General features: G+C 38.5%; 3 protein-coding genes across 9 annotated transcripts; 2 read left to right on the plus strand and 1 right to left on the minus strand.

Moving 5' to 3' along the window:
* The first annotated feature begins 16,272 nt into the window (after nucleotides 1–16,272).
* On the plus strand, nucleotides 16,273–29,491 carry RBM11 (RNA binding motif protein 11). The gene is made up of 5 exons (XM_023548155.2): nucleotides 16,273–16,398; nucleotides 20,968–21,140; nucleotides 22,584–22,656; nucleotides 27,092–27,188; nucleotides 28,466–29,491. Exons 1-5 carry the CDS (start codon nucleotides 16,313–16,315, stop codon nucleotides 28,751–28,753), a joined length of 717 nt encoding a protein of 238 aa, XP_023403923.2. The 5' UTR covers nucleotides 16,273–16,312; the 3' UTR covers nucleotides 28,754–29,491.
* A 59,133-nt stretch (nucleotides 29,492–88,624) lies between these two features.
* On the plus strand, nucleotides 88,625–199,521 carry LOC100658108 (ATP-binding cassette sub-family C member 2-like). Of its 6 annotated transcripts, XM_064273097.1 has the most exons (28): nucleotides 88,626–88,820; nucleotides 103,532–103,593; nucleotides 110,474–110,615; nucleotides 111,367–111,509; nucleotides 114,022–114,199; nucleotides 126,141–126,395; nucleotides 129,272–129,337; nucleotides 135,381–135,518; nucleotides 136,987–137,133; nucleotides 139,081–139,162; nucleotides 139,251–139,317; nucleotides 139,511–139,637; nucleotides 143,543–143,719; nucleotides 148,557–148,724; nucleotides 150,554–150,716; nucleotides 156,302–156,377; nucleotides 162,995–163,055; nucleotides 163,827–164,046; nucleotides 178,967–179,121; nucleotides 181,284–181,439; nucleotides 185,221–185,420; nucleotides 186,044–186,170; nucleotides 188,087–188,188; nucleotides 190,732–190,875; nucleotides 192,580–192,738; nucleotides 194,618–194,784; nucleotides 196,633–196,827; nucleotides 197,177–199,517. In XM_064273097.1, the coding sequence occupies exons 1-28, from the start codon at nucleotides 88,749–88,751 to the stop codon at nucleotides 197,304–197,306; spliced, it is 3,879 nt and encodes a 1,292-aa protein (XP_064129167.1). In that variant the 5' UTR covers nucleotides 88,626–88,748; the 3' UTR covers nucleotides 197,307–199,517. The 6 variants fall into 6 exon arrangements, with proteins under 6 accessions (XP_064129168.1, XP_064129171.1, XP_064129167.1 ...); XM_064273098.1 differs by lacking the exon at nucleotides 181,284–181,439 and having other exon boundaries at nucleotides 88,625–88,820; nucleotides 197,177–199,519; XM_064273101.1 differs by lacking the exons at nucleotides 192,580–192,738; nucleotides 194,618–194,784; nucleotides 196,633–196,827; nucleotides 197,177–199,517 and adding an exon at nucleotides 192,801–194,611 and having other exon boundaries at nucleotides 88,625–88,820.
* Nucleotides 199,522–211,115: 11,594 nt separating this feature from the next.
* HSPA13 (heat shock protein family A (Hsp70) member 13) lies at nucleotides 211,116–227,822 on the minus strand. 2 transcript variants are annotated; one of them, XM_003410332.4, is made up of 5 exons: nucleotides 227,693–227,822; nucleotides 221,609–221,949; nucleotides 217,936–218,149; nucleotides 215,477–215,644; nucleotides 211,116–214,248 (listed from the first exon to the last, which is right to left on the minus strand). In XM_003410332.4, exons 1-5 carry the CDS (start codon nucleotides 227,715–227,717, stop codon nucleotides 213,581–213,583), a joined length of 1,416 nt encoding a protein of 471 aa, XP_003410380.2. In that variant the 5' UTR covers nucleotides 227,718–227,822; the 3' UTR covers nucleotides 211,116–213,580. The 2 variants fall into 2 exon arrangements, with proteins under 2 accessions (XP_003410380.2, XP_023403920.2); XM_023548152.2 differs by lacking the exon at nucleotides 227,693–227,822 and adding an exon at nucleotides 218,627–218,672 and having other exon boundaries at nucleotides 221,609–221,797.
* Between the last annotated feature and the right edge of the window lie 60,536 nt (nucleotides 227,823–288,358).

A 288,358-nucleotide genomic window follows, 5' to 3' on the forward strand; every position in this document is an offset into this window, starting at 1 on the left:
CAGCAATGGGTTTGTTTTTTTTTTGGTTGAGGGATATTAAATTGACTCAAGTCTACTAGGTCTTAGGACTGCAATAATAGAAAGACAAATACAATTATAGACATACAAACTTACAGAATTTGTTTCCTGTCAAGATGGACACCTGATACCAGACTTGCCCTACTTCTGCAAACAACTAGAACGCTAGTTAAAATATCTGAAAAATAGTAGCAACAAGGATCACAAGATTGTGATCTCTAAAAGTTAAGACACAAATGAGTTGAGCCCTCTAAATTAATAACTTTCTTCCTGGAGGCAGTCTCTAGACTGTAGAGCTGAAAGGGTGAATCCAAGAAAAGCATGGAGGTGCTAGGAGAAAGAGATTGGAGCTTGGGGAAGCCAAGGCAACTAGAATTTACATGGCAGAGTACCAGAGAGCTACGCAGCTAAAGAGCTCAGAAATCTGCACAAAGGTCCGCTTGAGTGTGTTGAGTGATAAAAACCTATACATGCTGTCATTGACTGAATTGTGTACCCAAAAAACATGCATTGTAAATCCTAGGTGGAACCTCATTTAGGAAAAGGGCTTTCTTTGTTATGTTAATAAGGTCATATCACTGTAAAGTGTATTTTAACCAAATCACTTTTGACATAAGAAAAGAGCAGATTAGGCCCAGATGAAAGAAGCACAGGTGGAGAAAGATAAATGCCACCACACAGGAAGATTGACAATTGTCAAGGAACCAAGGAACAGAAGCTGAAAAGAGACAAGAACCTCCTCCCAGTGCTGAAACACAGAGCCCTTAGAGCCAATGCCCTAAATTCAGACTTCTAGCCTCCTGAACTGTGAAAAATAAATTTCTGTTAGTTAAAGCCATCCATTTGTCGTATTTCTGTTATAAGCAGCACAGAGAAAATAAGACACATGCGTAGGGTGAAAATCTATAAAGAGCTGTAAATTGAACAACTCCAGAGGTCACATGTAGCTGGGAGACATTGAAGTCCCTGCTAGCCAGAGCAAAGAGGCCTTAATGAACAGCAGAGACCTCCAGTAGAGCCCCTAGACAGGTTTAACTATAGTTATAGTAGGCTAAGCTAGCCCTGGAGTACTCTACACCCTACTTTTTCTCTCTCATTCTCTCAACTCTTCTTTCTGTCACATGGTGCAGTTCTACTCTGTAATATGGGGTCGTTATGAGTCAAGAGTTGACTGTACACCTAACAACAACAATCTATCAATAAAGAGTAATAAGCTGTTTATACATGCAACAACTTTGATGACTCTCAAAAACATGCTTAACAAAAGACTCCAGAAACAAACAAAAAATACACATTGTTTAATTCCATTTATATGAAGTCCTAGAAAAGGGGTTTTTTTTTTTTTTTTAATCTGTAGTGTCAGAGTCCCTGGGCAGCACAAATAGTTAAGTGCTAGACTACTAACCAAAAAGTTAGAAGTTCAAACAACTTGGAATTAAGGCCTGGTTATCTGTTTCCGAAAGGTCACAGCCAAAACTCTATGGTGCGGTTTTACTCAGCACACGTGGGGTCACCAAGAGTCGGAATGGACTTCAAGGCAAGGAACAACAGCCAGAACAATCTGTAATGTCAGAAAGCAGATCAGGGTTGTATGGGAAGAGAGGTAGATAAGATTAATTGCAAAGAGCTAACTATTTTGAGGGGCTGGAAATGTTTTATATCTTTTAAAAAAAAAAATTTGTATCTTGATTAATATCATTCCTATACTAGTGCACGTATTTTTCAAAACTCATCAAAGTGTACACTTAAATAAGATAACTTTATATCTCAATAAAATTAATTTTAAAAACTTATAGGAAATTAAAGACCCAATGTATTCTCAAAGCATAGAAAAGAAATATAAAATTTTACAAATCATTTTTAGAAACTAGCATAACCCTTGGAGTCCTGGTGGCACAGTGGTTAAGAGTTTGGTTGCTAACCAGGACATCTAAGATACTTCAGTGGTCCCACCCCTTTGGGAGCAAGGAAGAATGAAAAAAAACCAAAGACACAAGAGAAAGATTAGTCCAAAGGGCTAATGGACCACAACTATCACAGGCTTCACCAGACTGAAACCAGCACAACTACATGGTCCCCCAGCTACCACCACTGACTGCTCTGACAGGGATAACAATAGAGGGTCCTGGACAGAGCTGGAAAAAAATTTTAACTCACAAAAAAAAAAAAAAGACCAGACTTACTAGCCTGACAGAGACTCGGGGAACTCCGAGAGTATGGCTCCCAGACATGCTTATAGCTCGGTAATGAAGTCACTCCCGAGGTTCATTCTTTAGCCAGAGGTCAGACAGGCCCATAAAACAAAATGACACTAAACAGGCATACCAGCCCAGGGGCAAGGACAAGAAGGCAGGAAGGGACAGGAAAGATAGTAATGGGGAACCCAAGGTCAAGAAGGTGAGAGTGCTGCCATGCTGTGGGCTTGGCAACAAACGTCACAAAACAATATCTGTATTAATTGTTTAATGATAAACTAATTTGCTCTGTAAACTTTCCTCTAATGTAAAAAAAAAAAGATTACAGCTTAGAAAGCCCCAGAGAGCAGTTCTACTTTGTCATATGGGGTCATTATGAGTTGGAACCCACTCCATGGCACACCACAACCAATTTCACGGTGACTAAATGAACTGCAAGGAATAACAAGTTATCAGGATTTAAATATGGGTCTTTTGACTGCAAATTCCATGTTCTTTCACATTAGTCCTGTATTAAAAGAACTTTGGTACAATATATTTAAAGTCGCTTGTAAGCATCTAATTTTAGTAAGTCAATAGGAATAAATTACTGGTCACATCAGAAATATTTTGATACATATTTAGAAAAGAATAATGACAAATTTGTTGAAGCGGTTGCCTCTGAATCCCATGGGTTTGTGGAAAGATCACTGCCCTACAAACAGGCTACTAATTTCTACAACTTATTACACTCTTACAACTCAAAATGTGGTTCCATACCCATGGGCATTGCCTGGGTGGGAGTACATTGAATTTTAGCATTGTTGGCTTTCCCTCTGGCCTGTGAGCAACAATCTGTATTTTAACAAGATTCCCAGGTGTCCTTTACTACTCATACGTAGTATAAGCTTGTTACTGGAATAAGATTCTTGCCTTTCACTGGTCTAAGGCACATAGAGTTTTCTGCACGAGCTTTATCAAAGAGGCTTGCAAGCAAAGAGGAAGAGGACCTAGAGCAACGCATAGCCCCCTCTGAGCCTGAGTTTTTAAAAGTTCTTGGTGGGAGGGTGGGGCGGGGGGGAAGATTCATGTTTATTCATAGACACAGGTGGGGATATGTTAACTAAGGTGTGTGTGCAGCAGCTTTCCAAGATGGTTCCTGTCCTGGAGGCCTCTGGGATTAGTAGCAGGATTTATTATGAGGTGTCGTGCCTGCGCAGACTCTCACTCCCCGGGTTCGATTCCCCAGCTGGGGCTGTAGCCCCTCGCTGCCCCTGGTGGAAGGTCACACAGTGGTCACAGGTGGATGTTCTGCGCTTGTCCCTGGGGCTGGTTTTCTCCAGCTGCTTCTGAAAGGCAACTTTAAAGAAGTTTGTGGGCTATTTTTTTATATCGTGACCCTTTATCTGGTGAACGGCTTTGTTTCTACTCCCTGGCCCATTTCTGGTTACTTTGTTTGTAGATTGGGGGGAGGGGGGGCTCTGTTCCCTGTCTTAAGCCCTATGATCTTAGAACAGAGACTCAATTTTTCTGAATTTTACTTTCTTTTTTCAGCTGATTCGATGGCAACGGGTTCAACTGTAAAATGAGAAAGATAATCTTTTTTATTTTTTTAACAGGCAAGTATGACTTTGTTCAAATAGGATTATAGTAAGAAGAAGAGAAAGACAAGAAGGGAAAATGAGGAACAGAATTGAAAATTCTCATGAAATTCAGTCTTTCTGGAGCCAATGAGGCTAGATAATTCCCTGAAACCATTGCCCTGAGGTAATCTTTAAATCCCTTAATCCCTAAACAAAACTGTTTCCTGAAAGTCATCTTTAAACCAAACAATAGTTTAGCTTAATTAGTAGTGTGTCTTGAGCATTGTGCTCTTTTAAAGAATTATGTGTGTGATTAAATTGACAACTCTGCAAGGTTAAATGAAAAGCTATGCTTTAAGGTCCATAATTGGTTATTTAACTTGTTTTTCAAAAAATGTTACATTTTTCTGGCCATATTTCCATGGCAATGTACTAGCAATAAACTGAAATATAAAAATCTCATTGTAAACTAGCCAGCCTGCATTGAGCCATTTGTTTTTTAGAATCAAAATGGTCTCCCTGTATGGATACAGAATAACTGCTTGAATAAACCTATATATTTTTTTTGTGTTTTATTTATTTTTTTTTACACAACTAAGGGAAATGGAAAAAGGGCCCTTGTAGTAGGCGGGAGTGGGACAACTACAATAGGAAGAGAGGCCAAAACCAAGTCCAAGTTCCTAATCCAGACTATCCTTTTTATTTTTTTTAATGGAATAGTCTTGTATCTTGATTGTGGTGGTGGCTACATTAATCTACACATGTGACTCTAACCTAATTTTAGTGTCTCTTCCAGGTTACTAGAATACCAAAAACAAAAAAAACAAAGAACTCGTTGCCATTGGCAACGGTATAGGACAGAGTAGAACTGCCCCATAGTATTTCCAAGGAACAGCTGGTGGATTCGAACTGCCAACTGTTTGGTTAGCAGCCAAGCTCTTAACCACTGCACCACCAGGCACTGGAAAACAGGGGTTAGCAAACTATGGCCTGTGGGCCAAATCTAGCCTGCAAATAATTTTTACGTTTTTAAATGATTGAAAAAAAATTAAAAAATACATTTTGTTACATGTGAATATTATAATAAATTCAAATTTTAGTGTCCATAGTTTTATTAGAACACAGCCATGCTCATTTGTTTATCTAATGTACAGTTGCTTTCATGCTACTATGGCAAGGTCTGTTAGTTGCAACAGGATCACGTGGCCCACAGAGCCTATACAGAAACATCTGCTGATCCTTCTTACAAAACAACTGCCATTTAAGCAGTTATATGTGCATATAATTTGAATATATATCTATATTTACATATATAACTATATACTTCTATATACAGGTAGTCCTCAATTTATGACACATTCAAGTGATGAACAGCTAATACAGGGAGCAACAGCCCTGAGATCAGAGGATGCCTGTCTGAGAAATACCAAAGACATTGCTGTGGTTAGAGGAGAAACAAGTGAAAGAGAAATAGACTATACAATCAGAGAGGTAATAAGGTGTTGAGTGTGGAACCTAGAGACTTAGAAAAACAGAGAACAGAGGGGCCCCCAAATTAGCAAACAAAGTAACAAGAAATGGGCCAGGGCACAGAAACAAAGCCATTCCCCAGAAAAATGGGGCAGGGTATCTAAAAATAGCCTGCAAACTTCTTTAAATATGCCTTTCAGAAGCAGCCAGAGAAAATCAGTCCCAGGGACATGCAGAGAACCTCCATCTGTGACTGCTGTGTGACCTTCCACCAGGGGCAGTGAGAGGCTACAGCCCCAGCCGGGGAATCAAACCTGGGAAGCGAGAGGCTGCGCAAGCGCAATACCCCATAATAAGTCCTGCTACGAATCCCAGAGGCCTCCGAGACAGGAACCACCTTGGAAAGCTGCTGCGCTCGCCCATTAGTTAACACATCCTCGCCTGTGCCTATGAATAAACATGAATCTTTTCCCGCCCAAGAACTTTTAAAAACTCAGTCCCGTCTTTTGTTCTGTGAAATGACGGTTAAGTGTTGCTCTAGGCCCTCCTCGTCTCCGCTTGCAACCCTCTTCAATAAAGCACTGCTCGTGTAGAAAACTACATGCCTTACCTGCTCATTCTTGACCAGTGAGAGGCAACCTTATTCCGGTAACAGAACTACACTTATGATCGTCAGTTTTTTTGTTGTTGTTCATCTTATCGTTAGTAGTATGTGCTAGATAAAACGCTGTAGCACGTAATTTGCTGATGTTTTCATTCTCAGATATTCACTTGCAGATGTTTGTGTGTAATGTTTACAACCTCCAAAGACAAATAAAAATCAGATATATGAAAATACCGATAATAAAAGGGAGTAACAATGAAAACCTAAAAAAAAAAAAAAAGGTATTCAACTTCCCTCAGAACCGAGTTATGGTAGAGTCCTCAGAACGAAACCCCACCGTAAGTCAGGAACTACCCGCAACTACCTGCGGTGTGTTCAACTACTCAGCTCTCATTTTATTCTAAGTAAAAAAATTTAAAACGCCCTGAATAATCTGTTTTACAAAGTTTTTTTTTTTTTTTTCCTTTTTTGAAGGAAGATGTAATCAATGATTTCCACATTAAGGAGTGTGAAACATGCCCTCCTAAAAGTCTGTATCAGAATCACTACCAGAAGAAGGAGGAACAAGTAGAATTTGAATAAAACATACTTTTATAAAATACATTACTGAACGTTCAACAAAATTTCCTAGGCAGGTGAGGATTCGAGGAAAATGAGAGAAAGCATAAGAGCTTGCACCAGGATTTTTTTAGAGAATCACTGAAATATGTGAATTCCTTATTTTTTTTTTTATATACTATTGTTAATATATAAATATTTGTCCTGTTATTCGATTTTAGACATCATCCTGCAAGGACACTGTCAACAAAGGCAGAAATATACTTCGCAATTATATTTGAGTTTATATTTGAATTTATGCAGCCACCTAACTACTAATAAAAACAATATTCTCAGAAAGTCTGTCACCTAAGTTTGTAGTGTAAACTACATTAAGATGACACATAAAGCTAGGGGCTTAAATTTCAAATCGTTCTCACTTTCAAATTAAAGTGCCAAAATCAGCCATTAGGAGTCCTTAGTTGGTGCAAATTGTTAATTTGTTTGGCTCCTAAACGAAAGATTGGAGGCTTGAATCAATTGAGGTGTCGGGGAAGAAAGGCCTGGCTATCTACTTTTGAAAGCTCAGCAATTGAAAACCCTGGGGAGTATAGTTCTACTTGGATACACACGGGGTCACCATGGAACTGACTCGACAACAACTCGTTCCTATAAATTACCCAAACATAAAATGCCTAATAGAAACTTCCAAATTAGTAAAATATAAATAATAAACTGCATATTAGCGTCATTTAGATTTTACAGGTATAAAATTCAAACATTTCCAAAATGTATATTTAGCTCAAATATTCAATTGAAAATATAACAATAATTTGAATCTCATTAATATATTAAAGTTATGCAAGTATCCTTTCAAGATTTTTTTAATTAGAAGAAATGTAAAACACAAAAAAAGATCTGCTTTTGCAAAAGTCCTACAGAAAACAATCCACTTTGAATTTTAAATGTGTTACATTTTTATTACCATAAAACAGAACAAGTAGTTCTACTTTATTATCATAAAACAGTAAATGATATTACTAAAATTAGTAACCTTTATTATCATAAACCAGTTTCAGTTTATTATGCCAAACCAAAAAAAAAAAATTTTTTAAATAAAGCCTTACAAAAACCAAGCCCAGTCCCCATAGTTTCCTAGGAGCACCTGGTGGATTCAAACTGCTGACCCTTTGGTTAACACCCGTAGCACTTAATCACTATGCCACCCGGGTTTCCAACAAAGCCTTAAAAAAAAAACCAAACCCAGTACCGTCGAGTCGGTCCGACTCATAGCAACCCTATAGGACAGAGTAGAACTGCCCCATAGAGTTTCCAAGGAGCGCCTGGCAGATTCGAACTGCTGACCCTTTGGTTAGCAGCCGAATAAAGCCTTAGTGTATAGTTATTTTGTTTGTATTGCAACTGATAATTTGCCTATGTAAGAATTTTCCTCAAGATAAGGTGTATTTGAACATATGAAATTAAAACAAGAAATTTAAGTCATGGTTGTCAAATATTAATGTCTCTAATTAGTGAATTATTCAAACTTTTTCTTGAGTATTTCTATGTAGTCTCTATTTGCATCTTCCAGTAAAAGGTTTATATTTATTATCTGGAAAGCAAATAAAATATAGAATTTACACACACACATATACACAAACTTCAGAGTGATCTAACTTATGCTTCGTATAACTAGCACCCATATATTTTTATACAAGCTATTCTACCATTCTTTATCTCAGAATATACACCATACTGACTTTCTGTGTATAATTTTAAGACTAGTCAAATTATTAATAAATATCTTACCAGATCTTGCCCAGCACATCAAACAGAGAAAAATGTATACTCTCATTTGATAAAAGTAAACGAAGCACTCAGATTGACACACAAAAAAAGAAATTCTGTAATTCATTAAGCTTCTCTTTGGTAGGATCGCCAGAGTCTGGCGGGTTTTAGTGTTAAAAGATCCCTGAACTTTTGCTCCTCCCTCCTTGTTGAAAAAGGTGAGGTAGTTTGTTTTCTCCCTTTTCGTTTGTGGTTGTAGGGAGGATTTTTAAGTCAAACGCTCTGTAATAAGTCACAAACAAACATTCAGCTCCACAAGGTGAATTTAAGGCAAAGAAAAAGTTAATCATATCCTTCTTTATTCCTTTTAACCTCACAATTTCAGAAGTGGTCAGGAAAAAAAAAAAAGTTTGTTGAAAGTCTGGAGCAAATGTGATGTTACAAAACGCTAGAAATGGAAAGGGTCAGGAAAAGTTGTGGTTTGTGTTCATTTTGATTACAAACTAAGTTGTCTTTTATACACCATGGAATCAATAATGAAATCCATATCCCTCAATCTGTCTAGTGTAAAATACAGCTGTTTCATGGGCCATGTTGTATCACAAGCTGAGGTTCTTTACAAAATTCCAAATGCTGACTTATCTAAAAGACTTTTGAAAAATGGAAAATATTCCTGTTTTTCATATGATCACTGATTTTAAATTATTATAGATTTTCTTTTATATGTTTACTTAACTCTTCTCTTCTTTCCCTGCTAGTGATGGCCTTTCCTGGGTCTAGAAAACAGAGTTGTTCTCAGTACATGCATTAGAAGTTCAGAATGGAAATTTTGTTTTTTGAAAAGTCAAGTCTCTGGAAATTTCCAAAGATATTTTAAGAGCAGAAGTGTTTAATTCGTACCATACCCTAACCTGAGGTCTGGGGAGGTATTTCAGAGAATCTACAAACAAAAGAAGGGATTTCTTTTTTTAAATCATGAAAATGTTAACCATTTTCAAAACCTCATCATTACTTTTATCTATTTAGTCTGTTTAAGACTTCGTTTTTTAAAAGGGTGCCACCACTAGAGTTGGTTTGGAGACCAACAAATAACCTGTGCACTTCTGCACCAGTTAAGGATAACAAATGCACTTTATATTTATATGCAGGGGTATAAATAAGGTGCATCATTTAAGAACTTGGAAAGAAAGATAACGTAAAGTCGTCCATGTTAATAGAGGTCCTTTTTAAAAAAGTTTACACTTAATAAAAAAAAAGTCTTTCCTACTTAACATACAGGTTTTCTTTTTGCTTTTGAAGTGGCACTGTAATATGACTCTTGCATATTATTTTCATCTTTACTAAAGAGCTCATATTGAAAACATTAACTTTGCATTTCACAGTGCAATACACAGCAGCTTCAAAAATAGGAGATTTCATTTTCTTCATTATCGTATTCTTTTACTGTCAATAGTGAGGAAGTTTGGGCTTCTAATGTCCATTGCATTAAATGGTAAAATACTGGGTAATGACAAAATAGTATATAAAATGCCAATCGTTTGTTAAGACGACATCTTATTTATATATTTATTCAGTCCTCTTTGGTTCTAAAAAATGATTTTAGGCAGCTTACAAACCTGCATACAATGTAAACATTGTAATAATAATGATGACAATGAAGATGATATAAAATTGCTTGAGCCCTACATACCAACCATGCTTCCAGATACTTTACCCCAGGTAATTATAATAGGTCATTGAGTAGTGTTTATTGAGATATGGGATCACTGCTTGAAGAATATATTTTGGCACAACCCTTCTGAACAATTCAGCAATGTGTGTCAAAATGTCTGTTTGCCATGGATTGAATTGTGTCCCCCCAAAAATGTGTGTATCAACTTGGTTAGGCCATGATTCCCAGTATTCTGTGGTTGTCCTCCATTTTGTGATTGTAATTTTATGTTAAAAGGATTAGGGTGTGACTATAACTGTCACCCACTTCATGACCCTCATCCAATGTAAAGGGAGCTTCCCCTAGCACCACTTTTTATCTCTCAAGAGATAAAAAGGAAGGGGAAGCAAGCAGAGAGTTGGGGACCCCACGTCACTAAGAAAGCAACACCAGGAGCAGAGCGCACCCTTTGGACCTGGGGTCCCTATGCCTGAGAAGCTCCTCGACCATGGGAGGATTGAGACAGGAATCTTCTTCCAGAGCTGACAGAAAGCCTTCCCCTGGAACTGACACCTTGAATTTGGACTTTTAGCCTACTTTACTGTGAGGAAATAAATTTCTCTTTGTTAAAGCCATCCACTTGTGGTATTTCTGTTATGGCAGCACTAGATGACTAAGACAATGTTCTTACCCTCTGACTCAGCAATTCAACATCCAAGAAACCTTCCTACAGAAATATTAACAGATGTGCACAAAACTATATAAGCAAGGTTGTTCATTTCAGCATTCTTATAATAGCCAGAAAAATGGAAACAATGTAAATATCTGATAATAATGAATTGCTTTAATTATGTACATTAAAAAAATGTACATACTATGGATTAAAATTAATAATGCACTTAGGTCAGTATTTATTGCTGTAGAAAGTCTCCAACAAATGTGTTCAGGTGAAAAAAGGCAAGGTAAAAACAATATGTAGAATAAGTCTCATTTTCCTAAAATATGTTATAAGTGGAATGGTTTTCCTCTATAATGGTTATCTCTTCACAATAGATTCATAAGTGATTTTTATTTCCTTATTTATTCCTTTATATATTAAAAATATTTCTTTACAATAAACATCTAACACATATAAAACCACAAAAAAGGTGATATTCACTTGGGACAAAATATGGCTAAGGAAATCAGAATAAAGACAAAAGGAAGGTAACAAAAAAAGTGATGCCAAAAGTGAAGTCATTTAAAAAAAAAATGCATCCTATAGAGCCACTTAAGAGCAATTTGCCAAGTTTCTTCATTCATTTATTCATTCATATGTTCATTCATTCATGCTACTTTTATTAAGTCCCCATTGATCTCCAGGCACAGACTCATTTGTTGGGGATACAAGGTAGAAACATTCATTCATTCAAAAGGTATTATCTCAACCACCATCTCCCACACACCCAGAGATGTGTCAGGGACCGTTCCAGGCACTGTAATGGATTGATCCGATAACAGTTCCAGCGAGAAAGGCTTGACAGAGTTATACGTAGGGAATGGCAGGAACCAGGTGGGGCAACCATACATGTGTGTGCATAGATGTATTTCTGTTTTGTTTATTTGGTTTATTTTTAATATGAAACTAGAGCTCTGTTATCCCTCTCCTTTGCCCAGATGACTCATATTTTCTCTTGTAGCTCAACCCATGCAACACGAGTGTGTGCGTGTGTGTGTGTGTGTGTGACATTTTCATTTTTGATGCGTTTGTACAGTTAGGGGTATAAGACTTCCCAGTGAGAATGAAGAAAAGCTAATTATTTACAGAGTGGTCCATGCATTTAATGCATTCAAACCTTACATATGACTAATGGTCCAGTGAACGCTGAAAGTAAATTATTTTTTACCTATTACTAGATTTATCACCATGTGTGCATTCAATCCGAGTTAGGAAATAAAGTATGCTAAAGGAGCCCTGGTGGTGCGCTGGTGAAAGCGTTAGGCTGCTAACCAAAAGGTCGGCGGTTCAAACCCACTAGATGCTCCATGGGAGAAAGATGTGGCAGCCTGCTTCCGTAAAGATTTACACCTTTGGTAACCCTATGGGGCAGTTCTTCTCTGTCCTATAGGGTCGCTATGGTCAGAATCAACTCAGGGACAGTGAGTTTGGTTTGGTTTTAGAAGTCTGGTGGCACAATGGTTAAGCCCTTGGCAGCTAACCGAAAGGTCTGCAGTTTGAACCCACCAGAGGTTCTGCAGGTGAAAAAACCTGGCAATCTGCTCTTGTAAAGATTTCAGCCTAGGAAACCCCACTGGGCAGTTCTACTCTGTCCTACTGGAGCACTAGGAGTTGGAATCGACTCAATGGCACGCAACGACAACATTAGAAAAATTAAATATTTAGGTCCAATTAAGAACAAACAGCTAACTGCATAAGTGGACTCTCAAAGCCTGTTAACATTCAATAGTTACTCTAGAATTATAAGCACCATAACTTTATGTATAGACAAAAAGAAGAGGGTGCGGTAATTGGAAATATTGATATTCAACAAATTCAGTGAACAAATATTTATTGCCACATACCTTCAATAACAAAAAAGTTTAAGCTCTTCCCACTAAAATGTAAGACCACCAAAATTGTCCACATTAGTAGACAAAGAATAATGTAAGTATCAATACACGAAGATAATATGATCATGAATTATTACAAACATAAAGGTCTATAATATGCACAGTCATCACATTATACTGCATATTATACCATAAAGCCTGAGGACACAGCTCCCAGATCAGCACTGCCTGAGGGGAGGTGAAGGAGAAAAGGTGGTGGTTTAGAAAAGACTTACAAAATAAATTAATAAAAACTTACCAAATTTTAGCTATTGTGAATAGTGCCGCAGTGAACATTGGTATGTGTAAACAACCTAAATGTCCTTCAATGATAAAGTAAAAGAACTGAATAGAAGATTTCAAAGGGTGGCTGGAGAAGAGAAGTCAAGTATTATAATGAAGTGTGCAAAGACCCAGAGATGGAAACCCAAAAGGGAAGAACACCGTTGGTATTTCTCAAGTTGAAAGAACCAAAGAAAAAATTCAAGCATTGAGTTGCAATATCGAAGGATTCTATGGGCAAAAAAGAAGATGGAAGAAATAGACAACATCACTGTACCAAAAAGAATTGGTCAACATTCAACCATTTCAGGAGGTAGCATACGATAAACCCATGATATTGAAGGAAGAAGTCCAAGCTGCACTGAAGGCACTGGCAAAAAACACGGCTCTAAGAATTGATGGAATACTATTTGAGATGTTTCAACAAATGAATGCAACGCTGAAAGCGCTCACTCATCTATGTCAAGAAATTTGGAAGACAGTAACCTGGCCAACCAAATGGAAGAGATCCATATTTGTGCCCATTCCAAATAAACGTGATCCAATGCAATGCTGAAATTATTGAACAATATCATTAACATCACATGCAAGTAAAATTATGCTGAAGATAATTCAAAAATGGTTGCAGCAGTACAACAAGGAACTGCCAGAAATGTAAGCCAAACTCAGAAGAGGACATGGAACAAGGGATAACATTGCTGATGTCCGATGGATCTTGGCTGAAAGCAGTGAATACTAGAATGTTTAAATGTGTTTTATTCACTATGAAAATGCATTCGACTGTGTGGATCATAAGAAATTATGGATAACACTGCAAAGAATGGGATTTCCAGAACACTTAATTGTGACCAAGAGACAGTCGTTAGAAAAGAACAAGGGGATAATGCATGGTTTAAAATCAGGAACCAAACGATAATTAGGTTAATTAATAAAGAATGCCTCCCTTAAGCATTGACAACTCTTTGAAAGAACTATCTATATGGTAACAAATTGACAAAAGCAACTTAAAAGATTAGATAGGAAGGTTAGAGGGCAGTGAGTTTATGTTAACAGTGGAAGAATAAATCAGAGGAGGGTGAGACTGGCTGCACAACTTAGAGAATGTAATCACTGCCACTGAATTGTACATGAAGAAATCATAGAATTAGTATGTTTTGCTATGTATATTTTCAACAACAAACTAAATTATTAAAAAAAGAAAACCTACTAAGTATACACATTCCACCTTTTGAATGTTTTCAAATCTGCCCCTTCTCTCTGTCCCTTCTGGTGCTGTTGTTCAAGAACTCATTTCCCTTCCCTCGACTATTTACAATAGTATTAAATCTTAGCCTAGGCCTCCCTTCCTCCTACTCATGAGCCAAGCTATGATAATAACGTTGTAGAAATCATTAATAACTAAGAATAATCCTGTAAAAACAATTCTGATCATATCACCCCCCTGAAAAATAGTGAAGAGACTACTGTGGTTAGAGGAGAAGCAAGTAAAAGAGAAAGACTATACCATTAAAAAAAAAAGGGGTTGAGTGTGGAACCTATAGACTTAGTAAGACAAGGAACAGAGGGGCCTCCAAATCTGCAAACCAAGTAACAAGGAATAGGCCAGGGTGCAGAAACAAAGCCATTCCCCAGAACAATGGGGCAAGGTATCTAAAAATAGTCCGCAAACTTCTTTAAAGTTGCCTTTCAGATGCAGCTGGAGAAAACCAGACCCAGGGACATGCACAGAACATCCACCTGTGACTGCTGTAGGACCTTCCACCAGGGGCACTGAGGTGCTACAGCCCCAGCCAGAGAGCAAGAGACTGCGCAAACACAACAGCCCATAATAAGTCCTGCTACGAATCCCAGGGGCCTCCGGGACAGGAGCCATCTTGGAAAGGTGCTGCATGCTCACCTTAGTTAATATATCCCCTCCTGTGTCTATAAATAAACATGAATCTTTTCCTGCCCAAGAACTTTCAAAAACTCAGGCCCATCTTGTTCTGTGAGATGAGGGTAAGCGTTGCTCTAGGCCCTCCTGTCTCCGCTTGCAAGCCTCTTCAATAAAGCTTTGCTCGTGCGGAAAACTACGTGCCTTACCTGCTCATTCTTGACCAGTGAGAAGCAGGAACCTTATTCTGGTAACAGTCTGAAACCACCAGTGGTTGCAGAGAAGGAAGATGTGGCAGGCTGGTTCTGTAGAGATTTACATACTTGGAAACCCTATGGGGTCACCATGAGACAGAATCAACTCCATGGCAGTGGGTTATATATATATACACACACACACACAGAGCCCTGGTGCTGCGGCGGTTAAGTGCTTGGTTGCTAACCAAAAGATCAGCAGTTCAAATCCACCAGCTGCTCCTTGGAAACCCTATGGGGCAATTCTGCCCTGTCCTATAGGGTCGCTATGACTTTGAATCTACCAGAGAGCAAAGGGTACATAGTTAAAATTATGTAAAGTCATGCATTCAGCATGGAGAATTAACAGAGAACAATAACGAGGAAGGGAGAGAAGGAGAGAGAAGAAGAAAACAGGAAGAAGAGGAGAAAGGGAAAGATAGGAATGGAAGTAAGAAGGGAGAAAAATAGTTGACAGTTGAGTTATCAAAAGTACTGAGTTTCTGAGTGGTTTTGTTTCCCCCATTCTTTTAATTCTCTTTGTTGTTTTTGGAATTTTTTAATCCTCTTTAAGTAAGAATCAATGAGTTACCTGGATACACAGGACACAAAGTACTGCACTGAACACTGCTACAAGCACTGCTACAAGCAGTGTTCAGTGCAGGGAAGGAGCCCTGAAAGCACAGTGGTTAAGGCTTGGCTGCTAACCCAAAACGTCGGAGGTTGGAACCCACCAAAAGCTCCTCAGGACAAAGTCCTCGTGGTGGTCTGCTCCCACAAAGATGATATCCTGGGAAAACTTGCGGGGCAGTTCTACTCTGTCACAGGGATCGCTGTTAGTCAGAATCCGCTCCACGGCACACAGCACAAACCTCCAGCCTCCAACCTTGCAGCATTTCTTATTACAGGCTCTCAGGTTCAAATGGCTCCTAGAGTCCACCCAAAACCTCTGCGGCCACCTTCTCCGACTTTCCTGGAGCTCTTCCTGAGTAAACTTTAATACTCTATTGTATCCGCATGCATACATGGATGCATTTATCCTGTCTTTTAGGAATTATTTTATGAATATTTTTTTAATTCAAATGACTTTATTCATTTACTCTTTGTAGACAACTCAGTCTTCCCTCACAAACCTGGAAGCTCCTGCAGTGCAAAACTATGTCTTGTATCATCTCTATGGTCATCTCATTTAAAGTGTTCACTGAACAATCCAAAATCAATCACTAATCTTCCTCCCAGATAAAACGGTGGACACCCCACCCCGGCGCGCTAGTCTCTTCTATTCTGTCTCCCCCTCTCTCACCAGCCCAGCCAGACCCTGGGCAGAAAAGGCGGCGCGGTGGGCGGTACCCGCGAGGCAGGCAGTGGGCGGGGCTCCGCAGCCTCGGCTCCGCCCCCGACGCGAGCATTCCCGGCGCCGGCCACGCCCTCTCCCTCGGGCCGCGCAGTAAAGCTGGATGAGGGGGCGGGGTCGTGACGCCAACTCCATCCCCGGGCCCTGGTCGAAGGGATGTTCCCGGCTCGGGAGGAGGCGGACAGGACCGTGTTTGTGGGGAATTTAGAGGCCCGAGTGCGGGAAGAGATTCTTTATGAGCTGTTCCTTCAGGTACTGCTGGCAGGGGAAGGGGGGGGGAGACGCAGGGGCGGGGCGCGTCGGCCGGAAGCGCAGCTGGGGGGCGGGGCCACCTGGACCACGGAGAGCCCGGCCCCTTCCAGTCCTTCCTGGGCTGGGGTTTTGATGTGTTTTCGCATTGGCGCACCTGTCTCCAGGTGAGCGGCTGGGCAGTGAAGTGCCAGAGTGTGCGTTCCCTTTCCCGCCCCCACTGCAGAGTCCTAGCGGTGGGCAGTGACTGGGCTTTCCCAGCCCCCAGCCCTGAGTAAGGGTTTCACAAAGGCTGCCTGGGCCTTGGGTCACCTCTGGCTGAACCGAAAAAACCGCCCTGTCACTGTCTTCCTGAAGGTGATAAGCATCTCCATGCCTTATATCTGCGAAATGAGAGATACAGCTTTAAAAATGTTTAACTACACATTCATCATTCCCCTAAGCGCTCTTGTGTAGAAGGTTACTTTTGCTTCAATTTTACAGATGAGATTTGAAGGTGATTTGGCCAGCCGGTGTACCATGACTGTGTACCATGACTGTGCTCAATTGATTCCGTGGCAAATTCCCTTTATTTAATACCAAGAAGACCTTCTGGAAACTTTCCAAGACCTAGCACCTTCTTTCCTCCAGAATTACGTCTCCGCTAAGCACGCACCTATTGTATATGCCTAGGTCTTACTTGCTAAAGAGATATTGTCATTAAGCCATTCATCTAACTGTTGAATGATCCAGAATTAGACAGCAGACGCTAAGTAAGGTGCTGGGCATACGATCTTAAGAAACAACCCATGGTCTTTCTAAGAGGGTAAACTGAAAATTGATTACCGTGATTTATGATAATTTACAAAGGAGAAGGAGTACGTAATATAGTGAAGTAAATGATTTAGAGTATGAGCTCTGTGACCAGCTATGTGAAAATATCTAGGTGCCTCAGTTTCTTCCAGAGTCAAGTAGTGTCAGCAATACGGTGTGGTTGTGAGGATAAAAATGAGCTAATACATAAAAAACAGAACTGAGCCTGGCACTTACTGTTTGCTGCTGCTGCCACTGCTACTACTATTAGTAATGTTAGCATCAACAGATTTCAAGAAAGAATGAAGAAAGAATGACTGCTCCCTTTCAGAACACGAGAATTCTCTAAGGGAGGCAATAGCAGAGCTAAATTTCCAGGACTAACTGTGAGTTTACCAGGGGAAAGAGGATTGTTTATTTGGTTCTTGAAAGTTTTTTGTCTCTGGAGTCCCTGAGTTCACCCAGAGGTACCTCAGAAGAAAGTCCAGGCAATCTACTTCCCTAAAAAAACAGCCGTGCAAAGACCGTATGGAGCACAGTTATACTTCAACACACGTGGGGTCACCACGGTTTGGAATGAAATTGACGCAAGTGTGTAGAATATGGTATCTTTGTCTTTAAACTAACTAAAAAGCACCCCTATAATAATTATAGATGCACACAGTGTGGTAGATTACTTAGAACCATGGTTTGTTTTTATTTAGAATTATCTCCTAAGAACAGTTTCCTTCCCTAGGCATAATACTTTTTGTTATTTAAAAAATACAGTCGATTTTAAGATTTTAATGTTTATCTTTCTAATTTGCCATCTTTTTTAGCTTGTTCTTTTTTATCAGCTCTAATACTTGTCCTTTCCTGCATTTTTTCACCTAATGATGTCACTTAAGACTTCTCACTCTAAATACAAATATATATATAAATATATACTTATAGTCATTTTCCTCCATAAGGCTCCAAAATACTTTCAAAGGCTTTTGTTGAGGCTCTTAAAATGGGCAAAGGAGGGAAGATGGTGGTAGAGCTGGGATAAGGCAGAAAGGCACCAATGCACACACATTATTATTTTTTTTTAAGGACTGGGTCCACATCATTTATATGTAAATGTACATATATATGTATGTATATATATATTGAGAAGGTATATATATGCATATGCATGTGTGTATATGTGTTTGTATAGATAGATAGATAGATGATAGATAGATAGATAGACAGACAGACAGATAAAAACCCTGGTGGCATTGTGGTTAAGAGCTACAACTTTAACCAAAAGGTGTGGTAGGCAGTTCGAATCCACCAGACGCTCCCTGGAAACTCTATGGGGCAGTTCTACTCTGTCTTATAGGGTGGTTATGAGTCAGAATCAACTCGATGGCAACGGGTTTGGTTTTGGTGTATATATATGTATATTTATATCTTCTCAAGGAGCCCTGGTGACACAACGCTTAAACTCTCAGCTGCTAACCAAAAGTCCTAAAGTTCGAAACCACCTAGCAGCTCTGCAGGAGAACAGACCTGGCAATCCGCTCCTATAGAGATCATATCCAAGAAAACCTTACGGGGCAGTTCTGCTCTGTTACATAGGGTCACTATGAGTCAGAATCAACTCGACAGCACAACAACATGTATCGTCTCATTTTTATAACTTTTTTCCCCACTTAAACAGAATATAAATCTCTTTTAATAGATGAGACCACCAAGCATGTTTTTATTTTTGCTGGGAAAAAAAAAAAAAAAAAACCCGTTGCTGAGGTACTGCTATAATCTGCAAGGATTTGCTGAAAGGAAGTATCTTTTAACAAGGCTTCAACCCAGCCAAACCTAGCAAAGCTTGACAACTGCACCACTGTTGACAAATTTCATTCTGGTTTAGAAAGATGAAAATAATGTGATTATTGCTATAAGCAAGCCTTCATGTTGCATTTTATATTCAAAAATGCTTTGGTACATACTATATGATTCCAGCTGTATGATATTCTGGAAAAGACAAAACTATAGAAACACTAAAAAGATCAGTGGTTGCCAGGGGTTCAGGGGAAGGGGAGAGGGATGCATGGAGCAGAGTGAAACTGTTCTGTATGATCTGATACAGTGGACTTGTGACATTATGCATTTGTCAAACCTCACAGGTCTGTGCAACACAGAGACAGCACCTGAATGTAAATGGTGGACCTAGTTACTAACGTATCAGAACTGGTCCATCACTTATAACAAATGAACTACAGGGATGCAAGATGATAATAATAATATTGTGGAGGGAGAAGACTGGGCATGTGGGACGTCACTGTACTTTCTGCATAATTTTTCTATAAACTGAAAACTGCTGTAAAATAAAAGGACTTAAAAAAAATGCTTCAGCTTACCTAAATTTATTCATGTCAAAATTCAGGTCACATAAGCATTACAGTCTCTTTATGATTTCTTATATTTAGATATTGATGGCGAAAAAGTACTGATTGAAATTGGTATTATTTACTGTATATTTATCCTTTTACTAGTTCCCCCCCCCCAAAAATTCTCATTATCCTTTGAAGCAAGAAAATAATGACAATACCTCCTGTTATACATAAGGTCACCATGAGTCAGAGCTAACGTGATAACTAACAACACTTTTAGCTATGATAAGAAATACCAGAGTGGAGATTTAGAGGGGAAAGATTATGAATTTAGTTTCAGATATGTTGCGTTTGAAGCATAATCACAGAGACGTCTCTAGGAGACTGTCTCCATGAAAGAGGTGTTAGTGGGAAAAATAGATTTGCTAATGAGCTGGTAGGTGAAGCTAGAAGGAAGGATGAGCTTTGGAGAGCAAAAAGAATGAAAACAAAATGACAGAATCCTGGGGTATGTCATTTTATGGACATTTTTCTTTAAATTAAAAACAACTCATATATTTATCCAACCCTACAGAAAAAAATGATCAATTATTAAAGTAAAATGAAAAATTATGAACCATTCACCATTAAATCTCACCTCCTTGTTAAACTTTATGCCTCCTCTAGTCTTCATCCTGGTGTAGGTAAGAGTGTTTTTCTTAGTTGTAGTTAAGACTTTTCTATAATTTTGTGCTCTACCATTTTACTTTTATGGCTTCTTTAGGTTTTTTCCATCAACACCACCTGAATGTTTATGATTTAGTGGCATTTTATTCTATTTTAGTCATATAGTCATATACCATGAAATAATATTCTCAGTTGTTGGTTAGAGCCTTTCTTATTTTTCATACTTAAAAATAATACACCTATTTAAAAGTCTATTAAAACATTTTTTTTTTCCCCTTTGGGAATATTTTCCAGATGGGATTACTAGATCAAAAGACCTGGTAAGCTTACTTACTTGTTTCGTTAAGCTTTAAAAAAAAAAAAGAAGGTATATCTTTCCTTTTGAGACTTGGAACTATTTACGTATCATTTTCTATTCTTGGATCCCTGGTGGTGCAGTGATTAAAAGCTCGACTGCTAGCCAAAAAGTTGGCAATTCGAATCCACCAGCTGTTCCTTAGAAACCGTGTGAGGCAGCTCAACTCCGTCCTATAGAGTTGGTATGAATCAGGATCGACTGGACGGCAACGGGTTTGATTTGTTTGTTTATTCTTAACACTACACATGTTTCTTTGATGAACGAGAAAATACCAAGAAAATTTAAGGAGATGTTATGTTTATCATTAGTAGAGATACATAAAAACATGGATAACAGATTTTTTTTTTAGTCTAAAGTTGAATTTACTTGTAAGAAAAAATCTTTGGATTTATAAGAAAATAATTTTTAAGTTTTTTACAGGCTGGACCATTAACCAAAGTGACTATATGCAAAGACAGAGAAGGAAAGCCAAAGTCTTTTGGATTTGTCTGTTTTAAACACCCAGAATCAGTGTCTTACGCCATAGCCCTGCTGAATGGAATCCGCCTGTATGGAAGACCAATAAATGTGCAGTACCGATTTGGTAGGTCCTGTCAGTGAGAAACCTTCATTGTGAGGTAGAACTTTTATTTTAAGTGTGTCTTGTTGTTGCTATTCCCAGAGGTATAAGCATTTTGTACTATATATAGTCTAAGATCAGAAAAAGTGCCCTCTATGGTCTCTGTTAAATTTTCTCAGAACAGATGTCTAATTCATAATCACATAATTTATACAATTAATTAGCATGCAGATTACCTTGCCAACCCTATAGCATCTTTTCTATGTTCAAATGTAAAATGTTCTATTTCAGTGCCACCTAGCAAGTAGCTATGATGGTTGCTATTGACTCTTAGAAATTAAAATGAATGAATGGGGGACACAAAACTCTAGCTGTTATATAGCAAAGCTATTTCACCTCCTGACACTGCAGATCTCCTTGTCACTGCTAAAGTATGGGATCAAATATTTACTCTTCAGAAGACAGAGTGGGTACTTTAGTCCTTCTCCAGGGGAAACTAGCCTCTACGTATTGCCCTGGATCTAAGCCCCCCGTAAGAGCAGAATGGCCAAAGATAGCAGCAGAGTGACCCTTATTTGTGATGGAGGAAACATTGTGACATGAATGGCCTTAAAACACCTTCTCCTGCATATGTGTCAGGAGCTGATCATCCAAGATTAGATACCCAGAGCCCTCTCAAGTTTCTAGGGACTGATGGAGGCCACCTGGTAGTCCTTGCAGTACTTATGTCACCTCCCCTAAATAGCTTCAGGCTTATTGATGTATCAGTTTGAGGTTTTGTTATGTTTTTCTTTTTTGATCCCCCTCGCTAAGCTAAAAACAAACAAATAAGAATATCAAGACAATACTTTGTTACAAAAGGAAAATTGCTTCTCTTTGTGGTTTCTTTGTTTTGTTTTTTAATGTCTTTGCAAAGAAAATCGACTGCAGCAGGCTCTCAAGTACGGTCCAGTTAACTCAGACAGACATGCAGAATGGGCCCGGGCATGTTATGGTCTGACGCATCCCTAGCCAGCTGCTCAGCAGCCTGTATAAAGCTGCGCTGGCTTTTGTCAGTTCAGTTTAGAAAACTCACGCCTTCTATACTGGAGGCAAATAACACTGACAGTTTCCTCTGGTTAACGTAGAGGTCTATAGAACAGAACAACATTATGTGCTGTATGTTCCATTAGCCCCAGGCTAATATAATTCTTACTTATAGCCATTGCTTTGGAAAAAGCTTGATTGTAATTTATTTATAAGAATATAAATAATCTTGAAATATTATTTGAGAGATCAGGTACATAGACATATATCTTACATGAGGATAACTTTTTAAGGTATTTAAGATGCTTTTAAGATGTCACTTTAAATCAATATTATGCTCTTTTTGGTTCTGGATTGTTCTATGGTTTACTGTTGACACTCCAAAAAATTGTTATATAAGGAAGTAATCTGTTGTCTTTTTTTTTTTTTTTTTTTTTTAAGGGAGTTCTCACTCTTGTGAACCAGCTAACCAAAGTTTTGAGAGCTGTGTTAAGATAAATACACATAGCTACAGGTAATTAAAAATATTTCTTACTAAAGTAAAACAAATAATTATGCTTAAATTTAATTAATAAAAACATGCCAAGATTTTTTTATATTTTTATATTCTGGACCATTCAGAAACCTTGCTATTTGGACATAGACTACAATGGAATTAATTTTTCTGAAACCTTGAGGAGTGACAGAAAAATTTTTTTTTAAGTTTAGTCCCAATATTTTCAGCAGTAGGTCATAGAAATTCACATATGTAGTGTAGTTTACTGTGTATTTTTCATAGCTGTAAATCATTTAGGTGTCCACAGGCTCATTGATTACACAGGTAATATTATCCATATTTTACCTGTAAGGAAATAGAGAAGCAAATGTTAACCAATTCCCAAGGTAACAAAGAAAATAAGTGATAGTGCCAGGTTTGACACTACGCCTTCTGAGATGAAGCCATTTGATTCTTTATTTTATGGTTTTTAATAACATCTCTGTATTAATTGCCAAAATACTTTAAAATTGTACGTGACTGATTTCTTGATGCAACGGTAGCCCCCAAGAACACTACCAGGTAAACTATCCCAGCGGTGTGGAACAGAAAGGCTTACAAACAAAATTAAGATGCTTGAATCACACCATTAATTAAATCAATATATAATGTACAGTGAAAAGTAGGAGTAAAGAGATTGGATAGGTTAGTGTACGTAAGTTAGGATGCATGTGGGCAAGAGGACCCTACTACCTGAGTCCTATTTACTAATATTCACATTTTCTGTTTCTGTTACACAAGCCTGTCTTGCTGATAATGTGGTTTTGAGGATCTCAATTGGAGTTTGAGCAAAGGTGTCTGTCTTAGTTATCTAGTGCTGTTATAACAAAAATACCACAAGTGGATGTCTTCAACAAACAGAAGTTTATTCTCTGACAGTCTAGTAGGCTAGAAGTCCAAATTCAGGGCATCAGCTCCAGGGGAAGGTTTTGTCTCTGTGTCAGCTCTGGAGGAAGGCCCTTGTCATCAATCTTCCCCTGAACTAAGAGCTTCTTATCCCAGGGACGCCAGGACCAAGGAATGCTCTGTGCTCCCAGCACTTCTTTCTTGGTGGTATGAAGTCCCCCTGTGTCTCGTCTCTACTCTTCTCCCTCATTAACATAACTGCCACTAATCCATCTCATTAACATCATAGAGATAAGATTTATAAATAGGAAAATTAAATCAGATGACAGAATGGTGGGCAATCACACCATGATCTAGCCAAGTTGATGGATATTTTGGGGAGACATAATTCAATTCATGACAGCATCCAACCAGACAGAAAGTTCCTGGTTCTGATGTCACTCACTTGCTTTCTCAAGGAGACACAGGGGCAAATATACCTAGCCTCAGAAGTAGCTTGTAGTTAGCCTGTTAAACACCATAAATTTTACCTGAGTTTCTCAGGCAGAGCAAAGACAAGAAGCAAAACTGTCAGCTGAGAGTCAGCATGATCATGGTTTGGTCTTTCCATCCTTATCTATTTGTAAATAAAACTCCTATTTGTCCCATTATATCTTCTATTTATTCTATCTTTGGCATGTCTTTCAGGATACTAACTTATTTACTGTCTATTTAACACATACTATGAATTCTGCTTCTCTCTCACAAGTTGCTTATTCTATCCCTAACACAATTTCTTTGCTATGTCATAAACTACTGGCTTACATACAGTCTGCTTACAATCTTGTGTGTTTCATGCATCCTGTTTTGTCTTCTGTAGAAGAACTGAATATTCGTTCTCAAGTGAACAAGACAGCTGAAGGTCCAATCCTTGTTAATTGGATCAGCCCTCTAAGGCCTGGGAGAGTGGCCTCTTGTGGCTGACAAATACCCAGACTTATCTTTGCACCGATATAAAACACAATGTTCCCACCTTCATTCTCCCCAGCATTGCTGTATCAATGATATCAGGAGGAGCTAAGAAAATAGGTGCTGAAATTCAGACTGCCTGACTTTGAACCCTCCTCCTGCCACTTTATTAACCTGTGACCCTGGATAAGTTATCTCTCCACTTTATGCCCATCTCTACAATAAGGATAATACCCCAAAAGGCTGTTATGAGAATCAAATGTTATAATATATGTAAGGAAGCCCTGGTGGCTTAGTGGTTAAGAGCTATGGCTCCTAGCCAGTCAGCAGTTCGAATCCACCAGGCACTTCTTGGAAATTCTAAGGAGCAGTTCTGCTCTGTCCTGTAGGGTCGCTATGAGTCGGGATCGACTTCACAGTAACGGGTTTTGGTTTTTTGGCTGGTAAGGTACTTAAACTACTGGTCACATAGAAAGTATTTAGCAAATGTTAACTTAAAAAAAAAAAGGGGTGTGTATGTGGGTGGGTTTACATCCTTGGTAGGAAAGCGCTATAGAGTTACACATGAGTCAAGCTATACATATGAAGGATGAGCTTCCCCTTTTCTTCTAATACCAAGTGCAAAAACATACCTTCGCCTCCCCCACCCCCTTAGGATTGGGAAGGAACAAGATACTGCTAGGATTTGGGCAGAAGAGAAATGACTAGATGGAAGATGACAATAAAATTCTTGTGTTCTCTACTTAATATTTGATATACTGTGTCTAAATCATCACAAATTCTAGGGTAGAAGATCCAAGTTAAGTGTGTATTCTTTTATATTACACATCATTGGTAGTAATTTATTCTCCTAGTATTTGTTGTATTATAAAGGAAATATGAAAATAGGTTAATCATTGTGTTCTAGAAGTGATTTTCACAAAACAGTGGTGCCTGTGTGACATTCTAGTCCTTCGCTGGTCTTCCTTAGACATGCATGCAGTTCTCCATTTACTTATGGTCCTTCTATGTAGACAACTCTGTATCCCCTGAGATCCATAGGAAAGATAGTGGTTGTAGTAGAGAATCTGCAGTTATTTTCGTGACAGTGCGAATCTCACCACCGCTGCTACAGAAGTATATCTTGCCCACTCAATAGCCTCATTCTGCTTTTCATCCATTCTCTTATTTCCTTACCATCACATTGCCCACACACGTATTTTGTTTCTGTCATTTCTGAACCCTGTCTTCCAATCAGGTGGTTATGTTTTTGTCCTTTCTCTCACTGAAAAATCTTTCCTCCTTCACATCCTTCCTCCCCATTCACTTCCCAGCCTCTTCGCATTAAGAAATGACTCCATTGTTCTATGGAAGCTGCCCGTTTGAAGGTTATGAGGAACATTCTTGATCAACAGTTCAGGGGCTTCAGTGCTGTAGCATCGGACACCAGTCTTAATCCTTTCTTTATGAGATTTACTCTTCCACTGGCTTCTGTGATTGCACTCTCTCCACTTATAAATGAGATCTCCCCCTATCTGTTTGGCTGTTTCTTGTGGTTCTTCCCTCAGCTTTGCCTTTACCTGCTTGTGCAAATTTCAGCTTTCCCACAGTGCACTTCCTGTTCTAAGGATTAGTAGAATTAACATTTTAAATTATGGTATACTTGGTGGTCCAATGGCTGAGTTCTCACCTTCCTTGAGGAAGACCAGGTTCGATAGCTGACCAGTGCACTTCATGTGCAGCCACCACCCTTCTGTCAATAGAGGCTTGCATATGGCTAGATGCCAAACAGGTTTCAGCAGAGTTCCCAAACTAAGACAGATTAGAATGTGAGGCTTGGTGATGTACTTCCGAAAATCAGTCCGTGAAACCCTATTCATCACAACGGTCTGATCTTCACTGATCACGAGCACTGCTTCGTTTCAATGCATGGGGTAGCTATGAGTCAGGGGCCAGCTCGAAAGCAGCTAACAATAACAGTAAGTAGAGCAAGTAAACTATTATAAGAGACTAGCTATAGAATCTAGCCAGCATTTGTAATTGCAGTGTTTTTAACACCAGCATAGAAACAAACCTGAAATTTTAGGACACTATGGTTTTTAAATTAAAGATTCCCTTTTTTCTAATGTGTGAAAGAAATCAGCAAACATGTCTTTATGTTAACATCAATAGTCCATTTACAAAAGAGTGTACGATTTATAGTTTAACAGTAAATGTACCTTCAAAGGTAACTTCAGAAAAAAAATTGTTTTTCACTTTTTATTTAGTAGAAGACAGGGGTGATGACCTGTACTGCTGGTAATTATTAATTGTCTTGCTTTGCTCTGTTAATAAGGCGTGTTCTTTGTCTTTAATACAAATACAAAATTAACATTTTCCTATCAGAAAGCCAAATGTAATTCTAAATATTGATTTTGCAATATTTAGTACTTAAGACTTAAGGTACTGTTATGTAGCTACATTGTTTATATAATAACTAATTATTCTATGTGTGTGTGTAAGGTTTTGAATTAATCTTAACTCTAGTAAAGCAGCATTTTTTTTTTAAGATCAGGAAAAGCTACTTTTTTTTTTAAAGAAATAAGGACATTATGTGTAGGAGTTTCAGCAATTTATTATTTCTTCTTTTATCTTCCCAAAGAAATGAAGAGGTTGTGGGCAGATCTTCACTTCCCACACAGTTCTTTTCAATGAATAATGCTGCTTTACCTCAGGAATATTTTTTCGTTCCAAATATGGTAAGTTTGGGATGCGTTTGGTTCAGTATAATATGACACAAACTCTGAAGAACATCATAATGATTTGAAACACTTGCTGCTCAAATCTCAACCCGTCGTGAAGGCAGCAGCTGCCCTAACCACCCTCTCTAGTGGGGTTCTGCTCCCACACAGTCACCTTGAATCCCATACACGGGCCCTCGGCAGACAGCCAACGAGTCACCGGAAGAGGGACCAATGGTAGTGATGATACATTAAGCAATTTAGTCCAAGTAAAATTTTTAGAGAGTTCTCATTTAAGTGGCTGTTTTAAAAGATGTTTTGAGAATTGAATCATATTTCATTTAGTGAAGCATTTTTATATTATGTAATTATCAATCACAAATATTTTACTTTTGTACGTGGATTTTTAAATAAGCTTCTTTTTTAAATAAGGCAAGCCTGTACAAAGGTTCTCAAATGATAGAGTAAACTGCATTATTTCCACAGACTCTCCACAGTATGGTTCTGGCTTAGAAATCTTAATTATCATCTTTATTATTAAAGGAGAACTTAGTTATCTTTTTCTCCCAACTCATCATTTTATAAGAAAATCGAGGCTCAAGAGTTTTTAATTAACACAACCAAGATTATACAGCTTGTTAGTGACAGATGTGGGAATAATCACACAGGTCTTTGGTGTAATTTTTACAAATAGTCAATGTACCTGTGATACTTGGAACAACTTAGGTATATCAATTGACTTTTTCATCTGTGAATTTTATGAGATTGAAATTCAAGTCTTTTCAGTAATAACTAGGGTCCACATTGAGATGTGCTATGAGGATAAAATGCACACCCAATTTAATACAAAAACAGAAAGAATGTTAAACATCTCATTAGTAATTTTTATATTGATTACATGTTGACATGTTTTGGATATAATTGAATAAATGAAATATATTGTTGAATCGCACCTGTTTCTTTTTATTTGAATCAGAATTGACTCGATGACAATACCAACAACAACAACTAGAAGATTGTAAATTATATATGTGGCTTGCATTGTATTTCTATCTGTCAGTAAACAGTGCTGATCTATATGGCAGTAAGCTTTGTAGTAAGCTACACACTACCTTGAATCTTTATGTTAGCTATTTAAGGAAACCAGCACATCCCCATTCTACAAAGTCACTATCCTTTTTGTCCCTACAGATGGTTTGATTTAGTCATTTGTGTAATGAACGTAAACTGTTTATTTTGTTTTAATTTTGGGGCTAGTTTTTGTAGATGAATGACTTGTTTTTTTTCCCCCACAGCAGTGGAATGCATATAATCCAATGCTTCCACTTCCTTACTCTGAGATGGCAGTGCCACTTCCTAATAGCACATCCCTGTCTTCTTCACTAAATCACATTCCAGACTTAGAGGCTGGACCCAGCTCTTACGAATGGACTCACCAACAACCGAGCGACCCCGACCCTTACCAGATGAATAAACGAAAGAGGCAAAATCAATCCAGTGATAGTGACAGTAGCACAGACAACAGTAGAGGAAATGAATATACCCAGAAGTTCAGAAGGTGTAAGAAGAAGAAACGGTGTTAGTATTACATTCAGATGAGAGATGTCTTTACTGGGCTTAATTATCTTAAAAGAAAAAAAAAAACTGTATTCAACCAAATGACTGATTTCATGGCTGTCATTTTTTAAATATAATAATAATACTTATCTAATTTCTTAGTTTTTGTCTGGAATGAGAATAACTTAAAAATTATACAATGTACTACTTTTTGCGTCTGTCATGCTATTGTTGACTCATTGTCAACAGGAAATACACTTTGAGTTGTTTTTAGTACTAATGATGAAATTGCACTAAGCAGTGGGTTAAGCAGTTGGCTGGTAACTGAAAGGTCAGCAGTTCGAATCCACCAGCCACTCTTTGGAAACCCTATGGAGCGGTTCTACTCTGTCCTGTACAGAATCGACTTGACGGCAACAGGTTTGGTTTTTTGGTATAAATCAAAGGTTACTTACTAAACACTTACGTGTAAGGTACCATACTACCCTAGATTATTACGTGAAACCCTCAACTATAAATGAGCTAGGATTAGAGCTGGAGCTGTGGATTTTCTGAAAGCAACTAGTGCAAATATTTCAGAGTTGCACATTTTTCTTACTGAAGACTGGCTAAGCAGGCTTTAGCTTCCTCTGCTAATACTTTAGATAACATTTTGTATTTTATTTCTAGAGGTGTTGTTTCTGTACCACACTCTCCTATGGGTTTATCTTACAAAGTGAGGACATACGACAGTAATACCAAAGGAAACATTATCACGGAACCAACCTTTGGATCATTCCCTTTTATAAGACTGTATATAAATAGTGATATTTCCCTCTTTACTTTTTACTTATTAACTGTATTTAATGAAAATCAGTTGACTATCTCAGTATTTATTACCCAACTCTTGCTAGCTAGGTTTGAGAGGGTATATTAAATATATGATTTAAACCTTGATAATTTAATAAACAAGTATTTAGAATTATATTTTGTTAATAAATAAGAGGCCTGGTGGTACAGTGGTTAAGAGCTTGGCTTCTAACCAAAGAGCTGACAGTTTGAATCACCAGCCTCTTCTTGGAAACCCTATGGGGAGATTCTCCTCAGTTCTGTAGGGTTACTACGAGTCGGCATCTATTCAAAGGCAACGGGTTTGGTTTTTTTTGTTTTGGAATGAATGATATTTAATATTTATTGTCAAAATCAGGTTTTCTATTTCTGATCCATTTATTTTTATAAGACAGACTACTTGTAAAATAAATCAGTTATGTGGACATTTTTGTTAATTCTATGGTTCATCAAAAACCAGACTAGTGAAAAATATTTATTTACCAAAGCTAACTGAAAAAATCATGTAACTTCATTGAGAGTTAGTCACCTAATTCAAGAAGAGCCATGCTTGGATATTTCTTTTGCATGTTTTGCATAGCACTTTAGAGGTTTGTTTACTAGGCTAGAGATTATTTTTATTCAAAATAATAAAGATATGCTTTAACAAAATTAGTAACTAAATGTAACTTTTGGTTATAAATGTAAATGTAATAGGGTTTTAAATGTAAATATTCCTATTTCCATCTGAACAACTAAATTCTGGTTGATGTACATTGATCTATACCTTCATGTTCCTAAATATTCAAACTGAAATGATGAGACTGATGTGTAATTAGAAAGAGCTCTCTGTCACGACAGTGCTTCCAAAACTGTATCCCAAGACATTTTTCTCTGGTGCCTACTGAATATGCCCACCTGGGTGTCTCATTAGCACTGGAAACACAAAACTGTCAATTTTACCCTAATTTTTCTTCCCAAACACTTTCTTCTTCGCCCAGGTTTGGCCGGTGTTCCACCATTGACTGGTTTTTCGAGGGTTGTAATAGTTCCTGATCTCACTTCAGTGAGTTATGGAGAACTGTTTCAGGACATTTTAGCCCACTGGTGTTCTTCAACCATAATTAAGCACTCTCGATGGCAGATACTTAAAGAAATACGAATGGGGCTATTTATTGGAAATACGAACAAAATGAAAAGAGAGATGTGACGCCAGTTGCCCAGCCCAGTCTCCATTCAAATAGGTTTAAGGACTGGGCATATTCAGCACTTTGGTGAGTGGCATCTGGGGTCTTAAATGCCAGCAAGCGGCATTCTAAGATGCATCAATTGGTCTCAGCCCACCTGGAGCAAAGCAGAATGAAGAACACCAAAGACACAAGGTAGTTAAGAGCCCAAGAGACAGAAAGAGACACATAAATCAGAGACTACATCAGCCTGAGACCAGAAGAACTGGATGGTGCCTGGCTACAACCAATGACTGCCCTGACAGGGAACCCAACAGAGAATTCCTGATGGAGCAGGAAAGCAGTGGGATGCAGACCTCAAGTTCCCGTAATGGCCCAAGACTAGAAGGTACCTGGAGGTCATGGTCCTCAGACCTTCTGTTAGCCCAAGACTGAAACCTTTCCCAAAGCCAACTCTTCAGACAGGGATTGGACTGGACTATAAGATAGAAAATGATACTGGTGAGGACTGAGCTTCTTGGATCAAGTACACACATGAGACTTTGTGGCTAGCTCCTGTCTGGAAGGGAGATGAGAAGGCAGAGGGAGACAGAAGCTGGCTGAATGGACACAGGAATACAGGGTGGAGAGAAGGGATGTGCTGTCTCACTGGGGGGAGAGCAACTAGAAGTACATAGCAAGGTGTGTATAAGATTTTTGTATGAGAGACTGACTTGATTTGTAAACTTAAAGCACAATAAAAATTAAAAAAAAAAGAACCGGGCATATTCAGGATGGATATGACTCATGATGGGTGTGGTTTAAATATGGCTACTCCTGGCTAATGGCTGGTTGTTTAGTTCCCTATGTTCCCTGTCCCTAGAAAGGGTAGGAGAGTAGGGTTGACTCCTAGAACATCATCCTAAAGGAACTGATGGGACACCAACTGCAACTGCTGCTGTCTTTGATCAAAGATCAGGCCTTAAAAATGTACACATTCTGTCTCCATTTCTATCCATCTTAGCGAAGCTAGATAGGATTAAGTGTCAGTATTTTATTTCCCATTAAGAAAAATGAATTAATAGCCTTGTTTTGATTTTGGTGACAATGAGCAATAACAAATTTCTGTAGAAATTTCATTTTACTGCAGAAAACTCAAAAAAATATCCTCAATAAAAGATAATATCTGCTTCCGCACCTCATGCTCAGAGAAGTTCAGTGACTACAGCCTCTCCAGTTTGCCCTAAGTGAGATTTGCTGAGGTGGTTGATGGTGACGCTGTTCTGCCTGATGGGAGTTCCACAAAGTAACATGATGCTCCGACTGTGGGCTAGGTGTCTATCCCCAATCACGCCTAACCGTCAAAAATTACACCTGCCTGCAACAACTTCCTCTTCTGGTTCTAAGTCAAATTTCCTTTTAAGCTTCCAATACCATCTTGTTATATCATCAATAGGTTATATAAGGATTAAGAACCATGTATGCATACTTGCTTTATAATTAGATAACATAACCAGTATGTGGCACCCTGATGATGCAGTGGTTAAGAGCTCAGGCTGCCAACCAAAAGTCAGCAGTTCAAATACACTAGCCACTCCTTGGAAACCCTGTGGGGCAGTTCTACCCTGTCCTACAGGGTCGCTATGTGTCAGAATTGAGTGGACGATGGGGTTGGTTGGTTGGTTTGGTAACCAGTATGGAAGGATGCAAACTAATGTATTGCCTGTGTTATAAATTCTGGGAAAGATTGAGCCCAGCAAGCCTGTATAGCATCTACTATAAGGAATTTAGATCTAACAATTAGTGGGCTCAACTACTTTACCTTGCTTGAGGAGATTAAGAAAATATGATTCAAATGCCTGTGCAATACTTTGGAAAATTGGCATGTTTCTTTAACCAGAACTTCTTCAATTAGTAACTCTGTTGCTTTAAAATTAAAGTCTTTTGAGTGGGAAAACCCATCCCTAGGTAGTGGCAAAGCCTAAGGCCATGTCACATGATTTTGGATGGCAAATTAGACCAGCCATTGGCCCCACTCCCACCCTCAAAATATGCACACAGGTATAATTAAAATAAAGGCCAAGTTTAGAAAATAATGAGATAAGAAACTCCAAGAGGTCAGCCTGAAGGTTGCATGTGAAAATGGGATACAGGTAGTCATAGGCTGTTACTTTGATGAAAATCTCAGTTCTCTCTTTCTCACAAACTACCACCTCCGTCTTCTGCCCACAGAGTCTCCAGCTGCCTAGATACCGACTGATTGCCTCTGATTTCCCCCGTCAGAGTGGGGCTCAAGCAATCACTCTGGTCCATGGTACGCCAGCAATAATTGAGAACTTTATGAAAGAATTTGTGGAGGACACCGTAATGTACTTTTCTGAAGAACATCAGAGATAAATTCACTGAACTGCTTCAAAGAACTAAATTTTAAGCAATTGAAAAAGAGCATTAATCAAACTTTCTTGGCTTACTGCTAGGGAACTTACTACTTTGGGGGTAGGAATCAATGAATGAAGCTGTAGAGGTGAATAATCACAATAACTACGATGTATTTAGGCTGTGATGTGCCAGACGTTGGTCCTGACAATAACATCATCTCGATGAGGAAGCTAACGTTCAGTTGCCCAAAAATACACATTTTATTCAGCAGAGAAAAGCTAGACTATAAGTCTCATCCTGGTACTCTTAACACCTTACCCCACTATTGGTACTGAAGACTTACTTGCAGGATCTATAACAACTAGACAGTGTTTTTGAATGGAAATTGACAGAATTATTCAGAAGAATGAAAAATTGATTTTTATTTTCGTGTCTAGAAATAAACCTGGACCTAACAGCCAATGTGACTGAGAATGAGGCTCCATGTAAAGACTCTGCCTTAGTCCAGCTTTCAATCTCTTCATCTTACTTTGGATAAATTAAATGGAGGTTTCCTGCAATATTCTGTGCACAAGAACCATTCGATGACAAAACTATCATTTTTTTCCTTTGATCACCTAATTGATTCCTATCTCAGCTCTATTTTTCTCCAAGCTTCAATTGTCTTTTCTCCATAAAACATATAAAACCCACTACCGTCGAGTTGATTCCAACTCATAGCGACCCTATAGGACAGAGAAAAACTGCCCCATAGAGTTTCCAAGGAGTGCCTGGTGGGTTGGAACTGCCGACCTCTTGGTTAGCAGCTGTAGCACTTAACCACGACACCACCAGGGTCTCCATAGAACATATACCATTTAATAAGTGCTGATGAATGTTAAGAAAGTAATGAATTGTGAGTGTATGTTTAAGAAAAGCACATCAGTAGTAAAGAAAACAATTTAAAATATTTTTAATACGAGAAAACTACCACCTATAAACATGAATAACATGAAATATTACATTCTTACTCCTCTTTAAATACTTCACTTTTTATTTTTGAGTGTTTACTTAAATGCTCATACCACTTGTGTAAAGAAACCTGAAATTGAGGCTTAACTGTATTGAAATTTGAAATAAAGTTACACTCTAAGGCAAAGTTGTTAGGAGAGTGGCCATCTGCCTGGCAAGTCAGAACTGTGGAATTCGGCACGGCTCGTGGTCTGGCCTCAATTTTGAAAGTTCAGAAACCTGATTGCAGCTGCACATTTACTGTGGATTTCCTCACATTAAATAATCTCACTTAAAAAGTATTTCCCCTCTCACCACATTCTGTGTTATAAAGACTTTTTTTTTTTTTGCGAGTTGTCTTAGGCTGGGTTTTCTAGAGGAGCAAAACCAATGAAGCATATATGTAAATATACAGAGAAAGATTTATTTCAAGGAAATGGCTCATGCAATTGTGGAGGGTGGAAAGTCCCAAATCCAGGGGTCAGGTGGCAGACTGGGGGCTTCTCCTGACTCACTTGGTCACAGGGCCTGACGAACCCAAAATCTGCAGGTCAGGCAGCAGCTTGCTGGCTCATGTCCCAAGAACCTGAAATGGATGCAATATCTAGAGAGAGCGAGCTTTCTCAGAACACCCACATATATTGAAAATAGGCCACACCCCCAAGGAAACGCCCCTTTCAACTGATCGGCTGCTCACATCAGATCACAAAATGAAGAATGATTACGTATTTGTCAAACCACTGAGAATCATGGCCTAGCCAAGTTGACACAAATTAACTATCACAGAAGTTCAACTTTTTACACGTATACAACTTACTGACCGCAATCACAATAATCAACCGTGCAACCCTACCTTTATCAATGCAATTTTTCAATCACCATTAACTCCTCTGCCTTTTGTTCTCCCTCTCACCACTGCTAACCACTAATAAACTTTGGCCTCTATACATTTGCCTTTTCTTGTCTTTTTTATACAAATGAAGTCATACAATATTTGTCCTTCAGTGACCGATTTATTTCACTCAGCATTAATGTCTTCAAGCCCCATCCATATTGTGGCATATATCAAGACTTCTTTTCTTCTACTGGCTGAGTAGTATTCTACTGTACATACATACAACATTTTGTTTATCCATTCATAAAAGGATGCTGCTTCTTTAATCACAGCTGCTTGAAGTAGCTAAATGTACATACCCAAGGTGAGCCAATCAGACTCTTTCCCTTCCTGGCTTCCACTTCTGGCCACAAGTTATTGGTCGATGTGGACACCCAGTACAAGAGGGGCCACTCATGGTTGATTCTGCTGAAAGGTACACAAGGGAAAGAAAATGTCATGGATTGAATCATGCCCCCCCAAAATACCTGTCGACTTGGCTAGGTCACGATCCCCAGTATTGTGTGATTTGTCCACCATTTTGTCGTCTGACTTTATTTTCCTATGTGTTGTAAATTCTACCTCTGTGGTGTTAGTGAGACAGGATTACAGGCAGTTATGTTAATGAAAACCAAAAAACCAAACCCGTTGCCATCAAGTTGATTCTGACTCATAGCGACCCTAGAGGCAGGACAAAATCTGCAAGATTAGCTTGTGTCTTCTTCGAGATATAAAAGAGAAGCAAACAGAGAGACATGAGGACCTCATAGCACAAAGAAATAAGCTGGGAGAATAGAGCATCCTTTGGACCTGGGGTCCATGCTCTGAGAAGCTCCTCAGCTGGGGAAGATTGATGACAAGGACCTTCTCGCAGAGCCAACAGAGACAGAAAGCCTTCCCCTAGAGCTGTCACACTGAATTCGGACTCCTGGCCTTCTAACTATGAGAGAATAAGATTCTCTTTGTTAAAGCCATCCACTTGTAGTATTTGTCACAGCAGCATTAGATACCTAAGACAGAGAATGAGTGGCTATATTCAGAAAATGTGATTTCAGTTGTCTTTAGCCATGTTTATCATCTTGTGGATAACAGAAACAGATGAAATCCCTTTAAGAACAGGATATTGTACATATGAGAGAAAAGCAGGGGGGAAAAAGGCAGAGTAATTAAATCATTTGAAGTCCTGATTCAGGAACCTTCCTGAGACCCAGTAGTTTCACAATAAATTCCCCTTTTTGCCTTAGGTTCTTTGATTTAGGTTCTAAATAATACAATCTGTGATCCGAACATCTATTGTAAAATAAAAAAACACAGGTCTAGCTGGCAGTGATCTCTGTGTTAAAATCTGAGTACTTAGTAATTGGATTACCTTAACTTTTCTTATTTTCATTTGTTTTTCAGAATTATTATGGTAATTTATATTTCTACCAGTAATATATAAGACACCTTACTTCCCAACAACGTATCAGTGGATATTTAATTTCTTTAATAGTTGCCAATCACAGATCTAATAGAAAGAGTTGTACTTTGTTGATGTTTAAATTTTCTTTTATTTCATTATAAATGATATTTAAAATTTTAAAAAGGGTTGAACCTTTTTTTACGTTTATAGGTCATTTCCTAGTTCATATGGATTATGTAAGTACTTTTGTTCACTTTTTTTTCTATTTTTGATTTGTTAGATGCCCTCGAGTCAGCTCTGATACATAAGGACCCTATGTACAAGAGAATGAAACACTCCACAGTCCTGCACCATCCTCACAATCGTTGTTATGTTTGAGCCCATTATTGTAGTCACTGTGTCAATCCATCTCATTGAGGATCTTCCTCTTTTTCACTGACCTTCCACTTTACTACGCATGATGTCTTTCTTCAGGGACTGGTCCCTCCTGGTAACATGTCAAAAGTATGTGAAATGAAGTCTCGTTGTCCTCAATTCCAAGGAGCACTCTGGATTTCTTCCAAGACGGACTTGTTCTTTCTTCTGGCAGTTCAGGGTATATTCAATATTCTTTGCCAACACCGTAATGCAAAGGCATCACTTGTTCTTTGGTGTTCCTTATTCATTGTCCAGCTTTAGCATACATATGAGGTGACTGAAAATATCATAGCTTGGATTAGGAACACCTTAGTCCTCAAAGTGATGACTTTGCTTTCTAACACTTTAAAGAGGTCTTTTGCATCAGATTGCCCAATGCAATGCATCATTTGATTTCTTGACTGCTGCTTCCATGGGCATTGATTGTGGATGCAAGTAGAATGAAATCCTTTACAACTTCAATATTTTCTCATTTTATCATGATGTTACTTATAGGTCCAGTTGCGAGGATTTTTGTTTTCTTTTTGTTGAGGTGTGATCCATACTTAAAGTTGTAGTCTTTGATCTTCGTTAGTAAGTGCTTCAAATCCTCTTTACTTTCAGCAAGCAAGGCTGTGTCATCTGCATAACACAGGTTGTTGATGAGTCTTCCTCCAATCCTGATGCCACATTCTTCCTTATATCATCCAGCTTCTCAGATTATTTGCTCAGCATACAGATCAAATAAGTATGGTGAAAGGATGCAAGCCTGACACACACTTTTCCTGACTTTAAACCACACAGTATCACCTCGTTCTGGTCAAAGCGAGTGTCTCTTGGCAGCCAAGAGGCAGCCATAAAGATTTACAGCCTTGAAACCCTATGGGGCAGTTCTACTCTCTCCTTTCATGTAACTGTGAGTCAGAATTGACTCAATAGCAGTGGGTTATGGGAAAAAGCAGCTCTGGTGGCTCAGTGGTTAAGCTCTCAGGTGCTAACCACAAGGTCAGCAGCTCGAACTCACCTGCTGCTCTGTGGGAAAAAGATGTGACAGTTGCTTTCATAAAGACTACAGCCTTGGAAACCCTGTGGGGCAGTCCTGTAGGGTCACTGTAAGTCAGAATTAACTCGACGGCAATGGTTTGGTTTTGGTTTTTATATAGAAGGAGTATTAGCCACTCACATTTATAGTTGTTGAAAATACCTTTTTCTATTATTCGCTTTCAATTTTGTGTAGGTATTTTTGATCTGGAGAATTTACAGTTTGGCTGAGGTCAAGCCTACAATTTTCTCCCTTTGTGGTACCAAGCTTTGGTGACATTCTCTGGAAGGCTTTTTCCTTCTTAAATTATGTGGCTAAATAAAAAATAAATAAAATTTTTTTTTTCATTTTCCAGCTCCTCCTCTAGCATTTTATTATCTTATCTTTAATGTTTAAATATAGAATCTGCTTAGAATTAATTTTGTTGTGTGATATACAGTAAATTACCTTACTCACTCTCCAAATGGCTAGTTAAAATGACTCCTCTATCACGTAATAAGTTCTTACTTGTTTGTGAATCTGTATTTTTTATTCTGGCCCATCGAACATTATTTTAATTACTGTAGCTTTACAACATGCTTTACTATCTCCACAAGCTTTTGCATCTTCATAAAACATATAACCAAATAAAATTTTGTTGTAGTTAAATTTTATCTGCTCATTTTATTTTTTCAACGTAAAATATTTTAAATTTCCCAACTACTCACCAATATTAAACAAGAGACCTGAGAAAATAATCACTTTGAAGGGTTAATGTCACTTTGGATTTCCTCTCTCTTTTTTCTAATGTAAACTAAAATGTCTCGAAAATTATCTGAAGCACTGGCAATTTATTTTAAAATAGAATTATGAAAAGACTGCCCCCTTGTGACAGTGTAATTTACATTTTTATCAACCATACCAAATTAAAGATGAAAAGGATACAACGGAATCAATGTTTTTGTACATTCAATACCAAGAAATAAGGGAATGTGAACGACCTTATATTATGCTCTTTTTTTTTTCCTCCTCTCATTTCTTTGTTCACTTTATACCTCCTTGTAACATGATTTTGGTTTTTTTTTTGCAAATTCCTCCTCAGTTATAAAAATGTGCCAACCCTATTTCCAGGGGTATTGAGGCACATAATACTTAAAAAAAGACTATAGATCCCATAGTCCTTGAACTTTTATATCTATTTAGGGAAGTTTTTCCCTTTGGAGGGAGTTCCATTGATATGGCCTTTCTGGCATCTGGAAACCAAGAAGAGGCCAAACTGGAATTCATATAGCATGACCTCTGGCTCAAGAGTGGAAAACACTTAAGTATTATTGCAGAGTGAGTCAAGAGGACATAGTTGTCACAGGTGGGCGTGCAGACATCAATGATGTCTGAAGTGAGCATGCCCATGAAGGTTATGCAATGCAAAGCTGGGGAAGAGACTGTATGGAGTAGCACATGACAGATTTAAGTTTCAGAACTAGAGAGCTGTACTCTCTAGCCTGCTAGGCACGTGAACACCAGAAGCATCAACAGCAGCTTCAGCTGAGAAATCTGCTGAGGTGGCTTTTTTCTAGCTGAAACTAATGTGGAGGCAGGAAGGTTTTGCAGGTCCAAGCAAATTTATAACAAAAGGCAGAAGCATCAGGGCTAAAAATGCCTCCCCACATGTGCAGCCCACGTTAGTTGAAAAAACTCCCGTTCAATGCAGCAACAAAACATCAGAAAATGAAAATTAAGGAGACTTGCTGGACTGCAAAGAAAAGCTTACACCTTTGCAAGTGTGCACACTTTGCAAAATGTTGGCGGTGTCTCAAATCCCACTTTCAGAAAAGGGAGAAAATATGTCTGGGGGAATTTTTCCCAGAAATGCAGTAAATACATGCACCCAAAAAAAAAAAAAAATTTTTTTTTTTAATGCACCCAAAGACTCCTCTAAATTAGTTTGTTGTTAGCTGTCCCAAATCATGGCGATTTCATGTACAAAGGAACAAAACTGTCTGGTCCTGCAGCATCCCCATGATTGGTTGGGGATCAGGCCATTGTGATCCATAGGGTTTTCACTGACTGATTTTTGGAAGTAGACAGCCAGGCCTTTCTTCCTAGTCTGTTTATTCTGGAAGCTCCACTGAGCCTTATTCAGCATTACAGCAACACACAAGCCTCCACAAATGGATGAGTGGTGGCTGCAGATGAGTTGCACTGCCTGGGGATCGAACCCTGGTCTCCCACATGGAAGGTGAGAATTCTACCACTTGAACCACCAATGTCCAAAGTTTAGATTTACAACTTATATTTCTACATAATGGGCATTTGACTGCCTGGCATTAATTGAGTGGCACTAGTATTCTTGCCAAGATGAAAACAGAATACTCTTCACCAATCTTCACTCATTTACTTCTGAATCTCTTGCAATAGACTTGGTTAATGCTAAATGCTGGGCCCCGGGATAACAGCCCTAAAAAAATAAAACACAACCAACCCATCACCGTTGAGTCGATTCCAACTCATAGTACCTAGGAATTGGTTTCATTCTAAGTTTTCTAGGGGCACAGTTAGTGATTTTCATTGGCTGTCTATTAAATATGATATCTTTTCTTGCAGTTGATCTTTCTTGATGAGATGTCCAAAGTAAGAGAGTCGAAGTCTCTCCATCTTCTCTTCTGAGGACTATTCTGGTTGTATTTATTCTAAGACTGATTAATTCGTTCTTCTGGCAGTAGACGGTATATTTAATATTCTTTGCCAACACCACTGCATGAAGGCACTAAATTTTTTTTTTTTTCTGGTCACCATGAATCAGAGACAAACAGGTGGCAACTGTCAACAACAACAACAGGTCAGTGATGTGACACTTCATGAGTGTCCTACTAACTCTTTGGGCTTGAAAAATTGAGGGACATCAGAGACTTGTTGGGAAATTGATTCACCTATAAGAAATTATATCCATTTTTGGTGATTTTATAGTGTGTCAACTTGACTAAACTGAACTCCATGAATTCAGTTATGGGTAGGCCATGTGAGTAATTATATTTAGAAGGCAACAGGGAAGCAGCAGCCATTAGGTTTGGAAGTTCAGTGTAGGGGGTCAGACACTGTGGCAGTTCACACATGTTGTTGCTGACCTGCTGACTCACCTTATTGATGTGGGGCAGCAGCTAAGTCCACAGCTCTTCCTTATGCCCTGGATTTCCTCGTTTGCTTTTCTGAGTATTGAGGCAGGCATGTGTGCAGTTCTGCCACAAAGACATCAGTTACTTCTGAAAGTTGCCCATGTCATCATGGTTGGAGGTATTGAGAGATTAATATGGTTTCCGGTGTGTCCTTGGTCACCGCATTTCATAGCTATCTTATTTTTTTTGACTCCTGTCCCTGGTGATCTACAGCAACTTCAGGCCAACTCCCAGTGCACAGGTAATCTTCCATAGAATTCTCCACCAGTTCCCACAATTGTGTAATGTCTAATCACTGTAGTGAATTCCTTACTCCATATCACTCATAGTAGTTCTCTTTCCTTAATTGTACCCTTCAAAATTTGGGACCTCGAAGAGGGATGCTGCCATAATAAAACCTAGAACAGGTGACACTGGCTTTGGGACAGGATAGAAGGAAGAAGGTGGTAGGCAGAAGATGGAAAGGGCATGAAAGACCATTAGCTAAAGCTGGAAAGACTTTGAGTAGACAACTAGTAAGAGCTTGTAGAACAATGAAGAAATTGTTATTGGAAAGTTTGGTAATGTGTTTTTTTAATTGTAAAGTGGAAAATAAATAGGATAAGTGTCATGAATTGGATTATGTCCCCAAAAATATCTGTCAATTTCGCAGTCATGATTCCCAGTATTGTATGATTGTTTACCATTTTGTTATCTGATGTAATTTCCCAACATGTTGTAAATCATATCACTATGATGTCAATAAGATGAATTAGAGGCAGTTATATTGATAAGATTTTATATTGATAAGATCTATAAGATTAGATAGTGTCTTAATCCAATCTCTTTTGAGATATAAAAGAGAGAAGCAAGCAGCAAGACGTGGGGGCCTCATACTATCAAGAAAGCAGTACCCCGAGCAGAGCACATCATTTGAACGTGCGGTCTCTGCACCTGAGAAGCTCCTCAACCAAGGAAAGATTGATGACAAGGACCTTCCTCCAGAGCTGACACAGAGAGAAAGCCTTCCCCTGGAGCTGATGTCCTGAATTTGGACTTGTAGTCTACTCGACTGTGAGAAAATAAATTTCTGTTTGTTAAAGCCATTCACTTGTGGTATTTCTGTTATAGCAGCACTAAATAACTAAAACAATAACTATTGAATTTTTGGATCTGGCTGGAGATTTCCAGACAGAATGTGGAAAATGCCCACAGGCTTCATATACCTGTTGTCATTGAGTCAATTCCAAATCATGGTGACAACATGTATGTAGAGTAGAACTGCACTCCATTGAGTTTTTTCAAGGCTGTGGCCTTTCAGAAGCAGATCACCAAGCCTCTCTTCTGAGGCACCTCTGGGTGTGTTCAAATGCCAACATTTCTTTTGAAGTAGTGCAGTGCTTAACTGATTGCCCTACTCAGGACTCTGAGGCTTCAATAGCTTTCTAAATAAATATAAATGGTGGGGTGGAGGATGGGGAGAAAGAGAGAAGCTAAAGGAGAAACTGTTCCATTTTCCTTCAGAGTTTAAAGGATCGTCCCTAATCTCCAGACTCTTGTTCTTATAAGGGTTGTGAATATTCCCATTCTGATCCATATCTCACCCTTTTCCAATTATCGAATCTTTCTGCTGTGCCTTCTGAACTCAGTCATTCAACACCAAAATCCCCTATATTCTTCACCTGTTCTATTACCTCTCTAGTTGAAACTAGATTCTCTCCTGAGGACACTATTTCCTTTGCAGACCTTTGCTGTTTATATTGGTGAAAAAAGGTATTTGCAATGAATGAACACTTCGTTGGTCTTGCAAAATTCTATCATGTGATGTCTGGCACTGTTTCTATCAACAAGGCCATATTTTTCAAGTATCAGTCCTTGTCTCCAACTTTATCATTCCAATCACCAGTAATTATCAATGCATCTTGATTACATGTTGGATCAATTTCAGAAGTTGCTAAAAATATTTAATTTCTTCATCTTTGGCTTTAGTGGTTGTTGAGTAAATTTGAATAGTAGTCTCATTAACTGGTCTTCCTTGCAACTGTTTGGATAGCATCCTATCACTGACAGCGTTGCACTTCAGGATAGATCTTGAAATGTTCTTTTCGACAATGAACGAAATGCCATTCATCTTCAATTTGTCATTCTCGGCATAGTAGACCATATGACTGTCTGATTCAAAATGGCCAATACCAGTCTATTTGAGCTCACTAACGCCTAGGATATCAATGTTTATGCATTCCATTTCATTTTTGATGATTTCGAATTTTCCTAGACTTATATCTTGTACATGCCGTGCTCCAATTATTACTGGATGTTTGCAGCTGTTTCTTTTCATTGTGAGGCATGCCACATCAGCAAAGGAAGGTATCGAAAGCCTGACTCCATCCACATCATCAAGGTCAACTGTACTTCGAGGAGGCAGCTCTTCCCCATTCTCATTTTGAGTGTCTTCCAACCTGGGGGGCTCATCTTCCAGCACTCTATCAGACAGTGTCCTGCTGCTCTTCACCAAGTTTTCACTGGCCAACTTTTTCGGAAGTAGACTGCCAGGTCCTTCTTCCTAGTCTGTCTTAGTTTAGAAGTTCTGTTGAAACCTGTCCACAAGGGGGGACCCTGCTGATATTTGAAATACTGGTGGCAAAGGTTCCAGCAACACACAGCCAGCACAGTATGAAAAACTGACAGACACGTGGTGAATGATTATATCTTAGATCTTGCAATTACCAATAAAATGCAACCTCTCCAGGCAATTTCAAGAATTTCACAATTTGCCTACAATTCCTATCTTTTCATTAACAGGAATGGGCAAGGACAGAGATTATTACAATTGATGTAATTATATGTTAAACCCTAGGCTGGTTCATTATTCTATTGTCAGGAATTTGAACCATTTTTTACTATAGTAGATAATGCTGTCCCAGACATTTTTGTATAAAGTGTTTTTAATGAATTATGTAATTACATACATTTCCAGGAATTAATATCTCTTCTAGTGCTCCTAGTACATCAGCTGAAAGTGATTAGCTTTTCTCAGAGCCGTTATGATGAGGATTTGGGAGATATAGGGAGCCTTTTTTTTCCTCTATAAATTTTTATACTCTTTGAATTTAAAATAAGAAACAACATATAAGTATCAATTATATGACCAAAAGTTTTTAATTTTGAAAATAACTTTAACCAATGTTTCGTAAAGGAAGAGAAACAAATGGTCAGTGAATATGTTGGGGAGAGGGGGGAAAGAAAACCCCATGATGAAGTTTGAGGTCATGTGAGTATTCTTTTCTTCTTTGTAAGCACTTTAAGTATTCAGACTGGATTTTTTTTCCTTTTTTAATAATTTTTCTTGTGCTTTAAGTGAAAGTTTACGAATCAAGTCAGTCTCTCACACAAAAACTTATATACACCTTGCTACACACTCCCAATTACTCTTCCCCTAATAAGACAGCCCGCTCTCTCCCTCCACTCTGTCTTTTCATGTCCATTTCATCAGCTTCTAACCCCCTCCACCCTCTCTCTCATCTCCCCTCCAAACAGGAGATGCCGACATAGTCTCAAGTGTCCACTTGATCCAAAAAGCTCACTCCTCACTAGCATTCCTCTCCAACCCGTTGTCCAGACCAATCCATGTCTGAAGGGTTGGCTTTGGGAATGGTTCTTGTCCTGGGCCAACAGAAGATCTGGGGGCCATGACCACCGGGGTCCTTCCAGTCTCAGTCAGACCATTAAGTCTGTTCTTATGAGAATTTGGGGTCTGCATCCCACTGCTCTCCTGCTCCCTCAGCGGTTCTCTGTTGTGTTCCCTGTCAGGGCAGTCATCCGTTGTAGCCGGGTACCATCTAGATCTTCTGGTCTCAGGATGATGTAGTCGCTGGTTCATGTGGCCCTTTCTGTCTCTTGGGCTCGTAATTGCCTTGTGTCCTTGGTGTTCTTCATTCTCCTTTGATCCAGGTGGGTTGAGACCAATTGGTGCATCTTAGTTGTCAGCCTGGATATTTAAGATTTTTTTTTTCTTTTTACTATTCTGATTTTAAAAATCCAAGGTATCCTCAAGGTGTGAATTTACCTTGAATCTCATTTACAGGATATTTAAGGTGTGAAATTCTTCTCATTGATTTTACCTGAAATATGCTGCACTCTCCTTCCAATCTGGCTTTTTTTTTTTTTCCACTTACAAGATACATAAAGTCTCACCTTATCTTATCCTATCCTTCTTCCTTTCTGTTACAGCTCATTCACTTTCATCTAGACCTGTTCATTTGTATGGTCTTCTGTTCATATTTCATTACTATTCAGAGCAGAATAACAAACAATCTCATCTTTCCATATCTTACAGTAAGTAATTTCTAGTGTCTGCTCTTTCTCCTAAACTTCAGGATGATTTCTTTTGTTGCCCTCTACTACATTTTAATATTTCCTCTTTTAAAAGTTTAGTCATTCCTAAATGAAGATAATTCTCCCCAGACTCTCTTTACCATAGTGTAGAAAATAAATAAATACGGTAATTATTGCATTCTTAGGTCTGGTTGAAGAGAATTCCAGACCCTGTGTTTACCACATTACATGGAATGATGAATGAGTCTGTCTATCATGTGCTAATTTGAGTGCAAGTCATATTCTTTTGTTGAATCACAATCTAGAAGGCTTTCATCTGTTTGGGTTCTGTAAAAATGAGATGAGCCCTTTCCTACCTTCACTGCCTGGGTTTTTAACATTCTGAACAGATAATGCACATGAGTCTATAGGATGCCAGTTTGCACAGTGACCAGTGGTCTTCCAGGCCCTATCTCTGTTTATAACACTTTACTTGTGAGAAATACACCTCTTCGAAAATAGTAAGCCGCCATCACCAGTCTTTTGTGTATGTCCTAGCTCTATCCAAATTGTATTATGAGAATTTTGGTCTCCAATTAGATGTAGAAAAAGTAAAGTTGGGATGTAGATATTGACATCACAAAGTAACATCTAGGACATACAGGGAAGGCTGTCAAGTTTTTAATTTGATCAAGACCTTCAACTTCTGAAACACGAAGGAAATAGAGAATGGAGAGAGGCTCAGCCTCCCTGCAGCCAAAAGGCTGACAGTAGAATCCACCAGCCATCTCTTAGAAACCCTGTGGGGCAATTCTACTCTGTCCTGTGGGGTCCCTATGAGTTGAAATCAACTTGACAGCAACAGGTTTTTTTTTTTCTCTTAGTTTTAGGCTTATAAAAACAACCTTATCTGTTCTGTCACCATAGCTTCTGAGGAAGGTACAACCAAACCAAAAAAACAAAAAAAAAAGAAACTAAACCCATTGCCATTGAGTTGATTCAGACTTATAGTGACCCTATAGGACAGAGTAGAACTGCCCCATAGAGTTTCCAAGATGGTAATCTTACAGAAGCGAACTACCACATCTTTCTCCCATGGAGCTGCTGGTGGGTTCTAACTTTCGACCTTTCAGTTAGCAGCCAAGTGCTTAACCACCGTGCCACCAGGGCTCCTTGAGGAAGAGGTAGTACCTTTAAATCAAATAGACTGAGTACTGATTTCTCTGGGTGAATCCATGGGAAAGGCTTTGCTGCTCACCTGAAGGTACCATTGTTTATTACTAATCAATATTTAAGTCAAGCGTGTAATAATAAATAATTTGATTGCAAGAGCATATACATTTCAACTGATGTATATTATTACTTAGAACATTTTCAGAAATTACCACATGATTGTTATTGTTGTTAGTTACCGTCTAGTTGGCTTCCTGACTCATGGCAACCTTATGTGTAACAAAACAAAACATTGCGTGGTCTTGTGCTATGAGTCAGAATTAACTTGATGGCTTCAAGCTTGTTTTTCGTTTTTTTTTCAGTTTGTTTGTTTTGGTGCCATCTTTAGTGTATTGAAGTTCATTGTCATGGCTATTTTGTCAGTCTACTTCATTGAGGGTTTCCCTCTATGCTGCCTCTCTGCTTTACCAAACATGCTGTCCTCTTCTAGAGCTTGGTCTTTCCTAATAACATGTCCAAAGTAAGCAAGCTAAAATCTTGCTGTCCTCACTTCTAAGGAATCTTCTGTTTATAAGTCTTCTAAGACTGATTTGCTCATTCTTTTGGCCCACCCACTGCCCACTGTCCTCAGTCAATTCCGACTCATAGCGACCCTATAGGACAGAGTAGAACTGCCCTCTAGAGTTTCCAAGGAGTGCCTGGCGGATTCAAATTCTGCCAACCTTTTGGTTAGCACCCATAGCACTTAACCACTATGCCACCAGGGTTTCCATTCTTTTGGCAATACACGATATATTCAATATTCTTCCCTAACTCCACAATTCAAATGATTCCGTTCTTCTCGGGTCTTCCTTTTTCGTTGACCAGCTTTCACACACATAGGAGGAAATTGAAAAGATATTGGCTTGGGTCAGGTGCACCTTAGTCATCAAAGTGACATCTTTGCTTTTGAACACTTTAAAGAGGTCTTTTTTATGCAGCAAATTTGCCCAATGCAATATATCCTTTGACTTCTTAACTGCTGCTCCCACGGACATTGATTGTTGATTCTTGTTGTTGTTGTTAGGTGCTGTCGAGTTGGTTCCAACTCAAAGCCAACCTATGTACAGTAAAATGAAACACTGCCTGGTCCAGTGTCATCCTTATAATTGGCGTTACGTTGGAGCCCATTGTCACAGCACTGTGTCAGTCCGTCCTGTTGAGGGTCTTCCTCTTTTTTGCTGACCCTCTATTTTACCAAGCATGATGTCCTTCTCCAGGGACTGATCCCTCCAGATAACATGTTCAAAATGTGTGAGATAAAGTCTCACCATCCTTTATCTAATGCTTCTGAAGAGCATTCTGGCTGTACTTCTTCCAATACAGATTTGTTCGTTCTTCTGGCAGTCCGTGGTATAGTCTTCACCAACACATACTTCAAAGGCATCAATTCTTCTTCTGTCTTCCTTATTCATTGTCCAGCTTTTACATGATATGGGGTGATTGAAAGTATCATGGTTTGGGCCAGGCGCACCTTAGGTCTCAAAGTGACCTCTTCGCTATTTAACACTTTAGAGAGGTCTTTTGCAGCAGATTTGCCCAAGGCAATACTTCATTTGATTTCATGAATGCTGCTTCCATGGGTGTTGATTGTGGATCAAGTAAAATGACATCCTTGATAACTTCAATATTTTCTCCATTTATCATGATGTTGCTTGTTGGTCCAGTTGTGAGGATTTTTGTTTTCTTTATGTTGAGGTGTAATCCATACTGAAGACTGTAGCCTTCAATCTTCATCAGTACATGCTTCAAGTCCTCTTCACTTTCAGCTAGGAATGTTGTATCATCCGCATATTGCAGGTTGTTAATGAGTCTTTCCACCGATCCTGATGCCACATTCCTTTTCATATAGTCCAGTTTCTCAGATTCTTTGCTAAGCATACAGATTGAATAAATATGTTGAAAGGATGCAGCCTTGACATACGCCTTTCTTGATTTTAAACCAGGCAGTATCCCCTTGCTCTGCTCTAATGACTGCCTCTTGGTCTATGTACAGGTTCTACATGAGCACAATTAAGCTTTCTAGAATATTATTGATCTTAGTAGAATGAAATGGTTGATAACTTCAATGTCTTCTTTATTTCTCATGATGTTGTTTATTGGTCCAGTTGTGAAGTTTTTTTTTTCTTCACATTCACATAATCCATATTGAAGGCTGTAGCCTTTAACTTCATTAGTAAGTGCTTCCAGTTGTATTCACTTTCTGCAAGCAAAGTTGTGTCATCTTTGTATCACAGGCTATTAATATAATTCCCTAGTAACAGATCCTTTAACATTTTTCCAGAAACTAAATATATGAAATCTATATCAAATGCAGATTATGGACCGATGAAACTAATATCATTTCTATTCTCAGTTTTTTCATATGTAAAATGAGAAATAATGACCCATTTTGCATGTTAGGGTAAAGTACCTAAGAATGTCCTAGACACCTTATAAATACTTAGTAGTATTATTTTTCTTCTGGATCATGAGAATTCTAACTTGCCACATTTGTTGCAAAAGTTCAGTTTGTAAACATGAGAGGATGTATGGGAATAAACTGACATTCTCTCCATAAAAATACATAAAGGTAAAGCTCTCTTCCACGAGGATAAGAAAACACTCAACAGAGCAGCATAGTTTAATAGCTTTCAATATTAACACAAGAATATACTATCGCTACATTCGGTTCTCCATATCTCTGTGCTTGTGTTTATCCACTGAGTCAGATAATCGATACAATTCTACAGTTCAATTGTCTGTGCAAGAATGAATTTGATGTTTTTCACCTTATAGGAAATATGAATAGGAGAAAGAGAAATGCTCATTTCTTTAAGTTGTTCACCCATTACCTAGCTGTCATGCTTCGACTGTAAGATATAAATTGCTGCAATGTGACACAGCAGGGAAAGTTAGTCAAAATTCTTCTTAGCAAATCCAAGACAACTATGTGCCATCTGGATATCCTAGAGAGCAGTGATGATATGGGACATGGCTAAATCTTTGAAGTGTTCCACAGATTATCTTTCTTTATTCTATAGTGTTCTCTCTGCCAAGACAATGTGACAATGTGAATGTTTTGACGTCATCAGCCCCTTTGCTGCCATGGGTACACCAAAACCAACCCCAGTGACGTCAAGTCGATTCCGCCTCATAGCAACCCTATAGGACAGAGTAGAACTGCCCCAGAGAGTTTCCAAGGAGCACCTGTCGAATTCGAACTGCTGACCCTTTGGTCAGCGGCCCTAGCACTTAACCGCTATGTCACCAGGGTTTCCACCATGGATATATCAATGCTAAATCCTTTTTTTTTTAGGTTAATTACAAAACACCAAAGGAAGTACTCACGTTTAGAACTCAAAATAAAGATCCTGTTTGGCAGAAGTAACTTTTGGTTTGCTTTTATAATTCTTAGTACTGGAATTATTATTATTATTTTGTTTTATTTATTTATTTTGGCTTCTATCTGTCACTTCTAAGTGGAACAAAAGTTTTGTATAATGACTTTATTCATAACTGGCACTTGTCTTCTCAGAAATTTGAAGAATTAAAATATTACACATCTCAGACACATAGAAGACATATTCTTTCCCTTTTCTAGGTCTCATTGCAAAGTTGAATTGTGTAAGGTATTTTTATCATGGATATAGCAATGTCTGATTATAGAGAAATGGGTTGTCAATACACAAGATGTGTAAAAAGAAGAAAGTCTGGAATGCAAGAGTTCTCTGGGGTATCTCTTAGTATTTCCATGTTCCATGATAAACATTAATGAGAAACTCGTTGTTGTTTTCAGGTACCGTCGAGTCAGTTCTGACTCATACAAACCCTATGTGCAACAGAAGAACAAAACACTGTCCAGTCCTGCACCATCCTCATGATAGTTGTTATGCTTGAGCCCGTTGTTGCAGTCGCTCTGACAATCCATGTCATTGAGGGTCTTCCTCTTTTCTGCTGACCCTTTACTTTACCAAGCATAATGTCCTTCTCCAGGGACTGGTCTTTCCTGATAACATATCCAAAGTATATGAGATGACCCCTCACCATCCTTCTAAGGAGTTTTCTGGTTGTACTTCTTCCAAGACAGGTTTGTTCGTTCTTTTGGCAGTCCGTGATATAGTCACCATTGTTCACCAACACCATAACTCAAAGGTGTCAATTTTTCTTTGGTCTCTATTATTCATTGCCCAGCTTTTTTTTTTTTTTTTAATAATTTTTATTGTGCTTCAAGTGAAAGTTTACAAATCAAGTCAGTCTCTCACACAAATAACCATATACACCTTGCTACACACTCCCAATTGCTCTCCTGCTAATGAGACAGCCCGCTCTCTCCCTCCACTCTGTCTTTTCTTGTCCATTTCACCAGCTTCTAACCCCCTCCACCCTCTCATCTCCCCTCCAGGCAGGAGATGCCAACATAGTCTCAAGTGTCCACCTGATCCAAGAAGCTCATTCCTCACCAGCATCCCTCTCCAACTCATTGTCCAGTCCAATCCATGCCTGAAGAGTTGGCTTTGGGAATGGTTCCTGTCCTGCATTGCCCAGCTTTTGCATGCACAAGAAGCGTTTGAAAACACCATGGCTTCGGTCAGGCGCACTTTAGTCTTCAAGGTGACGTCTTTGCTTTTTAATACTTTAAAGATCTTTTGCAGCAGATTTGCCCAGTGCAATGCATCTTTTGATTTGTCAACTGCTGCTTCCATGGGTGTTGATTGTGGATCCAAGTAAAATGAAATCCTTGACAACCTCAATCTTTTCTCTGTTTATCATGATGTTCCTTACTGGTCCTGTTTTATGAGGAATTTTGTTTTCTTTATGTTGAGGTGCAATCCATACCGAAGCCTTTGATCTTCATCCAGTCCTCTTCACTTTTGACAAGCGAGGTTGTGTCATCTGCATAATGCTTCCAGTCCTCTTCACTTTTGACAAGCGAGGTTGTGTCATCTGCATAATGCAGGTTGTTAATGAATCTTCCTCCAATCCTGATGCCCTATTCTTCTTCACGCAGCCCAACTTCTCAGATTATTTGCTCAGCATACAGATCGAATAGGTATGGTGAAAGAATACAACGCTGACACACACCTTTCCTGACTTTAAACCACACAGTATCCCCTTGTTCTGTTGGAACAACTGCCGCTTGGTCTATGTACAGCTTCCTTAGGAGCACAATTAAGGTTCTGGAATTCTCATTCTTCACTATGTTATCCATAATTCGTTATTACCCACACAGTTGAATGCCTTTGCGTAGACAATAAAATAAACATCTTTCTGGTATTCTCTGCTTTCAGCCAGAATCCATCTTACATGAACAGTGACATCCCTTGTTCCATGTCCTCTTCTGAATCCAGCTTAGATTTCTGGCAGTTCCCTGTCAATGTACTGCTGCAGTCACTTTTGAATGATCTTCAGCAAAGTTTTACTTGCATGTGATATTAATGATATTGTTTGATAATTTCTGCATTTGGTTGGATCACCTTTATTTGGAATAGGCATAAATATGGAACTCTTCCATCAGTTGGCCAGATAGCTGTCTTCCAAATTTCTTGGCATAGATGAGTGAGCACTTCCAGTGCTCACTAACACATCCCGATACAGGCAGAACAGGTAAAGGCCAAGACACTTCACAGATGAAGATAGGATCACCTGCCCATGTGAGGAACAGATATCTGCTGATGGACATGACAAGGACTAATTAAATACAGAAGTGAAAGAAGGAATTTATAAATACCTACAATAGCCACATGACCAGTTACAGAAATAAGAATTGGACTAGTTATGAACAGATTCCGTATTTAAATGTGAGTACACTACTGCATATATACAAATTCTTGTTTTTTCTCTAACATTCTCTGTCATCTAACATTACATGTGTTAATAGTAGCTCATCTTGTATCTTGGTATTTAAGTTAATAAGATTTCAAAGAGAGAGTGTGAGGCAGCTGGTAGAAAACTGAATCTTACCCAAAAATTGATAAAATGTTTCATGACACTTTGTATCCTCTTTTAGGGAGAGATTAGTATGTTTCATGCTATGTGAAGGATAGCTACACCAAGTTAGGCAAAACATGGTTTTCTATTGTCTTTATTTAGAAGTTAAGTATGTTAAAATAGAGATATATAGGAATGCCAAGTTGTCAAGGGATGAACTGTGAGTTTTTTGGTTTTTTTTTTTTTACTTTGCTAAGCTGAAACTAAAGAGCCCTAGTGGTGCACCAGATAAGTGCTCAGCAGCTAACTGAAAGGTTGGCAGTTCAAATCCACCCAGTGGCTCCACAGGAGAAAGACCTAAAGCAGATGGACAGAAAACCCTATGAGGCAGTTCTACTCTGTCACCTGGGGTCTCTATGAGTCGAAAATCATCTCAATGGCACCCAACAACAACAACAAAGAAGCTGAAATTTTGTTTCCTAGAATTCCCTTTCCTATACGATTCTGGGTTAAGAATGGTCTCAAGAAAACTATGTGTGAGATTTGGACGGCAGAGCTGAAGTGCAGACATTGATCTCTGAGGGGCGGTCAACCCATACTCCTTGTTGCGGATCTTCTGGGTCGTCTTGTTGACATAGACCTGGAGCTGGGCCCACAGCTCTTCCAGCTGCTGCCAGAACTCCCCCTTTGACTTCTTTGAGCTCCAAGCTGGGCTCTCATTCAAACCTATGGGGACAGGTTCTTGAGCAAATAACTTGTGTTGTTGAGTGTGCAGCCAGTATGAGAAAGATGTAGGATGGAGCTTGGTCTCCTGGTCTCCTTTGTTCTTGGCCTTTCCAGTTTTCCCTCATTCTACCCTGCTTCAGGTTCAGCTTTTCTTCCCAACACCAGATGCCAACCTGCAGCCATCTCAGACCCACCACCGCTTAAGATGCCAGCCTTTCCTAGAATTTTTTTACCAACTCCTTCACTTGCATAAGATCAGATCGCTAGAATACATCCTTTATTCCTTATCACTCAAAGATTTCTACCTCCCTAATCGAGTTCTAACACATAGAGTATAGTCTGACTCAAACTAATAGCTTTATTCCTTTAATGGCAGCTGCTTCTCATAAGCAGGAAAGATCATCTCATGTTAGGATCAGTGGTTTCTTGTTTCAGGTGTGGGACTTTTTCAGTGGGTGTTGCATTAAAAAATAAATAATATATATATATACATATATTCACATTCATGACAACACAAATCTCCCCAAAAACCACTATCAAGTGACAACTTTCATCACCATTTAGATTAACTACTTCCAGACCACTATTTTTTTTATGGACAGTAAATAATAGGTATCATTATTCATAAAAGAAAAAAAATTTTTTTATCATTATTCAACATTTATTCTGTACCAAGCACTCTTCTAATTGTAGAACATGGCTTTTCTCATTTACAGATATGAAAATGGCTGTATTTCAATATTCCTATAAGTAGAATCTCCATGTTTGACTTTTCTGCCATGAGCATATATTAGATTCGTGAAGAAAGAGAAAAAAAGCCGAAGAAAATCATAAAGGAAAAAGTGCTCTAGTCATTATTACTTCCTGAAATACTGCAATAATCCGTGTCTCCAGAAGAGGGCAAAATCAGCAGTATAGTTGGGACTCACTAAGATGTAACTGAGAATGCCAAGTCATGTTGACTGTGAAGGCATTTTCTTTCAATACATAGATTATATGTAAAGCTTTGTACATCCAAACAAAGCCAAACCCAGTGCCATCGAGTCTATTCTGACTCATAGTGACCCTATGGCATAGTGGTTAAGTGCTACGGCTGCTAACCAAAGGGTTGGCAGTTCAAATCTGCCTGGTGCTCCTTGGAAACTTTATGGGGCAGTCCTACTCTGTCCTAGGGTCTCTATGAGATGAGCTTTGTACATAGCAAATACTAAAATAGTCATGAAATGAAAAAAGGAAGGAAGACAAGGAAAGGAAGAACAGACTATCTATTTAGCTATCTGTGTAACAAGTTGTTAATATTGCAGGCCATCTAATCTTCTTCTGTATTCTGGCGCATCTCATTCTGTTTATTACAGTTTACTACAAGGATGGGAGCTTAGGACAGAGGAAGAAGGTGAGGAGGTGGTGATTATATAACACAGGTGTTTAAAATAGACACGTCCAGATTCGAATCACAAATTCCACTCCTTCCAAGCTGTGTGACACTTAGCAAGTTTTAGCCTATCCCCCTGACTCTACTCCAAAAACACCATTATTCTCTAAGTACTGAAACTTGCCATTCCTCCTATCTGGAAGAGTAATTAGTATTACCACAGACATTTTTGAGACCAGATTTCTCTCACACTCAAATATCGTTTTTTAAGAAAAGCCTTTTTCTCACTACCCGTGATAAAGTAAAAGCTCCCAGTCCAACTCACGTGACTCATTTCTAGTTACTCATCTTCTTTTCTGCACCACACATTATTCGTATGTTTGTCTTTCTCCTGGTCCTCTGCTCATACTCCACCAGGCCGTAATCTTCACGAGGGTAGAGACCTTGTTGCCAGCACACATACACGTGCCTAGCACATAGCAGACACCCCAGATACATTCAAATGAGTGAATGAATGAATGAATCATGGAGTCATTCCAATAATTGAAAGAAACGATTCCTTTATACGTAGCTGGATATATTTTGAAGCTGTAACTATTGGGGGGAGATATCTTATTTACCTGGAGAACCTAAATAAGATGACAAAGTTGGAAAGAGTTGAATGGAGGAGGAAATAAAGAAAGAGAAGATTCAAGTTTTCTTAGCTTATATCACTTGGTCAAAGGACTGAGATCCTCAGGTATGAAAGAAACAGAGAAGTGGGAAGCTGTTTGTGCTTCTCATAGGTTTTCAAGGTAGAACTGGCTGGTGTGGTTGGTAGAGCTTCTCTTCCCATAGGTGGTTTGGTGGAGGGAAGTTTTACCTCCACATTTGGCCATAACGATAGCCAGGGCCTGGTGGACTATGACACTCTCCAAACCCTTCACTGGGAATGAGGGGTCAGAATGCTTTTCATATGTAAGTCCCCTTACTCATCTTCTTTGTTCTGCAGGGCCCTGTCTTCACAAAGGACATCTTACCTCCTACTTGATGCTTAGCATTTTTCAATCAATGCCTTTCTCTGTCTTTTCCTGGGCAGTTGATAGTAGTGAAATTATTCTCTCCACGTATTGTTATTGTTGTTAGCTGCCATTGAGTCGCCCCAACACATGCTAATCTCACGCACAGTGGAAGGAAATGCTGTCCAGTCCTGAGTTATCCCCATTATTGGTTTCAGGTCCAACTGTTGTGATCCATAGGGCTTTTTCATTGATTTTTGGAAATAGTTTGCCAGGCCTTTCTTCCTAGATACTTATGTCTAATAATAATAATCATAACGTTTATATAAATCAATCCGTATCCCAAAACAATATTACTAGTGCAGTTCAGAAGAGGAGCAAAGTTATTTTCATACAGTCTTTTGAGTGGAAAGTAAAGACAGGTTTGAAAGGAGTGGAGAATTTTCATCGAATCCCCTCATTACCACAATGTTCACGGCCCACACTGGAGGAACACTATTTCTAGCCTATCTACATCGAGAGGATTTTAGCGCTATAATTTTGGACTTTCCCACGGTTAATATTGCCCTTTTACTGGAAAACACATTAGACTAGTAGACAGTGAAGACGGACCCTGTAGGCATCCTTCTTTTCCCTTAGCAGAGAAAGATAAGCCAATGTTACCTGAGAATGCTTTCGGTAGCCTCAGACTCTTACCAGATGGGAAGTGCAGGTTGTTATGCAAAGTGACCAGCAGATGGTGCTCAAGGAACACACATTGTTAACCTGATGGCTCCTGCAGAAAATCCACTGCACTGGCAGTGGGTAGTATCAGTGGTTAAGCACTGGGCTGCTAACTAAAAGGTCAGCAATTCGAATTCACCAGCCGCTCCTTGGACGTTCTCGTCTGCCCTATAGGACTGCTATGAGTTGGAACTGACTTCACAGCAATGGGTTGATATTGTCTAGGCAGCCCCTTGCTCTATACAGGAACTGAATATTATTGCTTATTTTACTTTTGTTGTTGAAGAATGAAGAGCAAACTAATATCTCACGGCTTTTATAGCTTTTCCTGATGCAGTTTTTATGGAATCATAAAATAAATACGTGCTTGAAATTAAATCAAGTATATATTTTATACAGGTAGTACCTGATTTATAACGAGGTTCTGTTCTGGCGACTTCATCGTAAATCAGTTCTGAGGTAAGTCAAGTATGTCTTTTTTTTTTTTTAAGTTTCCATTATTATTGCCTTTTATTATCAATATCTTTGTAAATCCAATCTTTATTTGTCTTTGGGGGTTGGAAACATTACATATAAAGGATATATTTTAATACATATGTCTATACATAGGAAAATACACAAATAATAAAAATTTACCCACAATGAAAAGGAGTTGGATGATATTGACATTTGGTCATTTGAGGTAGTAACTCCTCTTGTGGAAGGTTCTGGGTCATCTGGATTAGCCCTGGGAATGGGGATGGCGTTTCTGGTAAGAAAATTAGCCAGAGTTGTCCGTATGATCCTTTTCTTTTTTTCCTCATATATTTCACGGTAACATCTCACTGCTTTCCGAATCCGCCTATTGACTAGCGAAGCAATCACCGTCTGGTTCCATGTTTTCAAGCAACCCCCTGATTTAGTTTAGAGAAAACTCCAGTTAATCCTTTCACTGTAACATTTTTTTAACAACGTCTCTCCTTCCTCTTCCTCATTATTTGTTTCTTCTTCATTTCTTTCCGTTTCAAAATCCACCAGGTCCTCGTCTGTCAGTTCCCCTTCTTTGTGATCTATGGAGCTGTCCCACTTCAGCGATACCAAATCCTAGATTCAGCGTTCTTGCCACGTGCACGATTTTCCAGGGATCTCTCCCAGCATGTTATTCTGATCTAATGTTTGGAGCACGTTCACATAACTCAGCAATTTTTTTCACATCTCCTGCATGCATTTTCCCTTGACTTCGTCCCAGGAAGATGCAATGTTCCGGATACACTGCTGATGATAGGGGCGGTACGTCCTAACTCAAATGTGTAGTAAGTCGAGGATTACCTATATTTTAATTGACAAGTTGTATTTGAAAGATATACTCTATTTTTTTTAGTAGACTATTGTTACTGGGTATTGTTAGAGCAGCTTTAGGCTTAAAGAAAAACTATGTAGAAAAGACAGAGTTCCCATATAAATGTCTTCTCCCTGCCCACAGTTTCTCCTCCTATTCACAGCTTGCATTCCCGTGGTATATTTGTTACAACTGATGAATTAATATTGGTACATTATTATTAAGCAAAGTCAATAGTTTACATTAGGGTCCACTATGTTGTACAGTCCTATGAGTTTTGACAAACACATAATTTTCTTAATAATTTATTTTTTGTTGTTGAGAATATACTCAGCAAAAATATGCACCAATTCAAGTTTCTGTATGTACAGTTCAGGGACATTGATTACATTCTTTGAGTTCTACAACCACTGTCACCCTCCTTTTCTGAGTTGTTCCTCCCACATGAACATAAAATCACTGCCCACTAAGGTTTCTATCTGTTCTTTCAAGTTGCTGTTGTCAGTTTGATCCCATTTGGTTAGAGCTTAAAAGAGCATAATGCTCAAGGCAGACATTCTTTCCCAGTTACACTAAACTATTGTTTGGTTTTAAGAAGACTCCAGGGTATACTTTTGGTTTAAAGTTTAATGATTACCTTAGGACAATAGTTTCATTCATCCAGCCTCCACAGCTCCAGAAATTCTGTATTTAATGAGTATTTGAAAATCTGTTCTGCATTTTCCCTCTTTTGATCAGGATTCTTCTATAGGATCTTTTATCAGCTTGTTCAGTAATGGTAGCTGGGTACCATCCACTTCTGCTGACCTCATGGCAAAGGAGGCAGTTGTTCATGGAAGAAATTAGCCACACATTCTGTTTTCTCCTTCTATTCTTGATTCTCCTTCTTCATCTGTTGCTCCAGGAGAATAGAAATAAATTGTTGGGCCATCGATGGCTGCTTGTAAACTTTTAAGACCCCAAACACTACAAAATGAACTAGGAGGTAGAACAGAAGCACTAAAAACCTTACTAGGTCATTTACCTGGAATGTCCCATGAAACCATGACCCTAAACCTCCAAGCCAAGGAATCAAATCCCATGCAGTGTTTGGTTGTACATAAGCAGCATTAGCAGCTACTCTTTTTTTTTTTCTTTTGTCCTTGTAAATATATTTATCATGCCACTTTTACCAATTCAACTTTTTACAGGTGTACAGTTTGTTGACGGCAATTACATTAATCAGGTTATACAACGCTACCCTTAATCAATGTGATTTTTCCATCTCTGTAAACTGAAACTCAGTACTCCATAAGCAATAACCCCCTCCTTACCTCTTCCTTCCCTCCTTCTGTATAATTTGGAACAAGGTCCTTGAAGACTTTTTTTCTGTGCTCCAGTTGCCTCACCTGTAAAAATGGGGATAATAATAGTCTCTACCGCATAGCTTTTCTGAGATGACTTGAGTACAAATGAACCTCTTAGAATATGCCTGACATATGGAAACTGCTAAATAAAGGCTGGAGCCCTGGTGGTGCTGTGGTTAAAAGCTCAGCTGCAAACCAAAATGTCGGCAGTTTGAACCCATCAGCTGCTCCTCGGAAACCCTATAGAGCGGTTCTACTTTGTTCTACAGGGCAGCTATGAGGCAGAACTGACTTGACAGCACCAGGTTTGGTTTGGTTTAAATAAAGGCTAATAATAATTATTTTTTTTAATAATTATTAGTTATATTATCATTATTAACAAATGTTACTCATTTACATGTCTGAAATATTAAAATTTTAATGTATAATTTGGACTGTTCATTTACAGCGAATTTACCTTTTTTCTTATTTAAATATTTTATGCAAATCAACTCTCTTTATGGTATTTTTACTCCACTATTTTTTTTCACGCCATTTTTTTTCTACTTGTTGCTGTAAAAAAAAAAAATTAACATGGTGCCTTATGAAAATACCTCACGGGGGAGGGCACGGTTGGCAAACAAACGTAGAAGGTATGCATTATTTGTGTAAAAATACGATAAACCATGCTACAATTTTTCCTTTAAATAGAATGACACTTAAAGTGTATTTAATTAAATTTAAATGTATTTCAATTAAATCAAGATTTAATTGGTTATTCAGACTTAATTTACTCATTCTTTTCTACTAATGACACACTGTAGTTCAATATACTGATATTTATATTTAAAAGTAATAATTATTTTAGAACTCATATCCTATATATTTCAAAGTATCCAACTTAATATATTTTAGTTAGTTCTGTAGCTACAATCAGATTGTATTTTTTTTCTACTTATAAAAGTTTATATAAGTTAACTTTAATAGGAGCACTAAAAAGTAGTCGTCTCCAACCAACAGCCTCAGTGGCAGAGATTTGTACACCTGTATCACACTGGAAAACATCCACAAAGCCTTAACAATTTGCCTTTGAGTATATTAAAAAGATATCCTTACACTTGAAGTTAATATATAGACTTAACACAATTTTGCAACTTGAGAAAATGATTCTAAAGTTTTCTTGTAAAAATAAATATCCAAGACTATGAAATAATATTGTGAAACAAAGAAAGAACATGAGTTTAATTGGGCAAATAGAGCCTATCAAACTATGAAATCTATCTTGAAGCAATAACCATTAACATATTACTGTATGGGCATGAAACTATATCAATGAAACAAGATAGAGAGTTCAGAAATACATACAATTGTATGCAATAATTTATACTATACTATATTAAGAAAACCGTGGTGGCATAGTGGTTAAGTGCTACAGCTGCTAACCAAGAGGTTGGCAGTTCAAACCCACCAGGTGCTCCTTGGAAACTCTATGGGGCAGCTCTGCTCTGTCCTATACGGTCGCTATGAATCGGAATCGACTCGACGGCAGTGGGTTTTTTTGGTTTTTATACTATAGCGAAGTATTTATCACTAAATATTAGCAAAAGGGGTAACATTTAACAAGAAATGCTGTGGTGAATTATCAATTTAGGAAAAATAGATGCACACATTTTAACATTCAAAAATAAGTCCCAGGTATATTAAAAAGGTTAAAAAAAAAAAAAAAAAGTTTAAGCGCAACCAGTCTCAAAATCCTGCAAGGTTTTTAGCATTCTTTGCCTGCTCTGACTAGGAAAGCTTATTTCGAAGAAGTTAAAGAACCTGCCAAGGTCCCAAAACTAATTAGTGGAAGATCAAGGAATCAAATACAAGTTGATTTGAATACGAAGTCTACATGTTTCCATTAAAATTCTATATAAAGTTCTGAGAATGATGTCTGGCATGTTTTGAACTACATAATTTAAAATTATTGTTATTGGTGGTAGTGTTGTCGTCACTGCCTTCCGTATGATGGGAAAAGCTGGGGAAGAGCTGCTAAATTAAGTGAAATAAATAAACAAATTCATAAATAAATACCATCCTGAGGGCGATGTACACAAATACTATATACTTCCGGGTCGCGTTGCCAAAAATTAGCCCAAACCATTAAAATGTTTAAACCCTCTGACCCAGTCATACTTGGTAATTCATATCTAAGAAAAAAAGGAATAAAAACACACTTTTTGCACTAAAAGTTTTATTACCAGGGCTTGTGCAACACTAAACATTTGAAAATCATCTAAAACATTGAAGAAGTGACTTTACATCATTAATTAAATTATGCCACATTAGCAAGATAGTACATGAGGTACTTATTTAAAAAAAAAAAAAAAAGGATGGAGATAATGTAGCAAAATCAAACTGTTTATAAAGTATAAAAAAGGCGGATTGCAAAAATGTAACCATGGTAAAATTATCTTTAAAAGCCCGTCATGGGGCTTTTAGAGAAAGCTGGAGGAAAGAAAAATCAGTTACACAGTTGCTATTGTGGGATGAGGGTAAGGTGATTTTTTTTTTTTTTTTTTGGCTCTTTTTTTAAAACATTTTTTGTTTGTTGGATTTATAAAATTGGGAAATAATTGATTAATGTAAATTTTTAATATATTCATAAATAAAAGTATTGTTTCTCAATATGAACATAAGTATATTTGACTATTTATATTTAAAGTAATATGAGCCTTAATTAAATTGTTCCAGCTATCTCTACAAGAAAAATTAACATGTTAAATAATGTATGTTTTCACAATTCTCTTCCTTTTTGTCCAAAATAGAAAAAAAAAATGTATTTTTTACTCTATAATTCTTAAATTAATTCTCAATTATGATTAATCATTGAGAGGACAAAATATGTCTACATTTTTTATGGGAATCCTCTGCAATTAAGTTTAGATGATCACTTTGGCAGTCTTTGAAAAATCCAAATGCTTTTGTGACTTCTCTCTGTCCATTGAAGTGCCGTTTTGAAAATCAAATTAATAAGAATCTTCTTTCTGTAACTCATCCTTATCCCATAAAGTCACCTTAGTTAATGTTAATGGGAAGATAATGACTGTATTCTCATTTCGCAACCACCTTTTCTTTTATAAAGATTGCTGGTGATTCCAAGTATGAGAATATTGGCCAATGAAGGAGTGAGAGTGAGATAGAATTTGCGTACAACCTATTGTAAGCTCTTTGTAAAACTGCAAAGTATACATGATTTTATTGTTTCTGTGCCCATATACTCTGAGAAGACCCTTTTGCAAATCTCTGTCCTTGGCTAAATTCCACCATCTGCTGTTCCTAATGTCGTACTTCATTGGATCTCAGACGCCAATGATTACAAGAGCTATGATTTTTCCATGGATTGTAAGAAAAAAAGAAATACTGCCAAATAAATTACAAAACGGTGTTTTCTTATATCTTAGATGCGCTATTTTATATTTATTTAGATACTTCTTTTAGACTTCTTTAGACAGTTTTTATTGTGTCACTATTGTGCCTACCTGAAAAGGTAAATACATACAAAAAATCAATTGATCCATTTCTAGAGTTCTTATACCCAGATCCAACTTTTATGAATCTCTTTCCAGTCGAGTTGTTGAGGTTCTTTCTCCATGCAAAATCATCATCTTTGTGATCAAGATTCTTAGTGCAAGCTGATTTTTTTTTAAGTGTGTTCCACAGCTGTTCTGGGTTTCTTCCACGGTACAGACACCTGTTCTGCCAGTTTCGATGCCAGGGTTTCCTTGAATCTTACCAGAAAACCACATTCCTTGCTCTCTCTTCTCCCTCAGGTATTTGCTTAAAGGCCTCATTTTCAGTGATGTCTTCCCTGACCACTCTATATAAATTGGAACAACAACCTCCAAATACCTATTCCACTTTTGCTCATTTTTCTCCATAACGCTTATTGTTATCTGATATCAATACATATTATTTATGTGTTTATTGTCTGTTGCCCAAAACACACGAGGTTGTAAGTTCTATGTTGGCAAGATTTTTCTTCCACTGCTTTTTTCCCAGAACCTGTTACAGTGCTTAGCCCGTATTTTGTTGTCAGTGCTAGCCCCAAGCCATGCAACCTGATGTTCAGCAGAATAAAAACCTGCCCAGTCTTATGCTATCCCCGGAAACCCTGGTGGCATAGTGGTTAAGTGCTACAGCTGCTAACCAAAGGGTCGGCAGTTCGAATCTGCCAGGTGCTCCTCGAAAACTCTAAGGGGCAGTTCTACTCTGTCCTATAGGTTCACTATGAGTCGGAATCGACTCGACAGCACTGGGTTTGGTTTTTTTTTTTTTTTGGTCTATGCTATCCCCATGAATGGTTGTATATCAGACCATTGTGATCTATAGGATTTTCATGGGCTGATTTTTGGAAGTGGATCACCAGGCTTTTCTTCCTAGTCTTAGTCTGGAAGCTCTGCTGAAACCTGGTCAGCATTATAGTAACATGCAAGCCTCACTGACAGGCACGTGGTGACTGCTCATGAGCTGCACTGGCTGGAAATCAAACCCGGGTCTCCAGCAAGAAAGTCAAGATTTCTACCACTGAGCCATCATTGCCCACTATCTCATGATAGGCACTCAATAAATACTTGCTGAATGAATGAATGACTATTCACCTAAACTATGGGAAATTTGGAAAAATATTTCTAGTTCACAAGGATCTTCCTTCTTTTGAAAGACAGAGTGCATATACTGAGAACATTTATTTACACCCGTGTCCCATTTTATGCTAACAAACTCCACCCCGTTTTGTTGACAATCTTTCTTGTAGCTGTGTTAATACTAATCTGCAGACAAGCTGCCTCCACTCTTGGCCTTTGGAAGCTCTATCTCCTTTCACCCTGAATTGTTTGATGTTAAAGCTTCTTCTGGTCACTCTTGGCTTGTCAGCCATGTGACTCTTTTCAAGTTATTTAATTTCCAAAAGCTAATGGGTTTGCTTGTGGGGACTCAGTTAGATGCTAAATGTGAGTGTCTTAGAACAGCATCTGACACATTAAAAAAACACTATAAATATTGGCTGTTATTAAGTTTTGATCATAAAATCCTCAGTGACCTATTCTAGCATCTTCTATTACCAACCAAGCAGTTGCTGTTGAGTTAATTACGACTCGTGGCAACCCCACGGGCAGCAGAGTAGGACTGCCCTCCGTGGAGTTTTCATATCTGTGACCTGTCAGACGCAGATCATCAGGACTTTCCTCCAAGGCACCTCTGGGTAAATTCTAACGGCGACCTTTCTGTTAGTAGCCCAGCACTTAACCGTTTGTGCCGTCCAGAGCATTCTACATTAGTTTAATAAAAAATATTTCAAGTCTATTTGAAATGCATTATGTGTAGAATGTACAAAATGGAGCACATACAGACGCATGAACCTTGGCCTTTAAATAAGAACAATGTGGACTTTAACCTCATATATGTCTCTTGTGAAACCAAATAATGAGTCACACAATGGCGAGGAAAGGTGGGTGGAGAACTAAAGAATGCAGTCCTGCTGCAGGTTTATCAGTACCTGGTCATGGGTTTTTTTTTTTTTTTCAGTCATGGGCAAGGAGCCCTGGTAGCACAGCGGTTAAATTGTTCGGCTGTTAACTGAAAGGTCAGTGGTTTGAACCTATCAGCCACTCTGGGGGAGGAAAATGTGGGAGTCTGCTTCCGTAAAGATTCATAGCCTTGGAAACCCCATGGGGCAGTTCTACTCTGCCCTATAGGGTCACTACGAGTTGCAATCGACTGGCCATGGATTTGGTTTCTTGGTTTAGTCATGGGCAGATTATATACTTTCAAGTAATTTGTGTTGTTATGAGAAGAATGGAAAACAAACACAGAGAATTATTTAGGCCGCTTCACATTCTGTCCCTCTACGTGGAACGGTTTGCCTCCAGCTATCCACGTGGCCAGTTTTATATTGTCAGGTGACAACCTGTTCAATGGGCCTTCCTCAACTAATGGAAAGTGGCACCTGTTTTGAGAGATTATTCTCTAACATTCAACCTGTTCATTTTCTTCATAGCACTATGCATTTTGTAGGTTTTTTTGTTTGTTGTTGTTTTGTTTTGGTCATTTCTTATTGGCTTCTACCACTGATCTATAGTCCAATGAGGACAGGAACAATTCACTACATTACTCATCCCTATCAGAATACCTGGCACACTGAAGGTGGTCAATTAATACTTGCTGATAAATTTATTAAAGCAGAACACAGTGGAGATTGGAGTAAATTCTTTAGAAACTATTTGGACATCTATTTTTGCTAAATCATGCACATAGAGCTTTGGGGCCACAACAGAAATGATCACAAAGGAACTGTATTACCCTTTTTTAATGCAAAAATAAACAGATTTGTAGCTTGTCTCTTGCACTTGCAAAACAGTAGCTATTTGAGGCAAAAGAAAAGGGTATTGACTTGGTATAGTGGAAAAACAGACCCAAAGAATCCTAGATTCAAGGAAATACTGATGTTTTTCCCTAGTTTTTCATCTAATTGTAATGCTAGGAAAGTCATTGAAAGGCATTGGCCTAGCCTCTTCCTCTGGAATATGGAACAAACTGTAGGAGCCCTGTGGTATTTTCTCCTGTTGCTTTAATTCCCCTAGTATTGAGTTTTAACTTTTGTAATGCAGTCTGAAGACCTTGCTTCTAATAAATCAAGGTAGCAAGGGACTTGGCTACTGGAGAAATGGTGGACTAAAACCTTGGCGGCTTTCCCAGTGGTGTCAAACCCTGACGTCTGCCCCTCACTTATAGGAGCCTGTGCATAGTTAATAGAACCAAACCAAGAAGTTCTAACTTCAAATAACACGTCTAATTACTCCTGTGGAAATCAACTCCTGCCCTTTTGCTGCTCAATGTCATTATTGGGAAGAGTTTCCAAGCACTGAAGAGATTCAGCTGTACTTAACTACTAAGAAAAAATTGGTAGCCCTATCATGTTCAATAAAGAATAAAGTTATCAACCCCAAATGACAGGTCTATCATAGATTTCCCATGAGACCCTCTTTATGTCTAGTAAAAGAAAGCCAAGTTTACCTTTAAAGGCAGCACTTTATTGGCAGAGACAATGGAATGCTGTTTGGTTTATCACATCAAGGGCATGTTCGGAATTGTAATCTAGTGACTCATGGTTTAAGTACAACTCATAAAGGTTTATCCTCCTTGAGAAGTTCAGTCTTTAGCACTGAAGTACTTTACTAGCTTCACCTTCTTCCCTATCCAAATGAAATAACCTCAGTGACCTCCTCACCAGCACTCTCATTCTTATGCTCTCTTGATCTTTGATAGATTTTCTACCTTGAGTAAATCCAATCATTCCTTTTATTACTCGTGTTCCCATGTTGACAAATGGATCTGGGAAGATAGCCTCACAATTATGTTCCCTAGCTGTGCCTTGAATATGTGGTATCCAACCTCAGCAGGGCTCTAAACTTTAGAATTTTCAGCTATAGCCCTAAATGTGTACTGAGTACCTATAATACGCCATGTTGTATGCTCAGCACTTTACATTCAGTATCTAATTTAATGCTTTTGAAACCCCCTGAGGTAAAAATTCAGCTAAGGAAACTAAGACTAAGAAACAAGAGGGTAAGTGATTTGCCTAATTTCACACCACTAGAAGACACAAGGAAATCCTGGTAGTGTGGTGGTTAAGTGCTATGGCTGCTAACCAAAAGGTCAGCAGTTCGACTCCACCAGTCTCTCCTTGGAAACTCTATGGGGAGTCGGAATCGACTCAATGGCAACTTTTTTTTTTTTTTTTTAACAAATGCAAACTGAGATTCAACCTTTGGTCTCTGGCACTTAAGCCCATGCCTTTACCCAAGCCTTCTATTACCCCCTCCTTCACTATGCTGATAAAACACTTGCCAAAGTATGGAGGGTGGAGGCACTGGCAAAGGTTTTTTAAAGTATGTGTTGAAGAATTATGTATTTATTTGAAAATACATCAGTTTAATGGAGACAAATACATAATTTAACATTTATTTTTGTCTACTTTAAAAAAATGCATAATCATAGAAATTTTGAAAATATGTAAATATAAAGAAGAAAATAAAAATCATGCATGATCTTACTACCCAGTTGGGACTACCGTTAACATCTGTTTATTCGCATGTGCTTATATATATATTGTTGTTGTTGTTGGATTTTGTCGAGTTGATTCAGACGCACAGTGACCCCCTGCGACAGAGTAGAACTGTGCCATAGGGTTTCTAGGCTGTAATCTTTACAGAAGCAGGTCGTCAGGTCTTTTTCCCATGGAGCCACTGAGTGGGTTCAAACTACCAACCTTTAGGTTAGCAGTCAAGGGCTTCGCAATTGCATCACCAGGGCTCCATATACACACATATATATGTAATTATAGTTGATATATTGTACATAAAAGTATTGTACATAAAATTATAACATATCATTAGCATTTTCAAATGTTTTTGACTTTTATCATAAATATCACTTTTAATCATGACAATCTTATATGATACATATATAGTTAACTTAGAAGTTTTCATATTGTTATAATTTAATTTTCTTTATTTTCACTATTATAAACAAATAATTCATTGAAATGTTTATCGATAAACAATTTGACTTCATTTCAGTTTATTTCCTTGGGGTAGAATATGAATCAATGGTGAATTGTGATAATTAAAATTTAGTTTTAAATTTACCTTTAATGAATGTTGGCTTCCTTGTCTCTATTTCCATTTTGCTTAGGGTATCATCTGTTTGATTGATCGAAGACAATTGTTACTTGTGTTTACCATAATTTAACAGCATTACCATCATTAAGCCGTATTGATCCACAACTATTAGTGAATAATTTAATTTTTTTTAATTATATACAGTTGAAAGAGGGTACTGAGAGATCATTTTTTTCAGTTGACATTTTAAAAAATGCCACCAATTTTATATAAAGATTTTGATTAATGTAATGGATTAAACTAATGTTAAGTCCAGTGTACACCTCATACCTTATGGCCTAAGAAAACCTTTAAGACATCTAGAATGCACTTCTCCCTTGAAATAGTACATTCACTCTTCTAGTAGATCTACTAAAACCCAAACCAAACCTGCTGTTATCAAGTGGATTCTGACTCATAGTGACCCTATAGGACAGAATAGAACTGCCCCACAGGGTTTCCAAGGATCAGCTGGTGGATTCAAACTGCTGAACTTTTGGTTAGCTGCCAGGCTCTTAACCACTGTACCACAAGAGCTCCATAGAGCTACTGTGTTATGTTAGGTGCCGTCAAGTCAGTTCCTATTCATAGTGACGCTATGTACACAGAACGAAACATTGCCCAGTCCCGTGCCGTCCTAACAATTGTTGTTAGATTGAGCCCACTGTCGTAGCCACTGCGTCAGCCCATCTTGTTGAGGGTCTTCCTCTTTTCCAATGACCCTCCGCCAAGCATCACGTCCTTCTCCAGGGATCGATCCCTCCTGATAGCATATCCAAAGTACGTGAGATGTGGTTTTGCCATGCTTGCTCCTAAGGAGCATTCTGGCATACTTCTTCCAAGACAGATTTGCTCATTCTTTTGGCTGTCCATGCTGTATTCAATATTTTTTGTCAACACCATAATTCAAAGGCATCAATTCTTCTTCGGTCTTCATTATACATTGTCTGGCTTTCACATGCATATGAGGTGATTGAAAAAACCATGGCTTGGGTCAGGCGTACCTTAGTTTTCAAGGTGACATCTTTGCCTTTTAATGCTTTAAAGAGGTCTTTAGCAGCAGATTTGCCCAATGCAAGTAGACCTACTAGTAGAGCTACTAAAGGAGAATTTATACACTTAAATATCTGTGTCTACAAATTAATTTTAGCTCTAAATACAATTCCCTCCCCTGATTTTATGGCTTTGCCTAATTTTGAGACTAACTGCAGCAGGGACTACTTTGACTTTGTTTTACATCACCTCTATCTCACCTCAGAGGCAAATGGAAAAATAGCCACCAAACTTTCTTAGACAGAAACAAAATCCAGCCACTAACTAAGATGTTTTTCAGAATTTTCCTGGTTGATAGAATTGTTATGTACCATGGGCAAATATCTTATTACCTAGCCTTTTTTTATTTGCACTTCTTCCTAAAGTTGATATTGAAGCCTCCACTGAGGCTTCCCCAGCTCTGCCATGGTTTACCCCTCTCCCCTCGCAGCCCACCAAGCCGTGGCTTCTTAACCGTGGTTTGAATTTGCCACCAGAACTCCGCACATGAGTGAACCAGGATTTGACGCATGCTCAGGACCTGAAGAGCTGTGTCCTCAAACTGACCCTGGACCTGAGCATTGCAGGAGAGGAAGATATTTTCCAGCACACCATGGTGCCCAAGCCCATTTGCAAAGTGAAAGGCCCCTTCCTTTATAACATGACTCAGCTTCTGGATCTCCAAATATGGGCATGGGATGGCTCTGGGTTTTGGATTTCTGGTGCCAATCCTTGCCCCTGGGGACTTGAGAACATAAAAGCTCCCAGCTGCTTGAGGCAGGGAGCTCATGGTCTTTTGGCCATGAGGCCCCATGTTTCTCCGTGTTTTGGCAAACAATTTCCACTTTCTGTTTCCCTTGCAACTGCTGGTGTGGCATCAGTCTTATTTCAGTCAGTTAATGGGACATGACAAGAAGCCGTGTTCAGTTACAGTATTTGCACTGATGGTTCAAAAGCAATAGTGAGTAAAACTAGTGGCTTCTTAGAAGAAATCAAAGCAGAGTCATCAAGTACTAGTAATCACAGTTTTCTTTACAACCATGCATTTGTAATAAATTAAAATGTGCGTGTGAGTGTGTGTGCACAAATTTTATTAAATCTTGACCCCTGGGGTATGTCTTTAATATTCTGAGTGATAAAATGGGAAGTACAGCATAAAGCACTTCTGCTATATAACAAATTATGCTTGTCTTGAGAAAAAGCATTTGTACGATTATTTGAGTTATAAAATGAAATTAGCCACTGTTTTCATGGAACACCATTTTTGCACGATAAAATAACAGAAAACAAACTATGGTTATTCAGACTTGGGTATTTGCGGAGCATTTCCTTAAAAATAAACAAAGCTATTCTTTCCCTTGCAAAATTCAAGCTTTTCAGAGAAAATTTGAATTTTGGAATACTAGTATCCATCCACCTCACAGTTGCAGCAGCACATCCACGGGAAACTGCCAGAAATCCTAACTGGATTCAGAAGAGGACATGGAAAAAGGGATATCATTGCTGATGTCAGATGGATCTTGGCTGAAAGTAGAGGATACCAGGAAGATGTTTATCTGTTATTGACTATGCAAAGGCATTTGACTGTGTCGATCATCACAAGTTATGGATAACACTGTGAAGAATAAGAGTCCCCAGAACACTTAATTATGCTCATGAGGAACCTGTACATAGGCCAAGAGGCAATTGTTTGAAAAGAATAAGGGGCAGTTCTACGCCGTCCTATAGATTCACTATGAGTCAGAATCAATTCGATGGCACTGGGTTTGGTTTTGGTGTGGTTTGAAATCAGGAAAGGTATGAGTCAAGGTTGCATCCTTTCACCAAACTTATTCATTCCGTATGCTTAGCAAACACTATATGAACCTGGAATATATGAAGAAGAACATGGCATCAGGATTAGAAGAAGACTCATTAACAACCTGCAACATGTAGGTGACACAACCTTGCTTGCTGAAAGCGAAGAGGACTTGAAACACTTACTGATGAAGATCAAAGACTACATACAGCCTGTGGTATGAATTACATTTCAGCATAAAGAAAACAAAAATCCTCACAACTGGACCAATAAGCAGCCGTGATATTTTCAATTGCCTCACATGCATGCAAAAGCTAAACAATGAATAAGGAAGACAGAAAGATTGATGCCTTGGAATTATAGCGTTGGAAAAGAATATTGAATATACCATAGACTGCCAGAAGAACAGACAAGTCTGTCTTGGAGGAAGTACAGCCAGAATGTTCCTTAGAAGCGAGGATGGCAAGACTTCATGTCACGTACTTTGGACCTATTATCAGGAGGGACCAGTCCCTGGAGAAGGACATCATGTGTGGTAAAGCAGAAGGTCCCTAAAAAAGAGGAAGACCCTCAAGGAGATAAACTGACACAGTGGCTGCAACAATGGGCTCAAACCCAGCAATGATGTGAGGATGGTGCAGGACTGGACAGTGTTTTGTTCTGTTGTACATAGGGTCATTATGAGCCGGAGCCTACTGGACAGCATCTAACAGTATCCATCACATAGCTTGACAGCTTACCAATATTTAAAGATTTTCCTGATGAGATTGGTGGAGACATTAACGAATATTATTTTTTTTATACTGGATAATGGAGTGTGTCAACATTTGAAAGAAATTTACAGCTCAGTGAACCCAAATTTTCCAAATAGCTAAAGCAGGATGTTACAAAATTATGCGAGGGTAAAAGATCCATTCAAAATACAGGATAGACTAATGGATTTTATGTAACAGAGTATAAACAATTTACTGGTAGAGATTCAGATTCCACATGGCGACTAACTTTTAAGAAACTACTCTAGTTTTGTGCTGTATCAGGGGGAAAATATCCAGAATTGTCTGAAAAATAATTAAAATTAATTTGACTATATCCAACTACATACCTGTGTGAAGCCAGATTTTCTTCATATGCTTCAATCAAAGCAACATATTGCAATAGATTGACTGCAGAAGCAGGTATGGGAGTCTAGCTATCTTCTATTAAACAGGACATTAAATAGACTTGCAGCAATGTTAAATAATGCCAATTTTCTTATACTTTTTTGTTTTGTAAAATCTAGTTATTTTTCATAAATCATCTATTCTTTAACAAAGTATGTAATGGGTTTATTATTGTTATTTTAAATAAATCAATAAATATATATTTTTACGGGTAATTTTTAATTTATAATATGGTAAATATCAGTGCATATAACCTACAAGGAAACCCTGGTGGTGTAGTGGTTAAGTGCTACAGCCGCTAACCAAAGGGTCAGCAGTTCGAATCCACCAGGCGCTCCTTGGAAACTCTGTGGGGCAGTTCTACCCTGTCCTACAGAGTCGCTATGAGTCAGAATCGACTCCACGGCACTGGGTTTTGTTTGCATAATCTACAAATACAAAAGCTATTTGAGTCCTCAACAATTTTTAAGAATGTAAATGGGGTCTTGAGTCCAAAACGTTTGAGAACCACTGATCTTGAGACAGAGCCCCCACAGTGCTGTGTTCTTTACCTGGCTTCTTCCCCTACAGTGTTGTATTGAAAAATCATTTCCTTTGCTGGGCTCCCCCACCCCCAGCTTTGCCTTTGAATCCGGCTTTTGCTTGGAGGTTATATGTAAAGCCCATTGTGCCTGAGAAGTACAATTAAGAGTGTTGCTGATGTAACTTGTATAAACTCCCTATTTGTAAACCCCTTTAAAAGTAACTTCCCTGCTCCCGCTTGGTGAGCAGTCTTGGCGGCAGCAGCTCTAATTGACTCCTTTTCCTTGTACAGTAAAATAAAGGTGCCTTTCCTGTTCTCCCACCTCTGTCTCTCATTTATTAGCCAATATGAGTCAAGCTGTCTAAAAACCTGGGTTTTTCACCCAGTAACATTTCTGGTGAACCAGCTAGGAGCAATCTGCTCGGTTCCTGAGGGGAATCAGAAAAAAGACTGGCCTCAATGTCTGGAGCCACTAGAAGATTTCTCCTGGGACCTTGGAGAAGCTCTGAATGCTGATCCTCCCTGAGAACCAAACGATGGCTCTGTGAGAGACATGAAATGGACCTGGGTTGTTTGATAAGCGCCTAGGTAAAGTCTTAGAAGAGTCCCAAGAAGTGGGAAGAATTGACCGCTGAGGGCATAAAAGACTCAGGTACCTGTTAAGTTGGTGCCCCGGATTAGGTTGTGTGCGTGTGTAAGTGTGTGTATCCAGAGAATAGAGAACGTTCAAGGGATCCCAGAATGCAACCCGCTAAGATGCATCCTTAAGAACTGGGAACAGATGCTCAAGGCTCTGGCAGATGCTCTCCCTTTCCTACTTTTGCCTCTTTAAATATATGCCAGATAAAACCTTTCTTTTTGCTCTACTAAGCTTTGTGATGTTTTCATCCTACAGAAGTCGATAGTATAGTTGCAGTGATTCTAAAACCACAAATCCAGCCGACCTCAAGGAGACCCAGACTGCGGAGCAGAAGCCAACAAAAAGAGAGGTCCTATCTTCTAGACCCAGGCATTCACACTCCATGTCCCTTCAACACCAATGGGGTGTGTGCTCTGAGAAAATGAGCTTTTGCTTGTCCTTTTCCTCATGTTTTCTTAAGTTTTATTTGGCATATTTGTTTGGAAAACCAGTTGTTTGATTAAGGAGAATCTTTCTTAGATTTTTGCTCGATTGTTTTAAGAGTGATATCTAGTAACCCTTGGTGAGCTGCAGTTTAGGTCTGGATTTGGGCATTTGAAACATTAAAGAGGTAATTCTATTTTCAAAGAGCTCTGAGATACTATAAGCTGCAAAAATTTGGGCACAAGTTGACCAGTAAAAGCCATTAGGGTGGTCACCAGTACGCATCACAAACGTCAAAGACTCCCGTGACAGGATAAGGTGGTCCCAAGACAGGCTAGAGCACTAGGCTTCTTGCCACCCACAAGTAAACTTTCATGCAATGAAGGTACACATTGGTCTAAGGGGAACACTGTCCAAATCCTGCAGCATTCCTTATTAGGTTTCTTTTTGTGGCTCAGAGAAAACCTGGAAAATAGTGCTCTGTTTTGCCAAATTCTCAGAGAGAAGTGGCAGCTCCTGACCTGTGTTATGAAATTTGCAGGGAGAAGTGATAGCTCCATACCTATTTTATGATATAGTTTCTCAATAAAGAATCTCAATAATTTTACTCCATCTGATGCTCCGGCAAGTTGGTAAGTTTTATCTAAAACCTGTTATTTCCACTGAATTGAGCCTATCTTACTGAAAACTGCAATATACAATTTAAGAAGCTAGAATCCCCATATCCTTGTTTTGTGTGGTATTGTTCCATGTGTTTACGTGGTCTTTCTGTCTCCTTTTGTTCTGAGAGCTTGCTTCTGGTCTACTGCAGTGTGTCTAAGTTTCTGTCTTGTTGGAGGCTATGGCTAAAAATTGCTGTTTTTTTTGTTAGGCTGTCTTAGAACCTCAGTTCTTTCCTCATCCAAGAAAAACTGTATTCTCTCTGTCTTATGATTTAGATTTTTAGTACTGCATTGAAGAATTTTATGTTTAAGTCAATCTTAAAATCAAAACCTCTCTAGGTAACTTAAGCTATATATGATATGAAATGTGTTTTATTTGAGGAAAAAAATAACGTTGTCTTAAAGTAAAACTAGTAGTTCCAGAGTGGGTAAAAAAGAGACATAGTAGAAGCCTAGTAGGGGGAAATAAAAGGCTAGCCAAGAATTGATGAATTCGTTTACAAAATTGCTAAAGATCTTTGGTATTTACTGGGTAGACAGCCTTTCGAATCTTTTTTTCTTTTTTTAAATGAATCAGAATGGCCTAATCTTGTCTTCTACCATGAGTCAAAAATAGGGAGGGTGGGGCAACACCAAGTCTCCAAGGTCATATAGCTTCATACAACCTTATTGGGTGCACCAACTTGACAGGTACTTGAGCCTTTTATGCCCTCAGCAGTCAATTCCTCTGGCTTCTTGGGACTCTTCTAAGGCCTTATCTAGGCACTTACCAAGGTCATTAACTTAGTTATCAGAAATTGGGTGGATCCCAATCATAAAAAACTATAAACAAGTTCTCTCTATCGTAGGGAAACTTTAACTAGCCAAAGGAAAAAAAGAAATCACAATGTGACACACCTGAAACGGCCTGGAAAAATGTTTCCAACCCTAGCCAGATGCTTAATGTTATATCCATATCAGTGAATTTGTCAGCTGAGCAGAGACTTTGTGATTTCCAAAGCCATTTGATAAAATCTTTAAGGGCTAAAATCAGATTAGGAAAATATGAGAAATAATTAAAGTTGAATGAAAACTTGGAATGTTTAAACAGACTTTCAACAATCGTTATGTTTTATGGTATACAGACTTAAAATAATTTCTAAGAACTTTTAGGTAAATTATTGATGTTAAATTGAGTTAAAAGATATTTGTCATAATTTAAACTTACATACTTCTGCTTTTTATGCCACAGAAGAAAGGATTTATTTGCTAATGAGCATGTTCATCTTTGCCATTTTAAAAGAATGTCCTGTAAGAGACTTGCAAAAAAGACAATGTTTAAGAGGCTTATTAAAAGAAAATTTATTTGATATGGTCAAAAGTTTTATCTGACTAAAGTTTAATGGTTTAATTTATGAGGTTTTTAGGAGCTTTAATGTTAAATAAAATATAAAACAAACAATTGAGTTTCTTGCTGTTAAAATAACAAAATTCTCTTTAATTTCTGAGTTAAAAGTTAATTTATTCTTTGTTTAATCTGCCTTGAAGGCAAAGGTTTGGCCTCTCATTAGAATCAGATTCCTGAGACAAAAACCAAGCCTAATGTTTTTTGGGTTTTTAATGGCTTTTAGGAAAAAAAAAACCTAAGGTTTTTATTTTAAGATCTTTGGTTAAAAACCTAAGTATTGTTTCATGGTGACCTATAATAAACTCCTGACAACTCTGAAGCTTCATGGCAAGCCACAAAAAAACTTTTATAAAAGAAAAGTGCTAAGAAGTTTTATTTAATAAATTACATGGAATGTGTTGTCAAAACCAAGAAAACGCCTAATTCTTTTTGAGTTAAAATTTATACGTTAGTATTTCCTCTCGTGTTTTTGTTTAATATTAGATGGCAGATGCATAATATTATGTCATAATTTCATTATTATTTCTTAATTGCTAACTTGATTGAAACTTTCTCAAAGCCAATGGTTTGACTGGAAATTCACGTCATTTCCCTGTGCAGTTTTCTTTTATTACTATTCAGGTATTTGAAGATTTGATAACCTTGGTATATTCTTAGTATATCCCAACTTGGTATATCCTGGTATTATGTCTAAAGATTATTATTTATTATATCTGAAGCTCTTTAAAAATACAGTTAATGGTTATATTCAGAGATATTTTTATATCAAGTTTGTTTTAGCTGATTTTATTTGGCCTTTATGTTATGCTTTTAATTAATTTCTATCAGGTTTTTCACTATAAGAGTATTATTTTGATAAGTTAATCATGGGCATATTAAGTTTTGTCATCTGCAGATAAGCTTTTACTTTGCTGATTTGCTGAAAACATTTGACGAAAATATCTCAACAAAAAGACTGACTATATTGGACTTAGGAAACCCTGGGGGCATATGGTTGATATCTATGGCTGCTAACCAAAAAGGTAGGTAGCTCAAACGCACCAGCGGCTCCTTGGAAACCTTATGGGACAGTTCTACTCTATCCTATAAGGTTGCTAGAAGGTCACTATGAGTCAGAATTGACTCAATGACAATGGCTTTGGTTTCGGTTTATATTGGACTTGTGAAAAGGACTGTGACTAGACTGAATGAAAATTTCAGCAGTCCTACATAGAAGCTGACGGGTTCACAGACTGTGGCTGATCCAGAATCACGTGGAAGAGAAATTAACTACATAAGACTGAGTAAACGAAAGGAAGCTATGGGTTAACGTGGGAATATTGCTGATGTTTTAAGGTCCTACTTTCTGGATATAAGAAATCATTTTTATTTCTCCTAAATTATTTAACTAATGGGTTTAGATATTATAACTCTTGTCTAGAAGTTCTTCTCTCCTAAAAACAGTTTTGTGACACTTCTGCTTCTGAGAAAGTGACTCATGACTCTTAATAGGTAAACCAAGGAGGTGCAGCTTGCCCTTGAGAAGAACACTGAGCATGTTTTAAATAGATTAACTAAAGACTTCCAACAACAGAGGTTCATCCTACATTATCTTATTAACCATGTACTCTCTAATGAAAGTCTTGTTGTCACGGGTGAATTCTTCTATAGCTTATGTTTCCTTTAGCTCTCTCCAACTGACAATGAGTTTATGTGAGCAATCTCTAGTTTAGATTCCTGGTGAATGCATGGGCAATACACTTTGAGCATTCTAAGTTAACCTTTAGATATTAAGAGCTATGGCTGCTAACTAAAAGGTTGGCAGTTCAAATCCACCAGGCACTACTCTGTCCTATAGGGTTGCTATGAGTCAGAATCAACTCAATGGCAATGGCTAATTAGATATTCATAGTAATGATGCTGGTAAATATTTGAAAGGTAATGTTAAATTGTTACAAATTATAAAACAAGAGTCAAAAAGAAACTCATTGGTCTAACACTCAGGATATGGTTGATAGCTTTAATTCCTAGTTATGGTATAAATGAATTAGAGAAATCTTTAAGAAATTTGCCAATAATTATGGAACAAATAACAGAAGAAATTCCCGATGAGATAAAAACACAACAGTAATCTCTGACTTCATTAGCCAAAGTAACTTGAGATAAAAAAAAAAAAAAAAATAGACCAGGAATGTATAGTCTGTAGTGTAGCAAATACCTCTTATTGCAGTTGGGTAAATAATACAGGAGAAGTAGAACAGAACATAGATACAATTAAACAGCAAACTACTTGGTTACGCACTGTAACATCCTCATAGTCACCAGATTTATTTGGTTGGTTATCATCAGGAATAAGTGCATGAGCTAGATCACTACTGCAAGGGATATTAATGTTCTTAGTCTGTAACCTGATAGTATTAGGCATAATAAAACTTATCTTCAATTGTCTTACACACTTCAAAAAGCTTCAGGCTAAAATGTTGGTGTACATTGAGTCTACTCACTTCGGAAATGAGATTTATGGGAAAGTTGCTCTTACTTAAGATGCTGGTGAAGAACCAGGTGGTATCTGGTGGAAAACCAGCACCGTGAGTTTAAAGAGCCTACCATGGCCTCCATCTAAGGGCTTGACTAAGTCCAGGTATTAATATCTCCAATCTCTGATCAAAAGAAAAGAATGATTTAGGAGATAATATGGGAGCCGTTATTCCCTGTCTTTCAGCATAAAGAACGTGACCCAGCTGGAGCTGGACTCACAAAGACTCATAAAGACACATCAGCTGGGCTCTGACGTATAAAGCCAATACTTAAGACAATCTAAAAAAAAAAAAAAAAAAGAAGAATCCTTTAGGGAAACATTCACATAAACAGGGCAGAAAAGCCACTCTTTTTCTTTTAATAAATAGTCATAAACCAACAAGAGGTCAGTAGCCACAATGAAAATATGCCAAACAATTCTGAATCAGGCTGTAGTTCAAAAAGGACACTGGTCCTGAGTGGCCAATGGCCGAAAAGAAATGGGAGGTGTGAGACAGAGACCCCACAGTGCTGTATTCTTTACTTGGTTTCCTCTCCTACAGTGTTGTATTGAAAAGTTATTTCCTTTGCTGGGCTCTCCCAGCCCCAGCTTACATTTGAATCTTGCTTTTGCTTGGAAGTTATATGTAAAACCCCACTGCGCCTGCCTGCGTAGTGTGATTAAGAATGTTGCTGACATAACTTGTATGAACTCCCTACTTGTTAACCCCTTTGAAAGTAACTTGCCTGTTCACCCTTGGTGAGCAGTCTTGGCAGCAGTAGCTCTGACTGACTCCATTTTCTTGTACAATGAAATAAAGATGGCCTTGCATCTCAGTCTGTCATTTATTGGCCAATACGAGTCATGCCGAGTAACAACCTGGGGTTTCCATCCGGTAATGATCTAAGAGAAACGCACATGCCAGACCTCAAAGAAAGATGTTTTTTGCAGTATTGACTCTGGGTACAGGGAGTTGGAGTTAGTCTATGTGTTGGTCACTAGGTGACTAAATAATAACAATAAAAATAATAATTTTGCTGTATTTACCATTTCCCATTGCTTTTCTAAGTGCTTTACTTACTACATGATTAAATCATGTACTAACAACAAACAAACCTTACAACAAACCTATCAGGAAGGCACTGTTATTACTTCCACTTTATAGATAGGAAGGTGAGCCCAGAGATGTTAAGGGCTTGCTGGTAAATAGTGGAGTCCGGACTTGAACCCAGTGTCTTACCTCAGATTTTATGTGGTTTATCACTATGTTATGTGACTCCCCATGCATCTGTCATACACTATGGGGGCTTGTGAGTTGCTGTGATGCTGAGAGCTATGCCACCAGTATTCAAATACCAGCAGGGTCACCCAGGGTGGACAGGTTTCAATCACCTCATATGCATGCAAAAGCTAAACGATGAATAAGGAAGACAAAAGAAGAATTGATGCCTTTGAATTGTGGTGTTGTCGAAGAATAGTGAATATATCATGGACTGCCAAAAGAATGAACCAATCTGTCTTGGAAAATGTACAACCCAAAAATTCCTCAGAAGCCAGGATGGAGAGACTACGTCTCACAAACCTGGGACATGTTATCAGGAGGGGTGAGTCCCATCATGCTTGGTTAAGTAGTTGTTGTTGTTAGGTGCTGGGGAGACAGTTCTGACTCATAGTGACCCTATGTACTACAGAATGAAACACTGCCTGATCCTGCGCCATCCTCACAACCGTTGTTAGCTTGAGCCAACTGTCGCAGACACAGTGTCAATCCATCTCGTTGAGGGTCTTCCTCTTTTTCACTGACCCTGTACTTTACCAAGCATGATGTCCTTCTCCAGGGACTGATCCCTCCGATAACACGTCCAAAGTATGTAAGATATAGTCTCGCTATCCTTGCTTCTAAGGAGCATTCTGGTTGTACTTCTTCCAAGACAGATTTGTGTCTTCTTTTGGCAGTCAATTCAAAGGCGTCATTCTTCTTCGATTTTCCTAATTCATCATCCAGCTTTTGCATACATATGATGCAATTGAAAATACTATGGCTTGGGTCAAGCCACCTTAGTCTTCAAGGTGATGTCTTTACTTTTCAACACTTTAAAGAGGCCTTTCACAGCAGATATGTCTAACGCAATACATCCTTTGATTTCTCGACTGTTGCTTCCATGGGTGTTGATTGTGGATCCAAGTAAAATGAAATCCTTGACAACTTCAATCATTTCTCCATTTACCATGATGATGCTTATCGGTCCAGTTGTGAGGATTTATGTTTTCTTTATGTTGAGGTATAATCCATACTGAAAGCTGTGGCCTTTGATCTTCAAGTCCCCTTCACCTTCAGCAAGCAAGGCTGTGTCATCTGCATAGTGCAGGTTGTTAATGAGTCTTCCTCCAATCCTGATGCCCTGTTCTTCTTCATACAGTCCAGCTTCTCAGATTATTTGTTCATCACACAGATTGAATAGGTTCAATGAAAGGATAGAACCCTGATGCACACATTTCCTGACTTTAAACCATGCAGTATCCCCTTGTTTTGTTCGAATGACTGCCTCTTGATCTATGTACAGGTTCCTCATGAGTACAATTAAGTGTTCTGGAATTCCCATCCTTTGCAATGTTATCCATAATTTGTTATGATCCACACCGTCAAATGCCTTTGCATAGTCAATAAAACACAGGCAAACATCCTTCTGGCGTTCTCTGCTTTCAGCCAGGTTCCATCTGACATCAGGAATGATATCCCTGGTACCATGTTCTCTTCTGAACCTGGCTTGAATTTATGGCAGTTCCCTGTAGATACTGCTTCAGCCCCTTTTGAACAATCTTTAGCAAAATTTTATTAGAGTGTGATATTAATGATATTGTTTTATAATTTCTGCATTTGGTTGGATCTCCTTTCTTGGGAATAGACATAAATATGGATCTCTGCCAATCAGTTGGCCAGGTAGCTGTCTTCCAAATTTCTTGGCATAGATGAGTGAGCACTTCCATTGCTGCATCTGTTTGTTGAAATGTCTGAATTGATATTCCGCCAATTCCTGGAGCGTTGTTTTTCACCAACGCCTTCAGTGTAGCTTGGACTTCTTCCTTCAGTACCATTGGTTCCTGATTACATGCTACTTCTTGAAATGGTTGAATGTCAACCAATTCTTTTTGGTATAATGACTCTGTATATTCCTTGCATCTTCTTTTGATGCTTCCTGAGTTGTTTAATATTTTCTCCATAGAATCCTTCACTATTGCAGCTCGAGGCTTGAATTTTTTCTTCAGTTCTTTCAGCTTGAGAAACGCCTAGCATGTTCTTCCCTTTTGGTTTTCTATCTCCAGCTCTTTGCAAGTGTCATTATAATACTTTACTTTGTCTTCTCAAGCTGCCTTTTAAAATCTTCTCTTCAGTTCTTTCAGAGTCTCTTCTGACATCCATTTTGATCTTTTCTTTCTTTTTAATGGACTCTTGCAATCTTCATGGATGGTGTCCTTGATGTCATTCCATGACTCATCTGGGCTTCCATCATTAGTGTTCAACACTTCAAATCTGTCCTTGAGATGGTCTATAAATTCAGGTGGGATATACTCAAGGTCATATTTTGGCTCTCGTGGACTTGTTTTAGTTTTCTTCAGTTTCAACTTGAACTTGCATAAGAGCAATTGATGGACTGTTTCACAGTTGCCCCCTGGCCTTGTTCTGACTGATGATATTGAGCTTTTCCCTCGTCTCTTTCCACAGATACAGTCAATTTGATTCCTGTGTACTCCACCTGGTGAGGTGTACGTGTATAGTCACTGTTTATGTCGGTGAAAAAAGGTATTTACAATGAAGAAGTCGTTGGTCTTGCAAAAACCTATCATGCGATCTCTGGCATCATTTCTATCAGTAAGGCCATATTTTCCAACTACCTATCCTTCTTCTTCTTTTCCAACTTTGGCAATCTAATCACCAGTAATTATCAATGCATCCTAATTGCATGTTCAATGAATTTCAGACTGCAGAATCTGGAAAAAAAAAAACTTCAATTTCTTCATCTGTGGCCTTAGTGTGTAATCGTATTAACTGATCTTCCTTATACATTATCCCATCACTGACAGTGACACTGACAGTGTTGTACTTCAGGATAGATCTTGGAATGTTCTTTTTGATGATGAATGCAACGCCATTCCTCTTCAAGTTGTCATTCCCAGCATAGTAGACCATACAATTGTCAGATTCAAAATGGCCGATACCAGTCCATTTCAGCTCACTAATGTCTAGGAAATTGATGTTTATGCATTCCATTTCATTTCTGACGATCTCTAATTCTCCTAGATTCAGAGTTCGTACATTGGAGGTTCCAATTATTAATGGATGTTTGCAGCTTTTCTTCTCATTTGGAGTCATGCCACATCAGCAAATGAAGGTCGCAAAAGCTTGACTCCTCCCATGTCATTAATGTCGACTGTACTTTGAGGAAGTGGCTCTTCCCAAGTCAACTTTCCCTAGTCAACCTGAGGGGCACATCTTCCTGCACTATATCGAACAAGGTTCCACTGCTATTCATAAGGTTTTCACTTGTTAATTCTTTTCAGAAGTAGACTGCCAGGTCCTACTTCCTAGTCTTTCTTAGTCTGGAAGCTCAGCTGAAACCTGTCCACCATGGGTGACCCTGCTGGTACCTGAATACCGATGGCATAGCTTCCAGCATCAGAGCAACATACAAGCCCCCGCAGTAGAGCAAACTGACAGACGTGTGGGTGTGATAAAGTAGAGGGCTAGTGAAAAAAAGCAATACTCTCAAAGAGATGGATTGACACAGTGGCTGCAACAACGGGCTCAAGCATAAAACAATTGTAAGGATGACAAAAGACCATGCAGTGTTTCATTCTATTGTACTTAGGGTCACTAGGAGTCAGAACTGACTTCACTGAGCCTAAGAATAACAGAATGTGTGACTCCCTGTAAAATATGACGTTTCCATAGAACAAAATAGCATGTAGCCGTCAGGAACAATTGAGGGCTCATAGCCTAACATGGGTAGATCCCCTAAAATGAATACTGAGTTAAAAAACAGGGGAGGAAATTGTATTGCAAGGACTTCACAGCAAAATGCCACTTGTATAAAATTTTACATCACATAAAACAGCACTATATATTATTCCAGGACCAGAAAAAAAAAAAGAAAAAAACCCTCAATAAATGTATACAAGTTGGACTGAAAAGATATGCATTAGATAAATGACTTACAGTGGAGAAAAATGGATTGAAAAATAATGAGGTGAGGTAATAGAAATAAAATAAATAAAAAGTGGTTCTTCACAAAATGATGGTGCTGTTAGCGCAATTTTTTACCCCAAGATCAAATACTAGAACAACAAAAATAACATCTCCCCCATGTCCATCAAGGATACAACCAGCAACTAACTGTCTTGAAGAAACAATTCTCTCTTCTCCACGATCCTGACAACTGTATGCTGAGCTAGCTGTAGAAAACAGGCAGCTCTTCCTCTCAGCCTTACCTCTGTAGGCATTATAGCTCACCCTTTCTTGTTGAGGAGTGTTTCATGACACTCTCCTCAACAAGAAAGGGTGAGCTATAATGCCTACAGAACTTGTAAAGCCTCACAGAATCCCTGAAAGGATAAGAACCCACATAATAAACCTTTTCAAAAAGCCAAATAATCTAATACTGTGGCATAAAATACGCTCCACTTATTACTAAATCTGTCTGTGCTTTCATTCTACCGTCACGTGATCTTCTTTTTGGTGGAAGAAGAAACAGGTATTTCACAATTCAGCTAGTCCGAGAATTTTGTGAGTCAAAAGTCTAATTTTGTGGTAAAGTTCAGCTTATGTCAAGGTCATTTTATTTTATATTTTTCTATTCCCTAGGCACATCTGTCGTACTTTGGCTGTCGTGGACTTGTTCTAATTTTCTTCAGTTTCAACTTGAACTTGCATTTGAATAATTGATGGTCTGATCCAAAGTTGGCCCCTGGCCTTGTTCTGACTGATGATATTGAGCTTTTCCATTGTCTCTTTCCACAGATGTAGTCGATTTGATTCCTGTGTATTGCATCTGGTGAGGTCCATGCGTATAGTGGCCGTTTATGTTGGTGAAAAAAGGTATTTGCAATGAAGAAGTCCTTGGTCTTGCAAAATTCAATCGTGTGATCTCCAGCAATGTTTCTGTCACCAAGGCTGTATTTTCCAACCACCAATCCTTCTTTGTTTCCAACTTTCAAATTCCAATCACCAGTAATTATCAGTGCATCCTGATTGCATGTTCCATCAATTTCAGACTGCAGAAGTGGTAAAAATCTTCAATTTATTTATCTTTGGCCTTAGTGGTTGGTGCATAAATTTGAATAACAGTAGTATTAACTGGTCTTCCTTGTAGATGTATGGATACTATCCCATCACTGACAGTGTTGTATTTCAGGATAGATCTTGAAATGTTCTTTTTGATGATGAGTGCAACGCTGTTCAAGCAGTCATTCCCAGCATAGTAGGCTATATGATTGTCCGATTCAAAATGACCAATACCAGTCCATTTGAGCTCACTAATGTCTAGGATATCGATGTTTATGCATTCTTTTTCATTTCTGACTATTTCCAACCTTCCTAGATTCAGACTTTGAACGTTGGAGGTTCCAATTTTTAACAGATGTTTGCAGCTGTTTCTTCTCATTTTTAGTCATGTCACATCAGCAAATTAAGGTCCAGAAAGCTTGACTCCATCCATGTCATTAAGGTCAAAATAAATTATTTTGAGAAGGCAGCTCTTTCCCAGTCATATTTTGAATGTCTTCCAACCTGAGAGTCTCATCTTCTGGCACTATATCAGACAATGTTCTGCTGCTATTCATAAGGTTTTCACTGGCTGATTCCTTTCAGAATGGGAATTCTGGAACACTTAATTGTGCTCATGATGAATCTGTACATGGATCAAGAGGCAGTTGTTCAAACAGAACAAGGGGATACAGCATGGTTTAAAGTCAGGAAAAGTGTGAGTCAGGGTTGTTTCCTTTCACCATACCTAGTCAATCTGTATGCTGAGCAAATGATCTGAGAAGGTGGACTACATAAAGAAGACTGAGGCATCACGATAGGACGTAGACTCATTAACAACCTGCGTTATGCAGATGACACAAACTTGCTTGCTGAAAGTGAAGAGGATTTGAAACACTTACTGATGAAGATCAAAGACCACAGCCTTCAGTATGGATTACACCTCAGCATGAAGAAAACAAAAATCTTCATGACTGGACCAATAAGCAACAACATGATAAATGGAGAAAGACTGAAGTTGTCAAGGATTTTATTTTACTTGGATCCACAATCAACACCCATGGAAGCAGCAGTCAAGAAATCAAAAGACACGTTGCATTGGGCAAATTGGCTGCAAAAGATTAAGTGGTGAAAGGTAAAGATATCACCTTGAGGACTAAGGTAAGCCTGACCCAAGCCATGGTGTTTTCAGTCACCTCATATGCATGCAAAAGCTAGACAATGAATAAGGAAGACCAAAGAAGACCTCTGAATTGTGGTGTTGGTAAAAAATAATTGAATATACCAAGGACTGCCAAGAGAATAAACAAATCTGTCTTGGAAGAAGTACAACCAGAATCCTCCTTAGAAGCAAAGATGGCAAAACTACGTCTCACATACTTTAGACATGTTATCAGGAAGGATCAGTCCCTGGAGAAGGACATTAAAAACCCACTGCCATCGAGTTGATTCCGACTCATAGCGACCCTATACTTGCTAAAATAGACAGTCAGCGAAAAACAGGAGCACCGTCAACAAGACAGATTGACACAATGGCTGTAACAATGGGCTCAAGCATAGCAACAATTGTGATGATAGTGCAGGACAGGACCGGGCAGCCTTTCGTTCTGTTGTGCATACGGTTGCTGTGAGTTGGAACTGACTCGATGACACCTAACAACAACAACAGGCAAACCTGAACATTTTACCAAGTTTTCCTTAAGCAGTGAAGCAATGCAAACTGCAAACCTTTCTTGCAAACCTTCATGCCTTTCCTTTCATTAGCATAGTCTTATCTTGTACCTTCTTCAAAATGGAGAAAGGACATTAAGATGTTATTTCGTGGGACTCCCAGAATTTTTTCTCCAATCCCTTTGGGTGGGGACTGCCATCACTCCAGTTCCCCCAACACACCTACAGCTCTCTCTGATCTCTGACCTCTGATCTCTCTGACCTCTTCTACTTAATTAACCTTCCTCTCTCCTCACAGGCATTGGTTGTCTTTTATGGAGTTAAGTACCTACAGAAATCTTTCCGAATCCATTTGCTAGAACCATTCTTTCCTAAGGGGATTGATTCTTAGTGGAGGAAGGAAAACTAATGATGGGCTTGAGCCTGAGCTATTTTTAAGCCTTATTTTCTTTTGGATTTCCTCCTCTACGGCACAGATTAAAAGTTCCATCTTTTTTGATTCCGCTATGAGTCGGAATCAAATCTACAGCAACGGGTTGGTGGTATATTGAAAGAGCAAGGGCCATCTTCCTTCTCAAACAGACCTTGTCTTTTACATGTAGAATTCATAGAGTGGGTAGTTTAAAAGTGCAGATAGGGAGAGGGCCCCTCAGACTGAGGCTGATGAATATGAGATGTCCTCAAATTGGTACTTGAGTTTGTGGAAAGTTCTGGAAGGAAGTGAAACAAAGTTTCTAAATCTTGAGCCCAGACCTCAATTCCTCACAGACATGTTTATTTCAAAATTAAATGTACAACTTCACCTTGGTATAGGGCCAGATGAAAATGATCTAAAAAGAGAAAGAAAGAAAAAAAAAGTGTTGTAAACATTCCCAGGACTTTAATTCCACTATGTACGTTTTGGTCTACTTGTAGAAGTTGTCTGCTTCCTCACAGTTTGACCTATCTACTGTCAGGACCAAACTTCCCCAGTGTCACCTTTGGGCCTCATTCTCTAAGAATCTGGCCTTCTCTTGTCCTAAATCTCAATCCTATCCATCTACCTCTAACACGAATCCCAAGAAGCAGGCTCAATGTTCCTTGGTACCTATCCTTGTGAGGTTTTTACATTGCCTTATCCTTTTTCTCATTATTCGGAATTCCAAAAATTACTCCCTCTCCTGTTGCTTCAGGTTCTAGATAAATGGAAACCAAACGCGTCATGAAACACAAGACACATGTCCTGTGTTAAAATAAAAATCATAGGAAGCCAATAATAAAAATTGGTTGAAGTTTATTTAATATATCATTTGTAAACCAGGGTAACATTTCAACTAGAGAGTCAAAAATGTTCCAAAGATAAAAGAACTTGCAAAGATTTTTATATCCCATCATATTGTCATTGCCATAGAAATGGGGCCAGAACAGCAAGTTCATATAATACCAATTTACACTAAAACACAACTTCTAGTCTGACCTTGGAGTTTCTATTTCTTGAAACTGACTAACCAAACCCAAACCCATTGCCACTGAGTCAATTTCAACTCAGAGTGGCCCTATTCGACTCAGTAGAACTGCCCCATAGGGTTTCCAAGGAGCTGCTGGTAGATTCAAACTGTAGGCCTGTTGGTTAGTAGCCAAGCTTTTAACCACTGTGCCAGCAGGGCTTTGGAAACTGACTACTGACAATTTTTCAAAAAAACCCAATGCCTAAGGCAAAATGGCCTAAGCTATTCACTAAGTTACTTACTAGGCTATTGTGTGACTTAAAGGTAACTTCAGGAAACCTCAAGGCTCAAGGTTCAAAAGAAGATTTCGGGGCAATGGCCAGGGTGTGTCGCCTCAACTTCACAGAGTTCAGAAATCTGGATTCTACGAGAAAGAAACTACTTCTCACACGTATCACCTGCATCATAGTAACTTGGACATACGTGTGCTTCTTTATACATGGCTCACAGTCTCAATATTTATTTAAAAACAAGCTCTCTTAATTTCCATATTCCTCTTTCTATGTCAAGTGTTGCATTTAGCTCTTTGCTAGTCCTAATTACACAGCCCTGGTGGTGCGGTGTTGAAGGGCTTCTCTTATAACCAAAAGGTCAGAAGTTTAAGTCCACCAATGGGGATGCACTGCTTAAAGCGCTTGGCTGCTAACCATAAGGCGGGCTGTTCAAACCCACCAGCCACTCTGGAGAAAGATGTGGCGGTCTGCTTCTGTTTACAGCCTTGGAAGCCCTATGGGGCAGTTTTTTTTTTTTTAATTACTATGAAGTTATTTATTCATTATGGTGTTGTATGAGTAATTTGGAGAGTAAAATTCAGGCTCAATGAATCGTTATGGTCTTCTCATACGAAGGAAATTATTTGGTTTATTTTTAATTTTAAAGCCATTGCAATAAAATTGGCTCTGCAAAATCCTGAAACTTGTCATTAATTTTCTGTAGGGGTCAGAAGAAGGAGCACTGCTAGCCCAGGGGTTAAGTGCTTGGTTGCTAACCCAAAGGTCGGTGGTTCAACCCATCAGCAGCTCAGGGAGAGAGAGACGTGGCAGTCGGTTTCCTTAAAGATTACAGCCTTGATAGCCCTACTGGAAATCCTATGGGGGCAGTTCTACTCTGTCCTATACCCAAAAACCCAGTGCCGTAGAGTCGATCCCCATTCATAGCGACCCTATAGGACAGAGTAGACTATGGAGTTTCCAAGGAGAGCCTGGCAGATTTGAACCGCAGACCCTTTGGTTAGCAGTCGTAGCACTTAACCACTAGACCACCTTACTCTGTCCTATTAAAAAAAAAAAATCTATCTGTCCCATAGGGTCACTAAAAATCCGGAATCCACTCCAAGGCACACAACAACAACAACGGGTTAGAAAACAGTCTGCAAACATAAATGGCATCTCAAGAGGAGTGAGTTTTGTGCTTGTTATCGAGGGGATACGGGTTTTGTAACAGATTAATCCCGGAAACTGAAAAGTTGAGAACTATTCGTCAAGAGCAAACTTCCTGTAAGCCCTGGCTGTGATTCTCCACTCCCCCTTTGCACTCCGCCTACTGCGCCCTCTCCCCTCCCGCCCCGGGCGCGCTCGCTGGCAGGGGACTGCGGGCTGCGGGCCGGGCTGAGCGCACATCCTCCCGACTAGTCCCCCGCCCGGGCCGAGAGAGGCGACTCCCTCCGCCTCTGGTCGCTAGGCGCCGGCGCGGACCATGTTTTCCAGTCGGTGGAGGTGGAGCGACAGCGTCTCCTACGAGAGGGTCTCCGGGGGACTCGAGGAGCAGGTAACGCTCATTGGTCCTGGAGGGAGAGGCGGGGCTGGTCTTCTGCTCCCAGGGCGGGGGAGACAGGGACAGAGGTGTTTCTGGCTCTGCAGACCCTGAAAAGTGGACCTTTGTCGTAGAGCCTTGTTTTCATAGTAACAAAACACACAGAGCAGCGCACAGACACACGCACGTGAGAGCTAAGATATTCACCTGGGTGATGTGAAACCTCAGCCACCACCATCTCAGCCTTGCTGGCAGCAGAGGAGAGAAGGAGGCATCCCGGTGAACAGATTCTGTCCTGGAGGAGAGTGAATCAACCAGACCTCTCCGAAGGGGTAGAAGCTGGGGTGGAACTCTACAAGCAGTGGGTGAGCTACTAGAGCCGCAGGTGCCATTATGAATAAATAATATTCTGGCTGTGAACAGACAGGCTGCTGGGATACTGAGGTCTGAGGCAGAGCCAGAAACTGCGCACACTCCACTGTGCCTTGCGCCTCGCGATGAGACCACGTGGTTCTTCCACAATGAGAGTCACGTGCTAAGGCAGAAGTACAGAAAACGTCACTGCGGTCACCCATCAGGAGCGATTTTCCTAACAAAAGTTGCTTTTGTTTCACTGATCATCACTTTTCTGGACATGCCTTAGAAGTAGCCCTTAATACAAGTAGTTGTGTAGCTTTAACAAGGAAAACAAACAAAAACCAAAAACGCAGATTCCAGGCTCGGGGACCTTGTTCTAATCCTGGCTTTTGTTAGTGACTCAAACTGTGAAATGAATATTATAGCTATTCTCATCAAGAATAAAATGAAACTGTAAATTTATTTGAAGAGTAAAACATTATATGTCAAGGACTTCTTTAAAAGGCTATGAAATATTAAGGAAAAAAAAAAAAAAAAAACAAACCCAGGGGGTGAATAAGTCTTTGGAAAATACTGAAGCCCTCCACCAGGACCATATGCCTTTTTGACTTTACAGTAAAGATGAAGGTTTAATTCAGGCAAATTGCAAAGGTGGCTAAAGGCAGTTTACTGCCTTTAGCCACCTTTGCAATTTGCCTGAATTAAATGTAGGTTGAGATTTTACAAAACTCTTAATGTAGGTTGAGATTTTACAAAACTCTTAATCAGTTTTCTCAGCGAAAATTCCTGTCCGCTCTTCCTCTAGGATTTGCCCAACATTTATCTCCTTCGTGTCTACTATTCAGCCTACTTCCTTCCCATCCCACCCTTACTTATTACTGTCTTCTAGAATATTTAAAACTTTGTGCACTGGTTTCTGGTGACTTTGTATATAAGTGTTTATTTGTAATCATTTCATCTTCTCCATTAAATTTTACTTTTCCTGAGGCGCCCTATTCACAGGTACCATGCAGATATTGTAAAATCAACTCCGAGTTACCCATGCTAACAGAAGACAGGATTCCAAAGAGTGGAATAGATTGTGATTAATTTATTTGTTTTAAAAATGAGTTATGTAATGTTTTTAATATTGATTGTCATTCTGTTTACCTCGACTAATATTTAAGTTAATGGGGCAATTGTGTTTCGGTGGTAGAATTCTTGTCTTCCATGCAAGAGACGTGAGTTCCATTCCTGGCCCATGCACCTTATGCTTAGCTGCCACCGTCAGTCAGCGCATGCTTGCATGTTGCTATAATGCTGAATGGGTTTCAGCAAAGCTTCTACAGACTGACTAGGAAGAGAGGCCTGGTGATCTAATTCTTATAACTAAAAAAACTAGCCAGTGAAAAGCCAATGGATCATGACAGTTCAATCCACAACAAATCGTGGGGATGGCCAGGACCAGATAGCATTTTGCTCAGTTGTGTGTGGTATCCCTGGAAGTCAGGAAGCAAACGGCAGTAGTAACAACAATATTTACTTTAGCTAACGTATAAGGAGATGACAGCTTGTACATGGGGTAGCCATGAGTCAGAATCAACTTGAGGACAACTAAAAACAACAACAACAAGGGTCAGATGGAAAGAAGGTAACCAAGGAGAAAGTTGGATAATTGAGAGGAAATAATATGATTTTAACAATTTTCTGAGGTCATCTACAAAACGATGGCCTGAATGCAAAACAGTAGTCACTGAATTAACTTCTCCAGTCAAAAACTACTTGTACTTGTGTCACCTGATGAAAACCCCAGGTTTTGCTCAGTGTGACTTGTTACAGCCCACAGACAAGAGGCCAAGGTGGGAAATAAGAAAGACGCCTATATTTCCTTGTACAAGCAAAGGAGCAATTGGACTGCTTTCCCCAAGACTGGGGGCAGGCAGCTTGGGGAGGTGGGCGTTTACAGAAAGCAGACAAGGCAATGCAAATTCATCATGAATATTCATGAATTCACCTTTATGCAGGAGCTCAGGGCTTGGGGATGACTATACATTTTCTCTAGACAAAAGTTCCATCTCCCAGAATGGAGGAAGAGGTTTATTTTCTTTCATCAGGATATTAAGTCTGGCCCCAGAGTCTGTTAGTGGTCATCTTGTCAAGGACAGTTTCAGAAGAAAGTGCAGCTTTTTCTGCTGTGTGTAGGAGGATCAGCCAGAACAAGTGTCTCTCGGAAGGGTTGGGCTCTGAGGCTGCCGGCCTCCCTTGATGGGCTTAATCAATGAAGTCTAGAAGAATTGACTTGACGGCACTGGGCACTGAGTAGACTTTATATTGGGAACCCTGGGAACCCTGGTGGCATAGTGGTTAAGTGCTACGGCTGCTAACCAAAGGGCTTGGCAGTTCGAATCCGCCGGGCGCTCCTTGGAAACTCTGTGGGGCAGTTCTACTCTGTCCTGTAGGGTCACTATGAGTCAGAATTGACTCGACAGCACTGGGTTTGTTTTGGTAGACTTTATATTATCCTACCTGTGCTCAAAGTCCTTTCTTTTTTCGGCTTACTCCAAATATAGCTGCATTTTGTTGACTTTTTTTTTTTTTTTTTTTATAATAACTTTTATTAAGCTTCAAGTGAACGTTTACAAATCCAATCAGTCTGTCACATATAAGTTTACATACATCTCACTCCCTACTCCCACTTACTCTCCCCGTCTTGAGTCAGCCCTTTCAGTCTCTCCTTTCTTGACAATTTTGCCGGCTTCCCTCTCTCTCTATCCTCCCATCCCCCCTCCAGGCAAGAGTTGCCAACACAATCTCAAGTGTCCACCTGATATAATTAGCTCACTCTTCATCAGCATCTCTCTCCCACCCGCTGACCAGTCCCTTTCATGTCTGATGAGTTGTCTTCGGGGATGGTTCCTGTCCTGTGTCAACAGAAGGTCTGGGGAGCATGGCCGCCGGGATTCCTCCAGTCTCAGTCAGACCATTAAGTTTGGTCTTCTTATGAGAATTTGGGGTCTGCATCCCACTGATCTCCTGCTCCCTCAGGGGTCCTCTGCTGTGCTCCCTGTCAGGGCAGTCATCGATTGTGGCCGGGCACCAACTAGTTCTTCTGGTCTCAGGATGATGTAGGTCTCTGGTTCATGTGGCCCTTTCTGTCTCTTGGGCTCTTAGTTGTCATGTGGGCTTGGTGTTCTTCATTTTCCTTTGCTCCAGGTGGGTTGAGACCAATTGCTGCATCTTAGATGGCTGCTTGTTAGCATTTAAGACCCCAGACGCCACATTTCAAAGTGGGATGCAGAATGATTTCATAATAGAATTATTTTGCCAATTGACTTAGAAGTCCCCGCAAACCATGTTCCCCAGACCCCCGCGCTTGCTCCGCTGACCTTTGAAGCATTCATTTTATCCCGGAAACTTCTTTGCTTTTGGTCCAGTCCAATTGAGCTGACCTTCCATGTATTGAGTGTTGTCTTTCCCTTCACCTAAAGCAGTTCTTATCTACTGATTAATCAATAAAAAACCCTCTCCCACCCTCCCTCCCTCCCCCCCTCGTAACCGCAAAAGTATGTGTTCTTCTCAGGTTTACTATTTCTCAAGATCTTATAATAGTGGTCTTATACAATATTTGTCCTTTTGCCTCTGACTCATTTCGCTCAGCATGATGCCTTCCAGGTTCCTCCATGTTATGAAATGTTTCAGAGATTCGTCACTGTTCTTTATCGATGCGTAGTATTCCATTGTGTGAATATACCACAATTTATTTACCCATTCGTCCGTTGATGGACACCTTGGTTGCTTCCAACTTTTTGCTATTGTAAACAGAGCTGCAATAAACATGGGTGTGCATATATCTGTTTGTGTGAAGGCTCTTGTATCTCTAGGGTATATTCCTAGGAGTGGGATTTCTGGGTTGTATGGTAGTTCTATTTCTAACTGTTTAAGATAACGCCAGATAGATTTCCAAAGTGGTTGTACCATTTTACATTCCCACCAGCAGTGTATGAGAGTTCCAATCTCTCCGCAGCCTCTCCAACATTTATTATTTTGTGTTTTTTGGATTAATGCCAGCCTTGCTGGTGTGAGATGGAATCTCATCGTAGTTTTAATTTGCATTTCTCTAATGGCTAATGATCGAGAGCATTTTCTCATGTATCTGTTGGCTGCCTGAATATCTTCTTTAGAGAAATGTGTGTTCATATCCTTTGCCCACTTCTTGATTGGGTTGTTTGTCTTTTTGTGGTTGAGTTTTGCCAGAATCATGTAGATTTTAGAGATCAGGCGCTGGTCGGAGATGTCATAGCTGAAAATTCTTTCCCAATCTGTAGGTGGTCTTTTTACTCTTTTGGTGAAGTCTTTAGATGAGCATAGGTGTTTGATTTTTAGGAGCTCCCAGTTATCGGGTTTCTCTTCATCATTTTTGGTAATGTTTTGTATTCTGTTTATACCTTGTATTAGGGCTCCTAGGGTTGTCCCAATTTTTTCTTCCATGATCTTTATCATTTTAGTCTTTATGTTTAGGTCTTTGATCCACTTGGAGTTAGTTTTTGTGCATGGTGTGAGGTATGGGTCCTGTTTCATTTTTTTGCAAATGGATATCCAGTTATGCCAGCACCATTTGTTAAAAAGGCTATCTTTTCCCCAGTTAATTGACACTGGTCCTTTGTCAAATATCAGCTGCTCATACGTGGATGGATCTATGTCTGGGTTCTCAATTCTGTTCCATTGGTCTATGTGTCTGTTGTTGTACCAATACCAGGCTGTTTTGACTACTGTGGCTGTATAATAGGTTCTGAAGTCAGGTAAGGTGAGGCCTCCCACTTTCTTCTTCTTTTTCAGTAGTGCTTTGCTTATTCGGGGCTTTTTTCCGTTCCATATGAAATTGGTGATTTGTTTCTCTATCCCCTTAAAATATGACATTGGAATTTGGATCGGAAGTGCGTTAAATGTATAGATGGCTTTTGGTAGAATAGACATTTTTACTATGTTAAGTCTTCCTATCCATGAGCAAGGTATGTTTTTCCACTTAAGTATGTCCTTTTGAATTCCTTGTAGTAGAGCTTTGTAGTTTTCTTTGTATAGGTCTTTTACATCCTTGGTAAGATTTATTCCTAAGTATCTTATCTTCTTGGGGGCTATTGTGAATGGTATTGATTTGGTAATTTCCTCTTCGGTGTTCTTTTTGTTGATGTAGAGGAATCCAAGTGATTTTTGTATGTTTATTTTATAACCTGAGACTCTGCCAAACTCTTCTATTAGTTTCAGTAGTTTTCTGGAGGATTCCTTAGGGTTTTCTGTGTATATAATCATGTCATCTGCAAATAGTGATAACTTTACTTCTTCCTTGCCAATCCGGATACCTTTTATTTCTTTGTCTAGCCTGATTGCCCTGGCTAAGACTTCCAACACGATGTTGAATAAGAGCGGTGATAAAGGGCATCCTTGTCTGGTTCCCGTTCTCAAGGGAAATGCTTTCAGGTTCTCTCCATTTAGAGTGATATTGGCTGTTGGCTTTGCCTAGATGCCCTTTATTATGTTGAGGAATTTTCCTTCAATTCCTATTTTGGTGAGAGTTTTTATCATGAATGGGTGTTGGACTTTGTCAAATGCCTTTTCTGCATCAATTGATAAGATCATGTGGTTTTTGTCTTTTGATTTATTTATGTGATGGATTACATTAATGGTTTTTCTGATATTAAACCAGCCTTGCATACCTGGTATAAATCCCACTTGATCAGGGTGAATTATTTTTTTGATGTGTCGTTGGATTCTATTGGCTAGAATTTTGTTGAGGATTTTTGCATCTATGTTCATGAGGGATATAGGTCTATAATTTTCTTTTTTTGTAATGTCTTTACCTGGTTTTGGTATCAGGGAGATGGTGGCTTCATAGAATGAGTTGGGTAGTATTCCGTCATTTTCTATGCTTTGGAATACCTTTAGTAGTAGTGGTGTTAACTCTTCTCTGAAAATTTGGTAGAACTCTGCAGTGAAGCCGTCCGGGCCAGGACTTTTTTTTGTTGGGAGTTTTTTGATTACCGTTTCAATCTCTTTTTTTGTTATGGGTCTATTTAGTTGTTCTACTTCTGAATGTGTTAGTTTAGGTAGGTAGTGTTTTTCCAGGAATTCATCCATTTCTTCTAGGTTTTCAAATTTGTTAGAGTACAATTTTTCATAATAATCTGAAATGATTCTTTTAATTTCATTTGGTTCTGTTGTGATGTGGTCCTTCTCATTTCTTATTCGGGTTATTTGTTTCCTTTCCTGTATTTCTTTAGTCAGTCTAGCCAATGGTTTATCAATTTTGTTAATTTTTTCAAAGAACCAGCTTTTGGCTTTGTTAATTCTTTCGATTGTTTTTCTGTTCTCTAATTCATTTAGTTCAGCTCTAATTTTTATTATTTGTTTTCTTCTGGTGCCTGATGGATTCTTTTGTTGCTCACTTTCTATTTGTTCAAGTTGTAGGGACAGTTCTCTGATTTTGGCTCTTTCTTCTTTTTGTATGTGTGCATTTATTGATATAAATTGGCCTCTGAGCACTGCTTTTGCTGTGTCCCAGAGGTTTTGATAGGAAGTATTTTCATTCTCGTTGCTTTCTATGAATTTCCTTATTCCCTCCTTGATGTCTTCTATAACCCAGTCTTTTTTCAGGAGGGTATTGTTCATTTTCCAAGTATTTGATTTCTTTTCCCTCGTTTTTCTGTTATTGATCTCTAGTTTTATTGCCTTGTGGTCTGAGAAGATGCTTTGTAATATTTCGATGTTTTGGACTCTGCAAAGGTTTGTTTTATGACCTAATATGTGGTCTATTCTAGAGAATGTTCCATGTGCGCTGGAAAAAAAAGTATATTTTGCAGCAGTTGGGTGGAGAGTTCTGTATAAGTCAATGAGGTCAAGTTGGTTGATTGTTGTAATTAGATCTTCCGTGTCTCTGTTGAGCTTCTTACTGGATGTCCTGTCCTTCTCTGAAAGTGGTGTGTTGAAGTCTCCTACTATAATTGTGGAGGTATCTATCTCGCTTTTCTTGTTGACTTTTTTATATTAAAATATATTTTCAACTCCCATTATTTTATCACTAAATGCTTTTTAAAAAATATTGATTGACTGTTCTTCAATTTAGGTTTAAGTACTATTAACAATTTCTTCTTCTCCTATCAGTGATCTCTATTCATCTTCCTTTCATAGATGATTGTATTAGCTTCCAAGGGCTAATTAGTTGCCGTAATTACCACAAACTAGATGGCTTAAAACAGCAGAAATGTATTCTCTCCCACTTCTGGAGGCCAGAAGTCTGAAATCAAGGTGCCGACAGGGGTTTCTTTTGGAGACTCTGAGAGAGAATCTATCCAGGCACCTCTCCTAACTTCTTGTGATTCTCGACAATCCTTACCTTGTGGACGCACCATTCCAGTCTCTGTCCCTGTCTTCTCGTGCTATTTGTTCTCCTCTGTGTATCTGTGTCTCTGTTTCCAAATTGCCCCCTCCTTTATGTGGGTGTTCTCCTACAGAAGCACCAGTGTTTGAGTTTAGGGTTCACCCTAAATCCAGGATGATTTCATCCCCAGGTTCTTAACTAATCACATCTACAATGACCTTATTTCTAGATTTTGAGGCCCCAGGTAGATAGGAATTTAAGGGGGGGGGCACTACTCAACCCATTGCAACGGTTTATATAGTTTTATTAATTTCTAAATCATTGAGAAAATATTCCCATTCGTTATTTGCTAAGTTGGTTGCCACTAAGCCCTAGTGGCACAGTGGATAAGAGCTCAGCTGCTAACCAAAAGGTTGGCAGTTCAGATTCACCAGCCACTCCTTGGAAACCCTGTGGGGCACTTCTGCTCTGTCCTATAGGGTCACTATGAGTTGGAATCGACTCGATGGCAATGGGTGTTTTGTTTTTAAGTTGGTTTTATGATCTAAGATTGGTCTAACTGAAATTGAAGGAATTCTTTGACTTGAATTAAAGTTCAAAGTAAAGTCAGTTATTAACTAAAATGTAGTATTAGTATATTCATTGAATGTCCCGTATATAGTGATCTTGATAGATTCATGGACCAGGACTCCATTTAGAAAGGATTAAAAATATGAATTTTAATTGTGTTTTTTAATGTTATTTGTATGAAGCCAAAAAAAAAAAAAAAAGTTGAGGATTTCATATTGAAAACTTTGTGAATTATGTTTAATGGTAGAGACTTTATATTTTTGATACAGTAAAGCTCAGATGAAAATCCCTATCCTGTAAGATAGGAACATGACTTTCTGACTGAATTTTAGGGCTGGTATTATGGTGAACTATGGCTAGAATGTTTCTAATTATTTTTGTTGTTGGCAAGGATTAGCATTCATCCCTTCACTTACTCATGGAAAATATGTTTATTATGAGCTAGGGCCTGTGTCAGGAGCCCTGGTGGCATAACGGTTAAGCACTTGGCTGGTAACCAAAAGGTTGGCTATTCGGACCCATCCGGTGGCTCTGGGAAAGAAAGACCTGGAGATCTGTACCTGTAAAGATTACATACAGCCTAGGAGGCCCTGAGGGGTAGTTCTACTCTGTCACATGGGGTCGATGTGAATTGAAAATTGACTCAGCAGCACCTGACAACAACAACAACAGAGCCTGGATTAAATCTGGAGACACAAAGATAAATCAAATATAGTTTCTGCCCTCCAGAGGCACTGAGTCTAGCAGGAGAGAAGCGCCTGTCAGTCAGCATATGATTAGGCAGTTGAGTAAGAAGTTGAGTAAGAGTGAGGGTAAATTCAGTGGCTGCAGATCTAGAGGATCTCCCAGGGGAGTATGTTGAGATTGTTATGGTAACAGTCTCAGACCCAAGCCTTGGGACCTGGGGCAGAGGAAGAGGAGTCATCAAAGGCTGTAAATCCTACACAGGCTTGAAGCACAAGTAGGAGTTAGCCAGATATGATGGAGAAGGACCTGGACAAAAGGAAAAGTTCCCTATGTAGCAGAAAACAGCATGTAACAAGTACAGATTTAAAAGTGTGAAGTTATGTTGGAAGCTAAAGAGAACTAACTGGATTAGAATCCAGTCTCTTATACTTTTAGTTGGCGCGTCTGCGACAAGTTTCTTAAACTCTGGACATTAGTTTTCTCATCTCTAAAATGAGTATGACAAAAACAGTTCACTGCAAAGGTATGTTATATTTAGTGAGATGATATACTTAGTACAAAATTTTGTGCTTATTACATCATGCTTGGTAAAGCAGAGGGTCAGAGAAAAAGAGGAAGACCCTTAATGAGATGGATGGACCCAGTGGCTGCAACAGTGGGCTCAAGCATAGCAATGATTGTGAGGATGGCACGAGACTGGACAGTGTTTCATTGTGTTGTGCATGGGTCGCTATGAGTCGGAACTAACTTCAAGGCACCTAACAACAGCACAGAATCTAGAACATAGTAAGTAATTAAGAAATGTAAGCTCTTTTTCATTTCTAGATGTTTACCCTTCTCCATGGGCCTGTACTTCCACTTTCCCGTAGTTTGCTTGCTCCACTGTTCACAGAATCCTCCTTCAGTGTCCACAAAGAAAGCTCCTGAAGATAGGGAATATGAGATATTATTAATTGTTTCAGTCAGTCACACAAGCTGTATCCTCATAAAGCCATATCTCAAATTTGAACCGAAGGAAGACTGAAATCCACACACATCACCAAGTCCTGGACCCCAGCTCTACTGTGTTCAGGTGATCTCAGGGCACTTCCTGCTCTCCCAACATAATTCAGAAATAACAGGATTTCCATTCAAGTGAAACTTGCCCTTAAGTCCTCAATGTCTTAGTTATCTAGTGCTGTTGTAAATGCCACAGGTGGGTGGCTTTAAAAGACAGAAATTTATTTTATCATAATTCTGGAGTCTCAAGGTGCAAATCAGGGTCTCAGCCATGTCGATTCCCGACTTATCAGTAGCCATGGGTGTTCTCTGGTTCCAAGGTGCTCCTCAGTTGTACACAATCCTCGCATGTTGTCTGCCTTCCACTATGTGTGTGTCTCCTGGTCTTTATGTAACTTAGAAGTAATTAGGATTAGGATCAACCCTATTCTGGTATGACCTCATTAACATCAAACCAAAACCAAAATCAAACCCATTGCCATCGAGTCATTTCCGACTCATAGCGACCCTATGGCAACTGTGTAGGATAGAGTAGAACTGCCCCACAGAGTTTCCAAGGAGCACCTTGGCAGATTCAAACTGCTGACCTTTTCATTAGCAGCCATAGCACTTAACCACTAGGCCACCAGGGTTTCCCTCATTAATATAACAAGAGAAAAAGGCCAGATTACAAACAGGATTGTATCCGCAAGTACAGGATCAGAAATTAAACACGTATTTTTGGGAGACACAATGCAATCCATAATACTGTTTATGGAATACCTACTATATGCCCAGTGGTAAATAAATACAATAGGTAATAAGATTTAGAAAACATAGGCCTGTATTCTTTTCTGTAGTGACTTTAGGAAGACGGGAAAAATAAGAAGCTCATTGGAGCCAATTACATCTGTGGGCTAGAAGTGCTATCAAAGAATAGGGTGAGTTAGGACTGGGAAGTGTTTAACGGATAAGATGGGAGCAAGTTAAAATGCTCAAAGGTGCTCTCAGAAATGCCATGTTCTATTTTTCTACATAAATGACTATGTAGGAATATTTGATATGCTCAGTATGACCCCTGCTATGAATTCAGTAGTTTCCTATTTATTGAGAAGTCCTTTATATTTTCTTGGTGTTTGGTAAAAATTAATTGCTTTCACCAGACTTTTTACCTGCCTGCTGTTCCTCCTGGCAGGTAAAATGTGCTTGGACTTTACTGTGATCAATTCAATGTAAGATTTCCAGCCTGCATTTAAGGACGCTATCTACCAGAGAACTAGTTTTCAAAGGGAAAAATAGACCTAGAAGGAATGTTAAACATTGAGTTTTTAGTCAGCTGAAGCAATTGTATCTCGTGGCTTTTGCTATTTAACAATCCACCCCAAAATTTAGGTACTTAAAATAACCATTTTATATAGCTCATAATTTCCTTGGATTGGCTGGGCCATTTTCCAGTTTGGGTCAGTTTAACTGTTCTTTGCTAGTCTCTCTTAAGCCAAAAACCCATACCCACTGCCGTGGAGCCTATTCTAACTCTTAGTGACCCTTAAAAATAAACCAAACCAAACCCTTTGCCGTCAAGTTGATTCCAACTTATAGTGACACTGTAGGACAGAGTAGAACTGCTCTACAGAGTTTCCAAGGAGCACCTGGTGAATCCAAACTGCCAACCTCTTGTGTAGCAGATGTAGCTCTTAACCACTACACCACCAGGGCTTCCTAGATGGTCCTAAATTATTCAGCCTCCTGCCTTCTTCTGATTGTAATCAGAAGGCAGGAGGCTGAATAATTTAGGACTATCTCACTGACATATCTGGTGGTTTTCAAGCTGTTAACCAGGGTGACAGGCTGTCAGATGAAGCACCTTGGTTCTCCTCCACATGACCTGGCTAAAAAAAAAAAGAAGACCTCGGGCTAATTCACGTGGTGCATTCAGAGTTCTAAAGAATGAAAAGTGAGAGCAGAAGTAGCAAGTGAGAGCAATATGGTAACACCTGCTGTATTTCCATGATCAAAGCAATATACCAGGCCAGCCCAGATTCAAGGAGTGGGAAATCGATTCTACTGATGGTGTAGTGGTTAAGAGGTATGGCTGCTAACTAAAAGGTCGGCAGTTCGAATCTACCAGGTGCTCCTTGGTGACTCTTTGGGGCAGTCTGCTATGTCCTGTAGGGTCACTATGAGTCGGAATCAACTTAATGGCAACGGGTTTGGTTTTGGTTTTTTGCTCTTGATGGGAACAGCTACAAAGAATTTGTAGACATTTTCAGTCTACCACAGAAATACACGTGTTTTGAGCTTGATGACGATTCTTTCATTGGTGACGAATTAAAATCTTGTATGCCATCAAGTTGGCAACTCCCTATGAAATTTGAACTGATGTTATAAAATATGTTCTCCAAGTTAGAGATTTTCAGGACATTTTCCAAAATAATTTGTGCACATATTTTCCAAATAACATGTTTGGTAATAATAATGATAATGACATCATAGCTAATATCTTTGAGTGCTTGTTTTGTGTCAGTGGTTTGATAAATATTTTACATTTATGACTGTATTTAGTTCTTACAGCAATCTTATGAGTGTAGATACTATTTTGGTAAATTCTGTATATCTTAAATAATGTATTATTTGCTGTAACTCAAAGAACAGATTTGGACTCCAGTATCATGCCTTCTGGAGCCCTTGTGGCACAGTGATTAAGAGCTGTGGTGAGCTACGGCTGTTAACCAAAAGGTCGGTTTGTACCACCTTGGAAACCCTATGGAGCAGTTCTACTCTGTCCTGTAGGGTCTCTATGAATTGACTCAATGACAACGGGTTTTTTTTTTTTTTTTTTTTTTTTTAAATCTTGCTTTCTACTCTTACTCAGGACATTTTGCTATTGGGATGGAATTTTGTTTCACTTTTTTTTTGAAATGTAGAATAAAGAAATGTACTAAACACTTATTAAATTTGAGTATGGAGTCAGAACTGAGTTTGAGAGGATCACTGAAAAAGGTTGTTAGATGTAAGACAATTTATAAGAATCAAATTGAACTTGGTGCTCAGTTTTACTTCTAAAAATACAAAGAGGTGGATGCTGATTCTAAAAATGTGAAATTATTATTTATTGAGGCCTTTCCTTTCTAAACTCATTTTCTTTTGGTTTAAACCACCATGGAAATGCTATAACCCCCAGAAAATATAATTATGATGAAAATGTGTATGTAATTGTATACTTACACAGAAAATATATATTTAAACGCATATACAGATATAAAATATATACCTGTTATAGTCACTTATTTTCTCTATATTTTTAAAAAGAAAATGTTTTCAATTTAGCTATTAAACATACTAAATTATGTATGCATACATATCATATTTTTACAAATATAACATGTGCCTTCTATGTTTGTTTGCCAACCACTCTCTCCCCCCATGAGTTATTTTCATGAGTGCGCTATGCTAATTTTTTTTAGCGGCAGCACTTCTGAAAATACCTCGAGGAGGGAGGGAGTGGTTGTCAAACAGAAGGCTTGTGTTATTTGTGTAAAAATAAGGTATACACACTGTCACATAATTGTATTAATTCAGTAAATAACCATATAAGTTCAAGGAACTGTATAAAGATATATATTTCTTGTTGTTAGTTGCCGCCAAGCCTGTTCAGACTCGTGGCAAACTTGTGTGCAGAGTAGAACTTCTCCATAGGGTTTTGAAGGCTGTGACCTTTCAGAAGCAGATCACCCTGCCTGTATTCCAAGATGCCTCTGGGTGGGTTCAAACCAACTTTTCGGCTAGAAGTTCAGTGCTTAACCGTTTGTACCACCCAGGGACTGACAATCTTTCTCTCTCCCTCTCTCCCTTTCTCTGTATATGTATCTCGTATTTTTACATGGATAATGCATGTGTTATACATTTTTTGCCAACCACAGAAAACCCCCCTTTCTATTTTCATAAGCAACCTATGCTGTGCATTATATATGTGGGTGTGTTATTTGTGTAAAAATAATGTGCATACACATATATATTTATAAATGTACACACAAATACATACATATATGTACGTGCATGTGTATATATATGTATAGAAAGTGTATACGTACATACACACACACACATGCACACACAGGGGAAAGAGGTGGCAGTCTGTTTCAGTAAAGATTACAGCTTCGGAAACCCTGTGGGGTTGCTGTGAGTCAGAATTGACTCAATGGCAGTGGGTTTGGTTTTTTGGGGTTTATATAAATGAGTGTGTGTGTGTATATAGATACAGATTATAAGGAGAGACAGAGAGAGAATGAGAGAGAGTGACACAGCAATTTTAGAAATGATTTCCTTCCCAACATAGTTTAATAATATGTAGCCTATTGCCGTCAAGTGGATTCCGACTAATAACGACTCTATAGGAGAGAGTAGAACTGCTCCATAGGGTTTCCAAGGCTGTAAACCTTTTCGAAAGAAGACTGCCACATCTTTCTCCCTCAGAGTAGCTGGTATGTTCAAATTGCCAACCTTTTGATTAGCAGCTGAGTTCTTAACCACTGCACCACCAGGGCCCCTTAATACTATGTAAACAAAGTCATAATGTTGGAAGAAATCTTAAAATTTTTCCACCCCAACAAGTATGCAAGGTTATCTCCACTTGATTGTATTTCTTAGGGATTATGATTTCAACATAGGTGTAATTGTTAGTAAAATAAATTGTTTCCTGTCTATTTTCCAGCTGACAAAAATATTTCAAATGTAAATGAAGTTCATTTCCATCATACACTAATTGTTGTGTTTTTCTTTTTAGAAATGCAGTCCAGAGAAAAGTGCTTCATTCTTCAGTAAGGTGACATATTCCTGGTTTAGCAGGTAGGAATTTTACACATTTGTTTGTGGCACACCAAGCTGAAGAGGATTAGAAGGCAAGCTACACTTAAGTATGATTATTTAATCTAAGTATGGATATTTTTCCAAAGTGACTTTGTAAGGATTTTTTTCTCATAGTATTTATTGCAGAGAAATAACAGTTAATATGTGCTAAACTGTTCCATGAGTTGGAACCAACTGAAATGCACATAACGTCAACAAGAACAAACAGTTCCACATATAGGAGTGTACTAATACTCCTTTAACATCCTTGTCCCTTTTATGGGTTTTACCCTCATTAGCTCTAGGGAATGGCAGAAAAATTAACATTTTTTTTGAGCATCATGTATATGCTACCTAAAAAAAAAAAAAAAGCCCTCTGAAATAGGTAAGAAAATTGAGTCTCAGGGAGAGGAATTAACTTGTCCATTGATAGCCAGGTGGGAACACATGGAGTTAGTCTTAGAAGCCAGTTCCTTTTCGAGTCTATCTTTCATGCTTTTTGCACTGCCATTCTGCCTTTTACTGAGAATATATATACCTGTATATTCTGCTATGGGGGAAGAAAATGGAAGTAGAATACTATTTGCACAATTAACGATTTTTATAAAATGTATATTCTGCGTTATCCCACAGAGAATAATTTGTCCATAATGTATGAGGTCTCAGAAATACATCCGGAAATTTCCAGGGTAACCTCTGACTTTAACAAAGGAATTAAATTATATTAAACAAGGAGAGTTGACATTTTCTAATTTTATAAATTCAGAAGCTTTCTTTAAAAATTCATTTCTTTTTTTCCCCATAACAGAACATTTTTGTTCAAATGAAACTACATTTATCTTGTTTGTGCCTCTTACTCTGTAATTGGTAGAAACTAAATTGCTCAATTTAATCTACACCTCTTTTCAAGTGTAGATGAAACGTTTTTAAAAAAATTGTTGATTGTGTACTAGATGTCTTACACTATGGTGACTTTTAAAAACACAGAGATGCATGATCTAGTCTCTGCCTTCCAGGAATTCATAGAAGAATTAGGAAGATTAAAAAGTAGATTATTAATTACCAAAAATGGCGGAAGGTGACATTAGTACAATAGAGACTTAAACACAGATTTTCAAAAGTGTCATATACCCAAGTTTTCACAATTAGGAAATGTTTCATAAGTAATTAGCCGAACATTTAAAGAAGCAAGGATTCAGTCAGGTGGTTCCAAGCTGAGTGATGATCACAGGCAAGCCAGAGGAATAAAAGAACAAAAGAAAAATGACCCCTCCACACATTGTGGTATGTTGAATTTGCTGGGGATTTAGCTAGAGGGCGAGATCTTGAAGAATTCTCTAGGACACCCTGAAGGCAATGAAAAGCCACTGAAATTTTTAAACAGAGAATTGTAAATATTTACATTTTAGAAAATTATTTTTGTAATTAATTTTGAGGCTTAGGTATGTAAGAGGTGAAAATGGAGGCAGGCGGAATGGTTAGGATGCTTTTCCTATAACCTGGAAGATATGTGATCACAGTCTGAACAAAACAAATGATAAAGGAGATGAAGAGGAAGGAACAGATTAAAGAGCTACTTAGGAGGTAGAGTTGATTGGATGAGACTATTGATGAAATGGGAAAAAGTCTAGGATAACTCAGTTTCTAGCCCCGATAATTGTGGGGTTCAAGTCTGGTGAAAAATTATGGGTTCAGTTTGGTGCAGATTGAATTTTAAATGGCTGTGAAGCATCCACATGAATGATATCTAACAGATGTTTGGATACATGGATCTCAGGCTTAGGATGAACTTTGGCCTTTGGCCTTTGGCCAGTGAATTTGGAAGTTCCTGATTATAGGGCATTAGTTGAAGAGATAAGTATGAATTTAGATCACCCAGGAAGAGTGCACATTAAGTAGGGTGGACAAATGAAACATTGAGAATACCCAGTTTTTAAAGAACAGAAGAAGGAGGAATCTACCAAGGAAGCTGAGAACAGGCATCCAGAATGTAAGAGGAAAACAAGGAAAGAAAGGTGTTGAAAGCTAAGGAAAAGACAAACATCCAAGAAGGGAAAAAAAAAAGTGGTCGGTAGAACCAGATACTGAAAGGGGTGAATTAAAATAAGCACTGAATGTTCGGCGTTAAATTTGGTAACTTCGGGGATCACTGGTGATTTTCACGAATATGCCGTTTCGGTAGAGAGCTTATACACTTGGGGAGTGATATTAAATTGCAAAAACTGTAGGAATTCACTTAAAGAGGAGGACAAAATTTTTATATCAATATGCAACATTAAGTTACTATAAAAAAGAAATGGTTAGATAGAAATGACCTAAATATGTGCTATTTACAAATAGTAATTTTGATTAATATATATATATATGTATTTGTATTTAATTTTCCGTATCTTGATTCTATTTCATCCATTAGTTGAGAGAAAGAGTGATGTCAACTCTGGTTTTAAAACAATTCAGAATATTTTTAAGGCTCAGGATATCATAGTATTTAAGTAATGCAAATTAATTAAAAAATATCATTTTAAAACTATGATAATAAGCTATAGAAACATATGTTAGCAGGCTTAAAGTAAGAAGCAGAAATTAAATTTAATAAGCAAGATAAAACCAAATCAAACCGGTTGCTATTGAGTCGATCCTGACTCATAGCGATCCCATAGGACAGAGTGGAACTGCCCTATAGGGTTTCCAAGGAGCAGCTGATGGGTTTGAACTGCCGACCTTTTAGTAAGCAGCCAAGCTCTTAGCCACAGTGCCACATAAGGCAAAACAAATTTTAAAAGTACGGGAACTTGGTATCTTAAAATCCGTATCTTAAAGCAATCAAACAAACCAACAAATCATAATTGCTAAATATCACATGTATTTTGTTTTTAAATTTAATATTTTAGAACTAGATAGAAAGGATTTTGATAGTATGCTGTTATCTGGAACTGTCACTGGCATGAATATAATTTGATTTCTTATCTGGCGATTAGACAATTGCAGTTGAAACAGCTATTGTTTTGAGAGATGACCATCTGAAAACAATGGATAATTGTGCTCTCAGATCTGTTCTTCCAGCTTCAGAGTAAAGCCAGAATTGTTTCTGAGGCCAAATTCAAGTGTCTATGTAAATAATTCAACTACAGGTTAGGGAGAATAATTTTGTATGAACCTTAATTCCTGAGGCAGTAGCTGTCTAGATCATTTCAATTATCAAATAGTTACCCAGCCTTTATTAGTGAATATAAACTGTCATCAGTGGACAATGGACAATCATGGTCATAGAATAATCCCTGTGGCATACATGAAAAAACCTAGCTAAATTCTTTCATAGGTCACAGTTGAGTCATTATCTTAACCAGAGACACATTATTTGATAGGTCCTACCTTTTCCTTGTATATTCATAAAACTTAATTTAATTTTCATTTTAATGTATCCCATCCTATGATTTTGGGATAGACAGACTTCAGTCATTTTCCAATAACACAATCACTCCTTCCTGGAAGTGTTTATAAAGGTGATTAAGAGTAACAAAATTGACAATGCTGCCATAGCTCCGTAGTTGCCAAGGGTTCAGAAATTACTAATCTACAAAATTTACATTTGATCCATAATATTTGTGTTGCCTTTTCAAGGGTCAGCAACTTGTCCTCCTAGCCAGCTGCCACTTTTTTGCTACTCTCACCACATTAGTTGGGTGATATAATTATGTATTCTTACTAATGTTAGATATACTCAAAATTCTAAGATAACAAAATTAAAAACAGAGTAAAAGTATTAGATGTAAAGGCCTTTGGTTAAGTTACCACTGGTTTATGTCACATTTTAAAAATTTGAGCAAGTTTCTGGAGTTACTGGCATTTAACCACCTATAAAAATGGGACCCACAATATCCAAAACAATGGACTCAGACTTACCAATGATCACGAAGCTGTCTCAGGAGCAGGCACTGTTTTGTTCTTTTATATATAAGGTCACTGTAAGTTGCAGCTGATTTGATGGCAACTAACAACAAAGAAAAATGGGAAATTGGTACCTGCTCTACCTACCTTGGAGACCTGGTAGTGTAGTGGTTAAGAGCTCTTGCTGCTAACCAAAAGATCTGCAGTTCGAATCCACCAGCTGCTCCTTGGAAACCCTATGAGGCAGTTCTACTCTGTCCTATAGGGTAGATGTGAGTCGGAATCGACTCAACGGCAATGGGTTTGATATTTGTTTTTCTACCTGCCTTAGAGAATTGTGAGGATGAATTTAATATATCTGAATGTCTTTTGAAAAAAATATCATTCGGAAAATGGAAGATACATGTGTAACTCTTATTGCTTTAGGAATAAGGTCCAGAAGTTTACGAGATCCATTGCATCGCATCCTGCACTCCACTTCCTGGGAGGGTCAACAATTACGCCAAGTTGCTTCCCTCAAAAGCTTTCTCAACATTTATTTAAAGAGGCACCACTTTCTCTTTTTTCCAGACTCTAGTGTGAAATGGTATGATCAGTCAGTGTGATGGGAAATTGATATTGGCCACAGAGAGAAAGATGGGGAGGAAGTACACACCTGGGAAAAGAGAAATTACAGAAGTTGGATACCGAAGCCACGTGACTCACAATCAGTTCAGCTTAAGTCGCTTTCAGTTGCTGCATTATTGGGAGACTGAGCACGAAAGCCAGGGGTCACTTCTCCCCGTGAACCAAAACCGCTGAGTTTTGCAGATTTCTGATTTGAAATGCTGAGGCAGTAAATGTTATTAAAAATGCTTTTGTGAAAATCAATGCAATCTTATTTTGAAACTGAATATTTATTTTATGGAATGGATTAGAGGGACTTGATATGACATGAAAGAAGTTTATTACTTAATACGTTTTTAAAAATGTGCACTGTAGGAAAACGTGCAGCGTGATTGAGCCAACAGAAATGTGATTACTGAAGTTCCCTTCTCAGTACGTTTAAGCCTTTTTTGTTCAATATGAATTGTGGTATGGTATAATGTAAGTAGAAACCTTGGTGACATAGTGGTTAAGAGCTACGGCTGCTAACCAAAATGTCAGCAGTTTAAATCCACCAGGCGCTCCTTGGAAACTCTATGGGGCAGTTCTACTCTGTCCTGCAGGGTCGCTATGAGTCAGAATTAACTCGACAGCAATGGATTGGGTTATAATATAAGTAAAGTTGAATCCAGTGGAGACTGATTAGCACAGGGCTTAAATCCATTCCAGAGTCAGCCGACTGAGATTATTCAGTACTGATGGCAATGACCAGAAAAAACCAAACCCATTGCCATTGTGTTGATTCTGACTCTTTACAGAAGCAGGCTGCCACATCTTTCTCTCAAGGAGCGGCTGATGGGTTCAAACCACTGACCTTTCAGATTGCAGCCAAGCACATAATCACTGCACCACCAGGGCTCCTAATGTCAATGAAAGCAGTCTCAATTTGAAACAGTGCAATGCTAGGATTTGGTCTCTTGGGCTAATACACTTCGTAGTGGTAAGAACTGAGGATAAGAGTTGGTAGACCTGGGTTTAAATATGGATTTAATTTCCTACTGAACAAGTCATGTAACCAAGCTCACAAGCTAGGTATCATCTAATCGTATCACTTAGGATTGTGTTTGCGTTCATGTCACAGAATAGCATGAATAAATGCCATTTATTTTCTTATTTTGGGGGAAGAAGACTTAAAATAGGCTGGTGAACTGCCTGAAAAATGTAATGAAGGACCCGGGCTTTTTCTGTCTTCCAGCTCCCTGGCCTTATTGTTTGGCTCCTCACTCATTGAGGCAATGATGAGTTCTGTATCTTGGGTATCGTGTGCTCAGTTCAGGCAGGAAGGAGAAAGGGCAAGGAGAAGGGAGGCAAAGTGTTTTCTCCTCTTGGAGTTGTGTACATGTTCATTTGTAAAGTCATATTCTCCCCAGCAAATTTATGTTTAGGTACTATTAGCCAGAATTTAGTTATATTATTAATTCCAAGGAAAGGGGAATGGGATTACCAGGACTGGTTTAGATCAATTGCAATTCTTAACTATGTGGCTAGGGTAAGGGCTTGCCTGCATGCAAGAGATTTTCAAGTGAATAAATCAGGTTTCTGTTAGCACGAAGAAGGTGAAGCAGAGGGATGGCTGTGGGTTAAGCACAATCCATTGTTTGTCACATTAACTTATTTGGATGAATACGGTGACCATACCTCATAGTTTGCTTGGCATAGTCCCAGTATAGACCCGTTTCTGTTGCATTCATTATGTCCCTTGGGGCAAGCTCTTTGAATGGAGGAAGAGTGGAATCTCTAAGAAGCTAATAGAAACTTACCATGCTCCTTAAGGCATCAACTTGGACAAAGGCACTGTTATATTGGCTAATATTCAACTGGCCAAAGTAAGTCATATGGCCAAGGCCAAAGTTTATCACAAGGACATGTACTCCACATCCAGTGGGACAATCTATAAAGTCAAGTGGCAAAGGATACATAAGTCTCCTGCAACCAGGGAAAGTTGTAGATGCAGAACATGGATCATTTCTCTTTTGATACTAGCCTAAAACCAAAGGTGGGTTCTTAAGTGGTTGGTGAATACCTTACTATGGAAGTTAGCTATTTAAATTTCAGTGAGAGAGATGGGGGAGGTGGGTGGTATATACCCCAAATATGTTTTTTTTTATGATGTGATAAATAGTGTTTCACTAAATGATTGGATGTCTAAGTAACCCTTCTAAGAACTGCAAACGATTATTATTGCACATTACTGAACTGCGGGGTAAAGCTGGATAATATTTCAAACACAGTATCTAGCCATTGTATCCTAATCAATCAAATAATTTATAAATCAAAGAATGAAATAAATGTATGCAACTGGATTATTGGTTTTGCTAAATTGTTTACCTTTCTCTTTTATTTTTAGAATAATTATCTTAGGCTATAATAAACCTTTGGAAAGAGAGGATCTTTGTGAACTGAACGAAAGTGATTCCTCCTACACTGTGTGTCCCATTTTTGAAAAACAATGGAGGAAGGAAGTCTTAAGGAATCAAGAGAGGCAAAAGGTAAAGGTAATTGATTATTAAAACCCAAGTAGTTAATTACTACCTGATATTAGATAAAGCTTTTCCAAATATGAGATGTTATTAATATAGAAAATCCCTAAAATATGTGAAATAACAAGCCACTTTCATAAGCACAATTGGTTGTTAATTCAGCTAATTTCTGCAATTGAATTATCCAGCTTGCCTTTAATGTTCTATATTATATCTATATCTATCTCTGTGTCTGTATCTGTATCTATAGCTATGTCTGCATCCATCCATCCATCCATCCATCCATCCATCCATCCATCCATCCATCCATCCTTCCTTCCTTCCATCCATCCATCCATCCATCCATCCATCCATCCATCCATCCATCCATCCATCCATCCATCCATCCATCTCTATCTATCTATGTACCCTTTACACTTCCCAATAGGAAAATATAATTTCAAAATATAAACTGTATTTCATCTCTTTTTTATAATAATGACATAGTTTTAAAACTTATAAATGTGATAAAATACAACTGTGTCTCTTGCTCTGTTTATGCCATGTGGTATCAATAACACTAAGTAGCCCAAAGATACACCATATGAGTGATATGGGTCATATTTTCAAGTTTAACTGAATTTATTCCTTTCTTGTTACCTTGTATGTATTTTCAAGTACATTACTAATTTGATGGTTAGTTTACGTATAAGGTCTTTCATTTTTATTCATCTTATTTCTGTCCACTTTTCTCATTGTTTTTATTTTGTTTATCATATAGGCTTCGTCTTGTAAAGAGGCACATATCAGGAAGCCATCATTACTCTCCGCATTGTGGAACAACTTTAAGTTCGTCCTGATTCAAGTTGCTTTATTCAAAGTATTTGCTGATATTTTGTCCTTCACTAGTCCACTTATAATGAAGTAAGCTGAAGTCTTGTGTTTTTTGTTTTCCTCCCCACAGATAAATGAGAAGCAAATGTTTCACTATAAAAGTTCTAATAAAAAACAGTAGGTGATTTTTATTTCAGATATAGACATTCTGTCAGGCCTGCCTGTGATTCAAATGCAAATGATGGTAAATGTAGTCAGTATTTACTGAAGCCAACTAAACAGTGTTCTAAAATCTTTATATCTTTGAATGAATATAGTGAATATATATAGTGAATATCTATACATTCATTATCTTATTTAATCTTTACAACAATCCTATAAAGTAGGAAGTATTGTTATGCCCTTTATTACAATGTAGAAACAGGGACAGAGAGGTAAAGTGATTTCAGGAAACACAATAGACAATACTAAGAGATAATACCAAAAACCAAACCTGCTGCCATTGAGTCGACTCTGACTCATAGCAACCCTATAGGGCAGAGTAGAACTGCCCTATAGAGTTTCCAAGGAGCGCCTGGTGGATTCAAACTGCTAACCTTTTGGTTAGCACCCGTACTTTTTAACCACTATGCCATGAGGGTTAAGCACTAGTTAAAAAAAAGAAGAAAGAAAGGTAAGAGGATAGGGAATGTCAGTGCAAGGCATGGGGAATTGCTATTTATGTTAAGTGTTTAGGGAAGACATCAGTGGTAAGGTGACATTGAGCAAAGTCCTAAAGAGAGTTAGAGAGGAAGCCGCAGTGATACCTTGCAATTACAGGAGACAGGAAAGGCAAAGGCCATGAGTCAGGAATGTGGTTGGTCTGTTTGAGGACCCATAAGGAGGCAAGTTGAGGGTGGAGTAGAGAAACTGAGAGGGAGAGTGATAAGATTGAGGTCAGAAAGATTAGAAGGTGGCAATGATCTTGGAGGCCTTATAGAATATGATGAGGACATTGGCTTTTGTTCTGGGTCAGAAGGGAAGCCTTAGAAGGATTTTGAGCAGAGAATTATATGATTGGACTTAAGATTTATAAAGATCTGTCTGGCTACTGTGCAGAGAATAAAGAGGAGCAAGGGTGGAAGAAGGAACGCCAGTTAGAAGACTATTATGATAATCCAGGCAAAAGTCAGTGGTGGCTTCAACTATGGGGTAGTGGTGAAGGTGATAAGAAGCAGTTAGATTCTGGCTCTATTTTAAAGGCAAAGCTAACAGAACGTACTGATGGATTGAGTGTAGACTGAAAAAGGAAGAGAGTAATCAAGGTTGCTTTCAGAAATTTTTGCTTGAGTAATAAGGAATAGACTTGATGGCAACTGGTTTGGTTTATACCATTTACTGAGGTAGAGAAGGCCTAGAAAAGAGTAGAATAGGAAGTGGGGTTTGCTTTTGGCCTTGCTGAATTTGAAATACCTATTAGCCATTGTATAGGAAAGAGTTACCTTAGCAAGCTTGACTGCTACCGTAGGAAAGCCTTGCTTACAAGATCAGCCAGTTGGCTGATATCTGACTATCAGGAGAGTTCCCATCACTGTAACTGTTAAGAGTGGCTTATTGTTTGTACAAACTGTTGTTAAACTATTTGTACTGTTCTGGTTATCTATTGCTGCAGAATAAACCACCTCAAAAGTTAATGGCATAAAGCAGCCGTTTTATCATGTTCATAATTTTGTGGGTCAGGACTTAGGCAGGACAGAGGACATTATTGCTCTGCCTCACAGTGACTGCCGGCCTCAGCCAGTGACTTGAACAGCTAGAGATGGGTGCTGCAGTTCAAATGGGGCCATATATCTAAGGCCTTGGTTGTGGCTGTTAGCTGGGTTTCCTTGGTTCTTTTCCACGTGTGCTGAGGTTAGAATGTCCAGGATGTAACGTTACTGACAATGAATGCCAGGAACTCTGAATTTTAGTCAGTGCTTATAGTTGAGGGACAAGCAGAAACCAAGGAGGTTATGATAATAACCATCCTAATTGTCTTCCGGTACCCCAGCCTCGACTCTGATCATCATGACCATGCCATCACCAAACTTAGGAGGAAATAAAGGATGTGGAGAGAGATATCAGATATGGATAAAAGTAGCAATAAAAAGTGAGCTATAATTTCAGCCTTTAAAAACTTGTGTTTCATCCTCAGGATCTCCTATTTAAGTTCTGATTGTCATGTTTCCCTTTATTTGGCAAAATGTATGATTTTGAAACTAAATTTTTTTTTTAAATGTCTTTAGTTTCAACTTTTCTGATGAAACTAGACCAGAACAGAGTAAATTATTTGATGAGATTGCCACATGAAAGCTAGAAGATAACCTCTCATCTGCAAGCCTGTGAGCATGATTGGTGGTTTTATTTACTTTCTGATCTAATGCTTGAGTGAAAAAAAGAGAAGGGTGCCAATTAGGCAAGTAGAGAAAATGAACAGGTAGGGATGTGTGTGTGTGTGCGTGCGTGTGTGCGTGCGTGTGTGCGTGTGTGCCACGTTTTGACAACACTTAACTCTCATAAGCATTTAACTGCTTTAGATGTTTAATATTTCTTCCCCTTTCTCATTTTTTTATGTGACAATCAGGCAGATGATCATTTTCTGTGAACACCACTCTGATTTTGACTGGAGTGGCTATGGCTATGCGGTGGCACTTTTTGTTGTAGTCCTTTTGCAAACCCTGGTCCTTCAGCAATATCAACGTTTTAACATGCTTACCTCTGTAAAAATCAGGACAGCCGTAACTGGACTCATTTACAAAAAGGTAAAAAAATGACAGAATTCCCAATTTCTAAATTATTGTTTTTCTTTAGATGCTTTAAAAGTAAGGAGACTAGAAAAATAGGAGGGTATATCAAAAAGTTCTTAGGGTGCCCTTTGCTTTCTTTAAAAGAACTTTGACTGATCATTGTTAGTTGTCAACTTCTGGTTGACCCTAATCCAGAAAATTAAGTGATGATCTCTACCTACGGTTATATCATTTAACGCCTCCTTGGAAACCCTGGTGGCATAGTGGTTAAGTGCTACGGCTGCTAACCAAAGGGTCGGCAGTTCAAATCTGGCAGGTGCTCCTTGGAAACTCTGTGGGGCAGTTCTACTCTGTCCTACAGGGTCGCTATGAGTCGGAATCAACTCGACGGCACTGGGTTTGGTTTTGGTTTTTGGTTTCGAAAAGGAATGGAATTATTTTTATGCATATCTACATTTATGCATCAATAAGGTATCTTCTTTTTATAGTCATTTTCATTTTGCATGCTACCTTTGTTGTTCCCCTGTGCTCATTCTCTTTCATTTTTCCGTGTAACAAAGCCATTCTTCTTTATGCCTTTGTATGCTTCTCTTTCATTCTAAGTCCCAACCCAAAACCTGGTTGATCCTTATATGTGGGTTAACCTGAAAGCTTAATTTACTTTTTCTGGTTTTGAAAATACAATTTTAAACTCTACCTTTTTTCCATCTAGAACCAGATTGTGATCTTTTATTTATATCATATTTATAAACAATGAAAGTTTTCTTCCTCCCATAATTATTAATCAGTTATTCAGTCAACAGGTATATCTTGAGTTCTTACTCTGTGCTCCCCTATAAATTATGGGCTTGTCAAGACTTGGACTAGAAACTTATTTATCTGTTATATCTTCATCTAAGACAGTGACATTGACTCATTTGTATGGAAATTGGATGACTGAGTGAGTGAATGAATGAATGAATGTCCCCTACCTTCAAGAAGTTGGGAGGAATAATTAACATACATTATGAATGTGTGGAACTGAATGCAAATTTTGTAAGAGATGAGATGAGCAGGAAATCCACAAAGGTTGTATGCAGACAAGGAATGTTTTGCAAAATAAAGGAAGCTTTAAAACGGTCTTGGAAAGAACAGTAGAGTTTATATCAGTAAAAGCAGTTAGTATAATTTGGGCTGAAACTGGGCATGAACATTACAGGCCCTTTGGCTGTTGAGCCTGTCTTAGTTATCTAGTGCTGGTATAACAGAAATACCACAAGTGGGTGGTTTTAATGAACAGAAATTTATTTCCTCATAGTTTAGTAGGCTAGAAGTCCAAATTTAGGGTACTGGCTCTAGGGGAAGGCCCTCTGGCTCTCTGTTCACTCTAGGAGGGAAGGTTTTTGGCTATTTTTTAGTTCCTCAGTTCCTTGGTGACCTTTGGTGACCTTCATGCAACATTGCTTTTTTATATCACAAGAGAGATTGATTTAAGGCATACCCTACACACACCGGTGTGTGTGTGCTACACTAATACTGCCTCACTAACATAACAAGGAAACCCATTCCCAAAAGGGATTATAATCACAAGTATAGGAGTTAGGATTTAAAACACATATTTTTTGGAGGCACAATCCCTAACAGGGTCAAAATGGCATGAAGTGGTTTTAGAGGCCCTGCAATGACCCAGGACCAACTGAACAGGGAAATGGTAGCTGAACTTGAAGCAGGTCCTAGCTCCATAGAACACAGTCCAAATACAGAGTCAGAGAGGCTGTCCCAACTCTAATTCTTGTTACCAGTTGCCATCAAGTAGACTCTGACTCGTGGTGACCCCATGTGTGTCAGAAGAGAACTGCTCCACAGGTTTTTCAATGGCTGATTTTTTGGAATTAGATTGCCAAGCCGTTCTTCCAAGCCACCTCTAGGTGGAAACTCAAACCTCCAACCTGTCAGTTAGCAGCTGAGCATGTTAACCATTGCATAGGGACTCCAGTCCTAATTCTAAAAAAAAATTCTAGAGGCAGTAAATTTGAAGGAATCCAAAGATGCAGGAAAAAAAAAAAAAAAAAAAAAGTATAGATATTCCACAGGGAGCTCTGGTGGCCCAGTGTTTTTAAGTGCTTGGCTGCTAACTGTAAGATGTGTGATTTTAGCCTACCAGCTATTCTGAGGGAGAAAGATGTGGCAGTCTGCTTCCAGAAATATTTACGATCTTGGAAACCCTATGGGGCAGTTCCACTCTGTCCTGGAGGGTCACTATGAGCTGCAATCGACTTGAGAGCAATTGGCAATGGATTATATGTATATGGTCTGTATGGAACAGGATTCACCCAGTGATTAAAGCACCAAGGTACAGGATTTGGTGGGTTTACAAGCATGTAGGAGTAAACTATAGTCGAAAGTAGAGCAAGCTGTCAGAAGTAAAAAGGAAAATCAAATATTGCAGGTGAGTCCATTGCAGGGGCAAAGAGAGCCGGGAGGTAATGTAAGATTACAGTGACTACAGGGGAGGAACTCTGTGATCGCTTGGTCACTTGGTCATTGTTTAACAACACAGGGCACTCAAGGATAAAGGAGTACAGCCGTTAAGCTGATTCACTGGATCCTGTAGTAGGGATTATGACTTATCTCCAAGATCCATCAAACAAGGAGCAGAAGATGTTATGTCATGTAGTGTTAGGGTTGACTCACGCACTAGGATAAGTCCTCTAGGTAGGTGCTGATGGAAGGCAGGCCTGTCCTCTGAGTCCCTTATTGTAAATCTGGCTTCCAAAGGGAGTTTCTCTCCATGGGGCTGAGAGGTGTTGTTAAATTTCCTTTGCTTTGTCTTCATATGTTTCAGCATTCATATTTTTATCTATCTAGATACCTTCAAGATTCCAAGGGATTCTCATAGTAGGTAGCAATTTTCGCATATTAATCTGAAGTTGGCCCCACTTCATCAAGGGTTTGTTATTAGAGTAGGGTTTAAAAAAAAAAAAAAGCTGGTCTCAAATGGACAGTTAGACCTTTTGGGGGGAAGCGTAGAGGTGTCAGGAGTTGTTCTGTATCCATCCACATGACTGTTGGTAGTTTGGAATAAGGTTCATAGGTTGTGAATATAATTTTTATGGTTTAGGGAAAGGAAGAGAGGACTCCTTCCAATGATTTTAAGAGCCTGTGGCTGTCAAAACTCAGGTTTTGTTACTCCTAAGCTCATGGTTAGTTACAGGCTCCATTAGAATTCTTGAGAACTAAGAAAGAGTGCATGTTTCAAAAACTACTTACCTTAACCCTGGGCTTAATGTGGGAGGCCTGGGGACATTCTCCATGTCAAGTGCCATCCAATAGAACTTTTTGCAGTTTAAAAAATGTCCTATATCTGCACTGTCAAGTGCAGTAGCCACTAGTCACAGATGACTGTGAAGCCTTTGAAATGTGGCTAATACATCCAAAGAACTGGGCTTTTAATTTTCATTGATTAATTAAATTTAACATTGAATAGCCACATATGGCTACTGGCTACCATATTGCCGTCTAGACTGTCTTCATGTATAGTTTAAAGGTAGGATAAAAATATATATATATATATATAAATTGTGATAATTATAAAACACAAGGAAAACTTATAAAATTTAGTTATAATCTTTAAAATAGTCAGGAAGAGGGGAAGCAGAATCCAAAATCTGCACTTAGAGTCAGAAAGATAAAGCCTGGCATACTATTTGTCACACAAGGGAATTAAAGAAGAATGAATTATTGTAGATGTTATGAAGTCCCACCTTGAGATTTGCCGTGCCTCAGTAGACATATGGTAGCTCCTGGTTGAGAATCATTAGGGTAGGACTTGTTAGGGCACTTCGCACTCTAGGAGTCCGTGGGTGGTACAAAGAGTTAAAACACTAGGCTTCTAACCAAAAGGTTGGAAGTTGGAGTCCACCCAGAGGTACCTCAGAAGAAAGGCCTGGCAGTCTACTTTAAAAAAATCAGCCACTGAAAACCCTGTGGCACACAGTTCTACTCTGACACACATGGGGTTACCGTAAGTCAGAACTGACTCAACAGCAACTGGCTTCCTGCTATGACTTCCAGCTAGGATGGTCAGGAAGAGTTTCATGGTTCATACTGCATGATGTGGGTCAGAAGAGCATGGAGCAAAGGCTCTATTGTTAGAATAATGTGAGAAAAAAAATACAGAAATGAGTGCAACTCCTGCTCAGAAACTGGTGTGGAGATCAATTTGGCTAGAGACAGTACTTCATATACTGGACAGTGGGGAGGGGTAGCAAGACAGAAGGGTTTGCTTTTTTTTAAAAAAAGAAGAACCTTAAAAGATGCATTATAAAATGTACTTTTATACTATAGATAGTTGGGATCCATTTGAGCCAAAGGGTGAAATACTAGGAGAAAAGGATTGAAAATGGATGAGGCTAGAAACAAGGAGGGCCTTAACCAAACCCAACCCAACCCAACCCAACCCAACCCACTGCTGTTGAGTCGATTCTGACTCATAACGAACGTATAGGATAGAGTAGAACTGCCCCATAGGGTTTCCAAGGCTGTAAATCTTCACTGAAGGAGACATCTTTCTCCTGTTGAGTGACTGGTGGTTTCGAACCGCCCATGTTTTGATTAGCAGCTGAGTACTTTAACCACTGTGGCACCAGAGCTCCTTAGAGGCATTGAAATCGTTCAGGAAATGAAGGTGTGAATTAGGGCCACAACAGTGAGTCTACAAAGGAACAAACATATAAGAGAGAGGATATGAAATTGCAAAACAACTTACAAGATGATAAAATGAAATATTAGAAAATTGAACTCCATGGTAATCAAGACATTTCCAGTCATTCTGTGGAAGTTTTAAGGCTTGGAACTCTATCTGGTTTACCTAGGTCTTCTTAGAGCGTAATTCAAAAAATGAAATGAAGTGATAAAAAGCGATCAGTCTTAATGGTTTTGCTTTCTTTCCTTTTTTTTTTTTTGTAGAGTAGGATTCAGGTGAAGTGGAAATATTGTAGAAATCTAAAACTCAGATATAATTGAAGAAGAAAGGATTTTCTTTAAAAAATTATTTTGATAATATGCCCCACTAATCTTTATTTTTATTGAAGAGCATTTATGAACCCCCAACTGTTTTAGATTTTATAGATGGGCTTCTTTCTATTTTACCTCCATCCTGCTTTCTCTTTTGTAAGTTTAAATATTTCTGCCAGACAGTTCTAGAAGATGTTGCTTTAGCCATTGTAATTGTGGTATCGTATTGCAATATTCTTTTAAATCATTTCATGTAACAAAGAGGTAGGTAAGATCTTATAATTTGCAGCAAATGCTAACTAAATTGCCTTTCATGCCTTGTGAATTCTACCCCTCACAGCAATGCAAAGGTTGATTCGACAGGAAAAAATACTGAAAGAAAAATCAGTTTTCCTGACGTTACAAATACCATACAGAACAACTTCCCACACAGGGTGCCTTTTAGTCTTTTCTTTAATATTCTGAAAGCAGTTAATTTTTAAAGATTACTTTTTTTTGTTTAGTGACGAAAATGTGTCCCATGCATAAAATATGGAAGAGAAAATAACAGCCATCTAGAATCCAAAGATAAACATTGGTGTGTTTTAGTCCAGTATTTGTTTTTTCATGCATATATACATATTTGGTATATACTGTTTTGTATTGTTATTTTCTTTTTTTAGCTTTTTTTTATTGTACTGTAGATGAAGGTTTGTAGAACAAACTAGCTTCTCATTAAACAGTTCGTACACATATTGTTTTGTGTCATTGGTTACCAACCCCACAACATGTCAACACTCCCATTTTTGACCTTGGGTTTCCTATTACCAGCTTTGCTGTCCCCTCCTGCTTTCTAGTCCTATTTCCCGGGCAGGTGTACTCTTTTAGTCTCATTTTGTTTTATGGGCCTGTCTAATCTTTGGCTGAAAGGTGAACCTCAGGAGCAACTTCATTATTGAGCTGAAAGAGTGTCCGGGGGCCATACTCTCCGGGTTTCTCCAGTCTCTGTCAGGCCAGCAAGTCTGGTCTTTTTTTTGTAAGTTAGAATTTTGTTCTACATTTTTCTCCAGCTCTCTCCTGGACCCTCTATTGTGATCCCTGTCAGAGCAGTCAGTGGTGGTAGCTGGGTACCATCTAGTTGTATTGGACTCAGTCGCGTGGAGGCTGTGGTAGTTGTGGTCCATTAGTCCTTTGGACTAATCTTTCCCTTCTGTCTTTAGTTTTCTTCATTCTTCCTTGCACGGGGTGAGACCAGTGGAGTATCTTAGATGGCCACTCACAAGCTTTTGAGACCGCTGACACTACTCACCAAAGTAGAATATAGAACATTTTCTTTATAAATGGTGTTATGCAAGTGAGCTAGATGTTCCCCGAGACCATGGTCCCCACAGCCCTCAACCCAGTAATTCGGTCCCTCGTGGGGTTTGGATGTGTCTATGGAGCTACCATGACCTTGCTGTGTACAAGTTGTGCTGGCTTCCCGAGTATTGCGTGTTTTGTACTCTGTTATTTTCTTAATGTTATGTCAGAAGTAAAATTATTAAGAAAATACTTTGTAAATATTATTTATTTGCAATTCATTTTGTATTTAATCTCTTTTAGATTTTGTTTTTAAATGTATTTACTCTTAAATACAAACGTAAGTTCACATAAATGCATAGAAGAGATTATTTCATATGTGTGATACTTTTTTCCTTCTCTTGTCATGTTTTTCCGTCCTTCTTATTTAAACCATCTTCACTCATAGCATATATGGTTTAATTTTGTAAATTTCATGAAGAGATTTCATTCTTTTCTAAAATTTGAACCCTGTTGTAAACATTTTTTTTTTTCCTATTTTGATTTGCTTATTCAAAAATTCCGCTTGGACATCTCACTGATATAACTAACTCTATTTATATTCTTTAATAGGAACATAATATCCTATCTTATGTCTGTTGTTATTGTTAGGTGCCTTCAAGTTGGTTCTCACTCTTAGCAACTCTGTTTATAATAGAACGAAACACTGCCCAATCCTGTGCCATCCTCTCAATGGCTGCTGTATTTGAGCCCATTGTTGCAACCACGGTGTCAGTCCATCTTGTCGAAGTCTCCCTCTTTTTTGCTGAGCCTCTGCTTTACCAAGCATGCTATCTTTCTCCAGAGATTGGTCCCTCCTGATGGCATATCCAAAGTAATTGAGATGGAGTCTCCCATCCTTGCTTCTAAGGAGCATCTGGCTGTACTTCCTTGAAGACAAATTTGTTCCTTCTTCTGGCAGTCCATGGTGTATTTAGTATTCTCCAGCAACATCACAGTTTGAATCAATTCTGCTTCAGTCTTCCTTTTTCATTGTCCAACTTTTGAAAATACCATGGCTTTGGTCAGGCACATCTTAGTCATCAAAGTGACATTTTTGCTTATTTACACTTAAAAGATGTCTTTTTTTTAGCAGATTTTCCCCATGCCTTACACTGTTTGCAATACATACTCTGCTTCCATGGGCATTAATTGTTGATCCAAAAAGGATGAAATCCTTGACAACTTCAGGTTCTTCTCCATTTATCATGGTGTTGTTTACTGGTCCAATTGTAAGGATTTTCATTTTCTTTATGTTCAGATGTAATCCATACTGAAGGATGTATTCTTTTACCTTTCTCGGTAAGTGCTTCAACTCGTCTTATCTTTCAGCAAGCAAGGTTGTGTCATCTTCATATTGCAGGTTGTTAATGAATCTTTCACCAACCCTAATGCCATGTTCATCTTCATATAGGCCAGTTTCTAGGATTATTTGTTCAGAGTATAGATTGAATAAGTATAGAATACAACCCTGCCACCACCTGTTCCAATTTTAAATCACCCAGTATTCCCTTGTTCTGTTAGAACAACTGCCTCTTAATCCGTGTACAAGTTCCATATGACTACAATTAAGTATTCTGGAATTTCCATTCTTTGTAATATTAACCATAATTTGTTATGGTCCACACAGTCGAATGGCTTCACATCGTCTGTAAAACACAGGTAAATGTCTTTCTAGTATTCTCTGCTTTCTGCCAAGATCCATCTGACATCAACAGTGATATCTCTTGTTCTATGTCCTCTCCTGAATCCAGCTTGATACTTTTGGTAGTTCCCTGTCAATGTACTACTGCAGCTGTTTTTGAATTATCTTTAGCAAAATTGTGCTAGCATGTGATATTAATGATATCGTTCTGTAATTTCTGCATTCTTTTTGATCGCCTTTCTTTGGAATGGGCATGAATATGAATCTCTTCTATTTAGTTGGCCAGGTAACTGTCTTCCAAGTTTCTCGACATAGACGAAGGAACATTTCCAGCATTGTTGAAGCGTGTCAATTGGTATTCCATCAATTCCAGGAGCCATGATTTGCACCAGTGCCTTCAGTGTGGCTTATATGTCGTCCTTCAGTACCAGCGGTTTTTAATCATATATTACCTCCTGAAGTGTTTTTTGGTACAGTGACTATGTATTCCTTCCATCTTCTTTTGATGCTTTCTGCGTCATTCAATTTTTTGCCCATAGACTCCTTCCATATTGCAACCCCAGGCTTGAATTTTCTTTGTTATCCTTAGAATTTATAAATTTCCCCGGGATAAGATGAGGTGCTATTTCCTAATTAATTTGACTGATATTTTTAGCTGCTTTTGGTTTGAAATCTTTCTTCCACTCAAAGAATTGTCTACTGCTTTTTTAAAAAATTTCTCCTTTTTGTTATTTTCTTGTAAAATAATTGCTATCACACAGACACACACAGTGCTTTTCTGCCCTGTTTTAAGAACTATTATGGGTATGTTACTGGGTTGCACAAGCAGTTAAGTGCTCGACTACTAGCCAAAAAGTTGGGTGTTTGAACATACCTAAAGTCTGCTTGGAAGACAGGTCTGGCGATTTGCTTCCGAAAGGTCACAGCCTTAAAAACCCTACAGAGCAGTTCTACTCTGCACACACGGCGTTGCCATGAGCCAGAATGGACTCAACGTCACCTAAACAACAACAGCATGTGTATATACGTGTAGATAGATGCTAGGTGAATATACAGTTGGAAGTATATATAAAATGTAAGTATAATATTCATATATATTAAATATAGAAACTGAAGCTCAGAACTGTGGAGTAATTTACCCATGGTTAAAAAGTTATTAAATGGAGGAACTAGGACTGGAATTCCAGCGTTCTTCTCTACAGACTGGGTTTGTTATTACTTTAAATATATACAGAAATAGGTAAATATATATACATATCTCATAGGTATACGTGTGTGATTTTCTGTACCTATTCTTCATGCCTTAAATCTTATCTTTCGTCATTTTATTTTTTTAATAGTTTTTCTCTAGGTTACAGGTAAAGATTTTGAAATTCTCTACTGGCATACAAAATCCATTTTATTGTAGTATCCATTTGGAATTTTGGTGCCTGCATTGCATTTTAAAAATATTTGGCAATTATGTTTTCAGTTTCAAGTGGCTTTCTTATACGTTTTACCCTTTTTTGATGCATATCATATTCCCTTACTATAAAGATGAAAAAGAGATATTAAAATACTTCCTCAGGCTTCCTTTAATACCTTTTTCCCGTAGGAGAAGAGTCTCCTGGATAATGCAGTTATTTTAGTGTGGTCATAAATATTAAATACTATTTGTCTTTTCCTTGTAGAAAGATGGGGGAAAAGAGTCTACATTTGTTTATAATTGTAATTTAGGGAGTGAATTTTATTAGACATCAGTAGTTCTCTCCTGAAAACATTACAGATTACTGAAATGACAACTGCAATGCCTGAATTTTCATTATTTTCTTTTGCCACGTTAGGTGGTTATTAACTTATTAGGAGGAGGTGAAAGCTACATCTGAAGGTGATATGGCTGGAAACTTGCATTGGATACACTGTTTCTTTTTTTTCCTCTTGAAGGAATAATTATCTTGTTTCATCACCAGTGCAGGGTCCCACTCATTAGTCAGTAGGAAAGTGCCTCCAATTGACAGTGCAAAAACGTAAACTAGACTAGAACACTGCGCAGCACCCACGTTAGGGAATACTGGCACCCTGCGAACTTCTCAACGTTGTGCAGCTCCTTCCAGTCAGCCTCATGGCCCCTTCTTGCTTTAAACCCCTCTTGCTGTAAGCTGGGCAACATTAGAGCTGAGTTCCACTGAGAGCCCTGCCTACTCATTTTCAGATGGGCTTTTTCCTTTGCCTGTGCATTACTCATTTGTTGAATAAATAGATTTTTAAGTGCCTCCCTTATCCCATTTACTCTTTTTAGTTCCAACTCTCAATCTCTCTTTAATCAGTTTAGTGGAAATTCCATAAAATGTTGGCATAGGAATGGAACTTATGCCCGGATTCCAGTACAGATATAAATTTCCTCCTATTTATAGTTATTTATGCATTTCAGCAGGAATGATAAATCGATGGGGAATTAAATATATGGATTTCTATCATCAGTCTTGGTAAAAAGTTATTGATTATTATGCTTTGAGGAATATTGGATTCAATATACAAATATTATATAACATGCATAGGTCAAAAGTAACAATTGAACCTTGGAAGAAAAGATGCGTTTCCATTTGCTCCATAAAGCTTTTCCGATAATCTTATCTTTTTAAATCCCCATGGCCCTTCTTAGCTGTTTTCACACTTATAGTTGGCCTATATTAATTTTTTTTATTTATATGTGAGGGAGCATACATGCATGTGTGTGTGTGTGTGTGTGTGTGTGTGTGTATGCGTGTGTGAAAATGGGAGAACTTTTTGGACACCAACTGAAAGGACAACCCTCATACCAGCCACCCCCTCCATAACACTCCTTCTTTGTTGGGTTCAGTAATTCATTGGAACAGTCACAGAGAACTCATGGAAACAACATAACTGCAGTAACAATTTTAGTAACGGAGAAGATATAAACAGAAATGAAGATATGCAAAGGGTGAGGTTTAGGAGTGGTCACAGCCTGGGACCTCAGTGTCTAAAAGGAGACCCACTTACTTCTCAAATGGGACCTGTTTACCCTTCCCAAAAACCCGTGTTTGTTCTCACCCATCAGGAAAGGTTCAAACAGGAAACTCAATGACTTGGCATGCTTGGCTGTTGGTCGTTCCTCTGACCTCTTAGTGGAGGTTTGGTCTTTACGTTCTGCTACCACTGTCTGGGTCTGCTCATTGCCTCCACTTCTTCTGGTGCCGTCGCAGTTGCAGGTTTACTCAGTCTGGAAGGGTCATAGCACAGGTTCCTGGTATCCAAGTACGTACTCCCCTCCTGACTCTTTGTCTCTTGGTCGATCAGGAAGCCCCATCTGAGCCTCCTGAGTTCTAGGGTTTTTATCAGTCACTGGTGGGCCCTGCAGCCAATCTGTTTAAAGGTCAACTACTGGGTGGGTTTAGAACCAGGACCAAAAGATCAAATTGCTTTTTTTAATTAGTAGAATGATTTGATACCATGCAGTGTGTGTGTGTGTATATGTGTGTGTGTCTGTGTGTCTCTGTCTGTGTAGCCTGGTTCTACAAATAGATGGTAATCTGGATAATTGGGACTGTGTCCTTTTTTTAAATCTTCCACAGTTTCTAATATAGATACAATGAATTAATCGGTATCCATTAGATATTCATTTATTCATGAACTTTGTGTTGATAACATTTAGATTGTTTAGCATTATAGGGGTACCAACAAGTGGAGGGACACGTCATAGCATCTACAGTAGATTTCTTTTGCAAGTTGTGTGGTGTCGTTGGTGAACATATATACTTGGAAACGCAAATGTTTTTCTCTACCAATACATATGGAAATGTTAAACTACGTACTTTGATCAGTAACTGTATTTTCCTCGTCTAAAAATCATGTCCTTTGATATTGTATTGACACAAATACATAAATAACCTTGTAAATTTTCCTAAATATATTAGACATTAAGAAGTTACCATTGTTTGAATATAAAGACACCCCATAATCTACAGAACTCATTAAAACATTTTTGCTTCTTTTTTCCAGGCTTTAGTTTTATCTAGTGTTTCTCGAAAAAAGTTTTCCACTGGAGAAATTATTAATTTGATGTCAGGAGATACCCAGCAGCTCGTGGACTTGGCAGCAAATCTCAATCTTCTGTGGTCAGCGCCTTTTCAAATCCTGATGGTCGTATCATTACTCTGGCAAGAACTGGGTCCAGCAGTGTTAGCAGGGGTTGCAGTCCTTGTGTTTGTCATACCAATAAATGCTTTAGTTGCTACTAGAGTAAAAAAGCTGAAGGTAAGTAAGAAAATGATTGCTTCATGTTGCATGTATCAACCAGAAGTTGAGTTTTCTGACTTGAATTGGCAGTAACCATCTAGCTAGTTCTGTATATAGGGAAAATAGAGGTTATAAATGGAAACAAGCCAATTTTATCATTCCTTTGCTTTTTCAGCCAATATTAATTGTGTACCTCTCTGGGCCAGTCACTGTGTCAGGCACACAAAATACAACATTAAGGAGAGCTGACACATTCCTGATCTCATGGGGCTAGTGGGAGAGACAGACACCAAGAAAATAGATAGATATATAACATAATGCCTACTGGTAATATATATATGCATGTGTGTGGGAAAATAAATTAGGATAAGGGAATAGCATAAAAAAAGTTACCATTTTCCATGCTGTTGTTGTTAGGTGCTGTCGGGTCAGTTCCAGCTCATAGGGACCCTGTGTACAGCAGAACGAAGCACTCACTGCCCAGTCCTGCACGATCCTCACAATCATTGTTATGCTTGAGCCCATTTTTGCAGCCACTGTGTCAATCCATCTCCTTGGGGGGGTATGCTTGGTTGTTAGAAGAGCGGGGAGGAGGCTAGTGGGTTAATGTGAGCAAGGAGTGACTGCATGCTGCAAGTGAACAGGAAATGTTTAATGGAACTAATTTTAATTATCTTCTTTTACATTCAGTGAATCATTCATTGTACTATCAATATATAGTAAGTGGCATCCCACCATGCGTTAGACAGTGTGCACTGTGCTAGGCTATAGGAATGAAGAAACAGAGCATAGTTCGCTAGCCTGAAGGAAATCACACTGTAGCGGGGGAGACAGATGGTGCCTCAGGTTAAATTCACATTCACAGGAGCAGATGTCTTACTTAGAAAACATATTTTATTATTTTAAATGAATCAAAGGTGAGCAGTGTCTATGTACTGATTTGGAAGTGTGTCAATCATGTATTAGAGGAAAATGCAAATTAAGTGCCTACATAACCATAAAACCAATTACATCAACCATCACCAATATCCCTTGCCAGATTTTCATCCCCATAAACAAAAACTCCATGCTAGCACATGAAAATACGTTGAACTGGCAGATGTCATATTGTATACACTTTTGAGCCAGTAACCGGTTACCATCTAGCTGATTCCAACTCATGGTGACCCCATGTGTTTCCGAGTAGAACTGCTCTCTATAGGATTTTCAATGGCTGTGATCTTTCAGAAGTAGGAAATGTCAGGCCTTTCTTCTGAGGCACTTTTAGGTGGATTTGACCTGTGAACCCCATTCATTTGTAGCTGAGCACGTTACCATTTCACCATCCAGGGACGTGTGTGTGTGTATATACAGACATACACACATACGTATAGAAAATCATGAGTCTTGTTTTAAAAATTTTAATATACCTGTGCAGATGTATATGATAAAGAGATAGATAAAAATATATAGATATAAATATTAGTGTATTTATATCAGCATAGAAATAATCTGGAGATAAAGTACCAGTCTGTTAAGAGTAGTTATCTGTAGAAGTGGAAATAGATGGATGGAGGACGTATTTTTCACTTCTTATTTAATACATTTATACCTTCTTTCATATGCTTCTGAATTATTAAAATAATTACCCAAAGATAACTAGTCTTGAAGGATGAAACCTGGAATATAGCATATAATTATGAAGTAGAAGTATTTAAGATGTATTAAAGCATGATAAACAAACCTGTTTTATAATCATAGATTATTGCTTTTGTTTGTTTATAATCATAGATGATTGCTTTTAAACTAATTTAAAAAAATTGTAGATCTTTAATAAAGCCATTTAAAATCATGCTATTAGGAACGGAAATCCATTTTTTAGAACCTTATTCCGGAGTCCTGAGCCTTCACAGAGACTGCAGTGTTATACGCAAATATACTAAACAGAAAACACGCCTGTAAAGATTACAAACAATGTAACATGTATTAATTTACAAGTGAGTTCTTTATAAGTTATAAAAATACATATTATTACTTATAACATAAAAATGGCAAAGGTATCAGAGGAAACCTTTAAGATGCAATATTCAAACAATGATAAATATAAAATATTATAATTACTAAATATTTAAATAAATGTGCAGTGCTGTTGTTAGCTGCTGTTCAGGCAGTTATGACTCATGGTGAACCCATGTATGCAGAACAGAACGGCTCCAGAGGGTTCTCAAGGTTGTGATCTTTCAGAAACAGGCCATTAGGCCTGTCTCCTGAGGCAAATATACAATAATTACATTAAAAAAAAAAAAAAAAAAAACTGTTAATGTCAAGTCGATTCCGACTCATAGCGACCCTATAGGACAGAGTGGAAGGAACTGCCCTATAGGGTTTCCAAGAAGCGGCTTCGTATTCGTGAAAAGAAAAACATCCAGTATTGAAAAATATACATTTTAATTACTCCAATTTCCAACGTACTGGTAACATCGAGATAATATGCTTATAATTCAGTGAACTTAACTTGTTTTCTGTTATACCTCTATTGTGGAATTAAATGTAAATTTGTTCTTAGAAATTCTTAGAAATATATCCCATTTTAATAGAATGTGGGTGTATATTATTTATTCAGTTTTAAACAAGTCACATTTAAATAAATATATTTTCTGCTGTTTTAGAAAGTATACATTTTGCTTTTATTCTACTGCTGCATACATTTAAGTTTTTTTAATATCTATTTACAACTATTTTCTAAAATTATCAACAGAATAATATTGTGTGAATACTGAAAGAGGGTTTTCCTTAATTAAATATTATATTAAAATGTAGGAAATAGACTGTTGTTTAAAAGAATGTGTGCCCATATAAGTAAAAGTACTACCAATTTTACTCATATATGCTTTTATTTTCTTTCCATTAAATAGAAAAGTCAAATGAAGAACAAAGATAAACAGATAAAACTACTCAATGAAATCTTACATGGAATTAAGGTAATATAAAAGGCATATGGCTTTGATTTAAGTATTTAGAGCATGGCAATAAATTAGTCAATAAATGATTTTTTTACTGTTCTCAGTAAAAAAAAAAAAAATTTTTTTTTTCTCAAAATATTTACGTGTTTGTGTGTGTGTGTGTTAATCTCAAAAGTATAATTGTTGGGGAGGGATTTCAGGTGCATAGAATTCTTTCTGTTAAAATATCATTTACATGCAAAACCAGATACAGTGCAGGTATTTTGTTTCTCAACCAACAACTGAACAGAAATATCCCAAAAGCCACAGCATATTACTTATGGTAAAAGGATGTCAGATGGTGAGAGTAGTAGTATCAGCGTCAGAACCTGTCTAGCTTCATGGGGGTTAATGAGAGTCACTATCAGAACAAAGCTGATTCCTGTAAGGTAGAGGTCAAACACACCTCTGTCTCCAATCTTTTTGCCAATTTTGATACCAGCCACCTCTCCCATGGCACTCTTTCCTTTTCTTCTGGGTTTGCTAATCCCTTGCAATGGCCATGCAGAACTCACAGACCATATTTACAGTTAACTGGTTTATTAAGGAGCAGGGTACAACTCAGGATTAGGATCAACAGACTACAGGTCAGGTACATGTAGGCAAAGTCTCCCTTCTTCAGCGTAGGATAGCTCTCGGTTCCTCTTGGCAATGCAGGCCTCCTCTCAGGCCCCACCCCAGGACAGGCTCCTCTTGCCCCCTACCCCCAGGACAGGCTCCTTGGGTCCCTCAGGACAGGCTCTTATGTGTCCCTTCAGGACAGGCTCCTTTTGGCCCTGCCATCTGTCACCGCTGGCTCTGCTGCTGGGCTCCTTCTGGGCCTTTCGCCCCCAGCTCTGCTACTGGGCCCCTTTCGTACCCTTGCACTGTGTTACAGCTCTTTTAGGAGGTTCCTTGTTTCTTCTCTGTGCTTCTTCTCTCTTCTTTCTTCCTTCTGCTTCTCTTCCTGCTTCTTTCTGTCTTTAAAACTTATGTGGGGTTGGCTGCTTATACACACAACTCCTTGTCAATTTCAATCCATGGCCCTTCCCAGCAGGGGCCACAAACTGGCCAATCCCTTCTTGGTAGGTCATAGACACTTCATTTGCATAGTAGGCTATGTGCACTGTCCATAGTCACTTCAATTACATGGTTTATTTAACCAATCCCCGTGAGGTGCAGACTAATCATGAGGCAGGCTACAGCCTAGGACCAGACAAAAATATCAAACTACCATTTGTTTATAGCTTACCCAGGAAATGTCAATCAGCCTGGGCAAAATAACAAACCCTCTGGGGTGGAAAACTAGCGCAAAGGTAACTAATTCCTCAGGGTTGAGGAGAAAAATGTCTCAAGCTCTCTTTCCAAAGACCAAGGCAGAAGGCCACATCAAGTAACTCATTTTACCACAAAGGGTTTATGTGGAAGAGATGGGATGAAGCAGGCAAGAGTGGCAATAACATTGTCAGTGTGAAACCAGATTTATATGAGGGAAACGATCGGATGTCATTCAGGTTGTTTTTTGTGGCACAGAAATAAAATGATCATACAAATGCTATTTTACAAAAGGGGTATGTTGCAAAATATGTGTTCCCTAGTAAAGCTACTCCACCCACATCACTAGTATAATTTCTGTAAATGAAAATGAAACTTCATGAACTTTTATATACACATACACCTACTCCTCACTTATTAACTGTCTCGTTATCCGACATTGCGCATTTACGACAATAGTAAAAAAAATCTGAGTATTTTGGGCATTAACAATGTACATCTAGCAGTAACAAATGCTGAGGTATGAAGCAAGAGTAGTGCTGGTTGTGATGGTTAAGATTATGTGTCAATTTGTCTGGGCCATGACTCTCAGCGGTTTGGCAGTTGTGTAATGATGTAATCTGGCAGTTGTGTAACGATGCAATTTGACAGCTATGTAATGATGTAATTTGGCAGATATGTAATGATGTAGTCATCCTCCATTTTGTGATCTGTTGTGCTCATCATCCATTTTTGCATAATACCAATTTTCATATGATGACCTGATCTTTGGAACCTAATGATGTCAATAAGGAGTGGGTGTATATATAATTCCAAATCCTATTGCACCTTTATTACACCTCATCATAATTATCTAAGGGACAAAATTTGCACATGAAATTTTCTTCTGGCACTGATGGTTTGCATAGGAAATTTCCTCAGTGTGATGCCTCTTATTATATACGTAGAATTTACCAATTTTATGTACATTTTAGAATCAATACATGCTTCGCATTGTGCTGCATAGAACTTTTACTGAGTTGTAAAGTACTGTCTTAGTCTGAGTTCTCTAGAGGAGCAAAACTGGTGAGAGATATATATATATATGTATGTATGTATGTGTGTGTATGTAGGTATGTTGTTAGGTGCCGTTGCATTGGTTCCAACCCATTGCGACCCTACGTACAACAGAATGAAACACTGCCCAGTCCTGTGCCATGCCCACAATCGTTGTTATGCTTGAGCTCGTTGTTGCAGCCACTGTGCCAGTCCATCTTGTTGAGGGTCTTCCTCTTTTTTGATGACCTTCTACTTTACCAAGCATGATGTCCTTCCCCAGGGACTGATCTCTCCTGACAACATGTTCAAAGTATTTCAGATATATTCTCACCATCCTTGCTTCTAAGGAACATTCTGGTTGTACTTCTACCAAGACAGATTTGTTCATTCCTTTGGCAGTCCGAGGTCTATTCGGTATTCTTTGCCAACACTACAATTCAAAGGCGTTAATTCTTCTTCAATCTTCCTTATTCGTTGTCCAGCTTTCACATGCATATGAGGTGACTGAAAGCATCATGGCTTGGGTCAGGCACACCTTAGTCCTCAAAGCAACATCTTTGCTTTTCAACACTTTGAAGAGATCTTTTGCAGCAGATTTGCCCAGTGCAATAAATCTTTTGATTTCTTGACTGCTTTTTCCCTGCATGTTGATTGTGGATCCAAATGAAATGAAATCCTTGACAACCTCAATCTTTTCTCTTTTTATCATGATGTTGCTTATTGGTCTATTTGTGAGGATTTTTTTTTTTCTTTATGTTGAGGTGTATTCCATAGTGAGAGCTGTGGTCTTTGGTCTTCATCAGTAAGTGCTTCAAGTTTTCTTCATTTTCAGCAAGCAAGGTTGTGTTATCTACATAACACAGGTTGTTAATGAGTCTTCCTCCAATCCTGAAGCCCCATTCTTCTTCCTATAGTCCAGCTTCTCGGATTATTTGCTCAGCATACAGATTGAATAGGTGTGGTGAAATGATACAACCCTGATGCATGCTTTTCCTGACTTTAAACCATGCAATATTCCCTTGTTCTATTCGAATGACTGCCTCTTGGTCTATGTACAGGTTCCTCATGAGCACAATTAAGTGTTTTGGAATTCTCATTTTTCAAAATGTTATCCATAATTTATTATGATCCACACAGTCAAATGCTTTAGCATAGTTAATAAAACACAGGTAAACATCCTTCTGGCATTCCCTGCTTTTAGCCAGGATCCATCTGACATCAGCAATGATATCCCTGGTTCCACACCCTCTCCTAAATCACCTTGAATTTCTGGGAGTTCCCTGTGGATATACTGCTGCAGCAGCTTTTGAACGATCTTCATCAAAATTTTGCTTACGTGTAATGTTAATGATATTGTTCAGCAATTTCCGCATTTGGTTGGATCACCTTTCTTGGGAATAGCATAAATATGGATCTCTTCCAGCCAATTGGCCAGGTAGCTGTCTTCCAAATTTCTTGGCATAGACGAGTGAGCACTTCCTACACTGAATCTGTTTGTTGAAACATTTCAGTTGGTATTCCAATAATTCCTGGAACCTTGGTTTTTAGCAAGGCCTTCAGTGCGGCTTGGACTTCTTCCTTCAGTACCATCAGTTCCTGACTGTATGCTCCCTCCTGAAATGGTTGAATGTTGACCAATTCTTTTTGGTATAGTGAGTCTGGTGTATTCCTTCCATCTTCATTTGGTGCTTTCTGTGTCATTTAATATTTTTCCCGTAGAATCCTTTAGTATCCCAACTTGAGGCTTGATTTTTTTCTTCAGTTCTTTCAGCTTGAGAAATACTGATATACATATATAAATAGCGAAATTTATCTTATTTTAAGGAAATGACTCACACTGTTGTGGGGCCTGACAAGTCCCAAATCCATAGGTCAGGTGGTGGCCTGAAGACCTCCGCTGGCTTTGAATGCGCTTTTGCCAGAACATCCATTTATGTCCTGGAGGCAGGACACATCCCCAGAGAAATGCTCCCTTCAACTAATTGGCTTATCCTATCAGATCACATCGTGGACGATGATCACATTATATCACATTATGGAAGAGCAACCAGTCTGGTGTCTGCCAAACCGCTGGTAGTCATAGCCTAACCAGGTTGACACATAGCATTAACCATCACGGTACTGAAGTGAAACAAGTAGTAGCATTAAAGATGCTTTGAAAGGGACAGATACACACTTATTTGCCTGAACTTAAGAATGATCTTAAGTAAATCTTTTAGAATTTAACTCAGTCATTTTATAAGATCACATGCCCCAAATTAATATGATTTGAATGCATTTTGCAGCTTTTAGTGGGTTGATTCATGATCCCTGCATCCAAACAAATGTAGTAATGTGTGTTTATAGGTTTTCAATATTGATATACTCAAAAGAAAATGTGTGTTATCAGTAGAACAAGGACTGCATAGGTGAAATAAGAGAACTGAGCAAAGTGCAGGATTTGAAATAGCAGTCCTAGCAGACAGTGGGCTAGAATCTTGGCAGAGGTCCATATAACAATCAGTTGGGATAGTTTAAAGGCATGGGCATTCAGCTTCCTTGGGGTCTGGTAACATGTACCATAAAACCTCTCTATATCTTCTGTATGTCACATGCTGTGCTAATAGCTTTACAGCTTTCTTCATGTAATTCTTAATAAACACAAGAAAAAGATTTCTCACCCCTATTTTATGAAAAAAGGAAGAAAAACATCTGAGCAATTACAAAACAAAAAACCACTGCCACTGAGTCCATTCTGACTCATAGCAACCCTATAGGGCAGAGTAGAACTGCCCCATAGAGTTTCTGAGGAGTGCCTGGTGGATTCGAACTGTGGGCCTCTTGGCTAGTGGCCATAGCACTTAACCACTACGCCACCAGGGTTTTCTGAGCAATTACAGTCACGTCTAAGTTCACAGTGCCAGTCAGAAACAGAGCTGGAATTTGATTGTAGGTATATCTCAGTCTGAAATGTGTGCAGTGAACAAGTATATGATTCTGCTTCTCATACCTGTGATCCTAGAAAATAGTTGGCAGTTTCAAAACACCAGTCACCTCTCAGAGGATGGTTTGAAATCCTAAGACATCAGTCTTCAAGAAATGGGATCAGGGAGAGTAGCTTCCCATCCCATTGCCATCAAGTCAGTTCTGACTCATAGTGACCCTATAGGGCAGGGTAGAACTGCCTCATAGGTTTTCAATGCTGTAAATCTTTATTGAAGCAGACTGCCACACTTTTCTCCCATGGAGCAGCTGGTGGGTTCAAACTCCCTACCTTTTGGTTAGCAGCTGAGCAGTTTAATCACTGCGTCACTACTTCTCCTAGAGAGGAGCTTAGCTACTAAGTAATGGAAAGTCAACAGAAGTGAGAGTTGGACCAGAGGGAGAGTGACAGGACTGAGTTAGTCAGAAACCGGCATGGAGCTTGTAGCTAGAACGGATTTGTTTCCAAAGTCTGGCTCAGGAATAAGCTATTGGTGAGTAAAGGGGATGTAAGACTAAGTGATCAACCCCCGCAAGAAATATACATACAAAAAACACAACTCCAGGAGATATTTTGACTTTGTTGAAAACAGGAATAATTTACTTTTGTTTATGAGCCTACCAATTATATATATATGTGTGTATGTATATATGTATACACACACACTCAAACACATGCATATGTGTATATATATGTATGTATGTGTGCATATTTTGATTTCTTGTATGATTTTGATTACCAAGTAATTATCATCTGACTCCTTTACAGATCCTCAAATTTTATGCCTGGGAACCCGCCTATAAAAAGAAGATTAATGAAATTCGAGAGCAGGAATTAGAAGTTCAAAAATCTGCTGGGTATCTGGGGGTATTTTCTATGCTGACGTTAACTTGCATTCCATTCTTGGTGAGTTTCTATAATATTTCCTATTTTGATGTTCAAATTGGATTCACAGACTTATCTCCCAGTTACCTGGAATTAAAGTATCCAGTGTGAACTCCTCTGTGTTTGAAGCAAAATTCTCAAGAGATACAGTCATTCATTCATATTGATTAGAGGACACAAGTTTTGAAGAAAAGAAAAACATTATCTGTGTTTTCATTGGTCAGTATTTTTTTAATACAATATTTTACTTTATGAATTTCTCATGGATTGAATATATGCCTTCCCAACTCTTAAAAAATATAACCTACATTTTAAAGTTTCATTGAGCTCTAAAATTTCTTGCTTTTAACATGGAACCAAAGCCACACTCTATGGAGAAGAGAAAGGAAGTGACTTCTATTGAATGTTTCTATTGTGTACTGAGCAAGTTATAGATATATTGCTTTATTTTATTCTCATAATGATAAGGTATTGCTTTTCTTCACAAAGTGAAATATTTTGAAGCAAAGTGATATGAACTGAGGTAATCCTCCTTCTATCCCTCCATGTAAGCAGTGGAAATCCCATGTTATTTAAACTAAAGTATAAATTCCCTTGAGGGTACGAAGCAATGGGTGAAAATCAAGGACTAAACATACCACATATAACTGGAGCATCAGTTTTAATCAAAGTTACCACTCCAGTTGGTTGGGGGGAAGGGGGGAAGTTCTATATTTCTCCCGTTTTGATAATTTAGAATAATATTTTTTATTTAAACCAACATGCTGGAGTTATGGAAGTGAAAGAAGTGTTTAAATTTGGAATACTTTGGTAGAAGGGTCTAGAAAGCATTGCTTAAGTCAGTACTGTATACATGATAAGCAGTCGGTACATTCTCATGCATAAATTAACTCTTCCACCTTATCCAAATACAATTTATAAAAACAAATATAAATTTTGCTAGCCATGGTTTATTTGCACTTTATTTCGTTTTATGAAACAATACAAAATTAATATAATTTTATGTAAAAACTTCCCTGTTTTGAAAAAAGAATAATTGGTATTCATTTTAAATGGAAATTATCACTCTAGTTACAGTATGGAGGAAACCCTGGTGGCGTAGTGGTTACTAGCTATAGCTATTCACCAAATGTCGGCAGTTTGAATCCACCAGGTACTCCTTGGAAACCCTGTGGGGCAGTTCTGCTCTGTACTGTAAGGTCACTATGAGTCAAAATCAACTGTGTGGCAGTGGGTTTGGTTTTTGGGAAGAGTATGGGATGTCTTAAAGAAGGAAACTGTACCCTCATTTCCAAGATGTCATTGTCTAAGAAGTATGATTGTATAATCTGTACTGAACATATGTTTTCTATTCTTCAGCAAAAGTGCTGAATTTCAGTAAAACAAAAAAGGGGGATGTTAAAATTCCCTTCCCTAATTTTTGGGTCTGTGCCTCATAATGTTGTTCATGGTGAATATTTGAAGAAAATGACATCTCTCTATTTTTTAGGTGTCCCTGGCCACCTTTGGAGTCTATTTCTTATTGGATGAAGAAAATATTTTAACAGCTGCTAAAGTGTTCACATCTCTGTCTTTGTTTAATATTTTGAGGATTCCTTTGTTTGATTTACCAATGGTGATTTCAGCTGTGATCCAGGTATATCCAGGGTACCCTTAAACCAAGAATCATTCCTTTACTGAAATCTGTGGTTTCGTGGACGTTTTATTTCTGTCTTGTTTTCTTTATGTTATTTCTTTTTTTTGTTTGTTTTTGTCTGCTTAACACCACATTTTAGATTAGTTTCCATGAACCAGTAAATAATAGAGGAAATTATACAGTGGAAGGAATCATATCTTTCTTACCTGTATTTTTCTCTATCAAAACGACTTTAAGCATTTGAAGATAGTTAACCATGGGGCCATCAGGGCTCCATTGTTTTCTTAGTTGATTTTACTTAGCTTTTAAAAGCTTCTTCTTCTTTAAAAGCTGGCACTGGACGCTATGGAGCACTGATGGAGCAGTAATTAAGAGCTTGCCTGCTAACCAAAAGGTCAGCAGTTTGACTCCACCAGCCACTCCTGGGAAACCTGAAACCCTGGGGGGCAGTTCTCCTCTGTCCTATAGGGCCGCTATGAGCCAGAATTGGCTCCACAGCAATGGGTTTGGTTTCGGTTGGACACTAAGTTATGGCATCAAAGGACTCATTTTGTTTTTAAATTGAAAATTTATAATTAGGAGCTTGGTATAAAACTATCTGACATTTACCCAGGGGATAAATAAGCAGGGAGAAAAGTGCACTGATGATACCAGTCTGCCACCAAACCAGATACCTGGTTAACCCTGCCTTTAGTTGTTATCTCCTTTTTATTCCTGGAGGCTATTTAGATACTGCAATGAGTAGAAGGCTGCTAAAACTGCAAGGAAATCCAAAGAAGTGAGTTCTCGGTTTCCTTTGCCCAGAGATTTAGTCAGTCAAGTATTTCTGGATGGCAGGTTTGAGTTGTGTGGTCATGCCCATTGAGTCCTTTTCTTCAAGTGTGGGTTCATAAACAAAAGTGAATCTTTGCTTATTGAAACCAGTTATTTGATCTAAGAACTTTGCCTTTTAATTTTTTTTCATTATTTGAATAAAGAGAGACAGATGAATAGTAAATACAATTAAACCGTTTGTGTTGCGTAATAACTTTCTCAACTTATTTTACATATACTCACCAGCAGAGGGCAAAGAAGTACCATTGATATGATGCTTTTAACACTTGTTTTCATACTCACTTCTCTTTAAGACATTGTCAATACTTAGAGTAAGTTTTGCTCTTAATGTAAGGATCTAGCTGAGGTATGGTATCTCACAGTGTTCTCCAACCACTAGTTGCTGCACTCACTAAATAAATAAGGAGAACAATAGTCCAAAAAAAAAAAAAGAAAAGAAAAAGAACCAGTCCTGCGAACTGATATGATGCACCTGGTGAACAGAACCTCAGTCCAGTGCCATCTTACTGATTAACAATAGGAATCTTCTAACCCTCCCCCCAAAAATCTGTTGCCATGGAGTCGATTCTGACTCATAGTGACCCTATAGAAATCTCCTAGCACAATATAAATAAAAATGTCCTGGAAATATTCAGTAGGTTAGTTTCAGGAAAAAAAAAAAAATGTTATTTTAGTCATCCTATTTGTAGCTAAACATTTGTGTAGTTATTTTACTAAAATTACATAGTATTATTGCCCAAACTGAGATTTTGTTTATTATCAGAGGCAAGATTCATTCAACAATTTTGAGATTACTTTTAAAATTAATATTTTTATAATTATTTATTGAGCAGCTGTTACATTCTTTCTAGAATTATGAGGAGAAATTTTTATTCCTTCTAATGTCTCCCTGTGTAGATGACATTTCTTCTGATTTCCTTTTCGAAAGTTCTTGGTCTTTAGAAATGAATTTATTTAGAACATTAAAATAATACAAAGTAGTCTTGTGGAATATTTGTATTAACAGCTTCAATTTGCATCAAAATTTTAATCACGCCGTTAATCACCATAAATACTTTTAGTTTAAGTTCTTCGTCAACCCAAGTTAAAGTCCGTCTGTGTTTATTTTGATAGACAAGGATATCATTGGGTCGTTTGGAGAACTTTCTCAACACTGAGGAGCTGCTTCAGAGTATTGAAACAAACTACAGAGGAGGTCAGCAGTCCCTCTTTGCACTCAATATTCACTGGACTCCTGGGTAATTGGTTCTAAAATGCGTCGCTGTGTTTGTTTTTCTTCCTAGATCATGCCATTGGATTTACAAATGCTTCTTTTTCCTGGGATAAAACAGGGGTTCCAGTACTAAAAGAGTAAGTCATAGTTTGGGAAAATTTAACGTACTTTTTTTTTTGCTTTGGATTCTATAAAGTTCTACATATTTTAGAAGTTGAATATATTGAAATTAAAAAGTTGTTTTTTTTTTTTTAACTTCTCACTGTACCGTTCATTTTTCACGGTTGTTTTTTTCTTCTTTTATCTATTCATTTCCTTTTTTCCCTGCAGCCTGAACATAAAGGTCCCAGAAGGTGCTTTAGTGGCTGTTGTAGGGCAAGTTGGGTCTGGAAAATCATCTGTGCTTTCTGCCATCCTGGGGGAAATGGAGAAACTCACGGGAGTAGTCCAAAGAAAGGTAAAGCCAACAATAAATTCTTCCCACATCTCCTGGTGTCATCGGCTGCATCCAGGACATCATGAATGTCGTTAAGGATTTAGCAAATTGAATTGAAGATGCCAGTTTTTAATGGGCATTTCTGGTTTGTAACGAACAATTTGATTTCCATAGAAATTGATTCACTATGGATGGATTAGTAATAGCATTCTGTTTTCCAAATACTTCAACAAATCATTTATGAATGCTTATGGTAATTGTTTGATGATATTAACTGAATTGCAACCAATTACACAGAAACAGATGTGATTTATAATGTAATTTGATTAGGTTTCTAATTGTTATTCACTGCAGGATTCCTTCAGTAATTATGGTCATTTCATCTCTAAGAAGTTATATAGCATTCACGAGTAGGATCTTTGACCTAAAAGAACCCTCAAAAATATTAATATTTATAGCTTACCTTTCACATTCAGCCTTTGGACATTAGGGGAGCCTACTCCCAACCATTTGTTCTATTTTTAAAGATCTATTTTTTTTTTTATAGGAATAAGGGAAAGCCTGGTGGCGTAGTGGTTAAGTGCTATGGCTGCTAACCAAAGGGTCGGCAGTTCAAATCCTCCAGGCACTCCTTGGAAACTCTATGGGGCAGTTCTGCTCTATCCTATAGGGTCGCTATGAGTCAGAATCGACTCGATGGCACTGGGTTTGGTTTTGGGTATAGGAATAAGAAGTCAACAAGTTTTGAACCAGCTGTTTCTTTGTTGAAACTTTAGACTAGTCAGTAAGTTTTTCATTAGACCCAGCTAACCCTGGGTGGTGCGAACTGTTACTTCCTTGGCTGCTAAATGAAAGCTTAGAGGTTTGAGTAGGCCTGGCAATCTACTTCTGAAAAATCACCTATTGAAAACCCTGTGGAGCACAGTTCTACTCTGACATACATGGGGGTCACCGTGAGTCAGAGTCAACTTGATGGCAGCTGCTTTAGCTAACTCTGAGGTAAACACCAACCCAATCCCTCCTTCCTGTCTCTGACAAGACAGAGAAGCTCTAAGTATCTGAGACCAGTTCCTTCACCTTTAGTCTTTCTTTTTTTTCTTCTCTAAGAAAATCAGCTCTAACTCCTTTTATTTTTCCTTGTATCGCAATAATACTTTCCTTGTATCGTATCTCTCCTGATTCCAGGCCTCTAATGATTTATTTTTATTATTCCTCTCCCTCAGCATTATTATTATGCACTTTAGGATCAAATGTGATTGCTAGAGCTTTTTTTGGATAAAATTATACTTTTTAACCTTAATTACACTATCTTTATATCCTGATGTTCTTCATTATAATTGCAATCAGTCGTTTCTCTGTAGTTCAAGACGACTTTAGCTTTTCTTAGACCAGTGAGTGTCCTTTACAAAAATAAAAAGTGTCATATTAGTGGTATTTTCATTTAGCCTATTCATCTATTTTCACCAAGCAATTACTGCCTAACACTTAGTTACCAAGGAAATGAACACGAATAAGATGTACCCCTACGTTTATGGAGTACATGTGTAGTGAGGGAGATACTAAGAAAAGTTTTGACAAATGTTTAAAACAGGTATTAAAAAAAATGAAACAAAGTATAAAAAACAAATTCTGCTTAAGGAAGTTGAGAAGAGAATCAGAGAGGAGGTAGCCTTTTATTTGATCTTGAAAGATAATTAGGAGTTGATAAAGATAAAAACTGTATCAATTCGAGGTTTTGCCTAATGCATTAATAATAGTGATGAACTCAGAAGCCTGGGTTGTGGACTGAATAAGATAATGTACAAAGACCTAGCCTGGTTCCTGGCAGAGAACACGCTCCCTATGAATATTTATGGTTATCGTTATCTTCAGTATGATTGTTCAGGCTCTCATGGTTAGATTTAAAGATTATTTCTGATACCTTTGAGTGATTGTAATTAAGAAAGTGCTCATGGTGATGAAAGAAATACTAACAATGCCACTGCTGATGGTAAAGCAGGGAGAACACTTTGTTTATATTAAATTATAGGTATAGAAGACAGAAGCAGCTATGATCTATCTGTATAATTGGCCACTTTGGCCTTCAGGAAGGTCACTTATGTGCATCAGGGGCAGGATTTGAGGTACCGCACTCCGAATTACTGCCCAAACCACATTTATCCTGAATTTATAATTGTCATCCTAATTATTTCTAGCTGGAGTAATAATAACCATAAAAATGACATGACCAATTTAACATTTAGAGTTAACACAGGGCTTTTGTCTATATCTTTCCATTTCTTCATAATTTCAGATGAACATTCTTTTGAGGCTTGTATCACAATGGTCAAACTCTAAGACAGCCTTGTCCTCCTGCACCCATTCTCTCTAAGCTTTCTTTCTAAGACCTCCTATTCTCCCTAAGTGCTCTCTCCATTCTTCTTAGTATCAAAGGCTCACACCAGGCAAGGCCCATGCAGAGCGTTTGGAATTCAGTGTTCTTTGATGGCATATCAGAAATTTGGAGGCCGTTTTTTCAATTAGCAAAACTTCTATTGTAGTTTCATTATGGACAATGAAACAAACAAAAACATGTTTTCATTCGTATGTGAAGGGCAGCTAAGAATGATTATAAAAGAAGGACAAATATACATCTCTGAAAAACTGATGGATTGTTACTCAACCCCTATACCAATAAATTGAGTCCATACCTCCCAATATAGTATTTAGTTTCTGCCTTATATTTTATGACATTTTTCCATGTTCTTTTCTCCTGTGTTCTTTGTCCTCTGTTCTCTTTAACTCGCCTAATATGCAGGAGGTATTCAAAATATCTGTCGCCCATGGGATGATTTAATACATTATTCTAATCAAAGGTTATTCACTTCACAAGGCAATTCAAGAGCGATTACTTCTGTGTTCAAGATCAGGTCAGATCAGAATTATATCGTTTTTGTTCAAAGGATATTATATGTCTTACATACTCAACAAAGAAGAAGTAAAAGTTAATCTTTGATTTTTAAAGTAGTTGGTAGAGATCAAAAGGCTCTTGGTTAAACACACGTCTACCGCAGAAAACACTTTAGGCATTTAAAGTAGAGTGTGCAGTAGTCAAAATATTTCAAAATCGATGTTTGGGTAGAGTCCATGGGCAGTTTGAAAGGTAAGCATCTAGTTCACATACTCAATATGGGTAGGTTTCTTTTCAAGAAAAGAATGGCTAGTTAAGAGGATATTTTCTGCAGCAGACTGTCAGATTTTTAGGAATCATTTTAAGCCATAAAATCATCAAAAATAAAATTGGGAGCAGTGATAATGTGGAAGAGAAGGATATGTGCCACCCTTATCTCCTTCCTTAAAGGCTTTTATTCTATTTCCCGGCTGCAGGAAATACAGCAGCTTCCTCAGGGTTGGCCTCAACTGCAGAGAGCTCCCTTAAAGGTCAAGCTGGTTCAGCCAGGAAAACTTTGAAACTCCATGGGCGGTAGTCCTTCACAGCTCTCTCTCTCTCTCTGTCTCTCTGTCTCCCTCTCTCTCGGCCAAAGCTTTGTTGGGTCTGGATTACAGTGTGACTTCTTCCTCTACGGAATCCTCCTTACTCGTTTTCCTCCATAGGGCTTGGTCCCAAGTAAACGTCTTACACTCCAAACTCTAACATCTGCTTCTCGAGAATCCAGAGATAATTTTGATAGAAACTATGGGGAAATACACAAGAGATATAAAGTAACTCATTTGAGGGGAACTGTAAATAAAAATATGTAAGATCATATTAAAACAAGATATCATGTGCTATATTATTGACACTGAAGAAATAACTTACTGTTTAAAAATTTTTATTTTAAAGTTAAAGGAGGCAAAACCATAGGCTAAGTATCTTCCTTTAGTGTGCTGCATGCAACCTTTTCTTTTCTCTTGATACAGTATTTTTTTGCTTCTTTCTGTTTTAGGGCTCCGTGGCTTATGTTTCCCAGCAGGCCTGGATTCAGAATTGCATTTTGCAAGAAAACATTCTCTTTGGCTCTGTCATGCAGAAGCCATTTTATGAGCGAGTCTTGGAAGCCTGTGCCCTCATTCCAGATTTGGAGCAGTTACCAAATGGAGATCAAACGGAGATTGGAGAAAGAGTGAGGAAAAGATATTTTGTCACATACAGAAAGGAAATGTCACTCAGCTGTGCTAATAAAATGTTTATAGCCTTTTTGCTGATATCTTGAAGAGCTAGGCAACTATAATTTTAGAAAAAAAATTCATTGTAGAATTCCTGTGAAACAGATGGCACAATATTAAGGTCAAATAATTTTTTATAACTGGCTGTCTGGAAAACAGATGAAAGATTAGTAGGAAATTCTGTTAATATTCACATCAGTGAATAAAAGCCTACCAATTGGATTGCATCACATTTTATTCTAGTTGCTGGCACAATGCTTTTCACTTCCTAATGAGTGGATCATAGTTGTCTTTTTCCTGCATCTTTGTGCACCAAGCTAAGCCTGCAAGAGTAGCAAGTGGGCTTGGGTACCAGTTCCCATGGTGGCACTGAAGGCTAGGCTCTAAACAGGCTCTTTGAGGATGCTGTCGTTCATGCTTATTTCATGTTTGCTTATTCCTATTTAAGGAGAATGTGTTTCCCAATCATCTTCTTCTTTATTCTGTATTATTCTCATTTTTGTAATGAGTATTCATTACTCTGAGCAGTGGTTTGGAGAAAAAAAAAAAATTGTGAGCTGAAGTGTGACCCCTGAGGGATTATCCCCAACCCACAACAAAAATCTCCATTAATTGAATATGAATGCAAAAGCAGGCTCTGCCTACCATTCATGTGTGTTATGAAGATGAATAATCTTTACTGAGTGCTTTGAATTTCTGAAACGAGAGTTAGCATACCGTTGTGAGGCATTTTTATTCTTAGCTTCTTTTTGTAGTTGTTATATAAAATGAGAAATAAAATATATTATGTAACAGAATCATAAACAAACAAAAACTAAATCCTTTGCTGTTGAGTTGATACCAACTCATAGCAACCCTGTGAGACAGAGTGGAACTACCCCACAGCAACCCTGTGAGACAGAGTGGAACTACCCCATACGGTTTCCAGGGAGCAGCTGGTAGATTTGAACTGCCAACCTTTTGGTTAGCAGCCAAGCTGTTAACCACCGGGCCACCAGGGCTCCATTATATAAAATGGGAAATCAAGTATATTATATAACAAAATTATAGAAGGTGAAAATATTTAAAGACTAGGATGAATCATAATTCATCCTTTAAGTAGAATTCCATCAGCTTCATTCATAATTTGTTATTTTACAGATACATTTTCTCAAAAGTATTAAATAGAATGAATGTCTTTCCAACAGCTGTTTTGTCTGCCCGCCTCCCCGCCTGCCGCCCCAGGATATTCAGTCACCTACACAAAATAGTGCTAGTTAAAATCATGCAGAAATGTGACTTCTTAAAAGTTGTGAAGGCATTTTGATCATTATGCTGATAAAACACAATCTTTACTAATACAAAATATCTAGTTGTATGTACCTATTAAGAATTTAAAAAGGAAAGAAAAATCCAAAATAGGAAGTGTAGATTTAATATAAGCTAACTATTGGCATGAAATGCTATTGCCATTTATAATTTCTGCTTTTCATAACTAAATTTCCCACATTCTGATGATGACCTTTAAAATAAATGTGCACTTGAATATCTCAGAAGGAGTCTTACAGTTGTTTATGAGACAACCAAGATAACAAACGTAGCATTTCCCTTACTTTTACTCAACTTTTCCTTTGACATTCTTCAGTTGACCACATACATTTATGAATTTATTATGTGCCTATATTCTGCTATGGAGTACACAATAGGGAACCTTCATGGGATTTACATTCTAGTGGACCTCTGTTGATGATTGCTAATTAGTTGTCTTAATATCTAAAAAATATTACAGCCTAGCAAACCCTATGGGGCAGCTTTACTCTGTTACATGGGGTCACTATGAGTTGGAATCAACAGCACCTAACAACAACAACCTTTGGGTTGAAAGGGAGAATATGGGTTCCCATGCAGAGCAGGCAGCTTCTGCCCAGTTATGACTGGGCAAGTTTAGTGTGGCTGGCAGGGCCACGGTCACTTGAGGGCAGCATTGGGAGAATGGCTGAAAAGGCAAGTCAGTACCGGAATATAAGTGTCTTAGATTTATACTCAGGGATTTGTCATTGCCTGTGGGTGATTGGGAGCCCTGGTGGTACAGTGGTTAAAAGCTTGGCTGCTAACCAAAAGGTTGGCAGTTAGGATCCACCAGCTGCTCCTTGGAAACCTTGCAAGGCAGGTCTACTTTGTCCCGTAGGGTCTCTTTATGAATCAGAATTAACTCGATGGCAATCGGTTTGGTTTGGTTTTGGCTGGGTGATTGGAGATGAAAGATGTGGATTTCTGAGGTTTTTAACCAAGGTGGTAACATAGGATAAGTGATGACAAGGTAGAATATGGATCAGAGAGAGGAGGGATTGGGTGATAATGACTAATTGATTGTGTATGTACTCAGTGTTGGATTTGTGCTAAATGTTTTACACTCATTATTTAATGTTCCCAATAAACCCATGAGTTTGGGGACATTATAATCCTTTTTCTCAGATTAGGAAACAGAGTTTTAGAGACGTTAAGTAACTCTTAAACAAGGACACGCAGTGAGTAACTGCTGAAAAACGGGATTCAAATACCACTCTCGCAGTGGTGGACTCCTGAGCTCTTAATCACATCCTTTTGCAGTGCAGCAGGCTTGGTGAAGGATTGAAGGAGGGGAATGAGGAAGCCTGAGGGGTGAAAAATTACTTGGTAGTTAGTGAACAAAAGAGAAAGACCTTGGGGAAGAAAATTATCGTAAACTTAATGAGTTTGAGATGTTTAAGAGAAGTCTAGAAGGCTAAATACAAAGAGACTATACAAATATGGTTCTAGCACGACTTAAACCCTTGATGGCTCAGCCTCTTCATTTGTAAAATGGGAATGATAATGATACTTATTTTATTGCCTTCTTGTGAGGGTTAAAAGAGTTAATACATGTAAAGCATTTAAAACCATTCTTGGCACATAGTTAGCACTCAATACATATTAACCTGTACATTACTATCTAAAGATAAGTGACACTTGATGTTGTAGAAATTGATTATATCCCGCAGAGAGAATGAAGAGAAAACAATTCAGGGAGGAAACTTAGAGGATATTAACATTTGAGGAACTAAGGAAAAAGAATCAGAGAAGACAACTGAGAAAGAACATGGTTTTGGGAATCTTCAGTCCACAGTAAAAGTGTAAGGAAATGTTCCAGTGAGTCAGCAAATGAAGAAAAGAACCAAGAAAAATGTTGTTATAGAATCAAGCAACAAAAGCTTGATTGAGGGCCAAAAGCTTGATTGAGGGCCATGGCCAGTAGCCCAGAGAGGAACACCCTTTTCCATCTTATCCCATTCCCTTGGTAAACCTACTGGCCTTTCAAACGTTTATGATGCCTTTCATGTCATATTATCCACAATTTCCTCTACCCTTTCTAAGAATGAATTGATTTCTTTCTGGGTTTTTATAGGCACTCAGACATGCATACACATATGTGTGTGTGTGTGTGTGCATGTGTGTGTGTATCCCTGGTTGGTGCAAATGGTTAAGCACTTAGCAGCTAACGAAAAGGCTAGCAGTTTGAGTCCACACAGACTCACCGTGGAAGAAAGCCCTGGTGATTTTCTTCTGAAAGCATCAACCCTGGGAAACCCTATGGAACACAATTCTACTGGGACACGCATAGGGTCACCAGGAGTCAAAATTGACCCAATGGCAACTGGTTTTGTATACACACACACACACCTTATTTTTATGCAACTAATGCACACCTTCTATGTTTGTTTTCCAACTGTGACCCCCTCCCCGCCGGTATTTTTGTAAATACGGTGTGGTAATTTTTTTACAGCAACATATAAAAAAAAATTGGCGTGACGGCGCTTATGAAAATACCGTAAGGGGAAGACACGGTGGACAAACAAACATAGCAGGTGCGTGTTATTTGCATACAAATACCGTTATATACATATATTCACACAGACATACATATGTATGTATATATATACACACATTGCTTTCTGTATATTTTAATGTATCACATTGTGTTATATAGATATATATATATGTAGACATATATATATATTTTATGCCTGTCTCTCCTGCTAAAATATGACCTCCTCACGGCGTATGCTGTTTCATTTATCTTTGAATCTTTGAGTCCCACGTGGTAGCATAGCATCTAGAATATAGTCGTACTCAGGAGATGTTTGTTGAGTAGGATAGGATGAGAAATGCAAAAACACAATGGGATTTTACAATTACAGGTCATTGGCTAAGTTCTCTGCTACACTGAGAGCTTTTAAAGCAGATCTGTAAACAATATAAAATAAATCAAGTAAATTGGATCTGGCCTCATAATTCTCCATACATGGCTGTACGTGTCAACTTTAATTTTCACATGGCATGATGTATGTCCCTTGTTCCTGCTTCTTAGAGCTGTACTTTTGCCAACAAGACTTGTACTAATCTTTCTTTAGAAGAAAATAGGACGTGTTGATTACTGCTTTGGTAATTTAGCTATTATTCTCCATTTCCCATGTGTCAATTTAAAAATAATCACTAGTGTCAATAGATGGTTGGCAGCCAAAAGTTTGGTTTAATATTCCACAGGCACAACTTTTCAGAGTAAGGAAATTGGAAATCCTTTAATGTTTAGCATCTCCTTTTGAGGGTAAGAGAAACAACTATATCTGTTAATTTGTATGAATTAGTACCACTGGGAAATTGGTCTTTGGAATCCTGAATAAAGTTTGAGCATTAATCTTGGATTGTCTATCCATGCTACAATAGAGTATTTGAATATAACAATTTGAATTCAACAATATGTGCTGGCTTTGGTTTTCTCTCTTGCTCCATTTTCAGGGTGTGAATATAAGTGGAGGGCAGAAGCATCGAGTAAGCCTGGCCAGAGCTGTCTATAGTGGAGCCGACATCTACCTCTTGGATGATCCTTTGTCTGCAGTTGATGTTCACGTTGGAAAGCAGCTTTTTGAAAAAGTGATAGGGCCTTCAGGCATTTTAAAAAATAAGGTAACCATAGTGGTATCACTTAGGATATTTTGGGGGGAAGGACCAATCTGCATAGCTGTTGTGGTTAGCTGCCTTTGAGTCGGGTCCAACTCTTGGAGACTTTGCACATAAGAGAACGAAACTTTGTTCCTATGCCATCTCCATCATCTTTGATATGTTTGAGGCCGTTGTCGAGGCCATCGTGTCAATCCATCTCATTGTGGATTTTTCTCGTTTTTGCTGCCCCTCTGCTTTTGGAGCCTTGGTAGCGTAGCGGTTAAGAACTTGGCTGCTAACCAAAAGGTCAGCAGTTCGAATCCACCAGTTGCTCCTTGGAAACCATATGGGGCGGTTCTACTCTGTCCTATAGGATCTCTGTGAGTCAGAGTCAACTCGACGGCAACGGGTTTTGTATTTTTCTTCCTACTATGTCAAACATGATGCCCTTTTCTAGCCATTGGTCTTTCCTGATGACGTGCCCTAAGTAAGTGAGCCAAAGTCTCACCATCCTTTCTTCTAAGGAGCATTTGGGTTGTATTTCTTCTAAGAGTAATTTATTCATTCTTCCAGCAGTCTGTGGAATATTCAGTATTCTTTGCCAGTGTCACAATCCAAATGCATCAATCCTTCTTTGGTCTTCTTTTTTCATTGTCCAACTTTCACGTACAGATGAAGTGATTGAAAAGATCCTAACTTGGGTCAGGTACACTTCAGTCATCAAAGTAATATCTGCATAGCACTATGCTTAAAATCCAATTATTTTTGTATATTTAAGTAAAGCAGTCAAAGTTCTACATGAAAAATGGTAGTTATATTGCTCTTCTGCAGACAAATCTTAATGAATCATTTTTGAAGTTTTACTTGCAAGTTTACTCTGGTGACAATTTATATAATTGTTACCTCATAACTAGCACTGTACTTTTAAGGTATTAAATATTTCAAAATGAGTAGCTTTTAGTTTAGTAGATTATTTTAAATAAAATGGTATTGTAATACACAGTAATTTTATAAAATATGATTATTTTATTGATTTTGTGTTTCTTAAAATTTGGAATTATTAACATGGTTAATTTTTAATAGTGACCATAACGTTTTAACTGTTTTATGAAGAGACCAAGGGGAAAGTGGTTACTATTTTTCAAGTGCATTCATGTTTGACACTTCACATTAGTTCATTTAGCTCTTATAACAAGTCTCTGAGGTAAATATTATCATTATTCCCGTTTTACGTATTAAGGAAGTCCAGGCTCGGAGTGACTTGTTAAAGGTTGCTCAACTTAAGAACAGCAAAGATTTTAAACCAATTCTGTACTGTTTTCTCCATAATATGTGTTTATAGATTTATTAATATACAGCATTCTGAAAGAAAAAATTAAATAAATGTATAAAAATTATAAAATACATATCGAAGTAAATAAAATGCAGACATCTATACTTGCCCAGATGTACCCAATGTAAAAAGGTCTTATATAAGTGTAAGTACATGTATCAAATAACATGGAAAGATTTTTTAAATAAAGGCAATGAAATTTTAATTGAATCAAACATTTTTTTTTTTTTAATGGTATGGTACATTTAAAAAAGTAAATAAGGGTAACAAGTAGATATATCTATGACATTGATTCAATTCTAATGAATGAAGAATACCTGAACCAAAGGGTTAAAATCGCATTTGCAAACTGTTTTTCCATCTAGCAGCATATCACCATTCATTACGAAATATATAGATGCTGCCTACCAAGAATTACACTCTGAAATAGTAAAGACAAAAAAAAAAAAGTGTAGCTGTCTTTAAAATAAATCATGTATGCCATTTTCTGTAACCTAAGGAATAAAACACTGTTTTTCAGACTCGTATTTTAGTGACACACAACCTCACACTTCTGCCACAGATGGATCTTATTGTCGTAATGGAAAATGGCAGAGTAGCACAAATGGGAACATACCAGGAGTTGCTGTCTAACACCAAAAATTTCAGTAATCTGCTTCAGATCTCCAATGAACAAGAAAGAGGTAAGAATACAAGGAGAAATGAAAGGTACAGTATGCCTTACCCATTTTGAAAATTATATTAAGTAACTGTTTTCTTACTATGAGTTTTTCCTCATTCATCCTGCTTCAGTCAGAGGCTGGGCACCTTCTTTTCTCCGAGAATCCTTGGAACACAGAAACAAATACCTTGGGATGTATCAGTTTGAATTGGAATCATTTGGAATCAACCTCATTTATGATTTTTAAGCAAAATTTAAATGCCCCAGGGTCTGTTCTTCATCTATGAAATAAACGATTAGATGGTTCACAAGCTCCACCCCAGGTCTAAGGGGCCCTGGTGGAGCAGTGGTTAAAGCATTTGGCTGCTAACCGGGACGTCTGCAGTCAGCTCTGTGGGAGAAAGATGTGGTAGTCTGCTTCCGTCTGGGAACCCTGTAGGGGCGGTTCTACTCTGTTCTATAGGGTTGCTGTGAGTTGGAATCCACTCAGTGACAGTGGGTTTGGCTTAGGATTTAATATGTCTAAATATTCTACTTATTTTTAAATTAAGAACTAGGGCACAAATCCATGTCAAATAATAATTTAAAGATGTGATGATGATATGACATATTAATGAAAAGAAACAAAAAGAAAAAGGACCTGGGAAAAGGCAAAGGGGGAGAGATTTGTCTAACTTTTAAGAATTAGCAGTTGGTTTTATTTTTTGTGTGTGTGTTATAGTCTTATATTTTAAATTAAGATTCAGAGATACTTATGAATGTGAAATGGTGTGATCCTATCCTAAGGATTTGAGCACAGGAATGTTTGAAATCCAGCATTTTCTTTGTATTCCACAAACATCAGTCCTGAGCCTGCTGAAAGTGGGATGTGGGGTCATTTCATTTTACAGCTGTAGATGGTTTTTCATACAGACAGTCATCATGGTCCTTGCCTTGTACTTTTTTAGAGCACCATCGATAATAATTGTAAAACCAGTTAACACTTTTATAATTTCAGTCTAAAGGAAGAAATGTAGAGTTGTGTCTCAATATTTTCTATGTGAACTGCTATCCATTAACTTACTTTCCCCTATATAAGGGTTATGAAAACATAAAGTTAGTTTGTAATAAGATCAAAGAAGTGTATTATTTAATGCCATGAAATAAAAAACAAAACACAAAACAATGTAATTATGCTGACGTGTTTCTGTTTTAGACCTATCGTAAAATATGATGCATTAATTAGGTACTATCTTTTAAATTTCTTATTGTTTTTTACTCCCTCATATTTATTACATACATTTTATATAGATGCATCCAAAAATATTTGAGCATCAAATTGCTGTATTCATTCTTAAGAAAAGAATTACCTCCTCTTTTTTAATGACTAGCAGCTTTGGAGATAATTCCTTGCCTACTCAATCAAGCTAAATAATTTGTGCTTTGTGTATAGGAGAGAGATCCCAGTTTGTGAGTGACTCTAAGGCCTAGACTGAAGATAAGGGCAGTATTAGTTTCCTAGAGCTGCTGTAACAAAGTACCACTAACCAGGTGGCTTAAAACAACAGAAATTTATTGTTTCATTATTTTGGAGGCTATCAGTCTGAAATCAAGATGTTTGCAGGGCCATGCTGTCTCTGAAGGCTCTAAGGAGAGATTCTTCCTTGCCTCATCCAGCTTCTGGTGGTTCCTGGATGTCTTTGGTGTTCTTAGCTTGTAGATGCATTACTCCATTTGCAGCCTTCATCTTCACATGGATGTCTTTCCTCTGTGTTTCTCTGCCAGTTTCTTCTCTTTTTGTAAGGACAGCAGTCATACTGATTTAGGACCCACCCTACTCCAGTCAGAGCCCTAGTAGTGCAGTGGTTAAGAGCTCAGGTTGCTAACCAAAAGGGGAACCTTATGGGGCAGTTCTACCCAATCCTATAGAGTCACTAGAGTTGGAATTGATTCGATGGTTTTGTTTTTTTTCGTCTACTCCAGAATGGCCTCATGCTAACTTACTGATGGCATCTCTAAAGACCCTATTTCCAATTAAGTTCACTTTCACAGGTACTGGGCATTAGGGCAGGAGCCCTGGTGATGCAGTGTTTAAGTGCTCAGCTGCTAACTGGAAGTTGACAGTTCGAACCCACCAGCTGCTCAGTGGGAGAAAGATGTGGCAGTCTGCTTCCGAAAAGATTTACAGCCTTGGAAGCCCAATGGAGACGGTTCTGTTCTGTCCTATAGAGTCACTATTAGTTGGAATTCATTCCACAGCAATAAGCTTGGTTTTAGCCCTAGTGGTGCAGTGGTTAAGCACTCACCTGCTAACTGAAAGGTCGGTGGTTCAAACCTACCAGCCACTTCACAGGAGGTGCATCTTTTTGGAGGACACAATTCTGTCTATAACAGGGTCTTTCATTTCTCTATTCTCGGTGTCTAGATAGCCCCATGCTAGGCAGATAGGAGGTGTTCAGTAGATATTTATTAAACATGGGAATCTGACTCCATTGTTTCTAGTGGAAGTATATCTCCTCAGGAGATAATGGGATCATTTGAAATTCTTGGAGTCAATGTCTTTTTTTTTTGGCCATTTGTTTTAAAGGCCACATGAAACACAGCTTGTATTACTTTATAAAATATAGCCCTAAACAGATGCTGTGTAAGTTTAAATTCAGTATTTTATATACCTTAAAATTTGAACAATGTCTTTTGAAACTTGTGAAATTTGCTATTGTTCAAATTACCAGTTTTGGGAAAAAAAATCCTGCCTTCTCTGTGTTTTTACACTCTCTTATATAGGGGGTTCCTCACTATAGCATGTAGAAAACAGTATTATCCTTGACATTGGGCTGACACTAATAGATCTTGATTCCTCACCATCAGAAATATTATGACGGAGTTAGAAAAAATATAAATTGAACTTTTTTTCCTAATTATCTCAACATCTGCTGTATATAGTGTGACTTCATCAGTAATCATAGAGACCAAGGCAAAAATAGATTCAAACCTGATTATGAAATTGATTCAGTTTTTATGAATGAACAATACCTGAACCAAAGTGTTAAAATCATGTTTGCAAACTGTTTTTTCATCTAGCAGTATTTCAGCCTTCACTGTGATGTCCTGTGGTACTTTCCTTAGACCTAGGCCAAAGTGACCCAGTCCTGTGCTCCACGGTGTAGAGAGTCCCCTGTCCTGGATCTCCTCTGGCTGACTCACTGGCCAAGAGGCTGTGCCCACCATGGTTCCCTTGCTGCTCCCCCTCCCTTCTCACTTCTTTACCATACTCTGTGCACTTGGGATCCCAGAATCCTTTGCCCAAATGACATAAGCTGCTTCTAGGGCCTGGGCTATCATTCTTCAGGTCTGCCCTCCCAAGTACACGGTGTTCTTCTGGTGTACACCACCCCTAGGGCTGAGGAGTGGCTAAGGAGGCATGGACAGAGCCTGGACATGTGGGCTGAGGTGTCCACAGGTATTCAAGGCCTCTAGTGGTTCAGAATGGATCTTGAGAAGGAGAGAACAGGGACGAGGGACTTGACTGGGGACTACCTTGCCCGATATTGCCACGTTCCCCAGAGGTACCCTCGGGAGTCCAAAAATTCTCACTTGGACCTAGCCTTCTAGGTGGTTGGAAAGGTATAGTTGTCAGGGTAGGCAATAGAACTTATTTAAGAGTCTGTTACTTCAATCTATAACTTTAAAATAATTAGACATATGGCATGCAGGCCGCCATTTGCATTCTTGCCCACAGATCCCCACAGATGTTGATAGCAGGCCTGCCTTGGTGTGGGTTTTCTTTTTCTTATTTGCATAAGTAGTGAGAAAATATCAAATTACATCTTAGGACATTTTTGCTAGGTTTAGGGGAAAGGGATTGCCTGATAGGAGAGTGCGATTTCAGAGGTGTGGTCCATGGCCGGGTCCCCAATTCTAAAATCACCCCATGGTCTATCATTCATTTATTATGGTTCATCCTCTCCGATCTTGAGTCTGTTTAAGAATTCCTTTAAGAGGTGCACCATCCTTTCATTGTTTAAATTCTTGTTAACTTAGGTGATACTACAATGAGAGTAAAATAAAAACAGCCTTGTGGAAAAAACAGTGGATCAAATGTTAGGAGCCCTCGGCTCTGCTCCTGACACTGAATGATTATGTGACTTTTCCTAAAAATAACGTAACTCTTCTGGTTCTTCCCGTTTATGAAACAGAATTTGAGCTAAGTCTATTTTTCTTAGTGGCCGATATGAAACTGAAAGTTTTTATCTCCTTCTTCCTCCAAAACTGCTTATAACCTACCTACTCTTCCTTCTTTCCTATCGTTTTAACTCTCACTACTGGGGTTGATAACAGATAATTCAGAAAGTAAACCGTAGAAAGTACAGTTTACAGTATAATTTGGATTGGGACACATTGACTCTCTAAGATTCCAACTAGCTCTGAAAAATCTAGAAGTCTCACCTTATGGAATGTTATATAAGATAATCAATAGGAGGTGGAAAGTGTGTCCACCAAGAAAGATGTAAGATCACTAATGACACATTTTACTTATTTACAAGTTTATTCTGGGCTGACTCTCGTGTGTACTAATAATATTAAAGACCTGTTGGGTATTGACTAGGTCAATATAGTTATATGTTTTATGTTTATTGAATTCTCCCTTAAGCCTTCTGAGGCTACATGGTACAGTTTGGTATCTTAATCAAATTAAGACAGATTGTTTAAGTGGAAAGTGGCAAAATTTGTATCCAGTCTGCCTTTATTTCATGCCAGAGGCCAACCAAACTCTTAAACCTTACATTAAATGTAGGAAGGTACACTGGAAAGACAGGAGTTTATGGCCTAGCTGTCTCTTGCTCTCCGTTTCTCTCACTTACTCGCTCTCTTTGAATCTCTCTTTGTCTTTCTCTGCCAACTCAGGATTTTAGACAAGTCATTTATCCTTTCTTGCGTTTTACTTTTTCCCATGCAAAATACAGGTAAGTTTACCTAGTCTCATTAGCTTATTTTTGGGTTCAAATGATATTCTGCATGTGAAAGCACTCTGTAAACTGTAAATAAGTACATAAATGTGAATACTGTGATTAGAAGCTATAAATGTGAGAATGTGCCATAGATCAGAGATGTCAAAACATCTTCAGCCTGCATATTCATTCTTGAGCCTTGGAGTCCTCGTGTTTCACAGAGGTAGTTAAGGTAAGCCAGATTCTGCCATTAGAGACTAGATGGCCACTTCTAGGAAAAAGGGGCCATAGAATTCTTAGAAGAGACCTTAGGAATCTTTGAGTCCGGTTATTTCCTTTCAGATGTGAGAAGTCTCAAATTCAAAGAGTTTAAGTAATAGGCCTAGTTTTGAAGTGTTTACCATCAAAATATTTTAGCGTTTGCACCAACAAGTTGGTGCCCCTCTCTGATCTTCACATAATTTCTCTGTATGCTTTTCATTATAGGTCTCAGTTTTTAAGACATTTCAAAACATTGTGGGTGAAGGAGAAACAATGAGGGAAAGGAAAGAGCTTCTAGTGTATGCGTGGATCCAGCACATAGAAGTCTCTCCAACTCGAATAACTCATTGTATTTTTCTCTAGTTTGTTAATTGTTTGCTGATGGGGCTATAAAAGTGCTCACTGTCTTCCTCTCCAGCTCATGTTTTAGAGGGAGTCAATGTAACCAACCCCAGAACTACACCGAAAGACCAATCCCAGGAGCAAAAAGATAGGTGAGTATTAGGAGTCTACAAGGCTCGAAGAGTTTATGGGCTAATAAATTGCTTTTTTTTTTTTAGCATTTAAAATGCATAATGTAAAAGGAATCTATACATTATAAAACAGTTGTTGTTGAGTCGGATTAGACTTGGGCTCCACAGGGTTTTCAATGGCTGATTTTTTGGAAGCAGATCACAAGGACTTTTTTCTGGTGCACCTCTGGGTGGACTTGAACCTCCAACCTTTCGATTACCAGTCAAGTGCCTTAACCATTCGTACCACCCAGAGACTGGATATAAACTGTACTCAGTGGTTTCCAGTTTTAAACTAAGTTAGGTGGATGTGTCTGAATTTTTACGTGAGATGGGTATATATGACTTAGTTGTAGAAATATGTACTCATTAGTCTCAGCAATTTGTAGTCAAATTTTGGTAGCAGAAACTCACATTGATCTTGATAGTCCCACCCCATTGTGTTCATGTACTCTATAGATGTGAAAATAGGCTTTAGACCTGAAAATACTAAATTGTCATGGACCAGGATGATCATCAGGCCAGGATATGTGACCAGACTTACAGTCTTGGTGTAAGGAGCTGAATAACTTGCTTAGAAAAACAAGAGGGCAGGAGGGAGAAAGAGAGAAATGAAATTATGAGAAAATTATGAAAACTTTGACCCTGATTGGGTTTTGTTGTACTATGCTTCATTTTTTTTTTTTTTGTAGGTGACTAAAATGAGCAGTGATTGAAGCAAATTAGCCAATCAGTTATTTCTCCCCAGTACATTGCTAGCACTTGCTCAGATAGGAGGCTTAGAGAGGAAACTCACAGAAACGAGAAAAACCAAAACCAAACCCACTGCCGTCCAGTTGATTCCGGCTCATAGCGAACCTATAGGACAGAGTAGAACTGCCCCATAGAGTTTCCAAGGAGTGCCTGGCGGATTCGAACTGCTGACCCTTTGGTTAGCAGGCATAGCACTTAACCACTACGCCGCCAGAGTTTCCATAGAAATGAGAGGATTGAAAAATAAGAGGCTAGCGATATAGGGAGCAGCCACTGGTCAAAATTGCTAAAATGTAGAAACAGGATAGATTACAGGGAAGCAACCATGGGAGGGTTCAATAGTGGGAATTTTCTAGTTCGGGCCTTGAATAAAAAAAAAAAAAATAGATCATGAATTAATTTTTTAAAGGATTGGATATTCCAAAGGATGTGTACATGTTGTGGGTGTTGCCATTTGGTATAGATACCACAGTTGGCTGACTCAGTGGGTCAACCAAATTGTTCTTCGTTAATCATAAAGACCTTGGACTGCTTCTCTTCTCTATCTGTAGTTAGTGTTATCCAGTCTCATGGCTTAAAATAATATCTATATACTAATATCTCTCAAGTGTGTATCTCCAGCCCAGACCTCTCCTCTAAACTCTGAACTTAGACAACAAAGTGACCCGTTCATTGTCTTCTCTTTAATGTCTGAATGACACTTAGAGCTTTTGTGTCCAAAACAGAGCTCCCGATTTTCCCAAACCACACATACTCCTGTCTCCCTTTCCCCCACAGTCTTCCTCATCTCAGCTAATAGCAACCCTGTCCTGTCAGTCGCTCAGGCAAAAATACCTTGCAGTCATCCCTAACAGTCTCATACTCCACATTCAATCTATCATCAAATCCCATTGGCTGTACCTTCAGAAGATATCCAGAAATCCAGAATTCAGCCACCACTCATCACCTCATCAGCTTCACAGTTGTCACCTTTGTCCGAATTGCTATCATTTCTCACCTGGATTATTGTTATTGCCTTCGTACAGGTCTTCCTGCTGCCATCCTTGCCCCCAGGCTATTTACAACACAGCATCCAGAGTGATTCCTTTTGAATTATAAGTCAGAATATGGCACTTTTCTGCTCAAAACCTCCAAAGGAGTCACATTTCAGAATAAAATCCCAAGTCCTTATAATGACCCACAAAGCATGTTGTTGTTTGGTGCTGTCGAGCGGGTCTCAACTCGTAGTGACCCTATCTGAAACACTGCCAGGTCCTGTACCATCCTCACAATTATTGTTATGCTTGAGCCCATTGTTGCAGCCACCGTGTCAATCCATTTTGTTGAGGGTCTTCCTCTTTTTTGCTGACCTTCCACTTTACCAAGCATAATGTCCTTCTCCAGGGACTGATGCCTCCTGATAACATGTCCAAAGTATGTGAGATTTTATTTCACCATCCTCGATACTAAGGAGCATTCTGGCTGTACTTCTTCCTAGACAGATTTGTTCATTCTTCTGGCAGTCCATGGTATATTCAATACTCTTCACCAACACCCATAATTTGAAGGCATCAATTCTTCTTCAGTCTTGTTTATTTACTGTCCAGCTTTCACATGCCTATGAGGCAATTGAAAATACCATGGCTTGGGTCAGGCACGCCTTAGTCCTCAAAGCAACATCTTTGCTTTTTAATACTTTAAAGAGGTCTTGTGCAACAGATTTGCCCAGTGCAATACGTCCTTTGATTTCTTGCCTGCTGCGTCCATGGATGTTGATTGTGGATCCAAGTAAAGTGAAATCCTTAACAACTTCAGTATTTTCTCCATTCATCATGATGTTGCTTATTGGTCCGCTTGTGAAGATTTTTATTTTATGTCAAGGTACAATCCATACTGAAGGCTGTAGTCTTTGATCTTCATCAGTAAATGTTTCAAGTCCTCTTCACTTTCAGCAAGCAAGGTTGTATCCTCTGCATATCACGGGTTGTTAATGAGTCTTCCTCCACTCCTGATGCCATGTTCTTCTTCATATAGTCCAGTTTCTCAAATTATTTTCTCAGCATACAGATTGAATAAGTATAGTGAAGTGATACAACCCTGACCCACACCTTTTAGTGTTGAATGGATGAATAGATCACTAGAGATGGGAAGAGCCCTCAGGGTTTTCTAATCCATCATTTCTTTTAGTATTTTATTTTTTTTGGCCATCATAACTTAATAAGTTTCATTCAAAAGAATATCATTTTTTAAAAAAACCTTCAAGAAAGGCAAATCTGAAATCATTTAAATAGATGCTTTGGCAGTCATGTGCTCTGTGGTCTCCCAGTTGCTGATGAGTCGATTCCATTTCATGGCTAATGCACGTATGTCAGAGTAGAGCTGTGCTTCACTGGGTTTTCAATGGCTAATTTTTCAACCTAATTTTCTCTGTCTTAGATTTACCCAATTTTTTCCATCTAGTATGGAGTCCCTGGGTGGCAGAACAGTTAAGCTCTCAACTGCCAGCCGAAAGGTTGATGATTTGAACTGACCCAGGGTTGCTTTGGATGACAGGCCTGGAGGCCTTTCATAGCCTTGAACGCTCTGTGGAGCAGTTCTACTCTGCGCACACGGGGTCGCCATGAGTCAGAGTTGACTTGATGGCAACTAACAACAAGAAGTAACTGCAGAATTAAGATAGGTTGGGAATTGGAAGATATAAGCAGACTGAAATGTTTCAGTGGTTAAAACCTTTCTACAATTGGATGTTTTGAAATAGAATACAATAAATCCTCCTTATGGAAGAAGGGTTCATGGGAAAACTGGCAAGTTGCCAATCAAGAGTAAAGTAGACAGGAAGGTAATTAGACCAGTAATGACTGAGGGTCTCTCCTTCTGAAAATTACTGTTACTTTAATGACATTATTTCAGTTTTCTTATAAGGACTAAAATATTTTCAACTGTTTCTGTATTTTCCATTTTTGTCTAAATGTGTATGGAACGTGTTTAATTATTTTATTTCTTTAAATATCTATTATTGTCTTCCCTGAATAAGATAGACTGTCAATGTTATTTTGGTATCTAGATTGCCTTCTTCTGGTATTCACGTCAGCTACTCTTAACGACTTTAATCCTTCCATATATCCTGTAAAGCATCCCTGGTGGCACAACGGTTACGTGCTCTGCTGCTAGCCTAAAGGTCAGCAGTTTGAACCCACCCAGCACGCCACAGGAGCAAAGAACTGGAGAGCTGCTTCTGTAAATATTACAGCCTGGAAGACCTTCTGGGGCAGCTCTACTCTGTCCAGTAAGGTCATTAAGAGTCAGAATCTACTGAATGGCACACAACAACAAGATATACATACTGTGTGCCTAAATATTTTGAAACTGTGTGTTCAGTTCAGGGATAATGATTTCAGTATATTAATTTTATGCCTTTTATACGAAAATACGCAGAAAGATGTTGTGCCAACTTTTAAAAAAAATTTTATTGTGCTTTAAGTGAAAGTTTACAAATCAAGTCAGTCTCTCATACCAAAATTTATGTACACCTTGCTATATACTCCTAGTTGCTCTCCCCCTAATGAGACAGCACAGTGCTTCTCTCCACCCTGTATTCTCCATGTCCATTCAGCCAGCTTCTGTTCCTCTCTGCCTTCTCATCTCCCCTCTGTGCCAATTTTCTTGAGGGTTTCTGGAAGACAGAGCAAGGCTCACTTTTGAAACTTCTCTCTCAGGGTGAAATAATTTGATCTCTTAAGGGATTCAAATAAAACCTTCTTTTTATTAAAAAAAAAAAAATACTGAACCTCATGCAGTATTTTTGTGGAAAAAGAATACATAACATTCTAGTTTGGAAAAGCCATATAAGGTGTCCAATAAATTATTGGTCTTTGTTAGTGATGTCTAATTAGGAAACTTTAATTCCCTTTTAACATTTAGACTTCATAGGATTTTATGTTCAGCTACAATTAGAATTAATTTTTTGGCTTGACACCAATGCTAAATTTGCTTATCCAAACAGAAGCCATGCCAAGGGCTTAAAGGATGATGACAGTAATTAACCCAAATCATACAGCAGGACTTGTTCCAATGAAAGTATCTGTTAAATAGTGTATCTTTCCCTGATGGAGAAGTTGATTCTCCAAAGGGCATGTACTGTAACCTCCCAAAGAATGTTCTTTGACGCTAGTGCCAGAGACTTGAAAGTAAGAACTACTACAAATAAGGCATTTCTTTTTCTGATAAATAAAGTGGGAAACTTGGAGAAATGGGGGATTCTCATGGTCTTCTGAGCAGAACACACATCTATTTGGTATTTTTAGAGGTCAGTTTGAAAGTATATGTATCAAAGACATAGGATTTAGCATGCCCCATGCAGCTATATGGAAACCCTGGTGGCATAGTGGTTAAGTGCTACAGCTGCTAACTAAAAGATCAGCAATTCGAATCCACCAGGGTCTCCTTGGAAACTCTGTGGGGCAGTTCTACTCTGTCTTATAGCATCATTATGACTCGGAATCAACTCGATGGCAAAGAATTTGTTTTTTTTTTTTTTTGGTTTATGCACCTCTATATGGGAATTTATTACAAGGGACAATGAGAGCTATGTAAAAACATGTTCATCAAGTAATAATTAAAATAGAAAAAAAAAAACCCTACTACTGGCATAACTACTGATATTGTTAAATTATAGCAAAATGATAACATATTAATGTTGTTGTATGACAGTATAATGTTGTTATAGAAGAATATTTGATTATTTGGTGTTCATTAGATATTGAGTTAGGAGCCTTAGTGGCACAATGGTTAATCACTCGGCTGCTAACTGAAAGGTCAGCAGTTCAAGCCCACCAGCGGCTCTATGGGAGAAAAAACCTGGTGATCTGCTCCCATAAAGATTTCAGCCTAGGAAACCCTATGGGGCAGTTCTACTCTGTCATATAGGGTTGCTATGAGTTGGAGTTGACTTGATGGCACACGACAACATGTTTTGAGTTATAAAGTTCATATATGCCATTTTTTAAAAATTAAAGATTGGTTATAGAGCAACATTTGTGTTAATATATCACACACACAAATAGAGAAAAGACTACAGCAATATTAACAAGCATTTTAGATTAGTAATTGGTAATAGGATTCTTAGGGGCCCTGGTGGCACGACAGTTAAGTGCTTGGCTGCTAACCAAAAGACTGGCAGTTCGAACCCACCCAGCAGCTCCACAGGAGAAAGACCTGGCAATCTGCGTCCATAAAGATTACAGCCGAGAAAACCCTATCGGGCAGTTCTACTCTGTCACATGGGGTTATTATAAGTAAAAAACAGACTCAAGGTCACCTAACAACAACAATAGCCTTCATGGTCCAGGGTCATGGAAGTTGATGGCCAAAGTAGAGTGTAGATAAAGGACCCTGGACATATGCAGGTCATGAAATTGGAAAGATGTTTAGTTTTATAGAGTTGTCTGTGTAAACTGTGACATCTCCCAGGATAGTGGCAGAAGAATATGGGAAGACAGAGCCAGATGCTACAGTCTCCCAATACACCAGGAGACCAATAGATGAGAATAGCTGGAATATGGTATGGCCAGATGGCATTGGTCTTGAAGCACCCAGGGATTTTGCCCAAGTTTGAAAGGTAATTACCTAGAAGTAGCAGTGAAAAATTAGACACCATGCCCTGGTCCTAAAATATGTGGGGTGTGGAAGAAGAAACAATATCTGTTTGAGAAGACTAAAGGAGCTAGGTTATTGCCAGAGCAAAGACAGGTGACTGATAAGGTAAGAAGGCTGACAAGCTTGTGACAAAGTGGTTGAGACTCTCTAACTTTTTGTTAATGTTGGTTGATCTAACACCTAAAAAAATAAACATCGTGTTTCTTTATCAGGCCCTCTTTGGATCAAGAAAAACAGTTCTCAATGAGAAAAGAAAAGATCCCTGTTGGTGGGGTAAGCTCCAGAAGAACTAGTGTTATTTGTTGTTAACCACTGAAACATAAGATATTATGGTGGCTTATTAATAAATATTATAAATCTCTTACTGCATTTCAGAAGTGTTGCCCTATAATAAATATAAATAGCTTGAAGGAATGAAATTAAATGGAACTTTTGTATATCATATTGGTGTTTAGTTAGGATTACACATTATTGAGCTATGTATGTTCTTGTGTACTAATGACTATAGCTAATGTTTATTGAGTACTTTTTAAATGTTTAGGGCTCTACTGGGCATTTTACATGTATTTATGAGATAGCTAGGAGTCCCTGGGTGGTGTAGACAGTTAAGCATTTGACTACTAACTGAAAGGTTGATGGTTCAAGCCCACTCAGAGGGCCTCAGAAGAGAGTCTTGGTGATCTGCTTCTGAAAGGTCAGAAAGGTTTGCAAACCCTATGGAGCGCAGTTCTACTCTGCAATACACGGTGTTGCCATGAGTCAGAACTGATTCGACGGCAACTGATATGAGGTGACTACTACCATTACGCCAGTTTACAGGGGAATAATCTGAAGATTAAAGGACTTACTAACTTGACCAAGATCACAAAGTTTAGGCAATGTCATAGTAGGACTTGAATCTAGTTTGTCTGACTTTAAAGTAGAGCTTCGAAGTCCTATATCACACTGTTTATCTAACTGATGCTAATTCAGAAACTATTGGAACAACCAAAATGGGCATGTCACTATTTTTCAGTAACCTAATTTTAGTCAATTTGCCTTTAGTTGAAGTTCTCAGTAATCATGAAGTACCTCCAAGCCTTCGGTTGGCCCTGGGTGTGGCTGGTTGTGGCCACTTACCTAGGGCAGAATTTGGTGGGCATTGGACAGACTCTGTGGCTAAGTTCCTGGACAAAAGAAGCAAAGCACGTGGATGAGTTAAAGGAATGGAAGCAAATAAGAAGCAATAAACTTAATATCTACGGATTACTGGGATTAATTCAAGGTAAAAAAAAAAAAATCCAAATGCTCTTTCTTCTCTTTCTGACCTAGTTGATTCAAATGCAAGCATATGACACCATACTATTTCTAATAAAATCTATGCTTAGTTATCAGATATTTTGGAATATTTCATATGCATACACCTGCAATTAATCATAACTGGAAAATAACCCAAAACTTATAGGTCTCAGCTGCATAGCCACATCAAATAATTCACATTTTTTGTCTCGTTTAATCTTTTTAAAAAAAATTTATTGTGTTTTTAGGATTACATGTTATTGAGCTACATATGGACTCATGCACTAATGACTATTAAAAAAAATAGCTAATATTAAGTACTTTTTGAATGCTTAGGACTGTGCTGGGCATTTTACATGTATTTATGAGGTAGCTATGAATCCCTGGGTGGTGCAGTTAAGTGTTTGACTACTAACTGAAAGGTTAATGGTTCAGACCCACCCAGAGGCACCTCATAAGATCTGCGTCTCAAAGATCAGAGAGGCTTGAAAACCCTACGTATCACAGTTCTACTCTGCAATACATAGGGTTGCCATGAGTCAGAATCAACTTGATGGCAACTGATATGAGGCAGCTGCTATCATTATTTCAGTTTATAGGTGAATAATCTGAAGATTAAATGAGTTAGTAACTTGTGAAATTTTACAGTGCAAATTAGTTTTTCATTAAAAAATTTATACACAGATTATTTGGTGACATTGGTTGCAATCTCCACAGTGTGTCAACGTTCTCTCCCTTTCCACTATAGGTTCACTGTGTCCGTTTGTCCAGTTTTCCCATCCCTTCCTGCCTTCTTGTCCTTGCTTTTGGGCAGGTGATGCCCGTTTGGTCTCCCATACTTGATTGAACTAAGAAGCACGTTCCTCACGTGTGTTATTGTTTGCTTTTTTTAAGCCTGTCTAACGTTTGGCTGAAAGGTAAACTTTGCAAGTGGCTTCACTTCTGAGTTAGCAGGGTGTCTGGGACAGTAGTCTTGGGGGTTCCTCCAGTCTCTGTCAGACCAATAAGTCTGGTCTTTTTTGTCTTTTTGAATTTTGTACTACATTTTTCTGTCACTCTATCCAGAACCCTCTATTGTGATCCATGTCAGAGAAGCTGGTGGTGGTGGCCAGGTACCATCTAATTTTTCTGGGCTCAGGCTGGTGGAGGCTGTGGTTCATGTGGTCCATTAGCCCTTTGGACTGGTATTTTCCTTGTGTCTTTGGTTTTCTTCATCCTCCTTTGCTCCGAATGTGATGGGAGCAATAGATGTATCTTACATGGCAACTTGGAAGTGGAATGTGGAACATTTTCTTTATAGCTATGTTATGCCAATTGACCTAGATGTCTCCCAAGACTGTGGTCCCCAGTCCTCAGTCCCAGTAACTAAGTCCCTCAAGGTGTTTGAATATGTCTTGAAAGCTTCTTTGACTTTGTCTTTGTCAAGTTGTGCTGCCTTCCCTGTCTCATTAAATCTTGACTATAATTCTTCAGAAAGGAGGTATTATCCCCATTTTACAGTTTAGGAGACTGAGGCTTATATATGTATTCACATAGGATTCACAACTCTTGACCACATGGCCACTCACTGTATATGCAAGAGTTCTGAGTAATGTGAAGATTGATAAATTAATCTCTTAATAAATTTAAAGCCTAATAACGCCTAGGTCAGGTACATAACAAACTATAAGGTAACCAATAACCAAAAAAACCAAACCAATTCTGACTCATAGTGACCCTATAGGACAGAGTAGAACTGTCCCATACAGCTTCCAAGGAGTGCCTGTTGGATTCGAGCTGCCAGCCTTTTGGTTAGCAGCGGTAGCTCTTAACCACTATGCCACCAGTGTTCCCAAGGTAAACAATAAGTGCTATAAAAGAAGTAAAAGAAAGCACTATGAGAATTCAGAGCAGGGAAAGGCCACACTTGGTTTACAGATTAAGATGGTTTCTAAGAAATTGTTGGCATGTTAGGTGGAACTAAAGGAATAGATAGAATTTCATCAGATTGAGATCATGGAGAAGGAGGGGGAAAAATGACAGAGAAATAGTGTGAATAAAGATGGTGTAGGGAAGGTGTGGTGAAATGAGTTCCTTTATGTGGCCTTTAGCCTTGGTTCTTTGGAAAACACAACTTGAGAGATTTTTTTCCCTAAGCCCTGAAGAGTTACTATTGCCTTAGTTTTCTATCCCAGAGGATTCCTTACTTTTGTCCAGGTTGATTGACATTTTCTGGATAAGCTATAAACAACTTGTGGTTTGATATTTTCTGTCTGGTCCTTGGCTGCAGCCTGCCTTGTGATTGTTATGCACCTTGTAGGGATTGGTCAATAGACCATGCAAATGAAGTGTCTATAGCCTACTATGCAAATGAAGTATCTGTGGCATACAGAGCTTAGTCAGTTTGTGGCCCTAGTGGAACGGCCATGCCTTGAAATTGATGAGGAGTTTGTGTATATATGCAGACAACCCACAGAAGTTTTTCAAACAGAAAGAAGCAGGAAGATAGGAAGCAGGAAGAAGCAGAAAGGAAAAAAGGCCAGAGAAGAGAAAAGAAGCAGAGAAAAAGAAGGCAAGGAACCTCTTAAAAGAGCTGTAACATGGGTCAAGTGCTGTAACACTGAAGACAGAGACAGGCCCAGAAGGGGCCCAGCAGCTGAGCCAGTAACGACTGACGGCAGGGCCAAGAAGAGCCTGTCTTCAGAGGGCTGAGAGGAGCCTATTCTGAGGGGGCCATCAGGAGCCTGTCCTCAGAGGGCCAAGAAGAGGCCTGTCCTGGGGGAGCAGTGGTTGAGAGAAGGTCTACATGGCTTAGAGGAGCTGAGGGAGCTGTCTTGCACTAAAGAAGGGAGACTTTGCCTACATGCTTCTCCATCCTTATCCTGATCCTTATGCTATTACTTCTTTAAAAAACCCATTGATGTATCGTCTGTGAGTTCTGTGTGGCCATTGCAACAGATTAGGGAATGGAGAAGAGAGGTAGAGAGTACCATGGGAGAATGGCTGGTGTTAGAATTGGTAAAAAGGTTGGAGGGTGGAGGTATGTCTGACCTCCACCTCATGGGAATCAGCTTTGTTTTGATCCTGGTAGTTACCCCGCATGAAGCTAGACAAGTTTTTTTTTTTTTTTTAATAATTCTTATTGTGCTTTAAGTGAAAGTTTACAAATCAAGTCAGTCTCTCACACAAAAACCCATATACACCTTGCTACACACTCCCAATTACTCTCACCCTGATGAGACAGCCCACTCTCTCCCTCCACTCTCTCTTCTCATGTCCATTTCACCAGCTTCTAACCCCCTCCACCCTCTCATTTCTGCTCCAGGCAGGAGATGCCAACATAGTCTCAAGTGTCCACCTGATCCAAGAAGCTCATTCCTCACCAGCATCCCTCTCCAACCCATTGTCCAGTCCAATCCATATCTGAAGAGTTGGCTTTGGGAATGGTTCCTGTTCTGGGCCAACAGAAGGTCTGGGGGCCATGACCACCGGGGTCCTTCTTGTCTCAGTCAGACCATTAAGTCTGGTCATATGAGAACTTGGGGTCTGCATGCCACTGCTCTCCTGTTCCCTCAGGGGTTCTCTGTTGTGTTCCCTGTCAGGGCAGTCATCGGTTGTAGCCAGGCACCATCTAGTTCTTCTGGTCTCAGGATGATGTAGTCACTGGTTGATGTGGCCCTTTCTGTCTCTTGGGCTCGTAATCGCCTTGTGTCCTTGGTGTTCTTCATCCTCCTTTGATCCAGGTGGATTGAGGCCAGTTGATGCGTCTTAGATGGCTGCTTCCTAGCGTTTAAGACCTCAGATGCCACCCTTCAAAGTGGGATGCAGAATGTTTTCTTAATAGATTTTATTATGCCAATTGACTTAGATGTCCCCCGAAACCGTGGTCCCCAGACCCCTGTCCCTGCTACGCTGGCCTTCGAATCATTCAGTTTATTCAGGAAACTTCTTTGCTTTTGGTTTAGTCCAATTGTGCTGATCTCCCTTGTATTATGTGCTGTCTTTCCCTTCACCTAAAAGTAGTTCTTATCTGCTATCTAATTAGTGAATGCCCCTCTCCCTCCCTCCCCCCTCTTATAACCACAGAAGAATGTTTTCTTCTCAGTTTAAACTATTTCTCAAGTTCTTATAATAGTGGTCTTATACAATATTTGTCCTTTTGCAGCTGACTAATTTCACTCAGCATAATGCCTCCCAGGTTCCTCCATGTTACGAAATGTTTCATAGATTCCTCACTGTTCTTTATCAATGTGTAGTATTCCATTGTGTGGAAAAACCGTAATTTATTTATCCATTCATCCATTGATGGGCACCTTGGTTGCTTCCATCTTTTTGCTATTGTAAACAGTGCTGCGATTAACATGGGTGTGCATATATCTGTACGTGTAAAGGCTCTTATTTCTCTAGGATATATTCCAAGGAGTGGGATTGCTGGATCATACGGTAGACCTATTCTAGCTTTTTAAGGAAGCTCCAAATTGATTTCCAAAGTGGTTGTACCATTTTATATTCCCAAGTTAGACAAGTTTTGATGCTAATCTTTGGCCATTTACAGAAGGTAAGGAGGGATTTAGGCAAGAATGAAGGTGACAGCTTGAGTGGTCCTAGCCTATTAGCAGGGTAATTGGGGAACTAGAGGTGAGAAAGTAGATAATTTGAAGATATGTTGGAAATGATATTTGGAAAGGCAATTGGAATACACTGGGAATTTAAGAAAATAAGTGACATAGTTGGGAGTTGTTTTTCATACTAAGAGTAATTTGGCAATGATGAAAAAAGATGAATGTTTATTGGAAAGACTAAAGTCAGGCAGACTAGGGAGAAGTTGGAGTTGGTAGGGAAGGAATAATCAAGTTTTTCAGGAATCTAGATGGAAAATGATCTAGGATAGAAAGATCTCTTATATGACCCATCTTTGTGTCATCCAGGTTGTCTAGTCCAGTGCTAGTCGATGGGTTAGGAACAAAATAGGATTTAATAAATAAATGATGAACAAATGAATGTGAGCATGAAATGTGGTCAAATATCTCTAATGGGGATGGAGAAAAGGATTGATGAAAAAGACATTCTAGTGCAAACATATTAGAATTTGGGATTTGAGGGTGAGTAGGAAGAAGTATCAGTCATGATTTTGAGGTCAGGTTGGGTGCCTGGGAGAACAATGGCAACAGGAATCGGGAAACCAGGAGGGAGGCTTAATTGGTGAATTCAGTTTTGGACACATACGATGGGAAGGGAAAGCAAGTTTCTTTGTGTATTAAATGATGGAATTGAGTAGATAATACCTAAGTTTCCTCTAAGATCTAGCATTCTATAGCTCTATGGTCCTACTTAGACTTGGAATAATTCTCTAGAGATAATAAATGAAGCCATAGGAGCATATCTGATTATCATGAATGAGAATTAAGAGCCATGAAGGTGAAGGGCAGATTCTTGGGGAATGTCCATATGGAGACAATTAGGGAACGTACTTCAGAGAGAATGAGCAAAGGTAAATTCTTGTTCAAAGATATAGAAAGAGATAAAACAACAACCACTATAATGTAAGTGCTTGCTCAGTGCCTGGAAACCCAAAGCATTTTATAGAGGCTGAATCAGTGAAATTGCCTGTATTTGACCTTTTCTGAGCCACAGAATGGCAACTTCATGTGATTTAAGGTAATACATTAATTCATTTAACATACATCCTAATGAGGAACTCTTTAAATTTGGGCATATTACTTAAACTTTCAATTTTATCATTATAAAATGTAGATAATACCTACCCAAATATTGTTCTAGTGATTAGATATGTTGAGCACCTAGAAAAGTTCTGAGCACATAACAAGAGTGTCAACTATTAACAGCGGTGAAGATAAATAATATGCTTAAAGTCCTACAGCCAGTAAGTTTCACAGCCAGGATTTGAATCCATATCTACCTGACTCTGGAGCGTATGTTCTTTACCACTAAATTAGCATTCCTAAGAGCGTTTTACATGAAACAGGAATGAGATGCTCCATAAAAACAGGGCTCTATATTCCAATAGGTTTGAGAAACTGAGAACTATATTCTTCTATGAGTCTGAAATCTTCTTTCCTTCATTAAATGTTTTGAGGTATAACTGATCCGTTTAGCTCTGCTTAACCCAATGTTTCTCAAATCCATTTGACCATGGACACTTTTTCTTCTTGTATTTCCCATTAACATTGTGAGCAATTTGAGTTCCACAGAATGTACTTTAGGAAATTCCATACTATGGTACAGTGCCGTCCAAGTAACCCATAAAGTATGATGTAACAAAAACGAAAAAAGTAGTGTTTCTCCATTTCTGAAGCCAACTCTACAGACAGGGATTGGCCTGGACTATAAGATAGACAATGATGCTGGTGAGGAGTAAGCTTCTTGGCTCAAGTAGACATTTGAGACTATATGGGCAACTCCTGTCTGGTGGCGAGATGAGAAGGAGAAGGTGGACAGGAACTTATTGAACGGACATGGGGAATAAAGGGTGAAGAGGAGGAATGTGCTGTCTCATTAAGAGGAGGGCACCTAGGAGTACATAGCAAGGTGTGTATAACTTTTTGTGTGAGAGACTGACTTGATTTGTAAACTTTCACCTAAAGCACAATAGAAAAAAAAGGTAGTGTTTCAAGAAAGTTCTCAAGGATTCTGAAATGCTGCAAAAATGTAAGGAAGAAGAAAATTGACAAAAGATCCGTGATTAGAGACAAGGCACCATCTTTAGGAGAGAGGTAGAAAGAGAATACAGATAATAGGTAGTTAAATAATAGTTTGAAAATTAAGGAGTACAAACATTATATATGTCCCTTGAAGTTATGTGATTTGAAAGGGTAAAAAGGATACACAAAAGTATCCATTTTAAAAATGAAAACAATTTGTTGTGTTTATAGAAGAAAGGAAGGCAACTTAAAAGTTCAAATAAAAAAAGAAATAATAGAGGCATCAACATGGATGTTGCGATGGCCAAGGATATTTATAAGGGAAAACAGAAAAGATAAAGAAATGAAGGGTAATAGAAAACGAAGTTAAAGTTGAAAATGTGCAATTTAGGGCCTTGCTTGTCTTTTCTCCTCTCCCATCTTATTTTTATTGTGTGGTCATAGGTGGTCATAGTACTACTTACAAGGTTCTCTATCAGAAAATAAACAAACATTATGAGACATGTTCTTATTTGTTCTATCATCCTATTAACAGCATCCACTGGGGAAAGAGAAGCTATGTCAATAACTAAAAGGACATCTAAGGATAACCTACGGTACAAAAGAACGGGGCTTCTCAATATGTCTGGGTTTGAATAAGCTGGAGTTGAGTTTATTGGCTTTCAGTTTGCAAGACAAGGAGGAAAAAAATAGATATAGAGGTCTGGACTTCTGAGCAGCAAGAGAAACATCTATAATTATACAAATTTTTATATGTAAGTCTACCACACATTCATATGAGGGACTAAATTCAAACCAATGTTATGGATTGAATTGTGTCCCCCAAAAATGTCTAGGCCGTGATTCCTAGTATCCTGTGATTATCCACCATTTTGTGATCTGATGTGATTTTCCTGTGTGTTGCAAATCCTAATCTCTGCCTGTGGTTAATGAGGTAAGATCAGGTTATGTTAAAGAGGATTAGGGTGGGATGCAACACCCTTGCTCAGGTCACAGCTCTGATCTGATGTAAGGAGAGTTTCCTGGGGTGTGACCTCCATCACCTTTTATCCTACAAGAGATGAAAGAGAAGCAAGGAGAGAGATAGGGACCTCATGCCACAAAGAATGAAAAACCAGTAGGGGAGCATGTCATTTGCACCTGGGTCCCTGCGCTGAGAAGCTCCTACACCAGGGATGATTTATGGCGAGGACCTTTCCCCAGAGCCAACAGAGAGAGAAAGCCTTCCCCTGGAGCTGTACCCTGAATTTGGTCTTCTAGCCTCCTAGATTGTGAGAGAATAAATTTCTCTTTGTTAAAGCCATCCACTTGTATTTCTGTTATAGCAGCACTAGGTAACTAAGACAAAATTTGGTGCAGAAAGAATGGGGTGCTGATCTGACAGATACCAAAAATGTGGAAGCAGTTTTGAAACTGTGAATGGGTAAAGGCTGGAAGAGTTTTAAGGTGACTAACAGTAAAAGCCTAGATTGCCTTGAAGAGACTGTTGGTAGAATTATAGACATCAAAGACAATTCTGGTGGCGACTCAGGAGGAAGTGAGAACTGTAACACCTGAGACAAGAAGCAGCAGCAGAAGACCAGAAGCAGCAGAGAAACAGCAGTTGAAGAACCAGACCAGCACGACACAGCGCTGGAGCTGACCCACGGAGCGAGAGAGCTGAGTGCCTGTGTGCAGGAGGCTTCCTGGCAGAGTGGGATGCCTCTGGGCACTTATCAGTGAAGCTAGTCTTGCTGACTCACAACCCACGGAGCAAGAGAGCTGAGTGCCTTCTGGCCAAGGTTTACTGATGGAGTGGGGTGCCTCCAGGCACTTGTCCGTAGAGTTAAAGAGCTTTGGAACACTTCCCTGAGCAGGGCAAGATGTCGGCCCAAGATGCCTGAGGGGTTGAAGAGACAAGGAATACAGGAGGCAGAGTTGCCTCGGTCTCAAAGGGGAGGGCCACAACCTCTGGGATACCAAAGGGTGGAGCCATGGCCTATGGGGTTTCAAAGGGTGGGGCTACAGCCTTCTCGGTTTAAAAGAGTCAGATCTTCACCAACTTGGTTTTGGAGTGTGGGGCTGCCTTTCACAAGTGCTAGTGGTATGGGGCCAGATCCATTTCCCAAAGCCAAGGGGAGCAGGGCTGCCATGCCCTGGGGGAGAAGAATGGAGCCTGCCAGGGCCAAGAGGATAAGGTCACCACTCAGATGGTCTAGGAGAATGGGGCCACCTAAATGTGAGGGAGCAGAGTTGCCGTTCCAGTGGTCCTAGAAGGTGGAGTTGAAGCCCAGCACCCAGGGGCCTCCACCCAGAAACAGGAAAGTGTGGCCAACACCCAGAGTCTGGAGGGCAGGGCCATTACCTAAATGGTCTCGGAGAATAGAGGATTATTTTCAAGCCTTGAGAGTTAATGTAATCTGTTGGTGCCTGTTCTCCCTTCTTTCCCTCCAATTTCTCCCATTTGTAATGGAAAGGTCCAGCTTGTGCCTATTCCACCATTGTACTTTGGAAGCAGATAACTTATATTCTAGATTTCACAGATGAAGAGGGACTTTTGGATTTTGGACTTGGAATTGGTTTAAGATTTTTGCTATGATGTGATGGAGTGAATATGTTTAACATGTGGCAAGGACGTGAATTTTGGGGGGACCAAAGGGTGGAATGTTCTGGATTGAATTGTGTCCATCAAATGTACGCCAACTTGGCTAGGCAACGATTCTCAGTATTGTGTGGTTGTCCATCATTTTGTGATCTGATATGATTATCCTGCCTGTGGTTAATGAGGCAAGATTAGATTATGTTAAAGAGGCTCAGAGTGGGATGTATCACCCTTGCCCGGGCCACAGCCCTGATGTGATACAAGGGGCATTTCCCTGAGGTGTGGCCTGTGTCACCTTTTATCTTACAAGAGGCAAAAGAAAGAAGAAGTGAGCAGAGAGATAGGGATCTCATGCCACCAAGAATGCAGAACCAGAAGGGGACCATATCCTTTGCACCTGGGATCCCTGCATTGAGAAATTCCTAGACCAGGGGAATATTGATGACAAAGATGCAGAGCTCACAGAGAGAGAAAGCCTTCCCCTGAAGCTGGTCTTCTAGCCTCCTAGACTGTGAGAGAATAAGTTTCTTTGTTAAACCATCCTCCTGTGGTATTTCTGTTAGAGCAGCACTTGGTGACTAAGTCACTAATCCAGAGAAGTAATGTCACAGCTTTAGAGTAGAATCAATATCCTTGAGGAATATTTTAAAACTTTAAATAAACCATTATCATTTCCTAAAACAGACAAAGTGTACAAGTTTAGTGTTCACAATATTACTTGTGTAAAATCACATTTTAATTAACTATCAGCAAATTTCAAACATATTTGTAACTAACAACAGATTATGCACAGTTTAATCATAAAAATTTTTCCTGCTTGGCTTTTGGTTTATAGTGGTCTGTAGTCCCTCAATTATAAATCTTGTCTAAATCTTCCTTATTAGATTTTTCACATTAAAAAAAAAATAAAATGTAAAGCTTATTATTAAATGCAATGGTAAATTACCTTTCCAGAAGTAAGGTAAGTCTAAAAATTCAGAACTCTATGACTTCCGATTTTTTTCAGCAGACCACAACTATGTCTCTTGGAACCTGGCCCAATCAAGAGCTGACTGTGTTCACTGACATCATCATGGCTCACGTTTCTTGAGAGCTTTAAAGCATAAGAAGCACTTTCACATGTTAATACTACAGACCTGCCATGAATAACATAGAAGGCTAACATTCAAACAAAGCTGGAATACAGAAGAAGAAACTGTGCCCGTCTTACACCTGTTTTATATAACAATATTAGAGTTCTTACTCATTTTCCCGGCTATTTGCTTTGAAATATCTCTAAGACACACTTTGCCTCTCTCTAATCTATTGTGTTTTATGCCTCACTGTTAGGGACTTCCTTTCTCCAACCTAATGTGTACAATACAGGCAACTTATTTTCAGAGTATTATGTTTGAAGAGTGTGCTGCTGCTTCCAGTTTAAGATGACTGAGGGGATCACTTCTTTTCCTTACTTCACAAAATTCCATTAAGATGACACTGAATAAATATCAAAGGAAAGGCCTCAGGGGATTTCAGGTTGATAAATGTCTACGTAAGTGATTATACTGATAGATAATCAAGGGTGGAATAATCTGTGTCTGGGAGCAGATACTGGAGAAGCTGTAATAGAATAGGGAGAAGTTCTAAGCTGAGCCGTGGAGAAGCCCTAAATTTAGGGCCACAGGTACAGAGAGTAGGATTGAGTTGCATGGACGTAATCCAAGTGATTCAGGAGAGCACGGCTCTGCTGGCCTGGAGGCCTCTCCTACAAAACCCCTCCTCACCCCCCAGCTACCCACACATGTACCACCACCACCAATATGTACAGCAAGCGGCATAGTAGCAGTATGATGAAAACTAGAAAGCTAATTCTAAACAGGAAATTAATGTTTCTAGGCTGCTAACCAAAAGGTTGGCAGTTCAAATCCACGAGCTGCTCCTTGGAAACCTTATGGGGCAGTGCTACGCTGTCTTATAGGGTCACTATTAGTTGAAATCGACTCAACAGCGATGGGTCTGGTTTGGAGCCCTGGTAGCCACAGTGGTTAAGAGCTATGGCTGCTAACCACAGGTTGGCAGGTCAAATCCACCAGCCGCTCCTTGGAAACCCTATGGGGCAGTTGGACTCTGTCCTGTAGGGTTGCTGTGAATGGGAATCAACTCCACAGCAATGGGTACAGTATGGTATATGGTAGTTCAGGTTTCTGGTGTAGAAATAAGGAGCCCTGGTGGCCCAATGGTTAAGAGCTTGGCTTCTAATAGAAAGGTTTGAACCCACCAGTTGCTCCACAGGAGAAAAGACCTGATGACCTGTTCCAGTAAAGAATACAGCCTAGGAAACCCTATGGGACAGTTTCACTGTGTGCTAAAGGGTCACTGTGAGTTGGAATTGACTAGACGGCATACAACGACAACAGTGTCGAAGTCCCTGGCACAAACAATTAAGCACTTGACTACTAGCTGAACATTTGGCAGTTTGAACCCATTCAGAGGTGCCTTGGAAGACAGGCCTGACAGCCTGCTTCCAAAAGATCACAGCCTTGAAAGCCCTATGGAGCAGCTCTGCTCTTCACACCTGGGTTCTCCATAAGCTGGAACTGACTCGACAGCAACAGGGTGGGTGACATACGTAGAAGAAAACCTCCTCATTGTGGTTTTGGAGAAGTCCAGCCTATGTGTCTGGATCCCAGTGTGAAGACCTCCAGTGTCATACTCATCGACTTAAGCAGAACCTGAAGCAAGCCCTTCCACTCAGGGAAGAATGATATTGGGGAAGTGTGTGCAGTGGCAGAAGGCAGCCAAACCAAGTCCCTATGTTAAAATAACCATGTCTTTCCCTCCTATGTTTCAACTGCTAATGGTGGATGGTCTTGCATTTTAATCAAACTAACAGTGTAAATACGAGTCAACAAAGAGAGAAGTTGAGCCCAGAGGTAAAACAATCATACTTAGAATAAAAACTTGAAAATGTCTGATTAGTATCTTAAGAGATTCCATAAAGTAAGTGAAGACTGCTCTGAAATAAGTTCGGTCTGAGAACAAGAAGGTTCTCGAAAAATTTTAAGAATTTAAAAAGATTTGACAAGTGTGAGAAGATAAATGAGAAGAAACTATCCCAAATATAAAACACTGAAAAAGAAATGGAAAATGATATTTAAAAAAAAAAAAAAAAACTTAGAAGAACAGTCCAGGAAGTTCAGCATTCACGTAAGAAGAGACTCAATAAAGGGAGGGAGACTTTTTCAAATAAACAAAAAAACCCAAACTTGTGGCCATCGAGTCGATTCTGACTCATAGACATAATATTTAAAAACATTTTCCACAATTAAGGAGCACAAATGTCTGTTTCGGCAACCATTCCAGTTAGAGCAGAAAGACAGTTTTTAAAGGGTAGTTTTTGTTGCAGTGGGGAGGGGGAATATAGGGTGAATGAAATTATAGCGTATCTGATGAGTTTGAATATATTGAGAAGAGAATTTGCTGACTATGGTCTTTGGAAATAAATTAATGCTACTTGCACAGAAAACTAAGCATATGGAAAAATAGTGTGCAAGTATTATAAATTTAGTGAACTTCATGAATAATACATGTTTTCTAGTAATGTAAACACTATTTATTTGAGAATAAACAGGTAACAACCTATTTTTGGAAGGGGAAAAGAGAAGTATGGAGGAGGGAGATAGGAAAATAATACAAAATATTTAAGACTGACAAATCAATTAATGGCAGTAGGAGATATTATTTTAAAATGTAGAGGAACTAGTTAAAAGAATTTAAGGTGGTAAGGATTAACTTTTTTTTTCATATAAACAGTGTATTTCTAAAGGAACAAGAATTCGATTCTTCCTTTTTGGTACAATAAATCAAGTAGGTTGATTCTGACTCATAGCCACCCTGTAGGACAGAGTAGAACTGCCCCCATAGAGTTTCTAAGGAGCGCCTGGTGGATTCGAACGGCCGATCTTTTGGTTAGCAGCCGTAGCTCTTAACCACTAAACCACCAGGGTTTCCAAATAAAATAGGTATAATGTATAAATATGTAGGTATAATAATATATAAAATGCCCACATAATTTTATTATCACTTTTGTGTATATTAGAGTGCAGTGTAGTAATTGTGTATAAGTAAGACTCGAGAGCAAACTGACTTAAAAAAAAAACCTGTTGCCCTCAAGTCGAATCCGATTCATAGCGACCCTACAGGACAGAGTACAGCTGCCCCCTAGGGTTTCCAAAGAGCAGCTGGTGGATTTGAACTGCCGACCTTTTTGTTAGCAGCCAGAGTTCTTAACCACTATGCTACCAGGGCTCCTAAAATGACTAAAGTAATATGGAAATTTTATTGTGTCACAAAACTGAAAAGTCTAGACATAATTCTTGTTCCAGGGGCTCAAATGAAATATCCAGGATTCCCTTAACAGCTCTTCTCTTTTTTCCTCCTTGATTTCATTCTTAGCCTTTAGAGAATGATGGAAATGAAATGTTTCTTTCCAAAAGCTTCCATAGATGTCATGTAGTTATTATGCTTGAAACAATTTAGGTTGCATATCTAACCTTGAACCGGTATGTAGCAAAGCATTTCTCCTTCCAACCCTGCAAGTTCCGAAATCTCTGGATTCTGTTTTCTTCCTTTCTTACAAATGGATAATTCTTTTTCTGAGCTTGTCTCTTGCTTGTCATGCTTTGTCAGATGCAGCTAATAACAGTCAACATGTGTTAATAACAACTGTTTTCCAGCCTCTTCCACTAAAGCTACAAGTTTATTACACATATTGTCTGCTGCCTTAGTTATCGCAAATACAACTTCCCCCTCTCTCTCATCAAGTCTCATTAGCTTAAAAGAAAAATCTTTATTTCTTACTCATACGGTGTGTCCATTGTGGGTCAGGAAAGAGGCTCTGCTCATCCTAGTCACTTAGGGACCCAAGTTGAGTGAGCAATCCCACCTCCATTTTAAATGTTGACAGGCACCATCCAAAGGGAAAGGAGAGCTGTGGCAGAACTAACTCCTCTGACCTGGAAGTGGCACGTGTCATTTCTTTCACCACACACTGTCCAGAACTATTTATTTGGCCCCACCAACGACAAAGGGGTCAGAAAGTGCAACTCTACCAAGTACTCAGAAGCTGGGAGAATTAGAACTATTTGGCTAACAGCACTGGTGACTACACAGTGTCCCACAGGACATCATAAATTCTGTGAACCAGACTGATGACTTATCTTTTGTTCATTTCTTTAGAACCTATGGCCAGGAATATGGAGAGCCTTTTTGCTCTGGTAGCTTGGCACCTGTCAGAAGTTTCTGCATTTATTTCCAGCGCATTGTATACATTATATTTAGTTTGGTCCACAACTGTTATTGTTGGTGGTGGTGCTGCAGTCAAGTAGGTTCCAATTCATAGTGACCCCATGTGACAAAGTAGAACTACCCCATAGGGTTTTCTAGGTTGTAGTCTTTTATGGAAGCAGATTGCCAAGTCTTTCTCTCACAGAGCCGCTGGGTAGATTCGAACTGACAGCTTTTTGGTTAGCTGCCAAGCACTTAACCATTACGTGCTCCATTTTTGGTCCACAGTGACATATCTTAAATATAAAATTTCGGTTTTTAATGAAAAACGTAAGTGCTATTATAAGCAACCTTTTGAGAGTTAAAATACAAAATCCCTTTAAGATGAAATCATGACCCTGATCACAATTTGTGTTTAGGTCTCTTTGTCTGCTCTGGGGCCTACGTGCTCACGAGAGGATCCCTGGCAGCCTCCCGAACCTTGTATTCTCAGCTGCTGAATAACGTGCTGCACCTCCCGCTCCAGTTTTTTGAAACTAATCCCATAGGCCAGATTATCAATCGGTTCACCAAGGTAAGTCTTGGCATATCTTATTAAATAGCATACTTAAGAGTGATAATGCATACATATTTAGTATCTTATCATTCCTTAGAAATATTTTATTTAAAAAAATCCTCCTAAAAAGATGAGATTGTACTTAGTATAAATTTAGTTGTTAAATGTATTTCTAATCCTTGGGATATTTATAAATTGATGTGTCATAGAATCACATCTTAACCATAGATAGTCAAAATAACACTTGAATTTCACTTAAAGAATCCAAGAAGTACATTGTGCTTTGGTGTGTACACCTGTATGTCTTTAGCACAATTAAGTATGAGAGTCACAGGTTTAGTCTAAGTAAGGGAAGAAAATTCAAATCTCTATGGAGATCTCTCTGGGCTTTGAAAACATTATGCCTTTGAGAAAACCATCAAATCTCTTATGCTGATTGGAGGAGGAGTGGAGATCTCTAGAGTGTCTCAGCTTGTCTAAAGGGTTTTCCCCATTTTTGTTTACTGTTAAGTATTTATAATCACGCTGCCCAATAAATACAATGCAAGCCACATGCACATTTTTAAATTTTTAGTAGCCACAATAAAAAGTAAAACAGTTGAAATTAATTATAACATTTTATTTAACACAGTATGTCCAAAACATTGTTATTTCAAACTGTAATCATAAAAAATTATAGTGAAATATTTCACCTTGTCACCCAAAGTCTTTGAAATCTGTTTTGTGTTTTATACTTACGGTACATCTCAATGTGCAACAGCCTCATTTCATGTGCTCAATAACCACATATTCCTAGTAGTTCTTTTTTTCTTAATTATTTACAATTTATTCCTGATTTACTTTGTTTCATTTAAATAAAAAAATTGCGCATTAGGTGAAAGTTCACAGAGCAAATTAGTTTCCCCACTAATAGTTTCTGTATTAAACAGTGCAAAGCCGTAGCCTTAAAATTTGTTAGTATGTTTACGTGTGTATGCAAAAATTCATTTGTGTGTGCGGGGCGGTGGTTGATAGTAAAGCATGAAAATATAAATGCAAGTACCTAACATACTAAGTGTTCGATGGATTTCTCTGAAAGCTTATGGAAGAATTTGTTCACCAGCATTCTCCCTCCCAGTGGCCATTTCCAACTGCATCCTACAGAATAGCTATCATTTTCATACAGTGAAATTTTAAACGATTGCGTCTTAAGCAGATGGGGGTGTTGGGAGGTGAGTTATAAGGAGAGCCAGGAAGCTACATATGAATATGATGCTTTTTCACTGTTTGGTATATGAGGTAATCAGGGAAATTCTAAAGCAAAACTGAGAAGTAGTGAAATCCCACCTCTACTATTTGAATCAATTTTTTCCTGGTCTAAGAAGTCCCATCGCTTCCAGGTTCAATGTTGTCCTATTCTCAGTGATCTCTGTGTCATACCTAGGACCACAAATAGAGACTTGATTAAGTTATTTACAGCAAGGTGTGAATTGGTACGTGGCCATTCCCTTGTCCTTCCCTCTTTCCCATTGTCCATCTCCACCTGACTGTTTCTAATTTTATAAATGATTATTTTGCTTTTCTGCCTCTTCTAAAATGGGTGCGATCCCACCACACAAGAAGGCCATTAGACATGTTCTCAGTGAACACCAGTGCCACAGTTGTGTTTTACAGTTTTTGAGTAGTGAATAGAGGTAAGCTGATGCCCCTAAAATTCCAACTACCACCTTGGCATTCTGGGGATTTTTTGAATAGGATTTGACTTTAGTTGTATAAGTGTCCTGTAGTTGTTATTAACAAAAACAAAAACAAAAAACATTGCTCTCAAGTCGATTCTGACTCATAGTGACCCTATAGGACAGAGTAGAACTGCCCCACAGAGTTTACAAGGAGCACCTGGTAGATTCAAAGTTAGCAGCCATAGCTCTTAACCACTACACCACCAGGGTTTCCTATAGTTGTCATTAGGAAATGTAAATTGCTTGATTATAGCCAGCTTGTTCCTAGAACACCCTTTAATTAGGACAATTGGCTATGAGGTGGGGTGGATTGGGCAAAAACCATCTAGACTTATTTAATCATCAGAATGTTACATCTGGATAAGCTTTTTTTTTTTTTTCATTGAATGATGTATTTCTCTTTCCGTTCATTCTAAACCATTAAAAGTTAAAAATGAAGTGATGCAATATCAAATTTTTCAGGACATGTCTGTGGTTGATGTACGTTTCCATTACTACTTACGAGCCTGGCTGAATTGTACATTGGATGTTATTGGAACAGTTTTGGTCATTGTGGCAGCTTTACCACTCTTTATTCTGGGAGTGGTTCCCTTGTCTTTCCTCTATCTCACTATACAAGTAAGTACATGGATTTTTATTTGTGTTGATAACTTACGAGTCTAGTCAAATATAATTTCAGACTTACTTAAACCTCCTATTGTCCAGGTTCTCCAAGAAGCAGACTCCAAGAAAGGGTTATATATGCCAGAGATTTATTAGAGGAAATGCCTGTGAAAGATAAAGAGAAAAAGCAAAAGAAGGCAAGGAGAGCCCTCAGCCCACAGATCTCTGTGAAGGGGAAGAGGAAGGAAGGAAGGAGACTGGGCAGGATGGGGGTTGGACTGCAGAGAAGTTCCAAAAATTTTCAGTCAATTTAATGGGTAGTCCTCAACCAAAATCACCCATTGGTCCCATGTGTTCCTAGAACGGGGTCTGCTTTAGTGCTCACCGCCATGCACATGATTGGCTGAGAGCAACCTGTGGGAAAAGTGGCCTCCATGCTAATACGCTAGTGCACTAATGGATTTAGAGCAGCTAACCCTGGTGATGAGTGGTTAAGAGGTACACCTGCTAACCAAGAGATCAGTGGTTCAAATCCACCAGAAGCTCCTTGGAAGCTCTATGGGGCAGTTCTACTCTGTCCTGCAGGGTTGCTATGAGTTGGAATCGACTTGACGGCAATGGGTTTTTTTTTGGAAGGCTGTCAGTCACTTATGGTCCCTGCAGCAGGAGAGCTGAATCATGCATTTTTATGGCCACCATAAGCCCTATATATTGTGTACCTTATAGCAGAAAATTAATTTGCTGGAATATTGAGAAGAAAAACAGATGCTGCCTTTTTATACTATTAATAATTTTTCATATCTGGAAACAATTGCTGGAAGAACCAGAAATGTTTTTCATGAGACTTACATGATATTTTTAGATTATTGTTAAAATGTAGTTAACCAATTTGAACTCCAAATTTGTATCACCATGATGCTACAGTGTAAAATGAAATTACCTTATGTTTTAAATTAATTATCAAAGTATTCTGAGGCTTTTTTTTTTTTTAAACAAAAGGATACATTTCTTGCAGTTTCATGCTTTCCAAACACATAAATTTCAAAATTTATATTGGAGTTTAGTGTGCTCGAGCCAGAGTGTCATCACTTCTCACTTCTGTACCTGAGCTGTCACTGTTCCTCCAGCCTCGTGTGTTTACTCTTCTCTCATCTTTCTAGGTCTTATTCCACCTTTGTGGCCTAGATCATGTTCAGTTTTCTCTGTGAAGCATTCTCTACTAGAATAGTGCACAGAGACCTGACTCAGCCATGTACTGTGAGTTTGTTACGCTGCTACTACTGTAAGATTTTTTTCTAGGAGACCACAAATTTGTCTCCTCAGCGAGACTGGAGGCAGAGACAAAAGACCAATGGATGCTGTTGAAGATCAGTTATATCTACTTAAAAACAAACAACATAAAACTCACGTCGCAAATGAAATTACATGTGATAGTCTAGTGGTTGATAAACTATAATTTTAGTCTAGTGGTTGATAAACTATAATTTTAGTCTAGTGGTTGATAAACTATAATTGCGTGACCAGGACTGGAAAGGGGTCTAAAAACTATGGTTTTGTTGTGGGAAACATATGGGGTGATCTCTGAATTTGGATTTGGGAGCCTGGGGTTCAAGCTACCTTTTTGATTTCTGTGCTTGGCACATCATTTTGCACTCCGAGGCTTTGTTTCCTTCCCCTATAAAATAAAAGGTTTGACGTAGATCAGCGCTACTCAAAGAATGGCCCATAGACTCCTGGGATCTATCAAAGATCTACCGAATCAGAATCTCTCAGGGTGGCCCCCAGAGATCTGTGTTTTCGAAAACTCTCCAGATGATTCTTGCTGAAGTGGAGAAGCAATGATCTAAATTAAAGATTCTTAAACTGCATTTTCTGGACAGTTCTCTTGGAAAGACTCCATAGCTTACAAATCACTGAAATTTTATGAAGAGTTCTGAGTGTGTATGCATAAAACATTTATCTAGGGGTAAGTATCTTACCTTAATAACCAACTCAGAGGGATCGGTGACCCCAAAAATATAATCCCTGTTCTAGACAGTTGCTAAGTCTCCTTTCAGCCCTAACATGCCATGAGCTTTTGTATCCTCCAGAGCTTTTGGCAATTTGGCATAGAGCAGAACTTATAAAAAACAAGCCAAAAGGCCATATGTGCCCTGAGATATGTTTATGTTTCACTTGCTCAGTGTTTTTACAAAAATAAACACATTTTAAAGTAAAGGATTTTACATAAAATTTCAGATTTGAAGATTTCCTGGGGTGGGGCGGGGGAGAACAAGATCTATCAACTTCTTATTTTCATTCTTACTTTGTAGCAATTATCTGGGTCTGATGAGTGATGCCCCAGTTAACTCAAGACATGCTGCTTCCAGCTTTCCACAGTCCCCACCAATCCCCATTGTCCTCAACCTGAGACTATAGGTAAAAAGTTGCTTGTAATTGTGGCTGCACTGGAGTTTTTCTCAGGAAAAAAAAAATTTTTTTTTTTTTCTGTAGTTATACTTATGTATTGAGTGGGTTGTATAACTGACCGCTTCCCTCAGATACATCTGGTCACGTTTTTAACGTGTGGTATAGAGCTTTTCCCGTAGTACAAAAAAAAAAAAACTGTTACCGTCAAGTCGATTTCGACTCATAGCAATCCTGTAGGACAGAGTATAATTGCCCCATAGAGTTTCCAAGGAGCACCTGGTGGATTCAAATTGCCGAACTTTTGGTTAGCAGCTATGGCACTTAACCACTATGCAACCAGGTTTCCTTTTCCATGGTGGGTACTCAACAATGGTTGTATGAGAGCATTATCAAAGTGATATTTTGCCCAATTATATTCTAGTTGTGCTGTCCAGAATATTGTACTGTTACATACTTTGTATTAGTTTCCATAGGTTTTCTGAGGAGTTGCTGGTGGATTCGAACTGCTGACCTTTTGGTTAGCAGTCGTAGGTCTTAACCACTGCACCACCAGGGCTCCATCGTACTGTTACAATACTTTGTATTCGTTTCCTAGGGCTGCCATAACAAAGTACCACAAACTTGGTGGCTTAAAGCAACAGAAATTTATTCTCCTGATTTTAGAGGCCGCCAAAAGTTTGAAATCAAGGTGTCTACAGGGTTAGTTCTTTCTGGAGACTCTGAGGGAGAATCTGCTCCATATCTGTCTCGTAACTTCTAGTGGTCATTGACAATTCAGTTGTTCCTTGGCTTGTCAAGTCAGTCGCTGCCTCTTTCTTCACATGGCCTTGCCCTATGTCTGTGTGTTCTCCTTTTCTGTTTCATTAGGGCACTCATGATTGGACTTAGGATCCACTCTAAATCCAGGATGACATCATCTTGAGATCCTTAACAATTATATCTGCAAAGAACCTATTTCCAAATAAGGTAAAATTCACAGGTAGTAGGGATTAGGATTTGGACAAGCCTTTCTGGGGCCACTGTTAACCCTACATGGGCAGTGGTGATTTGTGGCAGAATTCTCACCTTCCGTACAGGAGACTGAGCCAACGCATCTCAAGTGCAGTCACTACTTGTCTGTCAGCCAAGGCCTGTGTGTTGCTGAACAGGTTTCAGGCCTGCTTACAGACTCAGATGGCATAGCAATCTACTTCTGAAAAAAGTCAGCCATTGAAAACCATGTGGATCGCGATGGTCCAATCTCATTGCACATGGAGCCTCCATGAGTCAGGGGCCAACTGCTAAAAACAACTAACACTCAACCCTACACGATGGCCTCCCAGTTTTCAAGTCATGGAAGCAATTTCTCCTACTCTTTTCAATCTGTCTCTTGCTGTCTTCTCATTAGAGATACTACGTGGCAAGCTCTCGGCAGATTCGGCGCTTAGCGGCAGCATCGCGCTCTCCCATCATTTCACACTTCAGTGCGACTTTATCAGGAGTGTCTACAATCAGAGCATTCGGGCATGAACAGAGGTTCATCCGGCAAAGCAAGGATGTGGTGAATGAGAACTTGGTCTGTTTCTACAACAGTATAATTTCAAACAGGTAAGATGGGTGGTCACATCAGTAGTCATGTCAAATTTTAATGATTTATACTCATATAAAATATATATAGTATTTTATATGAAAAAAGGCCCCAGATTTGGTGAAGAGTAAATAAAATGCTATTAAAATTACTAATGATTTAAAAAAAAATTCATAGAACGTATTTTATTGGCAATGAATACTTTATATTTTGAATTTCATACAAAATATGAATTTCATATAAAAGAGAAAAATTATTATTTATAATAGTAACAGCATGTTTTAATTTTTAGAGACCAATTTTAATCATATTAAACAAGTGTATCTAATTGGAGAGTAATTGATTTTCTAATAGGATTTTTAAATTTCAATGCATAATTTTAGCTGATGTTCTTTTCTTTTGCTTTTTAATTCTGATTTAGTTTTAAGGAAAACTTATGTAGAAGTAAAATGCATTTTTATGCAGAGGAATCATTTAAGCCATCCTTCTTGGGACAACCCTGTGTTTGGCTGAGTTCCAAGTAAGGGAGACAAAAAAGAAAGCTGCTGTCAACGTACGGTTGGCAATTCCCCGGAGGAGCGCTTACTACATGCGCCAAAATGTCTGCATCTCAGTTACTCAGGAATGTATTCCATTATTACAGGTGGCTGTCTGTTAGACTGGAGTTTCTTGGCAACCTAATGGTATTCTTTGCTGCATTGCTGGCTATGCTGGCTGGCAGTTCCATCGATTCAGCAATAGTTGGTTTGTCCATATCCTATGCTTTAAATGTAAGTAATAATTTGTGGTACATGGTATGTTCATACTCCAGTTAGTACTCTTCTTCTTTGTCTGAATTATAAATTATATTCACTAAGTAAGGAGAGACAAATCTGGATTACCCTAGAGGTTCATTTCTTCCTCTCTTTTGGTAGTAGCAGGATGCTGTCTCAGGACACAGAAAGAACAGGCTGATACCCAGGGCTGAGAATTGATGACCAGGAAGTTTCTGCTGTTACATAGTTGCCCAGAAGTTCCCTGGTCCCCTGTCCTTATAGATACATAGAGTGTGAAAGGGTAGGGGCCCTCTCCACTGTGGCATGGCCATCCGGCTCTGCCCAGCCTAAACACAGAGATACTGGGTGCTCTGGGGAGTGTATATGCCCTGCTGCTTCTCTGCTTATAAGTTTTTCCCTTGTAACCTCTACTTTATATTTACATTGCAAGGCACTGGGGGTCTATGTGTTTTCATGTGCCCTTTGTACAATGGCAAGTTCCTTAAACTGCTTAATGCAGTTCCACATGACCCAACAACTGTTTCAGAAAGATAAGTCTAGATGATTTTGATATCTTCCTTTAGTCCTTTATCCAGTGCCCTTGAGGCCAGTTGCATTTCAGACTTTAGAACTGGGGCTTCTAGAAAGGGAATGTGATGTGTATACCTCTGTAGGGCCTAGAGCATCACCCCATAATAAAACATTACTATTTCTCCACTGAAATGTATTTCTGCAATGAAATGAATGTGCACCCTAAGTGAGTTAAATAAACACTTTAAAGAGCCTCACACCACCACATGAGTTGGCACCAAACACAAAAAACTTTAAACCAGCAGAGCTTTTTTTTTTAAATTGTACTTTAGATGAAGGTTTACAGAACAAACTAGTTTTTCATTAAAGTTAGTACACATATTGTTTTATGACATTGGTTAAGAACCCCACAACATGTCAACACTCTCCCTTCTTGACCTTAGGTTTCCTATTACCAGCTTTCCTGTCCCCTCCTGCCTTCTAGTCCTTGCCCCTGGGCTGGTGTTCCTGTTTAGTCTTGTTTTGTTTATGGGCTTCTCCAGTCTTTGGCTGAAGGGTGAACCTAGGGAGTGACTTCATTACTTGAGCTAAAAGGATGTCCAAGGGCCATACTCTCAGGGTTTCTCCAGTCTCTGTCAGGGCTGTAAGTCTGGTCTTTTTTTGTGAGTTAGAATTTCTTTCTGCATTTTTCTCCAGCTCTGTATGGGACCCTCTGTTGCGATCCCTGTCAGAGCAGTCAGTGGTAGTAGCTGGGCACCATCTAGCTATACTGGGCTCAGTCAGGTGGAGGCCATGGTAGTTGTGGTCCATTAGTCCTTTGGATTAATCTTTCCCTTGTATGTTTAGCTTTTTTCATTCTTCCTTGCTATCATAGCTTTTTGGTTTTCAGAATTAGGTTTGAAGTTACAGCATTGGAGTGCCTACATTTGGAGGTAGGGTGAGAAGAAAGATTTTAAAAAGAAAGATACAGAATAGTCAGAAAGTTAGGAGACTCTTTTGATGCATGATAGTGGAGAACACCAAAGGTAACGTTTGTGCACTATTTTTTTTTTTCTCAAATAAGATGTATATTTCTTTAGGAATATCCCATCTATCTTGGTATTCACCATTTCTTACACCAAGTGTGGGCTCCTTTAATAAATGTTTGACTTATACATATTCTGCTTCCAAATAATTCTATTATTTATGATATTAATGAGTTCAATATGCTTAAATACTTATATGTGTGTATATATATTAATATATTTCTAAGTTTGTGAAATAATCAAAAGAGGTAAATGACAACTCTGAAAATAAACCTCTATTAAAATTAAATATTATTAATATTATGTAAAAGACTGAAGAATATGCTTTGAGTGCTTTTTTGTTTTGTTTTGCTTTTTGTTGGTTGGTTTCCCCAGATTACACAGTCTCTGAATTTTTGGGTGAGGAAAGCATGTGAAATTGAAACCAATGCAGTTTCCATTGAAAGAGTTTGTGAATATGAGAGTATGGAGAAGGAGGTAAGCATTCCTAAATAACCAATAAATGGATGTAGGATTAAAATATTTGAATGCACCTTGAGTTGACATTTAAAAAAATAAATTTTAAACAAAAGTTCAATTTTCAAATTTATGTTCTCATAATCAGAATTTCAGCAAAATTAAAACCTAATTTATTATAAAATGCATTAGTACTTTATATATCACTAAAATGGCAGGGGGTAGACACTGCCAACTGAATTAGGACACTCCATAAATTGTAAGATACATCCCTATTTCAGTGATGTTATAAAAAATAAAATATAATAACCTATCTTTAAAAGGCACAGTGATGGATCCTCTATGAATGTAGGGTAAAATCTGCAACCTACAATTATAACTTTGTGGGGATTGTATATTGAGGGAAGTGTCTTTATAGACATCTCATAATTATTTAGAATCTGATTGCATAATTTTGAAATTAACCACACGCTAATGTGTTTATCTTCAATTCCATTTACTCATCATTAGCCTGTCTGTGGATGGGAAGGAGGAGAATAAATCAGTCTGTTTTGTTTCCTTTAATTAATTAACTGTGATTTGGGAGGTAGAAGAATTAGACTACTGATAGAGTATAATATTTGAGTTATCTAAACACTTTACTCATCTGAATTGCTTCTGCTTCCCAGTTCCATGGATTAACAGGGCAGATGGTAAAGTGACTTGAACTGTTTTACTTTCTGTATCTTCGTCAACCCACCTATGAAAGTATCTAAATCTTCATGAAATTTTTCTGCTTCGTATCTCTGAGGAAGAAATGTTCCTCTTCCAGATAAAAAGTTAACAATTCCAATTGTATTCTTGGCAATACCTCTTCATGTCTTCTCTAAGACTTTGCTCGATTTACCTCTTCTAATTCCTACATTTTAGCCCCCCACCCCTTGTTTCTCTCAGGCTATTGATATGCCCAGTTATTTTCTACATCCTCAAAATAATCCCTGGACTTTGAATCTTTCTCTAGATTTTGCTCTAGATATTGCCTTGCCTTTACATAAAAATGTTGTGAAAGATTAGTCAACCTTTACAATCTCCAGTTCCCAGTATTCAATTTGCCCAGCCTGTTGTTATCTGAAAGGAGCCCTGGAGGTGCAGTGCTTAACTTAAGCGCTCAGCTGCTAACCAGAAGGTCGAAAGGTTGGTTCAAACCCAGCAGCCACTCCCCGGGAGAAAGATGTGGCAGTCTGCTTCCTATCATAAAGATTACAGCCTTGGAAACCCTATGGGACAGTTCTAATCTGTCCTGTAGGGTCACTATGGGTCGGAATCTACTTGACGGCAATGGGTTTGGGTTTTTTGTTTGTTTGTTTTATTATCATCTGATGACTATTGTCGTCAGATAAAAATACCAGATGAAACCAGTTGCTGTTGAGTCAGTTCCAATTCAGGGAGCCCCACTCTGTTTCAGAGTAGAACTGCGCTCCATAAGGTTTCCCGTGGATGTCATCTTTCAGAAGCAGACCTTCTTCCAAGGTGCCTCTTTCAGTTGGTAGCCAAGCACTTAACTCTTTTTGCCACTGAGGGATACCAAAACTGTTGCAAAAAATCTGAATGTGAAAGAGGTAAATTTGTCCAGATAACCCTATTCACCCCTCTCTAGCCCTGTTTCTCTCCTTTCCTCTATAGCAAAATTCCTCTAAAAGTTGCCTGTACTTGCTGTTGGTAATTCCTCTCCTCTCGTTCTTTTTTGGACCTCTCCAAACAGGCTTTCCATCCTGCCAGTCGGCTGAAACTGCCCTTGTCAGAATCACCAATTGTCCACCCTCGGTCCTCACTTTACATCTCTCTCACTTCCATGAAAACGCTTCACCTCACTGCCCAGGCACCGCACTCCCTTGAGTTTTAGTCTACTTCCTGCTGTTTCTCAAATGTACCAGGCAAGCCCCCTGGCTTGTGTCCTTAGCACTTGTAGTTAGTTCTCTTTGCCTGGAATCCATTTCAGCTGTTATCCATAGGGCTCGTTCCCTCATCACACCCTGTCAAACCTTCCTTATTAATCACCGTTATTAAAATTACACCAGCCCACCACCAACAACCCTGCCTATTTTTTGTTCTCCAAAACTTTACCACCATCTCACATGTTACATATATTATGTGTCTGTTTCTGTCTCTCCCCACCAGCACATACACTCAGTAAGGGCATTTGTTCATTGCTGAATCTCCAGCAAGTAAAACTTGAGGCATTGTAAACTCAGTGCTTGGGGAATGAATAAACAAACTGTCTCTATCTCAGCTAAAATTTCAGGTTACCTTCAGCTCCTGTGTAGGGTTTTAAAAGCTTTTTCTTAATAACTTGATAGTCTATGGGCAGCCTTGTCACCTCTAAAATTTTATTTCTAAGCTTGCCTCATAACTATGTGAGAAGTTTTATATTGGCAATATTTAAAACTGTTTTCAGAAATCGTAGTATCGACCAATATTGTCTTTCATTATTTAGCCTCACTTTTGTTTACATGCATGAAAATTCGTTTTGGGGGGAAAATATTTTTTATTGTAATTATAGTTTAAAAAAATTGTTTTGTTTTAAGGCACCTTGGATAATGTCTAGAAGGCCTCCATCACAATGGCCCAATAAAGGTATAGTGGAGTTTATTAATTATCAGGCTCGATACAGAGACGATCTTGGTTTAGCATTACAAGATATCACGTTCCGGACTCATGGGGAAGAGAAGGTACCGTATACATATTATGTATTTCACTTTCCCTTTTATCTTTTTTTTTTTTATCTGAATAAATTCATTGTTAAGGTCAAAGTATAATATGGCATTGAACATAAGATGACCTTTGTATCAGATTTCATATAAAAGTAATAAAGACATGTAGTAGTTGTTGTATGAAAAATAAGGTTTCCTTCTATCAAAAAAAAAAAAGCGTTTGTCTCATGCACTGTTGTGAGAAATGGTTTTACTATACATTTTTTACTTCCTCTATCAAGTAAATTGCAACAATAAGATAATGCTATCTGTAATATGGTAGGAAACCCTGGTGGCTTAGTGGTTAAGAACTCCTGCTGCTAACCAAAAGGCCAGCAGTTTGAATCCACCAGGCGCTCCTTGGAAACCCTATGGGGCAGTTCTGCTCTGTCCTACAAGGTCACTATGAGTTGGAATCAACTTGACAGCAATGGGTTTGGTTTTTTGGTTTATAATATGGTAAATCCATAGGATGGAATATTTGTATAGTCAATAACATAATTTTTCCAAGACTGTTTAATGCGATGCGGAAATGCTTGTGATGTAATTCAGTAAATAAAAGCTACATACAAACCCACTGATGGTATAATACCAGTTCTGGGTTTTAAAAGAGCAAGCAGATATGTACATTAGCAAAAACACTAGAATAATAGCTATAAAACACAGTGACTGTCTTCAAGTTCTGGAATTTCAGATGATTTTTACTTTATACTTTCCTACATTTTTCAGTTTCATAAAAAGGTATTTGTCTAATCAGAAAAATATTCTAAAGATAAATAAAAGTAATAAAAAAATAACTGCAACATCTTCTTTTCCCTTTTTTTCAGAGCTCTTTTGTAACCCAAAACGTCTGTTTTTCTAACCTTCTAAACCAGGTCCAAGGAGCCCTGGTGGTGCAGTGGTTAAACACTCGGCTGCTGACCGAAAGGTCTGCAGTGTGAACCCACCAGTCACTCATCAGGAGAAAGATGTGGCAGTCTGCTTCGTAAAGATTACAGCCCTAGAGCCCCTGTGGGACAGTTCTACTCTGTCATATAGGGTCACTATGAGTCAGAATCCACTCGATAGCAACGGTTTTGGTTTTTTTGGAAACCGGGTCCACAGCATTAATCTAAAGGACAAAAATCTTTTCAGAGCAGATGAAATTATCCTGGGATTTTGATAACCCCAAATTCATTCAACTCCCTCCATAATTTTAATGCAATAGTTGTTTTGATATGCCAGGGAAATTTACAGGCATTCCTTCGGATTTTCTAGCCTCTCTGGCAAAGGGTTCTGGTCCTCTTTGTTTGCTTGCTTGCCTGAGTGCTTGTTTTTTGCAGAAAAAAGGTAGAGAAAGCTCTCTTGTTAAAGTCCCAGTAATATCACCTTATTCCCAGTGCTCCTTCTGCCTCCATCCTCTGTGGCTAGTCCAGAGATGGTTCAGGTATCTTTCTGAGGCTACCGAGGTTCTCATACATGGTCCTGAATTACCCAAATCAGCCCTTCCAGTGCATGAGGAGTGTCTGAGTAGATAGCTGATCCTCAGAAGTCACAGTACATCTTCCATGACAGTCAAGGTTATTCTAGCTGACAAGATTAAATCTTACTGACCCAACGCCTAACATATTTATTGTCAGTTGCCAAGGTCCCATTCTCTTACAGAAATTACAGTGGAAAATGTTTATAATCATTTCATTACAGATTGGAATTGTGGGAAGGACTGGAGCAGGCAAATCAACACTATCAAATTGCTTGTTTAGAGTTGTAGAGAGATCAGGAGGCAAAATTATTATCGATGGGATTGACATATCAACTATTGGACTGCATGACCTTCGTGGCAAACTTAATATTATCCCACAGGTAAAGCTGTTTGCAGTAGTCTTTCTTAACTCACTCCTGGTGATTTCTTTTTCTTTTTTTAGTTTGTTCCTTCTAAGCATATAAGGAAGCCTTGGTGGCATAGTGGTGAAGTGCTACGGGTGCGAACCAAAAAGTCGGCAGTTTGAATCCACCAGGTGCTCCCTGGAAACCCTATGGGGCAGTTCTACTCTGTCCTATAGGGTCACCATGAGTAAGAATCGACTTGATGTCAATGGTTTTTTGTGTTTTTTTTAAGCGTATAAATCCACTTTTGGAAGCCAGATCACTTTAAATATATTATGAAAAATCACTGTGTAATGGAAACCTATTCAAGACTTTTACCCTAAAGCATTCTTCCTAAGGGCATTTATCTATTTGACAAATCAGTACATCTCTTTGAAAGTTTCCTTCATAATAGTAAATTTGAATGAAGAGATTAGACTAAAACACACTGATTTTGGGGGAGAAAAAATTACTGAGGCCTTTGCTTTGTTGGGAGGAACCCTGCTAGCACAGTGATTAAGCACTGGGCTGCTAACCAAAAGATCAGTGGTTTGAATCCACCAGCCGCTTCACAGGAGAAGATGAGGCAGTCTGCTGCTGTAAAGATTTACTGCCTTGGAAACACTATGGGTCAGTTCTACTCTGTCCTATAGAGTCGCTATGAGTTAGAATCTACTCAATAGCGATGGGTTCTACTTGTAGTTAAGTGCTTGGCTGCCAGCCGAAAAGTCAGTGGTTCAAACCCACCAGCCACTCTGCAGGAGAAAGATGTGGCAGTCTGCGTCCGTAAAAGTTACAGCTTTGGAAACCCTATGAGACTGTTCTATTCTGTCCTACAGGATCACTATGAGTTGAAATTGAATTGACTTGATGGCAGTGGGTTTGGTTTGGGGGGTTGGATACTTGAGGTTTAGGGACACAAAGGGAGAAGAAGGGCAATAATTCAGTTGGGTTGATTTTCTCAAGTCTTTTGTTTATCTGTGGAATCAAAGGAAACTGATCGTTAAAAAGCATAGAAACCGGCTCAAGAATACACCACCAGAGTAAAAAATGGCGTATTTGAGTTTGAGAGATTTAAGCTATTTTCTGAGCATTTATAAAATACCTTTATGTTATCTTCTTCTAAAAATACCAAGATACTAAAATCTCTTTGTCATGTTGCTTAGGCATATACTTGTATTAATGAATTTACTTCAAAACAAATTTGAGTCAAATCTGGAATTCTGGCAGGGAAAATTTTTAGTGGAGAAAAGAGATATGAGTTATTCCTCTTTTATAAATAAATACAAGTGTAGTGAAGTATAGTTTCATCAGCCATCTTGTTATAGTGGAAAGAGCACAGACTTAGTCCTTTTTGAATTCTCTTCACCCACTTACCTTCTGTGTGGCCAGAGGTAAGAGGTCTTTGGAACCTCCAGCTCACTGTCTGTGAAATGGAGATATTAATATCTACCTGGGCCAGTATGCTTATTGATAATATTCTATACAAACTATATATTATAAATATATTGCATTATATAGTAGCCTTGACCAAATGGCAGCTGTCATCACCATTATTATAGTGTTTATTGTTGATATTGTTAGTAATAGGAGAGGGGCGAAAAGAATCGGGAACTTTATAACCATTTAATCTAAGTTGTAGTTTATTCTGATTCTTTCCTGCTTTTGTTCTAAATATAAAATGAATTTGATAGCCATATTTGGGTTGATTATTTTGCTTTTTTCTTATTTATTGTCAACCTAATATATTTTTTTATATTAACTTTTATTGAGCTTCAAGTGAACGTTTACAAATCAAGTCAGACTGTCTAATATTTTTTCAAATAAAATACCCATGTGACAGTAGGAGTGCAGGTCACTGCTCTTTATTCTCTAGGATCCCATTTTATTTTCTGGAAGCCTTCAAATGAACCTGGATCCTCTGGACAAGTATTCTGACGGCGAGCTGTGGGAAGTGCTGGAATTGTGTCACTTAAAAGAGTTTGTGCAGTCCCTTCCCAAGAAGCTGCTGCATGAGATCTCTGAGGGTGGTGAAAATCTCAGGTAAGCTGCTAAGAGCAGAGCTTGCTGAGGTTATTCATTCCACACTCCTTAGAAACTTGAATTGGCCTCAAAGGGAAATTGCTCCTGAGCCACAAGGAGCGTGTTTGGGCTGTTCAAAGTGCACTATTGCCAATTCCCTTTAGGAAAGAGGGACAAGAATAAAATGTTAGCTGCAGGCTGGGAAACTACTGGTGAAGGGAAAGAAAGGGGAAGAAAAAAGAACGATGTTGTATGAAAAGCCACTATTTAATTGTATCTCATAAAGATCCCTGCCATAATAGCCTTTAAACTTATTTACAACAAATGCAAGAGGCTACTTTTTCTTCATCGCTGTTTGATATTTTATGACAGTTGCCTTCATGTCATTGGAGACATAAGGAAAGTGACCTAGACCCCTTATCACCCTGCACGACATAATTCCATTTTTTTTTCTCTGATTACTTTCTACCTTCCTGTCTTTGCTTCTGCCACATTGGCCTTACTGCTTCATGACCATGTCAGGCCAGATCTTGTCTGCCTTGGGGAGTTTGCATCTGCTGTTCGCTTTACCTGGAACAAACTTCCCCTGGAAATCTTCATGGTTCCCTTTCTATTTCCTTAGTTCTTGACTCAAAAGGCAGCTTTTCAGTGAGGACTTCTTTGGCAAGCCCATCTAAAATGCCAATCCCCAGACCCACACTTTATACTTCCCTTTCCTGGGTGTTTACATTCTTATTATACACTTAAAAACAAACAAACAAACAAACCCATTACCGTTGAGTCGACTCCAACTTATAGCCACCCTATAGGACAGGGTAGAACTCTGCCCCATAGGTTTTCCAAGGAGCAGCTGGTGGATTCGAACTGCTGACTTTTTGGTGAGCAGCTGAGCTCTTAACCACTGTGCTACCAAGGCTCCATTATACACTTGGTATATTAAAAAAATACTGTCGTATTCTTGTAGGAGTCCCTGAGTGGTGCAAATGGTTAAGCACTTGGCTGCTAACCAAAAGGTTGGCAATTAGGATCCACCCAGAGGCACCTTGGAATAAAGGCCTGCAATCTGCTTCCAGAAATTCAGCCGCTGCAAACCCTATGGGGCACAGTTCTACTCTGACACACATGGTGTTGCCGTGAGTCGAAATCGACTCAATGGTAACTGGCTGCTATACTCTCGTGCTATATTCTTATCCGCTTGTTACTATGCATTTTACTCAATTATGTTGTTTACTTTTTCTCTCTTCCCATAAGAAGATAAGCTCCTTGCAGAAAGAAATTTTTGTCAGTTTTGTTCATTGCTCTATTCCTGGAACCTGGACAAATGCCTGGCAACAGTAATCACTCAATAGATATTTGTTGAATGAATGAATGTTTGTGGGGGGAGGTAGAAAGAGAATGAATAACAGTATAATCAGGATTTTATTATTATTATTTTATTGGGCTTTAGGGGAAAGTTTACAGCTCAAGTTAATTTCTCATTCAAAAATTTATCCACGTATTGTTTTGTGACTTTGGTTGCAATCCCCACAGTGTGACGGCACGCTCCCCCTTTCCACCCCGAGTTCCCTGTGTCCACTCATCCAGTTCCTGTCCCTTCCTGCCTTCTCCTGCTTTTGGACAGGAGCTGCCCATTTGGTGTCATATATTTGACCGAACTAAGAAACACGTTCCTCATACGTATTACTTTTTGTTTTGTGGGCCTGTCTAAGCTTTGTCTGAAAAGTGGGCTTTGGGAGTGGTTTCAGTTCCTGGGTTAGCAGAGCATCTGGGGGCCATAGTTTCGGGGGTTTAATCAGAATTTTAGAACAGTAAAAGCATAACCATAGAGTACAGTTTTGAAATTAGTTTCCTACTGTTTTTTTTAAACAGCGTTGGACAACGGCAGCTTGTCTGTCTTGCTCGTGCTTTGCTTCGAAAAACAAAAATTCTTGTCTTGGATGAGGCAACAGCCTCCATCGATTTTGAGACTGATAACTTGGTGCAGACGACTATCAGGAAGGAGTTTTCTGACTGCACGGTCCTGACGATTGCTCACAGACTGCATTCCATCATTGATTCCGACAGGTATGCTGGTTTTCTTTTCAGAAACGAAACGTTTCCCACTGAGATAGATACTGGCCATACAGAACATAAACTACTTGCCGCTATTAGAGAAGTTTATCTGCACTGACAAAGAGATTTTTTTTTTCTGATGGCATAGAAGGTATTTTCTAAAGTAATTAGAAGAAAATGTTAATGCTTAAAAGAATAATATTAGAAAACTTGATTGCTTTCTGAAGTTAGATAGTCCCTATATTTTATACTGAAATTAGCTACTTCACACAGTGATTTAAAACTTACATTAGCAGGACTAAAAAAGGTGAGATGGAATATTGATTATAGGTTGCCTGACTGGTTTCCCTTCATGTTGCAGAGTGCTTGTTCTCGACTCTGGGAGGATTATAGAATTTGAAACCCCACAGAACTTGATACACCGGAAAGGACGTTTCTTTGAAATGTTAACAGAAGCTGGAATAACTCAAGACTCGGAGGCAAAAAAATAAGTCATTTTAGCTGTATGTTGATTATACAAGATGAGAAAAAAAAAAAGTGTAGTACATAAAAAGATGGGGCATAAATGCACAAGGGCAGGCCCCTGGGTACGAGTTGGCACAAACGCCTAATGGCCCCATAGCTTCTAATCAACCTGGGTTGCACCTTACCTTCTCTGTCCCATTCATGCCATCTGGAATGCCCACCTTCTCCACATTGCCTAAAGGGCTAAGAACCACTTATTTAAAGCACTGACTTCATTCAGTAGTCACCTCCTCCATAAAGCCTCTCCTGATCTCCCTCCCTGCACCCTAGTCTGGTTTAGATGCCCCTTTTCTGTGCTTTCATTACTCCCGTGTGCATACTTTTAACATGGCAGGTACTGTATTCTATTTTAATTCTTTACTTGACTGTCTCCTCTACTAGATAAAGACACTTGAACGTAGGAGTTTGGTTTTAATTATCCTTGTATATTACATTGCTAGCATAGTGCTTTTCACATAGCTGATACCCAACAAATGTTTGTAGAAGGAACGACTATTTGTGTTAAAGTAATACGATATGTGTGCTTACATGCATCTACGGTATATGCTAAGCTACTGTACAGTTGATGAAATGATAGAGAAATCATGGAAATAATATTAAGAGCTATTCAGCTGCCTTTTGGAAAGGATAATTATATATTAACTGAATTTGATGATCTGCTTTATTTAAAAATAATGTTTTATAATATGTTTACTATTTATCTTTGAGTAAAAAACAGCAATATTTTCTATGTAATATCATAGTTTGCCTGGAACAGTCCCAGTGGGCTATGCATTACATGTATGTGCAGGAGAAGAGTATTGATATGTTATGCTAATCATATTTGAAGGGCTTTTTCATTTAGTAGTTTTATGTAATAGAAGCTATATTATTTTTCTGAATTGCCCTTCAGATGTGAAGTGTTCAACCTTCAGAGGTATTTTCAAGATGACTTTAATAAAATATTTTAACATGTTTTTGAAGGGTCATCAACCATTTCTTTTATCCTTATTTTCTTCTTCCTTTGTGTATACACAACTCTTGGCTCATCCCCTGAGTATTTATGGAAAGTTTCCTTAAATTATTATATCATATATTATCTGCAGTCTCATCCCATTAGAATCTTCTAATGTAACTTCAAGTAAGCTACTTGAAGTTTTGTCCTGTCTTTGCAATCCCTGAAGTGCCTACCACTGTGTTTTGTATTCAGTAAACATTGAATAAACATTTGAATTCTGTCTAAAAAAAAGGATCGAAATATTTCATTAACAGCAGTTAACAGATGCTTCAGCCTCTTTATACCTATAGTTTTAGTGACTCAGTCAATCTAATGGTAAACCAACAGTAGTGTATTCACACAATGGGACTCTATACAGTTTTGAGCATGAATGTACAACAGCTACAGGCAGCAATATGGATGAATCTCACAAACATAATGTTGAGTGAGAAGAGCTAGACTAAAAGAATACTATTACATGATCCCATTTATATAAAAGTAAAAAATAAAATTAAAAAAATATAAAAAAGGAAAAACAAATCTATACAGTGTAAGTCAGGATAGTGGTCACCACTGGCGGGGAGAAGAAATTATTGAAAGGGTGCCCAATGTGGGCTTCAGGGATAACGGTTATGTTCTGTTTCTTGATCTAAATCAGTTAGTGAAAATTCATGGAACTGTATACTTAGGATATGGACCATTTTCTACATATATAATACTTAAAGGGTAAAAATAAGTCAATAATAAAATTAATATAAAAATTACTAATGGTACTCAAAGATAATTTTATTGTGTTTTGAGAAATTAATATTTCATTTAAATTTCAATTATGTACATCAAGCGTGTTCAATCACTGAATTACACTAGAGGCTAAGTGCAGGGTACTCAAAGTGACTGGATTGTAGAAAGGTAGTATATTTGAATTGAATAAAAGTCATGTTTATTCAATGTTGTCTGATTTGTGTAAAGATTGTATAACTTCAAAATAGATTAAGAAAATAAATAATAAGTATAATTTCAGTATGCAGAAATGTTTGTCTTAGCTGATAAAAGGAAGATTCTAGGTAGCATTAAGTTGACTTATTTCAGGATAATGAGAATATCTGTTATTGAAAGCCCACCATGTGCTGGGTAACATGCAAAGCACTTGAATCATTAGTCATTTTCTATTCTCACGGACAACTGTAACAGATATTATTATTATTGACTATATTTTGCCGAAAATGATACTGTGATTCCAAGAGGATCTTTGCCACTAAGGTGTCAAGCCCAGGTCCATGTGACAACAAAACTGATGATGTTCTTTCCAGTTCTCTGTCAATATATCTTATTCTTAGCAGAGTCTCTTAAAGAGAGTTTGTAGTTTAAGAACGAGGAAGAAAAAGGTTAAACCAATAGCTTTGTGAAATAGTAAATGGAACTAAAGCTTCAAATATATTATTAGTTTAATCCATAAGAAGTAGCCATTTCTGTAGGTTAAAAAATCATTGAGTGATAGCAGCTTCATATATTTCTGAACATAGCTTCGATATCAGACTTAGTGTTAAGGAGATGTAATATTGTATTTTAGTATGCATACAAATAATAAATAGTTCTGCCTGGTATGGAGGGCTTTTCTTTTAGGAAAAATAATCACAAAAACTAAAATAAGAAAGTAATATAAAATTATGGTATATACACCCAATGGAATAGTACGCAATGATAAAGAACAATGATAAATCCACAAAACATTTCACAGCATAGATGAATCTGAAGGGCATTATCCTGAGTGAAATAAGTCAGTCACAAAAGGACAAATATTGTATGAGACCACTATCATAAGAACTCAAAAAAAGATTTATACACAGAAAAAAAACATTCTTTGATGGGAGGGAGGGAGGGGAGAGGAAATCACTAACTGTATAGTAGACAAATGTCAACTTTGGTGAAATGAAAGACAACACAATGTAGGGGAAGTCAGCACGACTTGACCAAAACAAAGGCATAGAAGATTCCTACAGACATCCAAACATCCTGAGGGACTGAGTTGCTGGGGCTGGGAGCTGGAGACCATAGTCTTGGGAGATATCTAGGTCAACTGGCATAACATCGTTCATAAAGAAATGTTCCACATCCTACTTTGGTAAGTAGCATCTGGGGTCTTAAAAGCTTGCTAGTGGCCATCTAAGATACCTCTATTGGTCCCATCACATTCAGAGCAAAAGATAATGAAGAAAACCAAAGACAAGGAAAATATTAGCCCAAAGAACTAAAGGACCACATGAGCCAGAGCCTTCACCAGCCTGAGCCCAGAACATCCATATGGTCCCCAGCTACCACCTCCAACCACTCTGACAGAGATCACAACAGAGAGTTCGGACAGAGCGGGAAAAAAAATGTAGAACAAAATTCAAATTCATGAAAAAAGATCAGATTTACTAGTCTCACGGAGATTAGAGGAACCCCTAAGACTATGGCCCCCAGACACTTTGCTAACTCGGAACTGAAACCACTCCCAAAGACCACTTTTCAGACAAAGATTAGACAAGCCTATAAAACAAAACAATAAGACTCATAAGGATTGTGCTTCTTAGTTCAATCAAATATACAACACCAAAATGGGCAACTCCTGCAAGACATGAACCAGGAAAGGACAGAAATTGGACAAATGGACACAGGAAACCCAGGGCAGAAAGTGGGAGAGCGTTGTTGCATTGTGGGGATTGCAACCAGAGTCAGAAGACAAGATGTGAGTAAATTTTTAAATGAGAAACTAACTTGAGCCATAAACTTTCTCCTAAAGCAAAATGAAATTTAAAAAGAAAAGAAAGTGTCTTAGTTATCCAGTGCTTCTATAACAGAGATACAAATGGATGGCTTTAACAAACAGAAATTTATTTTCTCACAGTTTAAGAGGCTAGACATTGGGCTTCAGGGTGCCAGCTCCTGGGGAAGGCTCTCTCTCTGTTGGTTCTAGGGAAAGGTCCTTGTCATCAATTTCCCCTGGTGTAGGAGCTTCTCTGTGCAGGAACCCTGGGTCCAAAGACATGCTCCCCTCCCAGCGTTTCTTTTTTGGTGGCCTGAAGTCCCTCTCCTTTCTGTTCAATACTCTCTTTTATATTTGAAGAAGAGATTGACTCAAGATACAACCTAATCCTGTAGGTTGAGTCTTGCCTCATTAACATAACAGCCTCTAATCCTGCCTCGTTAACTTCATAGAGGTTAGCGTATACAACACCCAGGATAATCACGTCAGATCACAAAATGGTAGACAACCACACAGTACTGGGAATCATGGCCTAGGCCAGTTGATGTACATTTTTAGGAGACAAAATCCAATCTATAACAGAAAGTAATATAGTGGTTAACAGTTCAGGCTCTGGAGATAGGGTGCCTTGTTAAATCCCAAATCAACTACTTATAGCTGTGTAAACCTGGGCAAGTTAGCTTACTTTTCTGTGCATATTTGGTAGTAATAATTGCACCTACCTCCTAGATGAGTTTGGAGAAGTAAATCATATTGTTGCTGTTGCTGTTGTTGTTAGCTGCCATCCAGTCAGTTCTGGCTCATAGCGACCCTAGGTACAACAGAACAAAATACTACCCAGCCCTGCTCCATCCTCACAATCATTGCTATGTTTGAACCCATTGTTGCAGCTACTGTGTCAATCCACCTCACCGAGTGTCTTCCTCTTTTTTGTTGACCCTATACTTTACCAAACTCGACATCCTTCTTCAGGGACTGGTTCCTCCTGATAACCCGTCCAAAGTATATGAGACGAAGTCTCACTATCCTCACTTTCAAGGCACTCTGGCTGTATTTCTTCCAAGACAGACTTGTTGGTTCTTCTGTCAGTCCATGATATTTTCATTGTTCTTTGCCAACACCGTAATTCAAAGGCATTTATTCTTCTTCTGTCTTCCTTATCCATGGTTCAGCTTTCGCATGCATATGAGGTAGTTGAAAATATCATGGCTTAAGTCAGGTGCACCTTAGTCCTCAAAGTAACATCTTTGCTTTTCAACACTTCAAAGAGTTTTTTTGCAGCAGATTTGCCCAGTGCAAATACAACCTTTGAAATCTTGACTGCTGCTTCCATATGCATTGACTGTGGATCCAAGCAAAACAAAATCCTTGACAACTTCAATATTTTCTCCATTGACCATGGTATTACTTATTGGTCCAGTTGTGAGGACTTTTGTTTTCTTTTTGTTCAGGTGTAATCCATACTGAAGGCTGTAGGCTTTGATTTTCATCAGTAAATGCTTCAAGTCCTCTTCACTTTCAGGAAGCAATCTGAATATTGCAGGTTGTTAATGAATCTTCCTCCAACCCTGACATTGCTTTTGTCCTCATATAGCCCAGCCTCTGGGATTATTTGCTCACCATATAGATTGAATAAGTATGGTGAAAGGATACAACCCTGATGCATGCCTTTCCTAATTTTACACCAAGCAGTATCCACTTGTTCTTTTCAAACAACTGCCTCTTGGGCAATGTACACATTCCCCATGAGCACAATGAAGTGTTCTGGAATTCCCACTCTTTGCAATGTTACCCATAATTTGTTATGATTCATCCACACAGTCGAATGCCTTTGCATAGTCAGTAAAACACAGGTCAACATCTTTCTGGTATTCTCTGCTTTCAGCCAGGATCCCTCTGACATCAGCAATGATATCCTTCATTCCATGTCCTCTTCTGAATCCAGCCTGAGTTTGTGGAAATTCCCTGTCAATGTACTGCTGCAACAATTTTTGAATTATCTTCAGCAAAATTTTAATTATGTGTGATATTAATGATATTGATCTCTTTCAGTTGGTTAGCCAGGTAGCCCTCTTTCAAATTTCTTGGCATAGATGAATGAGCACCTCCAGTGCTGCATTCGTTTGTTGAAACATCACAATTGGAATCTCAGTCAATTCCTGGAGTCTCATTTTTCACCAATACCTTCAGTGCAGCTTGGACCTCTTCCTTCAAGACCATGGGTACTTGATTATATGCTACCTTCTGAAATGGTTGAATGTCGAACAATTCTTTTTGGTACAGTGACTCTGTATTCCTTCCATCTGGCTATTAATTGGTGTATGTTTTGCTCTGTATATTTTCAACAATAAAAAAAAACAAAGAAATCCCAAGGTAAAGTACAAAGTTGATTAGGATGGCACCACACCACTGTGTTTCTTCTTGTATTCAACCATCCAAGGTATGCCAAAAGCTTGACTCCATCCATGTCATTAAGTTCAACTCTACTTTGAGGAGGTAGCTCTTCCCTCTACATATTTTGTGTGCCTTCTAACCTGAGGGGCTCATCTTTTGCACTGTATCTGTGTTCTGCTGCTATTCATAAAGGTTTTACTGGCCAATTTTTTCAGAAGTAGTCTGCCAGGCCCTTCTTCCTAGTCTGTCTTAGTCTGGAAGCTCTGCTGAAACCTGTCTGTCCATCCTGGGTGACCCTGCTGGTATTTGTAATACTGGTGGCATAGCTTCCAATATCACAGCAACACACAAGCCACCGCAGTTAGACAAACTGACAGACGCTTTCTTTTCTGTGCTTATTTGGTAGTAATAATAGCTCCTCCCTCCTAGAGGAGTTTTGAGAAGTAAATCATATAATACATACAATCACTTAGAACAGTGCCTAGCATATAGAAAACATTCAATAATACGTTAGCTGTTATTTAAATGGAGCCCAGTGGCACAGTGATTAACAGCTTAGGCTGCTAACCAAAATGTTGGCCATTCACATCCACCAGCCACTTCTTGGAAACCCCGTGGGGCAGTTCTACTCTGTCCTATAGGGATGTTGTGAGTCTGAATCAATTCCACGGCATTTTTTTTTTTTTTTTAAATACCAACAGTCATAGCTCCTTGTAATCACATTCTCGTGTTTACAAAATCATAGCATGGGGCACATTATTAAGTAAATAAAAAGGGAAAACCTAAGCCAATGTTTCTGAAAGTCTATTCTAATTCAGAGCAACCTTGGGAAAACTGAAGGTTAAAAATAAAACATGCCCCCCAGTGGCGCACAATACTATCTCACTGAGATGAAGCAAAGCTGAGAAGGCAGCTCCTAGGGCTGCTCTCCTAGTTCCTTCCTACTTCTCCTTCTAGTTCCCGCTTTTCTAGCTGTCATTTTGTATGCAAGTGGACCATCAGTAGAAAACAGGAAGTTAGGACTTCTGGCTATGTATGAGTCATGTTTTTCTAAGTCTTAGGAAAAGTCAAACTCTGTGATTCACTTGGCTGCTATGCTGCTGAGTTAAGGAGGTAAAGGTAATGGATGTAAGCTCTATAAAGGCTGATTCATTGCTCTTGATGACTACTAAGGAGATTACTCAGTTGTTATTTATGGAATGACCGGTCTGAGCACATACATAGTTATCATAACAGCCCAAATGTAGTAAAGTTTCAGCTATTTCATGAAGCAGAAAGAGCAAATTAAAGATGAATAGATGTACTGAGTTAAATAGTATTCCCTCCTAATTTACATGCACCCAGAATCTGTGAATGTGACATTATTTAGAAATAGTCTTTGCAAATGTGACTGAGTTAAGATGAGGATATACTTGGGCCTAAAGCCAATGCCTGGTGTCCTTATAAGGGGAGGGAAATTTGGACATACATAGTCACAGAGACATATACAGAGGGAAGAGAGCCACGTGAAATTTGAAGCTGAAATTGTAGTGATGCAGCTATGAGCCGACGAATGCTGAGAATTGTTGGCAACCACCAGAAGCTAGGAAGAGGCAGGAAGGAGTCTTCCCAACAGCCTTCAGAAGGAGCATGACCTTGCTCATGCCTTTATTTCAGAATTCTACCCTCCAAAACTGCAAGAATAAATTTCTGTTGTTTAAGCCACCTAGTTGGTGGTATTTTGTTACGACAGTTTTATGAAACGAATGCGATAGGCATATAAAGTTTAAAAATAGATCATAAATCGAAAAATAGTTGATTATAAATTTGCTTTAAAACATTTAGATGGAAGATGACATATGTATTGGTTTATGTGCCAAGGGAAGTAAGAAAGGATCAATTTTCTGAATTTGTGTTTCTAAAGCTTAGGTCATTATGAATGCATTTGCAATTATTTTATTGCTATTTTTCAACTCTGATATGCCTAGTAGAAAATGCAGGATGACCAGAGAGGAAGATTAAACTGAATGATTTGGGATGAGGTGAGAATGGAGTGCAATGGGAACTAGGAACACGTATTAATGCGATTTCCACCATCACCAATTCCCTCTGAACATCTGCCTCTGTTCTTAGCATTTGGGCAATGATTTCCAGGTGTTACAGAAGAGTCTACTGCTTTACCGTATTTTTACACAAATAAGGCATACCTTGTATGTTTGTTTGCTAACTGCATCCCCACCCCCAACATTTTCATAAGAACACTATGCTAATTACTATTACTTTTTTACAGCAACATGTAAAAAAATTTGGCACAGTGGAACTTCCAAAAAAATACCTCATGGGGGAGGGGCGTGGTTGGCAAACAAACCTAGAAGGTGCATGTTATTTGCATAAAAATATGGTACTTATATTGTCATAGCTGTCTATGATTTTACAGAAAGAATTAATGTTTATGATACCTAATGCCTTGAAAACCATTGTTTCATTTTTTTGTTTTTTTAGGTGATACAGGCAGCAGGGTAAATCTGTTCTTTATTCCCTCTTGACCAGAAGCATAAGCCTGACTAGTGACAATCTGGCCAACTATTTACCCATATAATCAGGGTTATATGTTAGATCATAAGGAAGAAAACAAAGAAGTGTCAACAATTAAAGGGGCTTATTAAGAAAATGTGGAACAGGATCTCAAATTCTTACAGTATTCAGACTTCCTGGAGCCATTGAGGCTATTGCCCTGAGATAATCTTTAAACCTTAAACCAAAAATACCCCCTGAAGTCTTCTTACCCTGAATAATACCAAAAACCCAAACCCACTACCGCTGAGTTGATTTCAACTCATAGCAACCCTATAGGACAGAGTAGAACTGCCCCACAGAGTTTCCAAGGAGCGCCTGGCGGATACAAACTGCTGACCTCTCGGTTGGCACCACAGCACTTAACCACTACACCACCAGGGTTTCCCCCTCAAACAATAAAAAAAAAAAAAAAAATTTTTTTTTTTTTTTTTTTTGGCCAGCTTAATTCGTAAAGAATATCTGCCTTGAGCACTGTGCTCTTTTAAAGAACTATGTACGTGGGAACAAATTGACAACTAGGAAGGTCGGATCGACTCCACGGCAATGGGTTTGGTTTTCTTTTTACTTTTTTTTAGTTTAACAGGGAAGGAATAATTTGGAAAAGGAGGGTGAGAATTGTGGCAAAACTTCAAGAATGAAATCAGTGTCTGCGAATTGTACATGTAGAAATTGTTGAATTGGTGTATGTTTTGCTGTGTATGTTTTCAACAATAAAAAAAGAAATCCCAAGGTAAAGTACAAAGTTGGTTAGGATGGCACCACACCACTGTGCTTCTTGTATTCAACCATCCAAAGTATGTCTGTTGCTTGTCAGCTGCAAATCCACTGCTTTATCTCCAGCATCACATCTGCATTCCAAGGAGAAAGGAAAGATGAGGAGCAAGACATTTGTATAATCCAAATGTGTAAATTAAAAAAAAAAAAAAAAAAAGCCAACAGTTTCTACCTGGTAATTTATGTTCATATCACTTTGGTCAGAATTGTATCATGTAGCCTCTCCTAGCTGCAAAAGAAGCCAGGAAATAGAGTTTTTATGATAGAGGTTGTTGCTAATCCAAATAAAACTGGGTTCTGGAAGTGTGAATGAATGAGAGAATAAATATTGGAAAAGCATTTAGCAGAATCTGTCACAACTACTCAAGGTATTTCTCAACCTTGTCAAAATCATGTTAGTTTAGTAACTTGGGAGACAGAGCAAGAGTAATGATTACAACTAATAACTGAAATCCAATTTCTAATACTATATAGGCCATATTAGACAATTTAAGGTGAATAAATGAACTAACAGTAGAAATGTGTATGTATATACATGTCTTGGTCATCTAGTGCTGCTATAACAGAAGTACAAGTGCATGGCTTTAACAAAGAGAAATGTATTCTCTCACAGTCTAGTAGGCTCCAAGTCCAAATTCAGGGCATCAGCCCCAGGGGAAGGCTTTCTCTGTCAGCTCTGGAGGAAGGTCTGTGTCATGAATCTTCCCTTGGCCTAGGAGCTTCTCCGTGCAGGAACCTCAGGTCCAAAGGACACACTCTGTTCCTGGACCTGCCTCCTTGGTGGCATGAGGTCCCCAAGTCTCTCTGCTCACTTCTCTCTTTTATACCTCAAGAGATTGGCTTTAGACACTATCTAATCTTGTAGATCTCCTCAATATACTGCCACTAATCCATCTCATTACATCACAGTGATAGGATTTACAACACATAGGGAAATTACATTAGAGGACAAAATGGTAGACAATCATACAATACTAGGAATCATGACCTAGCCAAGATGACAGATATTTTGGGGGGACACAAGTCAATCCACGACAATGTATAATACGTACATTATCAAAAATAGTTACAAGCGTCATATCATTTGAAATATTTTAGGAGGTCCTTTAAAAACTGTTGCAGTGGAGCTGATTGTGACTCATAGTGATCCTGTAAGACAGAGTAGAACTGCCACATAGGGTTTCCAAGGTTGTAAATCTTTACAGAGGCAGACTGCCACGTCTTTCTTCAGCAGAGCAGCTGGTCGGTTCGAACTGCCAACCTTTTGGTTAGCAGCAGAGTGCTTAACTATTGTGCCACTAGGACTCCTTAGGAGGTCCTTTGGGTAGGTTAAATAATAGTAAATGAGGTTTAGAACAAACTGTATTTGTTCTTGCTTAAACATCCAAATAACTTTATGTGAGGCAAATTATTTTTTTCCAAAACTAAGCAAAAAAATTTTTTAAAATTATATTTCATCAAAATTCTCAGTAACTTGCAAAACAATTAGGCCCATGAGATTAGGCTCTTGAGGATATGAAGGAAAATAATGACTTATTTTGTTGTAGCATTTTCTTATAACCCCACTGTCTTAGTCATCTAGTGCTGCCATAACAGAAATACCACAAGTGGATCGCTTTAACAAAGGAAATTTATTTTCCTACAGTCTAGTAGGTTACAAGTCCAAATTCAGGTTGTCGACTCCAGGGGAAGGCTTTCTCTCTCTGTTGGCCTTCTCATCAATGTTCCCTCAGATGAGGAGCTTCTCCACGCACAGACCCTGGGTCTATAGGATGTCCTCTGCTCCTGGTGTTTCTTTCTTGGTCTTATGAGGTCCCCAACTCTTTGCTTGCTTTTCCTTTTATCTCTTGACAGATAAAAGGTGGTGTAGGCCACACCCCAGGGAAAATCCTTTTACATTGGATCAGGGATGTGGCCTGAACAAGGGTGTTACATCCCACCCTAATCCTCTTTAACCACAGGCAGAGATCATGATTTATAACACATAGGAAAATCACAAAAGGGAGGACAACCACACGTGGCCTAAGCAAGTTGACACATATTTTTGGGGGGACACAATTCAATCCATAACACCCACATAGACAGGTCATTGAACATATTACTTCATTTCCTTATCTTTCTATTATGCCCCTTCATAATAGCAAATATTTATTTAGCACTTTCTATGTCCCAGGCACTCACAAAAACTCAAAATAGATGCTATTATCTCCCTTTTATACTTAAGAAGTCTGTAAATCCTAAACCTGCTTGTCAGAATGGAAAGGGTTAAGTAGCACTATTTAAATCTTTAACACTGTCTAGCAAATAAAAGGTATTTCATGGATACTACTAAAAAAAAAAAAGAAAAAGAAAAAAATTTTTTTTTTCTTTTTTTTTTTTTAGTTTAGTAACTGAACAAAAACAGTGCCATGTGTTTGTTCTTTGTGATGCATAAGGCAGCACAGCATTGGGGTTAAGAACATTTAATTCACTGATTTGAATCGTGACTCTGCCACTTCATAGCTTTATACTCCCGAGAAAATTACCTAACATCTCTTTGTCTTCATTTCCCTATCAGAAAATGAGGATAGTAGTACCCATTCAGAAGTTTGTTAGAACAACTAATTGGTTAGTTATTTGTAAAACATTTGGAACAGTGCATGGTACATAGCACTCTATTAACTATTGTTGCATAACAAATTAATCCAATTGGCTTAAAAAGAAAAATGTATCACCTCTTTCTGTGGGTCAGAGATCTGGAAGCTACTAAAGCTGGATAGTTCTGGTTCAGATCTATTATGAGGCTGCATTTAAGATATTCTTGACTTTGCCTGCAACATCTGAAGTCTTGATTAGGGTGGGCGGGTCTGCTTTCTAGAAGGCTCCTCACATGGCTGGACCTTGGTGCTGGCTGTAGGTTGGGGTTCCTCTTCACCTCTGTGGGGCCTCTCACCTTCCAGGGCATCTCTTCTCCAACTGTATTCACCAGCAAGATAGCCTGGTCTTCTTTAACTAGCAGATGGGCTCCAAGAGAGAGTGAGCCAGTAAGCAAGAGGCCGTGTACCCCAAACAGAAGCCAGTCTTTTAATAACCTATTCTTGGAAGTGACATCCTAACACTTCTGTGGTATTTTATTCATCAGCAATAAATCACTACATTTAGCCCAAACTCAAGGGGAGAGGATTACACAAAGAGGTGAACGCCAGGAGGTGGGGATTATTGAGTGTCATATTAGAGACATATGTACATACTGAGACACTGGGTATTTGCTTGTTAAATAAAATATGGAAGTGCCACTGTATTTTCTCATATATTTGAGCTCCTCAGTGATGGTAGTTAAATTAACCACGAAGAAGTCACAGGAACTAGTACTGTAGAGGATCAAGGCTACCATCTTTATCTAAGGGCTTTTTTTTTTGTCTTTTAGATGAAGGTTTAAAGAACTCGCTTCTATTTAATAATTAGTTTGCATATTATTGTTCTGTGACATTGGTTACCAACCCCACGTGTCAACACTCTCTGTTTTCAACCTTGGGTTCCTTATTACCAGCTTTCCTGTCCCCTCTTGCCTTCTAGTCCTTGCCCCTGGGCTGGTGTGCCCCTTTAGTCTTGCTTTGTTTTATGGGCCTGTCTAATCTTTGGCTGAAGGGTGAACCTCAGAAGCGACTTCGTTACTGAGCTAAACGGGTGTTTGGGGGCCATCTCGGTTTTCTGCAGTCTCTGTAAGGCCAGTAAGTCTGGCCTTTTTTGGGGGGAAAGAATTTTGTTCTACATTTTTCTCCAGCTCTGTCCAGGACCCTCTGTTGTGGTCCTTGTCAGAGCAGTCAGTGGTGGTAGCTGGGCACCATGTAGTTGTGCTGGACTCAGTCTGGTGAACGCTATGGTAGTTGTGGTCCATTAGTCCTTTGGACTAATCTTTCTAAAGGCTTATTTTAAAAGATTATATTAATCAAATGAATTTCTTAAAAATAATCACAATTACATTGAGGTTTTTTGTCTAAAGAGTAATACATACTTTATTAGGAAATCAAAGTATAAACCATTGGCCAAAAGATCAGAGTATTATGCAGGATTATTTATTAACTCTCTAGATTAGTTTAGCTCTTGGATCTATTATTTTCAGAATTCTGGAGATACCTTTTAAAGCAACTGTCTCTTCTAAATTAGAGAAATAAGTAAAGAAGTATATAAGCAATCTCACAGTCAGGTTGCAGGGAAATGTATATTTTTGCAACCAGCAGTAGCTACTAAGGTCTGTTGTGATGAGCATATTAGCTCTATTCCCACTTTCCTACTTACTTACCTCAAAAATGTACTCCAGCTTATCCTGAATGGAAAATAAAATACACAGTTTAAAAAACAAACTGCAAAATGGTATTTATTTACATTAAAACGTGAACTACCCTTATACACACCAATTTAAGAGGCACAATCTGTTGTACACAGTAACTGTAAATTCAGTACACGTTACAGGACAGTACCTGTTGGTAAGTCAGTGGTTTAAGTGAAAACACAGTACTGAAACATTCCTGATACAAAATAAATTACTCATCCACATATTCTAATCATACAAGACACTTAATATTTTAAACGGTATAGACTTCAAAAAACACTAGCTAGATGTGCAATGAAAGTATATTAAGTTTGCTTTGTGAAAAATGTCTTCAGACTGTTAGGCATAAATGATCCTTTTCAGCATGTATTCTTATCTTTAAATAAATAAACTACATTGATTTCAAGACGATTTATATACAGTTTCTAAAATATGATTGAAGACATTCTTTCATTTTTTAAAAGTATAATTATGCTAGAGAATATGCTAAACTACTGCCCCAAAATCCCAACACTGCTGTTCCATATTTCAGAAAAATTATGTAAATTCCAGTTGTAGTATGAGATTGACTATACTGTTTTTCAAACGGTTTCCTCTAAAAAGTGTTAACAGGTTGTCTCGAACTATCTCAAATATTTAAGAAATCAAGTTTTTTTTTTTAACCTTGAAATATTGTAGATTAAAATTGATACTAAATGAGGAGATTGAGATAAACTGAATACTTTTAAACAAAGACCTTTACAAAAAGACCTTTATCAAAAGTCTAAGAGAACACCCGAATATTTTCAGAACGCAGTGAGGGATCCATCTTTGGCGTTTCTCCGTTAGTTCTAAAAACACACCAGCATTTTATATTTTCTATCTACCCATGACAGACATCCTGTACACAAAAGTATCTGACTGAAATTTGTGTTTCAACAGCAATTTCATTGCTAACGTTTTTTTTTAGATCTGCAAAATATTAAGAAAAACGTACAGTTTTTTACTATGAAAAGCTGCAATGTTTTGATGTTACTGAAATGAATTTGCTTAGTTCTCTTTTTCAATGATTGGAAATGCAACATTCTTTCAAATTCAACAATGGATAAAGCAGACAATCTTTACATTAACAAGGATATTGAGCAGGTTATAATTTTTGAATATTAATATGAAGCATGCTTCTATTAAGGAAAAAAATATATACATATGTCTTCAAATACTATGGGTTATCACAGAAATAAAACTATGTATTTTTTTCTTGGTCCCTATGCCTTTTTCTAAAAAGAAACAAAAAAACTGTTACAAATGCTTAGATTTCAGCTCATTTCCACATTGTTTCCAGCACTCACATTTTTTACTCTAATTACACACTAACTTTAAGGCTGAAAATAGTCCAAATATGATTATTTTAAAATTACAATAGGAAACAAGAACAGGGCTTTTAAAACTGAGCACCTTTTCCCCATTTAAAAATAAACATGGGGGAAATCTCAGTAAGAGTGAACCAAGTACCCTTTGATAGCTCAAATGCAAGATAAAATCTCCACCGCTTACTGAAAATAAGCAAAGAAACTAAACCAAAAAAGAAAAACAAATACAGTAGCTAATCACCAATGTCTGCAATAGTCTCAAATAGCAAAAATACAGATAGTAATGGTGGCTTTTATTGTGACATTAACACACTGGAAAAATGCATTTAATAATTCTCGATTGTTTTCTAACAACGCAGAATCATGGAAATCCAAGCAGAGAATGAAGCTCAGCAGAAGGTAAAACTAGAATATAAATAGGGTATTTCCACTATCTGGTATTGAAACATTAGAGTAAGTCTGTAGCTACTTTAGAAAGAAAATAAATTGCTTCATTTCTTAAATAAATCAAGAAATCTGGAAAATAAAGATTACTTGAGTAGGACAAATAATGGGATACTGAATTTGTGAAAGTAAACTTGTTATACAATATGGCAGTTAATGAATATTAGATATGCAGCTTATGTTGATAATACTGTTATCTCCCAGTCAGTGCAAATACTTGACATCAACACTGTTTTTCCAGTATAGTTCAAATTATTAGTTACATGTAATAACCAAGTAAATACATTACCAGCTCCTGCTAATGCAATTTAGTAACAACTGGGAATCTTATAGTTGGCACTATTTAATTTTTACAGAATATAATTTTAAGTTCTTATGGTTATCTACTTCCAGAATCCAGAAAATAGAGCCATCCATGCTCCTATGAGAGAGTTTTACGTAAATTTTATCTATCATTTTAGAATGTATTTGTTAGAATGGGGCCTCTCCAAAATCAAATAAGGATGAATATGGTCACATCTGATCCTAAACAAAATGATAAGTAAAATTTTCACGTTACCTAAATGTTGCCTTCTAGGTAAAGTTTTAAGATATTTTAGACAGAGACTTTCTTTTTTTGGAGAAGGCAATCTGATCAAAGGGAAGGGGTCATCAAATACGATCACAAACAATAACTAATCCTCCATAACTCAGTTGAAGTTGGTTTTTTGTAAATGCTTATTGGGAATTTCTAAAGCACTGACTTGGAGAGGCCAAGAGCCTCCGTCAATTCCTGCTTGGATAGCCACTCCTGTCACCACTGCCAGGTCAGGGTCTACAGATGTGTTCGGATCCTTTCCAAAAAACTCCTGAATGACTTGGCGGATTCGAGGAATACGAGTAGAACCCCCAACTAAAACCACCTCATCAATCTCGGTCTTTTCCAGGTGGCCTTCCTTTAATACTTGTTGAATGGGTACTAGTATTTTCTGGAAGAGGTCTTCATTAAGGGTGTCAAAGAGCTTCCGTGATATTTCCGTTTCAAATAAAACCTGATTTTCTCCACTTTTCTTTTCAGAAAGGCCAGCTCCAAACACACTGTTCACATCGTGGCCATCTGCTGGGGACAGCGTGTCCTTTGGCAGTTCAGTGCCACTACTTTGAGGTTCCTTCCTATCCTTTTCCTCCACCGTGAGTAATACTGACATCTGTGCCAAGTGATGAAGGGTCAGGTTTAACTTGACCATTTCCACAGCTTGTCTTAATCTGTGGATCTCCTCTTTCCTAGAGGGGAGGAAGCCGTATGTTTGATAGATCTGTTTATATAAGTACTGAAGCAATCTCTGATTGAAGTCCTGTCCTCCAAGTTTATTGTTTCCTAGGTTAAAGATAAACATTTACATTATATTTATGCAATGTGTGTGTGTATACATATGTCTCTGTGTGTATGTATAAAAATAATACTCTGGGAGTAATCAATCCCTTCTTATTAAGATTTTATCTATAGAAAGACTGATTAAAAATAATTGAGTTAAAATAATTTTGACCCAGATACATACTATTAAAACATACTGCCCATATACATTAGAATTTTTTAAATGATGTAAAAAAGAAAAAGTATCTCTTATCAACTAATTTTTCAGAAAATACAGACTGAGAACACCGATTGGCTTTTAAGAGGCAATTTAAAAACACTGAAAGTCATTATTCTCAAAAAAAGAAAGTTCATATAATTAGAAATTACAAGTAGGCATTTTAACATTATGTTGTTATTCTTTGATTGTATGATTAAACCAAACCAAACCAAACCGAGCGCCATTGAGTAGATTCCAACTCATAGTGACACTATAGGACAGAGTAGAACTGCCCCATAGAGTTTCCAAGGAGCGCCTGGCAGATTCGAACTGCCGACCCTTTGGTTAGCAGCTGTAGCACTTAACCACTACGCCACCGGTGTTTCCTTGTATGATTAAGAGCTGAAAAGTAGAAAAACGAACTTCAAAGAGTAATGTAGTGTAAATCTCCAGTACCAAGCTTGGTTCTAAAGAGTCCAGTTAAGACACAAAAATGCAGAGGTTAGACTACCTATAACTTAGAGCTCAACTTTTAAAAAGTTTAACTCCTTAAAAAAAAAACACTATAAAAAAGATTTAAAATGCAAAACCCTATCATTTCCTAGAGGACACTACTATTAGATTTTTAAAAGATACCATTTTCCATTTTGTAAAACAGACTGTCAAATGAAATAAATTTGAACATCTTTCACTTTAGAGGGACTTTTCTTTCCTTCTGTTCTCTTCACCATACGCATAAACAGTCCCATTGGTTCCACTACTACACCTGGTAGTATATTTATTTAATTTACAGAACGCCCAGTCATTTCCGAGACTTAACTTTCTGTCGAAAATATATATATATATATTTATACATATATATATAAATATATATAAATGGTAGATATACAGAATATTACCAAATTAGATATACAGAATATTACCAAAATGAAGTCAGAGAATTCTGGGGGGAAAAAACAAACATGTTACAAATTAGATATGTTAAAGAAAGCACTGCCTGAACCCCTTTAACTTTCTTTATAGTTTTCTTACCAGACATTGCTCGGGTTAGAAACATTCCTCCTTGTTTATTTAGTAAGGACACATCTAGAGTTCCTCCGCCCAAATCTATTACCAAGACGTGAAAGACATCAGCCTTGTGGAGACCGTAGGCCATAGCAGCTGCTGTAGGTTCATTTATTACTCTCAAGATCTTCAGTCCTATGAGATTGGTTGGAAGGAAGAACAACTCATAAGAGGACACTATGAAGAAATTCCTTTCCACTCAACCTTATAGCATGTTAGTATCTCCCATGGTATGAATTCTACTGAATAATAATGAGGACAGTCACAAACCCAATAAAAATAACAAAAAGGGAAGCGTAAATATAAGTTCTGCTAAAGGGTATCATTAATATTATTCTAACAGAAGATTACAACATAAAGAAATAAAGGCCAAAGTTCACTGGAATAAGCTACTGTATTCTTTATTAATTAAAACTTTAAACCTCTCTCAGCTTTTTCTAATTTTCATGTTCTACTTGGGACTTAATGAGCAATAAAACTTTAATCACTCTGTACTATAATTAATTGGTGTGGAAATGGGAAAAGCTTCCTGTGTTTTTATACAAATAATGCACACCTTCTAATTTGTTTGCCACTTGCTCCCTCCCCATGCAAGGCATTTTTGTAAATGCACCAGGTGGATTTTTTTTACAGCAACATGTTAAAAAAAAAAAAAGTGGCATAGCGGCACTTATGAAAATACTTCCCAGGAGAGGGAGCAGTTAGCAAACAGAAGGTGCACATTATTTGCATAAAAATATGGTACTATGCTTTTAAAAATGACTTTTGGATAAAAACAAGAAATGGATAAATACACAGAAATGATTATAAAAACAAAAATCTAGGTGAGTCATTCCAAAAGCTACAATGATACTCTTAAAAAGTACTTAAAATATAAGATGCTCAAATGCAAATGTGAAATGCATAGCAAATCTGATTTTGAAGATAACATGAAACGGTAAATGCGTAGGCAGACATCAGTTTTTGGGGTTTGCTTGTTTTCCCAAACACATCTCTGAAAGCATTCATCGGAGAATGTCAACTAAAAGAGCAAAACAGGTTTATAAAGAATCGCAGCTTTTTGGATCATGCGATTTACATAAATATTCAAACATATAATAGGTGATGCTTCACACTACTTTCCATACTAGAATTCCAAGAGTCCTCAATCAACCGGATGAAATTAAAATTAAACAGAGGATGACAAACATGCCAACCTAGTGGAAAATTACTACAGTCAGTGAAAAAAAAAATCACAACTAATACTACCTCCAGCAACTCGCCGCTGAAGAATTTTTTAACAGCACTGGAACATCACAACATCCTGTTATAAGCTCTAAGTCCAATAACCTGTTTTCCAGAGAAATGGTTCTCCATTGCATACAGTGTTATCTACAGATGATTTCTAGAAGCCATGAGTTCTTTGATTGGTTCCCTGAGCAAAATCCCTGTGTTAAACTAACTGCCACACTTAACAAGCGGTCTGGAAAGCGATGTGGCGTATGTTATCAGAAGCCAAGCACTATCCAGACTCTGAGGGATTTATCGAAAGACCATAATACTCCTCCCCTCAGCATTCTGACATCATTATTTACTCTGCTCCAGCTACACTGGCCTCCTTTCTAACCTCGTAGCTACCAGCACATTCTCAATTTATGGCCGTTGCACTGCTTCCATAGATCCTCACTCGCTTCAAATCTGCTTAAATGTCATTCTCTCCAAGAGTCCTACCTGTTCATCCTATTTAAAAACCTGCCAACCTCCCACCTCTAATTACCACAAGCAATCCTGCCTCTTTACTCTTTCTTCTCATAGCACGTTACACTCCCACATGTGTTACATCACCGGTTCTGAACAAGCGGTGCTCTTGCCTCCTAGAGGACATTTTGCAATGTGTGCAGACATTTTTGATCGTCACCACTTGGGTAGAAAGTGATACTGACAGAGGCCTGGAAAGCTGCTAAACATTCTATAATACACAGGACAGTCCCCCCAAAAAGGAATTATCCAGCCCAAAATAACAGTGCTGAGGGTGAGAAGCCCTACAATACACGTCTTCTATGTTTATTTCCTATTTTCCACCAGCAGAAATTCTATATATTTGTTAAATGATGTTAATGGATTCTCCCCACTTTAGATTTTTTTTAAACATTATATTCATCTTAAAAGTAAAGAAAGCTTAGAAGAAAGAAATCTCTTATTGCTAACAGATGCTCTTTCAGTCTTTACCCACATGCCTACTTAATATCTGACTGGTGGTGGTTGCAATACACACATTTTCCATTGTGTTACAGTGCTTTCAAAATGATTATTTGTAAGCCTGTATCAAAACCCGTTTAATTTACCTCCCACATAGGTGGACTTGCAATGTGATAAACCTTGCTACAGAAGATTTTCAGCTGAATAAAATTTTGAGAAAAATGCAACATGGGCAAGGGTGATATTACCTGCAAGGTTTGCCGCTTCGATTGTTGAATTTCTCTGTTTTAGATCAAATTCCGCTGGTACAGAAATGACAGCATTAGCAACTGGCATTCCAAGATAGTCCTCTGCCATTTCCTTTAACTTCAACAGCAGTCGAGAGCCAACATACTCTGGGGAGACGGTGATGGTCTCATTACTTGTCACAGAAAACTCAACCATTCCATTTTTGCTTAAAACCTGTGAATAGAATGGGCAAAAAAAAAAAAAAGTGTAAAAGTGTGTGTGTAAATACACACATGCACACAACACATACATAAGCAGATATATACACAAATACATTCACACAGACTAGACTTAATTAAAATTTACCCTTACCTTTACGGGGTCATGAAATTCATTTGTAATCCATCCAGTACATTTACCAAGATCAGAACTTATTAAATGTTATACTTTAAAGTGCATAACATCAATCCACATTACAGTTTTCAACAGCAGAATAATAAAATTTATCACCAAGCTTATAACTAGAACACAGAAGATTCTCATGTAATGAATGAATGAATGATAAAACATAAGAAATAAGCTGCTAAGTCATGTATGTATCTCAGGATCTGCTCATTTTCTTACTAGCTTGTTTCCAAAAGTAATAGATACCTGAGAAAATCTTTCTTTTTCATTATGTTCTTATCCAAGCATCAAATACCACTTACTTACATTTTTGTTTCCATGAAAATATGTATCGTGTATTAGCCCATCATCCCTACGAGAACAGGGGCACATTTAAAGACATAGATTAATTCTAAAACATGCTACCCTAGTTTCACCAATAGATTGTAATATCAATAATAAACAAGATTAGTCAGTTTTAAGAAACTAAAAGAATTTTACCCCAGGCATTCTGGACCTCATAAATAGGTTTTGATCAAGAAAACCTGACCTTAGAAAAATTATTTCACTCATCTGGGGAAAACAAAAATAAGCTGCAGGCACTAAAATAAGGCCCACAGGCACCAGTAACGCTAAAGTCCACATGAAACAGAAACAACAAAAAAATTAGATATTTAGAAACTTAAAAAAAAAAAAAAAAACTTAAAATACCTCTAGGATCAATAAGTAATTGAAAACACAATTACAGGCTATTTAGAAAACAACACTATAAATCAAAACTTAAGTGATGTAGTCAAAGCTGTAATTAGAGAAAATTTATAGCTTTAGATGATTTCATCGTTACATAAGAAAGATTATAAATTAGTAAAGAATTTTTAAAAATTTTTTTACTGTGCTTTAAGTGAGTCTCTCACACAAAAACTTGTATATACCTTGCTACATACTCCCAATTGCTCTCCCCGATGAGACAGCCCGTTCCCTCCCTCCCTCCACTCTCTCTTTTCATGTCCATTTCGCCAGCTTCTAACCCTCTCTACCCTCTCATCTCCCCTCCAGGCAGGAGATGCCAACATAGTCTCAAGTGTCCACCTGTAAATCAGTAAAGAATTTTAATAAGGAAGCTAACACAGGAATAAACTAAGAAATGTAGCAAGCAATTTTGTATCCTTTGAAAAACAGATGGATGTTGAGAATTTTGTGGGCAGGTTATTCAATAAGCAGCACTAATAAAACTATCTATTTTAAAACCAATTATTTAGAACCTTACTTCATGAATTAAAGATTTATATGTTTTAGAAGCATGCAAACAAACAAAAAACCAGGAAAACCCAAACCAACACTCACATAAAAGCATTAGAAGAAAAAAACAAAACAAAACTACAAGCAGATAGGATGGCAAAAGTGATCATAAGCATAATAAAAGAATCCAAAGTCATTTAAAAAAGTATTGAGGGATGATTTCATCACACAAAAATTTAAAACTTTGACAGCTCAAAAACAAAATTACGTATTATCAGCAAAAAAAAAAAGCTAATAAAAAAATATTGAAAACATGACAAAGGTATTTTATAGTCATTACAGAAGAGATGTTGTTGTAAGCTGTCAAGTTGATTCTGACTCAGAGGCCCTATGTGACAAGAGTAGAACTGTCCCCTAGGGTTTTCTTGGCTATAATCTTTACAGAAGCAGATCGCTAGGTTTTTCTCCTGGAGATTTGCTGGGTGGGTTCCAACTGCCCACCTTTTTTAGCAGCCAAGTGCTTAACCATCATACCACTAGGGCTCCTTATGGAAGAGAAAATACTCCAAAAGAAAATAAGAAAAAGGACAAAAAATGGATTGCCAAGGAAAATTAAAAGGTCAGTGCACTTAATAACCAGAAGAATACCAAACCAAAAAACCAAACTCATTGTTGTCAAATTGATTTGGACTCATGGTAACCCCATGTGTTACAAAGCAGAACTGAGCTCCATAAGGCTTTCTTAGCTGTAATCTTTATAGAAGCAGATTGCTAGGTCTTTCTTCCATGGCACCATTAGGTGGGTTTGAATGCCAGCCTTTTGGTTACTAGCCAAGCACAAACCATTTGTGCCATCCAGGGACTGACTAGTAGAGACATACACATGCTAAAAAGCAGTAGCTTTTTTTTTTTTAAGGGCGCATAACTTTTCCAGAGTACAATTTGGCAAAGACAAACAAAAACAAAAAATAAAAGCATACCTTTGACCTATCTATTCAACTTGTAGAATGCAAGTTTAGGAAATTATCACAGAAGTGTACAAAGATATGTGAGTAAGGATATTTACTAAAGCTCCAACATTTAAAAATGAAATGAACACAGAAAAGAACTAGTCAATTAAATAATGGAATAGCCTTTAAAAATGATGCCTTTAAATAGCCTTTAAAAATGATGATGTGAATCTACTAATTGTCCATGACCTACTGTTGAGTTTCAAAAATGTACATACAAAGGTACGTGTATACACACACACACATTCAGCCCTGGCTAAGTGCTCAGCTGCTAACTGAAGATTGGAAGTTTGAACCCACCAGCCGCTCCGCGGGAGAAAAATGTGAGAGTCTGCTTCCGTCAAGATTTATGGCCTTGGAAACCCTATGGGGCAGTTCTACTCTGTCCTATAGGGTCGCTATGAGTCAGGATCAATTCGATGGCAGTGGCTTTAGTTTGGCTTCTTGGGAGATATATATAAACCAAATCAAACTCATCGCCATCGAGTCGATCTGGACTCACAGTAACCCTATAAGAACAGAGTAGAACTGCCCCGCAGGGTTTCCAAAGCTGTAAATCTTGATGGAAGCAGACTGTCACGTCTTTCTCCCATAGAGTGGCTCTATCAATCTTCCTGTTACCATTTGAAAGAGCTAAGCAGACATGCTGAGGATGGTACAGGAAGAATATGCTAAGGCCTTAAACCCTTGAGAGCATTGTGAAACCACTGATTTAATTCACCCCGGGAGCGTGAGATTTCTTATAATTCGTGAAAATATAAAAAACACATTGCCGTCGAGTTGATTCCGACTCGTAGCGACCCTATAGATAGAACTGTCCTGTAGGGTTTCCAAAGTTGTAAATCTTTACAGGAGCAGACTGCCACATCTTTCTCCCACGGAGTGGCTGGTGGGTTTGAACTGCCAACCTTTCAGTTAGCAGCTGGGTAGTTAACCACTGTTCCACCAACGCTCCTGTGAAAATATAACTGCTATGTAAATTAAGTCAGTTGAAGTAGAAGCATTATCTGAAACAGTATGCTGGACTAAAATTAAAATTAATTTTAGATTAATCACTTACCTTAAATGGGTATCTGCCAACTTCAGCCTCCAGCTCTTCTGGGGTAAAAATCTTGCCAATGAATCTTTTGGCATCATATATTGTGTTCTGAGGATTTGAATCTGCCAGCTCTAAGCTTTCATACCCCACATACACGTCACTGTCAGTAAAGGATACCATGCTGGGTATGCTGATATGCCCATTTTCATCTGGAATGACCTTCACTTTTCCTGTGCCAGGAAAAAACACTCCAACAGAACAGTAGGTTGTACCAAGGTCAATGCCAATCACTTTAGGAGTCGGCAAGGGCAAATACTGTTGTGCCAAATAGCCAGCCAACAGGAGAGTCAACACAGCTGATCCTGAAATACAGGCAATTAAAATACATTTTAGCAACCTAATACAATATGCTAAATTACTATAGCAAAGTCTTTTTAATATCAGTCTTGGAAAAAGATTAAAGATATAAACTCCAAAACAGTTTGTTTTATAGGACTAATTACGGCACTTCTCTCCCAAATCAAGTTTTTCGTAATGTAAACTGGCTATAATACAATTAAAAAAGTAACAACAAAAATTCTCTTGGCTGTATGTTTAAGTAGTTCACTTGTGGGTGAATAAGGAAATATAAAAACATCAATAGTAATTGTGCTGAATTTCTTGATCAATTGATATTTGGATTTTACAGTTTTATAAGTAACTATAAACAGCTTTAGTTTCACTATTAAAAAAGGAACTCCAGTAATTACCTCCATGAACAACTGGCTCCTGTGCCATGAGACCTAGATGATGCCTGACTACCATTACCGAACCTTTTGATCAAAGATTCTACAGAAGAATTTTTGATCAAAAGGGAGAAAATACAGAACGGAATGTCAAATTGTCATGGAATCCAGGCTTCCTGGAACCACAGAGGTTGGATGAATTCCTACAATTATCTTGAGACAATCTTTAAACCTTAAATCAAAAACATCCCCTGAAGTCTTCTTTAAACCAGAAAATAGGTTAGCTTAATAAGTAAAGGATGTTTGCCTTGAGCACTGTGTTCTTTTAAAGAACTATCTATACAGGCTCAAATTGACAACAGCAACTTGAAAAAGCAGAGAAAAAACTTGGGGGGCAGTGAGTTCATGTTAATGATGGAGGAATAATTCTGAAAAGGAGGGTGAGAATGGTCACATAACTTCAATATAATCAATGTCACTGAATTGTACATGTAGAACTTGCTGAATTAATGTATGCTTTGCTATGTACATTTTCAACAACAAAAAATAAAAAAAAAGAAACTCCAGGACAAATATTCCTATATGACATATGCAAATGTCTTAGTCATCTACTGCTGCTATAACAGAAATAAAACAAGTAGATGGCTTCAACAAAGAGAAATTTATTCTCTCATAGTTTAGTGGCTACAAGTCCAAATTTAGGACATCGGCTCTAGGGGAAGGTTTTCTCTTCTTGGCCCCGGAGGAAGGTCCTTGTCATCAATCTTCCCCTGGTCAAGGAGCTTCTCAGCACAAGGACCCTGGGTCCAAAAGATGCATGCTCCTGCTCTTCATTCCTGGTGGTAAAAGGTCCCCCTTTCTCTCTGCTCGTTTCTCTTACATCTCAAAAGAGACTGGCTAAATACATTATCTAATCTTGTAGATCTCATCGATATAACCACCACTGACCCATCTGGTTAGCATCACAGTGATAGTATTTACAATACATAGGGAAATCACACCAGATGACAAAATGGTAGACAATCATACAACACTGGGAATCACAACCTAGCCAAGTTGACAGATACTTTTGGAGGACACAATGCAATCCATGACAGCAGACGTATAGAGAACAAAGTTTATTAGCGGTTCCCAGGGACACAAGGGAGGGAAAAAGAGGAAGTCATTGCTTAGGGGACACTGAATTTCTCTTAGTGGTGATAGAACGATCTGGAAAAGGATAGTGGTAATGGTTGTACAGCATGATGAACATAATCAATGTCACTGAATGTTACTTGTAAAAGTTGTTGACTTGACAAACGTTTTGTTATATACAGGCATGCCTTGTTTTATTGTACTTTGCTTTACTGCGCTTTGCAGATACTGCATTTTTTTTTTTTTTTCTACAAATTGAAGGTTTGTGACAACGTTGCATCCAGCAAGTCTATCGGTGCCATTTTTCCAACATCGTAGGCTCACTTTGTGTCTGTGTCACATTTTGGTAATTCTCACAGTATTTCAAACTTTTTCATTATTATATCTGTTATGGTGATCAGTGACCTTTGAAGTTACTATTGTAATGGTTTGGGGTACCATGAACCACGCTCACATAAGATGTCAAACTTAATCGATAAATGTCGTGTGTGCTCTGACTGCTTCACCAACTGGCCATTCCCCTGTCCCTCTCCTCACAACTCCCTATTCCCTGAGACATGACAATATTGAAATTAGGGCAATTGATAACCCTACAATAGCCTCTAAGTGTTCAAGTGAAAAGAAGAGTTGCCCATCTCTCACTTTAAATCAAAAGCTAGAAATGATTAAGCTTAGTGAGGAAGCCATGTCAAAAGCCAAGCGAGGTGGAAAGCTAGGTCTCTTGTGCCTAACAGTTAGCCAAGTTGTGAATGCAAAGGATAATTTCTTGGAGGAAATTAAAAGTGATACTCCAGTGAACACACAAATGATAAGAAAGCAAACAGCCTTATTGCTGATACAGGGAAAGTTTTAGAGGTCTGGATGGAAGATCAATCCAGGCTTAACATTCCCTTAAGCCAAAGCCTAATCCAGAGCAAGCCCCTAATTCTCTTCAACTCGATGAAGGCTGAGAGAGGTGAGGAAGGTACAGGAGTAAAGTCTGAAGCTAGCGGAAGTTGGTTCATGAGGTTTAAGGAATGAAGCTACCTCCGTAACACAGAAGTGCAAGGTGAGGCTACAAGTGCTGATGGAGAAGCTGCAGGAAGTTATTCAGAAGATCTAACTAAGATAATTAATGAAAGTGGCTACACTAAACACCAGATTTTCAATGTAGACAAAACAGCCTTATACTGGAAGAAGATGCCATTTAGGACTTTCATAGCTGTAGGGAAGTCAATGCCTGGCTTCAAAGCTTCAAAGGACAGGCTGACTCTCAAGTTAGGGGCTAATGGAGCTGGTGACTTTAAGCTGAAGCTCATCTAATCTATCATCCAAAACTCTTAGACCCTTAAGAATTATGCTACATCTACTCTGCCCGTGCTTTATAAATGGAGCAACAGCCTGGATGACAGCACATCTGTTTACAACATGGTTTACTAAATATTTGAAGCCCGCTGTTGAGACCTACTGTTTAGAAAAAAAGATTCGTTTCAAAATATCTCTGCTCATTGACAATGCACCTAGTCACCCAAGAGCTCTGATGGAGAGGTACAAGGAGATTAATGTTGTTTTTATGCCTACTAACACAATATTCATTCTGCATACCACGGATCAAGGAGTAATTTTGACTTTCAATCCTTATTATTTAAGAAATATACTTCATAAGGCTCTAGCTGCCATAGATAGTAATTCTTCTGATGAATCTGGGCAAAGTAAATTAAAAACCTTCTGGAAAGGATTCACCATTCTAGATGTCATTAAGAACATTCAGGATTCATGGGAGGAGGTCAAAATATTAACATTATAAGGAATTTGGAAGAAGTTGATTCCAACCCTCATGGATGACTTCAGTGGAGGAAGTAACCACAGATGTGGTGGAAACAGCCAGAGAAATAGAATTAGAAGTGGAGCCAGAAGATGTGACTGAATTGCTACAATTTCATGATAAAACTTTAACAGGTGAGGAGTTGCTTTGTATGGATGAGCAAAGAGTGGTTCCTTCAGATGGTATCTACTCCTGGTGAAGACACTGTGAACATTGTTGAAATGACAACAGAGGGATTTAGAATATTACATAAACTTAGTTGATAAAGCAGTGGCAGGTTTTGAGAGGATGGCCTCCAATTCTGAAAGAAGTTCTACTGTGGGTAAAATGCTATCAAAAATATCACATGCTACAGAGAAATCTTTCATGACAGGAAGAGTAAGTTGATGTGGCAAACTTCATTGTTGTCTTATTTTAAGAAATTGCCACAGCCACCTCAATCTTCAACATCCACCACCCTGATCAGTCAGCAGCCATAAACATTGAAGCAAGACCTTCCACCAGCAAAAAGATTACAAGTTGCTGAAGGGCCAGATGATGGTTAGCATTTTTTAGCAGTAAAGTGTTTTTTTAATTATGGTACATACATTGTTTTTTAGACATAATGCTACTGCACACTTAATAGACTACCAAACCAAAAAACCAAACCCATTACCATCAGGTTGATTCTAACTCATAGGGACCCTTTAGGACAGGAGTAGAACTGCCCCCTAGGATTTCTGAGGAGCATTTCGTGGATTCAAACTGCTGACTTTTTGTTTAGCAGCCAAGCCTTAACCACTGCACCACCAGGGCGCCTAACAGCCTACAGTATGGTGTAAACATAACTTTTACATGCACTGGGAAACCAAAAAATTTGAGTTACTTGCTTTATTGTGATATTAGCTTTATTGCAATGGTCTGGAACCGAACCTGCAAAATCTCCAGGGTATACCTGTGTATTTTTATGATTTAAAAAAAAGAAGCTCAATTATTAAAATTCCCATAGCAAAAACTTTGTTATTGTAAGGTTAAAACTTTATCCCCTTATCTCCTTTTCCTTCAAAAGAATAAAATGGATATACTGATAAAATGCTTTTGAAAGTTGCTTAGGAATTAAACCGTTACTTCAAAACAGAACACAGCCAACTTTTTATGTATTTAAATATGAATTAAGGGCATACTTCTTGCAAAGGTAATATTTATGTGAAGAGAAGCAGAAGTGAGTAATTCAGATTGCAACATGAAGGCAGATTTGTACACTGGTATATCCCCTGCCCAGGAACTGTCCCAGGCAAACAACAGATGTTCAACAAATGTTTTTAGCTGCTGTTGGGTCAACTCTGACTCATGGTGACCCCATGTGTTATGGTAGAACTGTTCCACAGGGTTTTCTTGGTTGTAATTTTAAGGGTAGTAGATTGCCAGTCCTTTTCTTCGCTAGGAGGGTTTGAACTGCCAACCTTTAAGTTAGCAGTTCAGTGTAAACTGGGTGCACCACCTACCCAGTGCCGTCGAGTCGATTCCGACTCATAGCGACCCTATGAGACAGAGTAGAACTACCCCATAGAGTTTCCAAGGAGCGACAGGCGAATTTTAACTGCCAACCCTTTGGTTAGCAGCCATAGCACTTAACCACTACACCACCAGGGTTTCCGTGCGCCACCTAAGGACCCAACAAATATTAGCTAAAGAGAAACAATTGATATAAACAAATACCATGCATATTGTAAACATAAACGGGAAGAAAAATGTCACTTTAACGTTCCGATTGCTCTCTTATTTGGTTTCAGGGGGCTGTGCTACATATATCTGCGTCCAATCACGTTACCCGCAACCCAAACATCAACAATCTGCACGAGTCTTTGTTTCTAACTAGTAACTCATCTCAACAACACATAACTCAAAGAAAAGAAACCAAGTGCCAATCCCACTTTCTTATTCCTCCTACGAGCAAAATTTCAGAAGCATTTCATCACCTTCTCAGCCGGGGAGGTTATTTCCCAGCCTGGTGCGGTGGAAAGATCATCGGCTATACATTAAAGGATCCCTCCTAATCAAGCATTCCAAAGTCTGCAGCTCAGAGTGTTCCTGCTGCTCCCCCCACCCCCCCTTCTCCACAAAGGGGTCCTGGAGCTGCATGTTCTTGCAGCCTCCCAAGGCCTCAATTAAAACAGCAATTCAAAATGTTTCTGCGGGAAATACGCTTCCCGAGGCCCGATGTTCCCGGGATGTACGCTGCTGGTCGCCCCCGGCCCTATTTGGGCCTGAACCAGCCCGGGCTCTCCTAGGGGCGCCCCCCCCCCCCCGCCCCCAGCAAAAATTGCCTCGAAGCCACCTTTCTGGCACACTTCCTGCTGCGCCAGCTGCATCCAGGATGTACGACAAGCACCCCTGGCCATCCTGGTGATCCCAGGCCGCCCCGGTGCCCGCAACAGCGACAGGGACCCCCGAGTCACTGACCTAAGATCGTCATCTCTCCGGCCATCACAGTCCCACCGAAAAGGCTTGGGATGACTGTACCAGACGTGAGGCTCCGCCCCCACGCCTCCCCGGCCGCCCTGCTGCCTCCTGGGAAATGTTGTCCGCTTGCTCTGAACCAGCTGGAGAAGCTACGGCTCAGACTAGATGAGAGACTTCAACTACCGTGAGACCGTGGGGTAGAGAGTCTCCATTCAACTGCTGCCAGTGACGACTGAGCCACCTCCTCACGCACCGACTGCTCAACCAATCGGGCTGAGGTAGAGGAGAGCCGAGAAGAGGGACTGGAGTTTATAATCACATCACAAGGGCTTGGAGCCAACATGAGTTTAAAAAAAAAATTGACCCCACCCCGCCGCTGGGCATTCTGGGGAGCGTAGTTCCCGTCTGCTAATTAACAGGAAGAAGTGCTACAGAGGTTGAGGACCATTAGCTTGTTATTTCATCTGTTGCGTCCCCAACCGGGCCCAGAATTCGAGCCTTCGTTCTTTCGTTCTTCCTTCCTCCTTTTTAAAGCGTGTTCCTTTGTTTGGGATTTTGATTCTAGATGGTTTCATTTTTTTAGCCGCCTCAGCGAGGTGGAAGACCCTCAGGGTGGCTGCGACAGTGGGCTCGAACATAGCAACCATTGTGAGGATGCTGCAGGACGGGGCAGCGTTTCCTTCTGTTGTACACAGTGTCGCTATGAGTCAGAACCCTAACAATAACAACAATAAGCCTCCCCAGAAGAGCCCCTGCCTCCTCTGCAGTGCAGTGGACAGGAAGGATGGTGGTGGCGCAGTGCCAGAGTCCAACCTCTAATAAGGAGGTCTCATCTCATAGCACTGGGAACAAACCCGAAATCCCAGTAAGGTCCTCAGACCTCTGCTTTTCTTTTGGAATAAATGTATCCAAGCAGTTTTTAATCTGTGATTTATCCAAGAGAGCATGGCCACATTTTTTCTTTATGGCTAACACTGGAAACAAAAACGAGAACAAAAAAACCCTGGTTTTCTTTTGAGTTGAATTAAGTAACAAGTGGCTATAGTCTCCTTCCTGGAAGATCCTATAACATGTAATAGCCATTTGGGACACTTAAGAAATGTTTTTGTGGCGCAAATGGTTGAGGTGCTGAGCTACTAACCAGAAGGCTGGAGGTTATAGTCCACCCAGAGGAGCCTCAAAAGAAAGGCCTGGTAATTTACTTCTGAAGAATCAGCCACTGAGAACCCTGTGCAGCACAGTTCTATTATGGGACCCATGGGGTCACCCTGGGTAAGAATCGGTACTGGTTCTACGAAGTGTTTTTTGAGTTCTCAATGGCAACGGGTTTGGTTTGGTTTTTTAGTCTACAATAGGCCTGATTTTGTTCACTCCTTGGTTACTGGTGGTACTTAATGGCTTATTCTGAGAGTGGATTTGTCCTTATTGCTGCTAAAGTTCTAAGATCCTAGGGAACTGAATCTGCTTCAGGTTAGATACAAATTAAAATATCCCGGTTGACCACAGGCGAGTCTGCTCCAGGAAGAAACCACCACTGCTTTTCTAGCTGATTTAAAAATATGTAGGTAAATATCGATGATTATTGGAACCAGTTTATGGTTAATGGGGATTCATTACAATATTCTCTCTACTTTTGTGTATTTTAAAAATTCTTTTGTAATGAAAAGCGTTAAAGATGTGTGCATGTCTGCAGTGAGTGCTATTCAGTAAAACTGCAGTATGAAGAATATACAATTCAAGTACTGAACTAATGAACTATCATTTTAACAAATATTTGTTAAGCAGTTACTAGGTACTAAGTACAGTGGTAGACACTGGTAACAATCAGAATGGAGAAAGTTTAAACATATAAATGTAGTTTTATATGGTATATACCATAACTGAAGTATGAACATAGGCCAGAAATGGAATTGAGTAAGAAAACCAAAACCAAACCAGTTGCCATCAAGTCAGTTCTGACCCATAGCAACCCTATAAGACAGAGTAGAACTGCCCCATGAGGTTTCCAAGGAGCAGCTGGTGGATTCAAACTGCCAAGGTTTTGTTAACAGGCCATAGCTTTTAACCACTGCACCACCAGGGCTCCACAGGACTTCAGTAAAGGCTGTATAATTTTGTCTTGAAGCGAAGGCTTGCTGAAGCATGTCTGAGCAGTATTTTGAAGAGTTTAACAGGAAGCCATGAGCGGAGCAAATGGAGTAATAGGATGCAGTGAGCTGCAGGTGTTCCAGGTAGACAGAACTGGGCAGTGGGAGTCGGGGGAGGATTTTTGGCATTATTTTATGTCTTGATTTGTATTAAAGGAAAATATTTATGACCAGTATCTACTATAATGACGGAGAGAGATTTAATTGGTAATGGGTTGAAGTTTCTATAAAGAAAATAATATCTGTAATGCAGTCTAGAGCTAACTTTAGGAATCTTCGTAGTATATTTTTAGCAAACTTAGCTGTCCCTTTTCCTAAAAAGTATCTTTTGCAGTATTCTGGAGGATAGGTTTAAGTTTATTTCAGTGCCATCTACTCTGAGGACTTCAAATGTTGGCAATGGGTTGTTTTATTCACAAAGTTGATGAGCTCAGATGGCTAGGAAATATTACTGGTGCCCTAGATTTCTTCTTTTTTAAAAGTGATTTTTTTCCCCTAAATTTAAGTCCAGCAGAAAGAATTTTCTTTATATAGCTTTTTGTAAAAATTTAAACATAGAAAGAAATTTTTTTTCCTTCATAAATCCAACTTCCCAGTGTGGTGTGCTTTCCTTGATTTTTTTTCTCTATGTTGACATGTATAACATAGCTATACATTTTTATTAACAGAAATGAGCTCCTATGATACATATTGTTCTGCAACTTGATTATCTCACCTGACACTGTAAGTGGATATCTTTCCATGATATACATATTCTGTTTGAATCTAATAGCTAAACAATTTTCCATAATATGAATGTACTGTAATTTATTTAAATAACCTCTCCTATTTTTTTTATTGGGTACTTGGGTTGTTTCTAAATTTTGCTATTAAAATGTTACAATGTAATTCTTCTGCACCTATCTTTGCTGTTTGTACAGTTATTTCTGGGTATTACTTCTTAAACATAGCGTAGCTAAAGCTAATGGAAGGATGTTGAAATAGAAGAGATGAACAGAAGATTTCAAAGGGTGGCTCAGGAAGACAAAGTAAAGTATTATAAGGAAATGGACAGAGACCTGGAGCTAGAAAACGAGAAGGGAAGAACATGCTCAGTATTTCACAAGCTGAAAGAAGTGAAGAAAAAATTGAGTTGCAATATTGAAGGAGTCTATGGGGAAAATATTGAATGAAGCAGGAGGCATCAAAAGAAGATGGAAGGAACACAAAGTCACTGTACCAAAAAAGAATTGGTTGACATCCAACCATTTCGGGAGGTAGCATATGAACAAGAACTGATGGTACCGAAGGAAAAAGTCCAAGCTGCACTGAAGGCATTGGCAAAAAACAAGGCTCCAGGAATTAACAGAATACCAATTGAGATGCAGTGCTGGAGATGCTCGCTCTTCTATGTCAAGAAATTTGAACCATGGCTACCTGGCCAACCAACTGGAAGAGATCCATATTTGTGCCCATTCCAAAGAAAGGTGATCCAACAGAATGCTGAAATTATTGAACAGTATCATTAATATCACAAGCAAGTAAAATTTTGCTGAAGATCATTCAAAAGCAGTTGCAGCAGTACATTAACAGGAAACTGCCAGAAACTCAAGCCAGATTCAGAAGAGGATATGGAAGGAGGGATATAATTTTTGATATCAGATGAATGATAGCTGAAAGAAGAGAATACCAGAAAGATGTTTACTTGTGTTTTACTGACTATGCAAAGGCATTCTACTGTGTGGATCATAACAAATTATGGATAACATTGCAAAGAATGGAATTACAGAACACTTAATTGTGCTCATGTGTAACCTGTACATAGACCGAGAAGCAGTTGTTCGAACAAAACAAGGGGATAATGAGTGGTTTAAAGTAAGGAAGGGTGTGCATCATAGCTGTATCCTTTCACTGTACTTCTTCAATCTGTATGCTGAGCAAATAATCTGAGAACCCAGACTATATGAAGAATAGCATGGCATCAAGATTGGAGGAAGACTCGTTAACAACCCGTGATTATGCAGATAACACAGCCTTCCTTGCTGAAAGTAAAGAGGACTTGAAACACTTACTGATGAAGATCAAAGACTATAGCCTTCAGTATGGATTATACCTTAATATAAAGAAAACAAAAATCCTCACATCTGAACCAATAAGCAACACCATGATAAACAGGGAAAAGACTGAATTTGTCAAGGATTACATTTTGCTTGGATCCACAATGAACACCTATGGAAGCAGCAGTCAAGAATTCGAATGGTGGGTTGCACTGGGCAAATGTGCTTCAAAAGAACTCTATAAAGTGTTGAAAAGCAAAGATGTCACTTGGAGGACTAAAGTGCACCTGACTCAAGCCGTGGTATTTTCAATCACCTCATATGCACGTGAAAGCTAAACAATGAATAAGGAAGACCGAAGAAGAATTGATACCTTTGAATTATAACATTGGCAAAGAATATTGAATATACCATGGACTGCCAGAAGAATGAACAAGTCTGTTTTGGAAGAAGTATAGCCAGAATGCTCCTTAGAAGCAAGCATGGTGAGACTTGGTCTCATATAATTTGGACATGTTATCAGGTGGGACCAGACCCTGGAGAAGGACATCATGCTTGGTAAAGTAGAGGGTCAGCAAAAAAGAAGAAAACGCTCAACGAGACGAATTGGCACAGTGGCTGCACCAATGGGCCCAAGCATAGCAATGAGGGTGGGGCAGGGCTGGGCAGTGTTTGTTCTGTTGTACTTAGGGTCTCTATGAGTTAGAACCAACTAGATGGCACCTCACAACAACAACGTGACTTCTTAGGAGTTAGAAGCTTTACACACTCAAATTTTCTGACATGTATTTCTAGTTTGCTCTCTAAAATGCTGTACCAATTTATACTCCGGTATGTAAGTGTGTATGTTACCCTGGCCCTCCCTGTTTATTGCCAGTGCTGTGTATTATCAATCTTTGCCAATGTATTGTGGGGGGTTATATCTTCTTTATTTTGCGTTGACATACTTCTTCGTGATGCTAAAAATCTATGTTAATGTTAACGAACTTTGTTAAGATTCCTTTATAATTTTTTTTGAGTGAGGTGTTTGTTCAGATTGTTTACCTATTAGTTGTTCATCTTTATTGTTTTTGCAGGTACTTTTATTAGTTACTCACACCAAAACTGTGTCATTATATGTTGTGATTGTTTTTACCAGTATGTCATTTGTTTTTTATTTTGTTTATGTCATCTTTAGTCATGCTTAAGTTCTGTATTTTTTATGTGTCAATTTTTTTTAATTGTGGCAGATATACATGTAATAAAGCATTTTTCATTTTAATATTCTTCACGTGTACAATTCAGTGACGTTAATTTCGTTCATCGTGTTGTGCAACCATCACCATTATCTGTATCCAAATTTTTCCATTATTTTCCTCTAAGCAACGAGCCCCTTGCTCCCTTCTTTCCACCCTCGCATAGTAACCACTAATAAACTTAGGTCCGTATACACTTGCCTATCCTAGATATTTCATATTGGTGGGATCACACACTAATTGTCCTTTTGTGACTGTCTTGTTTATGGTGTGGTGTTTTCAAGGTTCATCCACATTGTAGCATGTATTAAGACTTCATTTTTCTTTATGACTGAGCAATATTCCATTGCATGTACATACCACATTTTCTTTACCCATTTACCTGTTGACGGACATTTAGGTTGTTTCCAACTTCTGGCTTTTGCGAATAGCACTGCAAGGAGCACTACTGGTGTACAGGTTTCTGTTTGTGTTCCTGCCTTCCGCTCTTTTGAGTGTATACATAGAAATGAAATGGCTGGATCATATGTTTAACTTTTTGAGAAACTTCCGGACAATTTTCCACAGAAGCTGTACCATTTCACAATCCCAACAGCAATGAGTAAGGGTCCCTATTTCTCCACATCCTTGCCAACATCTGTTGTTTTCCATAGCCATCTTAGAGGGCATGGAGTGGTAGCTCGTTGTGGTTTTGGTTTGCATTTCCCTAATGACTTATGATGTTGAACATCTTTTCATGTACTTATTGGCCATTTCTGTTTATTCTTTGGTGAAATGGCTTTTCAAGTCCTTTGTCCATTTTTTCTTTTACTTTTTGTTGTTAAGTTGTAGAAGTTCTTTATATATTCTGGATATTAAACTCTTAGCAGATATATTATTTCCTCAAATTCTCTCCTAATCCACAGGTTGTCTCTTCACTTTGTTGATAAAGTCCTTTGATGAACAAAAATTTTTAATTTTGATGAGGTCTCATTTATGTACTTTGTCTTTTGTTGCTCCTGGTTATAGTGCAATAACAAAAAATCCGTTGTAGAAAACTTCATCCTGAAGCATTGCCCCTATGTTTTCTTCTAAGAGTTTTGTGGTTTTAAATCTTTAAGTCTTTGATCCATTTTTAGTTAGCTTATGTATATGGTCCTAGGTATGGGTCTAGGTTCATTCTTTTGTTTGTGGAAATCCAGTTGTCCCACCAGAACTATTTATTAAAGAGACTATTATTTTCCCATTGGATTGATTTAACACCCTTGGTGAAGATCCGTTGGCCATAGAAGTTCAAGTTTTTTATGGACTCTCATTTCTATTTCATTGGTCTATACGTCTATCATTATACCAGTACCAGATTGTTTTGATTACAGTAGCTTTATAATATGTTCTATTTCAAGGTTGTGGTGGCTATTTGGGCTCCTTGCAATTCCATATATATTTGAGAATTGGTTTTTCCATTTCTGCACAGAAAATTGTTAAAATTTTAATGGTATTATGTTGAATCTATAGATTGATTTAGGCAGTCAGTATCGACATTTTAACAATATTAAGCTTTCCAGTTAATTTCCTTCCATTGATTTAGAGCCTCTTTAATTTATTCCAGCAATGTTTTATAGTTTTCAGTATATAAGTTGTTCACCTTCTTGGATAAATTTATTCCTAAGTCTTTTATTCTTTCAGATGCTGTTGTAACTGGAATTGTTTCCTTAATTTCCTTTTCAGAATGCCCATCACTCATGTATAAAATCCTGATTGATTTTTGAATGTTGACCTTGTATCCTCTCACTTTGTGGAATTCATTTTTAGCTGTAATTGCTTTCTTATAGCTTCTTTGGAATCTTCTAAGTATAAGATCACGTCGTTGGGTTTGCTTAGAGAAGCAGAATGCTTATCTGCAATATAGAATAGGGGACTTATTATAGAGGTTAGAATTTAGGCAATTATGGAACTAATTAGGCAGCCTATGTGTATATCTTTTTTGAACCCTTCAGCTTGAAGTCAGCAGGGCCTGAGTCCAGACGTGAAGCTGGACATAAAGAAGAAGAGACCAAGGACAAATTGGAAATACCTCAGCCTCTTGTGTCTTCCAATCTTGATGATATAGGTGGCCTGAGGATAAGATGACTCTCTTCACCGTGGAGTTGAACCATACCTGACCAGAATTCAGAGAAGCTGAAGTAGGGGATTTGGAGGAGATGCAGGTCTGGACCCTGCCCTATCCCAGTAAGGTGAGCCAACAGGTCTGTGACAACATGTTTGATGTTTCAGTTGCAACAGCGCATGGTGATGCTGACCTCCTGAGAGGTTTTTTTTTTTTTCTTTTTGAATCTTCTCCTTTGCTTTCCCCTTCCAAATCTTAGGCAGATTTATCTTGTAGCAACCTTAACCCAAAATCACAAGGGATCGGGAATTCTGGGATATATATTTCCAGGCAGTCGGCACCTGGCCTTCTTTGACTGACAATATTGAGCTTCTCTATCGTCTCTTTCCACAGATGTAGTTGATTTGATTCCAGTATATTCTATCTGGCAGGGTCCATGTATATAGTCGCCATTTATGTTGTTGTAAAAAGACATCTCCAATGAATGAGTCATTGCTCTTGCAGAATTCTATCATGTGCTTTCAGTATGGTTCCTATCACCAAGGCCATGCTTTCGGCTACTGATCTTTCTTCTTATAATCCAAGAAACTGGACCATACGAAGAAGAAGGTGGCATCAGGATTGGGGGAAGACTCATTAACAACCTGCAATCTGCAGATTACACAATCTTGCTTGCTGAAAGTGAAGAGGACTTGAAGCACTTACTGATGAAGATCAAAGACTACAGCCTTCAGTATGGATTACATGTCAACATAAAGAAAACAAAACTCTTTACAACTGGGACAATAAACAGCATCATGATAAATGGATAAAATGTTGAAGCCATCAAGAATTTCATTTTACTTGGATCCACAATCAACGCCCAAGGAAGCAACAGTCAAGAAATCAGACAACATATTGCATTGGACATATCTGCCTCAAAAGACCTCTTTAAAGTATTAAAAAGCAAAGATGTAGCTTCGAGGACTGTGTCCCTGACCCAAGCTGTGGTATTTTCAGTTACCTCATAGGCATGTGAAAGCTGGACAATGAATAAGGAAAACTGAAGAACTGATGCCTTTGAATTATGGTGTTGGTGAAAAATATTGAATATACCCTGGACTACTGGAAGAAAAAATAAATCTCTCTTGGAAGAGGTACAACCAGAATGCACTTTAGAAGCAAGGATGACGAGACTTCGGTCTCACTTACTTTGGAAATTATCAGGAGGGACCTGATCCCTGGAGAATGATATGGTACTTGGTAAAGTAAAAGGTCAGCGAAAAAGAGGAAGACCCTCAGTGAGATGGTTTGACACAGTGGCTGCAACAATGAGCTCAAACATAGCAATGATTGTGAGGATGGAGGAGGACTGGACAATATTTTGTTCTGTTGTATATGCAGTCTCAATGAGTCAGAGCCGACTTGACATCTAACAACAACATTTACTGAGTAGTCCATAATTTGCATTGCACTGCTGTCTCTATCATATGTCAAGTTTACATATGCTCAGATCTGTTTCTAACTCTATCCTTTTCTGTCAGTCAACTGATCTAACACAGTTTTAAATATAAAAAAAATATAGTTTATAATAATTCATATAAACCTTTACTTTATTCTTCTTCAGGAGTATGTTGGCTATTTTCCCTCCTTTAATTTTGTATATAAATATTAGAATCAACTTGTAAGATGATCCAACTTTACTATTGCAACCAAGCTTGGACTACATTAGTCCTGTCGAAGGTCCCTGACTAAATCCGTGAATTGCAGGTCCATCTTTCCTGTTTTGATTTGGGGTGATGATCTTGGCATTTGCCCTCAGAGAATCCCTGCCTCTTGAGGGCTCCTTTTGACTCTTCCCTTAACTTCCAGGAATCTTATTCTATGCTCTAGTCTCTTGGAGATTTTCCTCATATTCCCAAGAGCCCAGAATGCAATTAAAACAACGTTTTATGGAAGCTTTTTTTTTCTTCCCTTAGTGAGAGTTCTTTTCGCTGTGTCTAATACATGCTTTTCCCAGGAGTGTAAGGCCTTCAGATTCCTTATGCTATTGCAGCATAAAGAAATGTCATATTTTGAACTGACGGATGATTTCTGAAATAGCAATTTTTATTTGGAAGGTAAGAGCAGTGATAGTGACTAGATGTCTTAGATTCTGCAATTAAAATCAATTGATGTGGACAGACCCATTTTCTCTCTTTATTGTGCATTATTGTGGAATTTGGGAAGAACTGTGGAGTCACTGGATGGCACAAAAGATTAAGCCCTTGGGTTCATACCAAAAGGTTCGCAGTTCAAGTTCACCCAGAAGTGCCTTAAAAGAAAGGCCTGGTGATCTGTTCTGAAAGATTATAGCCACCGAGAACACCATGGAGAGCAGTTCTACTCTGATACCTGCGGGGCTGCTATGTGTCGGAATCCATTTGACTGCAACTGGTTTTTTGGTTTGTGTACCTAGACGCTAGCTATCCTTAGCCTTCTTTCTCTCTTATTTACAAAACTCTACACCAGAGATTATTTGCTCTCCAAGTAGAGATATACTAATCAATAATAGTGAAAAATCATGCCCAAATGAGAATGACAGTCTAGAAAATCTCAACGCCAATAATTTATTTCAAAACCTTTAAAATACAGACTGGAATGTAAAAATGCCTGAATAATAGCCCCCAAACTAAGAAATAACTAAAACCAAAAAGCTAGAAGATTATTATGTTGTTATCTATTATTCAGTGTCAGGCTTCATTACCATACTAGGATGCTCAGAATTAATTTTGAAATTATGAATTGGAACTCTGCCACTTGAGTGCTTGGGCAGACCTCGCTATCAATACTTAGGCTTTTCCTGATCACCACAGTAGTGGTCCACTAACATTTTAGCGTGCTATAATTTGGATATAGTTTGAAATGGCCTTTAACTTGAACCTTTAGCTTTGTGACAATAAAGCAGAGATAGGAATCCTTTCAGTGTTTCAAGCAATATCTTATCTCCACAGGCAGGGCGGTATCATGCAGACAGCATAAGGTGCTGAGTCAGACAGACTCAGCTTCATATTCTCTGACACAGTACACAACCTAAGAAATCTTCTTCCAGATGCCATGAGCCTCCGACAGCCCAGCTACAAAACTGGAGATCACAATCCCATTTTGCAGGGTGTTGTAAGAAGGAAGTAATATATGTTCTATGCTTGACAAATAATCCACAACAAAAACAAACAAAAACCCACTACCATCGAGTTGATTCCAACTCATAGCGACCCTATAGGACAAATAGACGTTCATTAATAGTAAAGCACAAAAAACCAAACCCATTGCCATCGAGTCAATTCTGACCCATAGTGACCCTTTAGTAGCATATACTGTTTATTATTCTTACTATTAGTAGTATAGACTCACTAGATAATTCAAAAACGGTTGCAGCAGTACATTGACAGGAAACTGACAGAAATTCAAGCCAGATTCAGAAGAGAATGTCGAATGAAGTATATCATTGCTCACGTAAGATGAATCATGGCTGAAGGCAGAGAATACCAGAAAGATGTTTACCTGTGCTTTATTGACTATGCAAAGACATTCGACTGTGTGGATCATAACGAAGTATGGATAACTTTTCGAAGAATGGAAATACCAGAACACTTAATTGTGCTCCTGAGGAACCTGAACATAGACCAAGAGGCAGTCGTTGGAATAAAACAAGGGGATACTGTGTGGTTCAAAATCAGGAAAGGTGTGTGTCAGGGTCGTATGCTTTCACCATCTTATTCAGTCTGTATGCTGAGCAAATAATCCGAGAAGCTGGACTATACGAAGAAGAATGTGGCATCAGGATTAGAGAAAGACTCACTAACAGCCTGTGTTGCACAGATGACACATACTTGCTTGCTGAAAGTGAAGAGGACTTGAAGGACTTACTGATGAAGATCAGAAACTAGAGCCTTCAGTATGGATAATGCATCAACATAAAGAAAACAAAAATCCTCACAACTGGACCGATAAGCAACAACATGATGAAAGTAGAAAATATTGATGTTATCAAGGATGTCATTTTACTTGGATCCATAATAAATGCCCAAGAAAGCAGCAGTCAAGAAATCAGATGACACATTGCATTGGGCAAATCTGCTGCAAAAGACCTCTTTGAAGTGTTGAAACGCAAAGATGTCACTTTGAGGACTAAGGTGCACCTGACTCAAGACGTGATATTTTCAGTTGCCTCAAATGCATGTGAAAGCCGAACAATGAATAAGGAAGACCGAAAAAGAATTGATGCTTTTGGATTATGGTGCTGGTGAAGAATATTGAATCTACCATGGGCTGCCAGAAGAACGAACAAATCGGTCTTGGAATAAGTACAGCCGGAGTGCTTCTTGGAAGCTAGGATGGTGAGACTTTGTCTCATGTACTTTGGACATGTTCTCAGGAGGGACCATCATGCTTGGTAGCGTAGAGGATCAGTGAAAAGAGGAAGGCTCTGGCTGAGATGGATTGACACAGTGGCTGCAACAATGGGCTCAAGTATAACAACTATCATGAGGATGGCACAGGACTGGGCAACGTTTTGTTCTGTTGTATATAGGGTCACTATGAGTCAGAACCAACTCGATGGTGCCTCACAACAACAACAACGTAGACTTATACAATTCAGAACATAGTCACTACTTTTTCCTAAACAAGATTAAATAATAAAATCAGAACAAATAGTAACTATTCCTCTTTCTTAAGCAATATTTTTCCTTTAATCAGAATGGAGCAAGGGCAGTTGGAGATGGGAGGTCTGGGGGCCTCATCAATATGAATCAAATTTCCTGCTTAGTTTTGTTCCTCATTTATCATTGGCATAGATACCAAGTAAATAATTTAATCATTATATAGAATATTTCAAATTTTATATGAACCGCTTTCTTTGTAGCTGAAGTTTGAATCCAAATATTATTAGCAAAGTAACTTAAGTGGAGCCAGTCCATATCAGACCGCTTATGGCGAAGGTTGCTGCCAAAATAATCTTCCTGAAACAGTGAATTTATAAAGTCAGTCTGTTGGAAGTTATCAAACCTCATCTTTCATCCCGATGCCTCAAATCCAAACTCTCCTGCCAGGCTTCAAGAATCTCCCTGGGCTGTCCCCACTCTTTCTAGCCAAATGTGCTTCCCTACTCCCTCAGTCTACTCTCTGTTTTAGCAAGAACTACTCACTGCCCACCAGCAACTTACCATGCTTCACTTCCTGGCAATTACTTATGTGGTTCTCTTTGCCTGAAACAACTTTCCCTGAGACTTCCCCCTTCCCCCTACTCAAATCCAACCCAATATCTATGCGCCCATTCAGTACTTGCTTCTACCATCAACGTTTCCTTAACTCCAAACCAAACCTACTGCTGGAAAGTCAATTCTGACTCATAGTGACCCTATAGGACAGAGCTGAACTGCCCTGTAGGGCTTCCAAGGAGCAGCTGGTGGATTCAAACAGCCAACCTTTTGGTTAGCAGCTGAGCTCTTAACCACTGTGCCACCAGGGCTCCTTTGCTTAACTAGTGCCTAAATACTCTCACTCTCCTGTAGGAACTTCTCTATGACTTTGGCTTATCATCACTTAATTTAGCCCATAATTACATGCTGACTTGTATTGTGTACCATCAAAAAAAAAAAAAAGTGGCAGATCCAATTAGAATATGGCTTCTTGGAAATAGATTATGCCTTACCTTTCTGCACCTCTTACAATCTTGAGCATGGTATTGAACACAGTGTTAATAGATATTTGTTAATTGCTGAACTAATTGATGACAGCACCTTTTTCATTTGCCCCTATTGTGAATTTATGTAGCCTGATACAATATCCAACTTACTGAGTTAATTTATGCTACATGCAATTTTAAATCCTGATTATAATTCTTGGTTTTTTTTTTTTTAATTTTTATTAAGCTTCAAGTGAACATTTACCATTCCAATCAGTCTGTCACATGTAGGTTTACATACATCTTACTCCCTTCTCCCACTTGCTCTCCCCCTATTGAGTCAGCCCTTACAGTCTCTCGTTTTGTGCCAATTTTGCCATCTTCCCTCTCTGTCTATCTTCCCATCCCCACTCCAGTCAAGAGTTGCCAACACACTCTCCAGTGTCCACCTGATTTAATTAGCTCACTCTTCATCAGCATCTCTCTCCCCTCCACTGACCAGTCCTTTTCATGCCCGATGATTTGTCTTCGGGGATAGTTCCTGTCCTGTGCCATCAGAAGTTCTGGGGAGCATTGTCTCTGGGATTCCTCTAGTCGCAATCATACCATTAGGTGTGGTCTTTTAATGAGAATTTGGGGTCTGTATCCCATTGGTCTCCTGCTCCCTCAGGAGTTGTCTGTTGTGCTCCCTGACAGGGCAGACATCGATTGTGGCCGGGCACCAACTAGTTCTTCTGGTCTCAGGATAATGTAGGTCTCTGGTTCATGTGGCCCTTTCTGTCTCTTGGGTTCTTAGTTGTCGTGTGACCTTGGTGTTCTTCCTTTGCCTTTGCTCCAGGTGGGTTGAGACCAATTGATGTATCTTAGATGGCCGCTTGTTGGCATTTAGGACCCCAGGCGCCACAATTCAAAGTGGGATGCAGAGTGTTTTCATAATAGAATTGTTTTGCCCATTGACTTAGAAGTCCCCTCAAACCAAGTTCCCCAGACCTCAGCCCCTGCTCCACTGACCTTTGAAGCTTTCATTTTATCCCGGAAACCTCTTTGCTTTTAATCCAGTCCAATTAGGCTGACCTTCCTTGTATTGAGTGTTGTCTTTCCCTTCACCCAAAGCAGTTCTTATCTACAGATTGATCAATAAAAAGCCCTCTCCCTCCCTCCCTCCCTCCCTCCCCTCTTTGTAACCACATAAGTATGTGTTTTTCTGCGTTTTTTCTATTTCTCAAGATCTTATAATAGTGGTCTTATACAATATTTGTCCTTTTGCAACTGACTCATTTCGCTCAGCATAATGCCTTCCAGATTCCTCCATGTTATGAAATGTTTCAGAGATTCGTCACTGTTCTTTATCGATGCGTAGTATTCCATTGTGTGAATATACCACAATTTATTTACCCATTCATCCGTTGACGGACATCTTGGTTGCTTCCAGCTTTTTGCTATTATAAACAGAGCTGCAATAAACATGGGTGTGCATATATCTGTTTGTGTGAAGGCTCTTGTATCTTTAGGGTATATTCTGAGGAGTGGGATTTCTGGGTTGTATGGTAGTTCTATTTCTAACTGTTTAAGATAACGCCAGATGGATTTCCAAAGTGGTTGTACCATTTTACAATCCCACCAGCAGTGTATGAGAGTTCCAATCTCTCCGCTGCCTCTCTAACATTTATTATTTTGTGTTTTTTGGATTAATGCCAGCCTTGTTGGAGTGAGATGGAATCTCATCGTAGTTTTAATTTGCATTTCTCTAATGGCTAATGATCGAGAGCATTTTCTCATGTATCTATCTGTTGGCTGCCTGAATATCTTCTTTAGTGAAATGTGTGTTTATATCCTTTGCCCACTTCTTGATTGGGTTGTTTGTCTTTTCGTGGTTGAGTTTTGACAGAATCATGTAGATTTTAGAGATCAGGTGCTGGTCAGAGATGTCATAGCTGAATATTCTTTCCCAGTCTGTAGGTGGTCTTTTTACTCTTTTGGTGAAGTCTTTAGATGAGCATAGGTGTTTGATTTTTAGGAGCTCCCAGTTATCGGGTTTCTCTTCATCATTTTTGGTAATGTTTTGTATTCTGTTTATGCCCTGTATTAGGGCTCCTAGGGTTGATCCTATTTTTTCTTCCATGATCTTTATCGTTTTAGTCTTTATGTTTAGGTCTTTGATCCACTTGGAGTTAGTTTTTGTGCATGGTGTGAGGTATGGGTCTTGTTTCATTCTTTTGCAAATGGATATCCAGGTATGCCAGCACCATTTGTTAAAAAGACTATTATTTCCCCAATTGACTGACACTGGTCCTTTGTCAAATATCAGCTGCTCATACGTGGATGGATTTATATCTGGGTTCTCAATTCTGTTCCATTGGTCTATGTGCCTGTTGTTGTACCAGTACCAGGCTGTTTTGACTACTGTAGCTATATAATAGGTTCTGAAATCAGGTAGAGTGAGGCCTCCCACTTTCTTCTTCTTTTTCAGTAATGTTTTGCTTATCCAGGGGTTCTTTCCCTTCCATATGAAATTAGTGATTTGTTTCTCTATCCCCTTAAAATATGACATTGGAATTTGGATTGGAAGTGCGTTATATGTATAAATGGCTTTTGGTAGAATAGACATTTTTACTATGTTAAGTCTTCCTATCCATGAGCAGGGTATGTTTTTCCACTTAAGTATGTCCTTTTGAATTTCTTGTAGCAGAGTTTTATAGTTTTCTTTGTATAGGTCTTTTACATCCTTGGTAAGATTTATTCCTAAGTATTTTATCTTCTTGGGGGCTACTGTGAATGGTATTGATTTGGTTATTTCCTCTTCGGTGTTCTTTTTGTTGATGTAGAGGAATCCAAGTGATTTTTGTATGTTTATTTTATAACCTGAGACTCTGCCAAACTCTTCTATTAATTTCAGTAGTTTTCTGGAGGATTCCTTAGGGTTTTCCATGTATACGATCATGTCATCTGCAAATAGTGATAGCTTTACTTCCTCCTTGCCAATCTGGATACCCTTTATTTCTTTGTCTAGCCTAATTGCCCTGGCTAGGACTTCAAGTACGATGTTGAATAAGAGCGGTGATAAAGGGCATCCTTGTCTGATTCCCGTTCTCAAGGGAAATGCTTTCAGGTTCTCTCCATTTAGAGTGATGTTGGCTGTTGGCTTTGCATAGATGCCCTTTATTATGTTGAGGAATTTTCCTTCAATTCCTATTTTGCTGAGAGTTTTTATCATAAATGGGTGTTGAACTTTGTCAAATGCCTTTTCTGCATCTATTGATAAGATCATGTGGTTTTTATCTTTTGTTTTATTTATGTGATGGATTACATTAATGGTTTTTCTGATATTAAACCAGCCTTGCATACCTGGTATAAATCCCACTTGATCAGGGTGAATTATTTTTTTGATGTGTTGTTGGATTCTATTGGCTAGAATTTTGTTGAGGATTTTTGCATCTATGTTCATGAGGGATATAGGTCTAAAATTTTCTTTTATTGTAATGTCTTTACCTGGTTTTGGTATCAGGGAGATGGTAGCTTCATAGAATGAGTTGGGTAGTATTCCGTCTTTTTCTATGCTTTGAAATACCTTCAATAGTAACGGTGTTAAGTCTTCTCTGAAGGTTTGGTAGAACTCTGCAGTGAAGCCGTCTGGGCCAGGACTTTTTTTTGTTGGAAGTTTTTTGATTACCGTTTCAATCTCTTTTTTTGTTATGGGTCTATTTAGTTGTTCTACTTCTGAATGTGTTAGTTCAGGTAGGTAGTATTTTTCCAAGAATTTATCCATTTCTTCTAGGTTTTCAAATTTGTTAGAGTACAATTTTACGTAGTAATCTGAAATGATTCTTTTAATTTCTTTTGGTTCTGTTGTGATGTGGTCCTTCTCGTTTCTTATTCGGGTTATTTGTTTCCTTTCCTGTATTTCTTTACTCAGTCTAGCCAATGGTTTATCAATTTTGTTAATTTTTTCAAAGAACCAGCTTTCGGCTTTGTTAATTCTTTCAATTGTTTTTCTGTTCTCTAATTCATTTAGTTCAGCTCTAATTTTTATTTGTTTTCTTCTGGTGCCTGATGGGTTCTTTTGTTGCTCACTTTCTATTTGTTCAAGTTGTCGGGACAGTTCTCTGATTTTGACTCTTTCTTCTTTTTGTATGTGTGCATTTATCGATATAAATTGGCCTCTGAGCACTGTTTTTGCTGTGTCCCAGAGGTTTTGATAGGAAGTATTTCCATTCTCGTTGCTTTCTAAGAATTTCCTTATTTCCTCCTTGATGTCTTGTATAACCCAATCTTTTTTCAGGAGGGTATTGTTCATTTTCCAAGTATTTGATTTCTTTTCCCTAGTTTTTCTGTTATTGATTTCTAGCTTCATTGCCTTGTGGTCTGAGAAGATGCTTTGTAATATTTCGATGTTTTGGATTCTGCAAAGATTTGTTTTATGACCTAATATGTGGTCTATTCTAGAGAATGTTCCATGTGCACTAGAAAAAAAGTATATTTTGCAGCAGTTGGGTGGAGAGTTCTGTATAAGTCAATGAGGTCAAGTTGGTTGATTGTTGTAAGTAGGTCTTCCGCGTCTCTATTGAGCTTCTTACTGGATGTCCTGTCCTTCTCCGAAAGTGGTGTGTTGAAGTCTCCTACTATAAATGTGGAGGTGTCTATCTCACTTTTCAATTCTGTTAAAATTTGATTTATGTATCTTGCAGCCCTGTCATTGGGTGCATAAATATTTAATATGGTTATGTGTTCCTGATCAATTGTCCCTTTTATCATTATGTAGTGTCCTTCTTTATCCTTTGTGGTGGATTTAAGTCTAAAGTCTATTTTGTCAGAAATTAATATTGCTACTCCTGCTCTTTTTTGCTTGTTCTTTGCTTGATATATTTTTTTCCATCCTTTGAGTTTTAGTTTGTTTGTGTCTCTAAGTCTAAGGTGTGTCTCTTGTAGGCAGCGTATAGATGGATCGTGTTTCTTTATCCAGTCTGTGACTCTCTGTCTCTTTATTGGTGCATTTAGTCCATTTACATTCAGCGTAATTATAGATAAATAAGTTTTTAGTGCTGTCATTTTGATGCCTTTTCATGTGTGTTGTTGGCCATTTCATTTTTCCATATGCTTTTTTGTGCTGAGACGTTTTTCTTAGTAGCTTGTGAGATCCTCATTTTCATAATGTTTAACTTTGTGTTTGTTGAGTCGTTACGTTTTTCTTGGCTTTTTTCTTGAGTTATGGAATTGATATTCCTTTTTGTGGTTACCTTATTATTTACCCCTATTTTTCTAAGTAAAAACCTAACTTGTATCCTTCTATATCGCCTTGTATCACTCTCCATCTGGCAGTTCAATGCCTACTATATTTAGTCCCTCTTTTTGATTATTGTGATCGTTTATCTATTGATTTCCATGATTTCCTGTTATGTGTATTATTTTGTTTATTTATTTATTTTTTAGAATTAGTCTTAATTTGTTTGTTTTTGTGCTTTCCCTATTTGAGTTGCGTTGATATCAGGACATTCTGTTTTGTGACCTTGTATTGTGCTGGTACCTGATATTATTGGTCATCCGGCCAGACAATCTCCTTTAGCATTTCTTGCAGTCTTGGTTTAGTTTTTGCAAATTCTCTAAACTTGTGTTTATCTGTAAATATCTTAATTTCTCCTTCATATTTCAGAGAGAGTTTTGCTGGATATATGATCCTTGGTTGGCAGTTTTTCTCGTTCAGTGCCCTGTATACGTTGTCCCATTCCCTTCTTGCCTGCATGGTTTCTGCTGAGTAGTCTGAACTTATTCTTATTGATTCTCCCTTGAAGGAAACCTTTCTTTTCTCCCTGGCTGCTTTTAAAATTTTCTGTTTGTCTTTGGTTTTGGCAAGTTTGATGATAATATGTCTTGGTGTTTTTCTTTTTGGATCAATCTTAAATGGGGTTTGATGAGCATCTTGGATAGATATCCTTTCATCTTTCATGATGTCAGGGAAGTTTTGTCTCAGGAGTTCTTCAACTATTTTCTCTGTGTTTTCTGTCCCCCCTCCCTGTTCTGGAACTCCAATCACTCGCAAGTTATCCTTCTTGATAGAGTCCCACATGATTCTTAGGGTTTCTTCATTTTTTTTAATTCTTTTATCTGATTTTTTTTCAGCTATGTTGGTGTTGTTTCCCTGGTCCTCCAGATGTCCCAGTCTACATTCTAATTCCTCGAGTCTGCTCCTCTTTCTATTGCGTTGTCAAATTCTGTAATTTTATTGTTAATCTTTTGGATTTCTACATGCTGTCTCTCTATGGATTCTTGCAACTTATTAATTTTTCCACTATGTTCTTGAATAATCTTTTTGAGTTCTTCAACAGTTTTATCAGTGTGTTTCTTGGCTTTTTCTGCATTTATCCTAATTTCATTTGTGATATCTTTAAGCATTCTGTAAATTAGTTTTTTATATTCTGTATCTGATAATTCCAGGATTGTATCTTCATTTGGGAAAGATTTTGATTCTTTTGTTTGGGGGGTTGGAGAAGCTGTCATGGTCTGTTTCTTTATGTGGTTTGATATGGATTGTTGTCTCCGAGCCATCACTGGGAAACTAGATTTTCCAGGTAATCAGCTAAAAAAAATGCAGTCAGATCCCTATCTGAATTCTCCTTTGGCTCCGGGTATTTGGATGTTAATGGAGCCGCCTGGGGAGGGTGGGGGAGGGATCAGAGAGCTAGGAGTGTAGCACCACAGAATATAGAGCTGAACAGCGCTTTCACGCTCCGCCCCCGTCCGCCAAAATCCGGGCGGGACGGTTCCCTGGCTGGGACGCTGCTTTCCCCGCTCCAAGACCTGTCACTTCCTCCCGGGGACTTCTCCCTCCAGTGCGCGGCACTGCTTGCCCGAACTGGGTGGGCGTTTCCCGCACGAACAGGTGGGCCCGCCCCCAGGGTCTATTCAGGCGAATATAATTGGGCCCCGCGGTCACGCCCCGCCCACGCACACGCCCAAATTGCAGCAGGATGACTTCCTGGCTGGGACGCTGCTTTCCCCGCTCCGGGACCGGTCACTTCCTCCCGGGGACTTCCCCTTTCGGAGCGCCGCACCGCACACTCGAATTGGGTGGGCGTCTCCTGCACGACCAGGTGGGTCCGCCCTCTGGGTCAATTCAGGGGAATATAGTTGGACCCCGCGCTCACGCCCCGCCCGCGCACGAGCCCAAATCCCAGCGGGACGGCTCCCCGTCTGGGGCGCTGCTTTCCGTGCTCCGAGACCTGTCACTTCCTCCCGGGGACTTCTCCTTCCGGTGCGCCACACCTCTCGCGCAAACTGGGTGGGCGTCACCAGCAAGACCAGGTGGGCCGGCCCCCTGGGTCAATTCAGGGTAATAAAATTGGACCCTGCGCTCACGCCCTGCCCGCGCGTGCCCAAATCCCAGCGGGACGGCACCCTGGCTGGGACGCTGCTTTCCCCGCTCCGAGACCTGTCACTTCCTCCCACGGACTTCTCCCTCCGGTGCGCTGTGCCACACGCGCGGACTGGGTGTGCGTCCCCCCACACGAAAGTGTGGGCCCCGCCCCGGGGTCGCTTTAGGGAAATATAGCTGACCCCCCCTCCGCTCGCGCCCCGCCTGCTTCCCGCCAAACTCCCGGCGGGACAGCTCCCCGGCTGGGACGCTGTTCTCCCCACTCCCAGATCAGTCACTGCCTCCCAGGTGCTTCTCCCTCCGGCTGTGCCGCTACGCCGCCCGCGCCAACCAGCTAGACTTCCTCCCGGGATGGGTTCGGGGGGGAAGGGCTGGGCCCCCCTTCTGTGCCGTCTGCCCCAGATCGGGCTCTGAAGGTCACCTGCCTGGTACGCTGGCTCCTAGTTCTGAAAACGGTCACTGTCTGCCCGTATTTGTTCGTTTTCCGTCTCTAAGTCTGTGCTTGTTGTTCAGAGTTCGTAGATTGTTATGTATGTGATCGATTGCCTTGTTTTTCTGAGTCTTTGTTGCAAGAGGGATCCGCGGTAGCGTCCACCTAGTCCGCCATCTTGGCCCTGCCTCAATTCTTGGTTTTTTAAATATTTTTTAAATCCTGGTTTTTAAGACATGAAATTTTAGGATGCTAAAGAAAATGCAAATTATATTTTGTTTGCCCAAAGTATGTTTACTCATGGTCTCTTAATTCAAAATATGTAAGAAAAAGGAATATATTTCCATTAAGTCAAAGTTCTCTAAGGGTAGGAGACCCAATTTATCATGCACAGTCATCTGGTCTATCTTCATGTCTGACCCCTTTGAGGTACAGCTGTAGTCACTATAGAGGCATTCCATCAATCTTGAGAATATAGCAGTGAAAGAAAATAAAACAAGTTTCTTTTATTGGTTTATAATATTATAGCATAAAAATTTAATATTTCTAGATAATCAGGGCTTACATTCTTTTCCTAAGACAAAAGTCCTGACCTGGTGTCTTAGATATATTTGTTTTGTGATTTTTCATCTTTGTCCTTAACCACAGTATTATTTGTACTTGCAAAATGCAAAAGTTAGTTCTTTTTTCTGGTTAAGGAGAGTTGTATGTTATAATTTAGTGTAACTCCTAGTAGCATATTGAACAAAGTGGGTTCAATATGCATTAAAACGGTACCAGCAAAATTGTCTTGGTAGCACAGATATTTCCCCAGATCCAAAGTGAAAACTACACTTCATTGATTTCATTATGATCTTTTGCTGCTATGAATTTCTCATCGTGTTCATGCTGTGAATTTTCAATGGGTTAGAGACCATATGAAGAATAGAATATAAAGGGTAAAAGAACAAATGTATTTAGAGGGTTTGAACAGTGATACACAGAGTGACCAGCAGGTGTCGCTGTTCCACAATGTAGATGAGATCCTCCAGGCCTTTCTAGCGTTGACGCTATTTACATCTAATTAAATTTTTCTCTTTTCAATTTTTACATTACATTTCCTTCTTCTTTCAGTTCATGCTACGGAATTTTTACACTTCTTATATCTTCAGTCATGATTCTGCTTCTCCCCCTCCCCCCTTAAAACTGTTGTACCCAGAATTAGTGTCTGGCTACTACCTTCTTGCTCCAAGTTTACCTTGAAGCATTGTCTAAAATGAGGGTTGGATTAATTAAGATCTTTAGAAGCCCAAAGCACTGAAAAGATTGTGATATCACAGCTCCACATATGCAGCTAAATGAAAATATTATTAAACTGTAAAATGATGATAAGGAAATTTGACAACTTAATACAACCTATAACTACAGCAATGTTTCACTGATATATCAAATGTATTTTTTTCTTAAGAATTTGGAAAAAAATTGGTGATCCTGTATTGAGGAGTCTCTGAGTTCAGTCTTTCTAGGTATAAGTGATCACAAGATGAAACCCAGAATTACGCAGAATGCCCCTACAAAGAATTTAAATCATAGCCCAGGCACAGGGGAGTTATCAAAGGGGGTCGAGAGAGCCGAATGACAGCAGAAGAGGAGTGGTTGGGTACACCTAGATACTGCCAGTGGGACTGTATTTATTTTCTTTCCAATAAAAATAAAATCTAACATTTATTGATTGTTTACTATATGCTAAACTTTATATGCACTCTTTCATTTTTCCTCACAATAGCCTTGTTAAATGAGTGTTAAGATTAATCCCATACTAAAATGAATACACTGAGACATGGCGAGAAGTTGCCAAAGGTTACCCAGCAAGAGGTCAGCGAGCATTCTTAACCTCTATGCTATATTTTTAGGAGGTAGTTGGATACTTTATTTAAAAGTAAAATTTTGCATATTCTGTGACTTAGTACTTCTAAGATTCTTAACGAAAGAAATAATGATGGTTAAGTGAGAAATGTATTTATAAGGGTTTTTATTAGAGGTTTTTATACTATTAAAATCCTTGGTTAATGCTATAGGACCAGGTTCACACGAAAGTCTATTTAGAGGCTCTCTGGGGTCCCCAGAAAAATGGGAAGTTGAGTCAATGGTTATAAGGAACTGGTAATTAACAAAGAAGTTCTTGAGGGACAAGAAGGAATAGTCAAGTACAGGCACAGAGCTGGTCAGGGTGCCCTTGCAGCCATAGTAGACACTGCCCCTGTTGGCATGAACGACCTCTAACATTTTCCTTGTGCATTAGATTCAAAGCTCAAGGTTTTAAGTCCCAGGAGTGAGAATCCAGCTGACCAAATTTGGGTCACATGTCAACCCCCAAATGTACAGAAATCAGGAGAGATCATTTCTTTCCTTCAGCTTTTAGAGTAGAAGGCAATCACCCAGAATTATTCTCCTCCAAGATTTGAAACAATGGGCAAGAGGTACTTCCCCACTTGAAAATTTGGGGGATATGGTGGAGAGCTTCATTAAGCTGGGCAGGGCAAAAAAGACAAATGACTACTGCACAACTGAAATATTCAGCCCTAGAGAGTTAATTAAGTTATTCCACATTAAAAAAAATGTAAATGAACAATTAAAAATGAAGTTGTAGAAGACTATTTCAAGACATTGAAAGATGATGGTGATATAGTTAAATTAACAATATATAACATATGAATCCTTTATTGTAATTATACACACAGTCACATATATACATCCTTTTATGTGGAGTTCCAAAGAAACCAAACCAAACGCATTGCCATCCAGTCGATTCCAACTCATAGTGACCCTCTAGGACAGAGTAGAACCACCCCATGGGGTTTCCAAGGAGCCGCTGGTGGATTTGAACTTCCAACCTTTCGGTGAACAGCTGAACGTTTAACTACTGCATCACCAGGGCGGAAAAACTAATTCTTAGGTAGTGACACCAAATACTTCTGGCAATTGCCCAATAGTTTCCTCTTCTTCTGAATGTTTTTCACTTCCTTTTCTCATGACTTCATTTCTAGGTCTGTCATCGCTTATCACTTCTAGTTAATCTTAGGGAAACGGGGGAAGCGATGTGTGTGTAGGGGAAGATCTTCTAGAATTATTACTTTCCTTTCTCTTTGTCCCTTGTTTTGTGTGAATAGGTGCCTATTTGTGTGAATAGGCGCATGGGCTGAATTAGGTAAGCTGGCCTGTGCTCTGAAAATATTTGAGAATAACTGGCGAAGAATGATCATCTTCAGGTTTGAGGTTATTGGAAAATTTGGGTGGTTCTAGTCTCCCTGCTCATGTTATGAATTTAAATTACTTTCTGCTTGAGAAAGGAGCCATCCTACTCGTTATTGAACTTAGAGGAGCCCTGAGAAAATGAGAACATTTATAAAATGTGTTAAATGTTTTAGGCAAATTATATTACAGATGCATTAGGTATTAAGGATAATTTTCCATTTATAAAAATCACTAGTTTTCCAGCATCCAATTTATAGACAACTTTTTTGAAAAGTCATCTGGTCATGAAAACACAGCTGAAAAGACCTTGAAACACAACCTGAAAATACATATGGGATTATGCTGCTGTTAGCCAAATGATTCTTCCTCAACCACTAACCACTGTAATGCCTCATCATCTAAATGCCACCCCTGTGACATGTGACTTGTCATTGCCTAGGTGTCTTATTAGCATAAAAAATTTTGTTCAGAGCAAATACAATTTTGAAGCTTCCCCCTCTCCCTGGTCTGCTGAGAATGATCTAATTCACACAGACTTCCTCAGTGCACTGTACATTGTGCAGGAAGTCACAGCTGAGCATATTTTGGAGTTAGAATACAATGTTAATGAGGTCAGGGAGATGGGCTTGATAGGCTAGTTGGCTTTGTTGTGCTTCTAGCCCCAGCCTTAACTCCAGATGTCACATACTTACTACAGGAGAAAAAACCCCCATCACTGTCGAGTCAATTCCAAATCACAGCGACCTTATAGTACACAGCAGAGCTGCCCCATAGGGATTCCAAGGAGCGGCTGGTAGATTCGAACTACCGACCTTTTGGTTAGGAGCTGAGCTCTTAACCACTGGGTCACCACTGCAGGAGATCTGGGTCAAAATTTGCTGATGAATCAGTGGGGATCTAGTCCCTCTAAGAGAAAAATGAATCAGGATTCACAGCATCTTCCTTATGTGAAGGCCAGGGCATTTTATGTAACTAACCAGCAACAACAACCGCTCAATAATTCTGAAAAAAATATTCCTTTTTCTTACAAAATGCAATATGGGCTAAGACATGCCAGTTTAAACAATCTGGTAAGTTGTTAGAGGATACTCGAAAAGATTTAAGAATCAGAGAATCAAAAAGCTAGGAGTAACTCTGAGATTTCATTTGGGCTATAGATCTCTTTGCCTGGAGGCAAAACAGAAAGTCAACCACCCTAGAAATGTAGTTCTCTCATCTTTTATAATTCTGATTTTACACCCTCCGTAATTGCACATTGCAGGAGAATAACATCATGTTAATGGTTTGAAACATTGTAACTAAAATAAGGCAAAGATGAAATTGATTCCCATTCCTTTTCTTGCATGTAATATTTCCTATGGTGTTTCTATTTTATTAAAAAAAAAAAAAGTATGTTCTGGAAAAAACCATCTAGAAATGTTCTAGGAACATGTTAAAACGAAATCACAGAACGTTATAACCACGAAAGCAATTAAATAACTTAAGCAAGGGTTCTGAACCAATGATGTGTAACCTTGGGTTTCTATCCAATGTGCATAAATTGATATGTATGTAAATGTATGAAAATAACTACCTCAATTTTTGTACCACTTTGAGTGTGAGGGCAATAGTGGAACAAAATCTATTTTTAAACACTTTTATATTTGTGAAAATATTTTGTAAATGATTCCCCAAGTTCTTGTTCTTTGCCTCCATGTGAAATCCTTCATCAAAGTTATAACAGTCTGTATTCCAATGGGGAAAGAGAATTAATGGATATACCTCTTAAATTTCCATGTATAGCAAGTAAGTTAAATAGAATGCTTCCAGCAGGATGGCTGAATGAAACAAACAAACAAACAAACAAACAAACAAAATACCTGATAATTCTCTGTTGAAAACATATGGATGTTGTTGTTGTTAGGTGCTGTCGAGTCAGTTCCGACTCATAGTGACCCTATGTATAATATAACGAAACACTGCCCAGCCTTCACCCTTGTCACAATCATTGTTATACTTGTGCCCATTTTTACAGCCACTGTGTCAATCCATCTTATTGAGGGTCTTACTGTTTTTGCTGACCCTCTACTTTACCAAGCATGATGTCCTTCTCCAGGGACTGATCCTTCCTGATAACATATCCAAAGTATGTGAGACATAGTCTTGCCATCCTTGCTTCTGGTTGTACTTCTTCCAAGACGGATTTGTTCTTTCTCTTGGCAGTCCATGGTATATTCAGTACTCTTCGCCAACACCACAGTTCAAAGGCATCATTTCTTTTTTGGTCTTTCTCATGCATATGAGGTGATTGAAAACACCATGGCTTGGGCTGGATCCACCTTAGCCTTTAAGGTGACATCTTTGCTTTTCAACTCTTTGAAGAGGTCTTTTGCAGCAGATTTGCCCAGTGCAATGTGTCTTTTGATTTCTTGATTGCTGCTTCGATGGGTGTTGATTGTGGATCCAAGTAAAATGAAATCCTTGACAGCTTCAGTCTTTTCTCCTTTTATCATGTTGTTGCTTATTGGTCCTGTTGTGAGGATTGTTGTTTTATTTATATTGAGTTGTAATCCGTACTGAAGGCTGTGGTCTTTGATCTTCATGAGTAAGTGCTTCAAGTCCTCTTCGCTTTCAGCAAGCAAGGTTGTGTCATCTGCATATCACAGGTTGTTAATGAGTCTTCCTCCAATCCTGATGCCACGTTCTTCTTCATATTGTCCAGCTTCTCAGATTATTTACTCAGCATACAGGTTGAAGAAGTATGGTGATAGGACACAACCCTGATGCACACCTTTCCTAACTTTAAACCACATTGTATCCCTTTATTTGGTTCGATGGACTGCCACTTGATCTATGTGCAGTTTCCTCATGAGCACAGTGAAATGTTCTGGAATTCCCATTCTTTGCAATGTTATCCATAATTTGTTACGATCCACACAGTCAAATGCCTTTGCATAGTCAATAAACACAGGTAAACAACTTTCTGGCATTTTCTGTGTTCAGCCAGGATCCATCTGACATCAGCAACGATATCCCTCGTTCCATGTTCTCTTCTGAATCCAGTTTGAATTTCTGGCAGTTTCCTGTCAACATAGTGCTATGGCTGCTTTTGAATGATCTTCAGCAAAATTTTACTTGCATGTGATATTAGTGACATTGTTTGATAATTTCAGCATTTGGTTGGCTCAGCTTTCTTTGAAATAGCCATGAATATGGATCTCTTCCAGCCATCACTTCCAGCGCTGCAACCGTTTATGGAAACATCTCAATTGCTATTCCGTTGATTCCTGGAGCCTTGTTTTTTCAGTGCAGCTTGGACCTCTTCCATTAGTACCGTCTGTTCTTTATCACATGCTGCCTCCTGAAATGGTAGAACACAGAGAGACTCTTTTTGGTATAGTGATTCTGTGTATTCCCTCTATGTTCTTTTGATGCTTCCTATGTCATTTAATATTTTTCCCATGAAATCCTCCAATATTGCAACTCAAGGCTCGAATTTTTTCTTTAGTTCTTTCAGCTTGAAAAATGCAGAGCATGTTCTTCCCTTTTGGTTTTCTAACTCCAGTTCTTTGCACATGTCATTATAACACTTTACTTTGTCTTCTTATGCTGCCTTTTGAAATCTTCTGTTCAGCTCTTTTACTTCATCATTTTTCTTTTTGCTTTAGCTACTAGACATTCAAGAGCAAGTTTCAGAGTCTCTTCTGACATCCATTTTGATCTTTTCTTTCTTCCCTGTCTTTTTAATGACCTCTTGCTATCTTCATGTATGATGTCCTTGATGTCATTCCACAACTCATCTGGTCTTTGGTCATTAGTGCTCAACGTGTCAAACCTATTCTTGAGATGATCTCTAAATTCTGGTGGGATATACTCAAGGTCGTACTTTGGCTGTCATCGACTTGTTCTAATTTTCTTCAGCTTCAACTTGAACTTGGATATGAGCAATTGACGGTCTGTTCCGTAGTCAGCCCCTGAATTTGTTCTCAGTCAATATCTCAGATGATACTGAGCTTTTCCATTATGTCTTTCCACAGATGTAGTCGATTTGATTCCTGTGTGTTCCATCTGATGAGGTTCACATGCATAGTCACCGTTTATGTGGTTGAAAAAAGATATTTGCAATGAAGAAGTCTTCAGTCATGTAAAATTCTATCATGCAATGTCTAGCTTCATTTCTATCACCAAGGCCATATTTTCCAACTACTGATCCTTCTTTGTTTTCAACTTTTGAATTCCAATCACCAGTAATTATCAATGCATCCCGATGGCATGTTTGATCAATTTCAGACTGCAGAAGTTGATAAAATCTTCAGTTTCTTCACGTTTGGCCTTAGTGATTAGTGGGTAAATTTGAATAATAGTCATATTATCTCATCTTCCTTGTAGGCGTATGGATATCATCCTATCACTGACACCATTGTGCTTCAAGGTAGATCTTGAAATATTCTTTTTGATGATGAATGCGACACATTCCTCTTCAAATTGTCATTCCGAGAACAGTAGAACATATGATTGTCTGATTCAAAATGGCCAATACCAGCCCACTTCGGCCAATACCAGCCCACTTCAGCTCACTAATGCCTAGGATATCAATCTTTATGTGTTCCATTTCATTTTGCTGGTTTCCAATTTTCCTAAGTTCATACTTCATACATTCCACATTCTAATTCTTGAATGGATATTTGCGGCTGTGCAAATGAAGGTCCTGAAAGCTTGACTCCATCCACATCATTAAGGTCAACTCTACTTTGAAAAGGTAGCTCTTCCCTAGTCATCTTTCGAGTGCCTTACAACTTGAGGGGCTCATCTTCCTGCATTGTATCAGTCAGTGCTCTGCTGCTATTCATAAGGTTTTCACTGGCTAATTCTTTTCAGAAGTAGACTGCTAGGCCTTTCTTCCTAGTCTGTCTTAGTCTGGAAGCTCAGCTGAAACCTGTCTACCATAGGTGACCCTGCTGGTATTTGAGTACCTGTGGCATAGCTTCTCACATCACAGAAACACTCAAGCCCCCACAGTATGACAGACTGACGAATGAGTGTGCATGTGTGTGTGAAACATATGGATAAGATATATTACTTTTTAAATGCACGGTTTCAAAAGAAGAAAAGGAAATGCCGTGGTGCCAAAAACAAAGAAAAAACTAATCCCCAGAGTACTAAGTGCCAGAGTTCCCATATGGTTTATGAGGGTCTCAGTCCTGGTGTGAAAGAGTTGCATTTTAAGACTCCTACAGAGGCTGAATATGAATCCTGGGACCTGACAGTGGACTGGAGCCAAGATCAATGCATAACCCCAGACCCCTGACCGGCTATGACATTGAGAAAAATAATACAGTCAGGAAAAAAAAATACAGGAATGAGCCCTGATGGCACAACGGTTAAGTGCTTGGATGCTAACTGAAAGGTAGGCAAGTTGAACACACCCAGCCACTCCTGGCCATATATGCTCCTGTAAAGATTACAGTAAAGATTATAGAAAATCCTATGGCGCAGTTCTACTCTGCCACACAGGGTTGCTATGAGTTGAAATCCACTCAGCGGCACCTAACAACAACAACCAGAAGAGGACAGTAAGGGAGCTTATTCTATCTGGGACCTGAGTGGAAATAAAGGTGAAACTTAACAATAGTGATCTCTTCTGAGAAGTAAAATCCCTGGTTCTACATCTTACAAATTAGGGAGATGAATTTATACTTTATTGCTACCCCTGAGACTCCAAACTGAGGAAGTAACATAAAAATTGGGCCAGGCCTGGCAATACCCTCAAATGTCTTGCAGAAACCATTGCCACTCTGGAATTAGACTCCATAATCCAGGTCACAAAAGAATTTACACAAAAATCACAAAAGCGAGGCAATGACAAACAAGAGGACTAGAACTTCCAGAACTTCAGATAATAGAATAACCTGAAAAGTCTATCAAATAAGCTTTTTTTTTCTTTAAATTGAGGTTATAAAAGAAGAAATTGAACAATAAAAAGGAAATACTATTTTTAAAAGAAAGAAATAGAACTTCTATGGAGAAAGATGTTTCAACAGCTTCTAAGAACAAGAGTAAAAAAAAAAATCCTTGCTAGAGAGATATGATAATCTTGGACTTATGTTCATTAAGAATATAGCCTCAAGATACATATATTTATGTCCATTTTTGTTTCAATGCAATGAGGAATTTTAAACCCCTTTTAAACCAATAAAATACTAACAAGACTGTAGACAATTTGAACATTTCAATTAATCCCCTTAACCCAATGGACCTTTGTAGAACCCTGTACCCAGTATTTAGAGAATGCATGTTCTTTTCAAGTACACATAAGCTTTACCAAAATTAATTATGTTACTAGCCTTGGAAAATTCTCAAAAATTCACAGGAGTTAATGTTATATGGAAAACCTAAGTATATCACTTAAGAAATAAATGTACATATATTATTTTAAATATATTTAAAATATAAAAATATAATCAAAATGCCTTTAGGAGAGAAACAAAGAACATTTCTAAATAATTCATGGGCCAAAGTAGAAATCAAAACGTAAGTTAGAAAATATTTAGTAATGAATAGCAATGAACAGTTATATAACACAGCAGAGGCTGCTAAAGCAGCAATTGAGAGAAATATATCGGTTTCAATTCATTTGAAAAATAATGATTGAAGCATTCAACTCAAGAAGTTAGAGAAAGAATAGAAACAAAACAAACAGGATACAATAAAATCAGAAAATGAAATGAAATAGAAAAACAACATAGAAGATCATCAAAACTCTTGTAACAAAGACAGACAGATCTGTTTCTATGTGATTTGAGGTTTTTAGCCTATCTTTGAGACTAAAATACATTGTTTTAATTGTGAGACATTACTCATTAACGCTACTGTAATTAAACCAAAGGAGATATTTCCAAGTCAGTGGAGAAAGGATGAACTATTCAATAAATGGTGCTGGGATAAATAACTAATGGAAATGTATAAAACTAGACCTCAGCACATACAATAATGTACTTCAAGTTGATTATTTTATATGCTAACTGTACAAAGCAAAACTAATCATTTTAGAAGAAAATATCTGTATGCTATTGGAGTAGGGAATACTTTTTTAAGCAAGACGAAAACAAACTTTAAGAGAGTAACAAACACATGCAAAGGTGCTCAACATCATTAATCACTGAGGAAATGTAAGTATTAAAACCTCAATGAGATGTCACTGTTCCCTCACAAAAGTGACTAAAATGAAAAGAACTGACAATCTCAAGTGTTTGTATGGAGAGTTTGGAACACTCATACATTGCTCGTCAGAGTATAAATTGCAATAAACACTTTGTAAAACCCTCAGCATCTACTAATTCAAAACAAATACTTATCCTAAGACTAGGCAAAGCCACCGTGTTCAATATTTACAGCACCTGTATTCATAACTCTGATGTTCCCATCACTAGGAAAAGACCCAAATATGCACCAACATGAGAATGGATGAATTGCTCTATATTCTTACAATGGAATATAACACAGCAATGATAAAGAATGAACCACTGCTGTTCAGAACAATGCAGGTGAATCTTACAAACAAAATGCCACTCAAAAGAAGCTAGATAAATGAGTGGACACTCTAGATTTCTATTCATATGACATTTACCATCAGGCAAAACTGATCTATCACGATTGAAGCCAGAATATTGGTTACCTTAGTGGAAAGTATTGAGGGAGAGGGGCATAAGGAAGCCTCCTGGGGTGCTGGAAATGTTTTATATCTTAATCAGTGTGATGGTTACAACATGTATCAAAATGTAAACAATCACTGAATATACACGTAAGTTTTGTGCATTTAAAACAAATGAACAAACCTGTTTATCAATTAGATCCATTAAAAGAATGAGAATACAAAGTGACAAAAAGAATGCTAATATTTACAACTGACAAATGATTATAACTGACAAAGGATTAGTATCCAAATTGTGTAAAGAACTCCTAAAATTAGTAAAAGAAAAAAAAAACCCACAAATAATTCAGGAAAAAATAGGGAAATTACACAAACAGGCAGTTATTAGAGTTGGAAAGCTCATAGTCAATAAAATGAAAAGCTGTTCACTGTTCAAGCTAACTAATAATTAGGAAAATGCAAATTAAATGAAAATGAAATATCATATTACGCCCATCAGATGGATAAAATTAATTAGTCAGGTAACACAAGTCTTGGCAGACTATCACTTAGTAGGAGCTCTGAGTTATTTCTGGCAGCTGTATACACTGATATACTTGGGAGAGCAATTTGACAATTCTAGGGAAATAGAAAACGCACATAGCCTCTAACCAGTCATTCCATATCTATGTCTATAACGTAGAAGTATTTTTCCATATATTCACAAGATGATATATTCAAGTATAAATGATTTATAATAGATATAAGTGGAGAAAAACTGTTACCCAATAAAGATATAAATAAAATTTAGTTGTAGCCAATTTGTACATTGTGGTATAATTCCTTGATTCAAAAAAATGAATATATCAACCCATACCAAAATGCACATATGTCACAAATATAATATTGAGTAAAAAGTAAAATTTTAGTGTGATAATGCTTTTATAAAATTCGAAACACACAAGCAACAGTATATCGTTAATGTATATATGCATATATAGTACAGTTATATAAATATTCATGAGAAAAATATACACCAAGTTCAGAATAGTAGATGATGAATGGAAGGAATGAGATTTTGACTATATCTGTAATTTTTATTTTAAAAATAAATCTAAAATAAATATGCAATATGTACCAATCTGTTATAGTGCTTTCAAGATAAAAATAATTCTAGAGTGTTCCATCACCTAAAGAGGGTGTGGGAAACAGAAAGTTTTCTCTCTAAAAGGGCTATATGTCTCTAAAATCTAACGATGATGGGGCTGAGGCTTTGGAGTTGTTTTAAAGGAAACCAACAAACAAACAAAAAAATCATGTCACAGTTCATGTCACTTTGGGATTGACATAACTTGCTTTCATTTGTATTTTTATTTCGTTTTGGTGATGTTGGTAGAATGCATGTCTCTGGGGAGATCAATTCTTTGTAACAGGAGGAAAGCAGAGACCTGAAGCAACTATGTGGAAAATTCTGGGAGATTTGCTGCTCACACATGCCTTGTTTCAAAGGCTGCTGGGTTAAGGGACTGACATTATCTACCAGTTCTTTTCCATGTTTTGTAGCATTGTCTTTCACCAATGTAAACGGAGACTATACACATGGACTTCGCCAGATGGAACACACAGAAATCAAATTGACTATATCTGTGGAAAGAGATGATGGAAAAACTCAATATCATCAGTCAGAACAAGGCCAGGGGCAGACTGTGGAACAGACCATCAATTGCTCATATGCAAGTCCAAGCTGAAACTGAAGAAAATGAGAGCAAGTCCATGAGAGCCAAAATATGACCTTGAGTATATCCCACCTGAATTTAGAGACCATCTCAAGAATAGATTTGACGCACTGAACACTAGTGACCGAAGACCAGATGAGTTGTGGAATGACATCAAGGACATCATCCATGAAGAAAGCAAGAGGTCACTGAAAAGACAGGAAAGAAAGAAAAGACCAAGGTGGATGTCAGAAGAGACTCTGAAACTTGCTCTTGAGAGTTGAGCAGCTAAAGCAAAAGGAAGAATTGATGAAGTAAAAGAACTGAACAGATGATTTCAAAGGGCCTCTCGAGAAGACAAAATAAAGTGTTATAATGACATGTGCAAAGAGCTGGAGATGGAAAACCAAAAGGGAAGAACACACTTGGTGTTTCTCAAGCTGAAAGAACTGAAGAAAAAATTCAAGGCTCGAGTTGCAATAGTGAAGGATTCCATGGGGAAAATATTAAATGATGCAGGAAGCATCAAAAGAAGATGGAAGGAATACACAGAGTCATTATACCAAAAAGAATTAGTTGATATTCAACCATTTCAAGAGGAGGCATATGATCAGGAACCGATGGTACTGAAGGAAGAAGTCCAAGCTGCTCTGAAGGCATTGGCGAAAAACAAGGCTCCAGGAATTGATGGAATATCAATTGAGATGTTTCAACAAACAGATTCAGCGCTGGAGGTGCTCACTCATCTATGCTAAGAAATATGGAAGACAGCTTCCTGGCCAAATGACTGAAAGAGATCCACATTTATGCCTATTCCCAAGAAAGGTGATCCAACCAAATATGGAAATTATAGAACAATATCATTAATCTCACACGTGAGCAATATTCTGCTGAAGATCATTCAAAAATGGCTGTAGCAGTATATTGACAGGGAACTGCCAGAAATTCAGGCCAGTTTCAGAAGAGGACGTGGAACCAGGGATATCATTGGTGATGTCAGATGGATCCTGGCTGAAAGCAGAGAATACCAGAATGATGTTTACCTGTGTTTTATTGATTATGCAAAGGCATACAACTGTGTGGATCATAACCAACTATGGATAACACTGTGAAGAATTGGAATTCCAGAACACTTAATTGTGCTTATAAGGAACCTTTACATAGACCGAGAGGCAGTTCTTCGGACAGAACAAGGGGATACTGATTGGTTTAAAGTCAGGAAAGGTGTGTGTCAGGGTTGTATTCTTTCACCATACCTATTTAATCTGTATGCTGAACAAATAATACGAGAAGCTGGAGTACATGAAGAAGAATGGGGCATCAGGATTGGAGGAAGACTCATTAACAACTTGTGTTATGCAGATGACACAACCTTGCTTGCTGAAACTGAAGAGGACTTGAAGCACTTACTAATGAAGATGCGAGACCACAGCCTTCAGTGTGGATTACACCTCAACATAAAGAAAACAAAAATCCTCACAACTGGACCAATGTGCAACATCTTGATAAACGGAGAAAAGACTGAAGTTGTCAAGGATTTCATTTTACTTGGATCCACAATCAACAGCCATGGAAGCAGCAGTCATGAAATCAAAGGAAGCATTGCATTGGGCAAATCTGCTGTAAAGGACCTCTTCAAAGCGTTGAAGAGCAAAGATGTCACCCTGAAGACTAAGGTGCGCCTGACCCAAGCCATGGTATTTTCAATTGCATCGTATGCATGTGAAAGCTGGACAATGAATAAGGAAGACCGAAGAAGAGTTAATGCCTTTGAAATGTGGTGTTGGCGAAGAATATTGAATATACCATGGACTGCCAAAAGAACGAACAAATCTGTCTTGGAAGAAGTACAACAAGAATGCTCCTTAGAAGCAAGGATGGCGAGACCGCATCTTACATCCTTTGGACATGTTGTCAGGAGGGATCAGTCCCTGGAGAAGGACATCATGCTTGGCAGAGTACAAGGTCAGCGGAAAAGAGGAAGACCCTCAACGAGGTGGATTGACACAGTGGCTGCAACCATGAGCTCAAGCATAACAACGATTGTAAGGATGGCGCAGGACCGGGCAGTGTTTCGTTCTGTTGTGCACAGGGTCGCTATGAGTTGGAACCGACTCAACGGCACCTAACAACAACAACAGCAGCATTGTCTTGAACCTGGCTTGTTGTATCATATTTGGAGGCCAGTGTTAAGAAACTCTTTTTGAAATAATTTTAAAATAATTCGTTCAATATAGGAGATTCTTTCACCTCCAACATTTTTATGATTGTTGGTTTCCTTATTGTCATTTCATAAACAATGTCTAAAACTGCAGGTGTTCTGGATTGTTTCAAGTTCTAACTTTTTAAGTCCTATACCAGCCCTTTTCTAATATTTACTTATCGTGTGGAAAAGCCAAACCTTAGTCTATCACTAAGGGGAAAAAACCAAACTCATTGCCATTGAGTCAGTTCCTACTCCTGACAACCCCATGCGTTACAGAGTAAAACTGCTCCACAGAGTTTGTTTTTTTTTTTTGACTGTAATCTTTTTGGAAGCAGATCACCAGGACTTTCTTGCATTGCACTGCTGGGTGGGTTTAAACTGACAACGTTTAGGTTCGTAGTGGAGCGCAAACCATTCGCGCCACCCAGGGACCTTCTAGCCTTTCACTAGATGCACATTTTAAGTGGGTATCATCTGTCTTATGTGCTCACGCGCCTCCCTCACCTGCACTGCTGTGATTGATTCCGTTGCCTCGGTTCCCTCTGACTCCTGCATCTCAGCACCTTCTGCCTGTCTCAGACAGCTTGGTTTTTGTTCTCAACAAATATACTTTGACCTGAGGTGAGGATATTCAGATTTTATTCGTGGACTCGAAAATATAATTTGAAGGAAAATATTGGTAGTAGTGAAAGTGTCAGGTGAAATTAGCTGGAGCTCTCCCTGATATTTTTTTTTTTCAATAAACACACCGTAAAAATTCTCACCTTCTTATTAGTCACATCTAGAGGGAAACCCTCTTCACTGTTTCTTTGTCTGCATGTGACTTGTGGTTATCTAAAAAGAAGATGAGATTTTCATCCCTCATTTAAGATAAAACTACAGCTACAAGAATTGAAAAGAACTAGGAAATGGTTATAGTGCATTAACAAATCAATCATTTGGACTAAATGCCCAAGATGATAAATAGGAGATCTCCCGGAATCATCTAGATAATCTCTTCAGGATTCCACTTCTTGTTATGATGTCTTGGCCTCTCACATTACATCTATTTTGAGTCTATCACCAAACTAAACCAACAGACATGAGAATGATGACGTTGGGGTGAAGCAAGCTCTTTGTGTTACAATGGTGGCCTTGTTTTACTCAATCAGTTAGGGCTGATTTGTGATATTGGTGGTGAGTGTATTTAACCGACAGATAGTGTAGCTCTCATTAAGGTAAAATTTTGCAAGGGGTTCTGCTTATGTGGCTCTGCTTCCTTTGGGCAATAGAATAGTGATTCTGACAGTCAGCAAAGGTCTACCTGATCCAGGTAACTCCCAAGAAAGATAATTGCAGGGATTCTTTAATTTAGATTTTATAAGATAGTAAAAATATTTTTCTGTGAATAACTGAGCCCGCACTTTCTAGACACAGAATTTTGCTGTGTACAAAATTTTAAAACCACTAAAAATCTCATCACTTTAAATTATTTTAAAAAAAAATCCATTTCCCTTTAATTCCACTACACTGTAACCACCGTAAATTACTTTGTGATTATATCTTTCCAGATTTTTTATTCCAAAAAAATTTTAATTGTCTCCTAGTTTTTCTTCCTGAAACTGTGTTAGATGAATGTTGGCCCCTTGGAAATTTTCTTTTCTGTCTTTTAATGATGATTCTTTCCATTTTTAAACTTTTTCCATTTGTTATATGTTCTGGGAAAATTCTTCCATCTTACCTTTCAGTTCACTGATTTGCTCTTCAGCTTGGTTATTCAGGCCAAGGTTTTGTTTTGTTTTGTTTCCTTTTTTGTGTGTGTGTTAATTTCAAATTTCTCTCTGTAGATATATATTTGTGTGTGTTGAAATTGAAACACACACATACACACCCACATCCCCTCCCCCCCGTATATAATATGGGGAGAGAGACAGAGAGAAAGGAAGAGAGCTTCTTTTTTATCATTTCATATTTATGCTTCCTAGATGCAATACTTGCCTGCATCTCCGAAGATGATTAAATTTATTTTACATTTCTGTTTAGTTTGCTTAAATAGTTATTTTTACTCAGGTACCAATCTTTGCGTGTGTCTCTGTGTGTGGTGTTGGTTTTCATAAAAAATCATCTTTCCCCTTGATAATTCCTGCTAAATTGTCCACAGCCAAGGGTTTCTACTTCACCCTGTTTTCAGTTAGAGTGGAAGTAAAAGAGCAATAATTTAGCAACTGGTTTTCTGGCCCTCACTTCTTCCGACTCATCCATACTGTCATCATCTATGTGGGTTACTACCATGTCTCTTTGACCCAAACTTTGTTCTTTCCTGGAGATGGACCCTGCTGCTGCAGGGGTAGAAGGCTGCAGAGTAAGCCAGTCTAGATGTTCCCCGAGTAGTAACCGCTACTGTCTACCCATGGAAGCATGCTATAGGTAAATAGTCAGAAAATTGCTCTTAGCCTTTAATAATACATTGGGGACATAGTTCCATATTATTCACCTACTCCTTTTTAATAGCTGCACAATATTCCATTCTATAGAGGTATCATGATCGTTTGCTTACTTTCTTGTGGGTTTTTAAGTTGTTTCCAGGATTTTGCTCTTGCAAATCACTTTTGACTAGATGTGTGATCTCTGGATCAGAAAGTATGCAAAAAATTAACAATTTATAGTCCCATCAACAATGTAGAAGAGTGTCTGTTTCTCCCTTTTAAATCAACTCCGATCTTTTTAATTTTGCCAAACTGATAAAGAATAGTTTTGGAACACTATTTTGACATTATTTTGCTTTAATTATTTTTTAAAAATTGCTATATTTCCTTTTAGTATGAGTGTGCAGTTTTGTTATTTTCATACTGGCATTTTTAAGTGATCTGTCATTTATTACAGTATGGCTGTGACACCAGAATTTAACTTTTTTTCCCCATATAACAACTAATAGCATTAAAACTACTTAAGTAAACTGTCTTTTCCCTACTGATGTGAAATGCCAAATCTATCATATATGGATTCTTATACATACCAGCATTATTTTCTGAACTCACTCTAGCTCACTGGCCGATTTTTCCCTGTCTCTTTTTTTTTTTTTTTTTTTACCTATGCCACACTTTTATATGTACAAGAAAATACATTGTAATAATGTGATAGGCCATATCCCTTCTTATTTTTCTTCTTCTTTTTTTTTCTCCTCAAAATTTTCTTAGCTTTTGAATCCACTTATAAGATTTCAAAAAGAAAAAAAAAATGTCATGCTTCTGTTCTGAATACCCCCAGATTTATCTAATATTTGGGAAAGGTTTTATATTTGAATGCGATTAAGTCTTCCCACGTGGGAAAATGCTGTTTCTCTCTGTATGTCTTTTAGTAATGCTGTACAGTTTTCTTGTAACTGATCTTATTCCTTTATTGTTAAATTCATACCTTGTTGTTGTTAGGTGCCATCGAGTTGGTTCTGACTCATATCGACCCTCTGTACCACAGAACGAAACACTGCCCTCACAATCGTTGTTATGCTTGAGCCCATTGTTGCGGCCACTGTGTCAATCCAATTCGTTGAGGGTCTTCCTCTTTTCTGCTGACCCTGTACTTTATCAAGCTTGATATCCTTCTCTAGGGGCTGATCCCTCCTGATAACATGTTCAAAGTAGGTAAGGTGCAGTCTCGCCATCCTTGCTTCTAAGAAGCATTCTGGTTGTACTTCTCCCAAGACAGATTTGTATGTTCTTTTGGAAGTCCACTGTATATTCAATATTCTTCACCAACAACACAATTCAAAGGCGTCAATTATTCTTTGGTCTTCCTTATGCATTGTCCAGCTTTCACATGCATATGATGTAATTGAAAATACCATGTCTTGGGTCAGGTGCACCTTAGTCTTCAAGGTGACATCTTTGCTTTTCAACACTTTAAAGAGGTCCTTTGCAGCAGATTTGCCCAATGCAATCCGTCTTTTGATTTCTTGACTGCTACTTCCATGGGTGTTGATTGTGGATCCAAGTAAAATGAAATCCTTGACAACTTCAATCTTTTCTCCATTTATCATGATGTGGCTTATTGGTCCAGTTGTGAGGATTTTTGTTTTCTTCATGATGAGGTGTAATCCATACTGAAGGCTGTGGTCTTTGCTCTTCATCAGCAAGTGCTTCAAGTCCTCTTCAGTTTCAGCAAGCAAAGTTGTGTCATCTGCATAACACAGGTTGTTAATGAGTCTTCCTCCAATCCTGATGCCCCATTCTTCATACAGTCCAGCTTCTCGGATTATTCGCTCAGCATACAGATTGAATAGGTATGGTGAAAGGACACAACCCTGATGCACACCTTTTCTGAGTTTAAACTACGCAGTATCCCCTTGTTCTGTCCGAACAACTGCCTCTTGACCTATGTACAGGTTCCTCATGAGCACAATTAAGTGTTCTGGAATTCCCATTCTTTGCAGTGTTGTCCATAATTTGTTATGATCCACACAGTTGTATGCCTTTGCATAGTCAAAACACAGATAAACATCTTTCTGGTATTCTTGACTTTCAGCCATCTGACATCAGCAATGATATCCCCGGTTCCACACCCTCTTCTGAATCTGGCCTGAATATCTGGCAGTTCCCTATCAATATATTGCTGCTGCCGCTTTTGAATGATCTTCAGCAAAATTTGCTTGCGTGTGATATTGCAATGATATTGTTCAATAGTTTCCTCATTCAGTTGGATCACCTTTCTTGGGAATAGGCATATAATATGGATCTCTTCCAGTTGGTTGGCCAGGTAGCTGTCTTCCAAATTTCTTGGCATAGCTGAGTGAGCATTTCCAGCACCATTTGTTGAAACATCTCAGTTGATATTCTGTCAATTCCTGGAGACTTGTTCTTCGCCAGTGCCTTCAGAGCAGCTTGGACTTCTTCCTTCAGTACCATCGGTTCCTGATCATATGCTACCTCTTGAAATGGTTGAATATCGACTAATTCTTTTTTGTATAGTGACTTTATGTATTCCTTCCATATTCTTTTGATGCTTCTTGTGTAGTTTAATATTTTCCCCATAGAATCCTTCATTATTGCAACTAGTATTTAAAAATTGTGCTGTTCATATGAATTGGACCTTGTTTCTATTTCAGTTTCCAACTGTTTCCTTTTTTTTCATACAAAAGGGAAAACTATTGATTTTTATATGTTTTCTCATATAAAGTTACTTTACAGAACTCATTTATTCTAAAATTGTTTTATCTATTTCTTTTCAATACACTAGGCATAAAATTGAATTATCCGTAAGTGGTAATAATTTTATCTCTTTTTTTCCAAAATTTAATCCATGAACAAACATCTAAAATTCGTTGCATTAGCTCAACTCTCCAAACTTTCGGTGACATTCATTCAGTATTGGTTATACTCAATTATACCTGTCTTGCTCCTGGTTTTATGGGGATCCCCTTCAGTATTTCACCTCTAAGTATTTCTTGTTGGTTTATAATAAATACCCCTTATGGTGTTTAGGAAGCTGCCTTTCCCTAGTGCTGTATTACTTAGGGACACTCTTGTGGCTTAGCGGTTAAGAGCTAAGGCTGCTAACCAAAATGTTGGCAGTCCGAATTCATCAGGTGCTCCTTGGAAACTGCATGGGGCAGGTCTACTCTGTCCTATAGGGTCACTAGGAGTTGGAATCGACTCAATGGCTTTGGGTTTGGGGTTTATACTACTTAGAGGCATTTTTAAAAAGTAAAAATATCTGCCCCATTATATTAAGATTTTTCTCTCTGAGGGAGAATAATCTTAATCCAGCTGAGGAAATACATCTGGCCTAGTCTGGATTCTTTCTCTGTGTGGCTCATATTTCTCTTTCCCCATATGATTTTCATGTCCATTACTTAGTTTTTTTTTTTTTTTATCATTACCTTTTAATTTATGTTTATGCATTTAATCAGAGTGCATAAAGTACCAAATCTTTCTTAACTGCTTTTCTTCAAAATACTTGAGTTTGTCCCAAAACTCATCAAATGATGTCTCTTGCTGTGTGATGCTGTGGCTCTCTTCTCTTGTGTCTGAATCTTCCATCTGGGTCTATGTTCTCTTCGGTAACTTTTTTTCTGTGATAGCAGCAACCTCAGCAGCAAAAGAGGCGGGGTGGGCAAGGAGTATTTTAAATTTTCTTTTGCAGCAATAAACACTTCCTGCTTGGAGTCCAAAAATAAAAATAAATTTCCCACTGTGCAGAAACAAAGAAGCCATGATGTTCCCTATGAAACACCATTAAATAGTCTCCCAGCCGTCATGGTTTTGGGTGTTACTGTTTACAATACCATAGAGGTTACATTTCCTTGAGCTTTTGAATAATTTAGCAATAAAATACAAATTGTTTATTCCGTAATGTCTAACTTTGTTTTGCACTGTTTACACTTCAGTATTTTATAAGTGTTGAGGGATGGTACCCAGGATATTTGCATCTTTATTTCTGCAATTCATGGGAAAAAAAAAAAAAGAATGGGGATGACTGGTGCACATCAAGCAAGTTGGCATTGTGGATGGATGATCACAGTTATGATCCTCAAGCCAATTCTTAAAACAGAGAGACTTTTTCCCACTGAAATGGAACTGGATAATTGACATGTCTCTGTGTATTTTCCTTTTGTTACCAAAGGTCCTACCACGGAGAACTATAATGTTTGGTATTTTATTTTTTTCTTTGTTATGTAAAATTGTTCTAAATTTGCCACCTATCTTTCCTTGACCTTTTACCATGCTAGTTGTTTTGTTCATCTCATAACTAAGATTACCCCATTCTCTCAGCCCTTCTTTATTTACTCCTTTTTCTTTTGGTGACCATTCTCTGAATTTCTTCCAGTTTCTTGGTGTACTTTAACAAAGAAAACTCAAAATCCGAATGCTGAACGCTTTTAAACACCAAGCAGGGTGGAAAAATGACCTCACTTGTTTTTACATGTGAAACTCTTATTAGCAATAGTCCGTTTGTTTATTTTGCTGGCAAGAAATAGTCATCATTGACTCATCCTTGATATTCCTTTCCTTATAACCTTGAGGGCAATACACAATAACAGAAAATGAAGCTTAAAGCATGGGGCAGAGACTGGGGCAGGGGGGCGGGTCACAGGAAAGCAGTATTATGGCTTCTCAAAATTAGCTTAGCTTCCATGATTTTTGCCAGGCAAACAAACTCCGGGTACTAAATCAGCAATATATCAACAATTATATAGAATTCAAAATGCCATCTTCCTCTGCCATACTTCAGCAGTGACAGAAACAGGATTACATTAAAGATTCTTATTGCTGAAATTATCATAATTCTGTTAGGAAGAATGGCTGTCTTGATTTAGTTCCCACAGACAGTTTTCTAGCTTTTATTTTTATACTTCCAACTAATCATCTCATGTTATCATTTCACTTTTACTCAAATACAAGCCCATACTTGTATTGGAATTTGAATTCAAGGATGTTTTATATGGCACTTTATAGTTTGTAAAGAGCTTTCACGTACATGATCTCACTTGATTGTATAACTTTATGGGGTGGACAGAGAAGAGACTCTTAGCTCCATTTACAGGTGTGGTAGCAGCCACCTCAGTGGCAACTGGAGGACAGGGTGGGAAGGAGACTTTAGATCTTCTTTGGCAGGAATAGACATTTCCTGGCTGGGATCCGAAGTGAAAATAAATCGCCCACTGTGCAGAAACATGGAAACCACAATATTCTCCTTGAAACAGCATTAAATAGTCCCCCAGCAATCATAGTTTTGGGTGTTACTGTTACAATACCATAGGGTTACATGTCCCAGATGGACCAAATGACTTAATTAATGACTAATGAGTTAGCAAATGTGGATAGTCACAGGAACTCTTTGAAAAATGTGCGATGGATTAAATGGAATACGTTTAAAGTAGGAATACTATACATAGTTGTCTTTCTCCTTTTTGCCAGCTGGATAAAATGGCTACTAACCTGGTATTTTTCAGGTGTGCTCAGCTGACAGTATTTCACAACTTAGGCTAGTGCACGGGTCCTTTGAGTTTTGGTCCCTTGCTCCTCAAGTACACAACTCTACAAGAAGTTTGACTATTATTAATTTTTTTAATTTATTTTTTAAAATTATACTTTAGTCGAAGGTTTACAGAGCAAATTAGCTTTTCATTAAACAATAAATGCACCTATTGTTTTGTGACATTGGTTGCCAACCACATGATGTGTCAACACTCTCTCCCTCTTGACTTGGGTTCCCCGTTACAAGCTTTCCTGTCCATTCCTGCCTTTCTGTCCCTGCCCCTGAGGTGGTATGCCCATTTAGCCTCGTTTTGTTTTATGGGCCTGTGTAATCTTTGGCTAAAGGATAAACCTCAAGAGTGACTTCAGTACTGAATTAAAAGGGTGTCCAGGGGCCATATTCTTGGACTTCTCCAGCCTCTGTCAGACCAGTAAGTCTGGTCTCTTTTTGTGAGTTAGAATTTTGTTCTACAATTTTCTCCAGCTCTGTCCGGGACCCTCTGTTGTGATCCCTGTCAGAGCAGTTGATGGTGGTAGCTGGGCACTATCTAGCTGTGCTGGGTTCAGTCTGGTAGAGGCTGTAGTAGTTATGGTTGATTAGTCCTTTGGACTAATCTTTCCCCTGTGTCTTTGGTATTCTTCATTCTCCCTTGCTCCAGATGGAATAGGACCAGTGAAGTATCCTAGATGGCCACTCACAAGTTTTTAAGATCCCAGATGGTACTCACCAAAGCAGGATGTAGAACATTTTCTTTATAAACTATATTGTGCCAATTGAGCTAGATGTCCCCTAAGACCATGGTCCCCAGCCCTCATTGACTATTATTTTCAACTGCATGTTTCACCTTTGAGCTTAGATAGTCCTGCAAAGTAATAAGGGCAGGACTTAAGAACATATGAAAGGAATAAGATACAGAGAAGTTAAGAAGGGAAAAATAAAGAAAGTAAATCAAGAAAGGAAGCTGAGTAGAGTGTGATCCAAAATATCTTTGGGCACTCGGTGGCCCACTGTCATAGATTGCCAATCCAAATTTGATTCTTAAATCTGAGCGATTATGTACTGGTTTATGTAAATGGTGTCAGTGGGAACATGCACTTGTAGATGTTACTGGCATAGTTAATATTCCCAGCCTTGAGATGTGTGGTTTATATGTATGTGTTTGCATGTATGTGTGATCTGTGTTTGTGTTTGTAATAATAACAAAATTAACCTCAGCCACAAAAATACTCTTCACTCCGAGGCCTGGACCTGGGCAACCACATCTCTTCTGAGAAAGAGGCATAGGAGTCTCATGCTTTCACCCTGCTACCACCGTGAGAACTGGTCCTTGACCTTGGGGCTAGCATGGACCCTGTTCTTCTCCAATTGTGCTCTTGCCATGTGGCTTCTTTGCAGTAAGACTGGCCACTCACTCTCCGCCTTATGGTCTTTCAACTTAACTCTGTCAGTGCAGATGTTGAAAGCTTCAGATCAAGAGGAAAGCCCTGACTCATCCCTATGTAATTCTTGATTTTTAGAAGTTTCTGTAGATCTGAATCAAAAAACAAACAAGCAGAAATTGCCTAGAGGAAGTTTAAAACTCAGTGACAGAGGCTTCCAAGTATTTTAACTTTTCTCTCATTTCTACTTGACTTCTGAACCTGTGATGATTCTGCCAGAACTTTCCAGAATTGTGAATGAATCGAAGCCATTTCTTTAGTACGAGCATGCTCGCTTCTTTAGTTCAAGGCAAGGACTTACCCTGCTCGTGCTGTCTGGCTTCCACTTCTGGTTCCCTGCCACTCTCTCCTGTGGCAAGGACCCAGAAGCCTGGCAACAGGAGAAACACGCTGTCAGTTTTCATCACATTTACCTGGCTTTTTGCCGCTCTCAGCTGAGAGCACCTGAAAAATAACAACCAGGTTAGCAGCCATTTTACTGAGCTGGGGAAAAGGAGTGAGCCAACTGTGCACAATATTCCTACTTTAAACTGATTCAGTCCAACCCTGCACATGTTTCTGAAAGCCCCCTCCATGCCAGGCACAAAGCATATAGAAATGAAAAAGGAACTCCTTTAGGGAGCTTGCTTCAGAGGAGATAGATGTTTACGGCATGTTGTGACAGGGAATGTTTACAGTATGTTTTGTTAGGGAAAATTCAGTTGTATGTACACACCAAGCAGTAGTAATGTGCAGGCAGTCACTACCCCATAGGAAGGATCACTCATTTCCTCGTTAGACCTCTCAGTCCTTTCCTTATTGCAGAAGTTGGCATGGGAGTCCAGGGGCTCCCTTAAGCTATGAAAGGGGCACTGGAACAACTATCGGGGGTGCACTATTCTTGTACTCTAAAGATACTAAATTAGGGAGCCCTGGTGGCACAACTGTTAAGTGCTCGGCTGCTAACTGGAAAGTTGGAGGTTCGAACTTGCTCAGTGGCTCTGTGGGAGAAAGACCTGGCGATTTGCTGCCATAATGGTTACAGCCTAGAAAACCCTATAGGGCAGCTCCACTCTGTCACATGGGGTTTCTATGAGTAGAAATTGACTTGATGGCACCTAGTAGCAGCAAAGATTTTAAGAGTCTAACGTTCTTAAGTTGTATTAGGCAGGAAATAATATATATATATTTTTTTTTAGTAAGTGGAAAAATACCATTAGCACAAAGACCTTTTTAAGTCAGTTGCAAACCCTGCATTAAAAGCTACCATGGCAATAAGACATCTTTGCTGTTCAAGGAACACAGTAAGTAGATTGAAAAGTCATTGAGATAATACTGTGATATTGAACCACACCAGGCATAATAGCATTGATTCACCCCCAGAAGGATATTATAAATAATAACCAATTAATTGTTGCAGAAAATTTGAAAATAAATCAATGAAAACCAGGAGACAGATATGGGACACTCAATGCCTCTGTTCAGTTTTCTAGAGAGTCCTGCTGAGTCTTCTGTGGTCAGGGTTAATGACATATTTGCAGCTCTGTTTGCCAGAGGCCTTGAGAAATTGTATCTAACTATCATGACCTGCATCCAGACTCTTCAAGAGTAACTATGCTTTCTTCCTTGCTTATTGCTGAAACCTTAAAAACAACCAGGCTGATAAGTAGAAAGACACCTGTAAGGGGGGGTAAAAAATATCCCTCAATGCTTATTTTGCTTGAGGGAACAACCAGAGGTCTCTGGTAATAAGGGGAAGTCTATTGTTTTGAAAAAGTGACTTGGAGAGATCTGTTTCTGTCTCTTGCCAAGCCCTTTTGCATAACGCACTTTTCTTTTCTCAACATGTAAATAGCACTCATTGGCTTCTCTGACCCTCCATCTCTCCTGTCACTCCCACAGTCTTGTTGAGAAAATGATACCTTTACAAAAGGTCAAGTATTTGCCATTAAAAAAAAAAAAAAAAAAAACAGAAAACCCTACATTTCTGTTTCACAGAATTGTGATCCCAAGATATAAAGGCAAGATTTAGGTTATCAAAAACTCTAAGTTGGGTTGATTTGAACTATGTGTCCACTTAATGGTTGCTTTGCATGACTTCTGTGGAGGCTGTTCTCTAAAGAAAGCTTCCGTCCTTCTTTACTCTGTCATCTCTTTAATACCTTAGTGGGTGTTCAGAAACCTAAGCGATTCTCCTCTTGCTTGAGGTGGATTTTAGGATGCTGTGGGGTTATCAGGCAGTCATCCCAAACATGTGATAATTCAAAGACCCATGTGCATTTATGGGAAGGTTTTGATGGTTCAAAATTAGCCAATTATCATCTTCAATTTTCTTCAATTCCAAACCAGTATAAAGATACATTAGGGGCAATTTGGGAGACTACAAATAGATTAAAAGTTTTTATTATTATATTTACACTTATAATAGTAACAGCTTATATATGTTGAGCGTTTCCTCGGTGCATCTTATATGCATTATCTTATTTAATCTTCACCTTGAATCTGTGTGTTGGATTCTTTTTTATTTTCCCTGCCGCCATTTTACTGTTAAGTCTACCATCCCTTCACCTCACACTCACATCATCACCAGGGTCTATTGATTCCACCTCCAGGATACATCTCAACCAGTCCATTTAGCTCCATATCCAGGGTCAACCTCCTAGTTCAAGTCGCTATCATCCCTCACTTAGCCTCTTGCAGTAACTATTCTCCTTTCTATTCTGGCTTCCATCCAATTCATTTCCCACATAGTAGCCAGAATTACCTTTTAAAAATGCATATTGATTCATATTTCCCCTCAGTGTAAAATCCTGGTCTGCAAAGTCCTGCAGGAGCTGACCTGCAGTACCCTGCGTATTCTGACCCAACCTACTTCTCCAGCCTAATTTTTCCCACCCTCTCCTTGCTTACTTCACTTCAGGCTCATGGCAGTCTTTCCATTCTAGAGCACTCCATACTCGGCTTGCCTTCACATGTGCTATTTGCACGAGGCTACTTGAAGCACTCCCCCAGAATCTGACTGGCTACTCCTACTCCTCTTTCAGGTCCCTGATAAAACACCGTTTCTCAGAAAAAAAAAAAACTATTTTACTTGAGGCCAACTGATTTAATCACATGTACTTTATAACAGCAGTTAAACCCAGTAAAACAAAAACAACACAAAAACCTGTTGCCGTAGAATTGATTCCGACTCATAGCGAATCTATAGGACAGAGTAGAACTTCCCCATAGGGTTTCCAGAGAGTGACTGGTGGATTTAAACTTCTGACCTTTTGGTTAACAGCTGAGCTCTTAACCACTGCACCTCCATGGCTCCGCATAAGAGCAACTGGATTAGTATTTTACCCAACAACTGGGCACCATGGCCTTGCCAATCTTGGGCTTGCCAAAATTAACCATCACAGAAGGATTTCCAAACAAAGCGTATTTAATCCAGTAATATGAAGATGCTACTCGTTTTCTCAGTGCAGACATGTAGCCTGTCTTTCCAATATCTATAACTGCTTTGCCCTATCTTGCTTATGAAAAACCCTCCTACTTCTATGTCGAGATAATAAGTGAAAAGAAATGCTCATAAAAATTTATAAAGACCATCTTAGCAAATTTAATTCTTACAACATATTTAAAGTTGCATAGGTAGTAAATTAAGAGTCTGAGGTTTAAGCAATGGTTTTTTTCTGCCTCCAAAATCCAGATTTTTTTCACCATGTCAAAGCTGCCTCTGTGTCGCTAATTCTCTTCCCCACAGCCTTTATTACATTTCATTAAGCAACGTCTCTTCCCACTATCCCAAGTTGCTGCTAGTTGTTAGTAAGATTTTGAGGCTGTTAAAGTCCTTCCTCTCTTGGGAAGAGGGAGTGGGTGAGCTGTATGGAACAGAGGCAGCAGTCAGTGACTAAAATGCCTGAAATACAGATTTGGGAGGTAGTGCAATAATTAGCCTGAAAAAAGCCAGGGGTATAACCATAATTACTGAATGAATACGGATGATTTACAAATAACTTCTATGTTATTTAGAATTCTTAACTTGGTGGGAACTAGTTTAAAAGGAAAATAATGGGGAATATCTAGTCATTATTTCATTTGTCCTTCATCATAACCCTGTTAGGTGGGCAGGTTTCCTTTATTTTTACCATTTTAGAGAAAAATGAGTTGAAGCTGAAAGAGTTTACATAACTTGCCCAAGTGGTGGAACTAGGACTCCAACCCACTTCTTTTGATTCAGAGTTCAGTGATCTTTTACTTGTACTGGTTGCCACCCTATTCAGTGTACCCACAGGATACTGTGTGAAGTTCTGTAGGTAATTTATAGATTCACCACAGGACATACTCTCAAAGAACTTCTTTGTGAAAGATCAAACTACTGTACTCCTCACCCTCCTCACCCCACAGAAGCATGTAGGCACAAAAATGGATATGCATATCTGCACTCACAAAGTCCTATCCTGTTCTACACTCATGGAAATCCATTTTCTCTAAGTGGGGCTTATCCAGAGCGGGAGTGGGCAATTAGTTGTCTACACAGTGTGAATGAGGGGTTCACAAGCTCACCTCTGCTCTCAAATATGTCTCCACCTGCCTGCCAAGGTGCTATCTCTCTTACCTGATTCTCACGTCTCATCTATAAGAGAGCTAGAATTCATAAAAATATGGTCGAATTGCCCTAAGAACCACGTTATTCATTAGGGAGTGGTGAAATCTATTTAGTGGCTTAAGACCAGCATTTAAAATTTGAAGTAGAATAAAATGAAATAGGACACACCAGAGTTCACTGTATGAAATTAGAGGAAATATTTTCTCATGAAACTTTTGTGTCCATTTTTCTCAGTGAGTGTGTGAGCTCACACGTGGAAGCCTCATGAAAAATGTATTTCTTGGTGGATGACAGTGAAAAAGAACAAGGTTGAGGGACACTTTTTTTTTCTTAACAGTAGCTTTTTATACTTATCCAGCTAAGGGGTCTTTGGACAATACGGTAAAAGTTATGGCCCCTCTCCCGTAAATCCATACACATATATTTCGGGTACAATTTCAAAGGGCTTCAGACCAAATGAATCTCATCCACTAATCTCAAATTAAGAACCCTTGCTGTAGCTAAAATGTCATGCATTCCCAGGAAAGGGTCAAAATGGCCCTAGAGATCTCTTCCAGGCCCTTTTCCTCAACACTACAATATTTTAGTCTGGATACATTTAGTACTTTAGTGCTAATAACCTAGCCTAGAGAGAATAAAAGAATTATTCAACATTTAATTAGTAACTATTAACTGAACAGCTACTACATACCAGGCACTATTATAGAGGCTGGGGACACAGTGGTGTCCAAGGCCGTATCACATCAGCTCCACAGAATTTACATTTTAAAGGGAGAGACAGGCAGTTGGCAAGTAAGTAAACAAATGAACAATGTGATTTCAGATAGAGATAAGTGCTTTAAAGGAAATAATTGGAGGGGTGAGATAGAATTGGAAAGGAAGTCAGCTTAGGGAAGGTAGTTTATTTTGGGTTGGGGGTTCAAAAGAATTCTTTTATTAGATTCTATTGCTATGTTAATATCTGTGGTCATGACCTCCAAATACATTGCAGGCATTAGAGTGCCTTACAACTTTTCAAGCACTTCAAGAATATTTATAGATTGGGAAACTTATTTAATTTTTTCAAGAGAGATGAAAAAAATACTGTGGCTGAGACCGTAGATCCTGGCAAAAGATTTCCCGAGCTTGAATCTTCGCTCTGCCCTTTATTAGCTGTGTGGTTGTGGGCAAGTTACTTAATCTCTTTAAGCTTCAATTTCTTAAGACTTATTCAGAAAATGAGGATAATAGTTTTACCTACACAATTAGATTGCTTTGAGGATTACATATGTTAATCAATATAAAAAGCTTACATGCTGTCTGTTCTGATGTTCGCCCCTAAACGTAATAGCTTTAAGCAACTGCTTAGGTCCTAACCACTCTCAAACTTAGTGACTTTAAAAAACAGCCATTTTATTATATCTCACAATTTTGTGAGTCAGGAATTTGGGCAGAGCTCATGGGACAGTTCTGCTTCATCTTTTTGCTACATCCACAAAAGTCACTTGTCATCATTTACCAGGTGGCTCCATTCACGTGTCTGGCATATGGTACAGGTAGTTGGAAGTCTGGGACTGTTGATCAGAATTCCAACAAGTGACTTCTTCAGCAGGCTGTCTCAAGCTAATCAGACTTCTCAGAAGGAGACTCAGGGCTCCCAAGCAAGTGTTCCCAGAGAGAGGATATAGAAGCTGACAGTTTCTTAAGGACTGAATTGAGAAACTGTCACAGTGGTACTTTCCCCACATTTGACTGGTGAAAGCTGCCCCAGAACACCTCCAGATTCAATGGGGGAGGGTCATAGAACCTACCTCTTCATGGGAGAAATAAAAAAGAATCTGTAGTCATCTTTTACCTGTCACGTTATCCATTACGCTGAGAACTGTGTAAGCCTAAGCTATAATTATTGTATCCTTGTTTTACCTTTCAAAAATTCTGGTTATAACTTTATGTCAGATTGTTATAGCAAAATCAAACCTCAACACTGCTTTTTCTTAACCTGTCTTTAACTTTTAAAATAGCCGTTGTCAGCAGGTGGCAGTTGGAGATTTAAAAACAGGCACACCCTACAAGGGCCTCGGAACATTAACTGAGGGAATTTCCCTTCCATGATAGCCATGGTTTTTATTTACGCCACAAGTCATACAGAACTTGGTTTCAACATATTCATTAATAACCCATAATCCCACTAGTATCACCACACGGTTGTATGTGTTTCCTCTCCAGAGACCAAGAACTTAGAGAAAAATTGATATCTGAGCTCATTAAAAGTATTAGTAAACAATAAAATTTCCTTGATGCATAGACTGCTTGACTAATCCCAGGCTGTTCTTTCGTTCTCCCCTCAATACCAACAAAATCTTCCAAATTAAGACACCAGAAACTACAGCCACACAACAAGTAAGATAAATCCACATTTTAAAATTTCTTGTGATGATTTTATGGCATTAACCTCAACAGACATTTCCTGTAACCACTTACTCCCCATAACGGGTCAGCAGTGAATGGGAGCTCTGCATTCTTATCTATTATTTTGGCTCTCTCAGTGAGTATTTATTTGCCTTGGCCAACTCTGCCTATCCAACCTCCCTTTTTATTTAATTTCTTCCAAATTGAATACTATCCTGAGCTACGCAAGTGCTCTTTTTGGTTTGTGAAGTTCAAGATCAATTTAAAGGCAAGTCCCTAGAGAAGTGGGCATCTGTGACTGGGTCATCTATTTCCCCGAATCTGTTACAGCTTTTGAGATATATGTAAGGAAGAAAAAACAGATAAGCCAATCGGTTTTTTGAGACGAGGGGCACCTGCAAATGGAACAATATTGACCATGAGAATGTCAATATAATAGTATAATAGCATAATAATATTTATTTGGGAGAAAAGATCTGTTTGATCGTTTTATCCTCTGTCTTGAAACTAAAATGTCTATGTCGTACTTTCATTAAAAAACTCATCATAATGTATGCTGTTCCACCCTATTTGACTCCGCCTTCCTCCCCCAACTCTGGTTCTACCTCTCAAACACACTGTATTTTGAAGTCATTATTTTCCCCAAGTTTCCCGGAATTACCACCTCCTTCCCCACCAAACTATTTTAATTTGCCCAGTGAGTCTACTCCAGGAGGGGTATAGGCTAGCGGGAGTATTGATTCAGTAATGGAGCTGCAGTTCAACTGTGGTGACAGGAAGCCTGATGTTTTTTTTCCTTTAAGGATGATCAAGATAGTTGGTCTGCAAAGGGTAAAATTTGTACATGAACTCATCTGATTCTGCTTGTTCCATTTCTTTTGATTGCTTAGGCAATACACTTAACTTCGCGGTTTGTTCTAAGTTCACACATTTGCACCTTCTGAAAAACTTTCAAAAAGAAGGCTATCATTCCCTCTTTGGAAATGAAAAATTGCTTGCTAGCAAGTGGGAAGTTGATATTCCCTGGAGACCACTGCTCTTCTCATGTGTGACATTATTTCCATTATCATACTGGGACTTTATCTGAAGCACAGTGTGGTGGAAGAAGCACTAATTAGGAGCCAGGAGGACTGCCTTTGATACCGTTTTCTGCTCTTTGCTACCTGCTGACATTGGACCAGGCACTTAACCTTTCTGAGGATCCTCTTCTTCTGCCATTTAAACCAAGAATGAGGAACTATGTGGGCTTATGGCTTCTTTTCGGTTCAAAAAGGCAAACAAAAGTATATAACAAGCTTAAAATATTTAGCATTAGGATGAATTTAGAATGTACAGTGTTAAATAAAACACTTTAAATCTTTACGTAAAGTACTTCTTAATGTACTTCTTTCTTCTGGGATTTTTTGCAGAAAGCCAGTCCCATCTCCATATCTCTCCTGATGAGACACCCAGGGAACCTGGCATAGGGTGTGAATATGGAAAATGTTGAGCCGATTTCCCAGCCTTGGTTACCTTCACTCCACACAGCAACATTTCCAATCAAACTGATGCTCACAGTCTATTTCTGGTAGCAAATTGCTTGGCCACAGGGTTTATACGTCTCTCTCTCTCTCTCTTTTTTTTTTTTCCCTCAATATAGCACTTTCCCGGTACAAATAAACTCTGTGTTAATTATTTCAGCTGTTAGCTGAGAAAGAAGAAAAGCTCACATTTGCTAAATCAAGAATGACGAAGTGGATTCAGAAGTGCTTTCCCTACAAACTGCTTTACGTTCTGGAGCTAATGCAGACTCTCTTTGCCTCAATATGTTGCTCACAAATACCGATTAATCATTTTTCTTTATTAGCTTATGTCTTCTTGGTGCTATAATGCATTTGACTTTCCTTCTGTCTTCTAGGAGAGTGGGATGCTATAAACCTGGGCTGACATTGTCAGCAAAAGGATTCCAGGGGTTTCTGGAAGTAGGGAAACAGATAATTAAGGTTAGTCTTTTCTAATAATAGAAATGTTAGAGAGCGATTTTTTTCCCCCCTACATACTACAAAACCTTGCTCTGTGAGCACACAGCCTGTAGTGAGGCAGAAGACAGTGCGGTGAGATCATTCAGCTCAAGATTCTAATCCTTCTTTTAGTTGCACAATCTTTGCTAGGCAGTTTTCTATGCCCTTTAAGGAAAGACCTGAGGCTTAATCTAAGATTTGCACAGCTCTTAGAGAAAGGAATGTCTAGGCAAAGAAGAGAATCTGGTTGAAATCTTTCCTTCTAATTAGCTAAGGGTTGTGTATTTTTAGATGTAAAGGAGATAATTAAGCAGTTTTTTAAATTCCCAGTTTTTGAACATAGTTCTAACAGGCAGAACTCTCTTGTTCCAAGTCTGAACAAAAATTCAGTTAGTTTCCACATAAAAGGAATGCTTCACAGGACCAAGGAGCAAAATGAAATAAGGACCCCAGATATTACCTGCTTATGCATCCGTTTTCTTCTTCTCAGGTTGCACATGGGCTTTTGCTGTTCAGTCAACAGCGAGGAAAACACAGCCACCTCACAGTTCCTGAGTCTTATTTCAAGGGATCTCCACTTGTCTGTCTGTTTGTGCTACTGTGGTGGCTTGTGTGTTGCTGTGATGCTGGAAGCTTTGCCACTGGGATTTGAAATACTAGAAGGGCCACCCATGGTGGACAGTTTTCAGTGGAGCTTTTTTTCAGACTAAGACAGACTAGGAAGAAGGATTTGACAGTCTACTTCTAAAAAAACTGGCCACTGAAGACCTTATGAGTAGCAGTGGAATACTGTCTGATACAGTGCCAGAAGATGAACCCTTCAGGTTGGAAGGCATTCAAAGCACAATTGGAGAAGAGCTGCCTCCTCAAAATAGAGTTGACCTTGAATACATGGATGTCAAGCTTCTGGGACCTTCCTTTGCTGATATGGCATGATTCAAAATGAGAAAAAAACAACTGCAAACATTCATTAATAATAGGAATGTGGAATGTACGAAGTATGAATCTAGGAAAATTGGAAGTCATCAAAAATGAAATCGAATGCATAAAGATTGATATCCTAGGCATTAGTGAGCTGAAATGGACTGGTATTGGCCATTTTAAATTGGACTGTCATATGATCTACTATGCCAGGAATGACAACTTGAAGAGGAATAGTGTTGCATTCATCATTAGAAAGAACATTTCAAGATCAATCCTGAAGTATAATGCTGTCAGTGATAATATCCATACGCCTACAAGGAAATCCAGCCAATATGATTGTTATTGAAATTTATGTACCAACCACTAAGGCCGAAGATAAAGAAATTGAATATTTTTACCAACTTCTGCAGTCTGAAATTGATCAAACATTCAATAAAGATGCATTGATAATCACTGATGATTGGAATGCAAAGTTGGAAACAAAGATGGATCAGTAGTTGAAAAACATCACTTTGGTGATAGAAATGACACTGGAGATCGCATGATAGAATTTTGTAAGACCAACGGCTTCTTCATTCAATTACTTTTTTTCAACAACATAAACAGTCACTATACATGTGGACCTCCCCAGATGGAAAACACAGGAATCAGATCAACTACATCTGCGGAAAGAGACGATGACAAGCTCAGTATCCTCAGTCAGAACAAGGCCAGGGGCTGACTGTGAAAAGACTGTCAATGCTTATATGCAAGTTCAAGATGAAGCTGAAGAAAACTAAAACAAGCCCACTATAGCCATAATATGACCTTGAGTATATCCCACTTGAATTTGGAGACCATCTCAAGAATTAGATTTGATGCATTGAACACTAATGCCCAAAGACCAGATGAGTTGTGGGATGATATCAAGGACATCATACATGAAGAAAGCAAAAGGTCCTTAAAAAGACAGGAAAGAAAGAAAAGACCAAAATGGATGTCAAAATCGTCTCTGAAACTTTCTCATGAAAGTAGAGTAGCTAAAGTGAATGGAAGAAATGATGAAGTAAAAGAGCTGAACAGAAGATTTCAATGGGCAGCTTTAGAAGACAAAGTATTATAATGAAATGTGCAAAGACCTGGAGTTAGAAAACCAAAAGAGAAGAACAAGTGCAGCATTTCTCAAGCTGAAAGAACTAAAGGAAAAAATTCAAGGCTTGAGCTGCAATCTCAAAGGATTCTATGGGCTAAATATTGAACAATGCAGGAGGCATCAAAAGAAGGTGGAAGGGATACACAGAGCCACTGTACCAAAAAGAATTGGTCAGTGTTCAACCATTTCAGGAAGTAGCATATTATCAAGATCTAATGGTATTGATTCAAGAAGTCCAAGCTGAACTTCAGGTATTGGCAAAAAACAAGGTTCCAGAAATTGTTGGAACACTAATTGAGATGTTTCTACATATGGATGCAGTGCTGGAGATGCTCATTCATCTGTGCCAAGAAATTTGGAAGACAGCTACCTGGCTAGCTACCTAGAAGAAATCCATATTTGTGCCCATTCCAAAGAAAGGCAATCCAACAGAATGCGGAAATTACCAAACAATATCATTAATATCACATGCAAGTAAGATTTTACTGAAAATAACTCAAAAACAATTACAGCAGTACACCAATAGGGAATTACCAGAAATTCAAGTTGGATTCAGAAGAGGATGTGGAATGAACGATATCATTACTGGTGTCAGATGGATCTTGGCTGAAAGCAGAGAATACCAGAAAGATGTATATCTGAGTTTTATTGACTATTGCAAGGCATTTGAGTGTATGGATCATAACAAACTGTGGATGAAATTTCAAAGAATGAGAATTCCAGAGCACTTAATTGTGCTCCTGAGGAAACTGTACATAGAGGCAGACATTCGAACAGAACAAGGTGACACTGTGTAGTTTAAAATCAGGAAAGCTGTGTGTATCCTTTGACTGTATCTATTCAATCTGTATGCTGAGCAAATAATTCGAGAAGACAGGCTATATGAAGAAGAAAGGGGCATCAGGATTGGAAAAAGACTCTTTAACAATCTGTGTTATGCAAATGACACAACCTTGCTTGCTGAAAGTGAAGAAGACTTGAAGCACTTACTAATAAAGATCGAAGACCATAGCCATCAGTACAGGTTACACCTCAACATACAAACAATAAAAATCTTCACAACTGTAACCAATATGTAACCTCATGATAAATGGAGAAAATGTTGACATTGTCAAGGATTTTATTTTACTTGGATCTACAATCAGCACCCATGGAAGCAGCAGTCAAGAAACCAAATGAAACGTGGAATCTTCTAAAAACTAAAAACTTACGCTCCTCAAAAGACCTCACCAAAACAGTAAAAAGGGATCTTACAGACTGGGAAAAATTTTAGCTGTAACATATCCAACAAAGGTCTACTCTCTAAAATCTATAGGAAAATCCAACACCTTTACAACAAAAAGACAAATAATCCAATTAAAAAATGGGGAAAGGGCACTTCACCAAAGAAAACATTTGGATGACTAACAGACACATCAGGAAACGCTCATGGTCACTAGCTATTGGAGAAATACTAGCCAAAACTACAATGAGATACCATCTCACCTGACATTATTGGCTCTAATAAAAACAAATAAATAAATAAACCAGAAAATAAGAAATGTTGGAGAGGTTGCAGGAAGATTGGAACTTGTTTTCTGCTGGTGGGAATGTGAAATTGGTACAACCATTTTGGAAAATGAGCTAGTGCTTACTTAAAAAGCTAGAAGTAGAAATACCATATGATTCAGCTATCCCACTCCTAGAAATATATCCTAGAGAAATAAGAGCAGTCAGACGAATAGGTATATGCATACCCATGTTCACTGCAGCATTATTCACAATAGCAAAAAGATGGAAACACCTAAGTGCCCATCAGCAGATGAATGGGTATACAAACTATGGTACGTACACACAACGTAATAAAAAAAAAAATACTACTCAAAAATAAAGAACAGCGATGAATCTGCGAAACATCTCACAACATGGATAAATCTGGAGGGCATTATGCTGAGTGAAATAAGTCAATCACGATAGGACAAATATTGTATCTGAAAAAGTTTACACACAAAAAGAAATCTTTTGATGATTATGAGGGAGAGGAGGGTTGGGGAGAGAAAAACACTAACTAGATAGTAGATAAGTGGTAGCTTTGGTGAAGGGTAAGATAGCACGTAATACTGGGGAAGTCAGCACAACTTGACCAAGGCAAAGTCATAGAAGCTTCACAGACACATCCAAACTCCCTGAGGCACCGAGTTACTGGGCTGAGGACTGGGGACCATGGTCTTAGGGGACATCTAGCTCAACTGGCATAACATAGTTTATATGTTAAAATGTTCTACATCTGACTGTGGCGAGTAGTGTCTGGGGTCTTAAAAACCTACGCTCATCCATCTAAGATACATCTACTGGTCCCATCCCAGCCGGAGCAAAGGAGAATGAACACCACAAGGGAAATATTAGCCTAAAGGACTATTGGACCACAACTACCACAACCTACACCAGACTGAGCCCAGAACAACTGGATAGCGTCTGGCTACCACCACTGACTGCTCTGAAAGGGATCACAATAGAGGATCCTGGACAGCGCGGGAGAAAAATGTAGAACATAATTCAAATTCACAAAAAATAAACAAATACCAGACTTGCCTGTCTGACAGAGACTGCACAAACCTCCAGAGTATGGCCCCTGGACACCCTTTTAACTCAGTACTGAAATCACTCCCCAGATTCACCCTTCAGCCAGAGATCGACAAGTCTATAGGGCAAAAAATAACACATGTGAGGTACATGCTTCATAGTTCAATAATGTATATGAGACTAAATAGGCACACCAGCCCCAAAGCAAAGACGAGAAGGCAGGAAGGGACAGGAAAACTGGAGGAATGGAAAGAGGGAATCGGGGGTGGGGAAGGGGAGAGTGTTGACACTTTGTGGGGTTGGCAACCAATGTCACAAAACAATTTCTTTATTGGTTAATGAGAAACTAATTTGCCCTATAAATTTTCACCTAAAGCACAATTTAAAAAAGAGAAAAAAGAAATCAAACGACACATTGCATTGGGCAAATCTGCTGCAAAAGACCCGTGTAGAATGTTGAAAAGCAAAGATGTCACTTTGAGAACTAAAATGCGCCTGACTCAAGCCATGTTATTTTCAATCATCTCATATGTATGCAAAAGCTGGACAATGAATAAGGAAGACAGAATAATTGATGACTTTGAATTATGGTGTTGGCAAAGAATATTGAATATACCAGGGACTACCAGAAGAACAAACAAGCCTTTCTTGGAAGTATAGCCAGAATGCCCCTTGGAATCAAGGACAATGAGATTTCATCTCATGTACTTTGGACATGTTATCATGAGGGATCAGTCCCTGGAGAAGGATATCATGCTTGGTAAGGTAGAGCTTCAGCGCAAAACAGGAATACCCATGACAAGATGGATTGACACAGTGGCTGTAACAATGGGCTCAAGCTTAGCCAAGATTGTGAGGATGGCGCAGGACTGGGCAGTATTTCATTCTGTTATATAGAGGGTCATTATGAATCAGAACTGACTCAATGGTACCTAAAAACAACAACATTTCAAGGCAACAGGCTATGTCAAACAAGAGACTTTTAGTCTCAATTTTAAATTCAGGAGGGAGAGGATTTTATTCTCAGGTCATGTCAGATGAGTACTCTTCCTTGAATTAACTGTGGAAGGGTGATTTGGTAAGGAAACATACCTAGCTGCCAGGAATTTTTTCCCACCACTCCATCATCCCCTCCGCCAGTATGAATCAGGAAAGCCAGTCAAGTATAATTACCTAAAGGCTTTTTGACTATTGTCTAAGATATGAACATTCATAGTCACCTCCCAAATAAAACTAAATATCTGTTCTCAATTGATATGCCTTTTATGTGCATAGATGTCAAGATGGACTTTTCCTTTTGTGCCAAAATAGGACTTAAGGCCCAAAGCAGAGGATAAGAGACATTTCTATTACGATTTATTTGAATTTTAGGCACTACGTATTGACTCTTCACTATAAAAGAGGGGCATTTTGCTCTCTTTGACATCCAACATCCCTACCACACCAACACACATGTCCACCCCTTCTCTCACTCACCCACCCACCCACACACACACACACACGCACACACACAGTTCTCATACAACCTATTTCCTGTGCCCCCAATATAAAAAAGACAAAGCAGTAATTTTGGATAGAATAATAATTAGTATCTATCTTTTTTTTATATATTATTATAAATATGTGTTCTTTACAATAGAAGGAGCCCTGGTGTTTGCAGTGGCTAAAATGCTCGACTACTGGCCAAAGGGGTCAGTGATTCAAAACCACAAGTGGTTTTTCAGGAAAAAGATGTGGCAGTCTGCTTCTGTATAGATTTACAGCTATGAGTTGAAATCTACTCAATGGCATTGGGTTTGGTTTGTTTATTTTTCTGGTATTTATGATAGAAGCATGTAACAATGTGTCAACCAGAATAAACTAATTTACATCACAGTGATGAACAACGTTTGCTCATACAAAGTCCACTTCAAGTTCAAGTGACTCTGTAGGGCAGTTGTCCTCCATGCATTGACTCGGCAATCCAAACTGCACGATATTCTGT

Source organism: Loxodonta africana, chromosome 20, assembly GCF_030014295.1.
Source record: "Loxodonta africana isolate mLoxAfr1 chromosome 20, mLoxAfr1.hap2, whole genome shotgun sequence".
Lineage (NCBI taxonomy): Eukaryota > Metazoa > Chordata > Mammalia > Proboscidea > Elephantidae > Loxodonta > Loxodonta africana.

Bases quoted from the DNA above. Each gene is read 5' to 3' on its own strand.
- RBM11 (XM_023548155.2), top strand. From the start codon at position 16,313: ATGTTCCCGGCTCGGGAGGAGGCGGACAGGACCGTGTTTGTGGGGAAT. The intron at 16,399-20,967 runs GTTCCTTCAGGT...ATAATTTTTAAG, and splicing joins GAAGAGATTCTTTATGAGCT to TTTTTTACAGGCTGGACCAT. The intron at 21,141-22,583 runs GTAGGTCCTGTC...TTTTTTTTTAAG, and splicing joins AAATGTGCAGTACCGATTTG to GGAGTTCTCACTCTTGTGAA.
- LOC100658108 (XM_064273097.1), top strand. From the start codon at position 88,749: ATGTTTTCCAGTCGGTGGAGGTGGAGCGACAGCGTCTCCTACGAGAGG. The intron at 135,519-136,986 runs GTGAGTTTCTAT...TCTATTTTTTAG, and splicing joins TAACTTGCATTCCATTCTTG to GTGTCCCTGGCCACCTTTGG. The intron at 194,785-196,632 runs GTAAGCTGCTAA...TTTTTTAAACAG, and splicing joins GAGGGTGGTGAAAATCTCAG to CGTTGGACAACGGCAGCTTG.
- HSPA13 (XM_003410332.4), bottom strand. From the start codon at position 227,717: ATGGCCGGAGAGATGACGATCTTAG. The intron at 218,150-221,608 runs GTAAGTGATTAA...TTCTATTCACAG, and splicing joins TTGGCAGATACCCATTTAAG to GTTTTAAGCAAAAATGGAAT. The intron at 214,249-215,476 runs GTAAGAAAACTA...TCTTTAACCTAG, and splicing joins TCTAACCCGAGCAATGTCTG to GAAACAATAAACTTGGAGGA.